This window comes from Pelecanus crispus, chromosome 5 (assembly GCF_030463565.1).
Source record: "Pelecanus crispus isolate bPelCri1 chromosome 5, bPelCri1.pri, whole genome shotgun sequence".
Lineage (NCBI taxonomy): Eukaryota > Metazoa > Chordata > Aves > Pelecaniformes > Pelecanidae > Pelecanus > Pelecanus crispus.
In genome coordinates, this window is record NC_134647.1 from 26,556,804 (window position 1) to 26,815,486 (window position 258,683).

The 258,683-nt window shown below is 40.8% G+C and overlaps 4 protein-coding genes across 7 annotated transcripts; 1 reads left to right on the top strand and 3 right to left on the bottom strand.

Annotated features, from left to right (window-relative positions):
• Nucleotides 1–43,013: 43,013 nt before the first annotated feature.
• Nucleotides 43,014–45,478, bottom strand: LOC104026551 (intraflagellar transport protein 70B). The gene has a single exon (XM_009480047.2). It carries the CDS (start codon nucleotides 45,476–45,478, stop codon nucleotides 43,478–43,480), a length of 2,001 nt encoding a protein of 666 aa, XP_009478322.2. The 3' UTR covers nucleotides 43,014–43,477.
• Nucleotides 45,479–52,546: 7,068 nt separating this feature from the next.
• PDE11A (phosphodiesterase 11A) lies at nucleotides 52,547–187,896 on the bottom strand. The gene is made up of 20 exons (XM_075710569.1): nucleotides 187,093–187,896; nucleotides 170,116–170,274; nucleotides 130,796–130,885; nucleotides 128,510–128,650; nucleotides 125,978–126,042; nucleotides 121,002–121,137; nucleotides 118,453–118,528; nucleotides 116,727–116,794; nucleotides 116,260–116,352; nucleotides 111,738–111,788; nucleotides 89,868–90,014; nucleotides 89,655–89,762; nucleotides 84,296–84,405; nucleotides 81,161–81,251; nucleotides 77,935–78,035; nucleotides 73,690–73,767; nucleotides 72,235–72,302; nucleotides 69,165–69,235; nucleotides 66,214–66,297; nucleotides 52,547–52,708 (listed from the first exon to the last, which is right to left on the bottom strand). The coding sequence occupies exons 1-20, from the start codon at nucleotides 187,894–187,896 to the stop codon at nucleotides 52,547–52,549; spliced, it is 2,703 nt and encodes a 900-aa protein (XP_075566684.1).
• Nucleotides 187,897–192,972: 5,076 nt separating this feature from the next.
• LOC104024316 (cytochrome c, somatic) lies at nucleotides 192,973–194,662 on the bottom strand. Its single transcript, XM_009478249.1, has 2 exons — nucleotides 194,494–194,662; nucleotides 192,973–193,118 (listed from the first exon to the last, which is right to left on the bottom strand). The coding sequence occupies exons 1-2, from the start codon at nucleotides 194,660–194,662 to the stop codon at nucleotides 192,973–192,975; spliced, it is 315 nt and encodes a 104-aa protein (XP_009476524.1).
• A 3,845-nt stretch (nucleotides 194,663–198,507) lies between these two features.
• Nucleotides 198,508–212,678, top strand: RBM45 (RNA binding motif protein 45). 4 transcript variants are annotated; one of them, XM_075710446.1, is made up of 10 exons: nucleotides 198,508–198,885; nucleotides 200,440–200,562; nucleotides 200,692–200,818; nucleotides 202,337–202,447; nucleotides 202,794–202,973; nucleotides 203,913–204,042; nucleotides 205,314–205,410; nucleotides 205,752–205,918; nucleotides 207,325–207,521; nucleotides 211,759–212,678. In XM_075710446.1, exons 1-9 carry the CDS (start codon nucleotides 198,508–198,510, stop codon nucleotides 207,515–207,517), a joined length of 1,506 nt encoding a protein of 501 aa, XP_075566561.1. In that variant the 3' UTR covers nucleotides 207,518–207,521; nucleotides 211,759–212,678. The 4 variants fall into 4 exon arrangements, with proteins under 4 accessions (XP_075566561.1, XP_075566560.1, XP_075566562.1 ...); XM_075710445.1 differs by lacking the exon at nucleotides 211,759–212,678 and having other exon boundaries at nucleotides 207,325–207,627; XM_075710447.1 differs by lacking the exon at nucleotides 211,759–212,678 and having other exon boundaries at nucleotides 198,607–198,885; nucleotides 205,755–205,918; nucleotides 207,325–207,627.
• The last annotated feature ends 46,005 nt before the right edge of the window (nucleotides 212,679–258,683 follow it).

The window sequence follows — 258,683 nt, forward strand, 5'->3', positions numbered from 1 at the left end:
AGACTATCCTTTGAGGACACTGTCTCTCTAGCCAACTACTTCACAGCTCTGTAGTGTCAGTTTGGACACCTTTTTTATTGGTAGTGCCCTTGATGAGAAAAAGATAAAATTGCATTTTTGTTTTTAAACTATTTTAGAATACTGTCTAATTAGTTCTCAATTTTGGTAGTATACCAAAAAGAGTATAAAATGCTTGAAAAATACTGCATATCAGAAACTTTGAACTTGTTTAAAGATTAATTTGAATACTATAATTAAAATTATCAAAAACCATGAACATTCAAAACATCACTTTAAAATGCATGCAGTCAAGGTACTTAAGGAAAACTTTTTATGATCTGCAGGTCATAAAACAATGTTAATGTGATATTTGCAGTGCAGCTAGATTTATTTCAAATGGTCTTTGTTTCACTACATTTCAACATAAAAACCTGCTCTCTTGCACTTTTGGTTTTTTGGCTCCCAGAGTTCATATTTCAGCAGCAACCAAAACAATAGGTGTAGTCTGTTTTAGGAAAGTTGCTCTTCGCACTGTGGTTAAGTGTTCCTTAAGTACACAGTGGTGTCTCGGCAAAGTGAATCTGTACATGTTTATGCAGGGGACTTCCTCATGTTGCATACTGCATGATGGTGACTACATCGCCACAGCTGGCATCTTGCTGATGACTTGTATCACTCCGAAACAGAGACCTTTCTAGGAGTGGGTGAATATGAAGGGTGTTTATGTGCCTCAATGAAAGTGTATGTCTAACTATGAAGAATCAATTTTGAAGGAAACTATGTGAAGCCTTTTTGCAGAATGACAGCACAAACGGAACTGAAACGAGTAGTCATAGCTCAGTAATACTGGTCTCTTAAGATTTTGACTTAAAGTACTATACAGCTTACAACATCCTTCCCAATTCTTCATTTTCTGACTATGGTTTCCCCATCCCTTTTTTGTATTGAAATTACACAGGCGCAACCTCCCTCTACTCTCTGTTTCTAACCTTTAAATAGCTACTGGCTTCTGAAGTGATTTAAAATGCAGTAAAGATTTTTACTGCATGTCAGTTGTCCTATGGGAAGGTGAAATAACAGGCTATAAGGGTCCCAAAGCAATGTCACTGGATAGCTCTGAGGAAAAGATTAACTACAAATGTAATGGATATTTTTTTCTAATGGCCACCCTATTGCTGTCTTACTAAATATTTTTCTATCTTATGAACTGGTCAGAGCTTAGTGAAACTGCAGTTGAAAAGCATGTATTACTGACTGTCTTTTAATTTCACATATAAATTCCTAATGAAGATAGAGAAAAGTGTAATGCGAGTTCAGGAGACCTAGATACACACAGATCATTACCCATTTGAAAGAAATCTTTCCTTCTCTAATACTGAAGTCTTCCACCACTCTTCCTTTTGTATTTTCTACTTTCTTTCTAAAGACTTCACTTCCTGTAGCTGCAGCCTGTTCAGAGATGGAGTTTGATCCAGGCAGATCAGAAGTGTATCTTGGCATAACACATACTTTTTCATTTGCTTGGCTATTTTGGCCATGTGTAAGTTACAAGTAATTTTAATTAAGCTTGTCATGACTTCTAATTACACAGCTTCTGCTCTCTTTGAGGGAGGAAAGGTGCAGAGTGAATATGGCTTGACTTTGAAATCTATTTACATTAGAGAGACTTCTATAAAAGTTTTGAGGGGGAAGAAGCAAATCTGTTAGAATTTGATCCAGGGTCTAAATCTTGCAGTCAAAGAAAAACATGTCTCTTCTTGACTTGACTTACAGTATAGTGGTTGAGTTAGAGATGTCATTTTTGCCTTACAGCTGTGAACAGAGGCCAGGCCAAATAGTTCTTCCATAGCAATGTTAATTAACTGAAACCAGTTTTAAAGGCAGGGATACATTAGCACTGAAATCCAGAAAACACCAATTGCTTCTCAATCCTGGAAATGTATGTTTATCAAGGTTGTAATTTAACTTTCTGCAAATAAAGCCAAACAGTGTTTGTCATTTTAGTGTGAGATTAACTGTAAAACTTCAGTTGTAATGTTAAGAGATTATAGAACCTTATATTATTAATAAAAAGAAAACAGGCCTAAACAATTACGTGTTTTTGTGCTGAAACTAAACAAATATATTCTACTAACTTGTCATCTTTGGTTCATTTTAACCTGGCGGTGAACTCTTACCTAAGGAAAACTGTTAGGAAGGCTTTGGCACTTGCAGAGAGAAATGAGATTGAATTTGTAAATGCTAAGAGAAGCTCTGCTTTTGTGTCCCATGTAAAGCAAAATAGGAAAATGAGAGAATATTAGCAAAGGAAGGGCAAAATGGCACCTGAACACCAGTCTACTCAGTTCAGAAATTTCACATCCTCAGTATTCGCTGTTTGGGCAGCAAGGGGACCGTCTTCAACTGCTCTTGGAAAGTTCTCTTAATATAATAGAGGAGCACACCTTGTCTTAGCTTCCCCATATTTCAAAGATGTGTTGTATTAAGCTATTGCAACAGGTGTATAGTTTCCTGCTGTTCCACGTATATCTCATTTAACACCTCCTTGTTATAGGTCCTGGAATCTGCTTGAAAGTTTTGTGTGCAAGAATGCACTGCATGTGAGCAGAAGAGGTATTTCTCAGTTACCTGCATTACTGCTATAAAGCTTTTATGCCCTTTAAGCTAAAATGGCTGAAATGACATCTTGCTTGAAAGAGCTGTTGAATTGTCTTATGTCAATGTAGTTTCTTCAATAAGTATTATTCAAAAACTGCAAAAGTCATAGTATGCAGGGGACAGGAGACGTAATGACATGCTTAAATTTGTAGAGCTATAACCATTTTTCAATATTATCCAAATTTTGTTGTGTGCTTATTCACAGGAAGGAGAAAACTACCTGACAGTCAAGCATTTTATTTGTGTTTCTCTTCCATTAACAGCATAAAAATGCAGTATTTTTACTTGGATCTAGATAGTCTCAATTTGAAGATCTTGGATGATGATATACTTGTCTCAGGATGACAACTAGATCCCATCAGTGTTCCCTTTGTTTAAAATAAGTAAGTTTTATAAAAAGTTGGACCTGAACTTGCAGCTGTGTAAATACTATAGGCTCACTATTTATGGTTTTGTAGTCTCAACACTGACTCTGAATTCCACATTACCTTTAACATAAATTGATGTCTTTCCCTAGGCTCTTTATGGAGACCAGAATTGGCAGGTGGTTACTTTGTTCGTGTTCAGCTTTAAGGTCTGCTGTAGTTCTCAAGAGCAGAGGTGGTCAAAGATATTTTTCAAAAATGTTTGCCATACTGTCTTTTAAAACTACTAGTGCTGTCACTTTGAAATTATAAATTCAGTTTCAAAAATATGTGGGATATAATACTTTATATCTTATTGTTACTTGCAATATTTATGAATACAAGTTGCAATAATAGGTACCTCTACTGAAATGCTGTGAAATATTTCATTTATGAATTTGTTTTTGCACTTTGGAAAAACAAAGCATTGGACCTTTTATAGGAAACTTTACAAATGTTTCACTTTGATTCAGAATAAAGCTAAATTTGTTTCAACTGACTGTTCAGAAACTCCGCTATAACGTTCCTATCTGAGAAGCATTCAGCCTATTTCTAGCTTCATGGTAGTATGCAGTAGTCCCCAAGTATGGGGATATAACAGTTTTTAAATGAAGTTAGTTATTATTGTGCTATAAGGTATCATAGCAGCCTTCTAAAGGGTAAAATGGAAGTGTTGATCGCAGCAATGAAGTTGCAGGTATACAAAAAGATCACACCTATGATGTGACTAATCATGTAAAGTTTAAGTTGATGCTTCTAGGACTTCAGATCAAGTTAGGAAATAAGTGAAACATGTTTTTGTTTAAAAATGACATTTTAAAATCAAACTATATTTTTCTAATGATGAAGAATGTCAAATTATTGTCACAACTTTGCAGTTCAACATCACGTGGCTTGTCCTAGTGTGTCTGACCTCCCAGGATGCTTCTACAAAGCAAAATATAAAGTGGATGGTCTCAACAGGGCCTTGTTAAAGCTACTCCCATTTCAGGCTGCTAGGAGAGCTTGGCTCTACTCCCATGGGTAATACAGACACTCTGAGGATGTGGATAGCCGGCGTTGCTATTGCACCAGTCAGTGCTAGCTCAGCAACACAATATTCAAAGCAGTTTGAAGACAAGAAATGGCATTGATGTTATGTACTCGAAGTTCAGCAAATACTGAAAGCATAAAAGGGCAATTTGAGAAGTTCAGTTATTCATAAATTGGTTATCGATAGTGGCATTGATAAATGCAATTTTGACTGGACGCAAGCCTGAGGATGTGGGAGTAATGAGAAGGTCCAAACACAGCCCTTGACCTTTCTCCCTCCCAGCCTGTGGCAGCAGCCAGCAGTGTTTCCTGTCTCGCTCTGTTCCTGCTGCTGCGGCGCAGGAAATCCTGGCTGCCCAGAGGCGAGGGTTAAAAGCCCTTCTGAAACATGAAGTGACACACATGCTCACCTAGCAAATACATAGCAGCTGGGTAAATACATGTAGAGATGAGGCCATAAAAGCTGGTCATTAAGGAAAGTAAATCTGGCTAATGTTAGAAAGCAAATGTAAGGAAGACGTGGGTGAGCTGAATGCTGCATGAAAATCTCAGGTTTAGAATGACACTTTGTGACAAGGCTTAGGTATGATACTGACCATACTATGGGCTTAGAGCATAGTCCCAGGTATATTTGAAGTTTGGTCCTTGACTTGCTTAGGACAGAATTCTGGGGTTTGCCTAACTGGCTAGGAAAACAAAGCAAATGCAACCTCTCTGCTGCTTAGTTTGCTCCTCATTCTTCTGTCTTTGCCCCCACCAAAGCTTTTGAGCTTCGTGGACAGCTTCAGCCAAACTCAAATAACTTGCAGGTTTTTGTGGAAAATACCAACCCTGATTTGGGCTGACAAGAAAAATAAAAGCTGAAATGTCAGCTCAACCCTTATTAATACCAGCGAATCCATGTGGTAAAAACCCAAATGTTAGTTGGTGTACATCTACTTCAGACGGTCAGTGTGCTCTGCCTTGCAGTTCTTCTTGGACCCTTAAAATACTTTGACGAGTGGGTCAGCCACAAGGCAAACCGGCCTTTTCAGTACTGCTGCTTCTGGAAGTATAGGGCAACACTGTTCTTCTGGTGAGGTTTTTTTTTTAATTATGGTTTTCTTAATAGATGAAGGTTTTGTCTTTCTCTCTTCGTGCTTGTAACTATGTTATGCCCAAGTTCTCGGCTGTGCTCAGATTTACAGGTTAGCATATTCTAGCGCAGGAACATGAAGAACAGAAGCTGCTGGCTTCCTTGAAGTGGTATTGGAGCTCAATGTGCAGAAGCGCCTCACATGGATTGTAGTTGGTAGTCTTCTCCTTAAGAGGTGAGATCCCTTTAAAGCATAACATAAAAACAGCCTGCAGGGAGCAAGAACAAGCTGTGAAAAGGGGTTGGGGAGAGAAAAGGGGAAAGAGAAAAGATGTTGGAAGAAGACAGCAATAAGCTGGGTCTGCATGTGTGTTAGCAAAGTCCTTGCCGTTCTGATGAAGAGCTGCTCTGGCTTTACAAGCATGGAGTCCTTCCACATTGTTACCCAGCATGTGGTTGAGGAAGCAGGGTTTACTGTCTTAGATGGAGGAGATGAGTGACTGCTGCCCGAGGGGCAGAGGAGGAAGTATTTTGAGAAGGCTTTTACTCCTGTGCAGTGCGAAGGTTACATTGCAACCTGGAACGCAGAGGCTGTCCATCTGCAAAGCTTCAGCAGGCAGCACAGCCCATCAGCACGCTTAATAAAAACTTCTTTGTACAACTTCACCTGTCTGTTGCATGACTTATTGCTAATGAAATAGTGACCAGGAAGCAAAGAGAATTGCTAACGGGGAAAACAGAGCAAGGGCAGTGCAAGCCAGTGTCTTGCGTGTATGGCTAAATTACACTGGAATGAACATCTGGCAGCAACAGCCAGGCAGAAGGGACCTGGTTGCTATAGAGAAACGATAAATTTAGGACGGTAACAAATCTGCTGCCTTGGTTACAATTTAGTACTTTTTTAAGGCCAATGAGAGGAAATCACTGTCTCTTCATTTGTAGAGCTGTGTGCCGCTCTGCGGACATGAATAAAACATGACATTATTTCCTGTTCTTTTCAGTAGCTCATGTAAGACTCCCCTACGTATCTGGCCTTGAGTAGTCAGTGTTCAGGTGTTTACAGCTGAGCATTTGTGGGCTGGCCTGCTCAGCCATGCTACAGTGCTTTGGGTCCTTCCACCTGACCTCTATCACAGCCTGATTTACATTACTAAAACCAAAATTATCCTTGTGGCTGCTGCAGAAAGGATAGGCTGATTATTATCCGCTCCTTTGAAAAAACAGTAGAAGAGCAAAAGTGTTGCTTTAGTTTTCTTTTCTTTTGTTTGTTTTAAAACCACATGCTGATATGCTACAGCTGCAGACCAGTCAGCACACAGCAAAGTTAAAACAGCTGTGAGTGGTAGGGTAAGGAACCTTGTGATGAATGATGCATTTGTAATGAGTTACACAATTGCAGAGACACTATAGCAATCAGCAAGACCTTCAGCAGCCAGAGCACAAGTACTTACCACTGAAGTTAAATGCAAATTCCCTTAACAGCGAGCTAAGCAGGTTTAGAAACACTGGGACCAGTGTCTAGGAGTAATTGTGCTTGCATCCATTAACCTCTGCACGCAGAGCCGTGCGTTTGGTGCTGACACTTAACATCTTGAATCGTGACTGTGATGTTACGCTTCTACTGTGAGCCTGAACGATGGGATTTGCTCATTGCTTGCAAATAAGCTCTTCAGAAACAAAATGGTTGTGTTGCTGATATCCTGGGAAGCTGGCTGGGGAGCTGCAGGCCAAGGCAGCAGAGGTTTGCTGATCTCCGGCCAGGCTGGACTGGGTGGGTGTTTAACACACGGAGAGCTTAGCCGCCTCACAGGGGCTGTTTCCATTCTCTGCGTTGGCAGATGCCTGCTATTTTATTCCAGATAGACTTTTCTTGCTCTGGCTGTGTATCTTCTGGTCCTGAGAGGCAGCTTTGTCCTTCACATGTTTTCCAGCCCTGCCCGAGCAAATCTCACCTACATTTGCCACATCATGCGTGGGCACGCGCACCCCACCTGTCCTAGCAGCCACAGAAGGAAAGCTCTTGTCTCTGGGGAGGGAATATTTAAGCAAAGGAGAAAGAAGTCAGAAGCTGCTATTCGAGGGCTGCCCACTTGAAAGACAATGGTTGGCCCCTTCCCCGCTGCAAAACTCAATCTATTTCTCCCCCCTTCCCAGCGATGGTTTCAGCTGTATTTTTGTGGCAGGTGAGGGAGGAGATTGGTGTACCTGGTGGGAGGCAGGGGTCAGCCCTCACCTGGCCCCCCTCTTCCCCAGCCACAGCCTTGGGGGGGGGCTGCCGGCTGCCCCTGCCCCGGGTGCATGGTGAGGCTGGGCTGCAGGCCCGGAACGGGCACTCGCCACAGAGCAGCACGGCCGATGAGAGCAGGCAGAGGCTAGCAGGATGTTCCCTGTTGAGGTAAGAGGATACGCTTGTGAGGATGCTGGTGATTTTATTGCCTCCCCGGCTGCTTGCTGGTAGTAATGTGAGGGCACGGAGCAGATGGCTGGTATGGGTCAGGGAGGGGGAAGTCTGCAGTGGGGTTGCCCTTGGCTGGACGGGGTGCCCTGGGGAAGCCCTGTGGCCAAAGGGACTTGGAGGTGGCCACAGAGCAGTAAAGGCTCCTCTCCCTGGGCCAAAACAAAGCTGCGTGAGGTGCCCCCTCAGAGGCAGGTCCTTGGAGAGGGGCTGGCGGGAGCCCTTGCCCCAGGGCTGGGAGAGCCAGGTCTGCCCCAGGGAAACGGGGAGCTCGGGAGAAAACCTGAGTGTAGCTGTGCGGAGCCCAGCTTCCCTCGAGGTGTATTTGTGCATCACGGGTACCTCTTGGCTTTTGCTTATGTTTTGGGTGTGTTGAGGTAGGGTTTGAATGTGAGACCTGTGAGTCCCGAATGACTTAAAGAGGCTGTTGCATTTCTGTGCAGTTATATTAGTTGCTTATGATAACCATTCTGCAAATCATGTTCTGCCCTTGCTTATAAGCAGCCAACCCACGTGTATCCAACCTGACTTTGCTAATGGATCCATTTTTTGTATGTTGAATGAGCTTGAGGTTAGCAACTGCTTAGCTGCGGAGCAAGAACAGTAGTTGTTATTTGCCTTTACGCTCTGAAATCACTTGGTGATTTTTAAAGAAGTAAAAAGAAGTATAGTCCAAATTTTGCTTGGTACGCTGAGGCTCCTCAAAGCAGGAGGCTTCTGTGGTGCCGCTGTAGGTCACTCGTGTATTACGTACTTTGGGTTTGGCCTTTAAAACATCCCTCTTTTGGATGCCATTTCTGTCGACATTGAAATGTGTGACTGTGAAACACTGACACATGTGCTTACATTTTTGGATGTGAAGAATTGCTCCATTTCAATCTTTTCTGCTTTTTCAAAACAATATATTAAAACAAAAACAAAAACAAAAACATTCCTGTATAGTGGAAGCTACAACTGAATTTACTCTTAACCACTGTACTACAGTGACTTGGGTATAACCTGCCTGTAAAACTCCCCAGCTGCTCTAGGTCTTTTCCTGTCGGAAGGCTGGCCATAGAATAAATTAAGAGTACAGAACTGAAACCAAGATGTGAAATTAAACTTTTATTAAAGTAAATCAGGTCCTGGATTTATTTTAAAAGAGTGAGGCAATAAAAGCGAACATATAAAAAATTGCAATTTAAAATAACGTACATTCATTTTATGTCATTTCTCTGTTTTCAATTCATTGGTACAACTGAGTTATATTTACTGAAGTTGCATACCTGTGTTTTTCCAACTGCGATGGTGGCTTGTGTGTTTGATGCCCTCCGCTTTCGGGATGCCATGGAGAAAGCAGGGGGAATATAGTGGAAAAAGGAAACCGCAGAGAGCTCATTACAGCTGCCTGGTTTGCCGCCATCTGGCACCAGCGCAATGTAGGACTGCCCAGAGGTCTCCTTATTTCACAGCAGGGGAGGAAGCCTCAGGCCCCTGCCCCCCCGCGAGGTGTCCCGCAGCTCCCAGGGCTCCCCAACCCTCGTGGGTAGGCAGCTGCCTGAGCTGCGGGGCCCCTGCTCCTGTCCTGCACATTGGTGGAGACCTGGGCCCCCTCCAGGTGCTCGGCATGTGGCACAGGGGCAAGGGGGAGAAGGGATGACTGCACCAGCAAGGATGCTGTCTGTGGGCATTGGGGCTGTTTAACTATTAATTAACTATTATTATTTAACTATTTAATTAGTGAGGCTCAGTGTCCAGAACATCACCTCTCTGTACTTCAACAGAAATGGTAGCAGGAGTGAAACCTTTGGATTATACTGAATTACATGACCTGTTGATATCATCGATGTATATTGCTTGACTTCACTGAAGGTAAAATAGAGGGTCTTCCCTCTTGCTTCAGGATCTGCTGGAGTAAGGAGGGAGAACCATTGTTTCCTTTCTGGATTCTTCTGAATGAATTATCTTTGCGTTGAAAAAACTGTAATTCCTGTAAAAGAGCATTTTCCAGTGTGCTCTGTGAGGAAGGCTGGAGGAGCACAGGGAGGAGCAGGTGTGTAAGTGGGCAATGTGCATCTCGTACCCAAAAGGGATGTTGTGTTTGCCATGGATGCAAAAGGAAGAATCACCTGAGTGGAACAGAAAAATGGCTTCAAAAAAAGTCTTTAGCTCTGCTTGTGTAGTTTGCTCATTCTCTCTCTCCATCCCATTTGTTTGCAGAACTGTGGTCTCACCCCTGCAACTACCAAGCCTCTTCAATTACCATTGTCTTTGACGATGCACCAATTGTAATGGATCAAGCCTACATCTCACAATCAGTCCAAAAGGCTGCACTGCATCTACAGTGGTGCCATCAGGTGGCTGGCAAGGTTAATTACCTCTTTCATAGGTACTATAGTTGCTTTCAAGCACAAAAATCAAATGTTCACCTGCTTGCAACTGAAAATTGCCGCATTTCTATGAAGCATTGGCTAGCACAGACTGCAGGGGCAATACATTTTAAGACATTGGGACAGGTTTGCTCAGTGTGGATACAATACTGCATTCTTCTGAGTTTCTTGTGCAAGTTACATCAGCAGAAACAGTTTCTGTGCTTCTTGTGGCAACTTTCTTTTCTGGATGATAGGGACATTAACTGGGTCTACACGGGCAAAGTCATGCAGATGTTCTCATGCAGGACATTTTTCTCTGTCATTGGTTCTCCTGGCATTTGATAAATTCAGAGAAAACAGTTTATCTGTTTCACCCAGTCTCTAAAGCTGGAGGGAAATGATTTTGGTTATTTCAGCTGGACAAAAGATGAGATTCTTAATTGAGCATCCTGAGTCAGAGCTGTCCACTCTGGAGCACTCAAGATTCATCAGCTGGAAAATGGACCTATGGCAGATCTGTGCTCGTGCTTCCTGATGCTCCCAGTGTAGACCCTTCTCTCCTCAAATCTGGGTAAGCTGCATACTTAGTGGTGGTCTTAATTCACATCAAGGTAGTCTACATGGAGAATTAATACAGATTAGCTACAGTAATGCAACTGTGGTGTTGCTAATTCATTCTCTAGTTTACTAGACACAGTTAATGTCTGTATTTGGATAAAATACGAAATTATCTATCCTGGAGCTATTGTTTCTCAAAAATTGCACAGTCAAGCACTAGCCTGCAAAGCTGATGTTCCCCTCTGGCATTTGGGAATGGGCAAGGCTATTATTCTGACAACAGGACCCCATTCTTGCCTGCTCCATTATTGTTGCCCTCTGGCCCTTCCACTTTGGGATGAGATGCAAAGGATGTGTCTGCTGCAATGCCAGGGCAGAACAGAGGGGGCTAAAGCTCTTGTGGTTTCTCTGCTGTTACCAGCATGTTGCCATCTGGAAATCACTGAGGGAGCCTGTTAATTCAATTTTATTACTGTATATTTTACAGACTGTCAGAGAAGCCCAGGGCTTTGGGACAGGTCTTCATTTTAGTTTAGTCTAAATCAAAATAAATAATAAAATCCTCATGAAGATGTACAGGCACTGTGAGATACTTATCCAACCTGACATGATGAAAAAATAAACTAATGATGTTTTATAGGCTCATGAAAAAAATATTTACTTACCTTATATGACTGTGCCAATAAAGTTTTAAACAGATTAAAAGTGAAGACAGATGCCAATGTTAATACCAATCACTTTGCATATGAAAAAAGCAAAGAAGGAAATACAATTATCCCAAATTTAAGCTCACCAAATCCAATTTAAATGCATTAATGTCTGTTGCAACATGTACTTGTTTCTCTTCTAAGACCAAGCAAGCTTTGCTATAGATTTGGCAAGCCCCTTGAGACAGATGAAGAAAAATGGTACAAATGTATATTGGGTAGGATTTTGGATAAGAATATGCAGTTTAGGAATGCAACTAAGCTTGAAATTAGGCTATTTCTGTCTGTGCAGTTATGTTTCTAAAGATACATCTGATATACTAGTGGCTCTTAAAGGTTTTGTTCACCAAAAAGACAGGGCACTTGCAATATAAGCATGTGAATCCAGCCGAATGGAGCCGAATGCTATGATGATTACAGGTACATTTAAGCGTTCAAGTGTTTTAAGTGTTTGCCCAGGAAGTATAAGTGCCTAGGAAAACTGGGGGACATGAACAAATCCTCTGCCTAGCACATTATTCATAAAGTCCATGCTACATGCCAGAAACAACTAATTCTGGTTGTATGTGTGTTTCTGGGAATTGCTTTTGGCACAGAGCTGCACTTCTGCTGTGATTTGCATCCCCTCCTAAAAAAAGCCAGATTGGTAGTTCTAACTAAGAAACTTTGGAATCAAAATTTACCACATGGATAGCTCCATAATGAAAACACCCAAGTTTCATCTATACAGCAGCTGCCAACCCAGCCCCAGTGAACACAGTGACAAAGCTGGTGAGGGCTCAGGGTGGCTAAGCAGGGCAAAGTTCGGGCATATGTGCAAACATACACATGTGAGCATAAAATGGAGCACTTGGTAGATGGTACCAAGGAGGGGAAGCTTTGTTTTGAGGATGGAACAGTTCACAAGAAAGATGTAGATAAAAATGACCGCTTCAACACATTTGTGGTACTGACTACCATAAAAGCACATATCTTGCCTTGCAGTGTATTGGCATTATTGGCCTTTCTTCCATAGAATACACCAAATAACTAATGATCTTCCATATGGCAACAATCCTCAACGGTTCTGAGAAAGGACCCCTGGCACTCCACCACATCCTTGCTGAGGACTTGCAAAGTCCTGCAAGTTATGTAGCACTGGCTTTCCTCTTGTTTCCCTGGATGACAAACTGATGATGCATTAAGAGACTGTTTAAAAATGTTTACTTTTTTCCTTGAACTTGGTCTACCACAGAAGTGAATACATGATGTGCAAATATCAAAAATGTACAAATCAAAAATGGGAAACAATGTGGCCTGGGCGTCATGAATGAGCCCAGACAACTGCTTTGGGAGGAGCTGGGATTCATGATAAGACAGTGGTGATCCTAACACCACTGAGAAACATATGACATACTGACCTGGAGTTGAACTTGAACTTCAAATGAGCTAAGCTTCTCTTAACAGTGTACACAGGAGCAAGCATATCTCATCTCTCCAGATCTTCTCTGGATCTTAGTTCTGGCTGGGAAAGACCCCTATATCTGATTTATATCTGGGATGCGTTTTTCATAAGTCAACACACTTCTGAGAAGGATAATACTTTAATTTTTTTCCTAACTTGTTTATTTGAATTCAGACCTGCAAACTAGCTTGTAAAACAATGTGCAAAAATTGCCTAATGTATTCCTGCCCATGGGAGATCTGTAGCTGGCTTTTATTTAAATTGGATTTGAAAATATCTGAGCAGCCACGAGTGTGATCAAGATTAACTGCTATGCAAAATGATTGCTTTCAGAGAACAGTGCTGACCAGAGCTCAGCAAGAATAAAAAGTGCAAGCTCTGTTAGGTGATACAAATCTATTGTGAAAAGACTGCAATGCTTATGATTTTACCTCTTATTTTTTTTCCTTCCCTTTAAAAAACAAAAAAACCTAAAAAACCTGACACCCCCACCCCCACCCCCCAAAAAAAAAAAAAAAAAAAAGATGTAAACCAGAAGCGCAACAAGATACATCGGCATATGTCAAATCAATGTGGTAAGCAGTGACTGGAGCAGAGGCCTGACTGGCGGGCTCTGGATCAGGCCTACAAATCAGTACAATGGGCACTCAGGGTGGCATATGAGCCTCTTGGTCCCTCTCCTCCTTCACATGCACGTATCATTATTTTCTGATTGGCCACCCTGGACTCAAGTGGATGTTTCTGGCCCCTTTTCCAGGCACGCCCATTACTCTAAGTATTGCGTGACCATGTAGTTTGGTCTGTTTCCTCCCTGAGCCACTTTCAGAAAGACTCCAACCTTTTTATCATTTGGAGCTACAGTAAAAGCTGTCTACATGCTCACTGGCAGAGCGAGCTACCCCATTTCCTAGCACTTGAGCTAAGCACTCACTGACTGAGAAAGCTGCCACTGTCTCCTACCAGCCACGCTGGAATGACATACTGGGCAAGGGAGTCTCTCTCTCCTCTGTCTTCTCCAGTGCTGGCCAAAAGCACTCTGAAAATATAGTTAATCTTCATTTAACTCTAGATCAAAGATCACCTTATGACTGTAAAGGAAGTTAACTCTCACTTTAAAGCCAGGTGGTGCAGGTTTGAATGCTAAGAAAGATGTTGAAAAACAAATGGATGATGGAGTTATCCATGGAGCAACTTAGAGTTGCTAGACTTCTCTTCTGTTCTTAAAAAGCATTTGCTATTGCCACCCCGCAGCAGCTGAAGATCAGTTTGATGTTATTATTTCAGTTTCCTGAAATGAGTTTAAGGTGTTTAAGATTAATACAAAAGTTTTAATCACAATTAGCAAGCTGCTGCTTTTTTTTTTTTTTAATTTGAGTAAATGCCTTTCAAAGTCCTTGTCCATTTTCCCATTGCTTGCATACTATACAGCAATCATAATATCTCATAGGAAAAACTGAACAACCTGACCACTGCTTATGTCAGTGTACCCTAGAAAAGTACCAGCTGGGGTTGGCAAGCTTCTTCCATCAGTTCTTTCACAGTGTCCATCATGATGTGGAGCAACCTTGATCAGAGAAGGAGGAGGAAGATTCCCAGTTCATTTAACCTTTGGGCTTTCTGGAGGCATAACAACAGGAGTATTTATTACCGCTGTTCGTTTTTAATGGCAGTACTAAAGGCCAGCAACTCCTCAAATGTTGGGTGGGCCCCTAGCCCAGCAGTGAGTAATGAACTGCCTGTGACAAACTCTGATGTGAATTCAGCCCGCACAGGCTGAACAGTTCGCTATAAACATGAATTCACTGGCTTCCCCTTTGACAGTTACCTTTATCTCTCTCAAAGATTGAGCCAAAGGATCTGCTCCAAAGATCCCAAACTCCAAGACATTCAAAGTCTCCATACAAACACCGCAGTTCAGGGCCATCTCTTAATCATCGCTGGGCTAAGCAAGAATTAGAAGTGCAACCACGAGATGCAAGGCTGCAACATCAGAAAGGATCATTCTCTTAGAAAACACCTGGGAAAAAGCTTCAGTTGAAAAGAAGTAGCCTGCTGGGTGTCCCCCTCCCCCTGCCGCAGGTGACAGAGGATGTCACCTCTATTGAGGAATCCTCCAGTTTCACCGCAGTCACTTCTAGGTTTGTTCTCTAGGTCTCTCCCCACACTGTGGTCCCATTGCCAACAAGGCATGCAGCTCCCAGGAGGACATTTCCTCTCATGGGAAATTGCCCTTCCCATACAAAAGCACAGGTCCAAGTCGAGCAGCTATGCTAATAATTGGCTCTGAAACAAAGACTATCCATCAGTTTTTCCAGACTGACCTTTCCAAAGTTTCGGGCTGCCTTCTTCGCTTCATGTTACATCCCTTTTTTTTTTTAAATAATTGAGTCTGACTTCTATTAGCTACTCTGATTTACCTTTTGGTGGCTTGTTGAGCTTAGCTTGGTTTTTGTGTTGTTTTATATGAAAATATAATTCTTTCTGTGGGTGCTGGGTTACAGTTATGAGGTGTTAATGGGCCCTGGCAGAGCAATCGTGTCCTGGAGCACGTTAGGGTTTGCTTTGGGCCTTTATTTCATTCTCTCTACACTACAGCTTGAATATGTGTTCATTTGCTGTTTGGCTTTACCTCTGTCCCATCGCTTTCACTGGCTTTTGTTTCTGTTCTGCCAGGCTGAGCAGTTTAGTGGGATTTCTGCCATGCAGAAATACAGCCGTGTGGAGTCTTGAAGCAGCGTTGCCGGTAGTTTGATGATAAATGTTTTATTTCACCAGGGAACGGGCAGAATCGCTCTGGTCCTAACTTTGTTGTGTATTTGAATTTGTTAACACTAATAGATTTTACTGTTTCTTTGTTCCTTCTCGGGCTTCTTCTGTTTCTGTTCATTATAAGGATTTGCTCAAAAAATTAACATGCTTGGGCTGTCCATACATTCGCACTTTTTTCTGACCTGTATTGTAACTTTCTGTGATCTATGGCCCCAGGCACAAGGAACTGGCAAGGAAGTGCCTGAAACTGTGGTTTGGCTACAGATACCTGGTTTAGAGTCCCGTCCCTCTATTAATCTGCATTACAGACAATAGGCCAGATAGGTGCAACTCCACCGGGCTTTGATTCAGTGACCTCAAATTTATGCCAGCTGACAATCTGGCCCAATGTCTCACTTATAACTGAGAGGAAATTTGCAGAGAGAGGTAATATCCTTTATTAGATCCCCTTGATTTATTTGAGGGGGGGAAAAACCAGAAACTCTTTGGGCATGCAAGTCCCTTTTCAGGGAGAAGTATCTTTGTGAGGATGCCACAGAAATTGTTATTACAGTCTATCTGTAGAAAAAAGACTTTCGGAAAAGATGTGCATGGAAAAAAGTGTGAATAATGATGAAGCACTGAGCTTTCTTTCCTGGGTCCTGCACTCTTCCCCACATTGAGCCCTCCCCTTTTGTCTTAGCTGTCTTACCTGGGAAAAAGAAGACTTGTGGTCATGTCTCCCCAGATCTGACAGTCTCCTGTGCAGGTGGCCCTATTTCTTCCTGATCTGTTTGTTAAGGTTGGTGTGGGACCTGGCTGTGCCTCCCTGAGAGTGCTGCTTGTCTCCTCCCTTGAATGAAAAGAGCGCACAAAAGCATCTCGCTAGGTTTACATAAGTGGGCTGGGACGTGGGACTTCACCGTCTCCGCCCGGTCCTAGGACAAGTCTTGGTTTGTTGTGCTGTCACATGTCCAGCACTGCTGTTTGCACCTCACAAGTAATGGGATGCAATTAGAAAATGTGAATTTGGATGTACTCTCAGAACTATTAACTTATGGCCTCTTCAAAAGGGACTTGAGATGAAGATGACCAAGACTATTTGAGTGAGTGGGCAGTGGTGGGCCTGGGTGCAGCAGTGGTGGCACCACAGAGGGCTTTCCCTGAGGGCACGGTGAGGTGAGGACTGCTGTCCACTTTCTCCAGACAGGCAGAACTACCAGGTCAGCATGTGTGAACACCAGGTGTAGGTGTGTGATTTTGGCTGCAAGTAAACTGGTATGACAGACCCCCACAAAGCAGAGATGGCAACACCACCTTTCAACACTTGCATGTACTGGGTGCTCAGAGTCCCATGTATAAAGCAGGACTTTGATAAACCTCGAGCAAGGAAACCATTTCCTCAGTTCCCCTAAGAGCAAGAGAAACCAATGCCTTGCCTGGGATCCTCATCGGCCACTGCTGGCAGGTGTCCCAGCCGTGCCTGGGCCTGGCACCAGGTCTACTGAAGGTTTACCACTCAGCCTGTCAGCATGAACACATCCCACCTTCTTCTTCATGCTTTCTGTCACCCTGGTGGGGTTTGCTGCAGAGACCCTGCTTAGATGTCTTCTCCGAATTGGCTGAGAGTGTAATAGGTGAAAAGATGGAGGGAGCTCAGACTTAAATGCGGGGGGTGCAGGGTATAACAGAAGGAATAAATCTTTGTCCCCCCTTCCCGGCCAGATGCACCGTAAGCCTGACAGACTTATGATTTTATACAGAGAGCAACATATGCTACAGTTTTTATTTCTCTAACCATTAATCAAAGGGTATTTTGTATAAACAACGTAATTGCCAGCTCTGGCCAGCATGGGTGGGCTGACAGAAAGGCTTTGCAGTTCTCTACAGCACAGATAAGCTTTGCCAGACACTAGCCCCGGTGGCCAGCAGCAGCTGTAAGGACCATACGCGAGCGCGGGTGGGTGTGCGGGGCCACAGACCGCGCTCCAGCCGCAGAGCTGGCAGGGGCGGGCAAAGCTGCATTTTCTGCTAGACCAACCTAATGCTGCTAGGACTGACAATACTAGTGTTTCAGCAGCAGAGAAAAATTTTTCTTGCATCTGTCTGGGTTTTTTGTCTTCTTTGTGCATTACAGCCTGGGTTATGTCTGCTCATTTTGTGACATCAAACCTGTGATTTTTCTTTTCTTAGCTGTGGCCAAAGAATGTAAAACTGCACACAAGACAGCTTAGTGCACATTAGCAGGTGACTTCTTGCCCAAAACCCAAAATACCACAGCTGGAAACTAGAAACACTAAGACAACTTCCCCTTGGTGCAGGGAGTGACAGGAGCTCAGGGCCAGGTGTGGAGGTGGGTGCAATGTTTGGGCAGAGAGGTACTCGCTGGCAGTGAGCCAGGAGGGAAGTGCTGGGCTGGAAGCCCTTTCATGGGTCTTTTGAAAACCAAGCCTCAGGTCCTTTCCACCTTGTGTGGAAAGCACAGATGCTCGAGCACCTTTCTCTGGAGGGCAGGGAGTTTTTGGGCTCTGCAAGCGTGCCTGCTGTGAGCAGATGGTGCTTGGACAGCTTCTGGTGGCCTGGCAGGAGAGGACAGCAAAGCTTCACGGCATCAGAGTTATTTCTTGAAGGAAAACATTTTATTGTCCCGTTTTATGCTGCTATTTGGCACGGTGGTCATTTCTCTCAAAGGACTGTTTCCAAGCTATTGATGCCAGGTCATGTGAAGCTGCAGCCAGGCCAGGACTCTGGTGCCAAGGTGATTTTGAATAGCAGTGAGTGTGAGCAAGAATTGCCAGGATGATAACAAAATGCTGCTTCTGAAGGCACTTCCAGGAATTAGCAATCTATTTTAATTTTAAGAAATCAGACAGTTTTGTGATGGTAATTTCTAAAGGTCTGGCATAGATCTACCAAAGAGCAAATGCTCTGATTCTCTTCTCCCAGAGATTTTCTTCGAGGAATTTAAAATACCAGATTTACTGTAGGATTAATGCACAGATGGCACCAGAAGCTAACATCCATATTACAGTGACAAAAATCATGCATCTTTGTTATTGCTATCTTCATTTATTGGGAAGGATCCCATCAACTGTAGTTACCAAAGCCCATCAGTGGCAAACAAGGCTAATGCGAGGTGTGAAACATGCCGTTGGGTCAGCAATCCTCCCCCTGCCTAATTCCAGCTGTTATATGGTGTTAGTCTGGTTTGGGAGTGGTGGTTCTGCTACGTTTAATTTCCCTAGAAATCATCATAAAAGCAGGGGACAAAGGGAAATGAATTCAGCTGTAGAAATTGCTCCAACACAGTTGCCCTTGCAGGTTTTCTGCTTAACTTGGGCAGCTTTAAAGGGTTACAGAAAACTTATAGTACACTGAGAGGGATCAGCCCCAAGTAGCAAATTTCAGAGCCAAATCTTGATGCCCAAAAACTTGAGGAGATTTTAGATTGGAGTTCTGATTTAGCCAGTTCTACAAGTAAATTCCTTTCTTCAACACTTGCGCTGGAGCCAGGCTTGCATTCCTCACCATCTCAAAATTTAGTGCTGGTTACTTTGTGGGGAAAGCAGATTTATATTTTGCTGGTCTTGAGGTGACTGATTTGCTGAACATCAGATGATAGAATTTGCTATAACAAATTGTTGGATCGATGATCTAATGCACAAGTATGCTGTTACTGACAACACGTGATGATTCAAAAGCAACAAACATATTTTGCTGTGCCATCTCTTAGGGGAATAATTTCTTCCTGACACTTCTAGTGATCATCTTACACCATGAAGCATGAGATTTGATTACTGATACTTTAGCATGCATAACTACAAAGGCTGTTATTTTTAATGGAGTGGACAGTGTATCTCACGAGAGTTATAAACACATTGTGTGGGTCTGAAACACGATTGTTGTGACCTGGCTGATTCTAATGCAGAAGGCTTTGCACAATTAGATTAGCTGATGAAAATACAGCATTGCTCAACAAATCAGCAGGATTCATAGTTAACATTTTTCATGAAGTCTCTGTGTAAGGCAGTTATTTTTCTCTTCAGTAATACGTCTATCATGAGTAGCAGCAATTTCTGCTGAGAATGCCAGGGTTGGGAACAGCAGTGTGGAGTTGGATGTACCAGAAATGTCAGTTTTGTATGTCTTGAAGTGAGAGTTGCAATGACAGGGCGCTATGATTTGGAGTGACCCGTCAATTAAGTAAACTAATTTTCCATCACCCTTTTGTCCCTCTCTTCTGTGGTGGTAATTCTGGCCAACTACCCTGCAAATCAGAAGGACTGATCTTCCATTAACATCTTCTCATGCTATTTACAGACACTCCTTCAAAAGCCAACGTGAGCTGACTTCAATTTTTGATGCATAGGTGTTTCAGAAGTAGCACCATGCTAAAATCTCACACACTGCCTTCAGGAATTTTCTAGTTTGTGTGTATGTATTGTACAAATGCTCTGTCTCAGATTGAATAACCAGATTTACTCTGAGCTCAAAGGCTACACAACAAGTAACCTTCCTCTGGTTGTTTTGAATTTGATTCTGAAGTCTCATATGAAATAAAAGAGCTAAAATAACTTCAGAATGGCTATTAGCATGAGCTAAACCTATTTTTCTCATACTGTTTATGCAACCAGATTATGAATTATTTCAGAGCCCAGACTGTGTGGGATTTGCTGCTGAACTGTACTCTCTACACAGGATGACAGTAAAGGTGAGGACTTGTGTCACCTTTGGCCCCATACCTGGTTCTGTAGTTTGATTTCCCAGAGCAATCAATCTGAGGCTATTTACAGCCTGAGTGCTGGATTTACACCTTATTCGGTGTGCCCTGCACATAAAGCGCGTATACTGCATCAGAACATGCTTTTGTGATTAGACTTTGTATTTTTGCAGTGGATTGTTTCTCTGAAGCATCTGTTCCTGTTACAGGATGGGTGCTTTTTCCTCTTGCATGGTATCAGCATTGAAAACTTGGTATAAGGCTATATAGGGTATATAGATAGGGCTATATAGGGTATACAGCCTTGGTATAGGACTATGCTTTGACAGACACATGATTAAGTTCCGCCCTCCCCTTACTTCAAGATACAATGAACTTTTAAATGATGGCAAATATTTGACTTATTCTGTGAAAGGTGATGAATGCATATCATAGACAGAAAACAGAGGAAAACTAAGTTCTCATTAACACCAATGCTTCAAAAACTGGGTGGGGTTTTTCTTGGCAATGCTTTCTCTTTAAAATGAACCTTTGAGTTTCTAAGTGGCACTTTAAGCTAACAGAAAAGCCCAAAGAATATGGGGAGACCTCGACCACTAAAAAAAATTCTCTTGCTAAAGATAATGTTCTCGTCAATCTTCAACATAAGGTAAAATCCTTTAGCGTTTGGGTTAGTTCCAAGCCCAGAGGGATGTATTTCTCTTTCAGCTCTTCTTCTCAGACAAATGATCCAAATAGGAAAATCCTACATAGTCCCCTCCAGTTCACTCTGATTTCAGCCACAACCTTAAAGCTGGCCACAGTTACTGTGACTCACAGCACCCCTCTTATGCCCCCTCTTCTGCCTGGCCTGTCCCCAAAAGCTTGAAACACCTGAATAGATGAGCAGAGATGAATAGAGGCTATTTAAAACAAACAAAAAAAAATCGCCCTCTTGCTTGGTCTTATCACCGGACTGCGTAGCCAGGAAGGAAGCTTTTGGTCCACAGCTCAACCCTCTTCAGCTCCTTTTCAGAGTTGAATGTGTGTGGGTTCGACTGTGTTCTCCACCAAGAGGTATTTTGGACCTTCAGTTTCATGAAAATAAATAGAAGTTACAAGGTGCCTTAAATATTTATGTAGTTTTAATGGGCAGTTTTTTCTCTCTCTTCCCCCCACTCCCCTTCATTTTTGATAGCTTTCTCGTTTAGTGCTTTTTGGATCCAGTCCCTGCATTTGTAGATCCCAGGGGAATATTTTACCCACATGCCTGCCTACCTACCCCACCTTTTGATTTTTACGGAGACCTGTAGCCGTGACTGCATTTACAGTGTGGCAAAACAGAATTTAAAAACAAATTGAATCACACCTCATGGCCACCACAACTCAATCCAAATGCTGCAAGTATGAGGACCTTAAGTTATTATGCAGAAACCCTTATTTTCTTCAAATATGCAGACCAAATGTTCTGTGTTTGTTTCACCTTTTCTTCATTTCACCTTATTTGAAATCAGAGTGACAATGGATATAGAGCATGCCTGTCTGCCTACGTCTGGCAAGATTTTGTTCATCTATGAATCCATATTGCTTTTTTAATATTGTTGATAAGTGATAGATTTATTTCTAGACCATCTAGGGGATACAGAAGATGCATTAAGCCTTACACAGTATAATCAATGCAGTGGCCGAGCCTGCAAGCATATGAATTTGCCAATAAACTAATGTTGCCAGATGCATGCAGAGAATCAGGAAAAGCCAAAATTTAAGATGTCTTGTAACCAGGTTTGTTCTTCAGACTGGACGTTGAGATCAGGTATTTATTTGTTATGTAAAGTAGGTGAGAAGTAAGGTGAGTGGTGTTAAGATGCATTATTTACAATGCCACTCTGGACACTTTTTTAGTGGATTTTTAGTGGGCAGTGAGTTGTCCATTGAAGGACCCTGTGCTTTACTCTTGAAAGGAGACTTGTGTGCTTCTGGACCACCAAAGCAATATTGGTTGGCAATTATCCTCTCCTGGATAGAAGTGCTACTGAGAGAGTGCTAATATGAATCATCTCGCCCCGTATTATCACTCAAACCTTTCCAGTTCACAGCAATAAACATACTCATACTTACCATGGCAACACTAACCACCACAGGGGAAAAACAGCCTTTTGTGCCAGAGCATAGTTTTATAAGCAACATGCCTCCCCGCCTGCACCCGTGTGGTTTAGTGTTTCGGACTGTTTCATTAACCACGCTTCTGACAGCTTCTCAGCTTAATAATGGGTAAGGCTACAGCTGCAGTAGGCGTCTCTTAAATTCTCCCTGATGTGAAGAAATCATGCAACTCCTCTGCTGTCTCCTTACTATGAGATGCTGGTTCTAATCCTCGGTAAACCAGCTGATATGCTAAAAGAATTTCTAGTTATTTATTTTTATGTCTTTCATTATTGGCTACTCATAATCACTCTCAGCCTTCCTAACTTTCATGCCCTGACATTTTATTTGTTTGAGTTCATATTCCCTTTCTATTGGCTTCAGTTGGGCTGGGTTTTCATTTTTTGAAAGGCACCTGTTTGGCTTGAACAATATCTTGCCGTTTAACCATTTTATTGCTGTCCCCCATACTTTCCTGCCTCCTTCCCCCATGCACACCTCTTTTCTGTGCTCTCCATGATTATGTTCAAGTTTCTTAAATAGCTTCCATGCTGAGTCTAAAGATTTTAATTTCCTTACTTTTGAATTTAAAGTCTTTTTAATAGCTACCGCACTTAAACACAGTTTCCCTTCCATGGTGCCCTTTGCCATGATGAGCTCCTCCCTGGGATGCCGGGTTACAGCGTAGCCTCAGCTGCAAGGGTCAGGTCCTCCCTGACCACCTCCTGGTCACCTCTGCCACCTCTCCCCTCTGCTCCAGCCTGGCCCAGTGCTCAGATTAATGAACCTGGTGGAAAACTGCCCTGGGAAGAAAACAAAAGCGAGTTTTCTGCTGGTCTTGTAGAAGGCACAAACAGCTTCTGAGCTCCAGCACCTGGTGTGGGACCTGAAGCCGTTCAGTGTTTCTTGCCTGACTCCTCAGCCGGGGCTGGGCTCAGTTTCAGGTCCTGCCATGCTCACGTGGTACTAGAAGATGGATGAAAAGGTGGGGGATCATCTGATATAACTGGGAGCAGGATGAAATCTGTTTACCCCAAAACTTTATTCCTCTGTAGGAGTGGTGGTTTGCCTGTTGGTTTGAGGAGAACTGGAAGGTCTTGGGATAGGGAATTATGTGAAACACTCTGAGCTGGCAGAAGCGACTTCAAACCTTTCTGCAGGGATGCTGCTGCTAATTACCTGCGCCGTACCCAGACCATAATGCGCACTTATGGGGGCACAGCAAGCACACACATGTGAGGATGGCTCCGATTAATAAAATCATAAGAGCTCTCTATAGATTTGCAGGCAGACTAACTGGGATCAGAAGATCTGGAAACAACAGGAATCAGGGATGTGTGCTGGCTTTTTGGTTTTATTTTCCTTTTCTATCAGTGTTGTCTTATTTTTCTTACTACTAGACTGTAAGTGACTACCCTCCAGGGAAAAGCCAAGTGTGTATTTTAAATCTCCTTTTGCATTGCTCTTACACCCCAACTTGTTCTTCCTCTGGATCGGGATTATGCTTCCATTAGGCTGAAATAAACGAACTCTAAATCAAGACAACTGGGCAGTTATTTTGCACCAGTTTGCACCAATAACCTCTTGAAACCCGATTTTACAGAGTTTGTTTATACCATACAAATGCACTAGACTAGTACTGTACTCTGCCGGTGCTGACGCTGTGTGCCTGTCGGGCAGCTGCCTCTCTGGGTCCTGGCTGCCACGGTACATAGGCTGCTGGGAGCAAGAGAGAAAATTTTCTCAGCAGGTGCTTCATGCACTGTCCCTTCTCCATTCAAGTGCATCCCTCAGGTGAGCTCAACACAGCAGAGGCTGTCTCCATTCACATAACTACCAGCATGAAGACTCACTTGTTGGTATTTGGGGCAAATAGGGAAACGTGCTTTATTGCTTTGGATTAGGCATTTCTGTTTTGTCACCAGGCTTGGTGACTCCACCTGGCCCCAACTCAGGAATGACATGAGAGTGGTGATACCTGAGGAGTGGATAACTAGCATCAGGAGCAACTATTTTGGAGGGAAAAGCTGTGGGTGGATTCTGTAGTTGTCCAAAATTAGCTTGGTCAATGTGGGTGGGTAAGAAAGAAACCAGGTGGGGTTGCCTAAGTCTATTGTGGTGCTGCTGTGCTGCAGGCTTTGGCTGATCTTCACTGGTGTCAAAGACGTCAGTGGGGACTAACAGGCTCTGAAAAGCCACTTTGGAGTCTGTGTGTCCATATGGAAGAGTATTAAGCTGCTCTTTTCAAGCTAGGATGCCTTCATTTTGCATGTTGCTGGTGTTTAGTGAATAGCAGGAACTGATACTTGGAGGTAGAACATGTGAATGTAACATGGTGGAAGGAGGACACTGGCTTCTCCTACCCAAAACACCCAGAGACTTTTGGTGGAAAAGGAGAAGCCATTCTTTAAGTTTAGTGGCATAACTCCCGGAAATTTGGGAAATTTCTAAACTTGGGAGGGTGGTGGTAAAATCTAAACAAAGATTTCAAGGTACAAATGCCTCAGGTTTTAAGGCAGTTCTTTTCTAGAGTTCGTTTTTCCTATCAAGGACTGAATTACAAAAACAGAAATTTGAACTCTGCAGAACTGAATCCAAATCGTGCAGTTCCAGCTCAGCTCCGTTTTCCTTCTCTCTGCATTGTTACCTTGAAACTATCAAGCTCTATTTTTAGTTATTATTTTTTGCCAGTTTCTAGTGCCAGAGCACAAATTTTCAGCCTGAAACAAATTTGTATAATCAGGTTCCAAAACCCTTAAACAAGTTATTTTATTGAATGTACTGTTAGGCCTTTGACTGGGGTTGTGCTAGCCGGGGCTGCAATAATACATAACAGCACTATGAGTGCTGTGGCTGCTGTGTATTACTACCCAAAGGAAATCCAGAGTGTAGGAGAAGAGAACTTTAGCAAGTGAAGATTTCCCCATGGCCAATGGGACTGTGCTTGCTAGAAGGGTCCCTTGACCATTCTTACAAGATAAGACATGGAAAATAAATTATAGTTATTTGTAATGAGTCTTTATCATTGCAGAAAGCTATGGCCAGTCAGGACTGGTAATGAGTTTAGGTGACTCCCTAGTTTTGTTACATTCCTATGCCTGGAGAGTTTATTTAATTGAACTGCTGCATTTTTATTACCAAACTTTCCAGGCTTCAACATAATATAAGGCAGTGCACAGGCAGAGGTGTGCTAGGAGAGCATGAAACAGCTTTAATTGTTTCAGATTCCCATACGCTATCCCTCCTCCTCCACCACTGCTGTCTCTCCAGAGGTGCCTCTGGGTCGAAGTTGAATTGAAAAGTCATTTAACGTAAATACTTTAACATGCCTTAGTCCCACAGGCAGTGGGCAAGGTACCAAACTTCCAGGCATTTTAAGAACAGCCTGAGGACGGCATGCCAGAGCAACGTCGCTGCTGGCTGCAATCACGGCTCGCATGCTTTTCTTCACCAACACTGTAATTCCTGCTATACTTTAAACAAGAACAGACACTGTCTTCTAGGTTTCTCTCCATAAATGTATACAAACTGAGCCAAACTCTTTCCTTAGTTGTGCTGAAGTAAATCAGAAGTATTTCCACTGACAACCATGAACGTCGCAGTGAAGTTACACCAGCTGAAGGCAGAAGTTGGACTGCTATGCCTGCCTGCGTATGTAAAAGCTGTCACTGCCAGCCAAGCTGAAATGCTCATTTACTGCAGCACATGGATAGCATTATTGTTGCTTCAGACTTTCTTTGGGTGGAAGTCAGTGGTTAAACACCTGAAATCTCAGTAGACAAAAGAGAAGACTATAAAGTTTTATGACTGTAGAGTAGGAGATTGCAACATGTAGGTTCCATTAAAAAAAATCAGAAACTATGTTATATTACATACTTTAGAGCTTTTGTCACTGAGTTGATTAGTATGACTTAGTTATTAGCTGTTACTAGAAGCTTTCCACTGAGAAATGGAATTAGAAATACCAGTTGCTGTATTTTTATTCACAATCTTGTTGAATTCATCTCAGTCTCACAGATGCACAGAGAATGAGTCCTAAGGCTGTTTTATGTGTTTAAGTATTTGCCTATTTCTTTGGGGGGAAAAAATGTAATCTGTGGAGAGAAAACCGATGTTTTGTAACAGCTGGGCTTCAGATGCACATGGTGGAGCAGAAAGGGATGAAGGCTGTCAGCCACATTTGTACTCGGGCAGCTGTAATTCTGGTGACTGGGATACTTATTTTCCCAGACCAGCACTAGTACCCTAGTTTCTGACTCTCGCCAGCACCCCCTGACCTTCTCCTATCCCTTCGGTTTCCCTCCTCTTTTCTCTGCCATCCTTACGATTCTCCTTCACTCTGCACCCCTCGTCCAAGCAATTGTGATAGCTACCCTGACCACTAGAGAAAGGGATTCAGTAAGAAAACATGTTTAAAAGACTCTGCCTTTTCCTCACATGCACAAGAACACACAGATAGACATAGTGTTATTGCTCATTCCTGAAGCATATGAATGTATTCAAAAGATTATTGGGCAGGTTTGTTTTTTTTTTTTTTTGCTTTGCAGCTAGATCAGGTACATCTTAAAAAAAATTAGATACATTACTTGGCCGGGGTTGGTGAAAACCAGTTGTTTCTTGTCCAGATACTGACTGATCAAGTACAGATATGTTCAGTGCCAGCACATGCATGAGAGGGTTTTAAACTGGTGATGAGGGTGTTGATATGATGTATACCTGTGGACTTGACTCTGAAATGCAATTTCTAGGTGTCTTTTAGACAACTAAATTCACTACTCATAACATCATGTTCTGATGTTATATGCCTAACACCAGAACACAAAAGGGCCTTCAGCCTGACTGTTGTGAATTCATTAGAAATACAAAATAACATTTTCAGATAATTGTTTGTAGTGTCTGTCCAGTGCTATTCCTGTACAAAGTCCCCAGCTACTTCCTCTTCCTCTCCTTACAATTCCAGTTTTCACATCTTATCGTGTGTGTATCTAGTCACTACAACCAGCGAGATCCAGCCTCTACCTGAATCAGGTGCCATTACATAAATTCACCAGACAATGGCATTTAAAGGCAGGAAAAGCTTGCATTTAAGCACAGCGATTTGAGAAGGCAAGTTAAGAATTAAGATGAGCTTTTGAAAGTGCAGCAGACCCCACATCAGCCCACCCCAATGAGTTTGACTTGCGTTGGTTGCAGTGAGCGAGTCTTGATGTTCCTCCAGTCTCTCTTAAAGCACGCAGCTAAAGCTAATGGGCCAGCTGCAGTGCATCCTCAACTAACATAGCAGGCAACCAAGTCTTGCCTTTTGACCTGATCACAAGAGACCTTGATTAGAGCATAAAACATTGATAATGTGAAACTTTCAATTGCTTTCACATTTGTAGTTGAGCTTGGTGTGCCCATGGGGGCTTGTGGGTATTCAGGAGTTAGCTGGTAATCTTATTTTACCCATTTTTATTACTGATTGAAAAGTGCAGCATTGAGGGTTATTTTCTTGTCATGTTTTTGCTGGTGGAGAAATGTGAAGAAAAGAAATCCCTTTTGGCACAGGAAATGATGTTATATTTTATTTAATAAAGAGTAAATTTTATTGTGCACCAAGCCAACTTATAAACGTGATCTCTGTAACTCACACTTTTAATTACAAGGGGAAAAATGGAATTAGTTCATTAATGCTGTGAAAAGGACCAGTGACCTACCTGCCAAATGGCAAGGTGGAAATAATTAATCTGGTCAATTAAAAAGAAACTGATAAATTAAAATGCAAAGCCTTCCATGCGGTGCATTAAATTAGGGAGTCATGATTTCCAGAACGTGTGTTTATTGTCAGACTTGATCCTTCCTTTTCTTCCTTGACTTGATTCTGCATTTGGCAAGTCCTGTTAGCAAGTTGTTTGACGTTCAGGGCTAACATACAAATTCACATGCCCAGGCATATTTTGCAAAAGACACCTAGCAAGATCAAGATCTTTATGAAATCCAACTGATGAAATGCACATGCCTTGTTTTTATTATCATGTGACAACCCCCCTCATTCCCTTTGCTTTGCTTTCTTTCCCACAGTGAAATGTCACTTGCCTTTCCTTGGGCTTTAAAAGACCCAGGCACAGTGCTGAATTGCCAGGGTCATCTCAATCAATTTATGACCTTAAAAATCTGATCCACACGGAAACTACCGAGCTGCTGGAGCTGAACCCTAAAGTATACAGCATATTTGCTCCACAGAACTGGAAATAGTAAAACAGTTTCTTTTCTATAAATACCAGTAACTCCTCTTGACATTTACAAGTACACAGTATTTTTTTACACACTGCATGATCTCAAAAGTGCTTAACAGATCAGTGGACTGTGTATCTGTTCAGCATAGGTAACTACAGAGCCATTATGTGCCCTGCACCATCCCTCACAAAAGCTGAGGACATTTACATTAGCTCCTGTCCATCTCAAGGCCATAAATTGCAGTAAGAAATATGGGCTACTTACTGAATGGTTGACCAGTGCTCTGGTGCAGTCTACAGGAAAATATGAATGTTATTGTTTACTTTAACTAGGGCATATATCATACAGAGCCAAGGTCTTCTCGTTTGTTAAGATGAGAGTTGCTCTCATCAGAAATACTTCAGGGCACATCCCGTTGCTAGGGAAAAATCAAATTGAAAAGCAAAAGCCAGAGAGAGGATGGTCTGAAAGTTTTATATCTGAGGTGTTAGAATTGGCAAGCATTAAAAATACAGCACGAGAGCCAAGTCAGACGTTTCTGTGATGTGGTAAAAATAAGCAGTGTGTTGTAGCCTCTTCAGGAGGCATGCATTTGCCTTGTGAGGGGAAACAGTACGAGATGGAATAAACAGCTGTGGCCAGAAATCAAATTCCTGGCAGTTCAGCAGCTCCGGTCCTCCTCCTCCAAATCTACAAATCACCAGGGGGATTCCCTTCACCCCGGCTCCTGCCAGCAGCTCTGCAAAATCACCAGACAGCCCCCACAACATGGTTTTAACTCCTGAACGTTCACATGTGTCGATATATTTCCTCACTAAATCCTTAGGACATCATGATTCAGAGCTGAATTATACACTCTGCACCCGTTTTTCCCATCGAAACCAGCAAATCATTGCCTGTGTCCGGCTGAGAATTTCCTCCCGCAGAGGGGGGACACAAGCGGCTCCTATCGGTGACCAAGTACAGGGGTGCAGCTTCAAAGGGAATAGCACAGGAAAGGGGCAGGCAGGGGAAAACAAATTTATTTACTGTAAATGAGCACAGAATATATAAAACCTGCCCCGGAGTACAAAACTTGCAAAACTCTGTTAAAATCATCAGGTTTCCCAACACGTCTGTCAACTTCTGCTGTAACACCCCTATAAAAACTGAGGCGGGCGTCATTGCTGCATGTTGAAAGCTATCCTAATTAGAGATAAGCCCTCTAAAAGCAGCTAAAGTGTTGCTGAGGCCAGATATGTACGGGAGGCTGCCCTGACATGGCAGGTTGTATAAGCATTGCCAAAGTCGAGGGAAATCCCAGCACGCCGGTGTCCACCGTGAGCAGCTGTACCATGATCCAGACTTTGTCCTGCTGGCTTGTGAGGCTTGCTCTCCTCTCATCCCTCTGTCCGTCCCACTGGCCTGCACCCAGGGGATGTTGGCTCTCATGTACAACCCCATCTCAGATCCAGATGTCCACCCAAGCTGTGTGACGAGACCTTCTTATGCTTCCTGAACTACTTGTGTGCAATAAGCTTAGGCTGTTTAATGGAAACGGTGTCTCCCCTCCTCGCCCCTGTGTGTTTTGCCTCAGTGCTTTGCTGCCACAACTGATGGTCATGGATTTGGTGAGCTCGACCCTTGCATTGTGTATAACAGCAGAACTGGTGTAGGAATAAACAACTCCCAATTCATGTTTCATAGAATCATAGAATCATAGAATCATTTAGGTTGGAAAAGACCTTTAAGATCATCCAGTCCAACCATTAACCTACACTACCAAGTCTACTCTAAACCAATCAAGGGTAGACTAGACTAAACCATGTCCCGAAGTGCCACATCTACCCATTTTTTGAACACCTCCAGGGATGGTGACTCCACCACCTCTCTGGGCAGCCTGTCCCAATTCTTGACCACCCTTTCCATGAAGAAATTTTTCCTAATTTCCAACCTAAACCTCCCCTGGCACAGCTTGAGCCCATTTCCTCTCGTCCTATCACTAACTACATAGGAGAAGAGACCAACACCCACCTCAGTACAACCTCCTTCCAGGCAGTTGTAGAGAGCGATAAGGTCTCCCCTCAGCCTCCTCTTCTCTAAGCTAAACAACCCCAGTTCCCTCAGCCGCTCCTCATAAGACTTGTGCTCTAGACCCTTCACCAGCCTTGTTGCCCTTCTCTGAACATGCTCCAGCACCTCAATGTCTTTCTTGTATTGAGGGGCCCAAAATTCGTGATAGCACCTGGTTTTAAACCCACAACCCAAGCATGGAAGAAAAGAGGGTTTCAGACAGGCAATGAACCAAGCCACTTAAAAGGCGTTGCCAACAGCCCACTGAGCTCAGCATCCCATTTCCGAGGCCCAAAGCAGGAGGTGAAGGTCTGCCTGCTTGGGGCGGGCTGGGATGCTGCTCTTTGGCCCCAGGCCCTGTAGCCTGGCCAGGTCCTTGCCCTCCACAGCGGCGAGCAACCTTGCAATAGCAGCAGTGTACCCCCGGCGCAAGTGTGCGCTTTCAGGTGGTGTCTCAGCATGCCATATCCTAAGGCACAGGCTCCCAAAGATATCTGGGAACCTCTTGCTGGAATGGCAAGGCTCAGCTGGCTACATGCCACGCAGATCTTGGCCCAAGGGCTTCGGTGCTTCATCTGCAGTTACTTCACCCCTGCCCTTGAGCCAGGGAGGGAAATGGCAGAGGGGGTGTTAAGATCATTATAAGCCACTTCTGCATTCAGGGCCCAGCCTCAACGCCTGCGTGGTTCAGGTCTCACTTCCCCATCCCCGGGGAACAGGAGAAGAGCTGCTGCCCGCTGCGCTGGGGGCCATCCCCCCGCCCCGGGCAGCCCCCGTGGGCATCCCTGGCCATGGCCAGGCCCCACTTGGGGCCGAAGGACTGGATGCCGCAGCAGCCAAGCATCAGTACGGCAAGCATGTGATCAAAACCTGAGTCACATTTGGCCTTCCCCACTCATGAAAGTTTGTATTTTTCCAATGGGCTGTGCCTCCTTATGCTATAGTTTAATCCTCCTCCCTTGCTCTTTCTGTCTCTGTCACACCCACGCTGTACTTGTCTTAATTTCGAAATGTAAACATGCGCCTCTGAGCAAGCTTCCAGGCTGTGGCATGTTTTATGCATCTTTATTAGCTCCGCTGCAATGCTGGAGTGAGGTTACATGATGTCTGGATTTCCTTGCAGTCAAACTCAATATCCTGAGAAATGGGAAATTTTACTGAAATCCTGCAGCGCTGGCCAGGGTGTGGGAGGGTCCACATCGCTGTTTCCATGCCTGTGTTGTTGCCATGGATGTGCAGAATTATCTGACTTGAATACATTCCTGTTTTTTTGGGGGGGGGATTCATTGGGTTTTTTTGTTTATCAGGGTGGGGCAAATACACTTTAGGTAATTTTGCCACTGCCCAGTTTAAATTAGTGTGAAGTGATTGGAATTCAAGATGTGTAAATATGAACAAACCTATAGGGGAAAAAATTATGGTGAAAACTGACCATATTGCATGAAAAAGGCACTCAGTCTACTGAGTGCTATGGGAAAACAAACAGAAATAGCTGTGAGAAATAATCAGGAGGGTATGAAATGCACGCCAGTTCTTAGCTAGTATAAATATTCATTGCTTCAGGGGAGCCAGGCAAGCCGACATCAGCTAAGGACATTAGCTACATGTCATGGACTGAAAAATTTCTTTTTGTGTGAAGAAGAAAGAAGGCGGCTGTTAGCAACTGCATTTGCGGGCACAGCCGAGGCCGGGTCCCTCGGAGGCATGGGAGCGCATCCTGGCTCCCCTGTACCCCTCCCTGAGCCCCAGCCCGACCCCCCTGCAGCTCCCGCCCCGGGGGGCTTCCTCCGGTGCCTCTCGTAGGTGTCCTGTCCTGTGCCAATTTGCCCACCGAGGGCCTTTATCCCATGCCAACACCCTCACTGCCGCTGGCGCTCCTGCTTGGCTGCTCCCAGCCTGTGTTTCATTTCAGATGGGAGAAATGGTGCAGCGTTTCTTCTTGGGGAGCTCTGTACTGGGCTCTGCTGTATAAGCAGGATGCTCGGAGAGGGAAGGTGCTGGAGGGTCTGTATCAGAAGCACTAAGCTAGTCCTGGAGGCTGCACAACCACACGGCATTATCCAGCTGCAGGGTTACTGCCACACAATGACAGGCTTGAAATGACCCACCTGTGAGATCTCCACCTCTGCTCTCTAACGAGGGTGGGCAGGCTCTCAGGGAGAAAATGCAGGAGCAAAGAGCTCTCAGGAGGCAGCATCACAAAGCTTACTCCCCAGGTTGAAGGTAAAACTCCCGCTGAATGAAATCTGGCCCAAATCCTCATTAAATGGAGATGTGGTTACTGTCAGTGCTACAGTAGCGCCCAGGAAGGCTCCTCCAGGACTGCATCAGATTGCCGGGATTCAAACGCAGCAGGCAAAGAAAATGGCAGTCATGAAAATGTGTAAGTGAATCTGTCTTTGTTCAGTGTCAGGAAATTAATGCCAGCTTCTTAAGGCATGGGAAATGATATTGGCTGCCAAATACAAAGTGCTCTGGATTTCATGGGAATAATTATGACAGTGAAGTATTTTCTTAACATGACCTTGGGCCACATACTAAATGGAAAGAAGTAAATTTGGCACTACAAATGCAAACTGAGCCATGGTAACTTATACCCATGGAGGATCTGGCCTTACAGAGTCTGCTCCACAGGGCCAAACCCTGCTGTCACTTACACTGGTGTAAATTGGACTGTGTTTTGCCGAATTGGATGGAAGTACTGGGGCTTGCACTGGGTAAGTGCGAGTATAATGTAGCGTTTGGTGGGGACGACTGCCTTGTGGAGGTCAGCAGTATCCCGACTGAGCAAATCACCAGCTCGTCTGGAGCTCTCACAGGAATACCGTAAAACAGGAAGGTAGCGGCAAGGCATAAGGCTGTCCCCGTGCCCCCCCTGGAACAATGGACGGTGCTTGATAGAAACATGGCCCGTGGTGACAACTGGGCATGACAGAGTCCTAACCGGAGTCGCATCACTGTTTGCGGACAACCGACGGGAGATTAATTAACAGACAGAGACGCCTGTCTGAAGGGCTGAGCACACGTTCACCAGCAGCTAAAATGAAATCTCAGTTTTCGTAGCTCTGGTTTGTACTTCTGGGTGTTTCTAATGTGTTGATTACCAACCTAGTGGTGCTTGTTTGCCTCCTGCCTCTGACACCTCCTTAAGTTCAAATGAAGAAACAGTTATTAGCATTATTATGTATTTCTTTGTACTACTTCTCGCCCCAGATTAACACCTGATGGTTCTGGGTTCAGACAACAAACAAAGTGACAGTGCCAAGAAATGAGATGAGAATCTGTTTTGCATTCTCATTCTGGCCTCACTTCCCCCACTTTAATTCAAGAATAACTTTAGAAGAATAAAATAAAGGGATACCACTCTATTGGTACAACAGGATAAGCAAAACCTGGACTCAGACCAGCTTATATTTTCATCAGATAATGGGAGAACATAGCAGACAGGCAAAAATATTTTAGGAAGGGAAATAAAATATCATAGCCCGGTTTTGGTTCACTTTTTTACAGTAGGTAGATGGCAGAAATATTAAGCAAGTGTTGTAACACAGGTTACCTTCCCCATCATCCTGAAGACAAAGCCAATTACTTAGGTTAAAACTCAAAATTAAAGCATTAGTTGCTTAGGTTTCTTGTGTAAATATACATCTATTTGGCAAACAGAAATCAGAGAAATAAATTCCACAAAACATGGTACAGTCTTAAATTATGGGAGGTTAATACACATCCTCAGTGTTCTCAGATGTAAAAGACAGGCGGTATCTGTTTGACGTGTCTCCCTGGGGAGGAATTATCTGACTTCGAACATGAGAAAACACCAAAGACAAGGCAGAGGCCTGCTGTTACTCCATCATGGAAGAACATGTTCTTTTGAAATTTCATCAGCTAGAAAATCAATGAGTAGGGTTTCGGATTTCATAGAGGAATTTTACTGGGTTCTTTTTTTTAGGTCCAAATGATAAAAATGCTATAAATTCTATCTTAGACTCTGCAAGTGAAAGGTTTAAGAGATTATGTGAGTAAATCATTCATCCCTTCTGAATATCCTGCTGATAAAAGGGATCCCCTGATGTGATATGTACTGTCAGGTTTGAATTTGAAGCAGAGAATTTCTTTCAAGTTCCCTTTAGGGAATCTGTACATTTTACATCGAATATTAGGATCACCTCTCCAGGCATGGAGAGGAAGCCAGAATGAGACCCTAAAGCCATAGAGGAATTATCAGAAAGAGATAAACTGGTTTCCTTTTTTATTAAATTCTCCTATAACCAGCTTTATAACCTAGCAAGTCACAAAAATTTCACAGTACATTACACAGGCTCACTCGCAGGCATTTCACAAGATCAGGGAGGCGTCTCTGCGTTTTCTGCCCTGGACTGAGCACAAAGGCTGAGGGCAGGGCTCCCGCATCTCCCTTCCCGAGACACCATTCCCGCTCTAACAGCTTTATATTTTGTTGACTGTTTCATTGCTATTAACTCTTGTCACTGGCATTTCATGTCTTCCAAAGCCCTGATGTGATTCTTGGGCAGGAGCGGGCCAAGAGGCTTTTAAGTGCAGCAGAAAAGGAGGTGTCACTCGCTGTGCTGGGAAAAGCTGTGGCGGCTCCCCGTCTCTGCAGGAAGATTCCTATCTTGCACACGACTGTAAGGGCTTTTTAGAGACTGCTGGGGAGGTGCTCTCATGTATAAACAAACGCTCCCTATGGTCAAACCAGCACAAGTCTAGAGAAGCTCCGGTGAAGTCAGAGTTGTGCCCCGGACTGCACCAATACGTATAGGTCAGACCTCTGCACCAATACGTATAGGTCAGACCTCTGCACCAATATGTATAGGTCAGACCTACGCCTGCTGATGGGCATGTTCTTCTCCAAGGTGCAATCCATCTAAGGGTGCTACAGAGGAGTGCAAGAGACCACAGGGGTGCACGGCACCACCTGCACCTCTGGGGGTGATGGCACTGGTACCCGAAACTGCTCCGTTCCGCCCCCACCACGGCTGGCCCCAATGCTGAGAGGCAGCGTGAAAACCTGCCTGGCCTTGCTGCCCCTAAATGCGGGGAAAGCAGCAGCGGGGAGCTCCTGGAGAGCCAAAGGCCAGCGCCTGGACCTGAGGGAGCAGCGATCCCTTTAGGGCAGAGGCTGCCCTAGGCCTTTCACCACCCGTTTTGGGCTTCTCTTTTTTCCTTCCTTCTCTCCAGCCAGGAGGAGCAGCGAACTCTAGCGTGGGCTAGAAAAATAAAAAGGAATTCTGTTACCCTTCTGTGCCTGGTGTGACTATTAGCCGCCGGCACTTGTTGGGTCTCATTCCCAGCAATCTGGCCGCCCCAGGCCCATGGCGGGATGCTGGTCCCGGGATGCGGGTCCCGGGGTGCGGGTCCCGGGGTGCGGGTCCCGGGGTGCCGGCGGTGCAGCTCCCCGCCCGCAGCCGCCGCCCGGTGCCGGCCGGGCCAAACCTGGCGTAGCAGCACCCTCTGTAGCCCGGCTGGGGCATGGCAGCAGCCGCCCGGCCCTCTCCCTGAAGGTTACACAAAGGCAATGTGCTGCCAGGGGAAGAATAATGCCGCCCTGATAAATCAGGCGGTGGTTCCTAATGGAGCTGTCTCCACACCTGCCTCGCACCTCCGGAGAGTTGCGTGGGTTGCATTAGTGCGGTGGCTATCTCTGTGCTATCGAGACGGCTGAAGCAGCGGTTGGATGGCAGCTGTTGGAAGATGTGGCTTTTTTTTGTTTTAAAAACGTGATGTGCGTTGTCCTGCTCTGCAGGGGGAAGAGCGAAGGATTTATGTGCGCTCTGAAACCCCCGTCCTTCAGCTCTGATGGAGAAGCAGACCCTCCCGCACCGCATGGGAGCTGCAGTGATAAATACTATTGACAGAGCAAGAAAATCAGATACGCCATGTCAGAGCTCTTGCGTTTCTGTTTGCCGGCTGTTTGAGCGGCCGTGAATCAGTGGAGGAGAACACAAAGAGCTCTGTGAGGCACCAGAGAAATGCAGTTAAGAAAAATCTGAGCTGTGTTAATTTTAATTTGGAAGACGGCTGTTAGGAAACAGTTCAACCCAACAGGATCTGAGTGTTAGCCAACTCCTTCTGCCCTCTCCCACGGGAAAGAGGGCTATAAGATAAAACCGACTCATAAAAAGCTGTTAGTCAACCTGTTCCCCGCTTGTGACACAGGATGGCAAGGGTCCTAGAGGCAGAGTTGGGGGGAAGGAGAAGGTAAGCAGCAAGGAATTCAGAGAAGGAGATGACTGTGTGCAGCAGAGGACAAAAAGCACCACAGAGAAGCTCAGACCGTTCAAGGCCAGTGTGCAAATTCACCCTGGGAAGTTTAGAAGTGAAGATTACCATGTTCCAGAAGAAAATCTGGCGCTCGTGTTTTCAATTTCCCTCTGTGAGCAGTTCCCGGTGGGGTGGCTGTCGGGATGCGGGTGTCTCCCAGGGCTGGGGCCGCGCTGTAGGGGTAATCCTACGCTACACGAGCGGGAGTCCCCAGCCCTGTGCTCAGAGCCACGGTGGGCTGCGTGGGCTGCCAGTGAAGGCTGGGCCTGACTGGGTCCAGGTGGAGGATCAGGAGCCCCTGCTTTTACCTCTCGTTGTGCAATAGCGATGTTTTCTTAACGTGCAGCGGTGGCACCATGAGAAACATGGGGTTAGCCATTTTCTAAGCAGCATTTTAAGTGGGTGGAAACAAGGGGTTTTGTCACTGAATTTGACTGGGGTTGTAGCATTTCCATACTTTCAGGAAGCTGCTCTTGAAATAGCCTGTGAAAATGGCTATTTTCTAGGGTGACAATTTAAAGCTCATTGAAGTCAATAGGAACTTTTTTATTGGCTTCCCTGGACTTCAGTCTGGGCTATAAACTATACTGAATTTAGGGGGAGAACCCCCAAAATAGAAACATTCTGGACTAAAGGTTGGATTTGGCAAGGTCTGCTGCATCAGTGGGCAATTAGTTTAAATTCAGGCAAGGCCTAGGAAAATGATGCTAATCAAGAAGTTCTTTGGAAAATGAGTCCAAATGTGTCAATTTTTCTACTTAATGGAAAAACGTCAGCCAAAAAAAGAGTTGTTTTGCTGAAAGTAAAGCCTAAAAGTTTGTCAGGACTGAAAGCCTCTTTTACTTTATTTAGAAAGTGTTTTCTTTGCGAGTCATGGGTATGTCGCGCTGTCCAAATGTCATGCCGAGGACTGCAAAACAGCTGTTTGCTGTATCAGTTACATCTCAGTATTTCTCTGCAGTGTCTCCCAGATGGTGTGCACACTTGGATGTCCTTATATTACTGACTCACAGCAAATTGATTGAAGCTGAGAGGATTTTAACACTAACTCGCTTTTCACCATTTCCACACTTGTGTAAATCCTCCCTGCCAGCCCCTAGGACACCAGCCAGGTTCTTTTCTGCTGCTGCTGGCTTTCATTGCCCACGTCCCCACGCCAGAGCAGAGTGACAAGGCCAAGTGTGCCTTCTCAGAAAGGCCAGCCTGCAGTTCGTGAAAGCTGACGTGGCACCTCGTGCAGGCACCGTCAAAGGAGCGCACCGCACGAGCATCGGCGCTGCGTGCCCTGGCTCGCTGCGTTAGAGCTTCAGCAGGCAGAGGCTGCACCTCGCTGAAGCCTCCTCCACTGGAGGCTGCCATTTAAATGCAGTGGGTGTGCAAGGAAAGCCTAGAGATGCCCCTTGCTGTGCTTGTGAACGAAGGTGGCGTTTTAACACCCTCTCTCAGCTCTTTGCGCTAGAAGGTGTTTTTGTAGGAAATTTGTTTTGTGGACTAGTTCTTGGTAAACCAGATGGTTTAGCTTTTTTCTGTATGAACTATACGTCATGATGTGAAGATGACGTGCATTGTCTCAGGCATACTCATTCCTTAAAAAGACAGCAGGATCTAGCAGAGGCCTAAAATTTAGAGAAGGTTTTATTTGGGATTTTATTTCAGGCCAAAGGGAGATAAAGGAAGAGAAGCCTGAGGGAGAGGAGAAGATGGATCTTTTGGTGCTTATCTTTCAGCCCACACAGCCATGTTATCACATCAGTGCCCTGAATCTGCAAACCATCAGTCAGGTCCAGACTCTGCTGCCTTTGCTGGAGGCTAAAGCCAGTGTGGATGTGTGGAAGTTTTGAACTCAGGCATCTAAAATAGGATTGTCCTGGTTTTGGCTGGGATAGGGTTAATTTTCTTCCTAGTAGCTGGCATAGTGCTGTGTTTTGGATTTAGTATGAGAATAATGCTGATAACACACTGATGTTTTTAGTTGTTGCTAAGTACTGCTTATGCTAGTCAAGGACTTTTCAGCTTCCCATGCTCTGCCAGGTGCACAAGAAGCTGGGAGGGGGCACAGCCAGGATAGTTGATCCAACTGACCAAAGGGCTTTTCCATACCATGTGATGTCATGCTCAGTATATAAACTGGGGGGGGTTGGCCGGGGAGCAGCGATCGCTGCTCGGGAACTGTCTGGGTATTGGTCGGCGGGTGGTGAGCAATTGCATTGTGCATCACTTGCTGTGTATATTATTATTATCATTATTATATTGTTATTATTATTACTGTCTTTATTTTGATTATTAAACTGTTCTTATCTCAACCCAGGAGTGTTTCTCACTCTTACTCTTCTGATTCTCTCCCCCATCCCATCGGGGTAGGGGGAGTGAGCGAGCGGCTGCGTGGTGCTTAGTTGCTGGCTGGGGCTAAACCACGACAAGGATGTTTTAAGTAAGATATTGTGGAACGGGCTGCCCAAATCAGCTTTTATTCTTGTATGTAACGTCACCATTTTTAGAGAAATAACATTCCTTTCCTTGTCCATCTTCTAATGGGGCTTGCTTACAAGTAGAAACACCCCTGACTTCCCCAAGGAAGACTCTAATGCTCCTCCCAGAACTGTGCAAGACGACGACTCTTTTGTCTCATCTTTTATATCTGTCTTACTGTAAAGTCAGCCACCCCTTGATTACTGAAATTTTTTGATCACCTCTGACTGCGGAGCTGATCACAAGTGTCCCTGGCATCCACTGCCTCTGCTCTGCTGGTGGTGACATTTGATTAACTACAGAGATTTGAGCACCAAGGCGATTCAAGGTGGGGCATGAAGTAAATCACATCTCACTCAGGCCCTGCACGCCTCCCCTGCTCCACGCGCCAGCGCAGGCAGGCTGCTGGCAGAATAGCAGTTCGAGGCCTTTGCTCCTGCAATGTGTGCTGTAACGACTGCAAGGGTCATTGGGATAAAAGCCCACTGCAGTACAGTGCAGCTTGCCACCTGCAACAGGTGGCAAGCCCTTGTAAGGGCTGAGGACAAGGACATCTCACGAGATGCGCTGTAAGGACAAGGTGCGAAAGAGCCTATTAGTTCAAATAAAATCCTGGAGATTGGCCTCAGTACGGCGGTGGTGTGCGTGGGAGGCATCTTGTGCTGCTCATCTTTCGGATACTGATGCAGTGACAGAGGGCTGAGGCCTTCTTTCTCCTTGCTCCCACTGAAAAAAGCAGCAGCTGTTTGCCCTCCGCAGCTCACTGGGAGTATGGTCAACTGTTTCTCGGTAGGGTTTTTGTTTCCATTCTTTTAAATGAAAACAGTGATTTTTTTTGGTTGTGGACAGAAGAACCATGCTGGCTTAGGGTGTTAATTTAGGTGGATTTTACTATATTTCTAAGGAGCATAAACCATTATTTGGTGTCCTCCCTTTCCTCCGAATAAAAATGTATGTGCTTTCCTTTAAAAATGTATTTTGTGTGTAAGTCACATAGTGATAACATTAAATGCGGTATAAAGATGGTAATAAAACTGGTTGTAACATTTATATATTTTTCATGACCAAAGTGCTTTGCAGTTGGAGATGCTATAAACGCATGCTTGCCACTGGAGGAAGCGACACACTTACGCTGCAAAAGATGACAGCCATGTGACCCCCAGGACCTGATCCCTCTGGGCGCAGGGGGGGCAGGCACCTCTCTAGGACAAAACGGGGGGCTGGGGCGTCTGCCCCGCTGTGCTGCGGCCACGGGAAGGGTGGGTGGCTGTTGCTGAAGAAGAGGCTGTGGTGGACAGGGTGCAAAATACTGCTGGGACGGGGAGGAGATCCCCCGCCGAAGCATCCACTGGTGCAGCAGAGGAGGAAGTGCCTGTCCCAGGGCTCCTGTTGTGCCTCAGCTCCGCCGTTTCCCCCTCTCCTTTCAGCAGCAGACGCCTCTCCACGCTGGGGTCATGGTGTTCAGCATCACCCAGCCTGCTCAGAAACCTTGGGTTGTCTGGGTGCGCAGTCTACTCCGGGTGGAAAAGCAGGTAAAAGCAGAAGGACAAGGGAAGAACAGGGGAAATGCTGCTATTGACATTTTCCCCGGAGTTTTCTGGTGGGGTTTTTTTTGTGTGTCTGATCTGTTGCAACAGGATGAAGCAAATTCCAGAAATGCTGACTGCCCTCTAGCCATATCCTCTAAAGCAGTCACATCTTGCACAACTCCACATCCTTTTATGGGGATTTTTTTTCCACGGGGCGCATGGCTGTTCTCCCTTCCCACCCTGCGGCTGAGGGCCATGTGGCTTCCCCGGAGGCTGGCAGGAGCAGGGAGTGTGTGCCAGAGCCAGCCGACCCTGTCACCTCCACCTCGCCGTGGACCCCTGTGTGGCCACGGAAAGTGAGAAAGAGATGAAGCCCTTAGTGCGGCTAATCCTGGCTGCAGCACCCTAATGAAAGTCACGCTCCGGCTGTGGGGAAACCGCTAGAGCATGTGAACATCCCCGAACAGTCAGCCATGGCAAGGTCTCTAAATTGCTCTCCATTAGAGGGCATTCAACATTTGCACAGGCACAAATCTGCAAAGTGAAATTTTTTTTTAAATGTCCACTGACTTTTACAGAATACGCACAATGAATATTAAATAAAGGGCTGATGTTCCCTAAGTCATTGCCCGTTACTGCACTTCAGATGCCATTATGTGGCGTGACTTTTAAAAACTTTTTTTTTAAAGGTCATGCTGTTTATGCTGCATAATATATAATACAATTCCACTGTAAATTAGAAACATACTTTACAGCTTGCTGCTGTGCTTCACGGAGATGAACAAGATTTGAAATCATGGGTCTTCTCCTCGTGGGGAAGCACTTGTGGGAAATATTTAATATGACCATAATTGGGAGCTTTATGGACTAATAAAGAGCTATGGAGGCCTACAGAACACCTTGCCGCATCTCCTGCCTGCTCTCTAGCCTCTCTAGAACATTTTCCCATTCTTGACACCGTTAAATTTGATTTTACTTTATTGTTACAGGAAGTTTTGGGTAAACTGTAACATTACCTAACCCACAGCCATTTGCTTTAGCTACAAAGGATATGCTCAGCCCTGCAGGTTTCTCTCCCTGCAGATAAGCAGAGTTGACTTTCTAGATGTTGAAATGGTTGCAGGCCAGTTCAGTCACTATATACACTAACTCTCCGGAAGGATTAAGTATTCTACTGCTTTGTAATAGAGCAACTTTCAAAATTGCTGTCCTCTTTCCTTCCAGGTAAACCACAGCATAGAAACTGGATTTTGAGGGACATGCAGCCTGATTCCAAATTCCCCTGTGACAGCTCTTCAGGGAACCAGTATCAAAGGTAAGCAAATGAGTTAAAGCCATGGATCTTTGATCCTTATTTAAAAAGCCTTCAGGACATGCATTGCTTCAGAAGGCAGAATACACAAAAAGTAGAGCAGCCACGGGGCACAGAACCAGACTGCGTAAAAGCACTGAAAGGTATTTTGGCCTCACCTCACTGTGGAACTTGTAATATGTTTGAAAAGGTATGGGAAGACTACTGAGAAAATGCACTGTCTGATGCCAGTGCGACGGAGATGCTAAGTAATGGAATTAAGCAAATAAACAGGGTTTCAGGGAGGTGTTCAGAGGTGCAGGAACATTAACACAAGGAGGAAATCGAGAAGCGCATTTCTTCCATCTAAGGGTTGAAGTCGTCATACTCGTATGAAATGGAAGTTACATGCTTTTTGAGAAATATGGAAACTAATATAATTTCACATTCACAAAGTCTCTTACCAGAGACTGGTATATTCTAAGAGTGGTATTTAGATTAAAGGGGCAGGCCAGGCTGCAAGTGGAGGACTGCGTTATTCAGCAAGCGCTTGCTACCAAGCAGGTCTGCAGGGCAAGCAGGTCTGCCTGCCGCTTGGGAGGCGCAGGCACGGGGACTCTGGGGGTCGCAGAAGCCGCCGGGCACCACTGGGCAGTGTCTCTAAAGCCAGTTACGTCCAGTCATAATGAACTTTACTGCAAGGGTAGACCTAAACTGAGGTACCATCCTAATACATCCTTCTTGGAATATATTCCTGGTCCCTGTATGAGGTATATAATTTGCCAGAATACTCGTGCATTGTTACTGAGATAGCAAAAGGCAATGTTAATGTTTGTAGGACTGACTTTTTATTATAAATCCACATTTTGTGTTTAAATATACTATCAATATGGTCTGTAACGTATTAAAAATACCTTGGAAAAAGGAGAAGAAACATTTCACACACAGGCACAAATTAGAGAATTAAAACAACTCTGTTTCTTCAATTTCTGTGCTAGAAGAGATGGATAACAAACTATTTTCAACTGTCAACCACTGAAAAGAAACTTGGTTAAGATCTCAAAAGGATAAAATGTTTTATAGGTGAAAACTCTATGATATTTCTGTAATGAAGTTCTTGGTCAACACATCTTCAGGTGTATTTAACATGACAGATTACTGAGAATGCCCCTAGTTTTTTGGTGCATGTTAATTTCATGCAAATATTCTATTTTCCATGAATGTTGTTAAAATACAGGACAAAATCTTTAATGGTAAGCAATCAAGAAAACCCCATACCACTATGGACTACCAGCATGAGCATCACCTCACAAGTGTAAGAAAAGAACATGCAAAGTTCTCATTTCTACTGTACAGGAACACCATTTACGCAGTCCACCCAATGATCTTATACATCAGCGCCCTCAAAAGCCTGGCTTCATAGGTAACTGTATTTTTCCCACTGTGCATCCTCTTCTCTTCAAGGGGTTGCTCAATGACAGCTGGGATGTTTCTACCATGCAGTTCACATTGCTTCAGAAACTCAACGCACTCTTGAATAACGCTGTCACGTAGCATGATCATGTGCTTGGACATGTTCTCCAGCAAGGACAGGAAACACCGTTTGGCGTAATACCATGTATCAGTGCTCAATTTTTTGTTATATGGCTCCAGGCTTTTAATGACTCTTGAAATACCGAAGTCATAGTTTCCCTTCACACAGTAGAGGGTACCAATGACTAGATTGACAATGCAAAGATGGTAAATATTTTTATCAGGATTATTATAGGACAGCTGCTCTTCTCCCTTCTCAATCTTCCTCATCAGTTCCTCTGCGTCTTCATTCTGGCTTGTCAGGATGTAGGAAACGCAGAGGTTAGCTAACACAATGGCACTGACGTGGAGAATGTTGTCATAGTGCTTTTTAACTATTGGCTCATAGAAGCTAATAGCCTCTTTATACTTGTTCTCTTGCATGAAGAGCACGTGAGCCACATTGAGCTTCCACACCTCGTGTTCGTTACAGAACTCCACCGATTTGCGGAAAATCTTTTCTACCATTGTGTAGTTCTTCATGTCCCAGTAGATCTTTGCCTGGGCCATCAAGACAGGTATATATTTATCCAGAGTCTCATCATACTCATTAACTGCCTTTTTTACAGCTTCATCGTCCCAGTTTTGCCTAGCTTCCTGTACCTGCTTCGTGAGTTTTCTCAGCTGCTCAGTCAGTGTCCCTGCTGAATCATCTAGCTTGTGGAAAGCCTCCTCAGGGGCAGTTTGACAAGTAATAATGGCATCCAAAAAGTTGTACAAGTAAGGTGTGAGCAGTTTGTAGGTCAGATGGGCATTCTCTGCCAGCACATCAGCTGCCAGGTCGTAGTACTGATGTTTGCAATAGAGGAGTAGCAAGTTTCCAAAAGTTTCTGGCGGGCAGGGATTCTGCAGCAGAAGAAACTGCAGTTTCTCGAACCCTTCAGTGGGCTGGCTGTCCATGTTCATTAGTGCTTGGTTGTGCAGCGTGACCGGGTCCAACTCCTCTTCAGCCCTCGGCGGCATATCTGTGAGCGCCTCCTGGGCCGCTTTCAGGTTGCGCAGCTGGTACTCAATGGCCGCCTTGAGGTTGAAGGCCTCCACCAGTGCCGTGCGGTGCAGGAGCAGAGTGTTGCCTACGCTGCGGACATCGATGCCCTCAGTGGTCATGCCCACGCTGAGCTCTGGGTGCTGGTGGATGCCGCGCTCTATGATATCGGAGATGTGTTTGAGGGCAGGGGCGTACTGCTTGGCCACGTAGCAGCACAGCGCCATGTTGTAGGACAGCTCAGGGCAGTAACCCAACACTTGCATGGCACCGGCAAACTTCCCGCTGGCCTCTTCGTGCCGCCCCTGCCGGTACAGCAGGCAGCCCAGGATGATCTCGGCGTCAGCCCGCTCCGAGGGGTCCTCGGCCGCTCCGGGGCCGCCGTCCGCAGCGGCAGCGAGCGCCTCCTCCACCAGGCTCTTGGCCGCCGGGAGGTCGCCCTGGGCATAGCGGATAGCCGCCTGCAGGCGCAGGGCCCGGCCCTGGTAGGCGGGGAGGTCCAGCAGCGGGCTGGCGGCCCGCAGGGCCTCGGCGTAGAGCCCGGCCTTGTAGAGGGCCTGCGCCTGGTAGAGCCGGTACGCGTCCAGCTCGGGGTGCAGCGCCACCAGCTGCTCGTAGCACTCGGCGGCCGCCGCGAAGTCCTGCAGCTGGTAGTGGCAGTAGCCCAGCAGCGAGAGGCCGCCCCGGGAGCGGCAGCTCTTCTGCAGCTCGCGGCTCAGCAGCGACACCGCCTCCCCGCACCGCCCGCCGCCGACCAGCCCGTAGACGACGGCCGTGTACTGCCCGTCGGGCACCGGCGCGGCCTCCATCGCCGCTGCCACGGCAACGGCCCCGCCGGGGCGGAAGCGGAAGCCGGGGCCCTCGCTGCCGTGGCAACGCCTGCCGCCGGGGCGGAAGTACTCCCCGCTGCTTCGCGCGACTCTACGGGCGGCTGCTCCCCCGGAAGCGGAAGCGGCGAGAGCGCGCGGGCACGTGACGGGCGGGGCCGCGGGGCAGGCCGGGAGCTGTAGTGCTCCGGGGAGCTGTCGTGCTTCCTGCGGGGGCCGGCGGCAGCGGCCTCAGGGCGGAGCTCTCCGGCCTCCCCTCCGCCCTCCTGGCCTCCCGCCTTCCGCCCCGCCGGCGGTCTGCTGCGGCGCCCGGCGCTGCGGCCCAGCCGGGCGCTGAAGAGCCGAGCGCGGGGGGCCGAAGGAGGGGGTGGCGGCGGCCGGTGCGTCCCGGTCTCTCCAGCCGCCGTGGGGCAAATGGGAGCTGGTGCCCCAGAAAGGAGCGGCATCCTCTGTGTGTGCCTGCCGTTTTCTGTTCTCTTTCGTGCTTTTATCTCCCGAGTAGCGAAACGGGCTGTTCAGTGACCATTCAGCGGGGCTGCATCAAAAGCAGCGTGGCCAGCAGGTCGAGGGAGGCGATTCTGCCCCTCTGCTCTGCTCTGGTGAGACCCCAGCTGGAGCACTGCGCCCAGCTCTGCGGCCCCCGCCATAAGGAGGACGTGGACCTGTTGGTGCAAGTCCAGAAGGCTGGAGCACCTCTCCTATGAAGACAGGCTGAGAGTGTTGGGGTTCTTCAGCCTGAAGAGAAGGCTCCAGGGAGACCTTCTAGCAGCCTTTCAGTTCTTACAGGGGGCCTACAGGAAAGGTGGAGAGGGACTTTTTGCAAGGCCATTTAGTGATAGGACAAGGGGTAACAGCTTTAAACTGAAGAGGGTAGATTTAGATGAGCTATTAGGAAGAAATTCTTCACTGTGAGGGTGGTGAGGCACTGGAACAGGTTGCCCGGAGAAGCTGTGGATGCCCCATCCATGGAAGCGTTCAAGGCCAGGTTGGATGGGGCTTTGAGCAACCTGCTCTAGTGGAAGGTGTCCCTGGTCATGGCAGGAGGGTTGGAACTAGATGATCTTTAAGGTCCCTTCCAACCCAAACCATTTCATGACTCTGTGATTCCAAATCAACTCAAGACAGGCTGCTCCTCCTAAAAACACTGCCTAGACCTGAATGCTTGCCCCGTTTCAAAAACTTAGACAGCTGGAAAGAATAAAGAGTAAAATCAAAATGAATTAACTTTTGATTTTTCAACTGCTTTAGTTTATTTCTAAAACTCGCGTAATAGACTTTAAGGTCTCTTAAGCAGTAAGTGGTAGTGTAAAAGCTGGCCCTAAGCTGAACACGTAGTCTTGGAACACAGGCCAGCATTTTGTTGGCGTCTTGGGCTTTTTGAATACGAAACATCCCCTTTACAGCCCATCAAGATCCAAAGTTTGTCATGGTTGATGGAACGAAGGATGTTTGTACCTTAGGACAATCTGCCAGCTTTTCTGCCGCTTTGAAGAAAATAGAAGAAATGCTCTCCCACTTTTCTGTAACTGTTTCAACAATGTAACTGTACTTTGGCAGGATCTTTTTTTTTCCTCCCCACAGTATTTCTACTGACCAATGATAAGTCCACTATCACAGACTGTATAATCTGTGTAATTTCTGTACATGTAAATAGCTCTGCTAAAGTCACCAGCCAGATTTGGTTTCTGGTCATTCCAGACTAATGACAAGTGTATCTGGCCAAGATAGGTTTGCTCCCAGGAATGAGTGCTGCAAGGTCATGTTTCAAAAAAATCATATCTGGACCACTCAGTCTCATGTGTTTTCATGCTATTCTGTTTGCATGATTCAGTAATCAATAGCTACAACTGATTCATCCCGACAAGTTATTTTCAAAGGAAAATAAATTAATCACAGCAAACCATTAAAATGATTTATTTTTTTTTAGAGAGACCAATAAAACCAAGTTGTTAATTTCAAAAACATGCTTTAAAAAGCTGAATCAGCATTGTTTGATCTACTAAAGCAAAACAATGAGGGTAATGGTCTTAAAATGCAAAAAGGAAAAGGATGCAGAAGTCTTAAGTTACACATTTTGAAAGTATGTAGGATTCACTTGTTAGAAAATACACACAGTATTTCTGTGCCTGTGTCAGTTGTTTCCCATAAGCAAAGTTTCAAAGCTTATAATGGTATCCCCACCGCCAACCATAAGATGCAGTGGCCAACATGCTTATAAATTGGTAATTAAATACAAAAATAACCCAAGAAAGAAAAGGTAACATGTATTCCAATACTGGCACATTCAAGTGATGGAAATCTCTGGAGTCTCTCATTTCAGCTGATTTATACCTCCCACTTCATTGTTAGTTAGAAACCATTCACATGATTTTACTCTTAAAAAACTTCTGTTTCTTTGACAAAGCCAATAAAAAAACCTTCTTGCTCAGAACACTCTAAGCATTGGAAGTGTCTGCTAATATGTTTTACGTAACCTTGAAGCCTGTTCTAAGATTTCACTCAATGCATAAACAAACTATCAGTAACTAATTTTTTTTTAATTTTATGAAGGGAAAATAAATATTTGGCCTGTAGTCTGAAACACTCCTATTTTACCACTAGGATCAATTCGTCTAAATATTACAAATGACATCAGGCACTGCTGGTTGCAGTTTTCAAAAATAGCTTGCGAGTACTAGTATTGGCTTTGTTAACTAGAGGCACATCATGAGATTGCAGTGCACTCTAAGAAGGAGTAATTAGCAAGGTCACCACTCCAGAAAAACGCAGCTGCTGTACCAAGGACACCAACTGAAGGAATACCTGAGCTAAAATGAACCATACTCGTTCTACTCTACGGCTGTTTTCTGCAGGGCACAAAACATACTAATGACCTCTCGGCAAGATCCCTGGCCCTGCATGTAGTAGGGGCTGGCTGTGACAGAGCTGCTTGGGGAGCTCAGTGTCTAATTGCCACGTGAGGCATCCAGCTTGAACTTCTGTGAGCTACTGCTGCCTGACCTTGTAAGTGTGATTCTGCTTTGGAGCAGGAGCAAAACTGTGTCCTGATAGAAGCAGATGCCTACATCCCAGTCATGCTCTGTTGAAGCTGTTCTGTTTTGCCTGTAGGTCCCAGGCTGGGAGAAAGGCAAAATGATGGGGCACTTTTAGGGAAAATTGTCTGATTTGACTACTTGAACTATGGCCAAAGACACCTCTTGGACATCTCGTTCTCAGCAGGTGGGAAACCCTTCGTCTGTCTGCGCCACAGGAGAGCTTCTACCCCAGGTGCTCCTTGGCTTGAACAGTTTTTGGGTTTTCTGGTGGGGTCACAGTGTTGTGTTGCAGGGGAGTGCTTTAATCCAGGAGGATGCACATACGAGTCCCTCCTGAGCTCTTCCACCAAAGCCTGTCTGCTCCGTGCATCTCCCAGGTGTGAAGCAGAAATTTGGGCTATACCCTGCGGGCATCTCATCTCTCTGCTAGGTACATGTAAAGGGCTTGGGCAGGAGACAAGCTCACCCTTGTGACTCCCCACAACCTGGTGGGGAAGGTGCACCCACAGTTCAAAAACCTGCACCAAATCAAGTAGGAGTTGAATGCCAGGCTCCTCCCTGACTACCCTACACAACGCCAGAACAGTTCTGGTTTGGGTGTTGTTTTTTTTTTTTTTTCTGGTGGGGAAAGGTTGATTTCAGTAAGGGGTCTCACAGGTGGGAATCCTGAGTGGAATTACTGTGTGGCCTGAACTATCTTTGAGGATGGGGATGGAGACCCAGGTCTTCTCCTGAGCATTTTCTGCTGATAAAGTGAGGGCTGCTGGCTGGCTCCTGTGAGACCTGATGGCCTGTAACACGTGAGACAGGACACCTGACTGAATTCAGGCTGCGGTTAGCACTAGTCGGGAGGACACCTAGAAGAAAAGGCATTGCAGCTGAACCAGCTTGAAGCACCTTCAGCAGAGAATGAAGCCCCCATGACCCTATGGGTGGTCCATGTGCTCACCACATTTTAGCACTGGAATTGTAAATGCTAGAGCCCTCATTCAAGGCAACATTTCCACTAACAGCCAGGGCAAGTAAGTGAGGACTCTCCTGTTGCTGGGACAGACTAGCGTGCATTGGGGCACCTCCACAGAAAGGCCAAGCAGCGCTTTACTACCACTGTCCGGGGTAAGGGTGGGATCTCTGTCCTCTTCTCCACATGCTCTCTAATTTGTCCTTGCCTCTTGTGGACCTGTGTTTTATATGCAATTGCAGAACTAAGCTGATTTCAATGGATTTTGAGCTCTGCTTGTGCAGTGGGCAGGGAAACGAGTAAAAGACGGAGAATTCCGATTTAAGAACCTACACTGTCATCTCTCCTGTGCACATCGTGGGAGAGTTTGGCAAAACTGACTGAAGTACTGGGAAAATGTTTTCCTATCAGAAGTAATGTAAAGTAGATACAATTTCTGTCTATCAATCTTGTAAGCACTAGCTAAAAAGTGTTTTCCACCAAGTGGAACGAGAAACTTGGATTATGTTTCTTTAACATCCTGTGTGCTTCCACAAAGAATCTTCTTTTTCCTCTCAAAAATGCAAATCTTTTGCGGGTTCCTAAGCTGAGTGTTAAAAAAAAATTGTTGTAAGATTTTAATTCATTTTTTAAGATTGAGCTGTACCACTTCCAGAGACCAAATGCTGTTCTGAGATGCACTGCTGTGCCCCCCCTGGTTTCAGTAGGGTTGCTTCGTTTTGCCTGAGAACAATTTGATAAAGATCTAGCCGTGCTCTCTCATTTTCTTCCTTGTGATGGAGGAACAGAACCATAACATTAGTCAGCAGTTTCTGAATTTTGACCCACAATAGCAAAGATACCGAAAGACAGGAGAAATAGATGGAGGCAATTACAAACAGTCACTTGATTGATGGTTGACATTGTTAGCGCTTCAGCTGCGTGTCAGGTTGCGGTGGTGCTGAATCCCCATCCCTGCCGGTGGGTGTTGCCATGGGCAACAGCGCACTGAAGCCAATAAAAGGGAGAGGAAATGAGGGGAGACTCAACCTTGGGGGGAGCGGTAGGGTATGCGTTATAAATTATGTTATACTTAGCAATATGCAATATCAAAATTCAGGAAAGCTGTGTATACCTGCCAGTAGTACTATGTCAGTTCCTAGTATCCGTTTCTCCCATAAAGTACGTGTTATAAGTTTTGTATGGCTTGCTGCTTACTATCTTGCATCTGTCTTTATTCAGGGAAGAAAGAAGTGGTAAAATAATAGCAGCCACATTTCCATTTGGTGCATGTATTCACTGCTGTGCAGTCTGCATTTCTGCTCCTCTCCTGCTTCCTTCTGCCAGAGAAAGTGGTGTGGCTCGGTTGTGTACTAACAGATTGGCTTGCAACAGTACCGAAATTTCCAGCTATTCTCCTATACACGATTAGTAGCACAGAGGGGTTTTGTTTTGTTGGTTTTTTTTAAAGAAGTGATCAGCAGATTTGTTGTTTCTGTTTGATTGTCAGACATGTAATCACCTTTTCCAAGGTGCTAATGACTCACTTTCCTTAAAAAGGAGGAAAGCTCCTTTTAGCATCTGGTCAGCTGGGCCAGGTTCTGATTTCCATGAAGTTGGTGCCAGATCAAGGTAATTCTATCAAAGTAAATGGAGTTTGGCACAGGTGTAAAACTAGAAATTCAGCTGTATTTTCTGCTGCCAGACAATCCTATATTTAGAATCCCATTTTTCATGGAGTACAAAGGCTTTTTTTCCCTATGAATGGGAACTCGTAAGCACTGCAACATGACTCCTCTTGTGTCCGGTCATGCAGCAGAGAAAGCACTCTCAAATCATAGACCACGGTTTCACTACACTAGTGATCTTTGCACTAATGGAAAGAGACCAACTTTCAGGTAATACTAGCGTCATCACACAGAACTAGACACGATTGGTTTTGTGACCTATCATGTTTGATTAGATTTTTATGAACACCTCTACCACAGATGTCTACATGTCAGCCTTGACTAGTGCTGTGATAGCTGTAATAACAGCATCTCAAATTGTACTGAAAGAATTGCAAGAGAAGAAAGAGGTAGTCAGTGCAGTATGATGATATTCTTCCTCTCCACCATTTCAAAATACTAATTCCAACTGGAAATTATACTAGAAAGGCTTCTCCATGGTCCACTTTTCAATGTAATATAAACCTGAAGCACAAGGCGACAGATTTCCTTTTTTATTTGTATTCTATTTTCATTAAAGCCCATTAATATTTTCCTTAGGGGCCACTGTAATTTAAAAAAAAAGAATGTGGTAAAAGAGCATTTTTTAAAAGAAAAAAAAAAACCCTCTAAAATTACCATGCAATATTTTGCCTTTATGCAACCTTCCCCTTGCTGAGACATTTACTGCATTGTTAATATGAATTTCTCAGGGAAGCAGGGACAGGTTGGTGTTTTTAAAGATAATAAGGTTTGTTTTTAAATGTAGCAAAGGTAGGCAATTCTAAAGGCCCTGATCAATCACTAAGAAGCTTTGTTGTAAAAAAAATACTTCTTTAGAATACAAAGCAGGCTTTTCAGAACATTCAGGCATAAAAGAGGAGGGAAGAATGAGAAAGGAACATCACAAAAGCAGGCATAATTGATTCATAACATGTACTGAAGAGATGCAAAACAACAATGTAATTACATACTATTCTGTTTTCCTGCAGCTCCTTGCATATGAATTGACCAGCTTGCATCCCAGTTCTGCTCTGTATTATTAATTTTATTAAGCTGTGAGTTCTTATATTTCAGTCTGTTGTCAGCTTTACAGATTTTTACAGCAGCAGTTGAAATGTAGCGGAGCTGAATGAATGCTTCTTGTGCTAAGTCTTCTGTGTCACTCCAGATACCAGTGCAATCTCACCACAGGCCTTCCTTTCAGTCCCACTAAGCCTCCCAGTAAAAGCAAACTATGCTGCCATCAAGATAATATCCGATCAATCAAGCATGTCTGTGAAAGCATTTCTTAAAAAAATGGTGGGCCTAAGCTTACGAAAGCCTTTCAGACAGCTCTTATCGTAAAGCGATACTGACATTTGCAGGCTTAATTTATGTCTTTGAGAGACATGGTAAAGCTAGAGGAAAAGGAGGACGAGGATGCTGCCTGAGAAGGAAGTCTTTTTTGGTGCAGCTCCTCCCATTTACCTCTATTTACTGCCACGGAGTCCAGCATAGGCTTCAGTTTCACATTCAGCTTCACTAGACACTGGAAGAAGATAAAAAACCAAAGAGGGTGAGAGAAAAAAATACTGTCAGTATTTCCACTCCCCTGATGGACAGTCCAGGGAGTAACAGGATAAAAAGTGTTTAATATGCACCATGCGCCCACCCTCCTTGCTCCCAGCTGTAAATTCCTGTGTAGGTAAAGCTTGTTGGTCCCATTGAGATCTCTTTATCTTACTTGTTTTACCCGAGGCTTTAAGCCACCAAAAAATGTCAAAAAAGCACATAAGGTGGCTGAATTGCTGCTCAACTAATTCAGGTTTGTAATCCTCACAGGTAGTCCCTTTTGAGGCATCCCCCAGGTGCCTGAGGCTATCTGGTTGTTGGCATCTATGAGCAGGAGATCCGCTGGTTGGATGACAAGTTGGAGAAAGCTGAAATAACCTTCAGATTCTCCCTAGGGCTAGATTTTTATTTCCTATAGATGAGTAAACCACAACAGTACTGTGCTTTCCAAAGCTGGCAAAAAATCCATTTCTGTGTGCTCAAAATAAAGAAAAAAAAAAAGGAGTTTTCTTTTTAGATTGCACTGAAATCACCTCTTTTCTACATACCCAGTCCAAAGCTCACAGAAGCCAGCAAGAATCTTTTATCTGTTTTCAGCCGGCTTTGAATCAGCCCCAAAATTATATAATCCCTACACACCTTTGCTAGACATTTATTTTACCTTCCCCTTTAGTATCAAATACTTATGTGGAAAGACCACAAGTGCTTCACTTGGTTTTGTCCCTACATTAAAGAGAGACAGAACCTCATTAACAGCAACACCCAGATGTGAAGAAAGGGTTAACCAGTTACCTCCAAAGCGGTCACGTAATGTGCTTTTTCAGGACAGGGGAGTATTATTCTTTTGCAGCTTTTTTGATTAGCAAGGAATGGGGTTTGCTGAGAGTCGGGTATCATGCTTTCTTTGATAGCATGGGAACTATGCATTTGTCATTTGAAATAAAGGTTTGGTGCAAAAAAAGAATAACGACAGAGAAGACAGCGAAAGATGTTTTTCTAAAAGTGCAGAAAATTATTAAGGAAAAGAAAGGAAAAGGGGAAGCAGGTACCTTTGCAGTTGATCATTTTCATTATTTGCTTTAAATAGCAGGGTTAACAGCAAACACTTTAAATGGTCCCCAGAGCCTAGACACCACTAAAGAACTGGATTTTTTTTATAGCTAGTCTGCAAGCTATGGGAGCTTGGTTAGCTACTGAAGTAAGTCTTGGTGGATTTTAATTGAGCTATTATATGATAATTAAGGGTTAATGGCCTGATTTTAAGATGTGCTGAAAACTGGCAATTTCAGTGAACTTCAGTAGGAAATATGAATGCTCAGCACTTCTGAAAAATCATGCCATGAGTAAGTAGCTGATCTGTGTGGAACTTGAAGCAAATCCACTTGAAATTATTTCCTTAGAATATGGCTCAGACTGGGCAGATAATTTTGCAACCTTGGGCCTGGGTTAAGAAGCAGAGTTTACTGCAGTCTCTGCCACATGTAGTGTTGGTCGCTGGTGATGGTCATTCATTTGATAGAATGGATGTGAATTTGTAACATTTCCATCACCGTGCCTCAGAGCTCCCCGTTTTTAGCTCTTTTATTTCAGACCATTGTGTATTCTTCAAACCTGACTTGGCAGAGCCCAAAACAGGGGGGCAGTAATACATCATAAACACCTGAAAATACTTGAAAAGCTCACTGCTGTTACCATTAGCACCTGCATTACCACCACCAACTCAGTGTCTAGAGGTAGCACATTAGATATTCAACCCTTGACAGCAACGTACCAGATCCTTTCTGTGCAAAGCCAGAATGGCATCCACTGGCAGTTAAACTTGCTGATATTTCTTAAATCTTGAAAAAGTTTTCCTGAAGTATTTTTCCAATATACAATTTAGATTTAAAACCCCAAAATAATCAGCGTTTAAATCAGTGTTTAAAAATCAGTGTGTTTCAAACATCTCTAAGCCCAAAGACAGCATTTTGCACTCACACCCACTCAGCCCCAGGACCTGTAAGCACAAAATGCAGTACAGTCTGTTCCTGTCATAAATGTTGTACCAGCAACCTATACCTGCTACAGGCACTGTAGAGGAGAAGGAGCGCATTGGGACAGTGGACTTTGTCTCAATGTGGCTGTGCAGCTCTAGGCTATGTCTGTGTCCTTTCTGTACTGTTTTTTTTTGCCAAGACTGACCACAAAACCATGATGTTTTCAATCCTACTGCCAGGGAGCAAATGCAGAGGTCTGGGCATGACCTACTGCTGTGCCCATCCCTCCAGGCCTAGGCAGATGCCACGCTTTTATGGTAGGAGACAGCCCTCTCACGTGCAGTGCCAGGAGGACTGTGAGTCCTTGAGCTGCTTAGGTCAATTAGCTTTGCATCGACTACAGCAGAGACCAGAAGCCCAAGAAGAGTGGGAATGGATTCAAGAAGCACCCACACAATTCTACAGTAAACGTGGCATCTTACGAGCTGTAAACACGTTTTAAATCCAAAAGTAAATACATATATGTATTAGAAATATACACCTAAGCGCATGTTACAGAGTCTAATAATCCAGATGCAACAGAGGTTACCAGGTAAATAACAAGAATGGTTAACTAATAACATCAACTCTGACGAAATAAATTAAAAGGAATATTTAAGAAAGAATAATCAATGTCTTGAATATTCAGTTTTACCATAGCACAAGCAATTAATTCGATGGAATACTTACAAAAAATATAGTGTAATTTTAAGAAACTTTATTTTGTTACACATTAATTTAGATCAGGGATACTCGACAGTGCAGATTCTGCACTTGGTCTATAAAATGTCTTTATTCAGACATTGATTTGATGTTTAAACCACTGCTTCTGAATTTAGTGTCCTTTCATTTTGGGGCTCTTTCATTCTGATCTAGTCTTTTAATGAAACCAACTCCTATAATTCCTATGGAAATTAGCTTTTATTTTACTTTTTTCCAGCTACCAAAGCATTTCAGTAGGACTGTTCTGATACAAAGTACACAAATTGGATTTTATTTCTGCTTGAGATGTAATTAAAAACTCATTTGATTACTATATATCTGGCCCTGTTTTAATTATTAAACTCTGGTAATCAATTTTCTTTTATGAAGCTTCTGGGAAATTATCTCAAAAGCAACACATTTCTCTCCCTTCTGGCAGGCTCTCGACCATTTACTGAATTACATTCATAGCACCTGTTCCTGATCCGGATTAAACCACCAATTTATTCCCAAAGCTATTTAAGGTTATTTGGCTGTAGCCTAGTCAGGGTTTTCTACCTCCTGGCTGCACTTTCTACTTCCCATTTTATTGCGTGAAAACCCCTTGATGTACTGCTCCTCCATGCCACTGTTTCTGATGCATGCCTCTTAACGAACGGCTTTGCTAGCGATCTGTCTAATTTGGTATCCAGCCTCTTACCGCTCAATTTATTATTTGCTTTAGTAGGAAGAGGCTTGGTCTTCAGCAGCTGTCTGACACGGGATGCCACCACATAAACTCCTAGCTGCAGGAACGCCCTTTCTCCTCATCCCTCCTTGGTGCAGCAGGTGGGCCGGGAGCTGGCGGGCGGCCAGCCGGGCGCGGGGCGGGAGTTTGGGACCTCGACGCCCGCTCGCAGTCCTTCCAACTGCAGTGCAGCTGCCTTGCTACACAGCAATAGGTGCAGGATCGGCGACCCTTCCCATTTTATCCCCTTTGCTGTAAAAGCTGTTCTGAATTGCAGGGCGATAAAGCGTGCTGGAAGAGCGGTCACGCTGGCGGCTGTGTGCCCCGGCGTTAGGAAAAGCCAGGTAGGTTTGCAGTTCCCTGCTGCATCCATGTATTGTTACCTCAGATGCGTGACTAAGCTGTTTCTCAGAAAGTCACTGTATAGCGCTGACTTTTTCTTACCACCTTCAGTAATTTAGGTACCTTTTGTGACTATGTACTGCTCTACCCACAGCGTACTTTCACAAGGTGTAGCTCCTTTTATATATAAGCTCCTGCAGTACAAGAAAAGGTTAAAGGCACTTCAGCAATACATTGTGTGCACCAGGGAGAGGGACGGAGCTGCCTGAAGGAAAAGCTCAAAAGGGGGACAGCATGAGATACTCAGAGGAAGCTATTTATGGGAGAAGGTAGGGAGGGGAGAGTGTATTTTCTTGGGTATAAAGATGTATTTCCTAGGTTTATTTTGCCAGATAGAGCATAGAAAATGCAGAAATAGCAGAAGTAGCAACAAACCCCCTCAGGGAGAGGGTGATGGGTAGCAGAGGAGGCATTTGTTGGTAGATCTACCTCCTGGGTTGAAGGGGGCGGGGAGCGGGGGGAGACGACTTCAGCTGCTACATCACATTCATCTCTGGGAAAGGATGTTATCTGAAGCAGCCAAGATGCAGCACAGACGTGGCCGGAGTCCAAACTATTGCTAAAGCAAATACAACATTTTGTTGTATTCTAAGACTAATACCAAATCCTTCTAAAGGGAAGTACATTATGCCCTAACTTAAAAACACTGCAGGACCTCCAGAGTATATACTTTTCTTTTTTTTCCTTCCCCCCCGGAGATTCTCATCCAAATATTGACCAATTCTGACCTTGCTTAACTTATGAGCTTTGACAAGCTTACGGAAGTATGGTTGCGGGTCTAATATTTGTAAAGTGATTTTATGGAATAAGACCATATAAATTCATTTTTATGACTGAGCACATATCAAAAAGTTATAGGTCTCAGTGTTCACCCTACTTTGGAACCCAGTGGTTTCTAATGAATCACTTTTATTATGCAGGCAGTTTCTGAGTTGGAAGGGAGGATTAGTGACCGAGAAGCCATAGGGATAAATTCAGACCTGGTGTAAGCATATGAAGCATTGCTGAAGTCAAGAGAGTCATGACCAGTTACAGCAAAGCTGAATTGGACTCCTGAGTTTTGCTGAAGTGGCTTTCACATGAGAATACATAGGCCAAAGGTGAGCCATCTATCTGAAAGTCCTTGAACTTCAGATTAGTTCAGATAAAAGGGAACCTGTACTGCAGTCATCCATGGATTTGATCTTTGTAATACAAATACTTGATGGAAGTTGTTTTGAAAAACCACAAGTATTTCTGTATATATATCCACGTACTAAAACCAAAAAGACTGCTAAAATTCTACTTTCTATAGGTAGAGTACAAAGATAAAGCAATACAGAGAAGATATAGGGATTAACTTCTATGAACTTTTGACTGTGTGCATATATGAATTAATTATTTGCCCTACTGATTCAGGGACATATTTAACCATTATGTTCCAGAAAAAATTACTGTATTTGGGAGGAGGCCGAGTTCATGGGGAAAAAAAAAAAAATACTGCAATCTCCTGATAGTTGAAGGAGACTTTGTTTATTCCTTCAGGGGCTTACTGAGGAGGGGGTCAGATTGTCAAGTACCTAATGCATCAGTGCATTACTTTTGCAATTCTGCCAGGGATTTTTTTTCTGATGCCTAAAAATGTAATTAGATCAAATGAATATACTACTAACTTCCCTGATAGACAACAGGGTTTTCTTTTGTCTTTCTATAGAAATTGTTAGCTGTGTGGAAGGAAGCTAATTGTGACTGGAAAGGGACCTAATACATGCAGAAGTGTTCAGCTCTTCTGCTAGGAATTAGCGTTATGTTTCTTTCTGGTAATGGTACACTAGCAAGAATAATGCTGCACTCCTTTGTAAGTAAGCATGCATATTATAGGGGGATGATTATAAAGTAAGATTCTCCACTGGTAAAATGTGCCAGGTACTTCAGGGAGGAACATACGTACAGAGCTCCTGGTAGGCAAATGTGCTCTGACCAATATCAAGCATGCTATGCTGTCGAAGGGAAAGAGTAATACTGAAGGACTGGGTACCTACTGAAGTAGCTCAACTGATGTGTTGCTATAGTTCCAAACGATTCACCTGTTCATAATGATTTAATGAAACCAAGGGTTTGCTCAAAAGAGGAAGAGTTATTATTTCATAAACAACTTTTCATTTTGCTCTGCTGTTTATCGTTTTGATTCTACGTCTGAAGCATGCAAGAGACAGAATGTTTCTAACTCTCTTCTTTTCAACATTTTAACCGAGCAGCTGATCAATGTCTTCTGCCTTGCTATTAAATGGATTTTGAAAAACTCTTCAAACTGTATCAGTCTCATATCCGTATTTAGTTCTTTGAATTTGCCCTCAGCTGGGAATTCTGCAGGCAACTGTGTTTCTGTTGTGTTAAACACTTACTTGAAGCGTTTCATCCATCATCATTTCTAGTCCTTTTCTGATGCAATGTAGTTTGTGCTTTGTCTTTCTTGAAAACTGAATGGCTGTTAAATTATCCATTTATCTTCTTTCAGATTTGCTGTACAATTTGAGTTCCCTCTATTGGCTGTCTCTTCTACCTTATCTGCCAACTTTTCAATCTACTTCCTCAGATCTTTATATACATTTCCATACATGACTTCATGTCCTTCGCAACACATTGGGCAGATAATTCTAAATAAGACAGCAACAGAAATTGTAGTATTATGAATTATTCACTTTTTCTCACAGATCAGGCTGAAAGCCTTTAGTGAAGCCTAGCTTCACTAAAGTCAATGCCAAATGTTGGCTTTTCTGTCTTCTCCCAAATATCTTTGTTGATGACCTGCCCTTTCAGTTGAGAGCTTTTTGGCATAAGATGACTATCTGAGAAGTAAATTGAAGCACTCTTGTTTGAAGGGAAGAAGTACTTGTTTTTGCTGTGTCTTCTTCTAAGCAATTTGGGAAAACTTGTAAATTCCTAAAATTGTTGATAGCAATACAATGCTTCACCAATAATCTCACCAAATTACAAAAATCCTCACAAAAATAATGTTCTGTTAATTTCCAAAAGCAAAATGGATCTCTCCCTGCTCCAGGAAACAAAAAAAAGAGGACCAGGATCTTTTACAGTGGGAAAAAAGGTGTTCATGACACAAAAATCCTTTCTCTGAAACCACCAAAACTATGCCTTTCCATATTACACTGTGAAATAGTGACTGACTTAGAAGGGAATTGCAAATAAAAGCATTCTTTCTACTTTTTCTGTTTTTTCTTTCTTGTATAGCTCTTCTTCACCTTTTCTCTCTATCAGTACGAAAGTAGCAGGAAAAAAACAGACTCTTAGTTTAAGGGCATGAGGTAAGAATAACAGTTTGCTGACACTTATTCCGTTACTGGAAGTTGTAATACAGTCATTTTTGTGAAAGTTCAAGAGAATTCATTCTGGGTGGCCTTATTTAGGTTCATCATTAGTAGACAAGCAACAAGGCAACAACAGTGCTGCACCTAGCTGAGTTCCTGTTTCAAGACTACAGGAAGATCCTTCTGCAGTGCCAAAATCTCCTTTCTCTGGGACAAACCCTTATTCCTAATGTAATCCTTAGCTACCACCTCCCCCCAGCACTGGCATTTGGCCTGATTAAGTTTTCTCTGAAGCAAATTTCTTACAAACACAGCAGAATATATTGCACCTGCTCTTCCTTGGATAATATTACCCCCTGGATTTCAACACAAAGTGAGACTAATTTGATCTGCCAACGTCTGTGCAGCCTCAGTCCATGGTGTATCACATACTGCATCCTGAGCCTGTCTGCCTTACTAATCCTTGTCAGCCAAGTAGTCCCAGAAAGCATACATGCATTACCTCTTGCTCTCTGTGTCCAAATCAAATGTCAGAAATAAGCCCTGCCAAAAGTGTGCATCCTTATGGCATTCTTTAGGATCTATTGAAAGTTACCCTCCTCCTCCCTCAACACGCTACAAAGGAAAAGTTGATTTTAATGAGAGTCACACAGAGCTGATCAGATTGCTTCCTGTGAACACATTTTTTCTGAATAGCTTAGTCCTGATTCCCTTTTTTCTTTTTTGGTTAAAACACTTCTCAACAACTTGTGAACATATTTTAGGGAATGTCTATATGTTGCTTATGGTGAACAGCTCACTACCTAGTGCTTCCCTGCCCCCTGACTAGTTGCAAACTTAAAATGGAACAGCAGTGCTCTGACTTTTGTGCCAACAACCCCAGGTATGGGTGAATGGTGGGTACAGCAAGCCATTTCCAAAATATTCATACAGGCAGACTCCTTTAAAAGTTTTTCAGTTCTGACTGTATAGAGAGGACAGCAACATCTGAAGGAAAAAGTCACTGTTTTGGCTGCATCCAGTGACTGTTGCCTGAGTAAGGACTAAGCCACCCCATACAGTCCATTCTGGACAAGCAGGACTTTTAGAGGAGTGGTCCAAACCCTGAATTTCTTATCAATAGTTTCTTATGCAAAATTGTAATTGAAGGAATGAGGAAGGGCTGCACCAGGACATAGCAGTGTAAGCATGATTCTTAAAGCGTACCGTTTCCTCCTCCTCTGCAAAGTAATATGAAAAGGTTAATCTCCTGCCTTATAATTGTAACTAAAGTATACATGTTTGGAAAAAAATCACTGTGTATTCATATGCACTTCCAATTCATGTGTCAAAGTCAACTCTTGAAACAGAGAAGTTAAAGCACAGAGGTAGCCATAATGGTTGGAGATTTCTGTGTTTTTTCTATGCTTTGTAGAGACTCTACCACTTATGATACCCTGTGCATTTAATGTATGCTTACAAGCAGAATAGATGCTTTTGCAGCTACATCATCATACTCTAAAGACTGATTTAATTACAAGGCCAGACATTATCTTCTGTAGGAAGACAGGCATATCAGAGCTCTTGGAGTTGTGGGCAGAGTGATTAGATTTCTTTCTAAGTACCTCAAACAATGTGATAAAGAAAGCCTCTGTCCCTCCACATTCCGTTCAAAACATTTAAAATACTTGCTAGGCTAAACATAAATGTTTCTACTCTTTCCAGATTCCCCCTAGAATCTTGGATGGAGTAATGCAAATTCACTTCTGTAGATACTATTATATGTTAAAAGCTCTCAATACCCAAGAAAATCGTGAATAGCACTAAAAATAGCACTAAAATGGAGCAGTTCAATGGAGCACCAAGGTAGAGGTGAGTAGGGCAATCTCAGGCACGCATAAGTTGTAAAAGCCGTGAGCTTCTTTATCTTCCACAAAGACATCTCCCTTAAATTTAAATAGCTGCTGTCATTGTCACTGACTACCTGACTATGTATTTATCTGCCCAGAAGCAGAGTGCATGGCCTTTGGCCCTGCTATTCACAGTGTTACTGTCTCTGCCTAACAATGCTGTGAACAGAGCTGGGCTTCTGTTAGCATCTTTTGTTTGGTGTGAATCGCTGAAGCTTTGATGTTGTTTGTGAGAAAAATGATGATTAAAAAGAGTAAGATCTTCACTCTCCCACTCTGTCTGCTCCCCACAGAGAAATCTAATCTGAGTTGGGAAAAATCTGTGACTGATCCTGTGTTAGGGACACACAAACCACAGAGTCGGAGAGAAATCTGTTAGTGTTGAAACTCTTAGCATCTCTTTACAGGAGGGTCAGAGAGGTAATTTGTCTTAATGATCAAAATTCGGTTTCCTGTTACATGAACATGTATGTCCAAATAGGTACAGAATACTTTCTCTGTGTGGTGAACACAGCTATCAGTGTAGCCGTAGTGCTTTATTTTCAGTGGGATGTCTTAGATTTTCTGCTTTAGTTGTATGTGCTTCCCCACCAAAAAAAGGGGACGATTACTTCATACTGAAGCTACATTAGTAGATTTGAAATGCTCTACAGTTCCAAAAAATATGTTTTTCCTTATAAATTATTCTAATAAGCTTGCTTCTCATCTCTACTGATGAACTCTTTTCTTGCTGGCATTTTTGAATGAAGAGCAAATGTGATGCAGTAAAGCGTAACTAAAGCCCCTAAAACCAGAGCTTCACAGTAAATGGATGGCTGTTCTGCTAGTCAAGGCAAAAACTCCACTGTCACATAAAAATACTCTGATCAGTGATCACTGCAGTAACAAAAAAGTAAATTCAATAAAATTATAATGTCCCAAGTGTAATAAAAAGCAATGAACAAAAAATTGGGAAGCTTTTATCTTCACAAACCTTTGATCCACAGTGTGAAGGAAACAGATTTGATTACTAAGGTATTTTGAAATTAGAGGTGGCTTGATTCCCACATTGAGCAGCAGATGTGGGAGAGAGCAAGGGAGCAGAGCCATGGCTTACCTGATGCGAAGAGCAGAGTCAGGCTTACAGAGCAAACACAAAAAGGTTTTGGATGTAGACACATAGATATGGGAAATATAGCTGTGTATAATTCCTGGTTTTTTTTTTTTTATATCCCCAGCTATCATTATATATCATATCTATATTTCGCTTCAAGCTCCACGTCAGTTTATGATGTAGCACGTTTTGTATATCTCTGACCTTTTTCTTCTGGGTTGGACGGGCATTCCAATGGGCAGTCAAACAGGATTACTAATCGAAAGTGTGCAGATCTTGAGGATTTGCTAGTCACTTGTAAACCTTCTCACAAAAAGGGGCCAAACTCAGAAAACAGTCCTAGCCAGGTAAGCAGAGGGACGTGATACACATCCCCCAATAAAGGAGACTTTGTTATCCTTTACTTGGGAGAAGAACTGAACCTGAAAGTGTGTTGTCTTGAGCTACTTTAAGGAAATACAGCGAGCAGAGCAGATGCATAAGGAGGAGGTAGAGCCAAATCTCCCCAGAAAACTGAACAAGTCGCAAAGAATGTTTCAGAATGGAGAAAAAAAACAAGGCCAGGAAGGCCATAACTCTCAAATGCTCTGCAAAGTTTATATATTGTTTTACATATGAAACATTCCTTGTGGGCACTCTGGTATGTAGCTTAGCTCATAAGCTTCAACTGTGGAGAAGATATGGTTTGTTATAGTGCTGTCAGTGGCACTGGGGTGGTGTCAGACCTCTCCTGGAAGTTTGGGCTGTGAAGTTCCTTCTGTATTGCATACTTCAGACATCCACAGCTGCCAAGAATAGCCTACTCTTGGGAACTACTTTGAGCAAAGAAAATTTCAGGGGGCTCTGCTGATCTCTTGTCTGACTTTAATGGGAGTTGCCAGCATTCACTGGTTGCTGGGACCATCGCTACTGTGTGTGGGTGTCAAATAAAACAGAGCACAGCATTAGGTCCTGCTGTAGCAACTGCGTTGGTATGGACGCATGCATTCCCCACAGAGTTCCCTTCAGGGCTCTGGATGCTAGGATCTGCCCACACAGACTCAGGACTTCTAATCACTAGCATGGAAAAAATTACATGCAAAAGCCTTGATTTTGTTCTCTATGGTTTAATGTTGTAATTTTGGTATCACAATGAGTGTCAAATGTTTATGTCAAACATATGGTTTTTATAAGCACTATGCTAGTGAGCTATATAAGTACCGCTAAGATTTTACTAATTTGTCAGCTGCCATTCTGCCTCTTTATGTTGCATTTGTAATGATGTAACCCATTCTATCCCTACATGCAGTCCCTACAATGTATTACAATGGATAGAATTTTAAAGAATGTATTTGGAAAGAAAAAAAAAGAAATCTAGGACTTGGACATAGTTGTAGTGTTCAGTCAGCCCTAAAAGGAGGATTTACAATGCCTGAATACGCTGCTGATGTGATATGTGTATTGAGGTTTGATTAAGCTGGATATGAAAATTAAAACTTGGCTTCACATTGAAGAGAGAATCTCCCGCAGTGTGATCCTATGACATCAAGTTTTCTGTTTACCCCTAAGGCTGGTGCTGCAATGACTTCCAGGTTTGATGGTGTCTCTTTTTTAAGTTGTTGAGCAGCAGGCTAATAGCTGCACAGCGTGATGCAAAGACAGCAGAAAGCAGGGAAATCAGATGTGAATATATTCCCCAGAGATCTCCTGCTAAGATGGAGCTAACTAACCAGAGCTTTAGTGCTCAGATGTAGTCTTCTCATGCAGAGGATGGTATGATTATAAGCTCTTTGTGCTTTATTGTACATTTTTGGATACAGATGCTATTACAAATCATGAATTCTGGTATAATATGCATTCTAGTGTAATATGAACTATTACACTGAAAGGAACATTATTTTTAAAGAGTTTTCATCTAAGGTCAGTTCCCCCCTGCCCCATATTGTCCAAAATTATCTTGATATTTTAAAAAAATATAGGTGGTTGTTCTTCTTCTGAGCTTGCTTTGCCTTAATTGTTTGAAAGCCATAGATTTACTTTATTTCATCATGACAAAGACTGACCTAAGAAAGGGACAGGATCTACTGGCAAAGCAATAGCCCACCTCACTGTTTACACAAGCGCATGTCATCAATGTTGCACAACAGGAGTTGTCTTTGCTGCTGGGCAGTCACTTCATTATTGCCGCAGTGGCAGCCTCAGATGCCACAAGGTACAGAGGGCAAGGGAAGCACATCATCCTTCTTACCTCGTTTGCTATTGGTGACACATCTGGTCTGTAAAATGGAAAGGAACTGCTAATCCCTTATTGTGGGTGTGTGGGGAAGCTACGTTCAGGCAGAAGTTCAACAGTTTAATGTTAACATGGCAGCTGGTACCTGCTTCCCAGCTCTTGGCTTTGTGTCATCACCGACTCATTCATTGCTCAGAGATGGGAGGCAGTTTGGGGTACAGTGGTAACAGGGGGAACTTGTTGCAGTTCCCCAAATATGCCTAGTGAGAACATCCCCATCATTTCTCAGCTATCAATGGCCAAACTGGGAGTCTTCAGTGGCATAAGGCAGTCTGTGTGGTTTCAGTGAGTAGGAGGAAAACTGGCTGACACAGTTATTGATGGTTAAGTCTCTATAGTGTTATTTTCCATTTATCATCCTGCTCGTGTAGCTCTGCTTTCTATACATAGAAGAAAAAGTTACAATAGTGAATCTTATATTACCCAAGTCAAATTCTGAAGCTGGTTTAATCCAAAAAGAGAGGAGCATTATTCTGGTCATCTATAGCCCTAATGAGGTAGTACGTGAGAGCTTATACACCTTATAGCAATAGCAAGCACCCACACAGTCACCCATGCAGTCTTTGTAGACACGTGATTAAAAGAGTAAACTCCAAGTTAAACAGCACACAGGTTAAACCAGAAATCATTTGTCACTGACCTTAAAGGCTTGGCCTCGAGTGCCCCTTAACAGTTTGGAAAGGAGCCAGAAGGGAGTGCAAAGGCTCAGCCTTGAGCTTCCCTTTGGGTCACACACATTCGGACAGGTCTGACAGCAGGACCTAACGAGGACATCCCTCTGGCACCTCTCTGCAGAGCACTCCACACCTTGCTATGATGAGAATCAGTTTCTCTCAAACATAATAAAACGAAGAGTTGCCCTATCAGCTTTTATAACTTAGAGAGGAATTATGTTTACAGATATTACCACCTTCAGGGAATCTGAAGATTTCTGCATAGAATTCAGACTTTTGGTAAAGTCAAAGAAAGATAGGAGTTCAAGTAGCCTTCAAGACTGCACTGTAAGCTAACTCTTTTTCCCTAGAGAGGCAAGAACAATCTTCTCTGGACTCTACAGGAGCAGTAAGTAAAAATTACCTCATATAATGGCATGCAGATGCTATCAATCCACTCGAGCTGCAACCTGGGTAGTTCATCTTTCCTGTTCCGATCAAAAATGGCCTGAATTGAGAAGGGAACAAAACTGTCATGCTTTATTACACTGGAGTATTTTACAGACGCATCATCCAGCACTTTAGAGCTAGGATCAAATTCACACAACCAGAACACTTTGTAAACCATAATCAGTCCATGCAGCAGTCTCCCTACTGCTTTGTCTGGCATGAAATATAAACTGTTTATTTTCAATTCTGTTTTGAAATTTGTAGGCTGAATGTATTTGAATTTTATAATTCTGTGATGTAAAATAAATGCTCCACAGTTGGAGTTGAGCTGGTATGAAACCTCCTGTAGAAATGTAAAGTAGACACCTTGAGCAGAAATTTCCCTTTTCTCACATAGGGTTTTCCAGCTCAGCAAAATGAACAGTTATGGATCTGGGCTGGCTCCCTTCCTCCCAGTTACAGACTCTTTCTGCAGAACCAGCCATGTCTGTGAATCCAAAGGGTGGGGAATCAACAGATCCATTTTGGGAGCAGTTATCTATTTGTTCGTCTGGGAACAGCCTAATTCACTGCTCACAGCGCTCCCCCAGAGAGGAAATTATAGAGGTCAAAGCTGGTGTTTAAGAGGCTCAATTATTGGCTGAAAGGAGATGGAAGAAACTGAGTTCTGAAGACGTTGAATGTGAGCTGAGTTTCCTCCATACCCTGCCTGAGATTACCTGGGTCCACCAGCTTTCTGTCTACCAGATTTTAATCCTCCTAGTGGCCCATTCATACCATTTACCAAATGCCTTTTTTTTACTCTCCAAATATGCCAAGTTTTAAATCTTTCTGTCTTTTTCTGTGGAAAGTCTGTTCTTCCTCTGGGCCCATCTCTTCTAGGTTGATGTCTCCTGAGAAAACTTACTTTCCTTCTGTACCTTCTAGAAACTCCACCCTATACATATTACAATACATTAAATGCCTGGTTGAATGCTTCTAGTTGTAGCCTGCTCATTCTGACATAAACAGGTATCACACAGTGTATCCAAGTAAGACCAGGAGGTAAGATTCAAGGACTCTGTGATCTTAAATGAGAATCTTGGGTTTGATTTTGGAGAATTCTGTATTTCCTATTCAAATAATTTAAAAAAATCCTGTCATTTTCGGATTGTTATAAGTACAACACAAGAAGAAAATCCTTGAGTTGTAAGATAAGAGAATATCACATTGTCTTGCCAACTAACAACTCTCTTATCTAACTAGCAGCAATACCTATCTAGGTGGCTTGTCGTAGCGATATGTCATGAAATACATCAGCATTTGATCTTGTTTAAAAATTCCTCATTAATGTGGTAAAACTCTACATGATTGTGACCCTTAGCCATCAACTGTTAGAACTGAAGGACTTTGCGATTATGTACTGGCCTTATCTCCCAATGTAAAACACTTAATATATCAGTTTACTGGATTCTTTGAAATTGTGAAGGGCCAAACAGAGAGGAAAATCTTCCTTCAAGCTGTATGGATTCAAAGCATCCTACATGTGGCCCAAAAATTACTGTATTCCTTGGTGCAGACTGTAGAGCCCAAAGGAAGAGTGAGAGGGCTCTGGTGATGGAGGAAATATTGAAGGTATTTATGGCAATACACTCTTCTTTCCCACCTGTCTAGGCTGTAGGATGCAGATTTCCAGAAAACATGAATCCAGAAGAAAGCTCTGGCTTTTGTCTTTCTCTGCACTTCTACCAAGTCTACAGTATGTTCAAAATGTAGATGTGATAACGCACCTTAAAACAATTCTTAAGGTTGCTGGACCTGGGCCATTTGCACTGGAATTCATTGCTACTTGAAGACAGTAACATTAATGTATGTGTTGAAATAAAATTACTTCCTATTATGCTTCATTAGCATGAGAAACACATTTGCAGATTTTATATATAAGGCAGGAAAGGCACTTATATCTGTATTACATGGAATGGTACTTGCAGTTATTCAAGCCTAGATTTGGTCTCTGAATTGTGAATACCATGTCTGACTGATTACTGTTCTACTGGACTATAGCTACCATTTTTTCTGAGATGTACACACAGAACTACTATAGGGAAGAAATCCATTAATATCCCAACTTCTGACAGTATACAAAGTGAAAAGCCATTTATTGTATCTGAGCATTGTTTACTACAAACTTTTTAACTTTATTGACTTCATTACATCACCACAGGCTCATGTGCGAGTATTATCAAAGTGGGAACAAGTCTGAGCCACTGGAATGGTCTTTTTATTTTTGGAAGCATAAGCGTATTTGTGAATGCCTTGCAAGTTAAATTCTTTAGAATACTTTCTGTTACCCTTCTCCTGTTGCCTCCAGATAATGGCTTGTCAACATTTTGAGGTATTTAACCTGGACAAGGCTTTCTCTTCCAATTGTTCACTGAAAATCTTTATGAAACTTTTTTCTTAGTTCTTGTTTGCCACTTTATACCCATCTGCCTATATTCCATTCAATACCAATTTATCCTTTCAATCACAGTGTTATATTTAGTTGTATACCTATAGAAATGCTTTTCAGCATTTAATACATCAAATAACACAGATAGACAGCTGCAGCATAAAGTAAATCGGACAATTTTGATTTTCTAAGTAGCTGGTGATTTTTTTATTTGAATACTGTGTATTAAAAACAATACCTGTTGCTTAGAAAATTAACTGACAGAATAACCTTGGGAACAGTTACAGAAAATGGGGAGAAGGGCTCAATGCAAAAGTGACTGAGTTGACTGGAGAGCTTTTATATATGGCTCTAAATCCATGTCCTTATTGTACAGAGCTTTTATTCCAAGATTTTTCTTTACATACAAAATACAGTTAGTTTTTTCTGAATAAACCCAATATTTTCTTACCCTATTCAAGTTAGTCACTATTTCAGAAGTGATAAAAACTTACTGAAGGGGTGAGTTTGAGTTCAGATCTTTCTCTGTCTCCTTGTTCAAAGAACTCACTGGTTACCAGCTCAGCTGCCTAAAACATAAATCATGATAAGGATTAGAGTTCTTGCTACATGATTTTTAGGGTAATGAGTTCTTGCTCAGACCATGACTTCAGGCTGTGTTTAACTGTAAGAAGTGAATAGCCCCACTTACATGAGTGATGTCAGGCACACGTTCGTATAGTTTTCAGGACTGGGCTTACAGGAGGTATGAATAGCCATAACCACTGATAGACACACTTATCCCTTTTTGATAGGGAATTGACTGGGGGAATTACATTGCAATGTTGAGGTAGCACTCAATACAGCTATATGCAACTTACTCAAGTATTGAGAACAGAATAGAAAATTATAGCTTTTTTGTTGGCATGCACAATTAAGTCTGTAAAAATGCTTTGTAAAATGTGCAGGAACTCTCTGGGTGTTTACAGGCTGTTGCCCTATACAAACAACTTCACTTGTCAAAGAAACTTAATTAACCTCTGTCATCTTAGTTTAATGTGAAATCATAAAGGTTTTTCCCCAGTATGCTTTAGTTTTTTCCCATGACTGTCATCACTATAGGATCTGAATATCCAAATATGAACTCAGATCGTGATTATCATATTGAATAAAAATCAAGAACTGGTGGGTTGGAAGTTGGAATGCATCTTTCTGATTTTTGTGAATGAAGATGTTCTATTCAGCAGAGGTTTGTGTTTTGCAGAAGAACACAAGATTTAAAAACAAAATTAGTTATGGAAACAACAGGAATTTTAGGAAGTCAAACAGTGAGCAATCCTGAATGGTAGCCTTTATGTACTGTACTCTTCTCATGTGTGGGGCTTAGAAGGTAGGCACATGTGACATTTGAGATGCAAAAAAAGGAAACTAATCTACTGATGATGGCATTCAGTTCCTAAAGCTCCTGTCATGCCTCCTAATTGTTTTCAAGTGTTGTCAAGCTAGGAAATTATTTCATAATGCCAAGGCACAAGAGGGTGAACTAAGGAGAGAACCTGCACTTCATAAAATCTCAAAATTTCTTGGTCTAGCAACTGCACGGTAGCTAACATTCACAAATCCTAAGCTTGTTACAGTTGAAATAAGGAGTACCAAAATAAATTGGAAGTAGGTGAAGTGATGTTATAAAGTACTCCTAAATCTTGAGTCAGGCTATCACATAGTTTGGAACTTTATAATGTATGTAATCCCAGTGCACTAATAAAATTCTGGATCAATACTCGAGAGAGAGGAATAATTTAACAACTTAGCAGCAATTAAGGGTTTGCCAAGTGTATTGTATAAAAATGATCAAGACATAGTCTCACCCCTGTCTCTCACCGGTGTTCTGATCCTGTTCTCCTTGTGTCCCCTTCCCTCTTCTTTTGTCTATCTTCTCTTCCTGAATTTTGCCTTCTCATATGTAGCCTTTATTCCCTTTGATTCATATAGTTTAATCTCTTTCTCCCTCCCTTTTCATGTTTTTTTTTTCTTTTTGGCACAGTTGAGGTCCAACTATTTCCTCTTCTCCCTCTGTGGACTTATTAGCCTCTCTGCTCAACCAGGTAGTTTCAATCAATCCCAGACTGGATTTTTCAATATAAAGTAAACTTGTACACTAAGCTGCAGGGGAATTTTCACTTGCAGACCCTGAAAGCGATAAGGATAAAAAACCAGTTTTCCGGGGACTTCAGCACTAATTCAGCACCATAGCACAAAGACTGACAACATGGAAAACAGATCCTACCTGACATTTTGGCTGTCAAAGAAAATGGAGAAGCTAAGTGGGTCAAAGAGGAAAAATGAGGAGGGATTGCACACACTGCAGCTGTGGCTAGGTGGCACTGAAAAGTCTTGTGACTCATTTTCCCACTGCAGGATACGAACTTCCCTGATTTCCACATGAGGTGACCATATTTTGGCCGAGCAGAGTAACAGCCGTAGAAGGACTGTTGTCATAGTCTGCTTCTAAAAGCAAAAAAGACTGATCTGACAAAACTGCAAGGTGAGCTGAAGCCCTCACCACATAAATGCCTTTTTACTGAGTGCATGTAACTTTTGTACTACCACAAAGGAGGGCAAGACCCTTTCAGCTTCTGTTGCTTCCTTGTCCTCCAAGAAAACTGGCTGCTCCTGCCTCACTAGTTCTCTGATCTAGCTTCTCTTTTTCACCCCATCTTTTTAACTATCACTGTGCTGTTAAGTCAATCAAACTCCCTCCAGGTTCTTAGCCACACTCAGCTGCACTGGCATGTTTTCTATTCACTTCCTGCTGCTGTATATTCCACCAAAACCCTACACAGCCTGCCTTCTACTGGCTTGTTCTGGACCACAGGAAAGGACAGAGAATTATTAGCATGGGTACAGGAAATATTAGGGATGGATGCTGAGTAAGGAAAGATGTCTAAAAGAGGGAAAATCACGTGGTAAAGGACAAAACTTCAGGACATGTTGCTTTCTCATGCTGTAATTGTTTGCCAATGCTGGACCCAAGTTTTATGTATATTTCTAAGAGCCTACTCAGCAGCAGAAGCCTGAATTTTTATTTGTTTGTTTCTAAGCACAGGATGCTAAAAAAGGCTCTATACTACACTTGCATTTTTTTCCATCAGTGTTGAGAAAAGTAACACATTTCTCTTACCATTTTATGTTAATCAAAGTTTGCAGATCATCTGCTGGTATTTTTGATTTAGGGGAGAACTCTGCCACACTGCCAAGTAAAACTTTGGGACAAAACAAATAAGCGCAGCTATATGTGACTAACGCTTATTTCTTTAATCCATCTGTTTTTTGATATGAATTTAAAAGGTTAATAAGAAGAGAGGTTGTAAAGCCAGATCTCTTCAGGTACCTACATGCTGCTCACCAGCATGTGTACATGGAAAGATTATGCAATAAACCACTTCTCGCAGAAACCCCCTGCTATTTTTTTATAGCATTAATACTGCTGTAAATTGATTCCAGTTTTGGTCCCTTGTAAGCCAGGGCCCTGGGAATATTGCCCTGCCAGTCCCGCCTCCTCCCAGCCCTGCTATTAATCATGACTTGCCTGTCTTGAAATCTCCCACGGTTTGGTCACAGCTCCAAGGTCACAGGCTGTCATTAGCATTGATCTGAAAAACAGAAATGAACAATACAAGCTGAATCAACCTTTGTTGGATTTCTAAACAACTCTGCTCTGGATGCATAAATAAATAAAACATATATAAAATGTCAGCCCTGGCACCTTCTTTTCCTCCCGAAAAGAATGACATGTTTGAAATCTCAGCCATCAGCATGGCTTTTACATCACAATTGTGCCTAGGAAGCCTAATGTGTTGCAGGTCATCAGACGATGAATTTTGGTATTGTGCATTGTACACTAGAAAAGAAATGATATTGCAAGGGAGTAACTGCTAATTTTGCAATACTTCTAACACTACTTACGTTAATACCTATAATATACTAGAAAGCATGTGCTTCACATGATATAAGTAATGGTATTATTACATAATAACACCTGCAAACTGGATTAATTTATATGCCTATTTGTAAGTGACTGCTGTAGCAAGAGAACCTATAATCACAGGAGGCATCCCAGACACTGTTTAAGCAGTTTCTACTGCTCATCTACAATAAAAATTTAAGATTTACTATGCGCTATACTGTTCCACTGTAGTTTAATACCTAGCTACAACCATGTTTTATATGCATTAGGAGAAAGAAACCATTCAGCTGTAGAAAGCGTTTATGTACAGTACATGATGCAGATAAAAGTCTAAGAAAGTTTAAATGAAGAACAAGGGCACTGAAAATGAAGCATCAAATATATTGCCTGAATCTAAAATTAGGAATGGGTGAAATGACATGGAAAATAGAAAATGGGAATATTTTGGTCAAAAGACCAAAAGGAAACAGAATTTTAATGAAATTTCAGATAAAACGAGACATAATCAGGCATGCATATGCAAATGCACACATTTTATTGTCTCAAAAGCATGGTGTACTCAAACCACCCACAATGTCTGAGGTTTTCAATAGCATGCAAGCTCAGATCATTCTGAGGGCTAGAAGAGTACCGTGTCTGCAGATTCCCAGGTACAGACTAGAAGAGCAGGGAGAAGCATGGCCAGTGAAAGAAAACAGCTGAGAGGAGGAGGGAATGGGAAATGGACAAGAAAGATCTTTGTGTCCTGAGGCAGAATGTTGATGCTTTCTGGAGAAAGAGCGGAAGGGCTGAGCGGTAACTGGTATGACTGGTGAGGCTGGGAGAAAGGGAAGAAAACATGACAGAGTGTGAAGGCAGAAACAGGAAGGGAGGAGGTGAGGTCACACTGATTACATGCCTGCTGTATGGTAATGTTGAGAAATCATACCACATATTTCGTATCATGGATCATATTTTTAAAACAAGCTACCTTCTCTTGCTACTTGAAGTCTTCAACCATGATATATAAAATTCCTTAAACAAATATGGCTACACTTTGAAATAACCAGAAAGCAAGAAATAGTTGTGCTCACCGAAATATTTCTCGGTGGTTTTTTATATTCCAATCATAACCACCTTTACTGACAAGTTCAAAAAACTCGGTCCTTCTCCTGCAACAAAACAGATTATCAGAGAAGGAAACAAGCAAGACTCTTCCAGGGCAGCATTGCAGTAGAAACACAGTTCTCTGGATGATACGAAATCATTGCACCTCATGTATTATTGTTAAAGTCATTACACTGACAGTCCATTTAAGCGAAACATACTAATTTCTGAACATGTTCTATAAATGTCTGTTATCAGTGTCAGAGTTGCCTAGTAAAAGCAATATTGTATTTATGGTCTCTGCAGATAAGGAAATAAATGGTACCAAAATGTTCAGTCGTCCATGGAAGCATGAAATGTTCAACTATAGCAGTGGACAGACAGACAATAGAAACACCCCTGAAATATATACACACTTCTCTTTACTTGTCCTTGCAAAATGATTTTTACGTCTGGATCCTGAAGGGTTTTTCAGAGATGTGCAATTCCTGTTATTTCCAGCACACCAAACAGAACAGTGAGACACAGGAGCTGCAGATGTCTCGAGTTAGTAGTTCTTATTGGCTAGAAACTAGGTCTCCCTGCTTGGTCTCATGCTTTTTCTCTTGGAATATCTTGCCTATGTCCTCAAAGATGGACAAAATATGAGCCAGAACATGTTAATGCTTGTTTGGTGCCTTTATGTACCAAAATTCTGACTCATCATAGTCTGTAATTTTTTATGGCACTGAGACTCCAAGTGGCTCTTATTGCATGCAGTGTGACTACAACATGAAACAGATACTGTCCCAGATATAGCAGAAGTTGAGGTACAAAAATATGGAACAACTTGCCCAGAGTGACACAACTTACTAGCATCAAAGCTAGAAAGCAAATGCCTATGTTCTGAGTGACAGTCCAGTGTCCCATCTCATAGGAGACTGTGCTATCTCTTTGTCAAGTGGAAATGTAGTTAGGTTCCTCAACAGGGGAGAGTTTGCAAAGTCTTGTATTTTCTACATTTACTTCAGCTAGACTGAAATTTTGAACCATGATTACTGAAAGCACAGTCTGATGGCAGCTAGTACAGGTTTTACACACAAGGAGATGTACACTTCCAGCAACGTTGCTCCTGATCAATGGACAGAATTTTACGTGGGGCATGTTGCATTATTCTAGAAGGTCCCTGACTGTCATGTGTTACATGACCAGTCACTCCTATTACAGGGCCTTTCTATAATGGATTTCATGACAGCAACTAGAACAGGGAGCTATAAGGACTATGTGATGATATCTAATCCCTTATGTTTCTTGAAGTAAGGTATGAGAGTTTCACATTACAAAATTTGCTGGGACAATGCAAAGTCACACATGCAGAAAACAAAATCCAGTTCTCTCACACAAAGTCATAGCATCATAGCCCCAGCGGAAATAAATATTGCAATAATGAAAATTTTAATGGCCAAGAGTAGTTGGCACATAAACCTTAAACCAGCCTAATCCCGAGCAGAGAGCGAGCAGTGGATTTTTGCATCCTGTATTTCAGTGCCCAGCCTAACACTGTAAAATCTGGTAATGATATCGTTTTGAAGTATTGGATATTCTGGGCAATTCATATGTTACTGGACAAAAACCAGGCAAGAATTTTTAAAGCTGAAAGCTTAGGAAGATGACATCCCAGAAACCCCAAACGTTCAAATTCAGAATACAGCGATCCATAAACAGTAACTGAAAACTTGAGTCTCGAGGCCTTAATGTTAAGCTGAAAACTTTAAAATAAGAATTTTCTTTGAAAATCCATTTAAATGGATGCAGAAGTAGTAGTCCAACTCCACAGAGAATTTCTAGTGTAGGAAGGAGTCAACCTGAGGAAAGCAGCCATGTATAAGGAAACAATTTAGTGTTTCCTACTGGTTGCTTATGCATGGTATCCAAAACAAAGAGGTTTGCTATTGTTAAGCAAACATAATATGCCAGGATTTAAAAAATAAACAGAATGATAACACTTTTGCAATGTCTTTGAGTAACATTGACTCTGGTTATGTTTTGCCTGGAAGGGAAAGTTGTCTTGCTATATATAGCAAATCCAGTTGCTCTACAGCCCAGTGACTCAAGACGTTGAGTGAATTTCCATAAACTTCAGTTTGGTTTCATGCTTTTTCTTGTTGTATTTTCTACAAGCATCATTATCTAGAGTTAGCTACTAAAATCAAGTATATTTTCCATCTGATCTTTCACTGAAAGTAATCTTTGTGTTTGTTTATCGAAAAGTAGTGCCTTGAGAAGATCATAAAGCCTTGCTCTGCCTGGAGTTTTGTTGCCGTTTTGCTCACTGGACTTTGTGATCATTAGGTATAAGCATTCTAAGAATACTGATATGACAATTTCCTTCTCTACAAAAACATTGAATATGTAGCAAACTGAAAAAACAGGTTAGGTACTTGTGCAGAAACACCTGTTTCACATAGGGTGGCTTTAAGAATTGTAAATCATCAACATTTCCACGGAGTGATTTTGAGGCACTTTTGGAAGTAAAGTAGCATAACAACCACCTGATTCATGAATCATAATAACGCAAGAGGAAAAGATAACTTATTTGCAGACTTCTGAGTAAAGAGGCCTTGTTTGCTAAAAGTTTTCTGATTCGTGTAGCACATAAAAATCAATTGTGCAAGCAAGGAAGAATAATCTTGAAATTCCGCTGATGTCCCTTTTTGGACATTATTTCTCTTTATTAAAACTAGAAAGACAACTTGACCATGTAGTTGAAAACAACCTAAGGCAGGCCGGGAAGAAAGCTCCATCACGTCTGGGTCTGGGCTGGGTTCCCTCCCAAGGCAGCGCCGCAGACCCTCGCCAGGGCACAGCCTCTGGCTCTTCCAGGGGCTGCGGGATCCCGGCCGGGATCAACAAGCGATCCTAACAGACGGCTTTAAAAACAGTATGCTTAAAAGGGCTTATGTGTCCGTTTCAGGATTTTCATGTCGCCAAGCAGAAATTTCTTCATGGGCTAACATTCAGAAGTTATTTATAATAAAACTATTCATTAAAACCCTGTCTTTTAATACCACTCCTCTGAGAAGAGACTTGCAGGAAACAAAGAATATCAGTGCGTCTGTTGCCGGTACTGTTTAGAAACAGCCTTCGCCACAGTGACCAAATACCGAGGAAAAAAAGATAAAGCTAACATTGCAGCATCCCAGTTAGTATTTTGACAATTAACAGTTAAAGATACAATGTTGATATAGATAGTTGAACAATTTCAGGGTAAAGACTTTGCCTGAAGTTTTCTGGAAACTTGGTTTGGTATCAACTATCAGCACAAAGAAGTGGGGGTATCTAGGTGTACCCCCCTAAAAGTTGAGAAAAACGTTACTAAATGCTACCCAGCACTGTTTGGGATAGGGTGCTAACGAACATCAAACAAAAATGCCTAAAGATAAATTATTGTCAAGACTGGGAAGGTAGTATGCTGACACTACACATCTGACAGCATTTCTCCCTGTAAGTGGGCCACAGGCATGTGCCAGACAGGGGGATGTCAAAAGTGCAATGTGACAGTGACACCACGTCTCCTCCGACTACACGCATGCTCCCACACGTTCTTACTGGGAAGAGCTTGGTAATAATTAACAGTATTTGAAAAACATAAAATAGCACCAACGTGAAGTCTACTTAGAGATTTGATTTGCAAACAAGGAAAAGGAAGAAAACTGGATGAGAGAGATCCTATTATACTTCTCTCAAGTTAAGCTTTTTAAGACATATTCTCATGTGATGCAAATTGGCATGATTTGTCTTCAAAGAAGCAACGTGTATGCTTTCATTACCTCTGCAATGGGGTCTGTAACTAAATATAATATTTCTTAGCATACACGTATAGAAACTCTGAAATGGTGGAAAAGAATTACAGAATGTCGTTGATTTTCTACATGCCTGAAGAAATGATCACAGAAGGGACAGAAGAATTATGGGACTGAGCTGTAACTAATTCCTGGGATTGCTTTGAAGTATAAGTCTAGAATTTCACTTGCTTTTTGTTGATACAGACATGTTACACATTAAAGCACAACTTACTTGGACACTTGAGATATTTCTATTAGCCTAAGATATACTAAGTATTAAACTAAATCTCTTCAACCACAGCTAAACACTAATTTCTCATATTATATATCCTTATTGGTATTTAATAGGTCATTAGAGTAAGTTCTTCGAATTTTCATTTGTCAAATACAAGAAATGCCAATACTTACTCAAAATACAGAGTGAGGTCTGTTGCCAATATCGATTGCTTTAGAAGCTGCATAAGGTCACTGTAGTCCTTAGAGGACAAGTTAGCAAAGATGTTGTGACCCTATAATGAAAGAGATAAAAGAGGTAAAGGGCTAGCAATCAATACAGGTTTTTAAAAGGTTTTCTAACTCTTTAGTCTACTGTTTCCCTGTAACAGAGGCCTTTTCTGATTCATGGCAAAACTACAACAAAATAATAATGTTAATACTGCTGAGATTACATTGGGGTGGAAGAGTTGATGATTGTAATCAAGCACCTGGGATGTTTTTCTAAACTCTGCTGAAATTATAGCCTCTTGAGGAAAGATTTACTCTTTGCTATGACCCTGCACAGACTCAGTTTATGGGCAAAAACTATGGATACATCTCAATCTTTCCTCTTATTAAATGTTTTGGGGAGCTGTGCATTGCAGCTTTTGAGTTGTACTCCTAATAGATTTATCTGTGCTGCTGCTTGCAGGCACACAAACTGCTGTTAGAGCAGTCAAAGACACTAAATCAGTTTTTCATTCAAAACAGCCCATTTGCTCATTCTGCCCATTGCTGCGTTGTCTTACAGTATATACAAAGCATTGCCTACGCAGGCCAAAGAACTGCAACTTTACGCAGCTTAAATGCCCTCTGTAGACCCAACAGGCTACTTTTTAAGGGGTCATGGATTAAGAATTTACGCTCCATGGCCAGAATGGAAGGAAACAAATTATTTAATATTGCTATGTGAGACCAGGAAGGTCCTTTTGTAACTGAATTTCTGACAACTAAGAGGGACAGAGATCCTATAATTTCTCTATGAAATCCTAGAGAAGATAAGCTGAAAGAAACAGAAGTAATGGAAAATTCTAAATGTAAGCTTAAGAATTGGTCTTTGTGACATTAGTCACATATAACTAAATTAACATAAATAAAAGTACTACACTTTCTTTTTTTTCCCTAATCACCTATAGAAATAATGAGGTTCTTGCTAAACAGAGTCTTATCTTGGTGGTATTTGGCACTGTAATGCACATGTTCAGTATGCACTGCCATCTACTGCTTAGGAAGATTAAAATGCCCTTAAAAACAAGAATTCTCCAGCAACAGGATTGCTATAACCATGATGGTCTGAGGACATAGACGAGATAAGGTCTGGATGTAGAGATGGTATTTTTTTAATAGATCAGCTAATTGTTGAACTAAAAAAATAATTTGCCATGCATAGAAGATGGTCTTCTCTGTGACAATGAAATTATTATTTCTTTTCAGCTAAATATTGAGAAGGATTTGAGAATCTAAAGCTTATTTATGAAAGCCAATTATAAAACCAAAGTACTCAGAAGAAAATAAAGCAAAATGTATCAGGAAAATAGCAGCTCTTTCAACAAGGGTAATTTACCAAGTTGTCTGTTATTCTGTAATACCTGTTGCCTTTCTGACCTGTTTCATGGTGTATAAAACTATATCACTACAAAGCTTAAGATCACTTATACTGAGGTTAGCATGTCAAGAGTAAAGTATAAATAGCTCCTTTGTCTGACATGATAAAAATCTAGAGAAACAATACAACATACTATGTTTCCTTCTAGATAGCAAAGACAGACTAGAATATCAACATTAGTGGACAGGATATAATCTAATGTCAGCATATTTGAGAGAGGAGACAAACTGCTCAGCTAGTGAAAGTTGGTGTATCTTTAAGTAGATTGGAGGATCCAAATCTGCATTTATTCCAAATTAAGGGGTGTTGTGTTCCATTAGCAAATAATATCTATTGGATAAAAATCCTGGAGGATTAATTTTCAGGTCTAGAAATCAGGACCTGGAGAAGAAGCTGCCTAAATGATCAAAGGGGAGGACTTGCATTTCAAGCAATATTTTACATTTCTGAAAGAAGCTGGAGTAGATTCCAAGGGAAAAAACTAATTGCTTTTCATAAATTTCTTTATTTTTAAGCTGGAAAAGATAAAGAGAAGCATCTAGACTGACATGAGCTATAAGCTTTCACAGACATGTCCATGTCTTGAGCCTGTCTTCAGAGAGGCATTCAGTCATGATGAAGATTTCAGGAACTAGAGAAATCACTGTTTCCCAGGAAAGCTTGTTCCAGGGGCTGAACAGTCTCATTGGTTTAGAAAAACAAAACAAAACAAAACAAAAACCCCATCCTTTTTTCCTATTCTGAACCAGTTTGTTTAACTTTCAAATGCTGCTTTTTCTTATGCCTTTCCCTGGTAGTATAAGGAGTCATTTAATTCCTAGTATCACCTTTTAGATAAGCTAGGCAAGGCTAAGCAGATTGAGTTGTTTAAATCTCAAGCTGGTGCTCTCCTTTCTTACGTTTATTTTTTTAATATACTGTCAAGAAACTGAACACTAAAGCCACAGTCCCATGACTAATCTCTGTGGCACTGTATACAAGAGGTAAAGCCATCACCCTGTTCCCATTTGTCTGTGATCACAGGACGTTCCCAGATACTCTTCAAAAGTTACTGCAGATCAGCATATGAACTCCAATAGTGCTGCATGAAAAACATTTTTGTTTTATATACTGAATGCATTTTGTAACAACCTATCTGTGTAAATTAAGAAAACACATCCACTGTTTTGTAAGGATTGCATGTCCATCCTTCTACTTTTCTTACTCTGGGGTACTGTATGCTGCATACTGTTGCACATAAGTATTCTAGGCAAGAACTATGTCTTTATATGTAGCAGTGTGTGTACTTTGTAGCAGCTAATGTACTTTGGACAGCACGATATTACTACTAATAATCTTTTAAAAAAAAATTTAGTAAAATTATGCAAAACTATCACAAAAATACTGATTATAGAAAGACTGTCAAAGAAATTAAATTGGTCCAGTAAAGGATGACTGTGATACTCTGAATACAACACCTGTGGGGAAAGGTATGAGCTTGTTTCGCCTAGCTATAAACCACTGAGCAGGATATATGTAAGAAGACTGAGAAAAGCTGACAATATGATTAGGATATGTTCTCCTTGCCCCTAGCTGATTGAGACAAATATAATCTCTGGGCTCTATGATCAGCATTTGTAGTTGTTTAATTTTGTGCTAGTTGTGACCTTTGTGGTAACCAATAAATAATTCCTCAAGGAGAGGGCATTAAAAAGGTACTGTGTGTGGTATTTCCTCTCTCTGGCTGAAACTGCCCAACAGCTTACAGTGAGATTAATAGTAATGCTTTTGTACCTCACTTTGGAGAATCATGACAGCATGATTGAAATGGTGGTGCTCCAAGGTAGCAGAGGTGCCGTAGAGCTGAGCTAAGGCTGATCCGCTCCTGAAACAGAACACAGGGAGTCAACAAATACTGCTCGTCTGCTTACGAAGCAGTTTCAGAGACAATTTAGTAACGAAAGCATGTAGCCACACTCTCCCTCTCCATTTCAGCAACCACACTTGAGACAGTTGACAAGATCAAAATACTAATTTAAAGCCAGATACAAGGCATTTATGTTCCAGACCTTGCTAAATATAATCATCTGACTAAAGATTTTCCTGGAACTACATAGAATTTTGTAATGCAACTTTCAAAGTACCTCAGCGATGCAAGAGCATGGGTGCACCACTGTGCAGTAAAGACAAACAGTAACATCCTTGAGCTAGGACTGGCTGCTCTGCTACTACTTTTTGTTTTTAATTCTTAATAGATATCACCGCAGTGGCTTACAATGGGTGATTAAAAACTCTTTAAAAAAAAACCCCAAAACACAACAAAAAAACAACTGCAAATGCAGTGAGGTTCTGTCTATATGTAAAACCATGCACTTAAAAACATACTAAGATAAACAAAAAACCACAAGTGAGAGCAGTGAATATAGAAGTAAAGTTTATCATCTCTTTAGAATGTATTTTCTCATCATGTTTATTGTCTAAAACAAAATTAGCTTCAAAATGCACAGAGCAGGTGGGTTTTCTAAGTTTAAAGAACAAAAATCTATGGAATACAATTACAAAATTGCGAATTGTTGGGAGGTGCAGAGAACGGGTCTGGATTGTCAGAATAGTTACTGTTCACCATTACTTCACTTCTGGGACTCAGGCTAAAGCGACAAGATGGGTTTTCTTTCCAAAGAAATGAGAATCAGAGATTATGCTAGAGACAAACAGAAAGAGTCTCCTAGGAGCATATACTATAAAACTGCACCATACTGATATTTAATTATCAGAAACGGCTATATTTGAGAGAAGGATGTCCAGGAAACATCATCCCTAGAGAATGTGATGCTGAGAAATATAACAGAGCCATTTCAGCCAACTGTGATATTGCCTCCATCATATACCTCTTGAACTTCCATCACACAGAACAGCAGTGTTGAACACTGAAGATAAAATAGGAAAATGTGATGCTTAAATTTATAAGTTAGGTTAGAGGAATAAATCATAGCTGCTGTTATGAAAACTACAGCTTCTGTTTTCAGGGGTGTTTTATACATGTGTGGTAATGTTTGGCTTTTGTTGAATGTCTTCAGCAATTTCTTTATGGAGTCATAAAATGGTAGCCTCCTCTGTACTCTGTTATCAAACAACAAGTGTAAGTGATAGCAGTCTAATGCTGAAACCTCTACCTTTAACTCAGCCATCCCTCTGCACAAGAGACAGTGCTGTGTGATGTTACAGTGGAGAAGTGGTTAACTTAATCAGAGCCTAAACCAGTCAGGATGTAAATCTTGGGTCTCATTTTTGTAAATTAGGAACATAAACATCAATCAGCTGAGGTTCCTTCCCATTTGTCTCGTCTTTTTTGATTCTCTTCAAGATTCAGCTGCAAAAAGGCATCTAGCAGTGCTTGGTAACCTTTGCACCATGAGCTCTGTCTTTTGAGCACTGCAATTGATTTTCCTTGCTATGGTGATTGAAGATCCAGACAGTGTCATTGTTTCATTGAGACTGTACAGCGACACCAATAGCTCAGGAAATGGCAGCTTAGCGAATATCAGAAACATCAGTTTGAGTGATGTTCACTGAGGCAACTCGCCCTCAGAAATGCAGCAGCCGGTGCATACGCAGATTGCAGCAGAGTATTTTTGCAAAAGGTAGGACAAAATAGGCTAATACAACATCACCCTGTCTTTCAAATATCTTTGGACAACCATCTGAGCACTTCCCCGTCACGCTGGAGGATTAGCAGTAATGCAGAACAAAGTTGCAAATGCATGCTGGGATCTGCAGGGTAAGAGAGCCTCAAGGTCTCACGTTCTGACTGTAGAGGACCCGGGGAATTGAGAAAACAACATGGGATTTGGAGGACTCTCTGTGTCCGACAGCTTTATTTCACAGATTGGCCAGGATGTTGTCAGGGTATGTTTCCTCTTGTCCCCCCAGTTGTCAGGGAACACAGAGTTTGGAAACAATTTGACTTTGGTCAAGGGAGTCCCCTTACCACCACAGTAAGAAGTACCTCAACCCTTCCACAAACCTGCTTCTACCTCACTAGTGTGTCTGAGGGCAGCAGCCTGGACAGCAAAAATATATGCAAGTCAGGGCTGCTGAATCAGGTCCTAAGCACTTTGAATAGAATAAAATTCATTTTTAGAATTGAAAACGGTCTGGAGAGTAAGATTTCACATAGGTGAGGTAAGAATCTGCATTTGAGATCCAGCTTCACGTTCTGGTGGGTACTGACCATTTCAGGGGGTGGTCAGCCCACCCCTGCCCACTGCAGCATGTCTCCAAACAGGCTCTGTGTGCTCTGGCATGTGGGGCAGGCCAGGGAAGAGACATTTCTATAGACCAGGGAACCTGTGTGCTTCACAACTGATGGTACGCAGGTGAGGCGACTACTCCAGCCACCTGCTGCGGATGAGATACATATGAGCTCCAGCATGATGGCAATGGTTTCGTACTCCATAAGCTAGGAATTTATGTATGATTGCCTATACGTCTGTGAAAGGTTTTGTGAAAGCATGATCTCAGCTTTAACTATTCTCTTCTGAATAGTTGAACAAGGTTTTGCTTCACATCATGCATTCCAGCCAGCGAGAACAACCCAGATAGACAGTTTCAGTGTTTCCTGGGTTGAATACCAGAATCAATAATACCTCAGGCCTGAAAAGAACATCAAGTTTTGGCACCACATTTCAATACGTGGTGTCAGTTCACATGGGGTAACCCAATCAACAGCCTGATACAAAGGACAAGCCAGCAATTACCCAAAAGAACAGAGAATGATAAAGATGGATAATCCCTCACTACACACAAGAATAAGAACAGTTGGCCTTGGCCTAGGAGGCCTGAAATTAATGCTTCATTCTTTATCCTGGTCACCTTTTGCTCTTCTGTGGAAGAAAAACAAATTAAAGTAATAAGAATTAGAAAACTTACTTGGCTTGGAAGGCATTGTTGGTTCCCCTGTGGTCAAGGTCGTGACATAAGCATCCCACAATCAAAGCTAAAATTTCAATTTCAGTCAGAATCTCCTGAAATCCTGCAGTCTGAGAGCAGAAAAAAAATAGCAGCTGTAACTATCAGTAGCAGAAGGGATAAGTAATGTTAGTCCATCGAGCAACAGTCAACTTTGTTTTGATACCATGAACGTTTCAGTAAGGAGAAGATAAATGCTTTATTGTCATATTATATTCCCTCCTGTATGTTAGATGGTTAGCAGAATAGATAACGTCCTTGGAGTGATCTGTTATTATCTCTCTGTTGCATTTCCAGCATGCCATTTCTCCACTATCCAGAAGGCACTAAAGGCAAAAAGAGCTGAAAACAAACACCAATAACTACACACTAAGACAGGAACTGGAATTTCATATCAGAGAAATACAAAACAAAATTGGTTCTATTTTGAAATTATTGTTAAGAGAAGTACTTAGACAGATTTCTTCAATCCTGAGGTGACCATCTTAGTCAATCCCTACTGCCAGAGATAGCTGAGATGCTAAATCAAAAGACCTATAAAAGCAGCCAGCTAAAATATACTCTATGGAACTGTTACGAACTATTAAGAGATTTGTTATCTGGGACACATGAAATGAAGCGGCATGATTTAAAGAGCAAACGTCTCAAATGGCTTATTTCTGCTGCAGATACCCACCTGAATTTGGGAGACAATTTTGAAAACTGATGTATTGAAATTCCCCACGAGCAGCTCAGACCAGACACACCCATGTGAATGGGGGAGCTGATCCTAGGAACATTTTTTTGCCACTATAGTTCTCCTCGTGGATACTTGCCATAGCAGTTTTCCTGCCTGAACTGCCTTATGTCAGAAAAGAACTACTACTGTTACTGCTAACCTCAAGCACCCTGAACAGATCCTGTCTGGAGAAGGTGCTGGAGCCTGCATGGGACACCACCTCTCTGGTGCCGTGCATCTTACCCATGACAGAAACAACCTGGTTCTTCAACTCTTCAGAAGCATAAGGGCATACTGTCTGCAAAAATGACTGGCTGAGCTGGAAAATCATTAACACTTGTGTTTCCACAGTGCCAGTCTCCAACGACACTCCTCAATTAGCCACAAAATCTAGTTAGCATGAAAGGAAATGATATAAAAGGAATATAAAATACATTTATATTGGAGGACCAAACCAAAGCTGAACACTAACAGTGTGTAAGAAATCCTGAATTCCATTGATTTTCAATGGGGCATAATTTCACCCACTGGCAAGAAGAGGGTTAAGTGATACAAAGACAGTGAATATCAGTGGGACTTGATATCCTTACTTAGTAGGAACTTAAGCCCACTCAGAAATGCCAGTCAATTGCTGCAATACCACGTGAAAACTCTGCTATTCACCCTGAAGACCACAAATTCTACTTAAATAAATGCACATTCAAACCCAAATAGCCTCTGTTTTCATAGTCTAAAATGCGGCCACAGTTAATATTTAGGCAGTACAGGGAGCCAAGCTCCCCCAGCTGCTCAGGAATGCATTTCAGTGTGAACTGAGGAAGTGCAGGACTTGCTGCAAAAGCTTTATAATTGTGCTTAAAGTTTACATTTCAGAAAAGATGATCAAATATGAGGAAAAAAGATTCCTTTTGTGTAGAATCCACTGGTATACAGAGTAACTTAAATATTACAAAAGAGATTCTCTTGATTTCTAGTGGCACTGCTTTTTTTAAATTTCAGTAACAGCTACCCAGGCAGAGGAAATTCTCTAAAAACCAGTGCTTTCTCTTTTTATTTTTTAAACATTGCTCTTATATAACAAATAATAATCGAGGCCTATTTTCAAAAAAAGGGATTAAAAATAGGTTTGTAACTGACAACATGCCATGTGTCAAGTTTCAGTCTAGAGAAAACATTCATGGCTAAGTTAAAACAACCTAAAATAGAAGTTTTACAATATAAAATTGATGCTGTAATAAATATTCTTTAGCATAACACAAGCTTTGATTAAACTCAAGGATTCAACCTGTATTGCAAATGCAGGAAAGCTGATTAAGGAATTTATTAACAGTAGCAATATCTCAAAAATAAATGCAACATTTTATTTAATCAAAAGTCTTGTCATTAGATGTATGAAAGAAATATAGCATATTTTGCTTAATAAAAAAAATTAATTTAAAACAATGTTACAGTAAGGGGATATCTGCTTTGAACATAATGCAAGAAAACAGAGGATTACATTTTCCCATTTTTTTAATTTACACAGAGAGAAAAAATACATGGCTATAGACGACGGTGCAGTAAAATTTATTTTCACCAGAAAAGGAATGACCCATAACTCATGAGTGGCGGCGTCTCCAGTGAGTTATGGAGGTCATTCTTTCATGTGAGAAAATGAATTGCATTCATTATACCTTGCTCCACATTTATATGTTTTGTTATTAGCACACCAGATGGGATTTTAATTTTGTATTGCTTACTTGTTCGTTTTTACTTTTTGAAATAAGTATCAATGCGAATTGTTTTAGGCAAAGGCATTGATAATGAAGCCTGGGCTTGATCCTGCGGTTTACGCTCTTGTGACATCCTTAACTTGTAGGAGCAGTCTTGCTTCAGTGGTCGTCCTCAGAATATTTGGGTGAGTCTGAAATACAGAAGTATGGCTCGCAGGACTGGGTTTATAATTGTTCGGTGTCTAACCGGAGAGAGAAAATACATACTTAGAGATACAGGAACACACCTTAGATATGCAGAAGGCTGTCCCAGGAGTGATACAACTGGTTTAAGCTTTGTTGGATTTCTGTTGTTTGGCTTGTTCAACCCAGCTGAATTTTCCTTCTGCGTTCAGTGGGAGCATGGTTGGGCCATTAGAGGCTACCACATTACAGATTAGACATTATTATGCTACGGTTAAGTCCTACCTGAAAATGCCCTAAAACAGACCTGCTGATTTATATTTGTGGCGCAGTCAATATTGCCGACTGTCATGGAGAAATAAGGAATAGGGTGCAACAGCTGCACAAAGCAGCGCCTTCTTAACCATCAGAGCCCCTCTCTGATGGTCAAAAGATTTTCCCCTTTTTGCAGGTGAAAAAATAAGGCACATACTAACTCGGATGGCTCCCCCAAGACAAATGCAGTAAGAGCAAGCCTTGTGCTATTACTAGTTTCTTGACTCTCTCTTTTGTGTCTTTTTTCACAAGATCAGTCTTCCTATCTCTGGAAGGGAGAGCAGCCCAAGCAGATAATACACCTGAACTTATTCTATTCTCAGCCAGAGCCACAGCAAAGCAGGGTGGGATGCGTGGTGAGTCCAGTGCCGTGGGCGCACATGTCCAGCCCTGCACATGGAATTGCTTGTTTGGTTAATTACCAGGAGTGTGGGCAATGAAATGAGCCTGTCTTGAAAACCCCACAGACACCTCCCACAGACAGTTGCATCCCCGTGCTGACTACTAAAAGGATCCTGAAATTACGCTTTGAGAACCACGGTCAAAGCAGTTTATGGTTGAGGCCTCGCAGGCTTGCTGGTGGCTGTTGAAGCAGCAGGGATCTGCATTCTCCCTGCTGGCTGCCAACGTAGTCACCGCTAGCTTCGATGGAGATGCCCGGCGGGAGAGAGCATTTCCCACCGAAAGAATTGCCTGCCCAAAACCTGGCCTCGGAGCTCCACCTAGAGGTCCTCACGGGTGAGGTTTGAGGGCTCCTCACCCCCTGGCAGCGTTTGGCAGAAATTAAAGTCATTCCCAGCTGAACGGCGCTGCCTGACTTAGCCCTTACTCCTCAGAGAACAAAGCTTTTCATTTTTCTATAATTTAAGAAAAAACATGTCACGTTTACAAAACCTTAAAAACGACCGATGCTCACACATCACGAGTTTTCATTGGAGAGCGTCAGAAAGTGCCTGCTAAAACAACGTTAATTCTGCTCAGCTGAACAGCCTCACGCCCAGAAAAAGAGGTGACCTTTCTCTCTTGTTGAACGTCTCCATTTCCTTTGTCTCACGGCGTACGGTACAACTTTGCTACGCCTCCGTAAATGGTCACAGAAACAAACCCACATAGCTGGGATGGACCCAGCACTATACCAACATCTGCCTACTAGAGGACATCACACTGTTTTTTTCTTACCCGACACACCCAGTTGTGGCACAGAGACAAGGCCAAACAAAGCAGGACAACTGGGAACCCACGCACAAGACAGCTGTGCCCTCTGAGCAGGTAACAGGCCACAGACTGTCCCAAGTTAACTCGGCGCCAACCTGGGCTGCGAATGGCACATGCTGTGGAGTCTCCACCTCTACGGACAGGGTCCAGATGTTAACCACGCCGCAGAGACTGGCCAGCAACGAGAACATAAACATTTAGTGATTAAAAATTAGGGGACAAGCACATGATATCCCAAATAAATAAATACTTGCACAAACGCTATTAATGTGACCACTTAAAGATTCACAATAGATGACTCGGCCATTAAAACTGAACATTAAAAGAAAATGGAAAAACTTGAATTCTTACTTTTATCTGGAGATAAGGCAAACCCAAAATGTAAAGTACAGCGGAAAGTGGTGTGTGCACACAGACGTGTTGCTTCTCTTTTGCCATATTAACCAGACTATTAAATACCCAGGACCACCAAGCTTTTTTTTGATACATTTACAAGAATTAACTAGCCAAACATGGATTATTTCATGCAGTGAGGTTGCTGTAGGGTAGGGAGAGAGAGTGAGTAAGAACAGTGGTACTTTCAAAAGAATTTACTTGTACGCTGAGAGGAGTTACAGGTACCGATGGAGATACGTGTTAAGAAAACGCAGAAGTGTTATAGTGTCCAATATACACACAAGATTCACTTAGATCACCATGTTGGAAGATAATCTTAAAATGTTTTAAAGCAATACCTTTTACAACTATTTAGATGAAGCTGGATAAGAAGGTAATAAATATCAACATAATAACATAACAGTATCTTCTGGGATTCTAATCTTCCTTGGTTTTGTACCTCACAATTTAAGAGTCTGAAATAAATGTCAAATCAAAGAGTTCCAAAAGGAAAACATTTCTGTAAGATCAAGATCTATAATAGCAAGCTCACTCCAAGACTACCATCTGTTTTCAGTCACTTTAATGTGCCCGCGATATCACTGTCACTAAAACACTATAAAGTTTTGCCAAATATGTGCTGCCTTAAGTTGAATAACATAATTTTGTGTGCATTTCTATTGGAAATGAATGAGTATCATAATAACTAGAAAAGAAATCAAATGTTGGAAAATGTTTAGACAGGTAAGGCAATGTGGCAATAAAAGCTCTTAGGGGATTGTGTCTGTAGCTGGATACTTACAGTTAACATGGCAAACATTAGCTGGCAGACGTTGAAAGCATGCCTCCAGTTGTGATACAAAACCATTCGATAATTCTTCCTAACTGTCAAAAGCCACCTACACAGTGTCTGAAATGAAAAGTACAAATTGTATCAGGGCTACTAAAAGCGTACAAATGGACAGAGCGATGCCAAGACAAAAGCAGCAGACATCTCTGCAGTGCAGATGGTTACCTCGTAGTCAATTTTAAATTTCTGAACCATTCCAAGTTCCATGAACATCCGCAGGGCTGCAGTAATCATGGCATCCACATCAAGCGAGAAGTCATCAAAATGGATATCATCAATGCCAAGCTCTGACACCAGAGGGATGTTTGCTGCCTGAAAATGCCAAAGGGAGAGAGAAACTTCTGATTCAAAATTTGGGTCTTTTTTTCTGTGTCACTCTTACAAGAAACCATCCATACATCAGTTCTGACCTGCCAATATGTCCCCTGCTTGATTTGAATGCCAAGGAATAAAAGTCTTCATCTGAGAAATACAAACATGTCAAGCTAACAGAGCGGGGAAACAGTGGGAAGGAGAAGAACCTGATATGAGCAGGAAATATGCTCACCATCCCAACTGGAGCCCATATACAGCATTTAGACTAAGAGCTGACCACTTTACAGCTACTGCAGTAACACAATATATTCCAATGCAAATTACAATGTTGTAATGTAAGAAACATCTGGACAGCCAGCAGCTGTGAATTTTAATTGCTACCATTCAGAAATGCAAAGTAAATATACTGCTCTGCAGAATTTCTTCATCCAAATGTCTTACGTTCCTAAGCATACAACTGCCCTTTGCTTTGCACTGTTTACTACACGTTCATAGAACCAAGAAGAGAGTAATACAAGAAATGTCTAGCAGAAGTACTTTTCAAAGTAAAATAAAAATAATTTTCAACATACTGATTATGTAGTAAGTCAATAAACAACAGCAAAAGCCTTACATTTTGCTTTGTCCACGTAACAGCAGACTTCTGTTTCAAAGAGGGGAACGAGCTTTTCACGCACACAAAAACACACGCATGAGCGTGCAGGCCTGGCTAATGCATACAGTTGCGCACACGTATGTGTCGCGGCTGGCCCAGTGGCAGCACCTGTGGGAGCCAGGCGGAGGTGCTGACAACCCTCACGGGCTTGTTTGCCCTTCCGTATGCCCCTTCAGACTTGCCACTCATCTCCCTAGAGAGGGCAGGTGGAGGAGGCTGCATTTGCTGAAGGAGCATCTGTTCTCTGTCTTCCGCAGCGAGAAGGTGATGGGTCAGGCAGAAACCTCACAAAGGGGCTGGATCCAGCCCACAGGCCGTGAGCTTGACCATGCTGAATTGGTTAAAATTGCCTGGACTCAGCTGGTGTGGCACATCCAGCTACTCACTTGCATAAAATACCAATTTGTTCACACAACTGTAAGTTCACCTTCACAGTTACAGCTTCTATGCGACCACCTTACAGTCTCCTTTTTGAAAACTTGTGTTTTGAAATCTTGCACTCTAACTACAACAAGTTATTGAGAGGTAAAAAGCTTTTTCTAGCCAAAGGGAAAGTGCCACCTCGGTAATTACTTTATGCAGAGATTAAGCTGGTTTAGCTATACCATGTAAGAGAAGAACGTGTAAACCTGCCATAAAATAGTATTAACATTGCAGTGTTAACTTACTTGCTAGCCAGAAGAAAAGTCTTTTCAGTTCACCACCCGCTAAAGCATGCCAATACCACAAAAAGTCACGGCGTTACACCAGTGAGGTTAACTGACATAGGAAACACAACAAACCCATCAAGTCAAGTGTCATCCCAGGACACAGCTGAAGAACCTCTGGAGCATGCAGGCAGAGATGTAAGCTCTGTTAACTGCATACTTCTTCTGCTAGAGTACTTATCCAGGTTGAATCAATTCAGCATCTTATTTTGAATAATTATTGAAACATTTGAAATACTTCTAGATGATCCCAACAGGAGTTACACCTTAACAACCTTTAAGATCTAGCTGAAAAGCTATGTATTTACTTCTGAGGTAAAGAAAGAAAGAAAATACGGTTAGGTGTGATACAGGAACACTGGCCCAGAGACTGTGCTGTCCAGACCTTCAGCGGTCTTACAAAAATTGTGACTTCTTTATCATTCAGTTATTCTTCAGAGCTTTGGGGGTTACTCAAGATGCATACTAATATTTATTCTATGAATACACTCATTGCATAGTAAATACACTCTCTATAAAATGTCTCTGAGGGAAGAAACACATTTGTCCATCTTACTCATTTGTTCCTTAGAGAGAAGTTTAAATGACAAAGATGCTGAAACAGAAGCACTTGATTGTAAGTAGACCTACTTGAAATTGTTTTATCGACACTATCTTTACAAACCTACTGCTGCATTTTCATTAACTTTGAAGTGAGCTCTGATTAAAATTTTCATGTTTTTTGTCCTCTTGAAGGAAAACAGATCTTTTTCTTGCTATTTTTTACTGGAAACAAACACTTACCAGGCTGTATAATTCAAGGGAAAACACTTGAAGCAGTTGCTCAACTACAGTTTTTTCCCTTTGTCAAACAGTGGAGAATATATTCCAAACTGAACAACAGAATATTAACAAAGCAAGTCAAAAACAATTTCTTCCCATGTCAGTCTGAAACTTTTAAATATTTATGAGGTTTTGCATTCTTAAATTTAGCATGAGTGCCATAATCCAAAATAACTGCTGAATTAATAGCCAGGAGATAACATTTGTATAAAAGAACCATTTGCTTTACAACAGCAATAAAGAAAACAACAGAATTATGAGTGTTGCAGCTAATTTGAACAATGTTAAAAAATGATACGTTGTGGGGCTGCAGCAACATTCTGGCTGCACCTGGCATTGTCTGTCCTCAGCTTCTTATGTTGGAAATGCAGCAGTCCAGGGTTTATAGGAGAGCAGTCATTAAAACTTCTTTTTTTTAATTATAAAGATATAAAAAATATTCATAATATAGAATATTAAAACGTATCCATCCCTGAAATTTTGCTGCACTGCAGGACAAATTCCAGTAGATTTCTTAAATAAACAGCAATAACAACACTCTCTTCCAGGAAAACAGGGGATGACAATATGACAATAAGAAAAAGGGGCAGGCAATTAAAATTCAAGTTACAGTGAAATTATTTTTTAAAGCACCCCAGTGATTTAGAATCACTTAAAAGGCTTACTTCCTTTTGAACATTTTGAAGCTCAATTTCCCCTTTCTGAAAACAATTAAGAACATTATACTCTGAAGTCTTTTCATCCTGCGGACCAATTTCAACGCTCTTCATCCTTGAGAAAAATTCACATGACTCTTCTGCGAGCTTATGGTAGATTAAAGCTGGCCATGCCTCCTCTGGTCACATCTCCATACCCCTTTTACTAAAGCAAAAATTTGTCTTGAAAGGAACCACGAACACAAGTTGGGCTTAACACATGGAAGGCAACTGGTCTTGCCTAAAAAAAGCACAAACTCAGCAGTTACCAGACTGGGAAACTATCACCACTTGTAGGCAGCTTGAAAAAGAGGGTATCAAGCTCCCGAATGAGGCATGTGTGAGTGTGTGGCTACCCCATACTCAGATGTGCATGGGATGGGGTGGGATGGATGCAGGAAGGAGGAAAAGTGCCTTTGTACTCAATTCAGGATTGGAGACAAATTCTCCTTTCCTCATTGCTCTTTGCTATCATGTAAATTGCTTCAGTCTGCTTGGTATATGTGAGCAGCTAGGAGACGAGTGACTGGTTGAGCCTTACCTTACATCAGCCATTGCCAAAGAGCCATATGTCATTAATGACCATCATACTTCCAAATATGTGGAACACCAAAGTGGCTTCTACCAACAAGAAAGTCCCAATTCTGGCCACTATAAAAGACAGCCCATAGGAACACAAAAATAATGTTTCTGGTTTAGTATTAATAAGACTTTGGGCTGCCGTGGATGAACAAAACCTAAGAAGGAAAACTTTAGGTAACTACAGAGTCAAAGTTTTAGGGAAACTTTGAAAGGCTAAACACTTGAAATAAAAAAATTATCCTTACACCTTAGTGCTGCTGAAGACAACTATTTCACAGTTTTAGAAGTCTGTAGAAAACATATGCTGCATAAAATGTTTTCTTTATATTGTTAGCATGTAACTAGATACGAATAAAGATAAGCATTCATGTTTGTTTTTTCTTCTGGGCAGTACGTGTTCATGTGTAAACGTATGTCAGAAAAATGCAGTATAATATGCACACGCATATACACAAAGTATTTTACAACATGCTCACTGTAAGGGTTGAACGAAGCAATCGCAATCAATCAACACATGCAAAAGGGGAGACTCCTGCTGCTCTTACTGAACATATTTCCTGAATGAGATAGGTTTTACATTCAGCTTGGTTAATGTTACTGCAAATTGCTTTTCTTTTAATCTTACTTTCAGTTTCTGTCATATACCACACTAGTACCTTCATAATGGCCAATACTGCTATTGAGAAAACATATGTAAAGCATATCATTAAATGCCCTCCTACAAAATAAATTTAAATCAGCTTATAGTTATAAATAGTATAAGAATGATCCCTTGGAGATGGGTGAAAGGGAAGGGGGCAAGCTAGATAACTTGTAGGCGTGATGGCTGCTATAAGATCATGATAGGTGTCTTGCTATTTTAGGATCTAGAAACACATTACCAGTCCTTCCAAAGAGGGTAGAAACTTTATGGATTTCCCTAATGATCCACACAGTTTTACAAACCAAGCTTCCTGTGTGAGTTGGAAGCCTAGTTTTCAGTATGTGAAAGCTATACTAAGCTACAGTCTTCTCATTCCAGCCAGTCAGATGTACTGCCAGCAGAGACCAGCAGACAGGTCACATGTTGCCAGCATAAAAAATGGTCAGAGGGAGGTAACTCCTGACATAGGGAAAAATTGTATCATGTCAGGAACAAATATGAAATAGCAATTTGGATATTTAATAATCTGCTATAGCAGAATTTGGTTATGAGACAGTCTGGGTCAGTGGTGGAGACAGTGCAATTTCAAGGTCGTGATTACATCTTGTCTCATCTTGCCATAAACCTTTTATGCCATCCTTACTTCTTACAAGTTGGCCACACTGATAGGCAGCTTAAGGAGTTTCTTAAACAGAAAATACCTACAGCTGAAGGGTCTGACTGTAATAACTTGATTCAGCATTACACATTATATGAAAACACAGGTTTTGATCCCATTTGATACCAAGAACATAGGACAAAATATCATTCCATAGATTGACAGGGAGGGCTTACTAAATGATTTTTCACTAACTCTTCTAATAGCATATTCTTCACAATCTTATATATCCATATTTGAGAATGTGATAAAATCAAATGTAAGGAAACTGGCGAGTTCTTCAGAAAGCATTCTTGCTCCTTGTAAAACGTTCGCTACCATGGAAGCAGTCCAGCTAAACACCGAAAACGCTGGACTGAAATTCTACTTCGCTATGTCAGTTTAAACTCTCTGTACTTCAGTTTTACTACCTGTGTGGATAAGGCATCAGTGCTTATTATGCAAGGAAAGTATTTTGAAACCGACTGATAAATATATTAGTATGGCTTTATTAAAAAACTCAGCACATTCTGCCATTCAGTATGCTCAGCTTCTTTCCCGTGCAATATCAGAACTATTCTGTGACAATAACTTCCACTACGGAATAGTCCATTTTTTATATAGCCCTATGGACAATGACATGTGGAATAGTTAGCAAGGTTTCCTAATCAGAAAATACTGCCAGACTGATGGAGAAAAAGTAACAAGAAACTTGAATATAAGACATATAAAGATATCCCATGAAATATATGTCCCAATGTAGCAAAAAAATGGCAAAACAATATGGTAGGCCTCTTAATTTCCAGGGGCACTGTTTGAGTCAGGAGTCCATGTGCTATGATTTCAATAGCAGGTCAGGATCTGACCTCATTTATACTCTATAGCGAAACTGGAGCTTCAGACAATGTGATGTACACAAAAAAATACATTTACCCTTTCAAGTATTTAACCTAGAATCTCCCTCAGAGGATTAGGAACTGAAAAACCTTAAAGGCTGATCATCAAAACCTGCACAGAAAGCATCAAAGTGGAGAATATTTAAATGCGATGCCTTCTTTATCTCTCACTTAATCTTCTGTCAATCCATATTGGAGCTGGTACTTTCTGATGGCAAAGATTTTTATTTGTAAAAGGTTCTTTTAATGTATAAAGGCCTCTAAAATACTTGCTTATATTTATAGCTGCAGGCATCTTTTAAAATGTATCTTTATAGTCGGTTATTAGCAGTAGCGGACAAATTTTGCACTTCTTCATAGCCATGGAAGACCAAAGCCTGTTATGTTCCAGTCTGACACATTTGTTACTCTCTCCAAAGGGGAAGGAATCAAATGTTTCAGCTCAGGGATGTTTTAATGCCCAGAGCAACCCGGCTTTTAAAGGCCTCCATCTGTTACTGCAGACTGCGGATGGCGTCTCTCTGCCCTTCACAATGCTGAGTTAGCACCTCTTTTCCAATGACCAACTGCAGCAGAAGCAGGACAGCAACATTTTAAAAGGAATTTAAAGGGGAGTGGGTGTGGAAGAGACTTAAAGCGTGCACGTGTATTATGCTCTGGATTTTGATTCTAATTTTTTAACGTATCACAGTAGCATTGCTTTGGGAGTGAAATCACAGAGAATCACAGAATCATTTAGGTTGGAAAGGAGCTCTTGAAACCAGGCAATCCAATGCCCCTGCTCAAGACGGATGAAAAAACCCCCGACTTTATTTGCCCTTCAACAACTGTCACCAAATTCAAATTCTCTGAATGAGGTCACTGTATGAAGGGATACTCACATAACCACAGCTGGAGACTGGAATGAGATAGAGTGGGGCTTTGGACTCCTCTGAAGGCAGTTGGATGAAAACATGACATAAGGAGACATCATGCTGCCATATAAACGTGCTTTAGCACCGTCAGATCTACCAGACTCCCTGTTTCTGTATGCCAGACTCTGTGAATGTTTTATCCAACAACTGTTCAGATGTAAAAGACATCAACAGTTCCTGGAACAGGATTTATGTATTTTAAACCTCTTCAGAGAAACCCAGCAGACAAGCAGAGGGTTGCAATTGTGAAATCAAATGTCCAAGCTCTGTCCAAAGTCCCACAGTAGGTGTCCAATCCCTTTGCTGGAAAAGGTCATTCATTGCTTTAGTCAAAGTTTCACATCTGTGAACTGAGAATAATGCTAATCTTGCATCCAGCTTCAAAATCTGCAGCTGAAGCACATATATGTGCTGCATACTGCTTCATCCTCAGCTGGCAAATTAACAGCATAATATGTAATTTAGAGATGAAATGTGGAACAAAGAAAGTTGCATTTAGTCTTGTTTCAAAAAGTTATATTTGGTTTGACCATCCACCAAACATATCTACTGCTTAGTATGAATGCTGGTAGTTGCTTTAATTAAAAGAAAAACTCCATGGCATTAAGCAAGCTATTTATTCTGCTCCTTCTATTAGAACAAGAAAAGTAGCCATTAAGCAATATATCACTATCAAATATAGCATTTAGGATTTTTTTTTTTTTTTTTTGTCATGCACTGTGGGCTTAGGACAAAAATATGGTATTTACTTTCTGCTTTTGGTATAAAGCTATATGTACCTGAGAAAAGCATTTGTTGTCTTATAATTTTATTTTTAAAAGGGCAAGGGAAGATATATCATCACAGCATTACACATGCTATTTCCAAAGGTAAGCCCAGAATTATAGCTAAAAAGCGGAAAGTATTTTGAATGTTTCTGATCAGTCAATCAATCCTGTCTGAACATGCCACTCTGAGATTGGGACCCATCAAAAGGAATAATAAATATCAGAGATAAAAATATTACATTTAAAATTTTGTTAGAAACTATAATAAAAAAGACACAAAATACATTATTTATGTTGCTAAAAATCAATCCTTGATGTTAAAGTTGTTTCCTAGTATACAGAAACAAAATATATGGCAGCCTATAAAAGGAACAAGAAATTTCTATTTTAAAAGAACAGAGACATAAAATAAAAGCAATTAATGGTCTGAGTATCTATTATTCTTAAGGCCAAAGTCCATAACCACAGCAGCCTAGGACTGGAGTTTTACAGGGCATGCACATTCAACACAATGATCTCCTGAGGCGCGCAGGGGAGCATTCAACGTCCTTTTGGCTTACGGTGATTAGGAAATAACCAGTTTGTCACATACTACAGGCTAGCAACTGTCGACTTTTTATGACCATTGGTACAGATGAGAAGCTCATACAAAAGGGTCTATTCAGTCTCCATCCCAGAATTTGAAACAAACACAAGCAGCAAACCTAGGGCAAGTATTTCGCAGTGATACAAAAGTGTCAGGCATGCAGGCTGCCATTTCCCACAGCAGCCTTACTTGGTTTTGGTAGGCAGAGAATCAGCTTTGTTGCTCCCATGAAGAGCAGAATGGGTAATGCAGACTGACCTCCTCATACCTATAAATTTGGGAGGGTGAGGGAAGAGGGATATAAGGTAGCCGCCTTCTCCACAAGGCTACCTAGGAAGGGGAGGGAAGGCTCTAGCTGCTTCCTTGAAGACTCAAAAGAGGAAAAACCTGATTAAGGGTGGAAGGAACAGGGTCAGGGTTCTTCTCACAGAGGACATGGCGTGAAGGCACAGGGACGAACTGGCTCTTTTGGTGGCAAACAGCCCAAGTTGTGCCCTGCAATTCTCAGTTGGACACGTGGTGTGAGAGAGCATGCGAGAGAGAAAGAAGTGAAGGCATTGCCAAGAACAGACACTAAAAAAAAAAAAAAAAAAAAAATTAAAAGAACACCGATAAAACCTCAAAAACCCCACCAGTGCCACAATGGTGGGTCATTACACATTACTGGTATTACACTATTTTCTATCCCAGTGTACTCCAGCAGCACTCACTGCACCCAAGCCAATCTGCAAGACCACTGGTCACGTGCCACCGTCGGTCTATGGTGGTACTGCAGGAGCGCACAGCAATGGCACTGGATGGTGTTTCTGCTGGCCACCGAAATTTTCTTTCTGAGCACCTGCAACAAATCAGGCTGGCAGTACAGTGACTGGTGGTGAAAGTTATGCAAATATATGAGCGGGCTACTGCCCCACTGGGGAGAAAGTCTTATTTCAGATCTGCTAGAGTGACAGCTATAGCAGAATATTGTCAGGTAGACAATAAATAATATTGAAAACACCTTCAAACTTAAAACATACATCTACAGAAAAGCTACAGAGAACATTGCAGTGATTATCCTTAAAATATGTTTTATCTTTGTCTTTTTCTCCTTAGTTTTCATCAAGTTCTGATTGCAGGTTTAAAAGAAATCCACCCATCCTATTCTGAATCCATAAATCACTTCCTAGGAGCGCTCAGGGCTGCCCAAAAGAGCATTCTCCAAAAAAACCAGAGCTTCATCTTGCTACAGTTTAAGAAGCCAAGAGGATTATCCTGTGGACTGTGAACACAGAGCCCAACTCCTCTCCCTGTAGCAGAACATACATCCTCCATAGCACCCTTCATCCCACACCAGCAGCGAAAGCCTGAGCACTCAACGCGCACAGCAGCACAGAGCTCTAGTTCACACACAACTCACAGCCTAATCACCCCATTTTCTGAGAAAAAATAAAACGTACAGGTCCTGCTCTTTCAACAAAAACAAATAATAGGCACTTAAATCTTATATTTATTTAGCTCTTTACTTACTACCTATATATTACTAGCTTTATAAATTTTCTTTAAACAGAAGTTGCTTTAATCTATCACTACTTTGAGGTGAAAGGCTGCAACACAGCCATAAATACTTGTTTCTTGTCATTTATGAGGTTCTTAATGAAAGCCTTATAACACATGTTAACTGGCCCCTATGAAAATACCCTTATGATATTTGACTGATATAACTGTTCCTTTTCTCCTAGACACCTTGCATCTGCCAAATTAATATTTTGAATATAATGTCTTACCCTATGCTTAGATGCTGCTGCAGAGGGGCCACAGCATCAGCCGATGTCTGCATTTCAGGGACTCCATTTTAGGGACACCGAGGGTTGTCCATGCCTGGCCCAAAGGGCGAGGGTGCACAAATACCTCAGCCACCACTGCCTCAAACAGAGAGGCAGTTAATGTGCAGACAAATAAGAAATGAGCCAGGCAAGGAGCTGGATATGGGACCCTACTGGGGCTGCATTGCTGTGCCACACAGCACCCAGGTCACCAAGGTCTTCCCCAGGTTGCTGCCATGAGACGACCCACAGACCAGGTCTTGCCACAACTTGCCGTGGCGTCGCTGTGATTATGCCACTTACCACCTTTCCTTGCGACCACCCACAGCAACGGGTCTCCTTCAGGGAAAGTACAGGTAACACAGGTAGATACATGGGATCAGTTTAACAGTAGAGTTTATGAAGGCCATAAATAGAAATAATTTTGTGTAGTTTTGGGCTGGGCTTTTTTGCGCGCCCGTAAGCTTTTTGTATGCCTGGGACAAAACACGCACTGCTGCACGGCAGCGCAGAAAGCAAGGTTAGTCGAGTTACATTTAAGCACACCAAACAGGATGCTGTACGCACAAGGGGATCACAGATATCTGATGTTCTCAGCTGTTTTGTGTGTTCAGAGCTGGGTGTAGCTTGTTGCAAAGCAGAAGATGACAGAACACTTGACAAAAATGGCCTCATAAAATATTCAGTTTCCTGTTTTTGCCTGGGGTACAATCTGCACATTTTCCATACAGTTGCAGCAAGAGAAGTGCTAGAGTCTATTTCTCATACATTTAAAGTGTTTACACTTCAAATTTGAAAGACTAAACCCACAGAACTACTGACATAATTTCTCTGTTAGAAAGTACGTTTACTCTGCCTGGGATTTTGCCCAGACTAAAACAAGAGACTAAAACAATAGAGCAGTCCCCCCCAGGCAAACAATGAAATGGTGCAATAAATAACCCATGGAAGGTTGTGATCACAAATATTTTTTATGTAATATATGCTAAATACAGTTTTGCTTGGATGACACAGGCCGATGCACCCAAAATATGAATTTATCTGGAAAACAAGTGTGCTTCCATGTAATTTTTTTCCTTCAAATAATCCCAGAGCCTAAGTTAATACTGCACAGGAGCACAGTCACTCACACACTCGTGTGTGGGAACAAGTCTTTCATCCTCACTCTTACCAGCTGACGGAGGAATGCAAAAAAAAAAAAATTGCTGGATATGAGACTGCGGATGTAACATGTAACACGTGAGGGTATTTCTCCCCAGTCCCTCGGCGACTCGTGCAAGAAGGACACGCTGCCTGTGCTGCTAACACATTCTGCTACATGCACCCACACAAATATTATGATGGTGTGAAATTGCACTGGTATTACCTTTTTCAGGATTTTACAGCTTAACAGACATGCTGCTAGGCGATCAGCCTTAAAGTGGAGCAAGGATGGCACCCAGTGGCCAAACAGATTCATCTCAGAAAAACGTTTCTCATCTATTTCCCATTCTTCACTTTCGGGAGTTTTAATTATAAAAAGGTTCTAGCTCTAATATGAACTTGTTGGCAATGTCAAAAGCCTTGAAAGTACACTGCCTTCTTCCTTTGGGGGACATTTATGTTTCCTTTGTAAAATATTTTGTTTAAAAAAAGGCCTACAGAAATATTGCCATTAATAATTTAAAATCAATACCAGTAAACATTTATGACAAATGACTGTTTGCAGCCAGAACACTCTACAGAGGCAGAAATAAACAAAAGTATTTTTTCCTTTTTGTAGGGTATACGTTAGGGAAAACAAAAGATTTTTTTTTCCCTGGTTTTTAAATCAGCACAACTACTAAGGAACTTGTTTAATTTTAAAATTAACATTGATAATATTAATGCCAATTAGAAAATTCCTATTCAAATAAAGTTTGGTGAAAAGCAACTTGATTTTTTTTACCAGGAAATTCCCAGTTATAACTGTCAGTCTCCTGGGGCTACAAAAGAAATCAAAGCACAGATAAATAAAGAATAATTTAAATGTGAAATATTAAGCCATTTTTCTGGATTTATTTGAAGGATTCTTTCTTCCATGAGTTAAAACAAACAGTACAATGGTCTTACTGGGCCAATCTGGGAATCCAGGTCTCAGAACAGTGAGCTGTCACATACAGGGCTAGCCCCAGGGACGTCTATCAGCTGCGTGGGGAATAATTTGCTCCTTACTGATGGCAAAAGAACCATGATAAACCCACACTGAAGAACTCCTAAAGTGCCATCATTTGCTGAAGTACCCCAATTTTTTAAATTATTCTGGTCCAATTTAATTGCACAAGTCTTTGCTAGATAGATTTTTCTTCCTGTTTGAAAACCTTTCCAAATATAAATTCCTGAGTCTGTCACTGACTGAAGCATACTGTTTTATCATTTGACAAGTGTTGATTTTTTTTTTTAATCATTCATCAGGTATTCCTCAGGCTTGCATGACATTTTAAATATATTCTATGCCTTATCACTTTTTGCTACACCATTTAGCCAATGACCATGCACCACTGAACTGTATTTTTTCCTCGATGCTTTCCAGCTGACAAGAGATTCTTGTGGAGTATGATGACCGATCAGATTGAAGGACAGACAACAGGTCTGTTGGATAAAAAATCATTTCACCTTCACTTGTGAGCAATACTATGTCCCCAGCAGTTGCTATTTCTAATTTGTTTTTCCAGGCATTCTCAAGTCCTGGACCAGTTTTGGGTTTGGATATGAAAACAGATGCAAGAAATACAAAACTTCCCATGAAGATAACAAAATGCAGTATTTGAGAGCAGCAAAGTAGCAGGACATTTTTTAGTATGGGTAAATTAATAATCATAAGTTTTATTACTCCTCTGCTGAAAATTTCTATTGTTGAAGTACCACTGTATTAGTGTACGTTACTACTAAGAAAATGAAAACCAGCCACTATTAAAGGCAAGAAGTCAGTAATATTTTAAACTACTTAGAATGGTTTTTTTAGTACTGTGAAAGAATAGAGTGTAGCAGAAATTCTTAGGATTATTATCTAAATCAATTGAAATCTATTTCAGCTTTACAGAATGCTTTTTTAAAAAAAAGTAATGCAAAGACTGGTTTTGACCATGCACACAATTTTAGTTTTCTGTTATTTTGAGTGATTGAAGTTTATTACTTGTTAAGATATTTAACGAGGAGATTTAAGCGCTGGTCTAGCCATGAAATAGCTGATCTTAGAAGTAGTCATTTATTATTTAATATTTCTAGTTACTGTGTGTCTTTGCTCTGCAGTCAGAATATCAATGTTGATTTTTCACATTTTTTTAATCCTAGCCCTTAAGCTCCCTTTTTAACCTACAGTGTAAATGTATTCAGAGATTATTCTGTAGAGCATAAACACTTAAGAATAAGTATATTTTACCTTTGCATATTAAAAAAATGCCACAGGAAGTTCCTTACTGACATCTGCATTATGCCCTTGCCGTGATGTAATCCACAGACCAGAACTTATTCCTTGCTGAAAGAAGCCTATCCCTTTCAAAAATTCATTTAATGACCTGTGCTAAACTCATAAGTGAACAGAAAAAATTGTCTGGGCATGGATATATTATTAAATTGCGGGCTTTATCTAGCTTCCAGGCCACAGGTTTCTTTTGCCTTAACTCTCACAAATCATATACAGTTTTTCCTCAAGAGAAAGATTTTTTTTTTTTTTTTTTTTAAACAGGATTTACTTATCTCCTACATTACCAAATAAACTGTTTTTTTGCAGGCTTATCATACAAATGCAACACAGTTGCATCATACAAATCTTCTGCAGTCAGAAAGCAGAAATGTCAAAATCTTTCACAAAGATGTTTTAATGTTTCTGTCCCCTCTTTGCAGATGGGAAACCAAACATGAAGAAGTGCCCTGCCCAGCTCAGGTGATATGACAACACGAGGGGAAGGAACCTGCCCAGTTAGACTAGAAATATTCAGAGGTAGGCAGATGGGGTGGATGTACTCCTCATGACCACTATAACCTCCCTTTACCACTCCACAGCCAACAAAGAGGGCTGGCCCCTCTGGAGAGCAGCTCAGTGCCTGAGCCTCAGCCGGTTAAATTACTCCTTGTAAATCCTCCCTCCACAACATCCTGGAAAAATCATATTTCATCTGCCCTGGAGGGAAGGGAACATTTTACTCTGGGAACTCCATGTTTTTACCTGGAAATAATAAATGTGGTCATTTTAGAAATACAAGAGGAATCCTTTCAGGGACCTTTTTGCAGCAATTTAATCTCATCTTGATCAACTACGAATGCAGTAAAGTCAAATGCTGAAATTTCAATAAAGCTGAATGTTTAAATTTTTGAAAGCAAATTCAGAATTCCTGTTAGCTTTTTCTATTAACTATCCCTAGAATTGGGGAAGACACTGTAGAATGACACAAGTCCAGTAGGACAGCTCCAAAAGTAATTTGTAAACAGGTGCCTCATGTCTCTGACACACTGAAGTCATCTCACTTTCTTAATTTCTGATAAAATGCCTCACAGAAGAAATTAAAGCAAAAAACCTTGGGTATTTTTTTCCACAAACTGTCATATTGCTCTTTTATACGCCTTATTCTCAATAAAACCTATCACACTGGAACAGGTTTCATGAAGGTAACAATATCTGTATGAGAAGGGCTGCTGTATTAGAAGTGCACCCGAAATCACAGGTCCTGGCACTGAGACAAGCAGCTGAAGAATAGCTTAGCAGGACAATCCAGAAATGCTTCCGGGGCAAGTGGTTGAGAAAGGAAAAGAAACAGCTCATACTAAAACAAGCAATTCAGCAAACTTGGGAGTTCTTGTCAAACCCTGGTATCTGCAATTTCTGAGATTTATGACAGTAATGATCAAGTCAAAGCATATTTCATTTTAAACATAGAAGGCATGGTCTCTTTTCTGGGTGATAAGAAGCGATGCAAAGAATGTAGTTTCCAATATTTTTCCAAGCAGTGCTGTTGGAAGGCACTGATTAATAACACAGGAATAGTTGTATTGCATCAGACCAAAGATCCTTCTAAGTCCTGTACCTTAGCTTTGAGAGCAACCAAGACAGGGAAGACTATCTGAACTGAGAAAACACACTTCTTTGGTCTTGGCTTCAATGAGCTGCACTTTGGAGATTTCCTGAGCCAGAGATGACTGTCTTCTTATGACAGTCCTCATTTGCCTTTTCCTTCTGTTAATTCATCATTAACTCATTAACATCTACAGTGATAGGTCATATAGTTTAACTACATGTTTGCCGAAGAGAGATCTTTAGTCAGATTAAAATCTGTGCCCTGGTAATTTCATTTGATGCTCCTAAACCTAAACATCGTATGAGAAAAGACCATGAACAATCTTTCCCTGCCCCTGTTCTCCATGCCACTCCCTCTCTTCACTGAAATTTAAAAAAAATTTTTAGTTTTATGTATCTTTGAACTACAGAGTGCTAGCCTGATGTCAACAGATAACAGCCTCGCATTTCAGAAACTAGTATAAAAACCCCAGTAGTTTATTTTTAATCATTATTTATTATTTTTAATAATTTTTAGTGTATGCAATGTGTTCCTGACTTCTTGTTGCCATGACAACTGAAGACATAGGCACATGTAAAAGCGTGTGAAATAATGTAATACAATGAAGACCTCAGTTTCATGAATTATGAAACTCTCAACACTGTGCTTTAGGTCTTATGTGGGCAGTGCATGTGGAAAAGGAGAGAAAATAAACTGGTTTACATCTTGTGAACATGTGCATTTCTCTAGAAGGAAAAAGGGAACACAGCTCGATATTAACTCTTAAGCCCTGCTTACCCTCAAGGTTTCTCCTTATTTTTTCCCCATTGTTGCTACTCTCAGTGAAACTTGAGCAGCTGGAACAGCATTGGGGAAAAGCTTGGTGCCAGCACAGACCCTCCTGTGACAGGCAAAGAGGAGTCCAAGAGTCTGTGTGACTAGTCTTGGGGGACAATCTGAAAAATACTTAAGCATGTGAATAATTTCATGCACTTACATAGAATTGTAGGTCTCAAGAACTGTATGTGTTTCACCATATGCATGGCTGGGACCATGGCTGGCAATACTGACTTTGCAGTGTGATTACATGCCTTCGATCCTTGGTAAACCCATGTTACCAAACAGATTGAAGTGGCAGTGTCATCAATGCATAGAAACCTCATCTTCTAGCTATCCGTATTTAAACGGCGATATTTCATAAGTGGGCCAAAACACAAAGGTCAGCTTGCCTTTCTGAAATTTAATTACTGAGGAAGACTATACTGTAATTATTTATAAACCACTACAAATTATTTAATTACCAGAACATAAAAGTAACTAAAATAGTTCTAAATTGACAGATGGCGTCACAGCAGAGACTAGGAATACTCTCCCAATCCTTACAGAGATTGGAGATAAAATTAATACATAAAATTCAATTTTTCATTGTGCTGCCCACTGTTATGCATTTAAGGGTGGGTATAAAATTGTAACAGCATAAGACATGAATAACAAATTCATTTTATATCATACATGTAACACACTCCAAGTATCAGATTCACTTAAATCCATCATCTTTCATGGATTCAACTATTTACATTGTCATATACAGTAGCAGTCCTAAAAGTTCTTTCCTTTTTTTGGTTCAACACTTTCCATCATTATTTAGTTAAATGTTTGTGTTTTTAAGAGAGATACAAAAGCCTCCCCCTGCGTGGAGGTAGGTCTTAACTAGCCATACCTCAGGCTATGGAACTGGGAAATACACTATGTTTTGAATCGAAGAGTCTGTAAAGCAGGTGATGCATTGTTTTCCGTTGTGTAGCCCTCCTGTGTGCTGTTTGACCTAAAAAAGGGAATCTCTCAAAGGGTTATAAATAATGCATCACACTCATTAAATATTGATCTGGCTTATACCATTCACAGCTGCACAATTAAGTTAGCTGTTTAAAGATAGCTTCTTGTATATTATATTATAGGACAGTGTTTACATATTCTCTTTGGAAACTATACTAGTTAAATTTAAAGGTGATGTGTGTTTGTGGGACTGCTTGCTAAGTCACAGGACTTGTTAATTACTGTCTCAGAAGTCAGTGACTTGTTATAAATATCCTGTCTTGGACACAATTCTACATTCTTTACTTATGTATCTTGGTTTTCTATATTTGTCTAAAAAACAACTATTTTTAGGCTTGGAGAGACTGCATTTCAATGTCCTGGTACTACAGGACAATGCTATAGGATAGCATCAATCTTAGAGTAATCAGACTTCACTAGTCTTACGTTTTCCTATTCCAATAATACACATGCTTATAGCTAAACACTAGCACATAATGGAAATAATGGAATTGTCTTTTAAGTCTAAAATACAAGAGAGAACTGAGTTGCCACAGTTTTCAAAATGATACCTATTTCTAACTTCTTAAAAAAATAAAATGAATATTGATATGGGTATGATTCATCCCTGCATTACTTTAGCTTACCCTGCCAAAATTCAGTTTTAATTTGGTGTAGTTACGTAGATGCAAGTGAGGAGAAGCATTGTGATAAATCAGGCTCAAGATTTCAGACAGACATTCTGAGATATGCAAGAAATGTTTGCACTCAAGGTGGATTTTATTTTGTTTTACTTGCAAACACCCATGAAAAGTAAAGTTTAATTTTTCTCCCTATATCTACAGCAATGGAATCAGAAATCTACCTATCACAGTAATGCAGCACATAGCAGAAAACCTAAAAAATATTATGCAGTTTATATGAACTTAGCAGTATATCGGATTTAAACTTTTTTTTAGGGAGGGAAGCCATCATAATTTAAACCTAAAAAAAAATCAAACTTGAAAAATATTGAGTAGCAAATAAATGTAAAATAAGCTGGCAATGGAGAGTCTATGTACAATATTTACTATAAATTGTAAGTTTTCGTTGCTCTTGTTTTAATCCTATAAATCTTTCACAAAACCCACATCCTTAGAATCTGGAAGTACAGTGTGTATCCCAAATACAGGAATAACAGTAGGTACCCCATGATTAATTCTGAATAACAATTCAATCCAATTCAATTGCCTGTTATTGAAACTCTATCAGTCAAGCTTCCATGTGTTTTTCCCCATTTTAAAAACCAACCCATTTGCAGGAAAAAGGACCCATTTTACACTGCAAGCCAACTCAAGTTTTCACTTAATGTACATTTTAAACTGGCACAAAAAGAGGATTGGATCTTAAATTTTAACTTGTTTCAGAGGTCTTGTTCTGTCGGAAAACGCAATACAAAAGACTGACTGCCATGAACAAATAGATGGAAGATGACAGAGGGAACATTACTATGCAATTTTACAAATGCCGAACAAAGCCAAAGACAGCAACATTCTGCTGAAATCAATGGCAAACCTCCCATTACCTTCCCCAGGGCCAGATTATCGCCTACAGAGACTAAGGGATTTGCTCAAGCTCTGAATCCAGATCACTTGTGTCTACTTGGAGGGCTAAGCCCCCTCTCTTATCACTAAAACAAGCCCAGTGGGTTAAGGGCGTGAATTTTCTATTCCCACTTTCCCTGGGCGCGGGCAGCAGACTGAGCGGGTGCCCCCACCCAGGTCAGCAGAGCTGCACCTGCCTACACTGCGTCTGCGCCTCACACCAGTCCTGCTCGCACTGGCCTCCTGAGAAATGTACACCTGCTAGCCTAAGTGCGAATAAATCCCCAAAGCTTTAATGCAAATAATGAAAAGGACTGGTGACATGAATTTTTACAGTAATGATTCACATAATTGGATTCTCTTCTGAGAAAAAAAAACCCCATCGATTCATTAATAGAACAATTTCTGATCATATAAACATTTTTAAACTTGGCTTTCAGATTTTCATTAGTGAAATCTATATTCTAATAACACCAGAAGTGGAATCCCTTCAAAAATGTGCAAAAAACCAAACATTCAATGTGACTCTATGTTGCTGCTTTTTTTTTTCTTAGACAATTGTAGAAATCAGATATGGAGCAGGTCAATTGCTTGACATGGCCCATTATCATACACTCATGTTTCATTGTTTTGTACTGTGAACTTCCCTCTGTATTTTTCAGCTCCACAACCAATGGTGCTCTGCACTTTTTCCCATCCTAGCATCTGCAGAAAGGTATTTCATTTCTTAAGGGTTTCTTACTAACGTGGGTTTATTGGTTGTTTCATTAATTCTCAGACAGGATTAGTAGCAACAGAAATAAATGTTATTTATTTTACAGAACCTGCTCACAGTGATAACGTTTAATTCTTAAAAAGACACCAGGTATATTTGTGAATTTATCCAAAAACAGTAGGAAATTATTGACAAAGTTTAAAGGAAAAAATCAACTTTAAACTAGTCTTGATAGGCTTTCTGTGACGCAATAAAACTAATTTATTGGTAAAAGCCAGAGGAAAATAAACTTCAAGGACACTTGCAATTTTTCACTTTGTATCAGAATGTTCTTGAGATATTAGGCAAACAAAAATTAATGGAAAATCATTTTATTAAGACTATAAAGAAATAAGATGACAAATATGGAAATAAACAACTTGAACTAGGAGGAAGAATATGTAATTATTTCCAAGCTGCTGGGGTCCAGTTACAGTATGTTTGGTGTAATATGTTGAAAAGTTGTCAACTCAAAGGTATTGTAACTCCAAAGTCATTAATTACTGTTAGGTCGCGTGTCAGTCAAGAGCCAGTAGTGAACTACTGGCATTACTCTCATTTAGATGTTTCTATCATGTGTGTTTGTTCCCGTTCTGACTGAACCAGAACATCAGGTAAATCGTAACACACATTTCCTCTGACATCTGCCAGTAAATCACCAAAGGGAGAGGGGACAGTTTTAGCCCAAAACACCCCAGAGGGAGGAATTGTTTATTAGCCAGTCAAGTCTAGAAGATGACCCTAATATAACAAAGGGCTTATACAAAACATAACAATACAATGAACAGAGAAAAGAGCATTGATTTCAGAGTAGGATGCCCCAGGAGACCTTGGCAGGGAGACTGGCTCCCAGAGCTCTGCAAGGGGGGTGGGAGCAATTTCATCCCACAGATGGATGGCCCTCTCTAGGGATGAGCCCTCTGTTGAAGCCCCACAAGACACACTGGTCCTCTCCAGGTTTTTGTTGCTTTGTTTACAGGTGTAAAGCATTAACGAAGACTGCCTGGCACTCAGTTTGTCAGGAATTGAAAGCAAGTCAACTAGATATAGGAAAGGGAACATTTTTCTGAAAAAGTATCTCAGCTTAGTTTAAGCATAGCTTGGTTATATTTCTCATTTTCTCTTCTTTATAAAAATGTATCTATTGGGGTTATTAATGAATAAATGCTTTTCATTTCCCTTTACCTTATCATTAACCATTAAACAGATAGTTATATGCCTTCAAGGTAAATGGATAACAACAAGACATTCCTTACTTGGAGACTGGCAAATCTATTAATGAAGACACCTGGGAAAACAAGTAAAATAGCTCCTCATCACACTAGTATCTATGCCCAAAGAGTAACATAGCAGGCTTTTATTTCAACTACACAGACCATGATGGAGAATTGTCTTTCAATGGCTGAGACAACCAAGAAGTATGGCCCTCTGGCATGTAGAAAGATACTGGTTGAATCCTAACAGTCACAGAAGCTACATTACAGGTGCTTATTCTAAGGTAAACTAAAATTAAAAAAAAAAGAAAAAAGAAATATTTATGGTTCTTTATCCCTTTCTTTGCCCTCTCTTTCACACAGTGTTCAGTGTTCTTTTTGCCAAATATAAGGTACAACTTATTAAGCACACAAAAGTATTTTCTGCTGGCTGCAGTGTTGGAATGATCTTCAAGCATGTTGGATTCCCGCAATAATTCAGTAATCTAATCTTCAGCTTACAAAAGGGTGGGTAACTGCACCAATAACTACGATGGAGGGAGAATATCACACACTTATCACCAGGTATCAATACAGAGTTCTAAGGCACAGCCATCATTTTGCAATACTCTACAAACTAATTAACTAACTAGCAATAGCTACCCTTCCTCAACCCAGGTGACTCACCAGTATCAGCTCTGCTAAGTCACCCATGGCTTCCCCCTTCCACCACAACCACCCCCATGGTGCAGAGATCAGGTTGCAGCCAGTGAAGCGTCAAAATAACCATCAAACAGCTATTTTTCAGTGAGACAGGTGTGAGGGAGCCATAGCAGGGAAAGCCAGCAGTGCAGGGTCACAACAGTCCAGATCTCCTTCCCAGACCTTGCCACAGTCTCCAATGCACTTTGCGTAGGAGACCAACACTCATACCCACCACAAGCGCCTCCTGAACAGGTCTGAGGAGCCCTCTCCAACACTGACTCCTCATAGCCAAGGAAAGTGCCAAGTTTCCCTAGTGTTTCCTCAAGCAGAAAAGGACAAACAAAGCCTATCAGAAAGCAGCTCTGGAGTGCTGGCAGTGACAAAAGAGCAAGGTCACCGTTCCCCCTGCTCTCTACCCCTTGGGAAGGCACGGTTCAGTAAGAACCCATCATTATTGGTCTCGAGCAATGCTATATTCAGCACACATTGCTTTACAGTTCTGCCCAGGGTGCTTACAGAAGTTAGAAGAGGATTTCTCACCTTCACACCCAGCCTTCTAAGCCTATGCACAACCTTGGTAGTGAGTGCTCTGCTTTTTTAGTAAACACAGAACAGCTTCCACACTATAAGCATGTAAAGTCTCAAGTTGCTCTCAATTTCTCTAATCTCTTCCTCACCTCCCACTATGGTATGACTTTCCTATAGTGGTTCTTGCTGAGGAGGCCACCAAACCCATGCTGGCATGCAGTTCTAACAGCTGGAGCTCTTTATCCTTCAAAACACTTTTTCCATCTTCCCTGCTTAACAGCCTAACATGTGATACATCCTTTGTAAATCATTGTTAATTATGATTTTCTGCTTTTCATGTAAAACTTTTCTCTCAGATAATCTACATCCATTTTAATTTACCGTTTTATTTTCAGAAATAACTAAAAACTTAAATCCTTACCTTAAATTTATCAACTTCTGCCTTGGAACACGTTGCATGATAAGATAAGACCTGCCCCAGAACAAAAGATAAAAAACCAGTTTTGTAGACTTGACAAGTAGAAATAATGGAGCTCTGTACTGCAGTCTAATCAATGATGTTTAAAACAAATTTAATTAATATTTATGCATGGTAATTCAGTTCTGAATGTCAGCATATAATAACTAATTGCAGGTTATCAGGTATACATTTGGCACTTATGTTGCAGGGAATTTTATAGGGAATCATGGACAGTAAGTAATTTAATATTATAAGCATTCCTACATTGTTCTCCTGGAGTTCTACAATTAAAAGAGAAAGAATTTAATGTAAAAATAACAGTAGATTTATAGACTTTAAATAATGCCTTTTGCTATACTGTAAAGCTTTAATGCCTTTGCTAGCGGCACATCACTGCATGCAAATTAGCACCTCTATGCTATGCCTGACATTCTCTTCAATACCATTCTGGAGATGAAAGCATCAAATATAATGCACAAGGTAATGCACAAGGTACTGCACACCTCCTCTTATTACCTATAAGTATGCGTACATTTACAGGGAATACGTTATATCCTTATGTGATGATACTAACGTTGAACAAGCACTCCAGAAGGTGCAAGAGCCATCCTGCATACTGGACCCACCAAAGTCTGACTGTGTGTAGGACGAGGTGCTGGTCCATGAGGGAGCTCGGAGAGCCAGGGCACTCCTAGCAAGGACAGGTCCTCCTCACCACACAGCAACACCAGATCTGCTTATCTAAAGCTAAAGCTTTGATATATATTTCTCATTTTGAAATTGTTTTCATCTATGAATGTCTCTGTTACTCATACAAATACCTAAGCTCTATCTCAAATGCCCTTGGCTTGCAATACCTTGTGGCAATAAGTCCCAAGATGTATTTACTAATATCCATTTCAGAGGTGTCATCTTTTACAGTAACAGGAAATCATTCCTGCACTATAAAAGAATAAACAACAAACGCCAATTTACTTGTTCTGTCCCACGCTTTACTTTCTATAACTATACATCATGTCCTTCCTCAAATAGTTATCTATTTTTCTGTCCAACCGCACTGTAGCTTCTCTCAGAAATCTGTAAGATTAGCAAAATTATGTCTTCTGCTATGACAGATTACACTTAATATCAAAATTCTCATCAGGCTTCTACTTTATCTGCATTCATTATATCCCTGTAGATTTTTACAGTCTTCCTTAATATTGATTAATCTTTTAATTATTTGCAAATTTTGCATCCTTAATATATAAAATAGTACTTAGCCTGTTTTTGCACCACACGGCATCCTACTGTCAATATTTCCCCATCATTTATTTACATTTTGGTCTTCTGTTTATTAGTCAATCTTACGAGAATTCTATCTGAAAAACAGTATCTGTATATCTGGATAAGAATCTTATTAATATAATATAAGAATATTAAGAATTAATATAAGAATATAAGAATCATTAAATAACATAAGAATATTATGGTGTATATCAAATTGATTTATTTTACATCTGATATCAATGCCATTTTCAAATGCCAGTCATTGCCATCCTAGCTAAATACATAAATGCTAATAAAGTATTCTATTACTGAAAAATGGATTCACAGTCCTTCAGCATATACCATTCTTTTGTTCAGTACTTTTCTGCTGTATCTTCAATCACTTTACACAAATATTATCTGAGTTGTAGCTCATTTATAGAAAGAATTACTTTTCACTCAAGCATAGTAGCCATTTATCAAACCTATAATCTACATTCAAGTTTTATGGCTATTAGTCTTTTTTAGATCAAAGAAAGAAGCTGTTATTTTAAACCAAGAAATTTAAATTTCCTTGATTTCAGTAGTAAATAACAAATTTCTATGTTACCTTTCATCCCTATGTATCTGAGTGTGATATCTGGCACTGCTTGTTTTTCTTGCCAGGAGGACTATTCATTCTGAGGTGTAATATTACACAGATTATCTGGGGCGTATGAGGGCTTACACTAATTCATGACCGATATGTAAAGAATAAGGCATCTTGCAGGAAGCCTGAAAAGCAGAGTTTTTAAACTTTTATTCCTAAGTGAATACACATACAGGAATAATAAAAAAGCCACTTATGCTTAGAATGTTTTATAACATGAACAGCCCTAATGACTTCAAAAAGCTTTAACATGCCTACATACTTTACAGGGTAGATCCCAAATACATAAATATCTCCAAACCTAAAGCAAAGAAAAAAAAAATGCCATCTTCATAGCAATCCAGTTTGGTTTTATGTTTGTTTTAATAGAGAGAAATTCATATTGCAGATGACACCAAACTGGGTGGGAGTGTTGATCCTCCTTGAGGGATGGCCCTGCAGAGGGACCTGGACAGGCTGGACCGATGGGCCGAGGCCAACTGTATGAGGTTCAACAAGGCCAAGTGCTGGGTCCTGCACTTCGGTCACAACAACCCCATGCAATGCTACAGGCTTGGGGAAGAGCAGCTGGAAAGCTGCCTGGCCGAAAAGGACTTGGGAGTGTTGGCTGACAGCCAGCTGAACATGAGCCAGCAGTGTGCCCAGGTGGCCAAGAAGGCCAACAGCATCCTGGCTTCTATCAGGAATGGTGTGGCCAGCAGGAGCAGGGAGGTGATCGTCCCGCTGTACTCAGCACTGGTGAGGCCACACCTGGAATACTGTGTCCAGTTTTGGGCCCCTCAATACAAGAAAGACATTGAGGTGCTGGAGCATGTTCAGAGAAGGGCAGCAAAGCTGGTGAAGGGTCTAGAGCACAGGTCTTATGAGGAGCGGCTGAGGGAACTGGGGTTGTTTAGCTTAGAGAAGAGGAGGCTGAGGGGAGACCTTATCGCTCTCTACAACTACCTGAAAGGAGGTTGTAGTGAGGTGGGTGTTGGTCTCTTCTCCCATGTAGTTAGCGATAGGATGAGAGGAAATGGGCTCAAGCTGCGCTAGGGGAGGTTTAGATTGGATATTAGGAAAAATTTCTTCATGGAAAGGGTAGTCAAGCATTGGAACAGGCTGCCCAGAGAGGTGGTGGAGTCACCATCCCTGGAAGTGTTCAAAAAACAGGTAGATGTGGCACTTTGTGACATGGTTTAGTAAGCATGGTGGTGTTGGGATGATGGTTGCACTGATGATCTTAGAGGTCCTTTCCAATCTTAATGATTCCTAGTTTTTACTTTCATTATAAATAATCCAGCCACCAAGCCAGGAGACATGAAATTGCTATTCTACCCTTAATTGGTTTAGTGGTGGACTTGGTAATGTTAGGTTAATGGTTGGACTGGATGATCTTAAAGGTCTTTTCCAACCTAAACGATTCTATGATTCTATGTCTCAATCAGGCCAATGCTATTTTTGTGGTTTGTATTGTAATAGTGGGTACTGTATAAACTCAAAGGAGTTACACAGTTAAAGGGTGCACACATCAGGGATAGCTAGATCATTTTAGCAACATTACCCTTTCATCAGAAGAATGGTTTAAGATTAATCAGTCTTGCATAATGCTTTTTAAAAATCTTAAATTTCATTCAAACCACTCTTAATTATTGTTTTAGTAGGAATAATATAAATTTGTAAAGCTATCCTCAAAACTCCAAGCTTTGTTCTCACCAAGATAATTTTTAATATGATCACGTTTAAAATCTCCAGAATATAATAGAAAATAGTGCTTTATTGTTGAATCCACCTACAGAAGTTTAAATAATCACAATTTTTTGAAATGTTCTGCATTTTAGAGTTTGTTTTACAAGAGCTGGTAAACTTCATTCTTGGGGGGCACAGGGCGGGGGCAGACACTGGAATAGAAATTCCTACAAATGCAATGGGCAAAAAAAGGAGAAAGCTTTCAATTCATTTAGCTACTCTATATGTATTTTATAGAAAGACATGATGCGTTGGAATGCCAGGACCTTGTGTTATATGTATTGGCCTTGACCCACAGCAGATCTCTTACTGAGCTGCCAGCGATCCTGCTTTGACTTTATTTTAGCAAGACAAATCTGATAAGGGTTCGGCAGATGTTGCTTTTGATACTAAAAAACCCTATGATGATCACTTTTTTTTCAAGTTTTGTCCTGTTCACAGAATGTTTTACTTACATTTTACAATACTAGAAAAACAACAAGCTATCTAAAATATCAAATTCTAAGGAATTTTCAGTTACCGATGGACAAGAAAATACATATAACGCCTAGACTAATTCCTACACTTACACCTGTAAGAATCTAGATTCTTCATCATCACTGTCCCCCCTTCTAATGTAAAAAACACAGGCATCAAATGAGATACCCAGGTTTGAAATTACTTAAGCTGTGCAGAAGCTCCACAGTAAGCGTACCCTAAGAGAGTTTCCCTTCAGCATTACCTTAATAAGACAACACTCTAAGGTGCAGAGAGGTAGATATAGAAAATGATGCTAGCTACAATAAATTTGGAAGCAATAGGTTTCTTTGCATGTGACACTTCTGAGCAAGAAAAGGTTTCATTAAGATGTACACGTACGTCAAGAGCCACAGACTGTTTTGCCCAAGATTTCTTCACTTGGTCATACATAATTGTGTTGTTGATACCCAGGCCACAAAAAATAACAAAAGCCTAAAATTAAAAAGAGAAAAAAGAAAAGAAAGTCAATTATAATTCAATTATAATACAAACACAACAATGAATGCTGGCTTAATCATGAAAAGGAATTGCACGGAAATATTAGGAATAATCGTGCTTAGACAGGTTATCTTGAAAATGGAGTTAAGTCACTGGCCCCAACAAGATGAGAAAGATCAGATGCAAGAAACTTGTTTTAATTAGGATGCAACCTTATTAAGTGAGGAGTTCTGAGAATTAATGTCAAACCACAAATACGGACAACATATTCTTCCCCCCTCCCTAGAGTAGGCTGAAGCAGCATTACCCAGAAATACCAAATCCTGCTGAAAAAGTATATTGCTGCTACAAAATTGAATGCCTCTTACTTCAAACAGTCGCTGGTCAGCATCATCAAAGGGTTTCCCATCAAGCCTGTTCAACACTTGAGCTACCCCTTTAGGAAGAGTTAATATGAATTATAATCTTCATTTGCTAATTCACCATGCAGAATATTTTACTCAATTGGTAACATTTAAAATACATCTTTCAAACTGAAAAGCAAAACTGCAAACATTTATTCTGAAAATTATTAAACAGACATAAACATGTGAAAGTCTGACTGTTTTGATACAAGGACTCTGTTTATTACTTTGAACTTTTCACAAAAGGTTAAAGATTTCTTTAGGAAAAAACTCGAGCACTTTTCTAACAGTAATCATGTAAGTTGTCCTAGCAATTTGGAGTTATTAATATAAATGTGCTCATTCAGTACCTTCATTTCTAAATTCTTAGTGGGTTTAGCATCAACTGGTGTCATGGTTTAACCCCAGTCAGCTGTCCTGGCTGTGCTCCCTCCCAGCTTCTTGTGCACCTGGCAGAGCATGGGAAGCTAAAAAGTCCTTGACTCGTATAAGCACTACCTAGCAACAACTAAAACATCAGTGTGTTATCAACATTATTCTCACACTAAATCCAAAACACCGCACTATATCAGCTACTAGGAAGAAAATTAACTCTATCCCAGCTGAAATCAGGACACCTGGGTATGTAAGTCCTTTTTTTTTTCTCATGACTGGTCCATCAATTTGTTGAAGCAGTGAAAGAAAATGTGATTTCCTTAAACCACTTGAAAAAGAAAGTGTCCAAGGCTCTTGGCTCTAGCTGAACTAATACTGAGTTCTACCGCAACAAACCATTTCTGTTTCACTTAGCTACAATATGCCCTTCGAAAAATACTGTAAGAGCTATCAGCAGTTGAGGGTTCAGTTTCTTTCTTCTTCTTTAAGGTAACACACACTTCACAACAAACAATGAGCCATATTTTTAAAAGACTCAATTCCCACATCATATCTGCTGAATAAGCTCAAAGATCCTGATCCTGCATGGCACCGAGTGCCTTCAGCAACGCCCTGCTGATCTCAGCTCTCGCTGACAGCCACAACACGCAGGGATGTAAGTCTTGCCCCGCTGGCTTAAGTTGCTATTGCTTTGACTCGAATTCTTCTGTGGAAAGTTACAGAGGAATCTGGCACTGTTATTTACAAATGGCGCTCCTTTTTGTGCCAAAAGCAGGTAATAATGCAGGGCCAACTGCAGGTGTATCATAGCTGAGAAGCATCCTACCAAACAAGCAATAAAACCCTGTCACATCCTGATCCAGCACACACCACTGCCACAGGCAACTCTGACTGCTGCCACAGCCTCTCCAGTAAGTCTTCCCTGACTGTGCAGTTTATCATTAAAGAGGGAAATGACCACTTTGCTGGACTGCAGAAACAGTTGCCTGAGTTGTGTACAAAAAAGGGAGACCCAAGAAAAGTATCAAAGCATATCAAACATTTTACACTAATACTTTTAGAATTTGTTTTCATCTCATTAGTCTTCAAGTTTCAATACAATATATAACTTAACATGACACAATGAAAAGCTGAAAAAGTCCATACAGTATCCAAGTCAAAATATCCCTTCTTGGATACTTAGCATGCACCCTAGGTACTGTAACTTCTTAACAATATTCAGCTAGGAAAAAGAAGAAAAAGAAACACAGAATTAAAAAGACAGAATTATATTTACATTAGCCCCAAAATGATGCAGCTATGAGGAAGGTCTTACCGATTATTTGGTGGTTGCTATTCCATATAGGTACACAGAGAACAGACCTTATGTGAAAGCCAGAAATCTGGTCAGCCTAAAACATAGAAATGAGAGCTTCCGTCAGCAGCAGGTACCATTTGCAGCCTTTTACATTCTAGTAATAGAAATGTAAAGGAATAAGTTTACATTGACAAATGTCATTCCATATGGATCAGTTCTCACTCAGAAAAATATTTCTGCTGAAACCGCATTCACAGGAAGATTAACGAAAAGTCACAAGGATTATTCTAACAATTGCCAAAGAAAATACAAACATTGCCATCTTTGCCACAGAAAGCTTACACTATTTGGCTTTGATTTGGAATTAAAGACAAACTGCAATTAAGGCAATGTCCAGACAATTCCTGGATTACTTACACTGATACATTAGTAGAGACAACCTCCACTGAATAAGTGTGTCTTAGAAATACTCTTCCCAATTGTCAAACTGAAACTGCATTTAGCAAAGCAGCTATAAAAGGGGCTTACAGGAAATACGCATTTTCAGAAGAAAGGCAAGAGTAAGCAGGGAATTGTGCAGAAGTGCAAGCTAGGAAGAAATGGAAAGATAAGGTCAAAACCAAGATTTGAGATTTTCTATGTAGGTTTAATTGGTCCTGTAGTTCTGAAGAGAATTTTCTGCCTCATTTATTGTTTTCTATCTAATATAGTCTAAAACTTTGCAATTTATTATAAGTGTCACCGATTCTCTCTTTTCTGTGGTTAATAAGCTTTACTCTTTAGGGTCATTGCTGCAAAATCTGACAAAAAGAAAATATTTTTTCAAAAGAGATTGGAGTAAGAGAGTGGGGTGAGCCCACTCAGAGGAGATCAGGAGATGTTCTCCTACTAAAACTGCCAGTGCTACAGGCAATCTGTAATAGAAGAAAAGACCAGCAATAATTCATATACTGGAGGCAGGATGGGATCGCTGTGATTTCCTAGCTAGCAAAAGATATAAACTCAGGTTTTACTAGAGTACTGCTTATTTGTACATACTCAGAACTCATCACTGAAATCAGCATGGAATGCCACCTAAAATCCATGGGAGTGGGGAACAATTGCCTCAGATGTATATCTTTAAATAAGCTCAATGAAAATACTTTGGCACTAAATTCTCAGTGAATGAGTTGAAAATTGAGCATCAGCATTTGAAAATGACAACTAGTGTTCTGGGAGAAAAAAAGACAATGTTTTTAATAGAAGCAGAGAATAGAATACCTGTTCATAACTACAAAATGTATGTTTGATTCTATCTAAGTCATAAAGGATATGTTCCTCTTACTACACTTGACTGTCTGTAGAAATAATTGATTTTAACAACTGAATTTAAGAATTAAATTTTCACAGGAACCCACCAACAGAAAATAATTACTACCCTTTGTATTAAGTGTTTTTCTATACATAAATTGGGCACTGCCTCTAACTTGGGAAGGACTAACTGTGAAACAAATAGGAGAGAGCTGAATTATTCAGGACATGATATATTAAAAGTACAACTGCAAACATGTCAAAGATTGGCATGCTTTATTTTAGATTATCTCTTTGGCAAGAAATAGACCCCAGGCATTAATTGTACTTTTTGAAATTCTGAACAAATTAGCATCAACACAGTTTTCTTGTACACTTTTACAGCAAGCCCCTTTTATTTTTCTTGTTTTGACAAATTCTGCTAGTTTGAGAGATAATCCCTTTAATGACACATGGAATAAAACTGGAACCAAGCACACGCTGAACATGAAACATTTTCAAGTACACTTATTGTAGTAATATAGTTTGGCAAACTTGCTGACCAAGGCTGTCCACTGATTAATGTGCTGCCCAACTGCTGGCTAAGTCCACTGTAATAATACTGTTTCACTGGATAGAATTCAGTGAATATTTTGTCCTTCCATATGCCTCTAACATTTATTTAGGTGTTAAGTATACGTATACATTTTTCTCTGTATCTACACCTTCCTAGCTGAGTCTGGAATGAATACCTTAGGATACACAAACAACTTTTATTAGGAGTGATATGTATCTTGGAGAAATAACTAATCTGGTGTGTATATTTTATTTGTGCAAATTAAAAGGTTAATTAGCTAAGTTAGATCACAAACAACATTTGTCTCTCTAGACACCGGTTCTGTTCACACTCTCTGTGTACAGTCCCAGTCACCCCAACAGCTAACAACAACGGTGCTGCTAACGCTGAACACCACCAGCAGCATTTTCAGCAATAAAAATAAGTTTGCATAAATATCAAAGCACTTGATAGAGGAAGGTATCACTTATAAATAGAAAAAAAATGAGTCATGAACAGACTAAGTAACTGCCTAAAATCATACACTAATTCAGTGACCTGTGTTTACTGTATAAAGCCATGTCAACGCTAGCAGATCAGAAGGAGGACATACTGGATAGAAAAAATAATTCAGAATAAATACTCATGTTTCACAGCCACTTGGCTATAATAATAAAATCATGTTTTATTAGTTGCAATGCCAAAAATGTGATGTATATTTACATTTCTAAAAATCTCTTACTTCAGCATCAAAGCGCGGATCCTGATAGGCATCACTGATGTTCACTGGGAGACCCGTGGAAGCTACGAGTTCAGCAATGCTATTATTTATTAGCCAGTCAGAATAAGATGATGATTTCTCCACACTGTCTTTGAAACTATCAAAAGGGAAGAAAAGAATACAGTCAACATTGCTTGAAAGTCCAGCATGCCATTCATAGGAACAGCAGAACCATTCACAGTTACTAATGGTTACTAAGCATTACCTATGGAACAATAATTTGGTATCTATTGAAATGGTACATCAAAAATTCCCTCCTTCACACAACTCTTTCAATGGAAAATAGCATTGGTCTCCCAAGTAAAGTAAATACAGCATTTAATATTTTGAAATGCATTTACAGATGAATGGAGAGTGGGATTATGTTCCAAGTTTCTGTGGGATACAGGCCTGCTCATCAAAAGCAACTAGTTCTAAATATTATTTTCCATAGAGCTACCTGAAAGTATATAATTTTAAGATTTTAATGTTTCAAATTAGTATAATAATTTGAGGCATTTTTAATTCATTCTTCCAATAATTTTCCTGTCAAGGGAAATGCCATTTTTTTTATTTTGGTCTGAAATGCCAGACCTGAGTGGCTGCAGAAGGGATCATGAAATAAGTCTAAAAATCAATAATGTAAGTGTGTTGCAGTGGGTGGATCCAAGTAGACATACAATTCATTAATGTTTCTTCTTTTTTTTCTGGCTCAGCTTCTGCCACAGCTACTGAGGGGTTAGAGAGCTGTCAGTAGATGAGCACAAGACAGCAGAATTATGGGCTCAACTCACCAAACTCCACCACAGCTTCTCCAGAAAATTCAGTATCTACACAGACCTTCAAGTCCTCATCTTATACCTCATCTAATCAGCAGGAAAGTTCATTGACTTATTTCAGACAGGTCAAAAACCTGTCTAGCTACCCCATTGGCAAGGGGTAGCTATTCATGTGTGAATAAACAAATGCATGTTGTCTTAGTTTTGAGAAGAAAACGGATCAACTTTCAACACCTGAGAAACATTTCTTAGAAAAAAAGTGACTCTGAGCAGCCATGGAGAAGACTACAATAGCTTGAAGCTTCAAAGTAATGCACATGAATGAAAAAAGAATGCACAGTAAAATGCTTGGAAGATTCAATCAAAGTGAAAGAATTGATTTTTGTTGGCTGAATTGATTTTCTGGAGACTAATTCAACTAAGTCACTCATTTGAAAGAAAACTCAATATTCTTAAAAGACTATAAATAAAGATAATAATAATGATTTAAACAAATAAATCTAAGTGTATCAACTTTCATTTGGGATAAGAATTTTGAATGACGGTAATAAATGTTATGTGTATACTTTGACAGGAACCTTTACAGAAATATAATGGTTTTTGAGCTAAGTAAAAAATTCACATTTATAATTTAAAATTTATTTCAGGACATCCATACTTGAGAAACAAAATATCTTTAAGGATAAGAATCTAATTTCAAATGCATAGCTCCCAGTTCATACATTAAAAACCTGGATGATATTATCATTATATTATAAGACACTTTAAATTGCAACTGGATTATAGGCGTCAAGAATTTTAAGCAGCAAATGAATTCAAGTAAAAGGAACAAGATATAACTCAGGAAGAAGTTTTAAAAGTATGTTCTACCATGTTGTCTCCATTCCTAGCAAGTGCTTTACAACTACACTCTGGAAGAGAGGCATTCAACTTTTACTAGGAGGAAATATCAATGCTTAATTCTGATGCAAATCACAGCCAGCTGGCGCTCTCTCCATCCTCAGCAGCTCAGAACACTCACAAGCTACTCTAGAAATCACAAGCAACAATTTTCTCCCAACTGTGGAAAGCCATGGGTCCTACTGGACTGACACAGGCAGCTGCATGCCACCATCTCCCTGTCTTGCCCACAGGAGCAGGAGCACCGCATGCCAGGCAGGAGAGTAAACCCAGTTCAAGGGCACTGAGTAGTGCTGCAGGCTCCCCTTATGCAGCTGCTTGCCTTGCTATCTTCCCCAAAGCCTCCGCGACAGGGATGGCAGAAGGTACAGTAGGGAAGTGGTACAACCAAAATCATGGGTACCTTCAATCCTCTTGAAACAGTGACATGAACCCTTCCAGCTCCTAGGACTAGAGGAGCAGAAAGATGCCTTAAGGAGCATAAAAAATGCTGCAGGGAATAGGATGTTACCTGAGTGCCTATCATCCCAGGAACAGTGATGGCAAAACAGCAGTAGCAGGGATTTCAGCACTTTCTCTGTACCAGCCCAACTGGGAGGGAGCACAGATATTTTCTCCCATGCAACCCACGCTCTGGCTCAGGCAGCTGACCTTCCCACTACTATTGGTACTCAGGTTAGAGAGCTGTAATCTCAGCTGCATCATCTGCCAAGACAACTGCTTCCGTGCAGCAAAGACATAGTCCACAGCACCTTCCTTCAGGCTCATCTTCATCCAGAATACATCAGAACTAAACCCTCAAGGCTTCTAAGATTTATGTAACTTTTTTTTTTCAAAGGGACAGAAAATTTAGAAGACTTGGCAAACCAGTACTTCAGGAACAAAATGATTGGCAAAAAGGAGAGCATCAGCATGCCATTATGGATAATAAACAAATTTGATCATGGTGTGTGCTGGAAAATTGCAAACTGAACAGATAAATAGAAGCATGGTCTTGCAAGGTATTTCTTTACAACCAACAGCAAAGAAAAAGGATATGAGTATTCATTATACTATTTAGGGACTAAAGAGATGAACCGTTAGCCAGATGTAAGAAGGGCAAAAGAAAAGACAATTTCTTCTAAAACTGTATGAGAGAGTATGTTAGGACATGAAAAAGCATACTGTCCTTGGAGCTTCTCTCTCTTTCAGATAAAACTTATAACTAGAACCGTTCTCAGCCTATAATCTCTTTGGATTTCCACTAAAATTTCAAAGAAATAATATTTATCTTCACTGGTGTGATGATGAAGAAACTCATCTTGCCTTTTGTTTTTTTCCACATGAAATGTCTCATGACTTTGCATCAGTTAGGGCTGCAGAATGTAGAATGAAAAGGGCAAAACTCACTAGAAAAATGCTCAAATGTCAAGGGCTCGTGGCATTGTTCTGTATCCTAAATAACCTTTATTTTCCCTCTATAGTGCCAATAACTCAAGCTGTGCCTGTGCTAGATCCAAATGTGACATCATATCTGCCAGTCTAACCTTGGTCTTTGTAAAACCAACTTTACTCTCCACTGGATGAAAAATGAAAGAAAAAGCAATAAATCTTTCTATTAAGTCACATAGAAATACACCCTTATAAATCTTATAAAGACTAGCTACCAGGTTGCATGTGTTTATTCATGTCTCAGACTAAAGTTAAAATAATCTTGACTTGATTACATGCAGAGCAGGCTACTACAAATTGCTTTTTGGTAACATGCAAATATAACTATGGTAACAAGAAATGAGCCAGCTTGGTTATCTTGACACCACTCTACATTGTTTTGACTAATCTGGCTACAGATCAAGTTTGAGAAAAACAGGAATAACAGCCACATCTCTTGATTCATACTCCTGTCCCTGAACAAAAGGAATGTGTTTTCACCAATTTTCACCAATTTAATTGACCTAGGAAAGACCAACTGCTACTCTGAAGCTCTTTGTCAAAGTAACTTGTGATTCCCAGATGAATCAGCAGGTTATTTATTCATATTTAAACCTTCCTATTTTTATCACTTGTTTTCCATTTGTCTCATCATTCCCATCTCTCAACTAGTGGATAGGGCATGGAAGAGATCTAGCTTCTACCTGTCTTTCTGTGTGGCCCTGGACTCTCCTGTCAGCTTACACATCTTAAAATAACACTATCCATTTGTGTAATGCTGTGAGATCAATCCATGAAATGCATTAAGAATTACAACCTCTCGTAATCTGGAGTACAATGTACACTTTCACCTTAATGAAGTGGTAGCTTCTTACCACACTGGAGGTGAAGAAATAAAGCACAAAAGAAGGCAAATTGCCCAAAAATATTTTTAAAAGTTGCTTAAAGGGCTTAAATATGGCAAAGCACAAAGTAATCTTCAAGTTTGCTAAGCTATGGATAGCAAGTTGGACAGAAGGCTAGGTTTATCATTATGGCAGCCATTTGGCAAAGAAAATTTTAATTCAGAATCAGTATGAATTGATTTACATAAAATATGTTTGATAATCACTGACTTTGGGCCCTGAAAGGTGGGAGAAATCTCCTCACAATAGCCCTGAATCTTCATCCACTCCTTTCATATGTAGGACATTTTATGTGAACTGTTACCAATTGTATTATCTTGTAGGAATTAATACAGAAACCTGCATGGACAAACTCTTTCTATTACTACTTACATTAGTCCTTTATCAATCTTTAAATACAGATCCTACTAGGCAAAACATATACTTCTATTTTGACTGGGGTCTCAAACAAGACTTAGTCACAGGAACACAATTTCTAGGAAATGCATATTCTCTGAGGTTTTTAGGTTTTCCAACTTGATGACAAGAGCAGAAATAAAATTTTACTGGAAACCTTTCAACACAACTGTCAGAAGGCATTTTGTAAGATATCAACAAACAATCTAAAATAATTTTGTAATTTTTACTTCAGTATTAACTATGGAAAACAACGTTTGTGTGTTCTCCACAAGTTCAACAATGAAAAGTCATCAGTTATTTCCTGGTTTCTTCTCTGAGACACTGATACAATGTTAGCACATATGTATATGTACACACATATACATGAAAACATAGGCATGTATATTTATTCAAGCAAGTCTCCATTTGAAGCAAGCAGGAGTCTTGTCTGACTGAAAACTGTAGGCTCACGCTCTTCAAACAAATCTACCCAAAGCTCCATAAGAAAATAAAACTATGATCAAGCAAATCTAAAACTATGTGAAAAATAAAGTAATCCATTACCATAGAAGACATGAGCACTAACCTGTTATCAGTATCAGCACTGCATTTTGGAGATAACAACTCAAAGGATTTTGTAAATTTCACCACCTGTCACAAAAAAGTAACTTGAAATTGTTATTAAGATGAATAAATATGTAAGAAAACAGTAATGTAAGGTTCCTATATTTAAACCATTTTTATCCAATGGTTGTAGAATAAAAATTCAATCTGTATTCCCCCAATGGAGAATCCATGTTCAAAATACACACTGTGCACAGTTCACTAACAAACAACATCAAATCAAATGATATCTTTAGATTCCTTCGTGAAACTATTTTCTGCAACAGTATATGCTTCCCTTCAAAGGGCTTTGGAGCATGAATTATGGAGCTTTACCCAAACTCACTTTTTTAATACAGGAAAAGAAACAGAAATACCCAATTGCAATTCTAATTGCAACCAATTTTCCTTGAACATATTAATATGTGCCAACAGCACACAAGTGAAACATTTTAAGAGAGGGTAATGTGACATAGAACACAAGTAATGTTTTTGGATGATGGTATGAGTCCCCATCTTCCACTTTGGTTCTGTATTGTAAAAGGTTTTCACACGATGTACAATGACAATATTTTAGACATGGCTTAACATTGAGTTACTCTATGGAGATTTATTTTCATATATAGGTTAACCCTCCAAAATAGGGGGAAATCAGGAAAATAACTTTTTTGCCACTTGTAAAAATGACCAAGTGGGTGGCAAGATGCTATTCTCCTACTCCAAATTAACCTAAGATTTATAACTGTTTAGAAAAATTTATGTTTAACTGAATACCTTGGCTGTCCATATTTCAGGATTTGGTCTAGAGGAATGAGAATTCATTGCCTGTGTTTTGGAAAAAAACGCTCTGTGCTCAAAGGTAGAAACAGTACCAAGAGCAGAAAAATGAAGTGAACAATGCCACCCACAGCCTGCTACAAACACAATGTACTATTCTGTGAAAAAATAAAAATCATATTATACTTGCAAACATAGTGGCATTTCATAAGAATGCAGCAGAACTGTATCTTGTAATTATAAAATCAGTGTGGGGGGTCTAGAAAGAGAAAATAAACTAGAAACATTAAAATTCTATAACAGAGAATATATAAACACAATATAAACCTTGATCTTGCTTTTATGAAAGCTAGTGTAATTTAGGGCATACTCCACTGAAAGTACTTAATTTCTATTAGTTTAAATGAAATGAGAATCATACCTTTCCTCCAGGAAAGAAAATAATAGGTTTTTTCTGCCTACATACATACAAACTTATGATTCTGTCTCTGATAATCATTTAGACTTGTCACAGCCCAGCAACAAATAATCAATTACAGAGCCAGTGAATCCAAAGACAGCTGGATAGAAAAAAAGAATGATATTACAAGCAACATTCTTATCCTTCAACTACTTCTCAGTAGAAAGGAGGATAGTTTACATGGAGTAGCCTGAAAACACTGAAGGGAGCTACCAATATAAAGGCAGTCACTTATTTTAATACTAACCAATAGTCATAAAAATGTTAAACATTTTTAAAGAGGCTCTCATACCCTACAAAGCACCTTGCTTCTCAGTTAAGCTGTCCTAGCTGCTCCATAGTAAGTACTAATTCCATCATGCAGGCAACTGAGAATCACAGCGTATCAGCTGGATCACACCACTGATGGTTAAATCCATCAGCAACTTACAGACATCCCATTAAATGCCTTCAACTGACAAGCAGGAATCATAAATATACCTTTCAGTTTCCATTTGAAAAAGTGGCTATACTGGTTTTGGCTGGGATAGAGTTATTTTTCTTCATAGTAGCTTGTATGGTGACACATTTTAGATTTGCGGTGAGAACAGCACTGATAACACAGGGATGTTTTCATTATTGATGAAGAGTACTTACACAGTGTCAAGGCCTTTGTTGCCTTTGTTGCTCTGCCACCCCAGTGAATAGATTGGGGGGTGCACAATAGATTGGGAGGGAACACAGCTGGGACAGCTGACCCCAACTGCCCAAATGGACATCCCATACCATATGACATCATGCTCACCAATAAAAGCTGCGGGAAGAAGGAGGAAGGGGGGCACTTTCAGAGTTATGGCATTTGTCTTCCCGAGTAACCATTGCATGTGATGAAACCCTGCTTTCCTGGAAATGACAGAACACCTGTCTGCCAATTGGAAGTAGCATACAAATTCCTTTTTTTGCTCTGCTTGTGCACATGGCTTTTGCTTCACCTACGAACTGTCTTTATCTTAACCCGCAAGTTTTCACACTTTTACCCCTCCAATTCCCTTCCCCATCCCACTGGGTGGGGAAATGAGTGAGCAGCTGTGTGGGGCTTAGCTGCCTACTGGGGTTAAACCACAACAGTGGTGTTGATAAAGATTCAACCTGTACCTAACGTACATTTAAGAATGATGGGCTGGAAGAATACTTGCTGTTCAGAACTTACATATGAAATGAAACAGCTTCACCACAATAAAAGCAGCTACTCCACCACCCAAATATTAGCCTTTCTACAGAATGTGCAGCCATACTTACTGGTGATTCGATATCTTCCAGAAGTAATACCGAGCACCGTTCACACTTCAGCAGAGTCTGGGCCCGATGCATAATTTTCTTGACAATTTTCTCTAAGTCAGTCTGTTCCTCAAAAAGGTCATTCACTACTTCCAGTAAAGCCTGCATACAAGGACAGAAAACTCTTGTATTGGTTGTAGAATAAATAAATACATGGAGCATTGCAAAGGAGGCATAATCTCTGGGATTGATTCTAATACGAGTGATCCATTGAAATCCTCATTCACGTTCTTAATGATTATGGCAACAGAATTGTGGTGGGGGTATCTGAAGAAAGAAAGAAGTCGAGTATTTCTTAGCTCACAACCAGGCACAATCCAACTCCTAGCAAACAATGGGAATCTTTCAAACTATTTCAGTGTGGTCCAAAAATGAAACAATGGCTGCAATGCAACTCTCCCAAGTACACAGTATGGATTGAGTTACTTGATTTGCTATATTGAATTTGTTGGTGCATTTAAACTCCGTTTTATTCATTTATTACCCATTTTGCATATTCAAAGCTGGAAAGAAAAAAACCCACATCAATACTTCCATATTCCAATAGCACTCTGATCCAGTCTTTACCACTAACAACATGTCTGTAAAATACAATGTTTTAAAATAAAGGGCTTCCCCTCTCATTTCATCAACTTTAAAAACAATAGGCCATATTCTTTCTTATCATGGGTCCAAAGAAGTGTGCTTTTTCCTTTATTCTGGTTTAGGGCACCAACACTAAAGAACATCCATATAGGTAAGCATATATATGTTAGTGGTCTTAGCTCTCCTAATGCAGTGGTCAACAGCGAAATGTTGGTCACAGTCATTGGAATTTGCCACCATTGGTGTCCAGTTTGATAGCGAGGGCAAAGTATGGGCTTGTCCATCACATGTTACTTGCCAACTAATTTCAACCACGGACTAGGCAAAGCCAACCAGGTCAGAAATGCAATTAAGTACAGGCCACCATGTAGCTGTCAAATGGCAATGATATTTGTTATGCCTCTCATGGCTGAAGTGGCAACAAGAAGCAAAGAATCTGTATCTCTAATCCAATTTCCTGATGCGTCCAACCATCAGAATTTACCATTTTCTAATGAAGAATGAGAATGTCCCTAATAATCTTCTGAGGAAGACATTCAGCAGAAAAGTAAGTGCCGACTCCTCAAAAGTCTGTCATTGTTCCCTGCAGGCTGGGAATCTGCAGCAAATTTTAATTCTTTATGTAGTCAAACAACTATTTTATTTGAACATCAAACAACAACAACAAAAAAATCTTTGGCAGAAAATCGTTTTTTTCCCCAAGTCTCCACATCTCTACCCCAAAATATAGTGGTATGTAGTCAGACCTGGACAGAAGACAAACTCAGATACTTCACAATCCTTAAATGTATCCACCATTAGAAAAGGCTATTGTTAGTTTTCAAAGTATCGAAAAGCATTGAGTTTCCATACAAGGAAAGCACCAAAATCTGGAATATGCAAATGCCAGTACTCAATAGACAGACCCACCCCACTGTAGTTTCCCCTGCTTTGTGAAGCGAGAGTAGTACCACTACCAGTGGTATTTCTACTGAAGTGTTGGAGCTGTGATCCGTGATAACAAAAATACCATTTCCTGTCATTGCAGGAAAGGTGATTTTTAAAAAAAAAAAGCCAACAATTATAAAAAAACCTCAAAAATTTATTTCTTAAAAAAATAAAGACCTCTCTGAGAAGTAAATGACATATGAGCTCAGCATTATTTTCACTTCTTTGAAGCCTCCTGTCCCAACTCATGCATGGCATCAGCAATCATGAGTAATGTGAGTAATGTATCTATGCAGACACATGCTGTCAAAACCCTTCGCATACAGGTTTTTTTTTCTTGCTTACTTTTATAAAGATATAGCCACATTATTTGCACATGAAATTAATATTACAAATTCAGGATGGCAAAGGTTTGATATTACTGGAATTTTATGAGAGTTTGAATCTCTGCCAAAACAACACTCTCTCCTGCACCGTGTCACAAATGCAATTGTTTCAGCACTACGAAACATGGAACTGACATCAGGAAACAACAGCCACCACCACCACGAGCATATTTCCCTCCCACACTTTCTGCTTGCTGCCTCAGTCAAGATAGTGATCTGCTGAAAATGCATTTTTTAAAAATAAAACATAGTTAAAACTGTCTGCTTAGCAAACACATATGCATAGTTGGAATCTGAAGGAACAAAAGATGAAAGTTTGATATTGGTCCAATATACATTTTTTACTTACCCTGCTTCTGTCATATTCCTTCCTTGAAGCTGCAAATAGCTGGGCATTGGATATGGCAATCCCACAGAATGGGAGATACATCTGCATCACCTAGTATCAAAAGAAACTCCCAGTCATTAAAATCAACTGCAGTTAGACACTCATGTTACTAGCAAAGAGACCTAAACTTAGGTGACACATCCCAGGAGGGTGTCAGCTCACTCACTCTTCACCAGAACACTAAACACAAAAAAAAATCATCATGGGCAAGGCACATAAAATGGGTGGAACAGAGAATGAATGGGTAGGAAAGAACAAATGCATTTGAGTTCACAGGTCCCAGCAGTGAGGATCCTCTATAACTTGTTTGGAAAAAACTGCAGATTCTCAAGTCTATAAAAATGCCTGCTGAAGACTACATTAAATTACTGTAGACACTACAGCTTCCCTAGAAAAAGTATTGTTTATTTTTCTGGACTGCTGTTTTGTTCTAAGCTCAAGAAGCAAGCTTGAGTCATGCTCCTGCTGATTTCCAGAGGATGTAGATTTTGGAGAATACCAGCACACACAGCACATTGATCCAAAACTATTAGTCAGAAAGCTGATTGTCTTCTTAAGGAAGGAAAAAAAAAAGAAAAAAAAAAGGAAAGTTAAAGAACATGCTTGAGAAACTGGGCCTTAATGCATCACCATACGTTAAGAAAGATTGGACAAGAGGGACTGGGCAAGTATTTTGAGGTGCACAAGATGACTTTAGGCTGGCTATGACTTTAGGCATACTTCAGGCTGGCTCTGTGTGAAATGAATAAACTAGGCTAGTCAAATACTTGAATACCTGTAGGACTGGCACTTTCAAAAGGATGACAATGGATAGAAGTCCAATAATATTAGCATTTTTAAGCCACATACTGATAACAAGTCTGTAACACACTGCCACTGCTGAATGGTTCCCAAGCTTAGGTCTTAGACATTAAGTAAATTTTATAGGTGCTGAATAGCTTTAACGTTTGCAAAGCCAGTGAGGGTTGGGGCACTCTGCTGTTTAGAGAGCCAAAAGAATGCTGCAGCAGCTAACTTTTCTTCTTCCTTGTCTGTCAACTGGGAGATCCACTGTAAGCAATCCTTTCTGTGACAAGTTTTGGCATCGAGAAACTGACATTTGTCTTTGAAATTCCATTTAATTAGAAAATTAATGCTAACCCAGGGAAGCAGGCTATTGAGACTATTTGAGGAAAAAACCCAAGAATTGTAAACATCCAGAAGAACCAAACCAGCAGCAACTGCTGTTCTACTTTATCTTCCTTAAACACTCCATTGGCTACGTCTGCTTAGTTTGTGTTTGAGTAATGATGAGTTTTCTAAAAGGATCTTCAGATCCTCTGAATTTTGCACCTTCACAGCTGCCATTCTGTTAGAATAACTGCAGATTTTCATGGTGCACACAAATACATGTATACTGCTAATTTGCAAACAATTTACTTTTGTCCTCTTCCCATCATGGTCCCCCTCTAAAGGAAAATGACATACTTTGGACTCTACAAACGCTTATCTTTTTGGAGAGGCAGTAATTAAACTAGCTAACTACTGCACCAGATCTGCAGGAAAGAGTACACAAAATGAAAAATAAAGTAAGACTGTAACAAATTGCTAAGAGGCATTCATTTTTTATGGTAAGAACTCCTCTGAAAGAATTTTGCATATTTCAGTTCAGGTTTTATTTCTAAAATGAAACAAAAAACTTACCTGAACTTTCTTGTAATAGTACTAAATGCCACAGCCAAGTAAGAGATGCAGAGCAGAAAAACTTTAACCTGAGAAAAAGCTGACCTTTAGTGTAATTATGAATATCATAGTGAGACTGGATACATTTTTACTTAATAAAAATAAGTAAATACTAGTATTTATTGCCCACACATTGGAACCTCTATTCCCCAAAGTAATGTGGCAATGGAAAGCATACAAGAAGTTTATGAACCTTCTGCCATCACAAAAACAGGCAGCAAAAATGTCTTTTTTAGCAAGAAGAAAGTATTATTTTCTAATATTGAAAAACACTGCTCTCTGGAACCCAAATTCCAAGGCACTGACTCTATATAGAAATTAACATCCATAAAACACTGCTTTATGAAATGTTGAGAGTCTGTAAATCTGCTGACTTACATCATTCTTTTCACCACTCAAACTAATTGTGTAAGGTGCTCTGCAACTAAGAAAGAGACACCAAGCTGTTTAAGTTAATCAGTAGAAGAAATTAATAAATGTCCACAGCTATGAAGAACAAAAAATACCAACAAAACAACCACCAGGTAGAGAGGAACCACCCTGTGATAACAGATAAATCAATTATCCCTGTTTACAAAACAACAGTTGACAAAACAAAAGCCTACTGTTGTTCCTCTTTTGTACTTTCTGAATGGGTGGCTGCTGCGTAAACTGCTTTTGGCAAATTACAATACAGTACCAAATAAACAAAGAATAAAGACATTTCTAATGGTGACTGAATTTTAACTATTTCTTTTTTTAACCAAAATTGCAGAATGGAGTAGAAAGCAATTATCACATTCTGACTTCGAATTACAAATTTGAATCTGCAGTACTCAAGACTGCTTTACAAGCACCTCCAACATGTTGATGCTATGGCTGTTGACACTCCATACAAATATGGAGTTACATAATATTCAACTCTTACCTGTCTGAACTACATACTGTGAAGAGTTGGTATTGTTATGCCAGATTCACTTCAGGGGTTTTCCCTCCAAAGAGAATACAAAGAGTTGAGGAAACGGCACATACCACCATAAGCTGGACACATCCTTTGTTCCTCCTTTGAAGTGACAGGTATGTAATTACTAATCCTCTGGTGCTCTGACGTAAAAACGTATTGCATCACTGAACCATAATGCACTGTAATTCTACTTCCATTCCTGCTGATTATTACTATTTCTCCTTAAATAGAAGGATGCAACTTACAATGAGCGTAAAGCACAGTCCATATTTTACTATCTTAATTCTCCAGCATGGATATGCTTCAGTAATAGAATACTGACTTTTGGTAACAGCAAATAAATTGGGCAGAAGACTAAATTGTATTGAAAGGACAGAGTATTGAAAGGTTGGTCATAGATATACTGTTAAGCAGCATGTGACAGGAACCAACACAGACAAATGATGTGGTTATTTTCATTTGCCTTGGTGAGACAAGATCTTGTTAAGAAGGAGCTGAAGTCCTGCAGCACTGAACAGGCCAGGACAGCTTGCCTCTACCAGCCAACGTCTGTACAGGTTTTACCAAGCAGTTTAATTCACAGTGAAGCCAATCTGATACCGGCACTTGTAAAGGAACCACTGACACCTGGTCCGAAGGCTGAGTATACAACATGTTTCCATTACATCAATGCACAAAATATCAGTGTGAAACTCCTGGAAAAACACCTAACATAACTTTCTAAAGGACATAAAATAATTTCCCTTTGCTATACTGAAGGCCATTTAAAAAAATAATTTTGAAGCAAAACGGCCTATTTCTGAAAGAAAATTTCCTTCCACATCTATTTTGAATTAATGACAGGAAAAGAGCCTGCAGATTTATTAAACAAAGCAATTGCCTAAGAAAACAAATAGACAGAATATAAAAACATTAAAAAAATATAGCTTTAACAGATATACCTCATTAATTTATTTTGGCAAGTAAGATTATTTGTAATGATTCATCACAGTACTTTGTGGCATATTAACAAACAAATCAGTAAATATTTAATACTATATTTTATAAAAATGATGTTCAGTCTGAATAATAAGCTAATCTAATGAACCTGCTGAGATGTTGGAAAAGACCACCATTTTTTTGGTGCCAACTATAAGGCATTCAGATACAGTAACTGCAGGTTAACAAGACCATATTGTGAATTACTTGAGCATTCAGAGTCTGGGTAACCTGACACAGTTTCTCATACCTAAGCCTCCAACAAGTACTGCATCCTTGGGTAGCAACTATACTCGCCTCACAAATTCACAGCAGCATACAAAAGCTAGAAAGCTGTGCTCACTTACAAACTGTTCAATATTTTATCAGGGCAGGAAACTTTCTATGAAAAGATGATGAAGTAATGGGCACCAGTTCAATATCTCATCCTCTTCATTTCTAAATTATGTTATTTTGTTATGCGGTTATTTCATGTTAGGAGTATTAAAACACAACTACCAAGGGAATGAACAGGATAAGTACTAGAAGCTTTAATATTCAATTATGCAACCACTTACATTTTCAGCTAGGTCCTGAAGATGACTTATCTCTTCTGCAAAACTGCACCAATGAAATCAAATGACTGCCCTGACCATAGTTACCTTTTCCTTCCCACAGAAGGATATATTCCCATTGCTTTATTATCTGCACACATCTCCAAACTTGTATGCCCAAAGTTAGACCTTTAAATCCACAATAAAAACTGAAGCAGTAGCTTGATATTTGGAAGTACAAAGCATTCTTGCTAGGACAAGAAAGCTGCAACCTGTGCTTGTTTCATTGGTTTTTTTAATGGCACCAGTTCTGAAATCCTGATGAAGCATACCAGTTCTCCCTCAGAATTTCAGAGGACAGTCTTCCATATGTTTCTTCTTCATAATCACAATTTATGAAGTTCTATACCTGGCTGCATAGTCGTCTGGGCACATCAGCATTTGGACGCCTATACTACAGCATCACAATGCCTTGAGATGTGACAGTCATTTTCCTTTCATCTGGCTTTTCATAGGTGGTGAGACACAGTCAGAATACATAAATTAATAAGATGCTTACCAGTGGTCTTCTAAACTGCTAAAAGTAAGTTAAGGGTTTCTCTTGTGATCTGGGCTTGGATTTCACAATAACTGCATACATGATCTAAATTTTTTTACCATCAGAAATGGGCAGGAGACCTCTGGCCAAGCTCTTTCTGACAATGCCTGTCCTCAAGAGATACTGCCTTCCCCTTCATCGCATGGCCTGGGGACGATGGTCCTTATGGAACCTGCAAACCCTTCCCTTGCTATCCAACAAAAGCCCCTGCTGGCTTCTACTTTGAAAGTTCAGAAGAAGGCTATTTTCTAGAATTGGGTATCTCATGGGAAATAAGTTTTGAAATTTTCTCTTCACGAGAAGAAGGTATAAAAGCCTTTAGTTTCCTAGCCTCAGTGTTGTTTTGCTCACAAATAGCAAAAACTCCACATCAACCACAAAACAGTATGAAATACTGCTTTTCTTACCCTATTTAAGAATATACGTGTTCATATCTGCAGATCTCAACACGTCTTTTGCTTTTTTTTTAACGACAGGTAATGATATAGACAACAAAGCTGCATGCATGCAGACCTGCAATGCAGAAAGTTATTAGCTTATCATGAAAAACAGCCAGTGCTGTAATGACAGCACACTGCACAGGTAAAATGCTAGCTTCATGCTTGCTGGCTGGAAAGCAGCCCCGAGTTCAGCTTCAGCTAAATGCAATGACATTTACCCTGCCTCCCCTGCGTGCGGTTTCTCCCGCACTAAGCATCCTCGGAGAGCACCCACTGCCATAACTATCTGATAGATACAGTCTAACTCATGGCTTCTGACACACTCCAAGCATCCCTCTGCCTGTGGTCACAAAAGAAAACAATTTGGATGCCTAATGAAAGAAAGAAGCCTCTCAGTAAGGCTTGCGTACTCAATCTGGCACAAACACTAGGTTCAGCTCTCAGCAAATGCTTGTCTGGTTCAACGGTTTTCTTTAGCAGCCACAGGAGCCACTTCTCTTTGGACAGCTTGCTTGGTAAGCCTGTGGGGGAAGGGCGGGAGGTAGTACAGGCTTCCTAGAAAGAGAAAAAAGTCTTTTTAAATTAAATGTTTTTGGTACAGTTTAAAGTTATGTTTTGTGGACATACTTAAAATCAAGTCAGGGAAGCCAGCTGCCCTTCGAAACACTTCCTAAAGTGTTAAAAATAGGTTCAGAGAACGAAATAGTCTACTGAATTCTGGAAACGATAAACCAAAATAAATTGCAAAATGGCTGAGCACAAACATTCACCCAAACTCCATTACCTTCTGCCAGCTGTGCAGTGTCTGGCTATCCACGCCTCTGATGAAATCTGATTGTCATCTAGGTTTGCAATTCTCAAATATTTTCCAAAATTATTTTTTCACCCCAAGCATGGACAGAACAATTGCTTGGTAGAGACACCCCATGAATTATGGGCATACAAATGGGGCGCATAGCTCCCACTTATATCAGTGAACCTGCAGAGGCTCCTGAGCCAATTTTCTATTGCCTCTGACTTTTTTTTTTTTAATTGCCATTTGCATGTGGTTATTATTTATGCAGTACCATAAAAATGCCCTAATGCTTGCAAACGTATGGCAGCATCTCTGTCCTATGAAGATGACTGACTAACTATGGAAGGTTTTGGTGGCTGTAAACAGCCTGAAAAGGACCACGGGAGCATTTCTTCAGCACTGACTGTGCTTGGCTGCCTCATATAATTACTGGCACGCATTCAAACTAGATAACTGCGTCACCAGACAGATTACAACACAGGTCTCCTGTAGGAGCAGACTAATTACAGTTTTAAAACTGTATGTAGGTCACTGTCCTCACAAGCCATGGCACTGGGAGACTACCCCATGCAGGACCAAGGGGCAGGAAAGGGCTGGAGTGCAGCTTAAAACTGCTACAGCCTCAGCCTCTGACCTTTTTCCGGGCCCCCATCACTGCCCTCCAGTTGCTACAGCACAAAACGCATCTTCTCTCTTTTCTGCTATGCACCCAAGGTCTTTAAACTGGGAAAACAAATTAATGCGTTGGCTTTGATTTAGAATAATACACTTGTAAAACTGTTTATACAGTCAGAACTATACACTAATCCTATTTCATTTTTCTGGCAGATATTTGGAGGTTTCTTGCCCCAGTCACTTTACAGCTAAACATTATTCATATCTGCCATCACTAGCAGGAGATGAAGCTCAAAAAAAATCTAAACAAGCCACACTGAATTATTCTGTCATACACACAAAAACATTGGCAGTGGCTATTAAACCTGTTTTTAGCAATATTCTGTAAGACATATTTAAACATTTTAACATTGCATTGAATTTAGCACTCGGTATAAAGTGGGAAAGACAATAAATTGTACTGTAAATTTCCACAGAGCACCTAATTTTAAATGCTGTTGCTCCAAATAAATCTGAAATGTGAAAACATTTCTGCTAAAGACTAGAAAGCCAAAAATAATTTAAATATATGTAAAATGGCTACTATTCTAGGATCCAATCTTCTGATCTCATGCATGCAAAAATCTGGCTATTTTAATTGGAAATTTCTCCTTATTTTACGCACACCTGAATCAGTGATGCCCAGTAATAAGCCCTGTCCCAGCAAACACTTCAAGCTGCGACTGAGTTATTCAACGTGATACTAAGCCAGGCTTTCCAGCAGGAAAAGCATGGACAAGAGGAGGAAAAAAGTTACACAATGAACAATAGTGATTCTATTAAAATGAGAAGTGTATGAACTGAGGAAGAGTAGGGGTAGCAGTCAAAGACAAAAAAAGCAGTGCCACAAGGAGCATCACCATGTTAGTGTAAGCACCTGTAAGCCCAATGCCTGGCACTCAGCACTCAGTCCTATGGGTTCAGCAAACACACATCAAGCTTGAAAGCAGGGAAAAGTCACCTTGCAGGCAGCCTGAGCGAGGGCTGCAAAGTTCAAGTAATACGATTAAAGCAGTAAACCAACATGCTTCTATATTATAAGTGAGTTGAAAGCCATGGAGACTCTACTGCAAGGGTTACTGAGGACTCTCAAATTAGGGTGGTGGAGGTATGCACCATGTCTGTGTGACCACCTGCAGTTAGAAGGCCATTAAATCAGCCTGACAATTATGGGTGACGCTTCTTTATCAAGTCTAGTGTTTCCATCCATTGGTTTTCAAAGTTGGCAAGGCACCATCCTTTGTAGCAAAGTCTTACAGAGAAGTGCTATGCAGCTTTTATTAGTTCGTCTGAAATAACATGAATGAGCAGCATCATGAGAGGTCACGAATGTCCTCAAAACCACAACTCCTACCCACCAATTAACTATCTCTCCTTCAAAGGCTGAACATCGGTCATCTTTGATGCATCCAAATCAGATCATCATCTTAATAAAAGTCAAGCTGACAGGGTTCACGGAGAACGTTTTACCTGTGTAATGTTTTCCAGAGAGATCAAGAGGGGCTGTTACTGCCTGGTTGCTCTCTCCTGTTTGAAGATGAGCCACTAGAGGCCAATCCCTAGGCATGGGAGCCCGCAGCCATTGGGTAAGGCAGGCAGTTCTGCAGTGCCTTAAATCTCAGTATATCAAAGCACTTTGGCAGACCATGAGCAAAGGCTTACAGCAGCAATATTGCGTCCTAATTTTTTTCTAGAGACAGCAAAAATGAGCCAAAGAAAGATTAAATGATTTATTTGAGGGGAGGAAGAAGGTCAAAAAGAAAGATTGTGTCAAAATTTTGGAAAAGCTCCTGGTTCCCACTATGCCTGAATCAGCGGACCCAGCCTGCCCAAAGACACTGTTATAAAAGCTTTATAAACGTCACTGCAAGAGATGGGAAGATCTTGGTATTGGCTCTGCAGAGTGCAAGCAGTGAAGACTGATGCTATCAATGCTAAAGAAAAGAGTTGCAGATCAGAACTTTAAATTGGCACAGGAGAATTAATAAGTATCATTTCAAAGCTGATTTTTCCTATAACACAATTGCAGACTTCAGTTTTACCATTTCAGATTGCACCATGTTCGATCTCTGGCAGATAGTACCCATAATAACTGACCATGCTAATTGAGTGGTATTGAAACAAAGAATAAATTCCATATGCATCCATACATCAAGAATGTCATCAAGTCACAATTCTACTTATAACTCAGTTACTAACTCCCAATTCTTGTCAACAATGAGAACTAGATTTAGTCATATACTTCTTCCTGAAGTCTTCAAGTATTAGACTACACAAACTGAAAACTGTTTCTACTAATTCTTGGCTTAGCCAGGACTGAAGATGCCTTCTTTCACTTTTTCTACAAATTGAATTTTGTCTTTAGAGCCAGAGTGCAGGTTCAGACTCAGAGACTGGCTGAGGTTGGCAGGGACTTCTGGAGGTCATCTGGTCCAACCCCCTGATCAAGCAGGACCACTGCCCGTTGCTCAGGACTGTCCAGACAGCTTTTGAATATCTCCAAGGATGAAGACTCCACAACCTCTCTGGACAACCTGTGCTAGTGCTTGGTCACTCTCACAGTCAAAAAGTGTTTCCCGATGTTCAGACAGTTTCCCATGTTTTAAATGTATGCCCATTGCCTCTTGTCCTGTCACTGGGCACCACTGAAAAGAGCCTGGCTCTGTCCTCCCATCAGCTATTTGTACACACTGATGAGATCCCCCCATGAGCCTTCTCTCCTCTCTGCTAAACAGTCCCAACTCCCTCAGCCTTCCCTCATAGGATAGAGGCTCCAGTCCCTTAATCATCCTCGTGTAACCTCGTTAGACTCTGTCCAGTACATCCATGTCTCTCTTGTACTGGGAAGCCCAGAACTGGACGTGTTACTATGAGTCACGAGTGAAACTTAATCCTGCTGTTGCATAAATACTGCATGCAGTTTAACCAAAAAAGAATTTAGCTCATCTATATATAACTCTGCATTGAGATCACAGTGATATTACTAAGTTTCTATTCAGGTTCTTATCTCGTATACTTCAAAAGGTGTTTTGTGATTTTTTGAAGAAAAACAATTACTTGAACAGTAACCTTTTTAAATATTGGACTTTGTTTAACAGAGAGAATGCTTCTGGAAGAGCTTACTGCAGAGGCCTGATCCTTTGCCATGCTGAGCTCCTCTTCCAGCGAGATGGGTGTTCTTGCCTGACTAAAGCCAATGCCAGTAAAAGTCCTTCCTTCTAACAGAAACCCCAACTGGAGTAGAAAAGCCTGGATCTAGCACATAAACCAAACAGATTTCCCAGGTTAAATTGTGTCTGGTATGAGTAAGTTTAGCTCCCCTGACTGCCCACTGTTTGCAGCATTAATCCAAAGGGGATGGAATGGCTTCCTTCTGTTCAACTAGAAAAAAAATGTGAACCAAGTTTTCTTATGCAAATGAGATCCAGAATTCGGGTGACAGCTTAAAAGAAAGCCAGGGACTCAGGACACCAACTGTATTCCCTTACGTTATTGCTTGTCAAGCAAAGCATTTCTAGTGTTTCTTAGTGTACAGAAACTTTACCCCTAAATGGAAAAAGTCTTCAATGGAGTAGAAGTATCCCACAAAGGACAACATATAACATAACTGGCCCTCCCTTTCACCACATCATTTTATGTCTCTCTTCCAACCAGGATGCACCTGTAACTTGACCCCCTTTCTTCCATAATACATAGAAGCGTTACAACACAACATAAGCACATCATATTTTTGACATACATCCTTATGTTATTTTGTTGAGTTTCTCCTCAGCATTGGAAAATTTGCCAGTGGTGTTCTACATTGGTCTATTTTGAGTTTATGTATATTTAGTGACTAACATCATTGTTACTGAATGTCATGGCCCTTTATGCTGGTGACACTTGTCTACTCTTCATACATTTCTCCCAAGAAAGCTGTTCTTATTCTCCTTTCCATTTTTTAAGGTGAAAAATAATTGTAAGGAATACAGTGTATTCTCAGTGTATCATATTTACCCATACATTTTTTTCTTAAAAACACAATATTTCTGCCAAAGTGCTCAATTTTATTCTAGCAGAATTGATTATACAACTGGACACATTTGACAAGAGTGTGATTTGAATCTGATTATACCAATTAAGTAATCTGAATTAGTTGCTATTATAGCATTTTCAAACCTGATTAAAAGCACTTCTAACACTTACAACATGTATTGTAATTTCTATGTATCACGTTGTGAGTCTTAGTGTTTCATGTGAGGAAGTAGGGGAATAAACCCTACAAACCTTTGTCTTTAAGAAAAGAGCTCACAAACCCTCATGTCGAGCTTATATATGAAAAAAAGCAGTCTATAGTAATAATATCATCTTTAGAACAGTTTCCATCCAAAGTGACAGAGACTTTGCTGGTGGGGAAACTTACCTATAAATCTAGCCAATATCATTCTTAGTGGTCTAAGGTTAGTAACTACTAAATTAGGGACAGATGAAAACTAATGTAATACCAAGGCAATAGAATAATTTCTTAAAACACAAGAAAGAACGAAAATGCTAATTCTTACTGGTTTCAAATGAAAGGAGCTTTTGAAAGACCATCACAAAGTACAGAAAAATTGCTTAACTGTTTTCTTAATAAAACTATTCATAGAAAAGTATGTTGAGCAATTATGTTATACTACCTCTCCTCTTCTTCATTATGAGCACAGTTTAAAGGAACAACAGCAGAAAAGTAGCTGAACCAAACATTGCTCTCATCTACATCATTGTGAGTCTGCAGTAATACCTCTGACATCTTAATTTTGATTTACATGGTTGTAATTTACAGAATTTTGTCATCTTTAAAAATGCAGAAAGGTGCTTGATGTCTCAAGGACATTTTCATCAGCTCAGGCTGTATCCTTTCACAGAAGGCAGACCAATGGTAAAGTTTATTTACCCTTTTCAGTCAGAAGAAGCTGAGCATAAATATTTACAGAATTTCTGTGGAACCATGTAATTTGTAATACAGCCTGATTGGTTTGACATTCTCTGCTTTCTCTATATCTCTGTTCTATGTCTACCAGGATGTCCAAATCTCACGTATTTTACTGTTTAATCCATGCACAAGAACATGCCAATAGAAACAGGAAAGGAAGTGACCATCTCTGCACAGAACTTTGAATCCTACCCATAATTACACTGACAGCAAGTAAGAAAAATATATGATACCTTTCAGTAAGATCTAAAGCCACCACTTTCTCTAAAGTGATCTAAACTTGTGCTTCAATTTTCTATCTTCACTGCAAAATTAGGAAAAGAACACATGGGGAAAAAAAGGATTGTCCAGCAACTTATGAAGATAAACAATGATTCAATCTGCAATACTGAAAATATACCAGTTCTGGAATGCAAGTGGGTTTTCATATGAAAAAGAATCCACTTACTTCTGTCTTTGATCTTTGCTTAAAAAAATAACTTGAAGCCTTTTTTAATTCAATTGTTTTGCCCAGAACCTTCACTAGACATGAGCAAGAAAGAATCAGAGTATGGATGACAGCCATGAGCTTCAGGAGTCAGATATCCGCTCTCAGCTTAAGTTAAGCCTTGGAAGGATAAACTTTGCCAGACCAGTTAGAAGTCAGTCAGGCATATTCCTGAACTAAAAGCTCTTTTTTAATTTTCCTGGAATTCTCTCCAAAACCAGCACCTTATCATAAGTGCTATTTTGGTACTTGTTGATTTCTTCCTTACTGCCTCCATTAACTCTCCAGTCAGGGAGGTCAAAATTATTAACTGTTTCCAGTTTCAACTCATGAAATTTTAAAAATAAAATCAAGTAATTATTTGGATATTTCCCCAATTCTTTAGAACTTACAAGTACGTGTTCTAAAACAATGATTTACAGAATGCAGCTTTGACACACAATTTCTGTGTATATGTGGGAGATGTTAATCTATTCAGTTGAAACTGTGGTAATTAACTCAGACAGTAAATTAATGTCTTCCAGAACTGCCTTTTGAGCAGAACTGATCAACAAAGCACCAGGAGAAGCATTGTGTTCCATATTACTGCACCTTTGAGTTTTAGGACTGGGTGGGCTACAGCAGCTTGACTTGAAAAATTTGATTTTTTCTGTGCTACAGACTTCAAGGGGCTGATGAAAGTGTGTGGGCTGGTTTGGATGCGAGCCATGCTTTTTCCACACATCATTGTGTCTCCTGCACTAATGACTCACACCTGCACATGTTGCTATCTGATTTCTAGGCAAAGTTATTTATAAACTGGAACTGCAGGGCCAAATCCTGGTGGTATAACTATACAGATCATGATTTACCTAAAGCATTTCTCTGTGAAGCACAGACAATTTGGGGACACTGAATTCACTCTCCTTTCAGATGCCATGAAAACTGGACACATCTCCCCTGAAAACACCCACACTGCAATTTTATCTTACAGACTGCTGTGGATCTGATGTGGCAAAGCACTACTTTTCACCTGACTGTGAGCTAAACGCAATCACAGACCTCTGAGGTCCCTTGCACACAGAAAAACATCCTATTGTCTCTCACAGCAGGTACAGGAATTATTTGCCATACAGGCTGTTTATACCCAGAGACTTGCATGTTGTAGGCCACTGCAAACAAACAAAAAAGGTATTTTATTCAAGCAAAAATGCTGGTGCCCCATGCTTATGATTACAGTCTTGCCTGAAGTGTCTCACTCACTGGTCCAGAGAAGTACTCAAACCTTCACATTACAGTCTCTGCTTTCAGACACTCTTCCCCAATGCTCAGAGTCATTTGCTAGTTAAGACTGCAGAAGCATCAACATTTGGTAGCAATTACATACCTTTTTCTCCTTCCTCTGCAACTGGCCATGAAGTGTTTTTACTACAGCTTCAGATGAGGCCATTTGTCTTCCTTTCTTTCCTTGGGGTAATTTGGTGAAGGGCACAGAAAAAACAGTTCAGAACGACTGCCTAAATGACCTCTCTGTAAGAACAGCATTATGAACCATACAATGAGTTACATCCTCAGATATAAAACAGTGATCTGCTGCAGTGTAAATTTTCAAAGATGTTAATCTTACACATAGTAAGCACACAGCATCCTGCCCCTTAATGCTGAAAATCATAGTGTTTTGAACCTTGGATTAAAGTGATTGTGTATCTAAACAAAGCTCTGTTTAAATGGAAAAAAGCCAAGCCTTTATATAGAAAATCAGGTGTATAAGCAAGGCTGTAACACTTATTTATACAGACATGCATTTTGCTTCCAGCAACACAAGGTTCTTCTAAACATATACTTATGTATACTTCATTGTGTGCCTCAGAAAAACAGTAAGGTATTAATATTAATATGGCTGTTGAACTGCAGTCTGGAGGGCATTTGATTTCAGGCAGCTGAGTTGTGTTCAGAAATCAATATGCTACTGTCTTCCCTGGTGCAAATTTACTGCTGTTAGGGGCTTACCTCTGCCTACATTATTGACAGCTCAATCTAGGGCCAAATTATTTTAAACATTTGCAGAGCACCAGCAAAACAAGGCTTCACTTCCAGTTGCAACCTTTAAGTAGTATCATAGTTCATTCAGCCTTAGCTTGATTCTATAGTACCAAGGAGTAAAATACTTTACAAACTGAGTAAGGATATCTGGTCTTTAAGCTACAGAAGTAATAGGACAACAGTCTGCCCTGTCATCATACAGGCTATTCTCCCCTCACAGATATTTTATTAAAAATGCAGGAAAAAACCAGTGTTCTTTGATTTGATTAGGATTTGAGCAGCGTTGCTCCTTTTTTGTCTCCGTAATCTTAGTCTGTAATAGTTGTCATTAAACAAGCAATGAATACTAACCAAGGCAAGGCTGAATGATCAGAGAAGTGCCCCGGGTCATACGCCCTTGCTTCTTACAGCTGAGTAGAACTACAACAGAGATACAAAGAGAAAGCTCATTGCACATCTGCCCACATTTGCTCTCCTTCTGCTTCTACTCCTTTTCCACGAGTTTAAACATTTTCCCAATGCCCAGTGCTTTTATCTTAGCTTCATCTGCTTAAGAAACTATCAGTCTTATCTTGGATTATGTTTTGATAGGCATTCAATCTTGTTGCAGTCCTTACACACACATTTTTCCATCTTTTCTGCCTTCCTTTTCTAATATTGATTTACTCTCTTCTCAAAATTCTTACTTCCAACTCCATCTCTGCTTACAGAACAACCAATTTTAAATTAGCTATTGCTTCTCCAAAAAACCCTTCTATCTTACTTTGTTTTAATTCATTTGATACTGTGATTTTTTTTTAAAATAGTAAGAAATTCACTCTCTCCATAAAGAAATTCTCCTCTTTATTCACAGAACTGGAACAGCCCAAGAAAGAATGGATGAATTCTGCTTGCAAGCCACTTAGTTGTCCTGAAATATTATATAGGTAGGTAAACAGGATTTATTCTTGGTACTTTTTTCACAACAAAATTTTTACCAGTACTTGTGTGACAATGGATTTTATGATGTTTCTGAGAAACTGAACTCAAAGCATAAATTGATTTCACTGAAAAGGACCAATAGATGGTGCCAGTACTATCAAATCCCAAGTACCAAAGAGCTCTGTATCCTTATACAAATTGCCTGAGACATTTAAATAAAGAGCTTGCTGCTCCTTTTTCTGAGCAAAGAGATTCTTGATTCTGAAAACAGTTCATTTTTAATTAGCAACTGTAAATCTGATTTCAGATGCTGGGGAAAAAAAAAAAAAAAAAAAAAAACCACTGGAAAAAACCCAAACCACCAAAAAAACCCACACACTTTTCCAATCTCCTGTTTCTCACAGCTGCTGGCCTAACATGGAAACAACTAGTAATTTTTTGCACTGGCATTGCCACTCCTTCCTTCCCATCTATCCATCTTTACCCCTGTACAGATTCATGGAAAGTCAAAGATTACATCCATACTGATCAGGAGAAAGGATGCTCCAGAGCATGGGGGTATTTCTGACTTTACCTGCTTTCATCCATGTGGCTAGCAGGCAATCTCTGCACCACCAGCAGTCTCACACGGTCTCACTGGTGGCAGAGCAGTGACCCAGCTGTGCAGGCAGCACGCAGGGCCCCACGTGCACTACAGGGCATATTCCTACTGGCCTGCAACATGCCCTGCAAACCAACCCACCCTGGGACCGCGCGTGGGCTGCCTTTACACCCCCACAGACTGACCTGGCAGGCCACAATCCATCACTGCTCTAAGGGACTGTTCTTACTCACCTGTGTAGAGTAGCTTTACTTATCTCCAACTAGCCAGCTGTCTACTGAACAGAGGTGCAAAACCAGAGCAATCTGTCCTTTTCTACTCCTTCCTTACCTTTGCTTAGAAAAAGAAATACGGAAAAAATAGAGCTTACTGTAAAAACCAGACTCTGAGCTCTCTCTGCTCAGGCCACGTGAGTACAAAACCAGTTTAACTCCTCCAAGACAAGCAAAACAATTCCAATATAGCCCCTAATATTGGTTTTTCTTTGTATTTATTTAGAACTCTCTCTTCTAATAAATTTGTTCATTTTATTCCTGCAACTCCTTAAAGTCAATGGTATGACTTGCATGGATGAAGCATGCAAAATTTTGTCCTTTCACCAAAGTCTGTGCTCATGCTTTCATTTTTACCAATTCAGTTTTACATATTCCCCCCTACCCCCTTTAAAGCAAAAGCACTTAGTTAAGAACTCAAATAATCTTTTAAACCTTCCTATTCTCACCTTGCTAGCAAAAGTGCTATAAATGAGCACCTTAGCTGAGTCCATCCACGGATATATGGTTGCTACATTTTGTTTTGAAATAATTCAAAATAGGATCTTTCCTCAAGCTGTATATTAAGATGATACTAGCAAAACTAACTCAGCTGCCTCCCTGGTAAGCCAGACTAGTACGTGTCCTTTAAGAATATAAATCATAATACCAAAATAAAATTGTATTTCACAGTTTCATATTCATACAAAACATTATGCACTGTATCATAAATATTGAAATAATATATATTATATAACTAAGTACTACATAATAGCTTCCTCAGTGTGCATACGTACTAATTATCAAAATAATTGCAACTGTGATAGTTCTCCAATAAACAAGTTCAATTACACTGAGTTTTACATTAAAAGCCTCTCAAAATGGACCCCCAGTTGAAGTTTTATGCAAAATTTAACTCAAGGAGGACAAAGCAGAAGTGCATCACTTAATGCACACCTCTGTTTACCAGAAAATCATCAACAGAGTAGGAAAGAATACCTAGCTGCTGTGTTTAGACATGTGCTGTTTCAGATGTGGGTAAGCTGTTGCTATTCTAATTTTACAATGATTACCTGAAAGACAGAAGAATAAAATGTAAAGATTGGCAACAGTATCAAATAAAACATTACACTATACACAAACAGAAAGTTAAATCAAGAAGCCCACAGAACTGTTAGATCTTCCTAAATCCTTTAGCACCCATGTTTAAACAGCAGATAGCATTGCATAAGCTGTGGTCAAAAATATTTGTTATCCTGGCTGTATGGTATTGCCAGAAAACACCTAAATAAAACCATTAACTCTGGTGTTAAGTAGTCTGAATTATTGGCTCCAGAAGCTTGGACTTACTCCTTCCATAAGTGAGCAATACAGTGAGCACCACACATTAGGATTATTTTACAAAGACAAACATAACTTCAGATGGTATTCTCAAATTGACATAGAAGATAGCTTTATCACAGTAAGTCAGGTACTTGTATGTACATCATGCACATAAAATAGAAATTAAATATATGACAATAAAAGAAGAAAATACAGAAAAAGAATTAGTGTTTTTCACATTTCCTGATTAATGTTGAAATACAGTATTGCTACTGAGCTCAGGACAATCTTGACTCCTTAGCTCCTCAAGGTCAGACCCAATTAGTGTCAGAAGCAAGGTCTCATTGCAGCAAGAGACTGAAAAAGCTTGCTAAGAAAAATTAGTTCTGAATCAAAGGGGTTATGCTGTCTCATGCATGTTCTGGCTCTCTGAAACAAAGTTATGTATCGCTGTGCCTCCACTTTATTTTGTGAAATGCTAAAACACTTCTAAAGAAAACAAACTCAAACACATCAGGTGCTAACTCATTTTTCCAAATGTTGTTATTCTCATTCAGCTTCCTAGGATCAAAGAATTCATGAATCAAACCACTGCTCTTGAAGGTGCTACTTCTGGTTGGATACACATTTTATTTCAGAGTCTGGTTGTTCGTATATACATAATCACAGAAGATGAAATGCTGACCTAGATCATAGTTGTGCTAATATATATATATAAAAAAAATATATTAGCACAATTATATATTCTATTATATATATTTATTATAATATATATAAGAGCAAACATACTTCATAAAGCTTCTGTCCCAGATCCTCAAGAAGTCAAAATTGGTATGGGGCATTTCCTTTAAATGAATTCAGCAATTCACTTTTCCTCATGCAAGCTGCACTTATGCTGCCTTCAATGTGACCATCTCACTCAGAATATAATCAGCATACAATTATTTTCTCTCTTATTAATGGTAGATTAGTTCCAGTAGGCAGGACACAAAGAAGTAAACAGAGTTGCGACTTTTTTCTCAGCTCTATCACTGACCTGGAGGGTTGCTGCAAGCCATTGTTTCTAAGTTAACATCACTAGAAGATTTCAAAGTACTAAGAAAGTACCACAAGGGTACAGAGAATGAAATGTTTTCATTTCCCAAACAATCTTCATTGAAAACCAGAATTTTTCCTTTGCTCCCATATCAATATGAAAGTTCAAGTTCTTCAGAGATAAAGTTGTCTGTAAGAACGATGCATTTTTTCGTGTTCTCCCAGGCAGCTCGCTCTTTTCTCCTATAGTTGTTCTGTACCGAGGAACAGCCAAGGCACTGGACAAGCATTGCTTGTTTTCTGTGTTAGTTACCACTGTGGATCACAGCCTCTGGCTTCAGAAGTGCCAGACCTTCTCCTTGTCCTGTAGCTGAGAAGGAGCATTAAAATTTCCCTTCTCTGGGACCCTGAGTGGTAGTGACACTGCTCTTAAGTCCCCCTGGGAGGAGATGTCTCCATAAAGACGTACTATGTTCAGATGATAACAGCTGGTAAATGAACTGTCATAAAGTCAAAGGAAACTGAAACCATGGGCTTCCATACCAGAACTTCATCCAGTATGTGGACAAGCATGCTGAAAACTGAAACCTTCACAGTCATCCTGAAAGCACGTGATTTATGTGATTACAAATGTTACACTTCCTATCATAACTAAACTGGCTTGACTTATTACCAACAGCTACACTAGAGCTAGGAGACCATCTGCAATAAATACACAAATAAATACCCATGAAGCTTCATTTTGAATATAAAAATCAATTTCCTGCTGATGTGTTCAGCATCCATTTACTTAAAAAAAAGCAAGCTGCACTTGAATTATAAGTAATTCTTATTTATGAAAAAAAAATCTTTCCCTCCCACACACTGTATGAAGGCAGACAATGGGAATGGCATTACATTAACAATACCAGAAGCAAGCTGATACTTTGTGCTTATTTTGTGTGTTCCCATAAGTGCAAGAGAAATGTGAAAGGGCAGCAACCAGTCATCTTACGGTTTTTGGATTTCTGAAGGCAAAAGTCAGATCATGAATGGCTACCTTCTGCAATTTCTAGAAAGGTGAGGAAACTTCAAACACATGAGTTGGGAGAAGACTTGTTTCATTGAGGAGAAGGAGCTATTTCTGATCAGGAGAAAATTAAACACAGATAGCAGGTACAGATTTAATATTTATATTTTGATAGAAGTACTGAATTTTACACATTGATGCCCCCTCTTTTTAGGCCCATTTAGCCCAACTGTGACTGCAAGTTGGTTTCATTGAAAGGAGAACTAGATTAAGGAAGTAAGTATTACTTTGAAGCAATGTTATTTTATATAAGGAGTGCATTAAGTCTCTTCACGTTGAACCAAGCAGAAAATAAGCAGGAGAAGATTTTTTTGCTTTAAGTGCTAACCCTCTTTGAGTTAGCGTTCAGACAAAAACTTTCTTCCCATCATTACTCAGGGCTCTGCTACTTCTCACTACTATGTGCCCACAAACATCTCTGTTATTTCTGCTTACACAGGCGCGTACCATGTAAGCACCTCTGTTTTGGGCTGTGACAAGTGCACGTCAGTTTGGGGACATCTGTTGACTTGAGCCTTATGTTCCATAAAGGACCCTAATTGCTTGACATGGCTATCAACAAATGAAGAGCCCAGTGATTAAAGCTACTGACTTTAATAATGTTTAGCCCAACACTTGACAATACCAATATGCACATTTATAATGCACTTACTATTCCACTAACCAATGAAAGGAAAAGCACTCTCCTTGTTTGAGATATGAAAAAGAAGAGCGTTGTGATTGCCTCCCTGTGTTTTACAGTGTGAGTCATCTTGTATAAAAAGTGCCTTGATTTCAACTATACTGCAGAACACCACATTCATTTACTTCCAGCTGCGTGGAAGTCTATAATCTGAGTGTCTGAGAGCTCTTTGGAGGTGAGCTGCTACCCATTCATACAGTTGCAATACAACTGGCCAATTATTTGTGTTATCCTGTATAATAAAAAATACAGTTGGGGTCCTAATTCAGTAGCATTAAAAGACACACAGAATTAAAACCTCATGTGGGAAACTAATTGCATTTCTCACAAAGACTAATGTAGTTCTCCCTGCAAATTAAAAGACAGATTTCTAGTTAAAGGGGAAAAATTCTGACCTTTACTTCCTCAGTCCCAACTCAGGAGACCACTGACACCTCCTCTTCTCCCTAAGGCATAGGAGAAGATGCATATAGGCGGGAAGCAGACATATACCGGTGAGAATTGTATGCATAAGCAGATAGGACAGTAGCACAGAGTACAAGGTGGCCTTTGGAGCTCTTACAGACTGCAGAGACAGCCCAGAGAAGCTGCAATAAATTAGACTTGCTGAGTTTGACTGTTCTAATGTCTACTAAACATTGCAGTGCCCTCCAGAGTACCAAATAATCTTGAAAATTTGAAACAACCCCTCATTCCTCTACCTCCAGGCTGAGCTCTCCTTTTAATGCTTCTGCCAGGTTCAACAGCTTCTCAGCTAAGGACTGCAGATTTGAACCAAATTCTGTGCTTGGTATGCTCTCAAGTCTGTAGAAGTTACAAGTAAATAGGCCATTTACAATCAAGGCTTACAACCACCTATAAAACCCTGTCCCCCACAAGTCTGAATTGACTGAATTTTGAACAGTGTATCAGGACCCTTCTACTGTATTGTAACAACCGTATTAATGCAAATGCAGCAAACAGAAGTATCTATTTATCATTCTGTCCCTGGAAAGACTAGATCCAACTTTTGGCCTAATGCTTCCATCCTGTACCTAAGCCAGCCTGATCTGCAGCCCTAGTCTAATTCTTAGAGGTGAAGTGTTTGCCACTTCTACAGCTTCTCGACTATGACTACTATTATGTGATTTTTCTTCTCCCCTTGACGTTCCTTTTTGTGGCCTATTTTCAGCTGAAAAATTCATAAAGCACAAAAATTAAATTCCCTCAAAGCATCCAAAAGGTCTATGGAAGCCTACTAAAAGGTCATCAGGCATATATTTATGACACCCTATCTGTCATTTTTGTAATACTTCCTACCATCTTTGGAGAAGCTGCCTCCTGGTCACTGCCTGTACAGCAGCGGGGTCTTGGGCCCATGAGTGGAGCTTCTAGGTTAAAAAGAAGAAGAGAAGATAGAGACACATGAAATAAAGGCACACTTTCAAAAAAGATAAGCCTGTGAAGTACCTAAAAAAGCCAAGGATTCATCATCTCCGTAACACTTGTATTGAAAATTTTCTCATTAGATTTACCACTCCTGTTATTCTCTTGAAAGAATGTAAATAATTACCTAAGCCATTCGATGCATTACATAGGATTTCCTAAGAAAAATCACAGCATATAACAGAATTTAGTTTAGGACTGTTCAAGAGCAGCAGGTATTAATGATGATGCAAACCACACAGTATCTTTACTCATGGGTTTGGCTTAGAACTTGCACGCAGTGAGCACCTGAGAAGGAGCTGCGCTGCCCAGAAACGAAGCCTTGCCCCTGCCAGACCCCAAACTGGGTGCTGCCACATTTAACCGATGCCAAGGCTTGAACCCTGGATTCCACGTTTTTAGTTGACTGGTGAATTTTATCTAGAGTATATTTTACCTGGAGCACTTTCTGGCATTCAAGAGCTGGCTAAGAATCCCACATAGACTTAGTGATTACATCTAAGCACAGAGTTAACTTCAGGATCTCCTTGCAGCAATCCTCTGCAGGAGGAGAGATGGTGGCCAATAACAATAGTGCAGAGAGCTAAGAAACAACACAGGATAAACTGGGGGCTCTACCCAAGAAATAAATGGCATTACTTCCATTTCTACCCGAAAAACAAGTACAGTATCAGTAGTATTTGCTAAACAGTTTAAATTGTTTAAACAAAAAAAGACTTAAGGGTCTTAAAAACACATTAGCTTCCATATTGGAACTATTACCTTTTATTTTGCTCTTTTAAGCAGATATAATATCCCAGAGCACTTAGACAACCCAGTTAGGCAGACCAATCTATCTATCTGTTTTGTGGATTGCCTCTTTTTAACTATTTAATCTCCCTCCCTCTCATATACTTTCCCCCACCTGCCCCATTTAACCTAGGACAGGAGGTTTTCTCATCTTTACAACACAAAAAAACCCAAATTTGGAGTTCTGGAAAAGGCATTAATGTTCTAGTAATCAAAGCTGCCAGCTACATACAAAAAGCAAGAATGAAGAGGTGACTTCCTGCAGAATTTCATAAGTTTGCATGAAACCTTTTTACCACTTCACTTGTCTGAAACTTGTTAACACACAGTTACCACTGCTACAGCTAACTATGGCTGAAGGCTGAGAGGTCAAAAAACAGAATGTGTTAGGAGTAAGTTTGTTAAAACTCGAATGCAAAGAATCAACTACCCTGAAATATTTTTGCACTTAGCATCCTGACAAATGCTTTCTGAAAATATTAGTACTGACCAAAACATGACCAAAAAAAAAAAAAAAAAAAAAAAAAAAATTAAGATACATTTCTACCCTAACTTGATTTCCAAGAAGACTGCACTGAAGTTATCATCAATTTTGTCTCTTAAAAGATGGTGTGAAAACAAACATTATCTTACTAAAATTCCTGAGGCTTTGCCTATTATTTCAAAACAATTTTTCAACAATTAAAGTTACCCTATATACAAAGCTCAATTTAGATCAGGGCTGATTTGTTGGTTCTTTGGGTTTGGTTTTTTGGGTTTTTTTTTTCCCCCTCCCCTTTCTCCTTTCTTCTCCACATTACATTCCTCCTTGCATATTTAAGCATATACAACCAGTCCCTCAGCTATGCTATTATTTAGACTTGCAAGCAGAAGACAACCTGCCATCCTGTGTTGTCTATCTGCACCAGAGATTCTGTGATGTATGTTCTCCCCTAGTGCTATCATGACCAAAATAGTTTCTCTTTCTATCTGGTGGATCCTTTCCCTATTTTAGTTTCTGCCTTTGTTTAATAGATGAGCAGCCCTTCTGCTGATCTGTCTTACAAAGTACTCCACTTTGTCTTGGCAAGGGATAGTCACCACTTCCATACTTCCCACATACTCTCGATTTTCCTCTTTATTTTTTAACTTCTTATTAGATATTGTGCCTACAGTTGTGGTGTTGGTTTTTTTTAGTGCTGTATCTTTCATTTGCGTTGCTTCCTTTAGGTTCCTGCATGACAAGGATGAGTAAAGCAGAAAGCAAGGAGAAAAGTCCCTTTGCGTTGCAGAAAAAAAAGTTAGAAATACAACAGTATTACATGAATAAAAATTAAATTCAAACAGAGATAGAATAGCAAAACAAAGGAGAAGTATAACCAACACTAAAATAAAATGGTAAAAAGGCTTAATAAATAAGAAAGGCTCAAAAAGAATGGACCTACTGCATTGTACATCATATAGATCAAAGTAAACTTAGTTGTTCCTATCTGCAAATAATTTAATAGCGATGTAGGATATTCTACATCCTTGTATTCACTTCTAGTAGTATCTGAAAGTGGAGACATATGATGCTGTATGACAAACAGTGCCAGACTGTGATAATCTCCAGTAGCAGCTTTCATTGGTCTGAAATCTAGTAGTGCTTTGAACATGCAGAAGTTCTTATAACACCAGAAGATTTTGTGGAATGACCTTTTCTACCACCACAATGTTCGGTGTCTGAGGTAGAAGTGATACGTGCTGAGCTCTACCAAACAGCAAACCTATTGAGATTCTTACCCCTTTCACAAATGCACCCATCTGCGCAGAGCATAGGGAGAAAATAGACATTAGCAAGAGGATAGCAACAGGATAAGAAAAAGGGAACATGGAGGGAAGACAGGCTTCATGCAGAGCACCAGGGTACACTGCCTGTTGCAAAAAGGATGATACAACTGCTGAAGTGGGAGAAGCAAAATGAGAGCTGTAGAATGAGCCATAAACTAGAAAGCAGAATGACAAAGTTCTGAGGATGCAATTTAAAAAAAAAGTTTTTTTTTTAAACCACATGGATAGCTTTGGACTCCTCACAGTACCTGTGATGCGTATCCAACTGTGTATTCCAGCTCACAGCCAAATGTCAAGGCTCCCTTTCCAGAACCTTGGTGTGCAAGAGCTTGACAAAGAAAATACTTCCAAAAATAGTTTGAGAAAAATATATTTTGAGTAGATTAAAAGAAAAAAGGCAAAATTCAAAGGAGTTTCCACCTGAGCTAAAAAATCAGCATGGAAACATTCACCTTAAACATCTAAAATGTGATAAAGCTATAAATAATAGAAAAAATATCTTGTTGGAAAATGTTCAGCTACTTTCAGCATCTACCAAAAGAAAAGGTTGTTCAATTTTTAATAACCAGCGACGCTGCCAGACTGAAGCAGCAATGTATGCAGACACACTGGATAACTTTGTGGATGAACAGGGAGGTAGATATCGAGTGCAAGACATTTCTTGGATCAGATAACTGTAAGACTATTTTTGAGTGAAGATGCCTGAAGTACACTTAAAGTCTTGCTTTAGATGTCTGAGTCTATTTTTGGATCTGATCATCTCCTCATCTTGTCATCTTCAGAAAAACATTGAAAAGTGGGAGGCAAGTAAGGTCTGAGGCTACACAACAAAGTCACAAGAGAAGAAATAGCAAAATACCGCTCATAAAGCAAACATGACCCATGGAAAGCTCTGAATGCAGTTGTCAACATGACTTCAATTCTGGCAGTTACTAATGTTTGAGTACTTCAGCCTACATTAAGTGCAGGCTTAGTTATGCACACATGATAAGGACATCGATATAAAAATCAACCTTGCATGGTAAGTCAGTTGCAGACAAACTATGGAGCAAAAAAATCTTGATTTATCTTCCCATGTAAGCACATGGTTTTAGAGAACTAACTCTGCTTCTTCAGTATTGCAGGCAGAAAGGAGAGGCCTCTGTAGGTGTTGTCAGAATCAGACGTGCGAGTAGGTGAAGTGAGGTTTATCTTGATTTTGATGTAGTACAAAGGTGATGAAAAAGTTCCAACACAACACCGGTGCCGTAGTGCCTTGCATCCACTTGATGGCAGTGTGGACAGGCTGCTACTATCTACACAACGTGACTGCGAGCACTGAACGGTTTCAGTCCTCACCTAGAAATGTACAGCGCTGGTTTGACATGGAGAGCTGCAAACACTTGTAGCATTCCTAGCCTGAAGTTGGGCTGCACTGATGCGGAGTAGATAGATGTCTGACAGAAAACGTGGAGGAAGCATGAAATGGGCAACTAGATTTATATTTAATTAATGCTTACAAAACATGCTGCCATCTTTCAGTGCTAAAAAAGTACTAAAAATACCAGAAACACTAAGCTTTAGGCGAATCACAACTTATCTTTGGGAGGCACTACTCTAGTTATACGTGCTCATTTTATACTTTTACATTATTATCAAAACCAAGCAGGAATGCAAGCCACTAGAGGGGGCGAGACCCCTTCCTGGTGGCACGAGTGCTAGACTCAAACGCAGGAGCGCAGGATGCTTTCTCCATCACTTGCTGCTGTGCCCTCAGCTGGGGTCTGCTCCAGGTTTTCACTCCCCCAGCCCTGCCATTCCCTGCCTCCACTTCTCCTCTCCCTGCTGCAAAAGCCTGTCTTAAACAAGAGACAACAGTTTCTGCATTCCTACATGTGCTTCTGAATACTATTTTACAATCGGCCCATTCTCGGGGTTTTTTGTGTGACAGTAACTGCAAATGAAAGTGATAACGTATCAGTATGCAGCTCTGGTTAATGCAACAGTACCGATCACAAGACCACAGATTTGAGTATTAATTCAGTAGTCTGAATGCCAGACTCACAGGGATATGATAACCATACCATTAGGCATGGCAACAGGTACTCCCAGCAGCAGCAGCGGCTGCCAGTTAGGCAGAGACCTCTGTCCACCAGGAAAAGCAGAACACAGGACTGACTCAAAAAAATTAAAATATTGAGAGAAAAGTAAATGCAAAATAATTCCATTACAAAAAGAAAACCAATACGGTTCTGCTGCTATAACTCTGCCATTGTAGAAGATGAATCCAGATACACAATGTTCTGGTTATTGTTCCCAATAATCACTTTCCTAGCTTTCATAATCATATTCACATAAAATCACACTGCCTGATTAACTTCACGTCAGAATCACAGCAACTAGCCCAGAAAAGCAGGTTCTGTTTAAAACAGTATCTCATGGATATTTTTAAGTTAGATATTTCCAGCTTCAACATCATGTTCTACTACTAGCATCTAACATCTAAATTAATCTTTTTATATAAGCAAAAATAGATCTTAGTATCGGACTTGACGTATCTATTCTCATAAAATCAACAAAACTGACAGCAGAAGCAAAACAGAAGGCCATGCAAATTAGAATAAATCAAATTAGAATCAATCCAAATTATTCATCTCTAGTTCAGTTTTCATTAAAAGAAAAAGTCTAAGTACATGATGAAACAGTAATTGAAGTATTTTGTTTTAATGTTCAGGACATACTAGTTTAGTATTACATCAGTGAGGAAGGTGATCACTGAGTAGTTAGTCAGTGGAAGAATTCATTTTATTGATTAACATATATTAAATCCTCCTTATACATAGAACACAGAGGCTTATAACTAAGTTTCTCACCATTCTTTTCCACTCTTTCTACTCTGCAAAAGGAACCTAATTTTTAGAGAATATGTGAAAAGTTGTAATAGGCTGGGGGGGGGGGACGGGGGGGGATGACACTTGCCTTTATTCTTCCAAATGTAAACATCAATGCAGCAACTTCAAAAATTCGTAAGACTGATAGCTGAGCACATGAAATGCTCAAGCTAGTTCCTACAGCTTCTTATGGTGGCTTACACCTTTTCACATCTCACTGGAATGGCCTCTGCTTCCTGTGTACAGTGATTTCCCAAAACCCACTTCAGAAAAATAAAATGCTTTCATTTGTATATGAACTGCTTGGGCTGGCAGCAACTATTGAGTTTATCACTCAGTGGTCTGATTTTGTCAGATGTTTGTGAGATCACACAAAACCAGAGATCATCTCTCCACTTATAATGAAAATTACAGTCTCTATATTGCATGTTTTTCCAAAACTTCAATAGATGCAGAATTATGTTGCTCTAACTTGTTAGTGACAACCTTCTTGCCAACCTGCTGGTTTAACACTTCTGCAGGCAGACATCAGCTTTTATAAGTCATCCACATCCCTACTGCTCTGTCAAGTTTTGCCAACCTCTTGAAGTTCAGAATTATTTGGTATTCTTTAAGAGACTAGAGATCGGAATTTGTCCTTGCGACAGCAGTATTACTGAGGCCACATTTTAGCTGCTGTGTATATCTAGTAGGGTAGCAACAATTTTGCCATCACTGAGAACTGAAACTTCTGGACATAGAGGATTAAAAGCTCATGACGTTACGCCTTGAGTTGAAGGAGAAGCGCTGAAACCCCAGTCTAGAGCAGACTATAAACTTTTGTGATTCAAGCACAAATGTGAGTATATAGTCCCAGCTAACCACATTTAACATGTTTTCCACTGTGTGTGGCAGAAAAGGAAAATTCAGATTGTGTTTATGGTAACATGTCTTGGCAAGCTTCCTTCTTTCAAAGCCTCCTCTCCTTAGTAGGAGGTAGCACCATATTCATAGCTATTCCGCTCTGTAGGACAGGGCTGCTTCAGCTCAGACCACAACACGTGGCCCTGCTGTCCTGCAAGACATCCCACTGACACCTCACCACAAGGCAGCCAGGACATCCTCAGCTTTCAGATCTCCACAAGTCCGTCACTGCTCAGCACTTGCCTCCCCGTACTTGGGACCCCACAACACAGCCCTGCGTGCTGGGCCCTGTCCACTACAGCTCCAGGGCATTTCCACTCACCTCCCAGTTTAAAAGCATGCCACAATACTGGAGAGCTATTACCATGCCAGAGAGCTATTATCATTGAATTTGCCTTGTAACCATGACACCAGTATCGCAAATTTCTACTCTGTTTTTATACAGCAAAAGCCTTTTTTTTTTAAAAAAACAGAAAAGAAAAAAAAAAAAAACAAGATTTGTTTTTATCCATTCTACCACATAGATAACAAATTGCTAGCAAATTAATACTAAGGTTAAATTCATGTCAAGTTCAGTCCAAAGACTGTAGCCTTGATAGCTGCCAGTGTAAATATTTTTTTATTTTGCTAAAAATGTATACAAATAAATATTCTAAGTAAAAGGGTTCCCCACAGACTGAATTGACAATTAAGGTGCTTACTCACAGCTTTCACAAAGCACTGTTAAATGAAGTGTTCTTCCTGGTGCCCCTGCCTGTATCACTATGCTGTTCACAGAAAATATTTTTCTAAACACAGTTTGCTAACCCTGTTAAGAGTTACCTGAAGTGTACTGCATAATTTCCTTGCTGAAATCTCTGACCACCATTCATGATCATGAACAATGTGGCTCAATTATCTCTGTCAGCTCCAACAACATTCCGACTGAAAAAATCATCACAATATTGATTGTTTTAACTCTAGTTTAGTGTTCGCCAGCTAGGCAAGAGATGCAAAATCATTATCATTAGTTGGTTAAACTACTTTAGCTTTCATAATTCTAGTCAGCTCTATTCTGAGCATGTAAACTTGCTGCACAGTAATTGTTAATCTTGTTGACTAACTTCCACTGGTGACCCGACGTGGTTTTTATGCTTTGTTGTAAGGAGTTTTTTATTAAAAACGCAACACTTCCCAACATCCACAATAATTCAGGGAGCTCTGGAATCTTTCACAAGAACAGTAACAGTTTTTGCTGAAGTTAACAATTGGCAAAGTAGACTAAGGTAGATTATGAACAAAACTTTTATTTTTTCTTTTTTTTTTAATGTTCCAGTAATGCAGTGGCATCAAGATGCCAACAAAAAATGACGATCTGCCCTGGGTTTCAAAAACAGTTCTGGGCATACCTGACAGTTAGCTTTATAACACCAAGTGGAGTTCCTGGCTTTTTTTTTCCAGGATAGAGTGTACAGAAAAATGGTTCAAGTGACTTCTACTTCTCCAGACATGGAAAGTACCAACTGTCACAGCAGACCAGAGGCACTACGCAGGGTTCTGGGGAGCAGGCACCCGTTCTGCCAGAGCAAACAGCTGACTGCAGGGAAGACTGTTGCTCCAGGTGGGAACTTCACAGCTTTTAAAGGCTGAAGATTTTTTGGGGCAAAACAACTAGCATGAAAACGAATAGGGAATGACTCTTCACTGTGTTCACTGAAAGCAATACAAGGAGGAATAACATGAAATTAATGGAAGTCAGGTGGCATTTCTTCACACAATGTGCAGGATGTTGTGAAAGCTAGAAGCTTGTCTTGCTTCAAGAAATGCCTGAATAAATTCATAAGTAGAAAATCCCTGGGGTGATATTAAATACAAAGATACCATGTCTGGCCCTGAGCTGCGAATTACAGGAAACTGGTAAAGTACATGAGCGAAAAACCATCCCATCCCTGCCTCATCCCAGGCATTTGCTTTCAGCAGCTGACAGAGAAAGGTCACTGGGTTAGACAGACCTTTCATCTGAGGTGGCCGGCCAATCTTTTCTTACGTTCCTATGAAAGAAGAGGACAAGAGTTTTATTCATTTGTGGCCACAGAATTAAACAGACATTTTCCCAGATATAAGGGACACACATTCCTATACACTCCTAACAGGCATTACAGCTACATTGCTGCTTGCGTACTCCAGCTGCTGGGAGGCAGACATTAATCTCTCAGGCTGGCAACTGCAAAGACGGCATGGAGGAGGACTGAGTTCCTTCTGATGGTACAACCAAGAGTTCACCAATTATAGGCCAGTTACACTTTTGCAAACCAGTCAAGGATAGCAGGGTGGCACAATTTTTGTGGAGATAAGAAATACTATATGCAAAGCTGGGACTACTAAACAAACAGCTGAAACTGATTTTTGTGAAATTGCTTTGGTGCTTTCTAACCAGGTCTATCCAGATTACAGCTGCCGCATGCAACAAAAGCATTCAACAAGGCTTCAAAGGCTCAGGCTGAGCTTAACAAGAGGGAAAATAATTTCCTTATTATAAAGTAAGAATACTTAAAATGGGAAGTCTGATAGTACGTACGGAACCATCTAATGCCATTTTTAGAATTATGTTTCAGAAGAGAGACCACTGTAAAGTGATTTGCCCAAGGGCATACTGTGAGTCAGTGCTAGAATGACAGAATACTGTTTTAATTACAGTTTCGTATGATGCCTGTAATAACATGTTGAAGGTCAGAGGTTGACTTAATTCTTGCAAAGTGATTTGCTAAGCAATTTTCAATATCTCATCATGGAACCTATAGCCACAGACAGGCTCAGCATCACTATTCCAGTGGGAAATACCTTTTGATGGCAGGAACTGCTGTATGAACATTTCATTCTGCTTCAGGAAAGATAAGAAATTCGCAGGAGATGCAAAATGCCATTTTCTAAAAGTATATCAAGCCTTGAAGTTGTTATGAAGAACAGCTATGGAGAACTGAACAGACTGACAGAAGTTCAGAAAACACTTCACAAGGGACAAAGTCCTCCCATCCAGCCCACAGGGCACATCTCCAGTAATTGTCAGAAATGAAGGCTTCACCAGCTGCTGACCAGAAAGGTTTCCTTTTATGTTCTTCTGTAACAGTGCAGGTTCCACTTGAAGCAAACAAGATTTTTCTAACGAGCCATTTGATCAAAATAATTTAGTTGGTTTAAGGTAGGATTGCCAAGAAAAGGAAGACAGCTGAAGGTAAAAACTTTATTCCTTAGGTAATGTAATAACATGGTTGTCTCCAGGAAAAAAGCTTTTCTAGTCAATTCCTTATAGAGACAGTACCTAAGAGTTATACTGTAACACAAACACACATCATAGCCCTCAGACTATTTTGTGGCAGGCTTTCCTTCTGCTGGCAGATGAACCAAACAAAATTCTAATCCTCCTGAGCCCTTGTATTATTGCTGTTTTGGTACTCAAAGCATTTAAGTGAAAATTCTATTACTATAGTATTAATAAAAAAGATTAAAGTAATATTAACATCACAGTTTCTAGTTACTGAAGTGTCTGAAAATTACCATCAGAACTGCAGAATTCTTGGCTTCTGGGCTTTCTGTTGAAAACTTTACACTATTCTGCTTCTCACTGAAGAACACAGTGTGGCTGCACAAAGGCAAGGCAAAGGAGTCCGATGATCACTGCACTGTTGCATTACCAGTATTCCTGTGAAGTCGGTTCATGTGTTTGACCAGTAGAGATCTGGACTCCTTTCTCCAGGCCTGCTGCAACCCCTTGTGAATACCAATGAAAGGAAAACAGAGCATAAGCTCCAGGGCTATTTTTATGCTTCAGAATTTGCAGGAAGACCCAAAGGTCTCTTAGTAAGACTTAGACCCAAGGTACTACTGAATGCCTCATAATTAATGTCTCTAATGGATCACTTATCCTCATAACTCCTCTGGAGTTTTGTCAAACAGGGACATAATTAATAAAAATCATTGCAAGTATAATTTGATAACATGACTGAACTAAGCATGAAGGACAGCAGCAATAGGCATTCTCAAATGCTGTGTTAGATGCAAATACTTCATGCCGTCACATCCGAAGAAAAGGGCTCCAATTTTAGGAAATCAACCAGGCTGCTTCCACAAACTGCCAAACAGAACAGTAAAAACCCCTTAATAACACAGGCTGTAAAGCACTGCCTGTTACCAACAGGCTGCTGAAGGCTCAGGCTCTGTGTGTCTGTATTTTAGGCAATGAAAACCTCTTAAGCCCTTACACAGTTGCAGAGGCTGCCTTACAATAACCACTACAATGCTACCTTTGTGATTCTCTAATCCACTTGAAATAGTTGATCCAAGAGACACAAAGATTGTGTACAAAAGACAAAAGTATGTATGTCATACATACTATTGTATGTACTAGATGGATTTAACATAACCTATGCATAGCTTTGGGTACATAAAACCAGCAGCTCACATACTGTGATTTGATTCAACACAGTTCTTGTACAGCTGAATAGACATGAAGCCCAACATGGGAAGAAATGCACACAGGGTTCAGATTGTTTTGACCACAAGCATCCAACAAATATTATGAAAGTTTTATTCTGTCTCATGGCTCTTTGTATGGCTCAACTTAGAGGACTGACTACCATTTCTAAATCTGATTACCTTTTTCAAGCTCAGAGGCAACTTCAGACTCTAGGCAGCTGACAAAATATCTCCTAGAAAAAAAAAAAATTAAACTTAACTTGAAGGAGACTCTGACCTTTGTTGTGTTGGGGGAGCGGGGGAGTTGGCATAACAACCTCTCCAGTTTTCCGACTTTTCAATGAATGTTCACAAAAGGAATTAAGCAGTCACCTTTTTGTCTAGCGAATCAAGTTATCTCAGAGAGGTGTTTGATCAACAGCACAGTCTGCCACAAACTGCATTCAGCCTAGTGGAGCCCGTTTGAATCCAGTGAAAGAACACAGAAGCCAAAACTGATCCTTAACCAATTTCTTTACAGGGCTCTGACCCAGCTGAATTTAAGCTTCATAAAATAAGACTTGGGGGTCTGCATTTAGTGAAGTGCTCCTATGCTAGAAATGGACAGAGGTTTGGTGTTTAAAAGCCCTTGAAGTCAGCAGAGATTCTTCCATTTAGTTTATTGAGCTTTAAGTCAAATACTGCAAACATTAGCCAAATTAGAGTCTAGGTTTACAGGCAAGAGCTCTTATTTGTTCAAGTCTCTCTGTATTAATTATTTAAGAAGATACAAGCACAGGAAATATGGGAAGAGCCAACAGGTTCAGATTCCTGCTAGCAATTACAGGAAGAATCCAGATACCTTCCCCACTCTCACCATCGTACAAGACAAGAACAAAACCCCAGACCCCACAAAAAAAACCCATGAAAATCTTCACTGAACTATTCTATAGAGAAACCCTTCTTGATGCTAAACCTGACAATGTGTTTATTTGTTTTATGATAGCACCTCGAGGCCTCAAACAGGTATCAAGGATTTAGTGTAACATGTACCATAAACACAGAGCAACAAAGTAGCCCCTGAGCCTAGGAAAACACACATTTATATTTGAAAAAATAGCTCACTAAAATATCACTGTAAGACACATCTTAGACATGTTTCCATACCTCAGAGATGAAGATGTCCAAATCAAATATTAACTGCCAGTCTCAAAACAGAGGTATTGATGATACAGATATGTTTTTTTAGGTTTCAAGCACATTTATAGAGTTCTGTAATTAAAAAGAAATCTCGACTTACAGCTTAACTTGAAAACATGACTGAATGTATGCAAGACTGAAAGAAGTCCATTTGAATATTTGTCACTGCCGTCATTTGGTGCTGTTGCTTGCAAACCAGTGGTGTGAAGCTGCCTTGATAAAGCCAATATTCTAGTGACAAATTGTTTTAAACTCCCCCAGCAAGAGAGTTCAGTTACTGTGATTTATTTTAATTTAGATTTGTGTAGCAAGTACTTTTTGAGAACTGTGCCTAATAGACCATTAGAGTTTTCCCAGATAGTTGTAGCGCTTCAGCACCTTCATCCTTCAAATGTCTTTGCTATTTTCTGCCTCCTTTCAGCAAATTTGTCTCTTGCATTGGGATGTAAGTGACATATAGGCCACACGATACCTTTGAGCATTATGCCAATTTTAAATAATAGCTTTTGGAGTCTCACTGCCATGCAGATTTTCAGAGAACCAAGGTAGATGTTAGCAGAAAGTCACCACATACTGCAATATGTGAATCAAGCAATATATGAAACAAAAAAATTCTTTTCCCAGTTTGTTTCTTACATTCCTTTCTAGTGGACCCATCAAAATAATTTTCAGGTGACTTTTTTGGAAAATTGCACACATTCACAGAGCTGGGGAATCATTTTCACAACAGTCAGAGATGCTTGCCTGTTCTGGATCACTCCCTCCCCTAGTAGTTTTATTTACAGCTGATTACTTCCCTAAGATAAAGAAAACATCCTAACTGACTTTGAAATTGCTACCTGCCAGGGTGACTCTAAGGCCACCATGCAAAAACTCACAGAAAGCAAATTAGCACGTATAGCAAAATCCCTGCAAATCATTCATCGCTATGGTAGACCCAGTATAGAACATATTTAAGCCTCAAATAATACGGACCAAGAAGAGCACATTAAATTGGGCAATTTAGAATCACAGGGCTGCTATTAGGAATGTAAGAAATAGAAATGTTGGAGCATGAGAGAACTGTACCTTCAAGCCCCCACAAACCAAACATACACCATCGGAATTCTGGAATCTGTATATACGTATTTCTTAATAAAACTATCCACAGAGCACAGACAACCAAATCCAGTTCTTCCTTCCCCCTCCCAGGAGGGATCTCACTGCATTCAAACTACTGCTTTTTGGTAAGTCAAGCAGGATTTAGTTCAAGCTGGCTGTCCTGGGTAGTTTCCCTGCAGTCGATTCACTTCTTTCAGATTAGGAGGACGTTAGAGCCAGAGAGAACCAGGACGCCAGTTTAAGTGACAGTGGAGCTGCTGCTGCTGTTTGTTGAGCCTCTCAGATAGAGGATTAGATTTGTTCTGGCACTGCATCTCAGAAGACTCTAAAAGGCATACAATAATCTAAACTAAAGACCACCAAGTTCTTGTTAGGCTGAGTCTCTCACCAGTCCTGGAACAAGTATGACTCACCAGCAAACAGCTCAAATACTTAAATCAATCTTCAGGACAGTACTGGGAATGCATGCAGGGTGCACATTTCTTTTCAAGGGTTTGTTTTTTTTAATCTTCCTACTCTGTGTCTGTGCAGATGAACTGGTGTCTTCATTTGCAAAATGCAAGTAAAAGTATACCACCAGTCTATTTTCCAAAAAGTTGCCAATTACACAGCATAATGTAATAGTGATGGCTGCTATACAAAAGCAGTAAGGTATTCTACTATTGTTTGTATCAAACTGGAAATCTCTGAAATCAGTCTGTTCAACTGAGCCATTGATGTTGGGGAGACAAAACACCCTGAGACAGAACATTTTCTCTCATGCCAGTGGCTGTCGAGTTTAGTTCTGCACTTAAACAATGAATTGGCTGAAACATCCCTTACACCAAAAGGAGAAAAGAAATTTGGCAGTGGGAAACAATCATTACATGCAGAAAATTCACTTTGACTCATTACTAGCGCTGTGTTATCATCACCATGATCAGAGATGTAAAAGAAAAACCTGAAAATTTGCCATGAAAAAACAAACCTAGAAAAACTTTGAAATCTAATACTCCATTTTACATACTGCAAAATATAAACTTGGTTACAGCTTGGGAGCATTAAAAACTCCGCAATCTTAAATATTTTATTTGCTCTTAACTTCCTGAAAAAAACTAAGAGTACATAAAAATGATGCTAGCATCTACTTAATTCTAATTGAAACCATGATTCTTTGTTTCCTATTGACTCAAGACAGTAGTGCCCCCAAGTGACATTTCATTATACAATATAGTCTTGTAGATTTGGAAAAAAAAAAAAAAAACCAACAGATTATTTTAATTGCTTCACACAATACTAAGAGAGGATAGACATTTGCAAACAAGAGTCAGACTTAAATGATACTGACATTTCTTTGAGAGGGTTTTGGGGGAAGGAAGAGGACGAGTAATTTACATTTTCATTTTCTAATCACTCTGAAGCTGCTAATTGTCAGAAATTGTAACATCAACATGAAGCTGAATTCAAGTCTTTTGCCAGCTGCTCATCAGGCTTTTCTGCATAAACCACCTCAATACCCAGGTAGATCTTTTCTTATTTTGAAAAGGATTTCCCAGTTTTTGCTTGCCCCCTTTCCTCACAACCACTTTTGCTGATATTATGATAAAAAACTGTTTGCTAATCTTAAAAGATATTCTCCTGGAAGTGTGCACTCTCTTGCTTCCCAGAGGTATATCATGCTTTCTAGGTTATCAGTGAGTGAAGAAACTTAAAAGCACAGATTTGGAAATAACAGCACACAGACTGCCAGGCCTTGTTAAATCTAAGATCTATTACAGGGCATGATAATGGTTATGTTCTCATTTATTTTTCCATAAACTCTACATGTAAGAACCCATTTAATATATTCTTGAAGAGTTCTAACATACAGGCTTATAACAGTGATATAAGTGACTAGGAAAAATAATATAAAGATGGCAATTAAATTCTGGGCAACTTGCTGATTTTAAATAATATACAGCAGTTACCCAATGGAAGCAAATGCCACAGCCTCAGTACTGGCATCAAATATTTACATTAATATGTTTATGTAAATACACAATTCACATGTACATAGTTGTTTTCCTAGTTGAATATATGATAAGCAAATGTAGTATCCATGATAAAGGCTGCATTTTAAACAAAATTCCCTTTACACAGACACAGAGAGTACTAATAAAAAGTGCAGAAAAGAAATCTATTCAGAGAAGGTCTCTTTTTGCTTAATTTGCACTTGGCATTGTAGCATACTTGCATTGTAGCATGCATTGCCAGATTTGTATTGTATGCTAATGGATCAATATTCAACATCCAAGTTTTTCAAGAATCAGAAGTAATTCAGAAGCAAACTAATGGTTACACAAGTTTAGATAACTTATAAAGAAACAATTTAAGTACTGGGTTACATCAGATGTCTGAGAAAGTAGCATCTGAAAATTGAGAGTTCTTTTTAAAGTTACTTAATTCAAACTAAATCACTATGCAGAATCACTTACACAGACACCTTGCAGAAACAGAAATTAAAAGCTAGTTATTTTTATGGAAAAAAGTTTTTATAAGCTTTTCACAGAAGAGAAAAGTTGTCCTTAATGTGGTGCTAGAATAGGTGATACTGCCAGAGACAGGACTGTGACTTTCTTCCTTGTTACTCAACACATTTAGAAGTAAACATCTAACCAAGAGATGATGCCAGATATACATATACACTGCAGTGAGCATTGTTCTTGTACTAAATTTTTCAGTTTTATAGAATTACTAATAGTGTTGGTGTGAAGAGTAACCACAGTTAGTTAGCATTTACAAAAATTTTTTAAAAGCACTCTCTGTGGTACTATGTATAACTGGGCAGCTGAGCCATCTGTATTTTTAGTCTGTCAAACCATAAGCTTTCTTACCGTTAGCCTAATTTATCCTCCACTCCTTTTACTTGTTGAATGTACTTTCAAGAAGATGATAATTCAAATATTTCTGGTCTTTCAGCTTGGATCCAAATGGCTAGGTCTTAATGAGAATCTGAAGCTTGAAGCTTAACAAGAAGTTAACAAGCAGCTCAATCAGATCAGAATAGAATGTTGAAACAGATTTAGGAAAAGCACCAAAAGCAAACAGTGGTACACAGCAAGCTGGCTCTTCACCTGTAAGTAGGTGTTGCTAAGAATAGCTGCTAGAGGACCTCCACTTGATAGCAAAGTGGTGCTATGCTAAAGAATCTAATAAAAATATAAAGAAATATTTGCTCCTAACTGTTTCTGTTGGAAATAATATAGTTGATAATTAACACAAGGTATAAAAGTAATTGGTACTCCTTTTTACTCACTCTCGACTTTAATGCATGCATTTATTAATATTTCACTTGGTAAAAGGTTCCTTCACATACTAAAATTTCAAAAAATCAAAAATTTCAAAAATTCAAAAATTTCAAAAATTTTGCTGCACAGCAGAGTATGATGCTATTAACAGACATTATTCATATAAAGATTCATACTCGTATTCTCACCAAACAATTGTTTCAAACTATGAAATGGTTATGCACAATGCTCTAAATGTATTGCTCTAAGTACATAACAAGTAAAAATAATAATGTAATAGCAACTTCAAGAAGTAGTCAAAAATACAAGTACTATGGTTTCTATGGAAGACGAGTTTGATTTATGCACTATTTCACAGCCTTTATAAACCACTGTTAGTTTAGCTTTATAATGCATTTCATTCATGTCAAGCCATCTTGATTCTAAAAAATCATCTCCACCTATTTAGATGAACCAACAAGACAGGATTGTCCCCTTCTAACAGGCATTACTTAACATCTTTTTGTCATAGCACAGACATGTCAACATGTATGTAATACACCAACAATGGCTCTGCATCAAGTATTAACTGCTTTTGAATCAACATAAAGAGCTTTTGGGGGCAAAGTCTGCCTCTAACTACCCTTCCACAAAAATTTGATTCAATACTATTTTAATACACAGAAGTGTATTTCCCTATTAGATGCTTGAAGGAGACTCCATTTCTCTCTCCTGAGCAGAGTTGCTGTTCTGTTCCTCCCCAGCTTTCTGCCCCCTAGCATTCTTTTCCACAAGTCATCCTTTGGCTTTACACATATTTTCCCTCCATGCTCAGCTGTGTGCATCTGCCTTCAACAGCACCATTTCCTATTTTCCCCACATTTAATTCAAGTTCCCTCCTTGTGGCTCCCTCTATTCTCCTGCCCTTTGAGCTCACTTTACTCTCCAAATCTTGCTTCATATACACACCTAGTGTCCTCTTCCTGACCTCTTTGTCCTTTCACGGGCATTTGCAAGTCTGCTATATTTTAGAATAGCATAAAGTTGTATATGCATAAACTCCTCTAAAATAAAGTTTCTTTTGCATATGCTACAGGCATTTATGCCATGGATAGCAGTAAGAGAAGGTTGTGATTTTTTGAAGTCAGCACGCTTAGGAGTGTCTCTGTGATGGTTTTCCCCCATGAACTTATTCTTACAGATAAGTTTTTAAAAATGAAAAAGTCTTCCTATTAAGATCTACTACAGGAAAAGAGTCTACATAAGATTTAGAGACCATTAAGTTGAAGTTTCAGTCACGAGATCTCCCACATTTACAGAACAGATACATGGTTTATGTTGAGAACAACAAAAATGTACATTTTATGTTAAGCACCTCTAAAAAATCATCATTAAAAAGATCTGTGCCATTTACTTATTTGGATTAAGTATCTTTACAAGAGTCTACTGAGTTATAAAGGATATTTGAAAAAAAAATACAAAAGTAAAGGTAATCTTACTTTTTCATCATCATCAGAAAAAGGGGCACCTCCAGGAGTCTTATTTATTGCTTGGGCAACACCAATAATCTCTCCATCACTGTTTCTTATGGGCATGCACATGAGTGATTTTGTCTTGTATCCAGTCAGTTTGTCGATCTCATCATTAAAGCGGCGATCCTTCGAAAGAAAATAAGGAAGAATTAACATGCATGTCATATATCTAAGCTTTCTTCAAAGTATTTTATTTTCTCAACGTCTTATATAGTATTTTCAGCAGCATTATGTTGTTGCTTCTCTGTTATTACCCCATTCTTTATTTGCTGTTTTTCCTCAGTTAAGATACTAAGAAAAATGGTTCTCAGAGGATCAGTACAAGGTTTATCATTACATAGTTGTACTCACTGAAGTCCCACATTTATACCTCAATTAGAAGAATGACCTAAACGATCACTATCAAAGCAGCTATCAGGAGAATATGGAAAATGAAGACGATTTAAACATATGGGGAACATAAATATGAGAAGAGGAAAAAAACGCGATAGAGAGACTGCATAACACACTTTGGACCTTGACAAAGCACAAGCTCCTTACACCCATGGCTCAGCACCACAAGTGTGCCTTCTTTGATGGCTCTGGGGCCACCTGTAAGTAGAGGGTCCTCCACAGTTCCATGACAGCAGCATAGGCCTTGGCCCTGGCCGTACATGGCCAGACCCACCTTGCCCATAGCTTTCACAGGTTCCAACACAGATAAGGAAACTATCAGCGGCTAAGGCTGTGGTCTGGTTCCGGCTCACCATGTGTTCCCAGGCGGTTTTCAGTTTCTTCAATCTTAACCAACGCTGTTTGCTTCACTGTCCCTCTATATTGCTGATGATACACATTCCTACCAGTGAAGCTGTGGGCAACCACATGGCCCTTGCAGGCACTGGTGAGGGCCTTGGGCTCCTCGGTGCACACTAGCTCCTTCGAGGTGCACGCTAATTACTTCATATGCTTTTGTATCCACTTGCAGTAAGTTTTTTTTGAACGTTAATGCATAATTAGCTGTGAAGATTTTTATCTATTTTAATTAATATATATATAAAAATCTCTAAACTATGATTAAGTATGCAGTGCAATCCTATTGATCATAAAGCATGCACGTTCTCAAAAAAATACAGAACATACTGTGAGCATAAGACCCCTCTTACAATAGAACAACAGAAATCAATCTCTTACAACCAAATATTAAAAATGTTTGTAACAGATCACATAGAAGAGTAAAGATACTAATTACAAGATGCTCTTTGGAGTAACAGCAGCAACTATTTTGTTATTTTAAAATTTTTCTAAGGCAATGAATGTGCCTAAGGTTACACACATTTACTGAGGGATGTACATAAGAAATAAATGTTTGCATCACATTCAAAGAGGACTTCACTTTTCAACACAAAATCCAGATCTCTTATTAAAACTAGAATTGCTTCATGCTTGTTGTCATTCCTATTCTATGTGGGGGTCACAGTGCCACAGACTATATTTCTATCCCCAAAGCTATTCAGGTATTAAAGTCTTAGTAGTAGTATTGCTAATCCCAATGCATCAAAAAATTTACTTCAGTTGCATTTAGACAGTTCTTTCTTCAGATCAGTGAAAACCCAGGTGCTTTAATACTTGTAGGAATTTCACAATGTAATACATTGTAAAAGATTATAAACTACCATCTTCAAAAACATAATTAGTAGTGCAAAATATACACATAGGGTGACAATATCACATCTTGAGAGCAACTTAAATTTGATCACCATTTAGAAAATAATGCCATCACCTTATAGAGCACTTCTACTGAATGACTGCCAGCAAAGACTGATATCTAGTGTTAGTAACGTGATCATACATACACTCTTATGCTAGGCCATGCTGCCACTTCACATCTATATTCTGTAGATGCTCACAATTTCTCTGTCAAGTAGATGGAAACTCTTTTTGGCCCCACTTCTGTATGTTGCACTTCAAATTTAGTACATCAAGTAAGACTCGTTATGTGGGCTAGTATTCCAATGGGGTACAAACGCTTTTTCAAAGAAACAATAAAACCTCAGCTCTTTCCAGAAAACTAAGTACAGGAGTGTCCGTATTTAAAAAAAGCTCCCCACATGCCAATATAATTCTCAGCATATAGCTTAGCTAGAGACATGACTCAAGGAATATATTGCCTGGATTTGCAGTTTGTTTAACTTTCCTCTGCAGGATATACACAGCTAGTTACCTCTGGAGAAAGATTACTGTACATACACACAGAAATATTTAAAAGATGTAATAAATATCTTTTCATATGACTTTCTGTGCTTGCCAGAATAGTAAGAGGAGCTTATAGTGTTTTGATCATTAAACAGTCTGAAGTTTTTCTTAAATACATTAACATTTGTAGTAAGCAAAAAGCCAAGAGCAAAATTCAGATCTTAGCAGAAAATGACTTTCAATATAGGTTGACAAAAACTAAAGGGAACGAAACTAAACATGGCTTGTTTGTTTACGTGGCCGTGTGAGGAAATCCATTCTCTGGAACAGTACAACCTGAACTGCAGATCACAAAGTGACTCAAAGGACGCTGCAAAGTTCAGAAGAGGTAGTGCTAACAGCATCTTTGTTCATCTTGGTAGGGAATAGTCTTCAACAGCTCTTCTATCAGCCAGGGAGGGAATACTGCTATTTACTGGCAGCAGCTCCGTTCCTCCGGGGTAAAGTTAGCATTTATGCTGCAGACAGTAGTTATAGCCAGTTCTGACTCCCCTAACATGGGGGAACTGAGCTGTTCTACTAAAATAAGCATGAGTTTTGTTTTCAAAAGTTTAGACAATATGGGTTGTGAAGTAATGTCCATATTTGTCTCAGGTGATGAAAACAATCCATACAGTCCTTAATCTAAGATACAATTTGATTGTGATGAGAAAGAGATAATTCATTAAATCTTTACTGATGCTAAAAACTGACAGATTTTTTTTTTCCTGGCAATTTTATTTCTATTTTTATTTCCCAGCAATTTTAGTTCTATTTTTATTTCCCTGTTGTGAATTGCAGATGCTATAGAAATAGACTAGTTTAGTCACCTAAAACAGAGACATGATTTAGAAATGCTCTACATTCACTCATCGTAAAGATTAACATATGCATTTGGCTATTTTATTACTTGTTGCAAGTTTACATACCTTTCAACCATAAGGAATTAGTATCAACTGTGGTATTCATATACAGTTTATAGTGCTCTTCTGCCACAGAATATCAAGCTCTTGGTTTTTTATTATACTATTTTCTTTTGTTCTGTTTTAATTTGATAACTTCATTAGGAGTTGTTGTTCTTCCTTAGACCTATTTCTGCCTCTGGAGTGTATTAAACAGTCTTTGTTTCCATAAAGACCAGATTACTAATATGCAGCCTTTGATAAGGTTTTGATGAGATTCGCTTGAATTATTTGTGCCTAACTTCCTTAGGAGAACCAGAACGCCCATGATGAATGGTTTTTAATAATGGCATCAAGGGCCAATACCTACCTGATCTTATGATCTTTCACATGTTTCTAAACACTTTTATATCAACTTCATTGAAGCTGAACTGTCCTGCACTATAGAGAATCCTGCCTAGAAAGGGATGGTTCTTCTATAACAGAAGAAAATGAGATGCAGTGCAATTATCACACAGTAGGCTTCACCAATGAACAAATTAAACATTATTTCTTCAACTACTTCTTGGTAATGTCTGAACTACTATTTAGAATTAGCTATTGTTGCTGAAATATTGATAATATGCTTTGTGTTACTGAAGAGACAGTCCCTGCTCTACTAATTTCGTTCAAAACAAAACAGAGTACATGAGGAAACACTGAAATGACTAGTAACAACTAGTTGTTGATTTACATCTTATGGGCCTCATAAAAGAAGTAAACCTTCAAGGGGGAGTTTAACTGAAAGAGGACAGCTGTTGGACAAACGAAAAGTGAGCTGCAATTTGTTTATCTGAATACACTCAATTAAGAGAGATACATTGTTTTAAGACAAAACAGAGGTCTGGGTTAAAAATCAGGAAGATGTATTAACATTTATCTGAGTTTCTTTTGTTTAGGTAACAAGGTTCACTGTAGTGGGTATTTTAATCCAGTTGTAATTTCAATCCTGTACCGTATGTAGTCATTGACTTTACAACAGGTCTCAAGATTAATAGACAAAGTGCTGTTTGACCTGCAGTGGATGGTGGCACACAGGACAGGGGCTTGTGATCCTGTCTGAATTGGATATATACAGTACAGCTGCCAGTGTTAGGAACAAATTTAATCATGAGCTATCAATCGTGTGTTCCTTAATGGATGCTATGGAGAACCAGAGACACAGGAGGGATTATCCGTCTGGAAAGTGTTTTTTTAAAGTACAACTCACTTCTGCTATATTGCTTCTCCTTTCAAGTGGGTTTTGGAAGTTTCCTGTACATATCTCTTGCTGGGACCTCTACACTAGGAGAAAGGACATACAGGGATCCTGGAGCAATTGGACAGCCTTAGTCCCAGAAGCATGCCATTCAACAGAGGTAGATGCAACCACATATTTCGGTCTTCCTGCCATCCGATATCAGATTATCCACTTATGCTAGAGAGCTGGACTACCTTTTGCAGAAAGGTGTTATATCTCTGGAGCAGAGACTAAAGGTACAGTAAGCACAGTATAGGGAAGTTAATGCATTTAATTGGAAACAAGACATTTTTGAGGAAAAACTCAACAAGAACTTGGTAAAAATTGAAAATCATCAAGATGTGAAGTGAAACTATCTCTAACCTTTTGTGGAAAAGCAGGCAAGGATTTTATTTTGGTGACATTTGGGAAAGTGATGAGGAAAGATACGTAATTGAACAAAACAAACTATTTCTGGCAACATTAATATTGTTGAATCATGCTATATACACATAAGAAAACTAAATGACTGGATGACCTGCATTATGTCCCAAACCTTTTATCCCCACAGCCCCCTTCTTCCATCACTTATTGTCATAATAGGATGTACGTAGCTGGATCTAGCTGAGAGGTTTTACTGGGTTTAACAGCATCAATAAAATCCTCAATGCCCATGTGTGAACTGTGAAGGCTGAGAAGCTTGTACAAAATTTATGTCTACCTCTCCTCAATGGGTAGTAACCTTGAGCAAGGAGGCCTGTTTAGCAGCCGATAACAAAGCTGCTAAATCAGAGAGAAGCCCTTTGTCGGACTGCAAACATTTTGTAATACAAACTGTATTATCCCACATTAGAACAGCCTGCAGCACAGCACGGTCCTCAGCTGCACTGGGCTCCCGGGTAGTAAGGAGCATCAATGTTGACGATACCAATGCAGCATTTGCTTTTAAGTTTCTTTTACAATAAAGACTTACATTCAGAAATCAGGGACAGACCAGATACAACATACCCTTTTGAGAGAGAGACTTCATTGTAACTGCACTGGCAGTATTTTCATGCAAGAACACTTAAGAATTACAAGTAAAGTCTTCCACTGACTGTTGAAAACATCACTAGAAACGAACATACTTGGTTTTACTGCTTTGGTTCTATAAAAAGAGATTTCTAGATGCTAGAGACATTCAAAATGTGAAGACTGAGGCACTTTTAATTGGAATTTCAGAACTGCCAACAGTGAACAGTTATTCTGTAGGATAAACCTTATCCTTTTCTCAAGTTATTTATTGATTGTAAATTCTTCTTAGGGGAAATATTACCCTGTAAAATGTGACATTCAGTCAAGTAAAGACACAGAAGAGAGCAGGTTTGATTCATCAATCCAAATGCTGGTATTTCAGCTGCCTGAGCGGTGACACTGCGGTCCCAGTTCTTTTTGGATGTATTTAAAGATTGTCAATAAATGAGAACAGACAAACATTTTCATGTTCTTGTTCTATACAAGACCAGATTAAGGTATAGACAGGGGTTTTTTCCTAGGGTTCTGGAATCATATAATGTTATCAGAATCTCAACTTCCATTAAAAGAAAAAAAAAAAAAAAAAATCAGTTTCTAGTTCCTGTAACTGTAAGGCTAACATTAAAAGTGTGATCTAGAAGTAATCAAGAACACAATGATCAGAAATTCTAGAACCTGGAACAGTAGTCATGAATTCTTATCAGTGAGCTGATATATTCTCATTCACTGTTCTAGATGCCCTACCTTCATCATATCAGCTGAAAACTCAAAATATTGACCATGCTTACAAGCTCTGATGCCATAAGATACTCATTATCTTGATGTGCCTGAAGCTTCAGACAATTTGAATCAAGACTTAACCAAATAATGCCTATCTCCTGTGTGTCAAGTCCTCTGAATTGATCTCCTTATGCATAAATTTAGTCTATAAATCTAACTATGACAGCTATACAGGTATTGGGCAAGGACTGAAAAATTCAAAATCATCTCTATTATTGACAGAAGTGGCAAACAAGAAAAATCCATTAGGTCCCAATCCTCTTTTCTTTGACTGTGGATCTGAGGTCACTAAACAATCATTGCTTATGATTCAACCTGAACAGCTACACTTAGAGGGCGCCTACAAAAAATAATCCATGCTGACCAGGAAGAAGAGGTAAAAGGTCATTACAAAGTCACTATCTCTATCATTTACTAAAAGAATCTACACATTTCCAACAACAACAAAAAAATCTCTTCTAAAAAAATTCTAAGGACATGCACTATTCCACAGCCTTAGAGGGTCTCAAACTCCCATGAAACAGTCAAAACAAGTATTTTGTTCTTGATTTATCTTACTTAAATCTACATTTCTTCTTTTCTCAAGACATTTGAAGTAATATAATAGGTTATGTTTGAAATGAAAACCATTTTAACTTCTGAGCAAAGTTTCACCAACTGCATTTCAGTGTTGATTTTCAGTTTAAGTAGGTGATTCACACATTGTTAGTGAAGGTACAAGTTTTGTTCATTTGGGTTGATTTTTTTTTGTTTTAAATATAAAATGGCTGTTTGAACTTGGAAAGAAAAGATGTCCTTTTATATCCTTATCAAAGCTGGTACAATTTATGTGAGTATTATTAGCATGATTTAGAACAGAAGAAAGTACAAACCTAAACCAAGTTAGCTAAGAGTCAAATAACGTAATGGAGGCTGAAACCTGCCTGAATAAGTTTCCAGGAATTAAGTGTTCAAAGACACCGTTTTCCTTCTCCAAAGTCTAAGGAGAAAGTGTTTAGTCTAGTAAAACGGACTAAGTGATTTGGCCAAAGCTGACAGCTACAAGGAAAAAACATTTCTGATGGGTATTTTTGTGATTTGAAAATACTGCTTTTTAGTCACACTGAACAGAGGAATACAAGAGGTACTCAATTAACAGGGCTGGCCTACTATATTTTACAGTTAACTGCACAGGGTTTGGGGGTTTTTTTCCCCTCTTAGAAAGGGCTCAAGAAAAAAAAAAAACAACAACAAACTTGCAGCAACGTTTCTTTGAATATACTGTATTTAAATTACTGATTGAGTTAGCTAAGTTACATCAAAACCAGATAATAAGAGCAATATGTTTGACAGCATCATTAACGTATTATTGTACTACCAAACTGCATGGGATAGACAAATTTGATTCAGTGTACTTTTGATTGACTTTATAGGAAGCCATCCTGCAGGAGCCTCTACATTTACAGAATTAAAGAAACTGGAGTTGGAAGAGACCTATTCAATTTCTTAATTGTGCTTCCTATGAGTATATAATACATAAATTTCTACAGAAAACAAAAAGAACAATCCAAAAGGCAGCAAGTTATCTAGTTCAAAGCATAACATTAAAAAGCAAATTAAAAAAAAATGAAGGCATCCGGTCTGTTCTAGATACTCTTCTCTAAAAATCACATATGGCATAAATTAGATTGTGCATAAACAAGAAACAGAAACCAAGTAATAAACCACTACAGTAGATATGGGCAAAACCTTTTAGAGAAGAAACTCACACACACAAAAAACCCCAAGTAATAAGCAATCTCTGAAGAGACTTCCACTTAAGGATTGCTGCAGCTATTCCTGTCATCTCCCCCCAAATCCCTAAAGCCCCAGAGACAAAGGCAGCAGAAGAACAAACTAGTACCGTTCACCAGCATCTCAAACCTAATTCTCCCAAGTAAATAAGCACACAGTCCACTTATATTGTGACTATTTATATAGTGACAGCAATATTTCTTATTAGAGAAAATGAACAAAACAGGTAAGAATGAGCAAAACAGCTCAGCCAACTCCATTCCTTCACTCCCAAAACAATTCTTAAAAAAAGTAGGGAACATTGACCCTCAAAAATTCTTAACTTCCAGATTTAAAACTAAGTCAGTCCATATATAGTTTGAACTAAAGAAAAAACTTCCTTTGAAAAAAAAAAAAAACCCAAAAAAACAGTGTTTGTTTGCAATGATGCAATATTAAAGTTTTGGGGGTTTTGTTTTAATGTGTCAATAGTTGAGGGGTTTTTGTTTAGTTTTATTGGTGGGAGTGTGTTATATCATTTATGTCCTTTTCTGACCAATGTTTCATTTATTATTCATTATTAATTATCAATTATTCACATATTACAACAGACATAAGTAACAATGCACATTGTCTACTTATGACTGGCACAAAATTAATGTGAAAAAATAGTATAGGTAATCTTTCTTAGACAGGAATAAGTAACTTGATAAGCACTAGCAAGTTTGCAGACATGACTGCCAAGCTAATAAGCATCATTACATTTCATGCATCATCATCTGACCTGATCAACAGCAGGGATCAGAAAAGATTCCTCTGTAGGACAACATTATCCAGATCCATCATGTAAGGTTTTTGTTTTCTTCCTTTGAAACAAACTCCTGTTAGATTTCCAATAGCACAACAGTAAATCAAGTTGTGGTCTTATGTATGGCAGCTTCTGTGTACTTATGCTCTTCTTGTATCATTATTAAAGAAAAAAGTTTACAAAATAATATTTTTTTCCTCTAATTTTAAATATTTAGAGATCACACCCACTACTGTTTGCTCCATCACAGTGGTCCTCTGTGCCCTTCTGTACTGGACATGACTGATGCCCCACCGGCAACCAACCACAACCATGTCCATGTTCCCATCTCATTCCTGTCTTGCTTTGACCCAGGTCCTAGCACTTGTCTCCTAAATATTAATGATTATTTATATAAAACATATACACACACAGAGCAGCTTTAAAAACCTGATACTCCTCTGATCAAAGAAACCTGTGTGCTTCAACAGAAGTCTGTGTATGGGTTAGCAGCTGCAGGTGATTACTCAGGTGAGCAACACATGGCTTCAAGTGTTACAGAAGCAGTATAATAAGATTCTTGAATAATAAATTGAAAATATCTTACTGTGACAAAGCAGTAGTGTTATTAACTAAGCCACACATTTTAAAATGTGCACTGTAGAGACATTAAGTTCAGACTGCATGCAGTTGCTGTTACTCTGTTAACATGCAACTCTGCCAAGCCATTAGCTCAAGTTGTTTATATTTCATAGTTTGTCAATAGGGCTGTTTTAGAAAAGTAAAACAAGTTAACATGCATAATGATGTATGTATGCTTGTTTATTAACTTTGTTATTCTACAGAAGAACTACACAATAGCATACAACTGTAAATAACCAAAATGAAACATCCATGTTTTGAAAAACTGAAAAGCAATCAAGCAGAACGGCACAAATCCTTTACCAAGCAAAACTACAGCTTTATTCAGCCTTTTTCTTGTAACAGGATTTCACCTAAAATTTGAAGGGCCTAATCCTGCAATTTGTTCTCACAGTCACTGATCTGCTCTAATCAAATATACGTATTTCCTTCTCACAAGGAAGTTACAGGCCACAGAGGCACCAGTTTCACAAGGAAGTTGTGCAAGTGTCTCAGGGGAAAAAAACCTGGAAAAGTCTATGTACTGGCTGAACAACAAACCAGTTAAAGTCTGTCACCTTAATAAAAGCCAGTCTTACAGGGGGGAAGGAAAGCCACCCCAGCTTAGCAGGAGGCTTTTCCCGCCCAAGCTCTGCACGACCAACAGCCCAGGGGCCTGCTGCAGGAAGGAGAGCTGGGGAGCCAGGCCTTACAGCCACTCCTTTCGGGAAGCCAAAGGCAGCAGGGTACTGAGTGCTTACTCCATAAGGCAACTGAAAAAGTGAGCCAGCTAGTTTTTGGGTTTTTTTTTAATTTAAAATAACCCCAAATTACTAACCTGCTAATGCCCCAAAGACCTCCATGCTTATGTTTGCCTGGGAGCCTGCACCCACCCCAAGCACCCCCTCACACCAGCACTGAAATGAGGCAGCACCACATCCTTCAGCACTGATTTTAAGCATGCGAGCCCCACAGAATGGCTGATAATTACCCAATAGCCCCAGCAGGAAGTAGAGAAACTGCATTACATGTGAGGGTGGGCAGACTCGTATCGCTCCAGCTCTTTGCCACCCCCCTGCTCCTGGTGCAGGGACTTGCAGCAAACAAGCCCCACCTGGGCACCCTGTGCCCAGCCACCACCAGCCCACCTGCTGCTGGTTCCAAACCCGTAAGGCAGCCATGCAGGCACACCTCGGGGCAGGAAGCAGGTGCTGTGTGTCCATGGAGTAATGGCCAGGCACCCCCCGCCTGGTTGGTGAGGTAACCTCGTCCACCCAACACAAGCATGGAGAGGAAGGTGTGTTCCCTCACGATACCTGTGGGCTGTCACCAGCGGTGTACATTGTGTTGTGCAGCCCTGTCTGTCCTGGTGATCCACCTGAACAGCAGCATGGAGACACGAAACTGTATCGGAGCCTTTGGGTGGCTTTGGACATGTGCCCTTCTACGCAGCCCTGCCATCTACTAGGAGCTCCTGCCCCTGGTGGACATCTCCAAGGTGAAAGCGGTGGTGGTGTGACCCAGGAAGGCCTTAGGATGTTTTACATGTCAGTCAGTCACCATTCCCTGAGAAGAAGACTTATGGAGCGAGGGAGGTGACAGGAGGCGAGGAGACCTCCGCTGTGGAAGGCACAGGAGGGCACTGCCTTCTGCGGGGAGATCCCTCTCCCCCAGCCCAGCACTGCTGTGACATGACGGATGTGTTTGCCTCTGCTGGGCAGCAGATTTGGGGATAATTACAACATCCCTTCGCCAATTTACTGACTTGTACTTAGAATTTCAAGTTTTCCTAAATTTTGCATGATGGGCTGGAGCTTCCTTTTGTGGAAAGTGCATTAGAGCAGTTCTTTACTGTTGCAATTATCTCCTGCATTCCCCGTGGTACTTCTTAGTCATGTTTAATGCATAGCACAATTTGTTTTAATTCATTTTTTTCTTTATTACATGGAATTTTTAAAAATTATTGTTTATTCTTCCTGCCAAATTTCATGCTCTCTGCTCTCTAAAGAGCAACCTCTGTCCTTGTTAAGAGTCAGCACCGAAATGAATGTGGCTGTTGGTGCCCGCTGCTCAAGTGCTGCTGAATAAAACAGTGCCTAAGTGCTTCCCATTTGCAGAACTGGACCTCCCAGGACCCAGGGTTTTAATGCTTTAACTGCTCTTTAAAACTGAAAGAGACGCATTGTTAATATTGATGATAACAAACAGCTACCCTGCGTAATGAAATGTGGCTCCCGCCTGTTCGTGACCTTCTACGCCAACAGCCCGTCCCACACGGACGGTCCCAGGCTGAAAGGTCTGCACCCACGAGCAGTAACTTTGTAATGCCGTCCTGGCACCGCAGGAGACAACGAAACCTCAGAGCTCACCCGGAGGTCCTGACAAAGACAAAATCCTGTCTGTAGCTAGGTGTTCAAGGATGTTTAAAATTTACTGTAAAGGGTTGTGTGCGCATTAGGTGCATTACACTTGGCCTAAACTTGAAAGAGTTAACAGGAGAGTCTGGAACAAAGAGGGCTCGATTTGTCTCCTGTTTTGCTTGATTTTAGTTCCAGTAATGTAGTTAAATCTTCTTTTTCAAGACTTGAGCTGTATTGAAAAATAATTTCTGATCATCTTTTATGGCACTTTCTCCAACTTACAAAAACCCATGTCTCCCCTCTCTTTGCTCCCCACTTTATTAATAAACATCCATCTGGTAAGCCATTTTTTTCTTCTGTCTTTTAAAGCTACTTTTTAAATTCCAAATTTAACATAGGATGTACAGAAACTTTATTAATCTCACACTGTCAAACGGCAGAACATATTTTTCACCACTTTCTCATGTATGCTTACTATTCTAAAGACTAAGATTTATTTTTTCACTAGTTAGAAGGACTTGGGATGCCATTAAAGTATCTCCCAACTTTTGTACAGCTAAAGACATAAACTTTTGTACAGCTAAAGATATAAACAAACATTAGTTGTGATTTAAAATGTTTATTATTTAAATAGTGCTCTAAAAAATGGAACAAAGTTGAAATGATCAGTAATTTCAGCTAAACATCATAGAACACCTGTGAGAAGAAGGGATGACATGAAAAAATCCATAGTTTTAAATAGGGGGAAAAAATAAATTTAAACAACTCACAAGAACTGCAGATAAAGGTTTAATGGCCTCTCTGCCTGTGTACTTGCAATATGCTTAATAGTCTTCACATATGACTGCAAAAGCTACATCTATGCTCTGTTAAAAGGAGCCTCAATGGACAATTAGGTCCCAAATTTCCTTGCCAGTATGATCGGATTCTTCCAACACATGTGCTCAAGGCATAGTGCATTATTCACATAAGAACAAGGAGTCAGAAATGCTTCCCAGAATTAACATAGGGGAAGACCCAAGGCCTTATTTTAAAACTTAAACTGACTAGGAGTTCAATTTACAAGTCAACTGGGTTACTTCCAGGAGAAAGAGTTTTAGACTGGCTCTGAAATGCAAAGAATGTCTCTATCTCCTTTCCTGTTCTCAAATCTTCTGTAGCGCTAACTCTTACAGATCAGATCATGTATTTTACAGACTGTTATAAACTCACTTTTATCATGTGACTTGGCAATGTAATAAATAAAACTTTTAATGTCATGAATGAAATCTTTCAACTTCTGAATCAGTCATATAACATTCACCTGAACCTTTCCCTAAATGAAGTATTTGTGAAATTCTCTGATGCAGAAATTTGTTCAGTCACTGCTGAACTTCATAAATCAAATTACCATGAGATGTTACATAGCTATTGTTTAGTATTAAAAGAAGTGATTATTATACAGTCCTCAATACATAAACTTTGTATCTAAATATGCTTATTGAATTAAGGAAGACTGTTTACATGAGCTGGTCCATTTGTGGACATTTTAAAGACATTTTATAGGGGTGGTCCATAAACTAAGGGAATATTATCTGTGTATTATATCAAAGGATAGGAAGGGTGGTGGTGGTTAATGAGGATGTATTGGATAGTGTGAGACCTAAGCATGATGTAAATGGTATGGAATAAGGGGTGGAGAATGTGATGGTTTTGGCTGGGTTTTCTTCATAGTAGCTAGTATGGGGCTATGTTTTGGATTTGTGCTGGAAACAGTGTTGATAACACAGGGATGTTTTCATTACTGCTGACCAGTGCTTACACAGAGTCGAGGCCTTTTCGGATTCTCACCCCACCCCACCCCACCCCACCAGCAAGGAGGTTGGGGGTCCACAAGAAGCTGGGAGGGCACACAGCTGGGACAGCTGACCCCAACTGACCAAAGGGACATTCTATACCATATGACGTCATGCTCAGCATGTAAAGCTGGGGGAAGAAGAAGGAAGGGGGGGACAGTCGGGGTGATGGCGTTTGTCTTCTCAAGTAACCGTTACGCACAATGGAGCCCTGCTTTCCTGGAGATGGCTGAACACCTGCCTGCCGATGGGAAGGAGTAAATGAATTCCTTGTTTTGCTTTGCTTGCATGCGTGGCTTTTGCTTTACCTGCTAAACTCTTTATCTCAACCCATGAGTTTTCTCATTTTTACTCTTCTGATTCTCTCCCCCATCCCACCGGGTGGAGTGAGCGAGCAGCTGTGTGGTGCTTAGTTGCTGGCTGGCATTAAACCACGACAGAAAGTCAGACTCAACACCAGTAATAATCACCTGGATCAAGGAAAAGCCTCAGCCTATTACGTGATTTCATTTGTTAGTATTTTTTCTTTCTAGAAAAAGAAATCTGCAATTGAAATCTTACACTATCTCTGAAAATTACACTACAAGTCATTTACAAACATTTCCTAAACCAATCAGTCTGTGTATGGGCACAGGGGACTACCCGCGTGAAGCACATTACAGGATGTGACAGGATTTAAATGTAGTGTTGATCGCACTGAAGTCCCGTTAATGTCAGTAGTAGCTGATGATACAAGCAGGCAACCCAATTTGTACTTGATGGTAGAATTCCAACTGGTATTTGGTCAGGCTCTGAGAAAATAAAGATGGCTGAATGATAAAACAAATTTCCCAATACTGTAAACTGGTTAACTGATGATATGGAAGTATCTTTATCTCTTTTTAAACAAGTTTGTTAATTTAAAAACAAGCAAAAAAACTTCAAATTAATCTAGAGGTGTTCCTCTGACCTAATATAAGGCTTTTTCTTACCAAATGGGTAGCATCAATGTAGACACTCTCTTCAATGGACAAAATGGTGCTGTGCTGTCACTCCTTTTTCTCCAACTCCATCTGTCAGCCTGACAAAGTTTCCTGGTGGTGCTTTTTTCTACCTGACAGTTGATTAAACACTTCCATCATCAGTGGCAATACTGACAAAAATATCATCATATTTATTAATTTTTAAAGTGCCGTATTGTGAGCACTACAATGATCTGAAATGGAACAGCTGTCACTTCTTTACGCACACCTTCCTGGGCTTCCATAGGGCTCTTTATACTATTAAATTAGAAAGGTCTCCTTTTCATGATGCACAATGGATATATGTGTGCCAGGTAAGAGAAGATAAACTGTACTAACTCAGAAACATAACAGAAAGCAGATCCCCCATTTTAGTATCAAGCAAAACTTTCATTAAAGTTGCAAGGTCTAAGGTTTCTTTTGTACTCCAGTTAATCAGAAGTAACTCCGCTGAAAGCAGGGAAGTTGCAATTGATATAATTACAGGATGAACTTGCCTTAGAACGTTCCCTTCTACTGCAACTAATGTAGGTATGGCTTAAATATACAATGAATTGTATTATTTATAATATTTTAATCGATTTCTAATAGGAGTCAGACAAAAGTATAATATAGATAGTACCAGGAATGGCAACTGGATGGATTGTTTTTCACTTTTCTCTGCAAATGAAACAGACAATAAACTGTTTAAAGTAGCTGGGCTTTTTCCCAGGGAAGTGAACACAAAGTGAACAAACACTGGAGAAAAAATAATTCAGTTGCCTAGAACTAGAAAACACTCTGCCTTTCCAGTGGCGTTCTCGCCTCCAAAAAAAGGTGGCTGGAGCTATCCAGAGTTAAAAGGAGAGATCAAGTTCTTTCCCAGCCAAACTCAGATATCCTTTATCTGTTTAGCCACTTGAGACTATTGAGAACATCTCCTGCTTGACCCCCAACAGCAGATATTTTGGGAAGAGCACAGTTTTAGAAGTGAAAGTAATTAAAAAAATCAGATGGTAAGAGAAAATGTATAATGGAGAAAGGGAAAAATAAAGGAAGAAAAAAAAGCTTAGATTTTTTCGAAGGTGATCCAACACTCAATCATTCTAGTCTGAATATTGCAGCATTTTTACCAAGTTCTGTTCTTTGCCTTTGAACTCTGTGGGTTGGGAACCTCTGTCAGTCTGGATCTCTGAAGCGCCTAGTGTTTTTCACTGCTTGACAAATAAATAAATATTCAGCCACAAATACATTTATCCTGCATTTCTGTATTTCAAACAAAAATAACCCAATCTTATTTTTCAAGTTTCTTCCTTGTATGGTTTGCTATAAAGCATCATCAATTTTTCAATGTTTATTGGGTTTGTTATTATTGTAGAGCAAAAAAAAAAAAAAAACAAACCACTGGGCAACGGTTATTACTAAAATTCTATAGACAGACATCTCACACCTTTCTAAAGCTTTCCAAGATCCTAATTTAGAAAAATCTGTTGCTCTGCAGTTCTTAATTTTCTCAAGGACCTCAAATTGCTGATAGTGTCTCACACTTATAAACACCAGAAACAGCCCCTAGGACTAGAGAGAGAGACAGGTAATTTCAAGATAGTAAACTGAAAGCACTGTTTTGCATTAACACACGCAGGCAAAGCAGTCTGTCCCTGCTGAAGTCAAAGGGAATTTTTGCCTTGAAGCCAGGACTACATTTTCACAATTCACACCGAAGCCTCTGTAAAAGGTGGGGAAAGTCCTTGCAGGAGAATAACAGGACTGCTTATATCACTCCTAGGAGTAGGTTTGAAAACACATGCTATGTGGGCTGAGTGGGCATATGCAGAGGTGAAAATATATGCTCTTTTGAAAGCAATGAGATTATTTCAGCAGCGGGCAGGCAGGGAACATGAAGTGAGACAGAGATTTAAGAATATTATCATTGGGACTGCCACGAGCATTTTTTTAAACTTTTCTTCAGCCGATTCCAAAATACGTTTTGAAAACGCACGAAGCCGCCTACTGCGACATCCAGAAGCACTGCTGTACCGACTTTATGGCCACTTCTAGCCCCGCCAGCCACCCAGGAGAGGCCTTCCCTCCCGCCTTCACGGCAGTGCCCTCCCGCCCGCCAGCAGCGGCTCCGAGCGCGGCCGCGGCCGCTACGCCCAACCCCGGGACACCCCGGGGCGCCCCGACGGCGGCAGCGCCGCCGCCCCGGCAGGGTCGGCCCGGGGGGCGGCGGGGCGGGATGGCCCGGGGGGCGGCGGGGCGGCGGAGAGGGATGGTCCGGGGCGCGGCGGGGCGGCGGAGAGGGATGGCCCGGGGCGCGGCGGGGCGGCGGAGAGGGATGGCCCGGGGCGCGGCGGGGCTTCTCGGCAGGCGCCTCCGCCGCCGCGGTGCGGGGCGGGGGGAGCCGGGGACGGCGCAGTGCCGGGAGCCTGCCCGGCTCCTACCTGGTAGGCGTCGGGGATGTTGACGGTCTCTCCGTGCTCCGCCACGTAGCCGATGATGCCCTTGCCCCAGGGCACCTGCACCTCGTTGCTGTTCTCGGTGGAGCCGCAGGGCAGCAGCGGCGTGCCGGCGTGCACGTCGAAGAACTTGGAGACCAGGCTCTTCTTGCCGGCGGCGGCCCCCTCCACGAGGAAGAGGGAGCCCCGGTCGGCGTCCACCATGAGGCAGACGAAGATGAGGATCTTGTAGCTGAGGCTGGTGAGGTCCAGGTCGTTGGAGATGTCCTTGACCAGCTCCAGGAAGAACTGGCGCTCGTTGTGCTCCTTGAGGTAGCGCTTGTAGTCCAGGGCGGTGGGGGGGTACTGGGGCAGGCTGACGCGGGACTCCAGCAGGGCGCTGAGGATGTGGGCGGTGGTGGGGGGCAAGGAGCTGGCCTTCCGCAGCAGGGCCCGCCGCCGCACGCTGCTCAGCGGCTCCTGCGCCCGGGCGTGCACATGCTCGTCGTAGGTGAGGTTGACGTGGATGGCCTTGGAGCGGGCGAAGCTCTTCCGCAGCTCCTTCTGGGAGGCTCGCCGCTGCAGCCCCCCGCCGCCGGGGCCGGGGCCGGCGGGGCCGCCCGCGCTGCCCCAGCCGCCGCCGGGGCCGCCGCTGCTCCGGCGCTCCTCCGACGGGCCGGCGGCGGGGACGGCGGGCGCTTTAGGGAGCGAGTTCTTCCTCTTCAGCCACTTCTCTACCAGCTCCGGGTGCCTCTCTAGGAAACTTTCCACCGCCGCCACGTCGAGGCCGGCGTCGGCGGCGGCCGCCATGGCGGCGGGGGCGGCTCAGGCCGCGGGAGCCCCCGCGGAGGCCATGCCCCGCCGCCGCCACGTGCTGCCGCCGCCCCGACGGCCGCCCCCGGGCGCGGGGGGGGGGGGGGCGGCAGCCCCGGGGAGGGGCTGCTCCTACCCCTCGCCCGGGCCCCTCCTCGGGGCCGCGCCTTCTCCTCGCCCCCGGCTTCCCCCCCCCGCGACCTCCTTTTCCTGCCCACCACTCTTTATTGTTATTGGCAGTAGTATTTGTATTATTCTAGGGATTCTTCTGCTCCCCGGCTCTCAGCCCCTTCTCTGGTTCTGGCCCCGGCCCGCCGGTTCTGGGCCGGCTCCCCCGGCGAGCCGGGCAGGCGCTGCCGCCGCGCCTCTGGAGATGCTCCGGGAGCGCTCGGGCAAACCCCTCCTGCCAAGTGCTGTCAGTGCTGGCGGCGGCTGCTGCGTAACCCAGCCGGCGGACCACTGAGGAGGGAGGGGAGGGCGGGGGGAGGACGCGTGAGCCGAGCGGGGGGGCAGGCGGGGAGGAGGGAGGGCTGGCAAGCCCCGCTGCGGGGGGAGGCACCGCCGCCCGCCCGGCGGCAGCCGCCTCGGCAGCCCCCGCGGGGGTGACGGCGGGCGGGCGGGGTCGGGGGCGCTGGGCCCCCCGGCGGGAGGACCCCGAGCAGCGGGGAGCTGCGCTAGGGAGCTCCGCGCTGGCGGGCCCCTCATGCGGGAACGTCGCGGGGAGAGGGAGGGTCCTTTTGTCTGCGGTGCGTGTGCGGGGAAGGGGCAAACCCGGCCGCGGCTCCCGCCCGCGGTCTGCAGGAGGGGCGGGAGGAGGTAACGCAAGCCGCTCCCGTTAAAGATGTTTAATTTACAGCATTATTTGCGTTACTTCACTACTTCAGAAGACAGGCGGAAAACGGGAGCCCTTTCAGAAAGACCAAGTGAATTCCGTTTCTTGAACCCCCGAGTTGAGACGGCTGCAGAGCCTCTCCCGTGCGGGGCCCTGGCTCTGCCCGGCGCGCACCGTTTGTGCCGCGTTTCACGCCCGGGGCTGCCTAAGAGGGGCGGAGAGCGGGGCCCTGCCCGCCGCCTACAGAGCCGCCCCGGGCTTTCTGCCCCGGGCTTTCTGCCCGAAAGCCGCCTTCCCCCGGGGCCGGGCGCCCGCGGGGTGCCCCGAGGCGCGCCGGGGTGCCTGCTCCCGCAGCGCCGGCTGGCAGACGGGAGCCGGCCGCATCCACCGAGGCAGACGGACCGGGGTTATTTTTACGCGCACGTGGAGCACGTTTCATTGCTAAATCGATGCCTACGCATAAGCGATTGAAAAACCGGAGTCATGGATCTTAACACGTGAAAAATGTCTTTCATGCGCTCACCAAAGACTGAATGAAGGCGGCTTCAGAAATTCATGAATGGGAGTTTGGGTGGCTGGGAAAACACACGGGCACAAATCGTCAACCAAACGAGATTCCGACCTGCCGGGGACCCTGTCCCTGCAGCAGCCCCTCCCGGCGCGGGGGTCCGGGCAGAGCCTGCAAGGAGAGGGAGCGATTTTGGGACGCGTGTCAATCGTGCAGGCGGGTGCGCGGGTGTCAGCAGGGGAGGGAGGGCTGCGTGCGTGCGTGCGTGCGTGCGTGTGTGTGTGCCCGAAGGGCTGCGCGTCCCCCGCAGCAGCCGGGGCTAACGAGGGGCTCCGTACAGGTGCTGTGGCTCCCGCAGCCCGGAGACAGCTTAGGAAGCGACAGACAAAGGATTTTTGCTGGTCTCGGTGCCTGCGTGGTTGCAAGCCGGGCAGCAGCTCCGTCGCTCCCGTGGCGGCGGGGCGCCGCGCCTGCCCCCCGCCCCCGGCGGGGTGTCGCTCTGCGTTCCCGGCTCTCCCCGCTGCGCCGGGAGGCCGCCGCAGGAGGCCGGCTCTCCATTGAGAAACCGCGCCGCCGGCGGCACCCGCTCGGCAATAGGGCGGGCGGAGGGGGGCGCGCAGGCGCGTCGGCGAGCGGGGGCGGGGGGCGCCGCCCCCGCCCGCGGCCCCCGCCGTTTGGGGACGGAGGAGGGGGCCGGGCCGGCCCTGGGCTGCCCTGCCGTGGCGGTGCGCGGCGGCAGGGAAGGGGCCGCTGCCGGCAGCCGCACCGTGCCTCGGCCGCCGCTGCCCTGCCGGGGGGCGCCCGGCCGCAGCGCCCGCCGCGAGTGGGCTGCGGGGCAGCGGCGCGCTGGGCGAGGGGGCGGAAAGCGGGGAGCGCGGGGGACAGGCTCCGGGGGGTCGGCCCCGAGCCGCTCGCCCCTCTGAAGAAGCTGAGCTCTCCGTAGGGGTAGCTCGGACACGAAATTCCAGGCGTATCTGGGTAAGGGCAAGGACGGCTGAAATACGAATCTTCTAAGCGTTTCTCTCGGTGTGCCGCTGACGCGCTGCCGGGGCTGTGAAGTAAAGGCATTTGACGCGCGGCAGCAGGCGCAGCCCCGCAGCCTACGCCAGCGACTGTCACGCCGTCAGTGGAGGCCCCGCTCTCGGGAGGACACGGCCGAGGCGCCACCCCGGCTCCCCACGGCCTCCACGCTGTCGGCGCACATCTGTACACAGCTGCCCGTGCTGCCGCTGCACCGTCCTCGGCTGCTGCCGCTCGCCGGCGCTTGCGTCACGGGCGCCCTCAGAGGGTGTCCGCTTGCCCGCAGCCGCTCATTGCTGCGTGGCCTTTCCCGTGGCATTCGCGTTTTTGCAGCACTGGCACAAACACGCCGCTTAAAGAAATTGCATGAGCTGCTGGAGGCCTAGCAGGCACGAACCCGAGCTCTCAAGAACCTTGGGCATCTGCATACAAGTGAAACAATTGTATATAAATATTTTTTTACCGTCTCACTACAGCAAGGTTTAGTCTGAGCGCTCACACCAGTGTTTACAACAAGGTGGTTACTGTGTAGCAGTTCTGTATGTAAACAGTTAAAGCAGTTTAGTAGCAGTTTAGTGTTTCCATAAGCCTGGATATAAACAAGGTCTTCCCGTACCATTTATTCAGTCTTGTGGCATCTTTAGTTTATTTGCTGGGGGTTTTATGCGTGGGCTTTGATTACAGCAAAAATCTGCATATTGACAATCTCTCAAATAGCAGAGTCAAGACTGAAGGAAGTAAAACTGCAGTTGTCTCCATTGCATAAAATACATAGTGAACAATTTAGTGCAAGACCTTAATTGTAAACAACTCTGCAGCCCCAAATCTGTGTATAAACTATAATCCTCTTTTTAAAAGACAAAACATCACAAAGATGATCACAGTGGTTTGTCTGTTCTGTAACTTGAGCAGCCTTTTGACATGCTGTCATGGTAAGACCTGCCTCAGAAACCTGGCCTGGTGTGCATCGGTGGATGTTAGGAGAAAACTTGGGGGTCTCTGTGTTCTGGCACACCTCAAACTATACCTCTGTTTGCAGGGTGAGTAAACCCAGTGCACCATACGCTGGGCTGCAGCTTCGTATGTGGGCCTGAGATAGATTAGTTGCAGCCTTTCGTGGGAGGGCCAAAAAGGCAAACAGATTTTGTCGGCTCCACGGGATTGTGCTGCCTTCATAATTCTGCAGGTATGCTGCAGTGAGGTACAGGCAGCTTATATCTTATTCATCTTATGTATGATGTACCTTTTATCAGTGTGGATGCACAATACCAACTCAGACAGCAAGGCAGGCTTTAGCCAGTCTCACCTGCTCTCGGGTACGAACATACAGAGATGCCCAAGAAGAATCACAAGGAGAAATGTCAATGCATTTCTCAGGCAGAGTGTGTTTCTCTATTCAGAAGGGCAGTGGCATAGCACCCTTCAAAATGCAACTGAGAAACGCACTCAAGAAAATTTTTGTCATTCAGGCAGATGCTTTAATGGTCTAAACAATCAACAGAACAGGTCCTGACTATTAAACTGAAAAGGGGAAGTATCTTACAGGTACAGCACAAAAGGAAAAAAAAGCAGGTACTCATCCAGTTGTGTCACAGAACTTTTTACTGGACTCTCACTTATTCCCTTACTTAAAAACAGCAGTTCAGCTCTATGGAGCACTGCAAGACAATCAGTTAAAGCCCCCAGTGGATAAGCATTGGAACAATACCGATAAAATGAGTACCTGGGAATGGATGCCACAGCAAATTAGTTTTGTACTAAACGCTTACTTCTGTGATAACATAAGGAAACCTTGGTTGAGTGAAGTGTGTTTTAACCTATTACATTTATGTAAACAGAGAATTAAATTGTAAATCACAATTCAAGTGGTAGAGATTCATGAGGTGGTTTTAGGAGGACTTTAATCACCTTCATCAATCCTCTACTGTTGGTGAAAATATCATTTGCTTGAGCTAGTTAGCCCTCATTCATTCCACATGTTAGAGGGTAAGGATACCTTAATATATTAGCCTCAAATGGAGAAAAATACTCCATAACCCTGAAAAATGACCGGTAGATGATTATGTTTTTTTAATACACAAAGGAACACAAACAATACGATGAGTGGGGTTATATTTATAAACCAAAAAGGTCATGGGTATTCAGGTATCTCGTCAAGATTCTTTTAGGTCAACATCACTACTGAAAGGTTGTTTGTCCCCTGAAAATATCTGATATTCTTGATACTCTGCTTCCATCATCCTTATATAGTGTTCTTTTAATGTAAGGTTATGTTTTGTTGTCTACTGCGTATGGTACCTTTCTTCACAGATGATGATGTTGAGGATTTTTTTTCCAGAAGAAAAACTTAATTTAGTTGTCAGTCCTAATACTTACAGGCACTTTGTTATTTACATAGCCACACCTGAATAATAGCTTCAGTGGGTGTTTGAATAACTAGTTGCAGAATTGGGCTCTCAGATCTCCTTATAGAAAGGAACAGTATTTCTATAGCATACTCCAGCAAGGTCTATGAAATATATAACACAATATAAAGAATGCTCACCTCCCAATATTGTTTATTAGGGCATAGCATCTTAAAACATATCCTTATTTGATTTTGCTAAGGCCAGTCCCTCATGAATAATTAACATCAAAATACTAAAACTTGACATAGGAGCTAGTCAAAATTCAAACCATTTTTCACTGACTTTACAGCTGCTGCAGCAATGTTTCATGAAGTTGCTTTTTTCAAGTATGCAATAAGATCAGCTCTTTCATTCTGCTTTTTAATTCCAGCAAAAATCATTTTTGTACCAGGAATGTATTTCTTAGGGTTTTCCAAATACTCTGTCAGTGTATTCTCACTCCAGACAATTCCTGAAAAACAAAAAACATAGTAAAATACAAGGCTGGCCCAACATCCTATATTTATGAAAATATTAATGGTCTCAAATCAAAGGTCTGATGCTCCTGAAGATAATGTGCCTAGAATCCAACAGGAATGTGAGCACAGATGATACATAATATAAAATGCATAAGGTATACATTTTCTTTGTGTCATTTCAATAAATGAAATCTAAATCCTTTTTGCCTCATGGAGAGTTGCAGTTCTTTGCACCATTTCACATAAAACTACTTACTACTTTTAAACTATGTAAGTATCGTTGTAATTCCAGTATCCAGAAGATCCAACTTTAATTTCATACAGTTGTTGAAAATGAGCATCTACAGATCGATGTGAAATTCATGAAGGCTGTGCTCAGTTGAACGGCATTAGAAAAAGGGCCATAAGTGGCCAGTTCCTGGAATCTCTTGACAGAAGTTGAAAAATCATTATTAGTGTTTCCTTCCAACCCTGTTAAAACCTGTCTCTGTCACAACAGAAGCCTACTGTTGTACTGAAATACCGATAATGACACATTCAAGTTTCTCTTCTGTCCTCCAGAGCTGACTCTTCCCATTGTCTAAAGTGGATTTAGATACCATTTTGTTGGCTTTCTTTTAAAAACTTGTACTGACAGCTGTATGATTTGTTCACTAAATTTTTAATGAGAAAAAAGTTAATATATTCTGATGATGTTTTGTATGAAGGAAGTCCCAGTATAAAGTGAATGTCACAAAACATTTCCTAGAGATCACAGAAAAATAAAAAAGTCAGCCAATTCTAAAGCACCCTAGTAACCAGAAAAAAAAAACAAAAACAGGACTGTATTTGTAATTAATAGCTTGATTCAAATAATACAATTTATATTCAAATAATATAAATAAAAACAATGAAACCCACACAGAATTACTTTCCATTTTTAGATGTTCCACTGCTTTTCAAGGCTGTCTGTATGAAAAACACAAGACAAGTCATACCTTACTAGTAGGTGATGGTATTTAGTTAAGTGTTCTGAGCAAAACAACTGCAGCACTCCACGATGCCAGTAGAGGGTAGTGACCAGCAAACAAAATCCAAAAGCGCTCTTAAGAAGCAGATGAAAATCTGCCTATTGATACTACAAAGTTCTGGGAAAGCTATATACCTTCTGACCTGGTGTGCTGAATATTGGTACAATTTCTTTTTAATATAGGGACCGAGGATTTTTGTTTCTGAAATTATAGTTCAGATTCATCTGCAGTAATGCAAAGTAGACAGTTCTGAGACCAACTCCCTGTGAGTAACGCTTTCCATTGTACCTCTAAAGGGTTTTTTTCATATATGTCTCTTGCAACACTGCACCTCATCCATGTCACCTGTTAGTTTTACCTTTGTTCCTGTTTGCATCTGAATAAGAAAATCCTGCAGCTTGTCCTGTTCTGCGGCCAAATAAACCCCAAAGATTTGGTCCTGTCTTGTGCTTTCCACCTTTTTCAACTGTGTGGCACTGAGAACATTTCTGAATAAAGATCTTCTTGCCTTTTTCAACATCACCCATTTTGATCTCTGTAAAAAATCTAAAAAAAAAAAAAAAGGAAATTTGAACAGAATTGCAGAAAACTTCACTGTTGTTGGTCACATTTATCATCTCCTTCTACGGTTTTATAAAATATTTATGTCTTGCACAGTAATGAAAAATAATGTGTCTCAAAGTAATGAAAATTTGACCCAGACTTAATTGTAAAGGTAAGTTTGGGTAAGACTCTGCTAAGTTGCACGATTTCTTAATGTGGTCTGGTTGCCGATGGACATGAACTAAATTTTTTTAAGTTATCCAACTTACAATTAGGAAAAAGCACCATTTTTTTTTTTTTCTGCATCTCTCAGGGGTGCAGAATTAGAGCATTTGTTATTCTTATCTTTGGAGGTTAAGGTAGCTTTAAGTTCCTTGATAGCTCTTCTAGAGCTACTTCGATGGTAAGGGTAAAGGTCAACATACTTTTGCCTAGAAGGCCAATCTAAAGCGTGGCAGCAGCTCCGGATCTCCCTGTGGGTCGCAGTACTGCCTAGAATGTCTCCAGAACTGTAGAATCCAACTCCTCCAGTGCCTGTGAGGACACGTTCACAATAAGTGGGATTTCCAGAGGCAACGGCCTGGACAGAGAGGGAAGGCGCCTGCGAGGCTGCCCTCGGGCCCGTGTCCGCCGGGGAACGAAGGAGAGTCGAGCACCTTTTGGCGCCTGGAGGGCACGACAGGCAAGGCCGCCCCGCTGCTCCCCGGCGACACCCAGGCACCGGCCACCCCTCCTAAGCCCGGCGACCTACCCGCCGCTGCGCGCTCGGCCCGTCAGAGAGCAGGTATCGTCAAAGCGACGCCCAATCGCGGAGAGGACAACTCAGCACGTTCTCTCCTGGTTGGTGGGTTGCAGGCCCACGGGGCGGGATTAAGCATCGCGCCCTTCTGTCTGGCCGGAGAAGGAGGTGGCGGGTGTCGCACGCTCTGCTAACGGTCCCAACGGCTGAGGGGGAGACACACGACAGGGTCATGGCGCCCCAGGCAGTGCCCCCTCCCTCTGCAGGCACCTTCCCCACGCAGAAACGCTTGCTTTTCAATCCGAGTGGCGGTGCGGCCCCGTCATGGCTCCACTCTGCGGTACCAGGGAAAAATGGTGTCAGGAGTTGGGGAAAAAACGAGTGCAGCATTTGGTGCTGGAAGAGACGTTGCCTTCCAGACCTAAAACACTGCTCCCGATGTGTTGAGTAGTAACCTTGCTTTTCTCTTCCCGCTGCTGCGCAAAGCTTACTAGCATTTCTGAAATACTCCTTTACATGGAACCAAACCCAACCACTATATCCAAAGTCTGTTCCTCTGAAAATACTCGTTGACCTTCTACATTACACTCCTAAAACAGGACACCACTTAACCCCCCACAAAAAGGCCACTGCCAAGGCCACTGCCAGGACTGCGCAGTGCTCAAAATACTGCCTCCTCCAGACCTGCAGATCGCCAGACCTTGGCTCCATGAAACTTTGCTGATACAAACTTGACAACTACATCTGCGTGTATGAAAGAGAGGGGGGATTTCTGCGTATTTAATTTGCTTGTGGAAAATAATAGGAAGAATGTGTGCACCCCGGTCCCCTGATTTCTTCATCTAACCCCATTTTGTACCAGTATGTGTTGGTCCATTGTGATCCCAGTAAGAACGGCACTTAGACTCTGTAAAGTATCATCTACAATGCTATTTATTTACAATGCTAACAGGAGAGAATAGCGTAGATGATCTCACGTCCCTTTAGGTGGTGGGAGGCCCAGGTGATGTAGCATAGAGCAGGCCACTGGCCCACAAACAGCATGCTGTGCGAACTTCCTCCTTAGCATAGATTGTTCCCTTTCGGTCTTTCAAGCTTTTATAAGATTTTCTTTCAAGGAAACAACTTTATCACTTCTACAGTCAAAACAGAAATGATGCTCTCACAAGACCTTCTTGCTGCACTGTTAGATAAAGGCGAAGCCAGGCAGGAGATGTAATCGCCAGTACCGAGCAGGAGCTGCCCGCAGGCTCCTCTGTAACGATGAGCTGCCTGAATTTATCCTGCGTCCGAGGGATGCGTGCAGCATGGCACGGCCTGAAGGTCAGGCTGTACCTGCAGCACAGCCTGGCACGGCCCCTGCCTGCGCCTGCCCTGGGTGACCGTACTGTGGATCACTGCCCCCTCGGTGTCCGCTACAACCCTAGGGCACTGACAGCTCCGGTGTTCAGCTGAGGAATTCTTTGTTTCTGAATCCAACTATTAAAGATGTAATGGACTTTGTAATGACATTGCATTCTTCACATTTTATTAGCTGTGTGCTTATTTTCCTACAGACAGTTATTTTTCCTGGATATTTTTTGTGTTTGTTTCCCATGAAATACAACAAGTTCCCTGGGCCTCTGTATCCTGAGAGTTCATAAGATGCCCACTGTTGCCTATATCAGCAAAAGCCCTGCAAACGGTTTCTTCATGGAGGAACTTTCCCTTGATGACACTAGTGCTGTTTCAAAGGAGGTGGGTTGCTATGTGGTGTAGTGAGTCTCTGGTTGAAGGAGGCCTTTTAAAAACAAATAAATTATTGCAGCTGAAGTGTGTTAGGGAAATATTGACACAGGGTACAAAACTGGGAGGAGTGGTGGATACACCAGAGGGTCATGCTGCCATCCAGCTGGACCCGACAGGCTGGAGAATGGTCTGGCAGGAGCATCAAGAAGTTCAACAGGCGGAAGTGCAGAGTCCTGCACTTGGGGAGGAACAACCCCCTGCACCAGTACATGCTGGGGGGTGACCGGCTGAAAGCAGCTTCGCAGAAAAGGACTTGGGCGTCGTGGCAGACACCAAGGTGAACATGAGCCAGCAATGTGCCCTTTTGGCAAAGAAGGCTACCAGTATTCTGGGCTACCTTAGGAGAAGTGTCACCAGCAGGACGAGGGAGATGACCCTTCCCCTCTCCTCAGGACTGGTGAGGCTTCACCTGGAGTACCGTTTCCACCTCTGGGCTCTCCAGTGTGAGAGAGACACGGACATAATGGAGAGAGTGCAGCGACGGGCCGCAAAGGTGACTAAGGGACTGGAGCGTCTCTCCTGTGAGGAAAGGCTGAGGGATCTGGGACTATTTAGCCCAGAGAAGAGAAGGCTCAGGGGGATCATCTCATCAGCGCGTATAAACAGCTGAAGGGATGGAATGAAGAAAATGGATCCAGACTCTTCTCAGTGGTGCCCAGTGACAGGACCAGAGGCAATGGGCACAAACTGAAGCACCGGAGGTTCCATCTGAACGTCAGGGAACACTTTTTTACTTTGAGGGCGACTGACCACTGGCACAGGTTGCCCAGAGAGTCTGTGAAGTCTCCCTCCTTGGAGCCATTCAGTAGCCGCCCGGTCGCTGCCCGGGGCCGCCGGCTCCGGGCGGCCCTGCCCGAGCAGGTGGGTGGCCCCGCTGACCTCCGGAGGCTCCTCCCGTTCGGCGGCGCGGCGACACCGCCCCCGGCCGGGCGCTGCCAGGGGAGCGGGGGAGCCCGGCAGCGCCGCTCCCCGGCACCAGCCCTCCATTCGTTCCTGCCGAGTCCTTCCCGCCCGCCCGCTGCCGCTGCCGGGGAGCAGGTGCCTGTCTCCTCCAGGGCAGACACGCCGGTGCAGCGGGCAGGCCGGGAGGCGTCCCTGCCGCACGGCCCCTCTCCCGGGCAGCGGGCTACGCGCCGCACAGGCCGGCGAAAGGCAACGCTACCCGCGTCCGCAGGCCCGGAGCTGAAGCCCGGCCTGGGGCGGCCGGGGAGCCCCGCCCGCCACAGGCGAGGCCGCGGCCCTGACTGGGCGCGGGGAGGCGGGCGGGGCGCGGCCGGCGCGGGGGAGGCGGAGGGGGAGGACATGTTGTCTCCCCGGCGGAAAGGGCGCTGCGGCCGTTCCCCGCCGGCCCCCGAGAAAAGCCAGCGGTCGCCGGCGGCCCGGGAGACCGGCGGCCCCGCTATGGAGGAGGGCAGCGGCTTCCGCCTCTCGGCCGAGTGCCTGGACGAGCCGCCTAACAGCCGCGTCTTCGTGGTGCTGGGCAAGGACACCGGGGAGGCGCTGATCCGGGAGCGCTTCGCCCCCTTCGGGGACATCCAGAACATCTGGCTCCTGCGGGACAAGCGCACCAACGAGTCCCGCGGCATCGCCTTCATCAAGTACGCCCGCAGCTCGCAGGCCTGCCGCGCCATGGAGGAGATGCACGGCCGCAGCCTGGTCCCCGACACCAAGCCCATCAAGGTACCGCCGCCGGGCCGCGCCGCGCTGCCCCCTTCCTGCCGGGGAGCGGGGCCCGGCGGGGTGTCCCCCGCTCCCTTCCCAGCATGGCGGCCGCGGAGGGCCGCTGCGCCCCGGGCTTGCCTCTTGAAGGCACTGTTGGCCTGCGCGGGGGCAAGGGGAAGCGCCTCGGCGGGGGGCCGGGCTGCGGGGACGGCCGGTGGCGGCGGCCCGCCTGGAGCAGCCCTGGAAAACCCGCAGCGAGCTTGGCCGCCTGGCTTGGCGGCAGGCAGCGGGCCGCCGCGGAGAGCGTCACACCCGCTCCTTCTGGCCTTCCCTCCACACGCACCGCTGCTGATGTTGTCACGCTTTTGGGTCAAACCCGGGGCGGTTTCGGGCTGCGCGGCTTGCGGGCTTGGCGGTGCCCGTCAGGAGGAGCTGCAGTGAGTCCCTCCCCTGCCTGAAGTTCCCGCGCGTGGCGTAAGCTGCAACAGGCCCGGGGAGAATGCAGTACCTGGAAACTGGCTTTTCCTTTTCAATTAATTTTTTTTTTTATACTTGAGGGAATCTCTGTGAGATATTCGAAGACAGTATATTTTAAGTGTTGTAAGCAAGACCAATGTGCGTAAATAGGAAAAAAAAATATACTGTCTTAGCAAGTATATTTTATATTGGTTTTGTATGTTGCGCACAGCTCTTTCAAAACGGTTGTGGGGTTTCTTTTAATCTGTGGAACTCGCTGGCAGCGTTCAACCTGTTGAATTGTTTTCATATTTCCCAAATACTGAGAATATATGAATGACTTTGAACAGTGAAAGAAGATTCCACGTGTTTCATTTGAAAAAGCAATTTAGTCAGTAAAATCTTTTCTGAAGAACTTGTCATTAGAAGCCAGATCAGAGTTGTATTCCTTACTCCCCTGCATGACTATTAGAAAAATAATTTAAGAGCTTTGTGAAATCAGTTGCTGCTTTTGCATGAGAGGCTTACTTTGAAGGTTGGTTGTATTTTTCTTATTTGTTTGGTTTGGGTTTGTTTGGGTTTTTTGTGTTGGTTTTTTTTTTTTTTTTCTTCTGGGGTGTACCTGTGAGATAAAATTTATTTCAATAATTAGAAAGGATTTTAACATTTACAGATGCGATCTTTCATAGAGCACTAGACCTGCAGACTTCATCCCAACTGAGCAGTGAACTGCAGTAGCAAGGTTTTAATAAGCTGCTAGGCTTGTTTGCTTGCTTGCTTATTTTTTTGTTACTACTGCTATACTAGGCCTGTTGCAGTAATGCAGTGTTTGCCATCTGTGACGTTGGCAGTGCTGCTGAATCAGGCTTCGATATTCCTGACCATTTTTCATTATCCCCAGTGAGAACGTCTTCTGGCCTCTGTCCTGTTTGGGAAATCATTTGTAGGTTTTTTGTCCCAGATAAATCCATGATGAGAGATGTTCTTTTTCCCATATTAGGAAGGCCAGCTTATGTGAAAGATAAAAACTTGTTAAAACAAACTATTTTCTTGCTTGTTGATATGTGGTTAAGACTATTTCTTCAGTAGTTAATGTCTATGTAATTATTTCATTAGGTATTTATTGCACAGTCAAGAGCTTCTGGAAGCCACCGAGACGTTGAAGATGAGGAGCTTACACGAATCTTTGTTATGATACCAAAATCCTATACAGAGGAAGATCTGCGAGAGAAGTTTAAGGTACTGATTCACTATTTGTTAATTGCTATTTTAAATTATCTTTGCCTTAATTTATCAGAAGGGCTTAACGCATGGAACTTTAATGCATTTTCAAATATTGTAAATTAATATGCTTTTTAATTGTTCTAGATGTATGGAGACATTGAATATTGCAGCATTATTAAAAACAAGACTACTGGAGAAAGTAAAGGTTTGGGCTATGTGAGGTATTTAAAACCATCGCAAGCTGCCCGAGCAATTGAAGAATGTGATCGAAGTAAGAATCTGTCTGAACTCTTTCAAGTTTTTCACAATAAGTGTGTATCATCATTCATGTACTTTTAATTTTTAGTTTTGTTTGCAGGTAAATTATTTATGATGTAAACACATCTTGAGACAAAGTTCTATTGCAAATAAAAAAGTGTTATTAACATTTATTGAGAACAGTCACCTGATTACATTCTTGCAGGACCAAACTGCAAGTAAGATCAGTGAAAAGAGTTTGGAAATGGGTACAGAGTTTTCTTTCATGCATTATTATTGGCCTGTAATGTAGGCTTCATACACAGGAAAACCTCATTTTAATGTGTCCCTGCGAGTATGTATCTTTAATATTTGATAGAAAATGAATTTATATCTGATATATATTTGATAATCCATAGGGATTCTGTCATGATTACATTTATTTAAGAACAAATTCATCCTAATTGAAGTTTGGGCGGGGGTGTTGTGTTTTGTTTAATGTCATGATTAATCTGTTACAGAATGAAAGGCTTTGTATGCTTTATCACCAACCGTTTGTCACATGCTCTAGTACCAAAAAGGTGTTCATGAATTTGAGCGAGTCTGGTGGAAGACCACCAAGGTGGTCAGGGGCTGAAGCACATGGTTTATGAGGAGAGGTGGAGGGAACTGGGCTTTTTCGTCCAGGAGAAGAAAGGCTTTTGGGGAAGCCTAACAGCAGCCTTCCAGTCCAGCCTCCTGTTCAATGTTTCCTTGATCGCAAATATGAAACAACTTGGTGTGTGGGTATGGTTGTTTTTTTGTTGTTCTTGTGTGGGGTTTGGTTTTTTTTTTTTTAACTCTCCAGTAATATATGTGGTAGTTCCACATCATATCTATCATAAGTGCTTCTACAAAAATGACATTTGTGACAATTCCTGCATAGGAATATGGGGCTGAGATTACTTAGCAGTTAAATTTTGTTTCCTTTTTGCTATAAGGTTAAAATGAAATTAGTTGGATAGCCCAAGAGTAATACCTATTTCTTTCATAAAAGCAAAACCTAGATCAGTGCAAACATACATAAACTGCTGTTACAGTGTAGAAGTTGAGGTAATTGCCTCTGGAGCATCTCTGAATCCTGCCAAGTATCACAGAATGGTCAAAGTTGGAAGGGACCTCTGGAGGTCATTTTGCCCAACTGCCTCTGCTCGAGCAGGGTCACCTGGGCACTGTGGTTGCCCAAGACCATGTCCAGACAGCTTTGGAATATCTCCAAGGACGGAGACTCTGCAACCTCTCTGGGCAACCTGTGCCAGTGCTCAGTCACTCTTACAGCAAGTAGGCTCTGTTGTACTTAACTTGTGACTAGTAGTTCTACGTGGAAGTTGTTAACTTTCACACAAGTGTTATGGCAGACTTCAAGAGTTATAGATTAGTTATTTTCCTAAAGCCAGCACTTACTGGGTTTTCTGAATAATATATTTCTAAATACAATACTTGGAGAATGCAGGTCTGGTCAGGTAATTTAGATGTGCTGAGGTGTTGCTATATGAGTGGTTGTTTCTTTCAGGCTACAGGGCCATTTTGGCTGAACCTAAAAATAAGTCATCCGAGTCTTTTGAACATGATTATTATAGTAATAACACGAGGCAAGAACCAAGAGGAAATGCACTTCCGTTTTGTAAGTCATAGTTTTTTACACTAAAAATGATTTGTAGTCTTGTGTATGGTCACAAAGTAAGAATGCAGTTTGGAAGAAGGGAAGCTAACGGAGGCTTATGCCAACATTTAAATAGTAGATTGGATGTTGGAGTTAGAAACAAGCCAGGCATTTAGTTTCTGTATTTTTATGCCTTGCTTTGCTCTAGTTGGTTAATTATTTTGTGACCTGCATTGGTGAAATAAACATGTTACCTTGAGTATATATTTGACTTAGATTACTTTTAAAAGTTGAATGAAAATATGTATGAAAGGAAGGCATGCTGGTGTGGTGACTCAAATTACTTATTTTTATTTTAATTCTTGAGGTGGGCAGCCGGAGTTTTGTAGTTTTGAAAAAAATGAGAGCAGAATTCAAGAGTCAGTCTCCAAACGTCTGTCAGTGGTATCACGGCTTCCCTTTATCCAAGAGCAGCTGTTCGCTCTTTTTGATCTAGTCCCAGGACTGGAATATTGTGATGTTCAGCGAGATCCTCATACCAATAGTGGTAAGTGAAAGTACAAAAAAAAATATTTTTTTTTTCCCTTCTATGAAGGGAATGCCTTTTAATTGTACTTCAATTCATTTGTATTGCAAAATACAGTACACTTGTTGGAAAGAATTAATGTTTTATGTATTAATGGTTGCTGCTGACACTGATGCATAAACCCCAAAATTCAGTTTTGTTTGAAACCCTGTTGACAGATAGCCTTAAATACCTCTTGTTTTCAGATAGCAGAATTTCAAGGAGGACAGAATGAAAACCATGAGAAGTGTTTTTTTGGTTAAATTAAGTTAATAGTTTTGGCCAGAATAAATGGCAAAAAAGTTTAAAAAAACTATTAGACATCTAGTTTAACTGTTCTCTAAATAGATCTTTTGAGTTTTCATCTTGAAATGGGGGGGTGGTGGTATGTCTGTTTGTAGAAGCTGACATGAGTAAACTGGATTAAATAATTCAAAACCAAATAATGTTTTGTATTGGGGGGATTGTTTTGGTTTCAGTCTTCTTGTTTTGCTGTTGCCAATAAATATGTTGAAGAGGTCTCTTTTCCAAGAAGCTTGAAATGGAAATGATTCAGGGAGTTAAAATGTAACTTTACTTGAGATTCACTGTTGATGGGATAATAACATTTTAAAATGAAACTGTGTATGTTTTTGTTTCTAATTCAGGGTTAGGGAAGAAGACATGTTTTCACTTGTTGCTTTATTACCAGCTTTTCAAATTAGCGTAAGTATAGCTGGTCTGTCACTAGTTAGTTCCACTGAAGTTTTCTTCACAAATACTACTGATATTGCTATTAAGTAAGGTAATGCGTGGTAAAAAGACTTACGAATTCTGTATCATCCATGACTAATGTGCAGTTTAATCCTATTGCTTTATAAGTGTAGTTTGTTCTTAGGATTTGTCCGTATCGTACTGAAACTGTGTGCACTGTATTTGTAGGGTATGCTGTGATTCAGTACAGTACTGCTGCGTCAGCTATATATGCCAAGTATAAATTACACGGTTTTGAGTATCCTCCTGGAAATCGATTAACTGTCATTTTCCTGGAAGATGGGAGTGATAGCTCAGAGTAAGTACCAATAAATAGTGAGTGATGGAAAGGTGTAAGTTGTATTCTGGAGAGCAAAATTTAAATAGCATAAGAAGTAACAGCAAAGTCACTGTGATCTTGGTTCATACTTGTAGGTAGTATTTTATGAAATTTAGGTATTATGGGGTTGGTTTTGGTTTTTTTTTTTGAATGGTTTAGGATAAGCCTTTTGAAACTTACTAGTCTTTGATAAAGAAAAGATTAAAATATATATATTCTTAACATACATTGGAAAATCTTGGATTTGGTAAGAATCTTTGTAAACGTCTTTGTAATATGTAACAAGGCTGGAATGTGTGTTTGATGAGGTTTTTGTATTAAAACCAGGTTTATCTACTTGATCTCTTGGCTGTGTTTGCAGTCCTGCAAATAGTAGCCTTCTGAAGCACATAGGTAGAGTAAAACTGCTGGGTGCTGAGGATCTGATATCCCCGCTGTATGGGGATCGTCAGGTTTTACTTTGACCACGTCTAATTTTTTCCTGTGATTTGAATGCCCATTACAAGTTGGAGCAGCTTAGGTGTGCTCCTGCAGTGAATATTTTTGCTTAGTTTCACCCTAAAGGAATCTAGTTCATGTGAAACCTAATCTGGGATATGAATGGGAGGGACATTGGAGGGACAATGGGGAGATTCATTTCAGAAGTGCATGCCTGATCTAAACTAAAAAGAAAAAAAAAAATCATTGCAACCATCCTTCTTACAAACAATTTCCTTCATTCTTCAATAATTCGTACTAATTCATGGTCCTACAACGGGCTGTGAATCTATGCAAAAAGTGCAATTGTTTTTTTCTTATTCTGCAAGAGAACAAAGAAAAATTACTGGAAAAGGAAAGCTGGAAGTAAACTTCCTGTGATAGTATTCTGACTTCTGAATTGGATCTCTGTGTTCTTCATTGAAACAGGTGAAATTTTTCTATCCCTTCTGCCTTCTAGGCACCTTTCACAAAATGTAGTGGGCTCTGTAGAGTTAATTCCCCCCCACCCAAGTATTAAAAAGAGCAGAGTTTTTTATCTCAATACATAGATATGTATGAGTGTTTTCAGTGAGCTGCAGCTAGCATGCATACTTTCAGATCATGTCTAGAGTGTCATGAAAGTGTGACTTGATTTTCATTATCCACATGAGTTTACAGATTTCCAGAGATACTTTCAGATGTGCATTAAAACTTATTTTTTCTTGCTGAATTTAAGATTACTGTAACTTAGCTTTTCCTTTAAAATAGTTTATTATTGCTTCTGCTTGCAGCCTCATCAGAAAAATGGCAACACAGCTGGTAACAGCACATGTGTCGTCAGTGTTGCGGAATAATAATGCAACTGTTCAGCAGTATAGGACACCCCCTGTAAGTTAATACAATGGATACTGCTTATATTCTTCTGAATTGTTGTAACTTCAGATATGCCAATAAAGAACACTGCTCGCTTTCTTCTGTAACTGTTTTAGATGCTACATTTTTAAGAGGTACCTCTGGTTGGTTTGTACATTTTTATTCCCTGTAAAGGTGTCTGACCTTACTTGGTTTTATTGTCCAATTTAATGGAATAACCAAAGTAAACAAATTAATTGATGAGAACTGGTAGAGCCTGTTTATGTCCTGTGATAGGAACAAAAATGGTAAATAAGGGGAAAAAAGTTTTTCCCCCCATTGGTTAATTTATACTTGCATTTTTTCCTGTGTTTCAGCAGGCATTTGGAGGAACTTCTGGCTCACAGTTACTTCAGCCCCAAACAGACGCCATACTGCCGCCACACAAAAAAAAAGTTCCACCTGACACTTCCGTGAAGGAAAGGCTTTTCATACTTTTTCATCCCCATCCTTTACCTGTTAATGTGTTGGAGGATGTGTTCTGGTAAGACTCAATTTAAAAATAAGTGTTCTCTAACCAAAAAAAAAAACCCATGAAATAGTTACAATGAATGTTGAAAATAAAAAAGATTATCATCATGAAAACTCTTTCCAGAAAAGACAGTGCACGGTGATAAATAAGTAGTAAGTGATCAGTAGGTAACAGTTGCTCTTTGAAACAAGTGTGTAATGGAATTCACCTTGAAGCACAGATGCAATGTCATCAGTACTGCAGCTTTATTGATGAATGTAATCTGAAGTAAAATGTCTAGTCTCTTAACATTTTTAACCAAAAAAAGGTGGTAATTCTGGTTCTTATAGCCCAATTTATTTGGCATTTTCTTGTACAAATTTCTGTAAGGAATTTAAGTGTTTTGATAAACTTCCACAGTAACTTAGGGGAGTAAGTATAGGGAGGGTTTTTTTGATATATCTTGAGACATTTTGATGGTTTGCATCTTATTGACACTATTTCAACTGTCCTTTCACACTAACTCCCTATGAGGAGTGAAGACTTGAGAGACAATGTTTGTCATCTTTAAAACAAATCTATAGTTCAGCTGTTCTCCAGTATTTTGTATTATTTATTTTTAGTACACTTTTGAGGAAAAAGACACTTCCCTTTTCTATTAGCTGGCATTTGCAATAAATCTTTGGAAAGCCAAAATATTTTCAGAGCACTAGGAGAGGAAAAGAAACAGTATGCACTTGTGTGGAATTTAAAACTCTACCTATTTGATATACTGGATTTTCTTAATCAGATGTTGGAGAAGATAGCACCTTAGTCTTGACACTTGTATAACTTCAGTATGAAGCAAGCAGACTTCTTTTTTTTTTTTTAAATGTTTTTTAAGGAACTATCTAGGAATCTCCTCAGGACTTGGAAATCTGTGTTTTTCAGTAAAGCTTTAGCGCTTGCTTTCTGAGTCATTTCAGTGAGACCTTTTCAAAGATGAATCATAACTGAGCAAGTTCATTTAAGTGAGATGCAACTTTAGCCTCTGATTACCTGCCGGTTTGTGTGTGTGTGTTCTTTCTGGTTTGTTTGGGGTTTTTTGTTGTATTGTTTTTGTGGGGTTTTTTGAGTGCTATTTAGTGTTTGGGGACTATGGTATCGATTAGCTTTACATACTCTTTTAAATAAATCACTGGTGCTTATGGTTATATTGTAATATTCGATAGAAAACACTGCCTACAAACTTTTGGGTTTATTTCTATTCCTGCCTGGATTTCTAGAGAAGGGAATGTGAAAATTGGGTTTTTTGGAAGAGGGCAGCACAAGAAAACATAGCATACATATGAGAATATAGTTTTTGCAGCTACCAAATCATATATACTTCAGATGGGATAATAGGTATTTATGTTGCAGCAAAATCTGTAAATTATCTTTTGTTTCCTTCCTCCCTGCAGTCGTTTTGGACACTTGATAAAAGTTTACCTTGTGGCTGGAAAAAATGTGGGCTATGCAAAATTTGCAGACAGAGCAAGTGCCAGTGATGCCATAACTGCGTTACATGGCAAGATTGTGAATGGTGTCAGGCTTAAAGTAAGGTTGGCAGATTCGCCTACAGAAGAATCTAACAAACGTCAGAGAACTTACTGAGCAGGTGAGTACCCAGTCTGAGCTGTTACTTAAACTGAAGTTCAACTACTTGAAATAGTGATAGGCAAAGTATTTTGAAGTTAGATATGAACATGTAATGATAAACTTTAAGTCTATTTTTAGCTAACAACTTGAAATTTAATTTGTGATATATGTGTGTGTGTACATATACATGTATATATGGGTATGTGTATGCTTATATATGCACACGTACACTTTATTTTAGTAAAAATCTATTTTTATAATTTTTAACAAATATGAACCAGTTGATTAACATCAGTCTGGATGTTCATAGACATATTCACTTTATGTACACAAAAGTTTCCGTTAACATTGAAAAGAGTATGCAAAAATAAATAATGGAACTGAGATCAGCTTGTATGTGTGTCTTTCTTTCATTGAAAACACATGCCCTCACAATGGTGTTGGATAAAGATGCTGAGTTCAGTCCTTGAAGGGCAGAGGAGGGAAGGGGTAAATAAAAAAGGACATGGGAAGGGCAGGGAAGGTCGCCAGGCGAAACTGAAGGTTTGGGATATTTGGGTCATCTGGATTCTCAGAAATCAGGTGTAGCTGGAATGTGTGATAGTGAAGAAAATATTGCAGAGCCTGCTGTGGTGGGATTGAGGTGTAAGATGATTTGTTTGAAAATGTATTAGTTGATGCTTGTGGCCAATGAAAGTTCTCTGAGCTCCTGGAGAGGTTTTATGGACTTCAGGGACCAAAATTCACTTGTTCTTTTAAAACATTGGTTTGATTCAAATGATGTAACTTTAATTTTTTTTTTTTTAAGTTTTTTAACATTAGGACTATTGTCAAAAGAGAAATATAGTTGGGGGAGGAAAGGCTAAGCCCTGTTTTCTACAAAATAACTCCCAAATATTACTGTAGCTTCCAAATAATCTCAGCAGCCTTATTATCTTTATAGGGGACGTGCAGTTTTGCTTTAACTCATTCAGAAAACATCACATGAAATCCTGACTCTCTTCACATCAATATTTGCTTCTAAGCTTCACTCCTTGTATCTTTCATTGTGTAGATACTCTTTGTGACCTGGGAGTTGCAAAGACCAAAAAAAAAATTTTGCCTGCAGTGTTCTTTTCCTCCTTTTTTCTTAAGGACTTCTGTGTTGTTCTTTTGGTAAGCAGCAGTTACTAAAGGTGGCCTTAGTCTTTATACACAACTTGTTTTTTAAAAAAATGGACTTCTAGCATTCTTGTCCTGCACTGAATTGTAGTTAAAACTCATTTGAAACTTTTTAATCGGCAGCTCTGGTGCATGCAATTTTAAGTAAGTTGTACCCATGCTCTTATCTTTGTACAAAGGTTTTGTTTGTTTTTACTGTGACTTTCACTTCCAATAATAAAAGGCCAGCCTCTTGGTCACTACAGGAAAAGCTGTCATGTAAAGTGTAATGTAATACCAGGTCTGCCTTGACTACCTTTTACTAGAAAACTGTAGGTATAATATGCATCCAAAATTAGAAAGATGGTTTATCCTTACTTTTTCTTTCTTTGTTTTTAAGAAAGATAAGAGTGAGAAGACTGGGGGGTTCTCTTCTGATTGTCAATCTAAAACTCGGGGGGTTTTTTGTGTGATTTTTTTTTTTTTTTTTTTTTTTTTTTGAGAAGATTCTTTAAGGTCTCCAGCTGACAAAAGGTGCAGTTGGTCACCAAATGGTATTTTCAAAAGGCTAAAACCTACTTTGTATTTCAAATTATGTTCAAAAATTCTAATATATACCTATTACTGACTATTTGGAAACCTGAACTCCTTTATAAGGTAAGGGTAAGACATACACATTTGCTGTTGTGCCATTTTACCTAATTAGAAAACTGGAGAAATTAGATCATATTTGAAGAATAATCTTTTTACACATGCAAAATTACAGCAGAGCTCTTTGTCCTTTCCTAGGTTTTTGCATTTCTGTAAATTTTCATATAACAAGTACTAGTGTTAGTTTGTTCAAAGGTGGACACCCTAAATCTGTCTTCAACAGATTACCTGTAACTCTGGTGCAACTGACTGCTGAATATTTCCCCTCTGGTTAGCCTTTCATCTGCTGTGTCTGCAATAACACAGGTAGAAGAGCTTTCTAGATTTACTGTGTTACATCTTGTTACATCCTGTACGCTAGGTTCCTGATTCTGAGTCTCTTAGTGTCTATCTCTTCTTAGGATAGACAGACAAAAATACTTGCTCTCTTTTTGTCCTTTAGCCAGTTTCTCAAATTCAAATTAAATGGTACTTAAAAAGAAAGATTCTATCTGTGTTCCTTTTCAAAAGGGCTTGGCCATTTAAATCAAGCTTACTGCTGTGTGACTCTGCATTGGACTGACTGACAAATACGTTTTGCAGTAGTTTAGAGGCTTGTATTTTGCTTTCAGTTAAAGCTTTAAATTGTGCATGTGAAAGGGGATGGAATTCCTCTACCTTTGAAACTACTTGTCTTTTTTTTTTTAAGGTGTGAGAATATTAACTTTTGTTCTTTCTGAATTTTAGCTGGAGGAAATAATCTTAGCTAAAACTTCTGTGAGTTTTCACTTAAGGAAGTCATTGCTTCTTAAAAAAAAAAAAAATCCTTTCTGAAGTCCTGTTGTATTGCTTGCCTTTTATCTCTAACAAGATGACTGGATTTCTGCAATAGTCCTTTCTAGACAAGGTTCTCTGATTAAAAGCTGTGAGAGGATCTGCACATTCAATAGAATCTATATGAAAATAAACTTAATTCAATTTAAATAAAAACTGTGTTGAAATAAATATTTTATCTGACTTTTTAAAGTTTTTTTCCTCAATATTTTTATTATGTAAATAATCTTTTTTTAATATCACTTACAAAATTGTTTCTTAAAAATGTTTTATGGTGATGGTATGCTACTGATAATGCTCTTGCAATGTAAACTGATCATAAGAACAGCCTATTATCTTAAAACAACCTTTATTTATCAGGACAATTTGAATACATGTGTATGAATATTCTAATCCATCTAATGAATTTTGCAGGCTCTGGCTCTCCTACAAGTCAATGAAAATTCAATTGTTTATATGAGTAGTTAAAGGTAGCAGAGAAATGATGGAAATAGAGAACAAAAGGTTCTCTTAACTACTTTAAGTTCTAATGTAAGTTTGGGGGTTTTTTGGGTGAGGTTCTCCCCTCTTATGCTAAGTAAGTATTAATGGTTGAAATAATCACTTTAAGCCATCTTGCTTTGGGTCAGTGTAGGCTTGAGGAGACAACTACAGTGTCTACTTCTAGGCAGTTGCTAAAAGCAGAAGCTATCTTAATGTTCTTGCTGTTGACCAGCTTGTGCTCTCTACTCAGGTTTTTGCATTGCTTTGAGTATTTTGTGAGACCCTCACTGCAATTGTCTGATGCCTGTTGTGTAAATTATATCACTCCAAAACAGAAGAGGAAGGAAAGAATTTGGTATCTTTCAGAAGAATGTATTGTGGAATTCCGATTAATCCCTTCATTGCAACCCAGTAGTTCTATTTAAATACCACCACTCCCCCTCCAAAAAAACCCCACCCCACAAAGAAAAAAACCCACCCCAAACATTTTTCACAAAGCTTTCAAGTAGTCCTTAGAAAGCAGAGCTGCTAACTAGCACTATATTAGAAATGCAAAACATATCTAGGTCTGGATTCTGTGGCTCTTAATAGTCATTGCTGATTGGCTCTAACCCACAGCAAATGGATTCATTACATTTTTCCCCTTCTGAAAATGTTTGGTGTTATTTTAAATAATTATTTAGTTAGTTACTAAGTTGAAAAACATTTTTCTGTCATGAAATACTTCGTTATTGTTGTCCTTTTATTATCCTTGTCCTGAAAAAGTCCTGCATCACTGATTTGATTTGCATTCATTTTTTTTAGTTAAAACATTATTCAAATCCTGATGTTTAACATGTATATTTATAATTATTTATTTCTGTACAAAAATGTTTTTTAAAAAGTGATTGTATCGTAGTTGAAATATACTCCAGAACAAAAAAAAGTTAACTATATTTTGTATCAACAGTATACTGCAGAAAAATTGCTGGCTTTCACACACTGCTCAGAAGAAGAGGTACTTCTTTTAAATGCTAGAGAAGCATATATAAAATTTTAATATTATTCTTCTAAATATATTAAAAACCTTATTTATATGCTGTTGTAATTATTATGTTTTATAATATATATATTTTAAAATAGTTATGTTGCTTTTTGATACTATTTTTGTACTTGTGTTTTTTCTACAGAAACTAAATAATGACATGACCCTCAGCTAGCTGACTGACTGACTGAAAACGTGACTAGACATGGTTCCTGTGGACAGTGACAGCTTTTTTTTTTTTTTTTTAATTGTTACTTAGTTGATCCTCTCTCTATGGTACTTTCTGGTTTTGAAAATCCTGACATGCAGTTTTGAAAATTACCTAGGCATTAGGAATTGTAAACTGGTGGTTGTTCTTGTAGTAGTCTATAATCTTGTATTACAGAAATCTCTCTCTTGTGTTTAACTGGACTCCTCCTCTAAGACGGAAATTACAATGATGGGGGAAATAAAGGAGTCAGTATCTTGTGGCTCGGCTGGTTAATTGCTAATGATTCAGATTATAACTGTTAAAATAGAAGACATTTCTCATGATCCAAATTCCACTGAAAACTGAAGTACGGCAGTAAATTGAAAGAAAGTGAAATAACGGTTTCAAAAACTGCTAGCAAACCTGACAGTATTAAGCTAGCTTTAAGATAGATGTTATCAAGAAAATTACTCAAGTACATTCTTAAATATTTTGTTGATTTGGGCCAAAGTATTCATTATGCTTTGTATGCTGTTTAGTGAAAAGGATGTTTGACTGTGGGTCAGTCTACCAGAGCTGCTTGCATTTATCCTTTCTTAGCCGGAGGTCTTCTGGTTATGACTGTGGGGAAAGTATGGAGTCTAGGGGTGGTTTTTTTGTTTTGAGGAGTTGGGTCGGTGTTTTTTTGTCTTTTGTTTTCTGAGGCTTTTTTTAAGAACCTTTCAATGCATATATTGTAAGAATTGGACAATTCAGTATTTCAGCAGGATGAAGAGGATTTCAGAATTGATGAAGACTGAATGAAGATAGTTCAACTAAGTATTTGCACAGATAGTTTTCAAATGCCAAATACTTTGCTGTGTATTCCTGAATACTACTTGTTGAATTGAAAATATCCTGGTTATTAAAATAATTTGTACAGACAAAATTGATAAATTCTACTTGTATGCACACTAGAGGACAAGCAAGCTCTTGGATGCATCCTGCTTCCCAGCATCTCCAGTCCTGGTCCCTTGATCAACAGTGTGGGGAGAGACAGTGGGGCGTCCTGTAACTTCCTCTGGCTCTGAGCACCTTCAGAAAGGTTTCCTTCCAAGAAAGCCCTAGTCCTCAGGAAAACAGGGATGAGAATGCAGGTTTTACTCCCTTAGTTACTAGGCATGGGATAGTGAACTGGGTTTGAGAGTAGATACAGCCAATGTATACTATTTTAATGTGATGGGAGGGTTATTTATATTGATAAGTTGGGGTTGGGTCACAGGGGAGACAGAGTGAACGACAGCCCGTCATAGATCTGGATAGTGGGGTTTATTTAAGAACGAACAAGATTTGAGCTTTTATCATACCTTGTAATTTCATACACTTACCTGCTTTTCTCCCCTCTCCCGTAGCAGCGTTAGGTTCACGTTGCCTCAGATTCCCTTCCCAGCAGGGGTATCGCTGCTGTCGGGAGGGGTGGGCAGAAAGTTGTATTTGTGCTGTGCAGCTGCTCACGGTTGCCAGCCTCGGGTCCCACCAGCCACTGTCCCTGGGCAGCCTTTGTCATTTCTTTCTGCGCATCTCTCTGAGTTCCAGAATCATCCGCCTTCCACGATCTTCGCCTTCTGCTTCTCCAGCCCCTTATTCTTTCCAAGAATGTTACTACTTACCAGGAAACCTCCCTTGCAGCCTCCTTTCTGGTGCTCCAAGCCCCTGACTTTCCCAGTCTCAATAGTGAATGTGCAGAAGCACAGCACCTTCTAATTAGTGGTTTTGTCTTGTGTCTTATTAATTTAAGCTATGTTTTTACCTGCAACAGATGGCCTCCTTTTCTCGTTTTCTTTGTTTTTCAAAGAGAAGGAGGAAACAAGAAGGTATTGGGAAATACCTATATTTGTAAGTAGCTGAAAGCCGTGGGTGAAACTCCTTAATTTTCTCCGTTGTTTTCCAACAGCAAAAGACATGCACCCATTAAAGCAACATCCCTGATTGGGGTTGGTGGGGGGTGGGGGCAGGAAGAGGAGGGAGCAGGGTGCTTGATACAATCTTTTTAACTGGAAGATAAGCTTACTCAAAACTTTCAGCTTTACCATTCAATACTTTACAGTCAGCTGTGTCAGGATACTGCTAGGATACAAACCTAGATTAGCCATCTACTCATGTCATATGACTTCACCTACTATCAGATTGATGCAGTTAGAATAATCTTTACATGCAGCGTACATAACATTTCTTATGCAGCAAATATTTTAAAGCATTTAGTAGATTGGTCTCGAATACATGATACAGCCACATTCAACTAGTTTTTCTTTATTTCCTGGTCTTTATAAAAAGAAGTATCAGTAAAAATATTTTTGCATTAGAGAGGGTATATGAGAATGAGTGCTGTCATTGCAATTGGATCAGAAGATCAAATTTTAAGTGTCAGAAACTATGTTAAAAAGAAACACAAAGCAGTGTTATTTCTTATGTTAAAATAATACTAGAACTCAAATGTTAGGAAGTTGCAGAATAAAGGTTGCCTAAGAAACCTCCTTTTGCTTCTCTCCATTCCCCTAGTACGTTATGATGCAGTCCTTGATGACTCACCAGCAGCTTTTTTCCCCAAGAGCAGTTGTTTCATTCAGCACAAAGAACGAAATTGAATCAGGGCTGCACAGTTAAAGCAGGCTGTAAAATTCCTGCTTAATTTGTTGTACATGTTAGAAATTACATAGTGAACAAAAAACGTTTATGATTGAGCCTGGAGAATGGGATCCTATCTCTTGACTCTGGCCCAGAGATCGTTTGTGAGGGGGGTTGCCATTTCCCTGGGGTTCCTGTAGAAAAGTCCACTTTAGGTTTTGTGGGCTTTTTTGGGGGTTTGGGGTTTTTTTTGTTTCTCTCATCACCGTACATTTTGAGTAGAATTTGGGGCTTTCCTGTATTTGCCTAGGGGAAATAATTCTGACCAGGGTGCCATAGATCCAGAACTTCAGAACTGTCAAGCAGCACCTTTGCAGCCTTAACTATACAGCGTACGTGTGCAGTGAGTCCAGTATTTTTAGAAAGCATCAGTCCTGCTGTGCAAACACGACAGAGACACCATGCTCATATAGTGAGTCTGACATACTGCTGAACGAGTGTGATGCAGTGTATCTGCATGTTAGGAGTAAGCTAAAACACAGCCTGCAAGGGGTGAGGTACAGTGCCAGTGCAAGCATCTCTTCAGTGTATGTGCAGATCTTTACTGTCTTTGTCTTTACTCATGAGAGTGCTTTAAAGTATAGGATAACGGTGGGTGTGTTTATTTAGGTGCCAGGTGAAATGCTGAGAATCTCTGTGTAGTCAGTTGAAAAAATAAAAACTTGTCATTTACGTGTTTGAATCGGCCTTTCTGAGTCTCTCCTATGTCAAGATTCCCGGTCTAATGTGGCACTGAAGGTGGATGCCTGTGTGTTTAGGTGATGTAAACATCCCCAGGAGAGTAAACACTCAAAAATGAAGTGACTGGTGTCTGAGCTTGGCCATCCAAGATGGCAAAGAAGAATCATCTGTTAGAATGATCCTAACAGCTACACAAGGGAGCATTCAACATACACAGAGGGTTAAAAGATAGCCTTCACATCTTGAAGTAATGTTACAAAGTAGGCAGAACAGTGCTGTTTTCTAATTGTTCTCAATCCTGTTTCCATTACTGTGTCCGTAGGAATAGTGGGCCACTGGAGGGAAGATCGGTGCGCTGTATGCAGTCCTGCTTCGGGCTACAGAGCTCTTTTGCCTGCTTGTTCAGTCAGGTCTTGAACTAAAGAGAATTGGGCTGGTATTTTCAGTACTGAGACTTTGAGATCCCCTAAGAAGCAACTCTGCAAGCAGGCAGTATCTTTCCTTTTTAGTCACTGTTGAATCAGTCTATTAGGTCACTCATGTGGAGTCATTTGTAGTGTTCTGGTAGTGTTTTTTAGAAGATCCTTCAAAGCAAATTCATTACTTGCCCTCCTTACAGTTCAGTGTATTTCCCAAAAGTATTGATGTACTAGTCTTCTCCAGCTAAATACCAGTTTGTGTAAATACATTCTGCTATTTTAAAGTCCCACAGCAGTTTTGATTGGATATGGTATTCTTCACTCCTTGTTTAAACTTATATAGCACTACTGATAAGTAGCTGGTGTGCTGCTTTTCTAGGTCATTTCATTGGTAAGAAAAAACTCTGTCTGCTGTGAGGATGAGCATTAGCTTCCTGTACTGGAAAAAACTGTCACATATATTCCTTTTGCTGGTGGTTAGTAAATTGGCTAAAACTGTATATGTTTTTCTGTATGGTGTTTTGCAGTAATAGTACTTTAATGGTGGTAAGTAGAATTTAGTATGCTTATCTGTGAGTGACCTGGCTTTCACCTGCATTCATCAGCCATAGTTTCTGTTGGCATTTGTACCTTTTGAAAATGAGATAATACAGGTTTTGTACATCATGTTAAATGATGTCCAGTAGAAATTATTTTATCAATTTATTAAGTCACAAGCACTTGGTCAGCAGAGGAGTTTTTTGTTTGTGTAACTGGAGAAAGATACTAATTTGCTTATGTTGCCTGAATGTCTACATTAGGGTATTTCTGATCATTAAGTGAAAAAAGGCCATTCTCAAGAGGGCTTTGCATTCCAGATGTGATCTGTGAGATGATGATTGCAATTAGTTCCCTTCATTGGTCTGGGGGCTCCTACTTGAGACCTTTTTCTTTGGTGGTACAAACCACTACTAGAGTACCTCAGGTGGGGGCAGAGTCCAGGTTCGCACTGCGCAATGGAATTGGGTTTCCTTCTCATCCTTCCTCTTTCTTGCTGTAAATGGTCCATTTTCTGGCCCAGGGTACTCTGTTGTTATTTCTTACTCTGTCTACAGAGACATCATCTAATGTCTGCAGTGCTGGACGCCTCCACTCTTTCACTTACTGTAGCAGTGAGAGACAGAGAAGGGATAATCCCCAGAAAGGTGGTGGAGTCGCCATCCCTGGAAGCATTCAAAAAACAGGTAGATGTGGCACTTCGGGACATGGTTCAGTCTAGTCTACCCTTGATTGGTTTAGTGTGGACTTGGTAGTGTAGGTTAATGGTTGGACTGGATGATCTTAAAGGTCTTTTCCAACCTAAAAGATTCTGTGATTCTATGATTCTATATGTAAGTGGAAGCTGTTGAAGATGAAAGCAACATGCAGTTATGTGTACAGCTCCAGTTCAGGAAAACTGCTCGTTCCATATTCTCATGGTAACGTTTTTCTAAACTTTCTATCTCTATTTGCTAAACACTCACTTAAAACTTTATCAAAGATTCTGCTCAAGTTTTTCACGGAATGTCAGATTTGAACTGCAGTTGTACTGGTAAATTTTCTCCAAGATAAACTGGAGAGAAAATTCGAAATGAAAGAAGGTGGGTTAACGATGCCAAGTTCGCTTACCATCGTTAGAGCAAAGGGACAGAGGGTGATGCCGGAGCCTGCAGTGCTGCGAGGCGATCCCCCCCGTTCCAGCAGAGGTCACTGGTCTCCTGGATGTGCAGATGGAGTCTGCGACTCAAAATTGACACTGCTTTTGAAAACCTCAACCCGCTTCTAAGGTAATCAACCTATAGATAGAATTTCTTAACCAAAAGGTTGTGGGTCTTTTTTCCACAGATAGAGAATTATCTCAAGGTGTATCAATTTCAAACACATAATTTAAAATACTTTAATATAATTTAATAATTCTAATTTAATAATAATTAAATAATTTCAAGTAATTAAAGTAATTTAAAAGTAATTGAGAGAAGACCGAATCCTAATTTAACTTGCATGTTTTCTCTGAATTATTTTTAAACCATTAATGTCTTCGTAGCCTCTTAGTTTTAAAATACAAATGATCTATTTTTGCTTGTACAAGTCTTACATGTCTATTTCTGATTTTTTTTCTTGCTGTTCCAGAGGATTTTCATAGTTTTTGCAAATGCAGGACACCTGAAAATACCACATAGAGGACACATCTTTATACCATTTCTTAGTATTTTTTTGCATTTTTCTGTAAAAGATTGAGATAATGAGCAGGAACTAGGAAGAGAACCAGAGGAAAGAGGGAGGAAAAAAAAGGAAAAATAAGGAAGATGATAAAAAAAGAATTCTGATTTTTGAGACAGCAGAATAAGAAACAGTCCACTAAGAGGTAAAGCATGGGGGAAGGGGGGCCCTGAGGGGAAGTCAATTCAGATGTTGGGAAAAGCAGGATAATCCAAATGATTCATAGCTTAAGACAGAAAAGATGAAGGGCACTGTGGTGCCCTGGAAGCCAAATGCTTTAAGATTAGGCTGGGTGTAGGGATCTGGAGTCTTTTGGATGGATACCTATCACAAATGAACCGCAGAAGCCCTTATGTCCATCTGTAGTAACGTCACTCTTGTGTCTTATTTCTCCTTTGTTTTGAAATATGCTGATTGTCGTGCACCATGCACATTTCATATGCACATAATGAATATTACGGCACCAGGATTACTTTTAAAGCAACATCTGTTATTCAAAAATGTGTGCTTTCTCTTGAGCTCCTTTATCTTATTGGGTAATACCTCCTTCAGCCCTCTGCTGTGTGGTAGTCCTGTTCCTCCTCCTTGCACTGACAGCCCTCCCCCAGCTGCAGCTGTCTTGACTTCACTGAACAACTTGCAGCACAAATTCGCATCAGGTCACTCATCCGCAGCCTCTGCTTTTGGCAGGGACAAGCATAGCAGCAGAAGCTTGGGTTACAGGCAGGATCAGGCCTCCTGCAGGCAGCCTGATGCTGTATCACACTCGAAAAACTCCAGGTGGTTCCAGACGCTTCAGACAGCTCTGGTAGCTGAAGCTGTGGAGACAAAAGGAGGCAGCTCTGCATCAGGCAACTCTGCTGGGTATGAGAGTGGAGAGAAGCGTGCACCTGAACATAACACAAACCACGGTTCAGCTGCTCGCTCTGCTTGGTTATAAATGCTTTAAAGGAAGCTTTAAAGAGGAGCTGCTTGGAGGGATGATGGCCTTTATGGCCTTGGTGCTTTGTAAACATCATAAATCACAGCTTGAAAATAACACTTTGATATTGTACAATCCACATATCTCATAGATGGTGGGGCTGTTGTTTTGAACTATACGTGGCACTGTCAGATTAATTAAATACTGATATAAGACTTTTATTTCATCTACTTTAGCAATATGCATTTGCCTGCTCCCAACCTTAATTCTCGTTATGAATTTTTCTTGAAAGTGTGCAAACTCTGTGGGGCTTGGGAAGGTGGGGCTTCACCCAACGTGAAGTGTTCAAATACAATGTCAACACGCAATATCTGTAGGACCTTACTAAGACTGAAGAGTTAACTGCTGACCAGACCCTACACTATATTTAGAGAAAGTGTTTACAAATCTTGAGCATGGGAGTACAGAAGATACCCTGGGAATTCTTCCAACTCTCTGACTGACTTCTGTGCTAATGAGTAACTTTTTCAGATGTCATTTTAAGAAATACAGGACAATGTTAACAGAGTATATTCAGGTATGTGGACATCAAAACTCAATTGGAAATGCAGATATATGCTGGAAATATTTTCTGAAACTGAAATTATAAGCAGCTCCATGAACAAAATTGCAAGATTGCTGAAAGTTATTTTAAGTATCAGAATTTTGATTTTCCTCGTCCTGGGCACAGTAAATCCCCCTCCTAAAGTGTCTGTTATGTCTAAGGATAGCAGGAGTGACGTTATATTTAATCAGCAAAATGAAATCAAAGGCAATGGCATGGGAAAACATGCACTGTATGTCTTGACCCACTGACGTTTTTAACTTTTAATCAAGTCCACAGAATTCACTTCTATTCAGAGTTCGCTTCTATTATAATAATGCTGGGGGACACTAACATTTGCTTCCTTTCTTCTCCGTGACAACATACGAGCTTAGCTACTTAAAATTATTGCCAGAATTTTGGACACATGTTATCCATAAGCAGGTACCACAGTAGGTTTTTCCTTTGCCTGTTTAAAGGACAAGGACACAAAGATGGCCTCAATGCCCGTATATAATAACATTCTTGGAATTTAATCGTGGAGGCAATCTGAAACTGTTTGAAACTAGGTAATCTCTGTCATGGCTTTGGAAAAGTAAATTAAGTAGTTCTCAAAGTGCAGAGAAAACCGTACCACTGTGACCCTTTTTAAAGCTATTCTAGGGGAGGTATTGAGAGAAAAGTTTTCTAGATATTGAAGTTTTAAAGAACTTAGTCTAGAACAGAAACTAGAATGCTGGTAATAGCCAGCAGGGTTATAAGGGCTGTAGTAACAACCCTTCCAACTAGAGATTTATTTATTTTTGTTGTTGTTGTTTAAAATGCATAGCTTAAAGTGTTTACACTGCTTTGGTTTTGCACAGTAAAGAAATCGTATGCGTTCTGCTGAAGATGAGGCCATGGGACCACTATCCATTGCTGAAATCAAGTATGGAACAAACTCCTTTCCTTATATTTGAGTGGAGATAACTAGCTATACACAGTATCAACCATACAGATTTTGTTTATATGAGATTTAACCACTCCAGCTGATTTATCATATGTTTGTCTTCAGGGATTCTTGGAGTCCTGCCAAACTGCATTTCAGATTTGCTTTTCAGATTTCTAGTCTGTTATATTTAATAGGGATGTTCTTAATAGAACTCCTATAAATTGTGATTATCTGTGTAAGATGTTTACCTGTTATTTGAGTTTTGAAGCATCTCTGCGTGGTCCTACTTCCCTTTCCAGTTTCTTCAACAAGAAGAAATCACTATCCCTTTCTCTTCCAGGGTGTCCAAGAAACGGTTTAGATTTTATTCCTGTGATGGTCTATGAGTATGGAAGTATATTCTATGCATATCTTCCACTGTTACATTTCAGAATTTCTCGTGCTATGTACTGCCCCAATCTTGTAAAAAGGAGAGAAAAAATGGTGCTGATCTGAAGAGACCAGTGCATATGGATTAACACTACTGAAACTGAAGAGCAAAACGTTGAGAAGAGAAAAACAGGTTTTCCAAATTCTCTTCAGGGGAATGGAAAAACACCCAAATGGGAAGATCAAGAACCAAGTCTGATTTTACTCCCAGGGAAGACGGGGAAAGGCAGGAGTATGCTTTCATACCTAGAGATGCTGCTTGTCCTTGGTTTCTCACACCTAGCTGAGGAAAAAGAAAAGAATAAACCATCTGAATGGCTGTACAAGACCAGTGTAAAAGTCCATTTAATGTGGTTTCCTGCTCTCCACAGTGGCTGGAAAACGATGTCTGGGGACAGGGTTGAAGCAGGGCAGAGAAAGAGTGTCCTTCCTGGGCAACTTTCAGCAGGCAATGGGCAGGCACCTTTTAAGCAGGAACTGCAAAGGGAATTACTGTGCTTAATAGCTACATCTATCCTTCATTCATTCGTATAATCCCTGCTTAAAAACATCTGTCTCTTCAACTCTGTAGTGGTGCCTAGCAGCAAGCTATCCAATTTAATAACACTCTGTATGGAAAAGTTCTTCCCTGCCGTTGTTTTAAACCCGCTGCCTGATGATTTACTGAGTCTCCCTGAAGTCTTGTGTGATGGAAAATAGTGTGTGATTGTTTCCTGTAGGCCTCTTACGTATCATTCATTATTTTATAGATCAGAAGACAATCCTTTCTGAGTCTGTTCTCCAGCTAGAAATTATCTCCTCACACAGATGTATTCCCATACCTCTGCATATATTCTTTTAGCCACGTACATGCATTTTCTAGTTCCACATTTTCATATGAAGGAACCGGAACTGTACACAGCACTCAAGTGCAAAACAGATTTACATAGGGATGTAATGAGCTCTTCTGCTTTGCTCTCAGCTGCTTCTGGAGTAATTTCTAACATTGTTTGCCTTTCGGACTACTGCTGAGTAGCAAGCGAATGTTTACAGAAGACTACTCACAATGACTCCAAATGATAAAGGCTAATTTAGAGCCCATTATTTTGTATGTTTAATAGTTAGTGTTATTTTCATTACTGTTTACATTAGTTTGCAGTTATTGACATAGACTTTCAGCCGCCGTCTCATTGCACTATCACTCGCTATTGTCAGATCCTTCTACAACTGCTCAGAGTCAGCTTTCATTTTGCTTACCATGAGTAATTTTGCATCGTCAGGAAGCTGTGAAGATCCTTGGCCCTCACACAAGTAATTTTAGGCTATTTAGGTGCCAACAGTGCTCGGCCAGAAGTATTCTAAGTAATTCAGCCCTAAGGAGGACTTGAAGAAGAAAGTAAATAGTGTTGCGTTGGGTGGTCAGTGTCTCTGAAAAAAGGAGGATGTTGATCTGGTTTCCTTCTCAGAAAGGAGTTACCTGATGTCAGTCCTGATGGCAGCTGTGCTTTCTGATTCTTGGGGATGGCTCTTCAGTCTCCTGGCACTCCCGTACTCTAGGGCACATCCAGTTTCTATCTCGCTGGTACTTGCCTTCTGCTGCCCTTACAGCACGTGCCTGCTATGAGCCTCCCGCTGCCTCCTGAATTCTCCCTCTGCCTAATTTGTTTTATTATTAGACACTCGTTAATGCTCTTTGGTGCTCTACTTCATGCTTGTTCTTCAAAGCATTTCCAGTTCAGTGGTTACTACTGCTATACTCTCACAGTTTTGGATAATTCAAATTAATTTGAAAAAAAGACAAGGTGTAATTTGCAAAAATCTTTAATAAAAACATGTGTCTGCTACTTATGCCTTGCCTAAGGGTACCATTTTGCCAAACACACACAAACCCTAACAATAAACCACCCAAAGAAACAACAATATTGCTACTACAGGGGAAAATAAAAATATTTCCTTAAGATTCTGTAAGTAAATATTTTCAGTGCCTGTAGATCTGCTTATCCTCAGTGTATGGGTGGTAAGCAAACGTTTCATATTATATTTGGTAAACTTCCCTGCTGCCTGAATTAAAGAATGGGAGATTTTAAAGGCATTTGTGTCTTTCCAAGAATTATGTGAAGAATTCTATGGTTTAACCTGTGGAGGTTTTATCTTTGCATGGAGAATCTAACTATATTTTACAGCTTTCTTTTGGAGAACAGACCTCCCAAGTGTTAATGAGACTAAACTTGAGAAAAACAGGTCAAGTTCTTGGATGGACAAAATAGAATGCATCTCCTCTCTTGTGTTTATGTTCTTACCTCAACATTTCATCAAGATGCTCAAACCTTTACTTGTGGTGGTATAAATTATGAGTAAAAATCAGTGGAAAAAAAAATTCTCATGTCATTGGGTAACAACTGCACTGATTTTAAAAAAAGCTTATATAAACATTTTTTTGCCAGTGTTTCTCAGATGATACAGTTATAATCTTCTACAGTAATCCAAGAAATGTCCATATGAATCCATCCAAATAATGGCCTATTTCAGGACTAAAGTTTTATGTAGATAAGCCCTTAGAAGATCAGCAGGGTATCTGTGTGCATATACTTTACTAGCCTTTTGTCATACACCATCTATGTAACATAATAGTGCATTTAAACAAAATATTTAAACTGCCTTTCTACATATTTGTTTCTCTTTGGTTTAAGTATAGGCAAATTAGGTTTAAAAAAAAAAACCTCTGTAGAATAGCCACTTAAGTATTTAGTATCAAGATCATTAGCGAATATTAAAGAATAAGTTTTTCAGAAACAAGCCAGCTAATTAATAACACAGTTCTCTAATTTCTTTCTATCCGTGGTTTGCTTTTTCAGGTTGCAGATGTTGAGTGGCTTCTTGACTGAAATGAGTAACAGTGGTGTTCAATGGTGTCCTTAAGACACAATTAAGAGTTGTGTCCTTTATCTCCTTGCCCTGTTACTTATTTCTTTTAGGAGAAAAATAAGTAACTACATTCCTGATATTATTAAGCTTTCCATAACGTATGTGGCTCATTACTTAATCTTTTTATGGATTTTATATGAAAACTTACTCTGACACCTCCCAGAATCCTGCTTCATGGTTCTCCTGCTTCAACTCTTGGAAACTGAACACAGAAAATGAAACACTGTGTTACTTAATGAATTCCCTAACTTCATTCAACCACATTCAGAATGAGACTTGCAGGTTCAGCTGAGAGAATAAAGCATTTTTTTTTTTCCGAGAAGCTTACCCTAGAAGTTACACTAAAAATACTGTGTCAAGGGAACCTTCTCTGGAGGTCTCAGCTTCAACAGGAAAACAGCCATGGCTTTTTGTATGCCAGAGTCCCCAAAGCGATCCTTTGCTGCACGACAATGCTGCCAAATCTGGAACTGCCAATTTGAGAAATGGGGAAAACATAAACCAGCATCACACAGCCTGTTTGTCTTTGCTTAATGAATAGTGTAGGCTCAATAATTAGATTTCTTGAATCCTGTAAATCTCTCTGCTTTTTCCAAGGAATTTGCCATTTTCCCCCTTCTCTTATTGAAATTCGCTGGCAGTGGCATCTAGTTCTCCAGGGATTTCAATCGATTTTCTTGGGCGACAAAATATGTTTCCCATCTTGTTATCACGAACCAGACAGCAGGGCTAAGCTGGTGGATTTAAATAGGACAGCCAGGAGGAATCCAGTTTGCTAAGAGAGACCTCAGAGCCATCCCGGAGGAGGGGACAGTGCGCCAGCCCTGGGGACAGGGAGTGACCAGGCTGTAGCAGAAGGACCAGGGTGCCAGAGGCGAGTCATTAACCAGACAGGGAGCCTGCAACCTGCCCGTCCACAGCAGGGTGACCTGCGCCACTCAGCAGCTTCTCTGCACAAGACAGGCCAGCTGCCCGTTTCCAAAGGTGTGCCTAAGCCATCAAGGATGTCACGAAAGCTGTGATGGAGGATCTACAGAAAAAAAAAAAAGAAAAATAAAAAAGAAAGCTAATACAGATTAAACTAAGGGAGTAATTTCTCTGGCAGTTTTCCGGAGTACGTGATGTATTTTTCTCAACAACCTCCCGTACCGGATGACAAAGACCGCACCAGCTAACGCGATGGAAGCTGCGGGGAGGGTGACGGTGCAAGGCTGGGCACCGTGCCCGTGTCACCCAGCCAGCGTGGGGGAAGGCCCCTGCCGCGGCTGCTGACAGCCCTGCTCCCTACTCACGCCCGGGTCTCCCAGCGGCGCCCCTTTGTCTGACATCGCCCTCCCACCCGCGGCACGGAGGTGCCGCTGGCCTGAGCGCAGCCCCGTTCTTGCCCACGTGCTTTCCCGTTTAATTTTAGACCGGATCTCATGACCGCAGCCCGTTACTCGGTCCCCGCCGCTGCCTCGTTTCTCCGACACGCCGGCATCGACCTGACTCCGGGCTTGGCTTCGCGCACCGGGGCCGGCTGCGGGAGCGGCCGGCGAGGGGCCGTGCCCCGGCGCCGCCCCGCCGCTGCGCGCCGAGGGCCGCAGCCGCGCTCGGCGGGAGCCCCCCGGCGCCGCCCGCCCCCTCCGCCCAGCCCGGCGCAGCCCCGCGGCGCAGCCCCTCGCCGGGCCCGGCCCGCCGCCGCCGGCGTGGCGGGGGCAGGTGCGGGGCGGCCCCGGCCGGCGCCCCCGCCCGCCGCAGGTGGGTGCCGGCCGGCGCGGAGGGCACCTTGGCCGGCGGGCGGGGGCGGGGGGCGGCGCGGCGGGGCTGCGGCGGCGGCGCGGCTGCCCGCCCCCTCCCTCCGTCCCTCCCTCCCTCCCTCCCTCCGTCAGACGGGCGGGGAGCGGCGGGGCGCAGCCGCCCGGGCCGCAGCGGGGATGCGCGGCGGATCCCGGCGAGGAGGTGGGCGCCGAGCGGCGGCGCGGGGGGCGCGCAGGGGGGCCGGCGGCCCCGCACCGGCACCGGGCCCGGCCGTGCCGGGGAGCGGCGGGTCGGGTCGCGCTGCGCCGGGCGGCGGAGCCGGGGCTCGGCGGCGCCGGGCCCCGCGGGGCGGGGGGGGGGGCTGCGCGGCGCGGCCGTGTGCCGGGGTGGGTGGCGGGGCGCGGCGGCGTCGCCGTGTGGGAGGCGGGAGCGGGCCGGGGCGCGGCGGCGGGGCCGGGGCCGGGGCGGGGGCCGTGGCCTGGCCCGGCCCGGCAGCGGCTGCCGCGGGCGGCCCCGGGGCGAAGCCGGAGCATCCGGAGCCGGGGGGGCCGGGGCCGGGGTTACGTAACCGCATCCGCGCGGCCAGATGCGCCCGTGCCAGCCCGGCCCGGCGGCTCCGCTGTCGCTCCCCGAAGTCGCATTTTCCTCCCCCCTTCCCGTGCAGAGCCGTTTAAAATGCCCCCCCAAAACTGCCTGGCCGGTGAGAATGAGCTGTAGATCAGATATTCCGAAGTTGAGGCACTCCTAGGATACCTCCCTCTTTTCATCCTCTGTCGCTCAAAAAAAGGCAGGAACGGCCTGTCTTCCCAATCCGCTAGCAATGCTGCAAAGCCCTTGCAAGTACTTTGAATATGCATGGATTCATTAAAACGGTTGTTCCGAAATTACCTGCTTCCCAGAAGTGCTGATGCTTTAAACGACCGTCTGACGTGGGGTTCGCCATTGGTCCGTCGTTCCGTTTTGTTTTATAACTGCTTTAGTGTGCTGCAAGGCTACATTGTTGATACTCTTCCCAAAAGCTTCAGCAATGCAGATGCTATGGACTAATAGCAACTGAAACAAAAGACCTTGCTGTACTTCTCGGCGTGAATTAGGAACCCAAGGTCGAACGACAAACTGCAGGGCAACTTGTATGGGGTAACGTAACAGAACAAAAGTGTTCACAAATCTTATTAGAGAGTTTAAGTGAAAAGTGTTCCTTAAATAGACTCTTACTCAGTAGATGAAAAAAAAAAATTGCTTAGTGAAGGTGTGAGGAAATAGCTATTTTAGGACTACAATTAACTATATCGGCTCAATTTTGATGGAACTAGTACATTTAATTGCATTCCTAACAGATTTTCTGTTCCTCAGATGATTAACTTGCAGAATGATACCAGCTCAAAGATTAAAATCTCATCAAATGTCTAATGGTTTCTGTATAACATAATTGTGTTTGGTTTATAATAGTTCTTTTCTAATAACCATCCTCTGTCTGTATAGCTGTAGATACTATAATTAGACTTTTAAAATCTTGGTATAAATGACATGACCTTGATCTTTAGAGGTTAAGCAGATCTGGTTGGTGTGGATCACAATATCTTATATGTTTAATAAAACTTTTATTTTTATGTATATTTAATAAATAGAGTTTTATTTTAATTCTGTTTAACAACTACACAAGAGGAGGACTACTTTCTCTTTTCTCTCCATTTTAGATAAATATTGCACATATCTCTGTTAACTTATTATTTAAAATACCCTAAAGAGGTTCATATTTAACCTACTCTTTCTGTACAAGTAAATGGTACGATGTATATCTGGAAAAAAAAAAAATACTGCAGGATTTGTGACTGAAGACCCTCTAAACATTCTCCCTTGCTACTGAGGGCTGGAAGAGGTACCTTTTGTTGTACTGTAGTTCCTCAAGCTCACTTCTTCCACTTCCTATTGGATTGCTGATACGCTCCCGGATCCTCCATACTTGCTTGCGTATTGTTAGGGGTATTGTTAGCAGTCTGTCTTATTGCTGGCCCTTTTTTGTTTTTAGTCCATTCTGGCAGCTTACTCATAAATCTGTGATGCTCCAAGTTTCTATTGCTGCTTTTCTAGTCTTTATTTTGCTTCAGTCCCACCCAGGAATAACAAAACGTTGGTTCATCTACTTGTAGGAACAGGTGGGATTGATTTTTTCCAAGTGCTGGTGTTGAAGGGTTGTGCTCTCTCTCTATATATATTTGGATGTGTTTTTTATACAACCATCAAAAACATAACTTTGCTTACAGATGTTAACTGAGAAGCCATTCAGACCTTACTACAAAGGCACCATGGCTATGGGAAGGTAAAGCCTCGCAATTCCCTCAGCAGGGGAATCCCCCACCTCTTGCTCTATTGCAAGTGCTGCTGGAGACGGGGGCTGCTCTCCTTTGGCACTTCGTCCTTCAGTCCACGCTGGGGATGAAGGCAGAGGGTGTTTGTTCATAGTACGGCTTCATTTTCCTTCAGTCCTTCGGCATGTCTCTGCGTGTGGGATATGTACGTGTGTCTACCCCTTGGTGCTTCACGTTTCTTCTGAGGTACAGTCTGCCACTGCATTTCTCAGTGTGGCAGAAGTGAATGTTTTCGCTCTTGATTTGCCCAGTACATGAGATATCAGCATGGGTTTTCTCTGGGGATTTTTTTTTTGGCATATATTTCTCTTGTTTCCTGAGAACTTATGCTCCTACTACCACGTGGCTTTGTCTCGGGAGAGTTCTATTTCTTAAGGAACATTAGTCCTCCAGGTCAGCCCTTCTGTGCCACGCTGGAGAGCCTGCTGTCACTGATACCAGTATTGCAGTGGGAGACGGGACGGGAACTGCCAGTGCTTCACTGCTGAAGGGGCGGGTGTGTGTCTGTATTTTTAAGGTGTGTGTATGTATACAGTGAGCCTGTCCTAATGGTTTAATTAACCCTTATGCCTCATATATAGAGGAGAAAATAATTGTCCATTACCCCTGTCTTTTCTAATTTTTTTTAAAACACTGAACAATTTGAACAGTTCCCAGAGATTTCTGGTGTACATGATGACTAAAAACTGTGAGGCTTTATTTTTCTTTTTTTTTTTTTTTTTTTTTCTGGTAACTAGATGCTTGATGGTTTTGAAGCTTTTGACTATGTTGGCATGGGAAAAGGCAGCAGTTTCTCTAGATAATTTTCATGGGAAATGTTACTCTGGGCAATTGTACTTCTAAAAGGAATTTCTCCAAGAATTTCCTTCAGGCTTGTGTTTCTTTCTTAAGCTGAGTTTAATGAGATTAAAAAAAAAAAAAAAATCCTTCCCAGTGGAATACTAAAGTAAATGCTTGCCTTTTTTTGTTTTTTGGTTGAATTTGCAATACCAAGGTTCTAGATGTCGAAGGAAGCAGCAACAGGTACTATATACAAATGAAAGTAAACATGCTCAGGCCATGTGAGGGATGTTGGATTTTTGGCAGATTTAAAACATGGCTTTGGTGACAGACAGGGAAACCCTCCAGCTGTAAGAAGTCTGACGGGGAGGAAGTTGCATTATGAGGTGCCAGGTATCTTGAACTGAATTTGGTTGTAATATTATGAAATATTAAGGAATATGAAATTATAGTAATTTTCATGCTATGAATGGTGCTATTTATGTATGTTTGTAATTAATTTCACTATCTCCATACCTAGGTTTTCTGAGCTGTAAATATAAGCCTACAGCTATTTCCTGTAAGTCAAAAGACAGACATGAGGGCAGTTAAAAGTGTTCTTTAAATGCTGCCACCGCTGTATACATCCTGGTGAATGGTATTTCTAGCATATCCCTCTTTCGGGGTTACTCCTTTCAGAAGAGCTGAAAAATGATGGAAGAACCTTTTGGTGCTGACAGCTGATAAGCCGGTCAAAGGGAGGACAGCTAAATGTGAAACGTGGAAGATAGAAGACCACCACGGGAGTTATCATGTATAAGCAGTCACACTCGTGTGTTTCAGGGAGACTTCTGGGCTGAATAGACTCGTTAAGATATTAAGGGAGGAAAAAAGTGAACAATACCAAAATACTAGAGACAACTGTTGAAAGAGGAAAAGACAGGGTTGAGGTGGGGTTTTTTTTGTGTGTGGTTTTTTTTAAGAGGGGTTGGACCAAGTGACATCCAGAGCTTCCTTCCGACCTAAATTATTCTATAATTCTAACTGGTTTAGCATTAAGGGCAAAACCCAGACAGTACTATTTTCTATTTACAATGAAAAATAGATGGTGTTTAGAAACTCTGAATTATTTTTTTCTGGAGTATGTATATTAATCCTACAGAATTTCCAGCTACTTTAGGAGCTGGCTCCATGTAAAACATGTTAGTATGTGCTGAGGGCTATAGACAGTTATGGGTGGTAGCAGCAGGGAGGGAGCTGCTGAATTTCCAGGCTTGTCTTTCTGAGAAACTCTTAAAGTTTCTATGTTCCTCAATCAAATATTCCACATTTGTGGAATTTGAACTCTCCCTCCACTCCAATGAATCTTTTCCTCCTTATTTCAGGATGCTGAGAATCAGGTGGATGAGCTGAATCTACCCACAATTTACCAGATGGGAAGTCCAGTCTTGGTTATGATCTCTCACAGTACGATCTGACTGCTTGCATTCATAACTCTGCTAAAATAAGAGTTTTATTTTCCCTGTTTTACAGTGGCCATTGAGAGATGGAAATGCTCGTAACCTATAAACTATATAAAAACCCAGTTCACATGAAAATTGTGAAAATCACAAAAATCACAAAAGCTATGCTTAGTTGCTGTTGATTTGCATGTTCCTTGTCCAAGCAGAGATGCTAAGGAACTTACGGGTTCATTACTTAAAAGGCTGGATTAATTTCTCTGTATATGGTATTGAATGTAGTCCCACCCTCTAATGTAAATGCTGCTCTGTTGGTACAAAGCTTTTCAATAGCATATATTGTTTCCAATTAAGTTAGTGAATTATGTTTGTGAAGGACTCAAAGGTATTAAAATAATGTATTAGATCCTTTACATCAGTACAGTAGGGCATATATCTGGGATTGCTTTGTTATAAAAACAACTAAACCCAAAGTAAGTAACATTTGTGTAAGAATGATCTATAGATCAGTTTCAAGATACCTTATCTTGGACTGCGATATCTTTTTTCAGATGATGAATTGAAAAGTTTTCTGCTGAGAAATGGAATAAGCTCAGGTTGACCAAAGAAAAGGCTCTATGAAATCTGTGCCATGGGGTGAGGGCTACCTGCCCAGACAGAAGAGACCTTGGCTACATCTGCCCAGCTCTAGCTGACCTGATTAGTCCTGGAAAATGGAAAAAAACAATAGAATAACTTTGTTCTCTAACTGTTAACTTGACGCTTCCTGTAATGCATGTGGGATGGGAGACCAAAGAGTTAGAGAAACCTTGGTGGCGACTGCTAATTAACCTTAGATATTTACTGTGTAATTGGTGAGACCACTGATGGCTCATGCTGACAGTTTAAATGAGAAAGCAATAAATAATTAAAGCAGTAGCCCCAGGTGCAGGAGGTCAGGGAGCATGGTGTGGGACATGCACCTACCTCTGACACTTGGCAGGCTGACCTGGAGGGGAACAGCCTGGTGTGAGGTCCAGGCCACTGGCCAGGACTTGGACACACTGAGCAGTTGGGGTGAGCGTTCTGTTCCCCAGGGTCTCTAGTAGCAGTGCCACCTGGACCTTGATTTGTGCGTGGCATAGAATAGACAAGCTGGAGCAGAAATGCTCCACCCATCTGGCTTAATAAAACACAACTAGATTATGTGACACGGAGTGGTGTCTTTCTGTTGTTGCAGCCACCCCACCCCGTCCGCCTGTGACAAACCCAGTGTGGATAAGCTGATGTTAAACAGGATTTGGGTCAAGAGAAGTTTCTGTGAACATCTTACAGGAACAATTCAAAGCTGGTGATTCCTCTTCCTGTTTCACCTCTGTCTTCACTGTCTCTCTCCTGTGTGTGGTCAACCTGCTTCTGCAGTGGGACTGCAGATGGGCTCTTATCCCCACTTCTACTGTATGAGCATTTTTATGCCTGACCTACTCGGGATCTTGTTCAGGAAAACAACTTTTAACTGGTTCTTCCCATCCTGTCTTTGAAAATAAAATTCAGTCCTGTTTGGAAAGTAATGGCACTGTGATTTGAGAAGTGGGAGATAAATGAATCCAGATAGACCATGGCTCATCTTCTCAGACTATGTTTTTTGACGTTTTGGCCACAAGATAAAAACTCCTTCAATTAATTTATTTTCTAGAGTAGGAAAAATTTTAGGAAAGGGGGGGGGGGCAACATATCTTCTTTTATACCTTTATATTTAGGGTGCCGGTTAGCCATGTTGCCACCTGGTAAGGATTGATCTTCTGGGGAAACTGGAAAGGCAAAATCACTGATGGAGAACTACAGAAATGGCAACAAATGTACCAGATAAAGGGACTTCCAGCTTGTAAATGGGAAGCTGGAATGGTTTAGTGACTAATGTTTCTTTCAGAGTGGAGTGGGTCGGCTGGGTGAGAAGGTGGTGGTTGATGGTGGAAATGATACTTGGTTAAAAGGAAGAAGCTTCAAAATAAAAGAGCTTGTTGAGATCTGAAACTGGCAGTTGGTGTTGAGTCATCTTGGGGTCCCTCTGACCCCAATGTGAGCATGACACACGCAGCCCTCTGGGAAGTAATTATGCCTCTTTTGTGTTTAAAGTCTGTGTTTCTTGGTTTTAATCTGTTTCTGGAAAACAAGCTTTCTTCAGAAGATGTTTGCAGAAAACAGGATGGGAATGGTATGAAATGGAGCTATCGGGTACTTGGAGGATGAGTCTGGATGTAAAGTATCGGTGTGGCCCAGGTACTGGAAGGTTAGCTCTGTAGCCATACGAATTCTGTTGTGTCTTTCATTGTAATGGTTGTTGATGTGTAAAACCCATCTTCTTTTTCCCCTGTTCCTGTCAGCTAAATGCAAGTTGTCTTTCCAAGTTCACTTGCACCTGACAACTGTGCTTTTTTGTGCATGTAACTTCTGGTAACTATGGTCAGGTCATAGTTGCTACCTGGTTTAATGTTCTTGGGTGACATAATCATGGGCAAAAATAACCCATTCTCTGACTGAAAAAAAAATTGTTCTATAACTCTCCTTAACTGTGACCTGTATTTGTGTGGGTGTGCAAATATGCTATGGGAAGCTAAATGTAGAATATATGGTGGTCCACTGAGCAGGCTTCTCTCAATCCCTCCTATGACTGGTAGTGTAGCCTACATATAAAACCCATGGTCAGTTTGCAATATGCGATTCAGAGTGACACACAATGCAAAATAATAATTTAAAAAAATTACAAGGTATTTTCTTCAGTAGCTGGACATTCTGTCCCCTGCCCAGTCACCATAAATACCATTGTGTGACAGAGCTTACAATTAATAATTAGAGTGGCTTCTGTCTCTAATTAATACAATAATGGTTGTGTTTTCTTGTGAAATGTGAGTTAAGGATTAGTGGAGCAGGGCTCAAACCAGGTCAGAGTATGAGGATTAGAATTAGCCAAACTGACTAACCCTCAGACCCTTATGGGACTCTTCAGTAGCTCCACATGCTTATGCAGTATCTGTGAGTTTAAGGAATAGAAGCAGTTTAAAAAGTAATCTATGATATGCTTTTAATTTCCGTTTCTGGCGATGGCAAAGGTTGCTGTTGGATCTGCAAAGTAGTTGGTTGCTCTTAAATATAACAATGAGCGTGGCAGCTTGGGTTCATAGCTCTTACCCTTTCCATAACAGCTGCTGTGTGTCCATCTGCCTGAAGAAGAGAAAATGTGTTACAAATTTAAGTAAAATTTTGTGAGCTACACTAGGAAGAGGAGAGTGGCAGATTCTTTGCCTTTAAAATTTACAAATTCCAATCCATAATTTTCTTTCATTTTTCATAGCCAAATCAATGTAACATGAACCTGTGAAAACTAAGTTCACAGAGGTGGTGGTAAAATGGCCATGTTGTAATCATTTGGCCTTTCCTAAAGCTGTGATATTTTTCTTAATACCCTTAGGTTTCAGGTTTCCCACTTTAAATGCCTAGACCAGTTCCCCAGAGGCTGTGTAACAGATCGCCGTTCGTAGTTCTCCTGACATTTTGCACCTTCTTGATTGCCTCATTTTTCTCCTAACTGTACCGCATTTATAGATCCAAATATATACTTGTCCTCTATGATGTGTGTGCTTTCTAATAGTTGAAATGTTACTCAAACTGTTAATGCATTGTACCAGGGCTGTGCACGGTGCAGGGGGAACGGATCGTTGCCTTCAGCTCTGATACCTGCTGACTCTCCAGTCCAGAGCTGTACTGGCCCTTGGCTGCCAGCTCGTGGTGCAAATACACTGTGGTATTATTAGCCCCTGCCACCTTATGCTATTTCTGGTATAATTACTTTCTGATATATTAATTATTAGATTTCCCCCTCAATGTTCTTTAGAATTTTGAGAGATTTATTCATTATTTGCAAATTTTTATGCTTTTATCTTAACTTTGTGAGCACATTAACTCAATCATTTTGCATAAAACTATCAAATAACATCAGTCACAAACCTGTGCTGTATCTCTTTACTATTCTACATACTATTTAATATTTGAATTATTTTTAAAGTTACACAAAGTTCTTTTGTAAAGTTTGAATATATTGACTTCAGCGTTTTCTACATTTTCTTCATTCTTTTTCACTTGTATTGTTTGTAGTAAGTCAGTAAAAATAATTTCAAAGATGCAGTAAAGAATAATGCTATGTAAAAAATAGGTAGAGACTAACAATAAGGACTTGATAAACATGGTGATGTTCCCTTGATGAGGGCAACAAAAGTATGCTAACTTACATCAGCTGAAGGGGTTTTAAGTATAGTAAACCGGAACTATTTAAGCTGGGATTGAAGTAAATTAGGCTAATAGCGCTCTCTAGAAAAGGGGTAGTATCTCATAACAAAGAAGTTTTATTTCTTCATGCCACTGCATGTGTTCAATGGTAAGCTCGCTCTCTTTTTTTCTTTCTTCTGTTCTCCTGCTTCGTCTGGTTGTGGACGCTGTGCTCAGTGCTGAGAGACGCAGAACATGCTTGTGGAGGGCACGGCGGCTTTATTCATTTCATACTTTAACATCTGGCAACATTCCCACGTTGAAGGCTGATGGAAACAAACTGCTCTTTAGGCCGCAGATATCTTGAGGAACGTGTAGTTCTGCTTTCTTGGCTGGTTCTTGGGTGGTTTGCCATAAAAAATGTGTCATAGCTGTGTGATATAACACTGAAAAAAACACCAACGTTAGATAAATCTGTTTATAGATGAAATTTAGTTTCCTATACAGAAATGTAATGAGTGCAAACGAATTTTGAAACTAATTTTTTTGAAGACAAGTGCACCAGGGGTGTGTTAGCTACTTCTCTGGGTTTCCAGCACTGTTTCTCAGCTCTTGCCCTCTTTATCACTCTGCTGCTCCTCCACAGGTTACTCCCTACCCATTAATACACCCCTCTGAATTTTGGTCCTGTGCCCAGGGCCGCCGATCCCCTCTGGGGACACAGGCATGTCCCCTTGTCCAGGCTGCTGGTGCTCCATGCCTGTGCCCTCCAGCTGCCCCTCATGCATCCTGGCTGATGCAGGCTTCCGTGCTTCTCCTGAGGGTCTTCTGCCATCTCAGGAGATCCTCGGTGGGGGCTCTCAGGGGCTGGGGAGTATGGAAAGGAAAAAAACCTTGGAGAACGAAATGCCTGGAAATTCACAGTGTTAAGCGTACCAAGGAAAATCGGTTACTTTCGTAAAAGGCCTTATGCCTAATAACAGTGTAAGATGCTATTTCTTAATGGCAGCAAGTGAAATATTTTTGCACTTTATGTTGGTGATTCTGTCAAGGTGGTTTATACATTTCAACCATGCTGAAGCAGATTTAAACGTAATGGTACAACTTCCAAATGCGAGTTTCTCATTTAGAAGGACAAGTCTCAACAGAAATAAATGTATGTGTGTACTGTGAGATCCAGAAAGTAATTCAAGCAGACCTCTGAAGTTATTCTTTTTAAACAATCTCAGTATGCTGCAAAAATGACTTTCAGTCTTTAGGCTCCCACAGATTGCAGCACAGAAAATCAATACTTTTTCGCTAATGTCAATTTTTTCCATTAAAGGATAAATGAGGAAGTGTGAGACTTCTAGGCTTCTCTTACTTCTGTGCGCTTCCCAGACAGCTAATCTTTATTTATCTTTGTATTTTGTATAATGCGTACTCAGTGCTTGTCATTTTAGTCTCATTGCCAACCGTTGCTTGTGTTTACAAATTAAATACTCAAATAATGATGGGATCGTGGTGCATTTTTAAAGCCTTTGTTCAAGTACCTCAAGTTAAGAGGGTGAATGTTTTATCTGAGGAAATTAAACTTCGTAAGAAACTGAAAATTATCCCTGCCACGGGTTAGCTTTCTGCTCATTCAGTAATGTGATGGCTTGTGTTATCTTTGTAGTCACTGAAATTTGTCAGTGTTTAAGTATTGGTACTGTGGAAGGTTTGTTCTTCAGTTTAGTTTTTATAAACGGGAATGTTATAATTTACATATCCCTGAATAAAGGTTTCCTATTAGTATGTTGGCATCAAGCCAAATGTATTTTAATTTTTTTTGTTGCTTTAATGATTTTCTAGATATCCCTATACACATCTTTTGAAAATACTGTAGATTTGAATTAGAGAAAATATTTTTTTATTGTCTGAAGCAAATATACACTTTGCATGTCTATTTCCATAGATTTATCAAGAGTAGCAAAAGAGTGGCATGATCAAAGGCAACCCAATGGGTCAAGAGTGAAGAGAGCACATGTTGAAGTTGAGGTTTTGCTAGTAAGGGCGTGTGCGCATATGAGCAGAACGCAGGAGGCAACAGCATTTGCTCTGCCAGATGAGAAGTAGAGAAATAAAGTACTTCAGGTCAATGGTGCTTCATTCTAGGAGGAGATGGATCTTGCAAATAATGATATTGGAATTTTGCTAAGTTTCTCCCATGATGTTTGCTTTTACTGTTGCTGCAAAGTTTGCCTGAACGTAAAAGCAACCTCACTTGTTAGCAGTGGCTGACAGGGACTATGTGGTATGAAGTTTCACTTGATGATCTATGAAAGACCTACATAAATAAAAATGGGGAACATATATTTCAGAAAAAGGGTATGAGGAGAACACGATTTAGCGAACAGGCTCTGCTGTTCAGAACACAGGGTCAGAAACTTTAAGCAGAGAGTGAGTATTTTCCCCTTTGGGTTATGCCCGCTTGCAGATTGCAACGAACAGTTCTGAGTGAGCTTATAAACCTGTGTACCTTGTTCAGCCGCAGCGTGAGCGCATGCTGGACAGCCCGGCCTCAGCTGGTTCGGGCAATGGCTGTGACTATGCTTGAATCTGCAAACCTCCGTAGCTATATACTTTGGTCAGCAATCTTGCAGTGAGCTGAGCAACATATTTCAGTATTGTTCATTGTAATTAACATTTTACACGCTTCAGTACATTTAGTACCATGTGCCAGTTCTTTATGCACACAAAACCATATTTTCCTATCTTTGTTACTAGACTATCTAGCTGTAAGAGGCAAAGTCAGTGTTAAAGAGAAATGCATAAAAGAGAAAGTAAATGGCAGAAAGTCAAAACCAAGCAAACCATCTCCAGTGCTATTACTAGATTTAAGAGGGAATATTACATTTTACAAATAGTTTCAAAGACTAAAACATAAATATTTGAAAGGACAAACTCATAGCAGTCATTTGTCACAGTTGCCTGTTGTCTTGCTGAGGGTCTGACTGGAGTGGTGTAGAACTGTAGACCAGTGCCCTGCACAGCTGTAGAGAGAGGTTTTTTTTTAAAAAAAAAAGGGCGAGAGAAGTAAATTTCCCAACTTTCCCAACTGTATGGGCGAAGCCCTGCTTGGAAGAATAGATGCAATTTTCCTGCTTCAGGGTGCTTGTTAAAAATCAGAGAAAATAAGGGTGAATGTGAGATTTTCTTTCCAGAACACTGCAATTTCTAACCGAACATCTGAAGTGCTTTCTTCCCCCTCTCTCCTTGTTAATCTGCCTTTTAGAATTTTTATAGTCAGGAAGCTGTCCCAAAACACTTATCTGTTAGGTGTCACTATGTAGCATTAATACAATTACCCTTACAAGTCCTTTTTCTCTTCCTTAGCATATTTGCTTGGTAGTCTTTCAAGAATTACTTTACTGCTATTTTCTGATGTTGATTAATTTTGCAACAGGTATTGCATACAGCAGGGGAGCTTCTCTTCTGTGTAAATGGCTATGGGCATCTTGGCTGAGGCTGCTGACGCATATTTGGCTACACACTGACTTACCAGCTATTGTCAAGGGCTAAGGAATGTTGCAAAAATAAAATGAGTTACTTAAGAAAATTACTGTGGTCCTTATAGTTGGAGTGATCTCTCCTCCAAAGGAAGAAAAAAATTTGTAACAGAACTTGAAAGTTGATGCTGAGATAAGTGTCAAGGTTAACAAAATATTTTATGATGTTGGGGTATGAAATTGTCCTAGTGCCTTTAAAAAAGAATAAGTGGCTAAGTTGAATATCTTTGTTCATTCAGTGGCAATATACACATTAATGAAGAGTTTCAACTGAAAAATACTGACTACGTCTCACTTTTGAATAGAACTTGGATGCTTCTCTGTAATTCAGTCCTCTGGCATAACTTTCCAGAGGTATATTTATTTGTAAAAATGACAGTATTATGACTGGTAATACATAATATTTTTTGAGATAACATTTATGTATAAATAAATACATCACAATATATTTTCACGGTCTAGATGATAGATGACTCAGAGTCAATGCAGCCCAACAGTTTTATTCTAGTGAATTTACAAATACTGAATTGCTCTGCACATAACCTGAGTTTATAATTTGTGAATGGTAACAAGGAGCAGAGGGAGAAATTTTATCTGTATTTCTATTTTTGCTGTCTCTTTTACGGTTTTTAGTATAGTAGCATTTTATCAGTGATACTTTTGGCATTATTCTTATGCCTAGAGGTTGCTGTCATACAATGTTAAGAGATTTCTCAGTAGCTGTGAAATCAGTAGGCAACAGTAAGAGATGCTTAAAAAGGAAATGCTGAACTTCAAACGGTGCGTTGTATGGCATTAGCTGTTCAGAAAAACCTGATGACTTGAGTTGCAATTTCCAACACAAACTGTTTAGGTCCTCATGGCCAGCAAAACATGAAGTAAACCCCTCTATCCCATTTTCTGCTTCAGCAGTGGTACGTAACTGTTCTGTTTCGTAAACATGTGTGATTCCCCTGGAGAGGGAAGAGGATGCTTGTATTTTGGTCACCAGTTTTATTCATACAAAGTTATCATTAGAATCCTGTCCATATCTTGTTGAATCTTGCTCTGGAAAATCCAAATTTATCAGCATCTTATGTGAGAATAAGAAGCTCTCAAAGTGGGGAGAGTGCTCCCTGATTTGTCAAAGTCAGGGAGCAGAGAGACGAGGAATACTTAACGAACCCTGTTTGATCAGACTCTGTGATAGCCAGCTCATCTTGTTGGCTCTGGCCAAGACCACAGATAAAATCTCGTGGTGGTTGTTAACAGCAGGGGTGGAGGTGTGGATAGGATCCTGGCAGCTGGGGGGGTTTAATGATATAAGAATAAAGCGTGATGTCATTATGAAAGAAACTGTTTAGTGTCCTTTCTTGAGCATGACTATATACCTAATGGTAATAAATGCCTCCCCTTCAGGTTGAGAATCGGTCCTAATAGAATTGCAGGTGAATGTTGTGCTGCTTCCTCCTGAGAAATCATGGCAACAGTAATTGAAACAACCAGATTTATGTTCAGCTGCTTACTGCTGGAGGTCTTTTTGTTATCTTTAACCCAGCATTAATTTAGGTCACCCTTTAATCTACGTAAAAGAGACCATGTATACTTTCTCTCTTGACTGTGTGTCAGTACAGAATGTTCAGAGGATGCTGTTCATTTTGGGGCTAGTATACTATTTGAAATTTCAGCTTACAATCTTTGATATGACAACAATATGGCTTTTAAAATTATTTGATAGTTTATGCTGTGTGTGTATGTATGTATTTTTTATTTATTTTGGGTATCCTCCTACCTTTCTACTTCTAAGTATAGTACCCAGTCCTTAAAAATTATTTGTTTTATTGAAGACCAGTGTGGATATGCAAGTGCAGCAAGAGTCTGTGAGTCCGTAATATTTCTGCCCTGTGATTTGAAGCTCTCAAGCAGTGTCCTCCTGGAGCCCTGCTGAAATAGATGAAGGGCTACATGTGCTGTGAACTCCAAGGCCTGCACATAAATATCTGTACAAGCAGAAGTGTGTTCCAAAAATTAGCTCAAAATTGAAAACAGAATGCAAATACAAAAAAAACCACATTAGGTTGTCTTGGTTTTTTTTCTTCATAACACCGAATAGTGCAAGGAATGTTTTAACTCATCACTTACATAGCTCCTCAGAAAATTAACACACTGTCAATAGTAGTAGTTGTAAGGACAAGTCTTACTTTAATTTTCCTGTTATTTATCTCCTGAATACAGTCCACCACTGTCACTTGTTTTATTAACATTTCAGAATGCATAATGAATTATAATAGAGAAATATGACTCCTGTTGTCTCTTCCTCCAGGCTTGAATAAGAATAATGGCTTTCATATCTATTTCTATTATGTATGTTAAAGCACCATTATGAAATTGAAAATGCCTCTGAGTACATTTTGTGAAAGTTGAAAGCCCCTGAGTGTTAATGGCAGGATATCACTGACCTTGTCCGTGTATTAAGTGCTAGCGGTAGCGTTTCAGGATGCAGAACATCTTGATAGTTGGTTATCTGTGACCTGGGCCTCTCAGATGCTCTTGTTGTTAAGTGTTCTCACTGGTAAAATCTGCTTTCTTATGTTAGAGAACCGGAGTGCTTTCTTTGGATAGGGACAAATGTCTGAAAATGTAAAACACTTGTAAGAAAGAACCACCCATTCTGGAAGTAATAGGGGCCAAGAAAGTTTTTTGGCCAAAACCAGTTGCAAGTGCTTGCAAATTTAGCTAAACAAACACTATAATGGAGCTTTCTGACCAGTTGTGGCTAAATAAGTCCACCAGAAATTGCTCAAGTTGTATCTCTTACTCTGTTTAGTGGGAGCTATTCTCAGGCTTTGGGAACTGGGATGATCCATGGGAAAAAAAAGGGGTTATAGTTAAGACAGCGTCCTTAGAAAAGTACTGCTAATGGCTTTGAAAATATTTTTTGTTCCCTTTTTTCCTTTCCTCCACGTGAAGGATGAGCAAGGGATGGCTGTGGCACGTTCTGCCTGCTGAGCCCTGTGTCCTGCCTCTGGCAGTAACTCACAGCGGGGAGCACAACTCGCGGCTCTTACCGGCTCTTCCCTGGGTGCTGTTGGGCCGGGAGGCGTCTCAGGTGGTTCGAGATACATCTTTCCCTCCCTAGTTGGTCCAATCACTTCCTAGACCTTATATTTGGTATGTATACGTGCTTATTATAGTGTGCTACAGTGTGTGTGTAGGCTTGGAGAAACTCGGGGAAGGTAGACATTGCATCCAGTAATGTGGGCTGGTTAGCGCAGGCTGGAGAAACCTGTATGTGTTACAGGGCAGAGACTAAAGTGAAAACAGAGTAAACACAGCTGAAAAATTTTGGTTATTTTCCATCTTTCTGGTAGGGTCTTAAAGGATCCACTGTAAGTTTCCGCATGGCATCTGTCACACGGCTCTCCAGGGGGGAGGAAAACTGCAGAGGTTCGGGTAGATCTGTACCTCCTGTGGGCCAGGCAGAAAATAGAGAGGCAGTACTTGGATCCACAGAAGAGGATTTTTGATTCTGTTAGATTAGGAAGTGCAGTTTATTGGTTCATAATACTCTGAAAAAAGTTGCAGTTTTGTACCTTTGTTAGTGAATTTGGATTAAATTTAGCAAATATTTTCCATAAAAGGAAAAATGGAGAAAAAATTGAAAAGCTGAAATTTCACTTGAATATGTTTGCAATGAAATGATCGTTTTGGTGTGTCTTGATGTTGAAATGGACTTTTTCCCCCAAGTTACTGGAAACTTCTCCTTTCTTCTTCCGTTTGGGCTCTGAACTAAAAAAAAAATCCAGTATTGGTATAGCCCAAGTAGGTTCTTTTTTCAGTTAAGGATTTGAGGTTTATGAAACATGTCAATAAACATGCCCAAGGAAAAACTTGGCTGTTCCAAAAATATAAGGCAGACTTTTCTAGTTAAGAAAAGCCATCCCAGCATATGGTGTGTTTCTTTTAAGATGCAAAATATTCATATACCAAGATGAACCTTCTGGAGGAACTTGGAGGCAATAGCTCCTGCTCTTAAAGCTTCTGCCTTTATTTGTTTCAGCAAAGATTTACTTTCTGAAAATTTTTCTTCCCAGTCTCTAAAAGATGTTAACAGTGCCCTGCCAAACTGTTGCTGACAATCTATTTCTTGTAGGATGCTATTATATATAAATAGCTTTAAAAAATATATTTAATTTTTCAAGCCAGGAGAAACATTCAGATTTGCTTTTAGCATGGGTCTAGAATAACGCTAATGTCTCTGGCATAGCAGTTGTTGTAGTCTTGTATGACAACTGTTGTACACATTATCTTCCATGACTGTAGTTGCGGAATAGATTGAGGTTTATTTGTGATTGACATGTTATTGCATACAGGGCTGCCTCATCTATTTTTTTTTCAGTGCCTCGCTTGCTATAGCAGTAACCTGTGTTCGCTGCCACTGTGCTGGCGTGACCTTCATACAGACCAGCAAAAAAACCCATCTTGTTTGCTCAACACCCCGAAAGACAATTAGGAATGGTTGCCTGAGCAGCGTAACATCCTTGTCAAACACCACAGGGATTGCTGTGATGCCAGTTGGACCGTTCCATCAGAAGTGGCATGTTTCCACACACAAAACAGTGGAGTAGCGAAGGAATGTTGGTGCTTCCCATTTGCTTTTTACCTTTGCTTGGACTCTTTTCTGCTGAAGTGATAGAAAATAAGCAAAGGCATGGAGTAAACAGAGGAATAGGAAAAAAAAAATTAAAAAGCAACATGAACAAGGAAAGGAATCCTATGGGAAGAAGGGGTGGGGATGCCTGCATTTTGGATGCAGGAACAAAGCAATGGAAAAAATCAAATGGAAAAGAGTGTCAATGTGGAAGAAGCATTTAAACAGAATAAAGCCATTTAGAAAAGGAAAGAGGGAGAAAACATGGGAAATGCTGAAGGAGTGGTATAAAAGATATATATATATCTTTTTTTAAGCATCTAGTAACTCTTACATTTAAAACTGTATTTCTTCATGAGAGATACAGTTTTTGTCTTTGCTGAAAAATCTATTTCAGTGTTTTTCTTTTTTTGTTTTGTTTGGGTTTTTTTAATTAAAAAGGAATCAACAGACTTATTGATGCTTTGATACTTGGGTTTGTTTCCCTAATACAAAACCTGCTAAAGATCCCTTCTGGGTGCAGGTGGCTTATTGGTCTTGTGTGGTTAAGGCACACTTGTATTTTGTAGCCAACAGCACACAAGGGAGCAATATGGGTAGTATCGCATCTGTCTGCCTTTTTTCTTCTCAGCTTGAATGAAGAGGTACCTATTTACGGCTAGGATAACTGCGGGGAGGCCTTGGCACCCGTCCAGACAAAGGGCTCACACTCACGTCTCTACATCCATAGTGGGATGCTGTAGCTACTTTCCTGCTGTTAACCCACCTAATTTTCCTTGTTTTATGCACATATAGTCTGTGAATTCTTGGATAGCTCATGTACTGTATGAAGTATTTGTTCCATCTGTTCAGAGCATTTGAGCTTTATAATAAATTCAGAGCAATTCAGAGGTTTAGAACTTGACTGTTTTCTTTAGCCAGTAAAGAATTATAATATATGGAAGTCTTTCGAAATAAAAGCTAAACCGTGAGAAGAGAACAATAACAGGAAACTAAATAGTAAATAACAAATATCTTCTTTCAGTGTTTTTCCTGAGAGAGGTGTATGTATTTGTTTGATGTGTTATCTGAGGTGTCATGAAGAGTAAGTTTATTCTGCCACTTAGGTGGTAGTGTCTTACAGAAAGGCATTCCTTGTTAGTCCAGAAGTGTTTGTGTTCTCCCTTAATTGCTTTTCTGCTATGTAATTTCATTAAGTATGATATAATCTCTAAGGCTTTTTTTCCCCCTCCAGTAGCGTGGTTTGATGGGATCAACAAAATCTGTTACATTGATATATGTCCCAAGGTATTAAAACGTAATTTTCGCTGGTCATTGTCGTACTCTGCTCTGTCAGCTACTTTTAATGTAGCTGCTACTGCTGACAGTCACAATTACTACAGAGGACTCATGCATGTGGAATTGGGTTTAGAAATTGGGGTGCACTGGCTTATAAGTTACAGAGCTCTAATGCAAGCTACAGCAAACCTCATCTCCCTTCTCTGGACTGCTTAATAGCTGACATGAATTTATTTGATACTTTCATGGGGTCCACTTCTGTTCACGTGCTATTTATATTATAATCTGACCAACATCTCTTCATGTTATCGCATGATGTTTTGATACCAAGATGAAGTTCTGATTGTCTAGTCAGCTTCTTGTACAAACATCAATTACCAAAGTAGCAGAACATAATGAACCTGCTACGTAAAAGTACCAATATAGGGTGCCCTGTCCTGTCCCTCTAAATTCAGTCTTCAGAGCATCCCACTTCAAAGAACCTGTCTTTTTCTTTTAGAGAGTCTGTACTTGATTTGAGTTCCCTTTTTGCTAAAATGTCTATAAACTTGAAGCAATTGCAGTAGCTAGGCATATAAAATAGTCACCCCACTGTAGAAATTTGAGCAGATTTCTTCTAAGAGCTTTGTGCTATTGGGAATTTTTGTTTTATTTAAATTTCAAGTCTACATCAAGTCTAAATACAGATTTAGGAGGTTAATTTTAGGATCCCCCTTGTTTAAAAAAAAAAAATTGACTTATCATGGTCTTACATTTCTTGACTTTAATTTGCCAGTGTAATTGATTACAATAGTGAGTAGAAGTGGTAATTTACTGTTAAAAAAAACCCGCTCAGGATTTGAGCTACTGTCTGAATGAAAATCAGGTTGTTCTCTCTCCCTGCTTTGCCTGGATGTGAGTGGCACTTATGTGGAGGCTGAAGAAGTCCTATTCAGTGCATCTTAGAGATAAAACTAACTGTCCTCAGGATAAAGCATCTCTGTTTATATAAATGGAAGTTTTTCTTTATTTATTTTAGATGATAAAGAATAGTACATTTTTAAGGTGTAGTTGCAGATAAAATTCTTTCTATCATTGTGTGAATGTTATAAATAATAAGCAGAGAGACCTAGCTTAATTTCCCTAATATTTAGGGAACAGAATAAATTTTACTGGAGTGTTTTTTTCTTTCTACCTTGGAGTCAAAATTTCTTTTATGGTATGCGTATATAAAGATTCATAGTTTTTGTCTATTGACTAAAAAAATATAAAAAGAAAGGAAAAATGTTTATTTACTCTTTAATAGAAAAAATGGTTGTTTTTTACAGCTGTATATTTCATAGGTTGTTCAGTAAATTTTATCTGCTGTACCTAGAATTTCTTGTGTTTTAAACAATACATTCATCATAATAAAGTACTTCTAATCATCATAATCTCCTTTAAAAAAAGAACATGACCATTCTATAATTGTAGAAATTTTTATTTCTCTTCCATTTATCTCTTTTACCTGCAGCCTGTGTAATCCTCTTGGGTTCTATTCTTCTGATCCTGTATTTCCAAGGACATCTCTATGTATTATTATTTTTATTAGATTAAAATAGAATTCCTGAAACATTTTCTGTATGTCTGCTATTAATGTGATTGGGAGGGGACTCTCTGAGCTGTTTTATTTCTTTATTTGCTTGTATTCATATGTTGCAGTGCCTGGTCATGAATACTTATGCAAGTCAAGTGGATTGGTGAGTCACTGTGATGTTAAAGTCAGATTACAGTCAACACCCCCCATCTTACTCAAGTTTCAGTATATATCAAGAGATATATATGGTCATTGGTAATGAGTCATCTCTCTTGGCTTCACTGATACATTCCTACTGTTTCTTAAAACTTTGTTACTGTGGCAGATGTAGTACAGATACAGAACAAAGTAAGACGGCATATTTACTAGCATGCATGTCATAACTGAAAGGTACTAGCTGAATTCCAGTTACAGAGTTTTTGCGTGCAGTACAGTTCAAGATTCCAGGACTGATACTTCCAAATTATTCTCAATAACTACATAATGAGTTTTTATATTTGAAACCAATCAAATAACATATCTTGTTTTTTACAAGCAACTTTCAGAATAAGTCTGCATTTTTATATGCATTAGGGAATTTTTAAGAGTATAGGAAGAGATGATGGTTGTCTTGCTTGGTCTGCTACATAATACAAGAGAAAAACCTCCACTTACAATTCCTGCAACAATCCAATTGATCTGCACTAATAATTCTACTCTTTGCTAATACCAACTCCATTTAGAAACATAACAGTACAGAAGCAGAAGAAACCACCTGAATTATTGAATCCAGCCTGCAGCATTACATGCAGTTCTGCAGTGGACAGTAAGTCCAGAAGGTCTGTAAAAGCACCTGCTGTGGCCAGAAGTCAGAAATATGCCCCGCATTGTAAGTCATTGTATTAAAATCCCAGAGATAAAAGCATGACTTGTTCTACCATGACAGCAAGACTATTTCCATTGTCTTGAGGTACACCAGTGATGTGGAAGCATTGATATGTCCCCAGCAAACTGTTTGTACTCACACGTCACATGCCGTGCTCCTTTCTTTCTTGCTGTCTCTCCATAAGCCCTGGCAGTTTGAGCTAGAGGAAAAACTTGTTCTTGATCCTAGGTCTGGTAATCAGATTAACCCTGGGAGTATGCAAGTTCTTGAGAAGCTTCTCATTGCCATTAGGGTCATGAGTGCTTCCTGCTTGGTACCAGACCCATGTCTTCTGTAAATTCCTGATGGCTCAGGATCTCTCTGGAAATGTGATGGTGGAGGAATAGGGCACTTCCTGGTGTGGGCAGACTGCTGGCACCAACAGTGGAACATGATCTGACTCAATTAAGAAGAAAGAAACAGCAAACCCAGTGTTGGCCAACATACCTTCCAGCAATGTCTGTTGTCTTCCTATTTCTGCAAAACTTGACAAACTGAACGCAAATCAAGTTGTTCCAATAGTCCTGCTTGAAAATGTGTACTTTATTTCTGGTATAAATATGTTAGCTTCAACTTGAGAACAGTGCTTCATTTCTCTCTCCAAATCTCTGAATTTAGAGTAGGCTGAAATCTGAGATTTTGTAAATTGCACGAAGTATGAGCACTGGTGCCGAGAGTAAACCTGTGCTCTGTGTTAAGTGCATACAATGGGGAAGGAAACAGCAATGCTTTTAAAAAGCTGTAATTGCAATAGTAGTGCTGTTGACTGGGTCAATACCAAAGCAAAAAAAGGTCACAAATGATTTTACTATATGAGTTCTTATTAAATGTGATGTTGTTTGTGAGTTGGGTTTTTTTTTTTTTTTTTTCATTGTCTAATAAATGTAGAAATGTTTTTCTTCACATTTCTGAGGCTGGAGAAAGGAAAGGTTGCAAAGCCCACTGAGAAGATGAGTTTGGTGAGATGGTGGGAAGAGAGAGAAAAGGAAGGGCAGCCGGGCAACTTCTGAATTTCTGTCGATAACGCTTACTAAACTGGGATGGCCGGAATGGTGATGCAGAAGTCCGATGTGCTGTGGCCAGTGGTGAATCTTACAGGCATCATCTGTATTGGTCTAGGGTTGGGTTTCTTTGCTTAAACAGCATACTATTTTCCAAGACACACCATACTGTTAATTGTTGTAGCATTAATTTATGACACACTGGATTAAAGATTAGATTGGTGGTGAAGGATTTAACTTTTTTTAATTGAAAATGGAAATTCTTTGTTTCTGTCTGAGTGACAAATGACTGAATAACGCAATGAAGTTGATCAGCAGATATGAACATGGTATGAGCTGTTAAAGAACAGTAATTTGATTGTCTATACTAAGAGAAAACTATTTCTTATGAGATTTAAAATAGTCTGTTTTCCATTCTGGTACATGAATAATTGTGACTAAAATGCTCTCCTGAAGAAGTAACAATACAGCAATGGACTCATAATTTTGACTTTTTTTTCTTTTATAATTTTTATTTGTGTGGCAAATTTGAGGGTGCTCTTTAAGTGATTTGTATTTTGCCTTAGTCTGGAACTGCTGCACCCTCATCTCTCGTGACTTCAAAGACTTGGTTCGTAGCATTGCAGGTGTAAAGATGATGTATTTGGTCATTGTGTGCTCTGTTTGTCCTGGCTCTAATAGGGGCTCTTCTGGTTGAAGAAAGGCAATGCAAGCAGCATCTGCGGTTTTGCAGCAGCTTTGCAGCACCGTCAATCTTCATAACTGTGTCAGCTTCTTCCAATGAACAAGTACTTAATGGCACTATTTTCTCCTTGCTGGGTTTGCTTTGTATGTGATACGTTCCTTAGGAACCGATCTGTTTCTTTTGTGTAATAGATCACAGTGAGAAAAGGATTTGCATCTTTTCCATGTATCTCTTAGAGTAAGAAATGAGACCTGTTAAATGATGGTGTTCATGTCAATGACCCTCTTTTGGTGACAAATACATACATGTGTAATATCTTTGGACTGGCTACGCTAATACACAGACAACTTTCTTTTTGCAGTTTTCCAAGGTGATCTTGTACACCAAGATATACTAGAGTTGACTTTCTCTGAAGAATGCAAAGCATCCAGGATTCCTCTCAGCTTCTTTGTCTCGTGTGAAATATACTACTTAGATGCATTATCCTAAAGTTCTGTGATGACAGTTGTCATGCATAGAAATGGTAGTTATATAGTAATGGTCAGGTGATACTTGCACGTTTTCAGGAAGTGCTGGCATTTCTGATGGTGCTAGTTTATTCCTGGAGAGCAGCCCCATTCCTGTAGCTCCATCTGTACTGCAACCTTTGGTTGTAGTTCAGAAAGGCAATGTGTCCCAATATGTGTGTGGTGGGGTTTCTCCCTTTTTTTAAAGTTTCGTCAACATTTCTGTTTAAAGCATTTATTAAATCATGTCAACTAGGATGCAATTTTTCATATTACAGAATTAAAGTCTTAAGTATTTTGTTATGGTATATTAGAGCAAAAGTATTTCTGTAATAAATGGCTCTTGTGGCCTTTCAGCCCACCAGATGGGCAAATGGTCAAAGTCTAAAACATTCTTATTTCAGGATAAATATTTCAAACTAGAATAGTTAGTGTCACTGTGACTAAAAATCCTATTTTTCCTGTGTGACTGTAGAGCTCAGGACACTGCAGAATATTCCCGGTATCTGCAGTGTGGAACGTAGGCAGTGAGTCATACGCACTCTTCTGTCTTAACTGGCTTCAGGAGGGAAGATAATGCAAACTCGACATTCCTTAGCTCTGGCTTCTCTCCAGGGGCTTTCAGGCAAGACAGAGTGGCAGTAGTCATAGTGGCTTTTGCAATAGGAAAGCTTTTATTGATTGCATTGGTAATACCAGTGCCTTTTTGGATATGGTAGACCACTAACTGGTGTTAGTGAAGAGTGAGATTTGGTTGCTGTCAGTCTGCTTTTAAAATGTGACCCAGTGGGCTCTGACTGTTCCTGAGTTTTGAATTACAGCTCTGGTATTTGACATGGGTGTGCCAGCTTAGCTGGATAGGAAATTACTAAGATTCCTTTTATAAATGAAATTATGAGTCTTGGGTTTGTTCTGATATGGAAGCACACTAAAACATACAAATTTAGGAACTTTTATAAAACACCCCACATTCCTTTAATTTCTGCCTTTTATTTCTCTTTTCTTTCCAAACATATGAAAAAAAAATATTCAAAAGGGCTTCCCCCACCCTCCCCCTACCCAGCATGGTATTGTACCATTTTCACCGAGTGCCAGATAAGTGCTGTTTGGATATTTGCAGATCCACAAACCGCTACCCCTATTACAGTGAAAAAACAGTTCAAAGAGAGGTAGCTCAACATGTTTCCACTATTAAAATACAATTAAATAGATACAGGTCTGTAGGGAAAACACTGCAAGATGTGTATTATTTGTTCCTGTCCTGTTTGTTAGCTGTAGAATGTCACTTTGGTTTTACATTTTAATAACCACCCATGTTTAGTAATTATATCAACAGAGAGAAATGTAATTGCATGCAATTTTTGTTTTTCCTGGAGTAGTAGTTAATATCTTGGGGTGTGGTTGGGTTTGTGTGTGGTTTGTTTTTTTTTTTTAAAGGGGAACTACTGAGTTAATTACTCAAGTGCAGTGAACTGTACGAAGATGATGAGTACTTGTCTGATGACTACCTTCCTCTGTTCTTTCTAGCATGCTGCTTTGATCTCCCTGATTTCACAAAATGCATTCTGACTGGAAGTGGCAGTTGCACTTTACAGTTCCTAAGCACTTGGAAAAAGGGGAGACTAGTCTCCCTGATGGTCAGTGATAGGCATTTTAAATACCATTTATCTTGTCAGCTTGTTCAAGCAGGTCTATATGATGGCTAAATCTACTGTTGAGGATTATGAAGATGGTGCTGTACAACATACGCAGCAGTTAGATTGAAAAGAGTTGAACTGATGAATAGGTGTGGACTACCTGGAAAATTCGATTTATAACCAAACTTCTTCATAGTAAAGAATAACAGATTTGGTTTAAAATTTGTGAATACTGTTTATCAGGGTGTATTGTGTTCAGGACAACATAACGAATTGGAGGTTTTATTGCAGTCCTTGTCTTGCATTATTTTCAGCTGCAAAATTGTAGAGAGAGATCCAGGTAACTGATCCTATATTAGAGCTTCTTTTTGTGGCAGACTTTTAGATGACGTTAGCTGAGGTGACATCTTCCTTTTGATTTCTAAATAAAAATCTTATCCCAACGTTGCGTAGCAAAAAGTAGGAGTATTTTAGCTGATGGGGTGGGACTAGAACATTCAATATAGGCAGGTTGGTTTTCACCCCTTGCTTTATTTTATGTAGTAGGGTCATGATCGGAGGCTTTAAAGGAAAGAGTAGTAACTTCAATTTATGCCTATCTGGAAGAGATAATGTATTTATAGTTGGAAGCTGCATCAAGGAAAGGGTACCTCAAGACTTTGGCTCTATTTTGTTTGATTGAATGTACCATTGTTGGAACATTTCATCATAACTTAGGTGATCAGTCATTTCTGGCTTGGGCAAAGAAAAAAAAAATCAATCTATAAAGAAACCAGGCTTTGTAATGAGAGTGACAGCCAAGACAGCATAAAAATGTGGAATGTTGGAAATTGGGATATGAAATTCTCTAGCATCTCCATTTTGTATGCTTTTATTTGTCTAGTGGATGAAGTCATGAAGAAAACCTTGCTTGAAAAATCTTACCTCCAGTTAATGGAAGCTACTGTCAATTTGGTAACAGAATAAATGATGTAATTAAATATTCTTGGAATAGTTCTTGTATAACCAACAATAGTTGACTTAATGAAGTGCATTATATGATAGGTTTCCCTTGTGCTAAATTCTTTGAACTGTTAGCTTTCAGTTTACTTCACTCGGGATAGTGAGGTGATGGTTGCCACGCAAATATATAAAGGTGGTGGTAGGGGAAGAGGAAGGCAACAGAAATGTGACAACCCTTTTGCTCGGATGCACAGACCATACGAAAGTGAAGTCCTTGTGGCCTTTTTGATGTAGAAGTGGCAGAACAAGGCCTTGTTCCTTGTCCTTTATCCTGTTCTGAGTGAGGCCTTACAGAAAAGCCCCAACATCAGTGCCACTGTTGAGTCATTTGTGTGCTAGATAATGTTCTGTGTTCACTGTTGACTTGGTCTTGCCAGTAGTCACAAGCCATTCACAAATTGTTGCTTTTTCTTTTAGAAAAAAGGGACCTACTGCAGTGCCAGCTCTAGTTTGGTGTAGCCCTCCGAGCAATAGGAGCAACAGGAGGTGGAGAGGGAGAGAGGAAGATAAGATGATACATATTTGTGGTGGACAAACTTATGTAGTTTTATAAAGGGTTTGAGAAAACATGCAAACATTTTAATAACATGAAACAGTATTAGACGTCTACATTGTATACTAGCTATTTGCTTTTGCTTTTAAAATAAAAGGGTTATAGCTGAATATTTGCTAGATATACACAGAAAAATGTGAACTTGGAATATTTTACTCGATGTTTGTCTCACTTGTGCTTTCTTACGCAACTTCTGCATTTAGAGGATAGGCTGGGTCAATCATTGTATTTGGCTGAATCAAATTTCAAAGATGATTTAAAGGTACTTTATAATGCATCCTTCTCTTACTATCTTGTGTGCTGAATCATCCTGCAATTGTGAATATTGCAGTCTTAATCTTATGTTACAGTTGCTGGGTAATCCTTTTATTATTTGGATTTTTGTCTCTCGTCAAGCTGAAGGCATCATTACTTCATCTTAGAAGGACCAAAAAAAAAAAAAAAAATCATATTCTAAGGAGCAGAATCCTATTAATTCTAGGAGCTTTTATTTCTACTTGCTGCTGCTTTATGTTTTAGTTGGTCCCCCCTCAATGTGGAAAGGAGCCAGCTGTGTTAGAAGTAGCATCTCAAGAACATGATCTGTCTTGTCAGCACTTGATCATTCAGTTTTGCTATGCTGAGACTGTAAAGGGGGCCTCAACACAGTGTTGTGATCCTATGGGCATTGCTGGCTTTGATCATAAATTACCTTTCCTCAAGTGTTTACCATCCTTGATGGTGCTGGATTCAAATTTCTGTATATGTTGGAAAGCTCTTGGACCCAAAATGTTTATGACCACTGAAAACTTCCCTCAGATTCCTTTTCATACAGCAGTTCATTACCATACACATGCTCTTGTGTGTATAGTTGCTACAGGTCTCTAAGTTCTTGCTGTGCCATTTCTTTGTACTTTAGGTTCTCTCTGAATCTAATGGACATGATTAAAGAAGCCGACACCATTAGCAGGTAAAATGAATATTGCTGTGGTCTCTGTAATGTTCTTAGCCTTTAATTTTTTTGGCATGTGGATTAATACAGTGTATGGCAAATATTGTGGTATTGGCACTCAGCTACCACAGGTTCCTAAGGGTAACCACTGTAGGCTGAAATAGCTTGTTTAAGAAAATAACCACAACATATAATTACTTTGTTAATTAATATAAAAGCTCTTTAGTTTTCTATAGCTTCCTTTTCAGATTCATTATGATGAGTTAGAAATAATCATTATAAATAATGAAACAGGATTTTTATTTAAACCTCTGTGTGGAAACATGGTCTGGGAAAGCAGGCGCATCATCTTTATAAAAATGGTTTTGGGAGCTAGCTCCTGCTGAGCCGTTCTCTGGAGGCTAGGGGCAGAACTCAGCTTAATGTGCCAAGAACAGCATTTCAAACAGGGCAGCATTTTATTGTGGAGTGTGAGAAAAAACTTTTTTACAGATCATGTTGACAAACACAATCTGTTAATTGTTTGTTAGTGTAAAGAACAACACTTAAAAAGCAGACAAAAATAGTTCTACACATACCTTTTTAGGCCATGGCAAAGCCTAATATCCAGCTATGGTTTCCCAGACACTGACAAAATCTTTTTCACTTCAGTGTTGCCCTGTGGAGATAGCTCTGATGTACATTGTTTTTACATCCCTGCGCTGCAGCAGGCAGACTATATTTAGGAATGGTCAATTAGTACCATCATCTCTCATCTGTGGTGTATAGTATGCCAGGGAAATACCCATCTGAAATGTGACACGATTATGCAAAAAAACCATGACAGATTTAATGGCTCTATCTACAGTTTATATTCCACAAGTCTTCTCCCTTCTCCCCCAAAGTAAAACACGTTGGGACTGTGCTTATGAAAATTTGTACACACCAATTTTGAGGTAGAAGATTCCTACAATGGCCTCGCCAGCCAAGAATGAGTAATTTCTGAGATGTTTGGAGTCATAATCAGTTTTATCTTTGGAACGTACTAGTTGCACAGATTCTTAACCTTTAATTGATCATACCTTAAGAGCTATTTTTTTTTGGTTGAGGTCTGTAGTATATATTAATATAACCATTGCAATATAAGGAGTAACTCCTGTAGTACAACATATATATATATATATATGTTGGTTCAGTTGTCGTATGTGTATCCTTTCAGTGGAGACTAGATAGGTAGTGGAGAGTAATTGAAACAACCGTAGACCAGGACGTACTCCAGAAGGCAAGGGATGCATGTGGAGTGCAATGCTCTTGCACTATCAGCTGTGAAACTTTATGGAAGGATTGAGGCAGAGGTACCAGAGGGAAAAGCAAGCAGCAGAAACTGGAGGGAGAATAAAAAAAATTGTTGGGCTTTGTTGGTAGTAAGACATGGTGGGGGACTGCTAAATGATAGATATGTGTGATGTAGAACGTCTTTGTGTATTTGAGAAGATAGGTAGTGGGATTTTATTCAGGCAGAGGAAGCACAAATGCCAGTGATGTAACTGGTCATTTTGATACCAGATGTGTATCCGCACTGGTTAAACACATGGGAGGGCATTCTTTTAATGACATGGTTTCAGCAGTTGCTGTAGGGTCATAGAAAATTGTGGGGTGTTTTTTTTTTCGTTGTTGTTTTGGGTTTGGGTTGGGTTTTTTTTTTTTTCATTTCTGTTTCTGTTAACATAAATTGAAAATGCTTCACATTGTTGCTAGGAATTTGTGGACTTGAGTGCAAAGCTGCTGCCTTACATGGTCCCGTTAACACTTTCTGATTGTAAAAACTTCTGATGGATTGCTGGAAAGTTGAGAAAACTGTTACAGCCATATTCTATCAGATTTTGTCTAGGACAAAACGCTGCAGGCTGCTTGGTGCTGTGCTGAAAGTGCTTGGCACTTTTACAGTCATGTCTTTGGGTACCGTTGCACAAACTATCCTGTGTATACAGCACAGCAAGCGTTTCATTCAGACGATCTGAGACAGTAGGTGCATGCTAAGTCAATGATTTTCTTTGGTGCTTTTTCCAGTACTTAAAAATTTTATACATCTGAAATACTTCTCAGTCTATGTTTTCATTACAATCTCATCCAAAAAGAAACAACCATTCTGCTCTTGAGTAGACTGCCCCAAATCTCAGGAATTACTATGGAAGGTTAAAATACTGCAAAGTCATACTGACTTCGTTGCATCTGCAGATACAGCTTGGTTTGCAGTCACTTACCGTTCTTGATGCAGAGGTCTAATTCCTGGTTATTTGCTGCTTACTAAATTAAGATTGGACAGTTTTGCTTGCCTGTTTTTGAAACAAAGGTGAGGTATCTTACAGTTTGCTTTGGATTTGAAACTCAGTTTTTGCAAACTACTCATGGAGTTAAATTTTAAAAATAGGCTCCTCTGATTTAGGTTTTGATTTTGGAAGCGAACTTCCTTTCATTTACATGGCATGTTTGTGGGCCAAGTCCAGAAGGCTACTCATATGGAAAAGCTGTAATGCTAATCCAACTCCTTAGTGTTGACAAAATATAACTAATAAAAGTTCTAAGTACCCCTTAGAATTACTGGCCTGTTCAGACAGGTGAATACTTCATATGAACCCTCATTCTAACTTGTCTGATGCCGTGCAGAAAACGCAGGTGCAGCATTGCCATCAGAGGCAGGGATAACCTGACCAGTGAGGATATGACCATCCCTGCTAACATCTGATACTGGTACTTAATCCTTCAGTCCCTCTGGGATTTGGAGACTCTCTGGGTAGAGTGAAGTGTAAGAGAGTTGGAGCAGCTCCCTGTTTGGTTGTTTGTCCTGCTCATAACCTAGATGGAAAACAGTCTGTATTTTGGTTAGATTTCATTGAGTTAAGAGTACGTAAGTATCATTTTGCTATTCTGATTTCTATTTCAAGTATGATAAAATGATTTAGTAATGAAAAGATTGGTAGAATATTGTTTTATGGCCCATATATTGCAAAAAGACATATGGGAATTTACACACAGAGGTGAAACTATACCAACACTTGCACTGTATCTGGGACCGATGGTGTCAGCCAGCACATGAGGGTGGAAGAGTCCCTCTTTTACTCAATTCAGGGCAGTGTGATTGTTCAAGGAGAATGCTTTCACTGAAATCCTCGTTTTTTTGCGTGGCCTTCTGGATAGTTACCTTACAGATGAGGAGACTGTAAGTTAATAATTAATCAGTCAAAAAACTGGAGAGCAGTAAATAAATATTTCATTTCAGCTTTTAACTGTAATGAAATAGTCCAAGATTTTAAAAGTATTTTTAGTGCCTTTTTTTTTCTTTTCTAAGGGGTGTGTGTGTATAAAAACTTTATGATGAGAAACTAGTCATAACCCTGGTTCTCACAGTGTCAATTTCTATAATTTATAATATAGAATTATAACTAACTTTCCACTGCTATTCCCAGTTTTTTTGATAAAGAGATGATAGTACTTCCATCGCAACAGTCCAAAAAAAGCAGCCTTTTGAATACTTGTGGTAGTACAAGGCAGGAACAATTCCAACTTTTTTTGTTTTCTTCTTCAAGCTTGTTCCTGCACTGTTGATCTTTCCATGAGCCAAAATGGCAACAGATTTAGGCCTGCACTGTAGTTTAGTTACTCTTGGTCAATCTTGTGTTACCTCGCTTGCATGAAAGATTACATTTTCTGAGTTGGTAAAAAACCCCATGTAGTTCACTGGTACATTGTGTGGCTTTTTAGACTTCCCCATGCAAATGATATAACATTAACTGTCTTCTAAACCAGGAAACACAGAAGAGGTTGAACAGGCAAGGCTTTCTGTTATTTCATTGATGTTCATAAGCATCAGAGGGCAAGATGTTATTTTAGATGACACGAGGTTTTTGGTTATTTGAGTTCAGACAGAACTCAAATCTAAATTAATCCTTAACTGATGTAACTGAATGTATTGGAGAAAGAAATTTTAGATTTCCTTTATGCATTAAGCAAGGTCACTATTCATGAAAAGCCATCACTTGGTGCTTGTGACTGATGATTCATCCTGTCCAGCCAATCGGCATGGGAATGGTCAAGACTGCCGAAGATCCCTCTTTCAGCTGTGTTTGTTAACTTCATCAGTTTTCTGCATTACAGTAGCAATTCTGTCGACTACTAGATTTTGCATGTGTTTCTTACTATGCGCTGTCACTGTAGCTGAGTCACTGCCTTTGGCCAGCACAAGCCAGGTGCTGGATTTGCCTTTTGGCTCTTCTTTTCAGTTGCAGCATTTGCTATTTGCTTTGACGTTAATGCATATCAGACCGCAAAATGCTTGGGTGTTGCTTTCCCAATTGAACCTCACATTTGGCTGCTCATACTTGGTTAGCAGCTGACCAGCTCGGGGCACTTGTGCTTGCTCAGGAAAAGGAGGAAACAACTTTTTTTCTCCCTATAATATCCATTTGCCTTCCTTCTCATCTTATCTTGAAAGAAACCTCAATTTTTCACCTTCCAAGTTCTGTGATGTGTGTCAAAGCTTGCTGCAGGTTTTGTATTTAGTCTACTTCACTGTTACTCTGAGAATCTCTCTAAAAGGCACCTCTCTAATGATGTCTACTTCTATAAATGTAAAATGTAAAACTGGCTTTTACAGATAGAAAAGCAATATATCGTTTTATGTGTTACCTATTTTTAAAAAGTTTTAAATTCACCTTAAATAATCAGAGGGCTTTTAAAACTGGGTTTTTTTAATTCTTATTAATGTAGTTAGACTGAAAAAATATATAACTACCTTGTAAACATAGCATGATTTAGAAAGTTCAAAAAATTAAATTAAAATTAAGAACTTTGATTTCCTGTATGATCCATTGAGTTTTTAAAATCAAAATATGCCCTTAAAAAAAGAAAGGATTTGATTTTATTTTATTGGGTTAATAGACTGCTAAATAAAAGTTTCAAAAATTTGGAACTGAATATGAGATACTGTATTTGTGTGATGTTTTTAATTAAGAATGTGTACTCAATTTTGATAAACATACCAGGTTACTCATATTTGTTGATAACATTAAGTAATAGTTATTTGCTGACAACATTAGCAACTTAAATGCAACCCTAAACCATGATTTAATTTGTCAAAAACTGAATTTGTTTCTTAGTGGTGAAACTGAAGAATTTTCTGGGTCTTTTTAAAGTCATATTGAAATTAGGCTGTTTGGAATTTTCTCTTCAGATCAGTTTGGGAATTTTGCATTTGGGCACAAAAGAAAATGTATTAGTTCCTAGTAAATATTCTGCTAAAGCACAATGACAAAGTGTTGTGCATAATTGGCAGCCACTTTCTGTTTAGAGTGTGAATGGAACTGTTATTTCAGATCATTAATAAGAACTCTGTGAGAATTGATTGCAACTTGCAAACTCTGCATCTGCTGTGGCTGACGACTCTATGCTAAAATTAAACTTCTTTTTAAAATGCTTTTGAGAAGTACAGCTGAAAAACACTGTGTAAGTGCTGATGTTGTTGCTGGCATTGCTTTAAGCTTCTCACTACAAATTGTTTTGCAAAGAAAATTACAAATAGTTTGTGATAAAATGCCAGGGTACCGCAGGTTTAGTAGTGTTGAAATAAGACATCTTTTGCTTGTTGTTATACCACTCGCTTTTTGTTCAGATCAAGCTGAAGAAAATCTTTCTCATATCTCAGCCCTAGCGAGAGAAAGGCTGGGGCATAGACCTGTGTATTGCAAAGTGGCAGGGCACAGGCATTTGGGTCTTCTAATTCTAATTGTAGGTTCTCTTTGTTTGTTTAATTTTTTCTTATAACTAGAATCTGCAGCTGTGGCCTCTTCCATGAAGAGCAGATTTTTGCAAATACAGAATATGTTTTAAATTGTTTCTAAAGAATTTGTTGCTGTGAGCTGACCTTCTAGGCTGTGCTGTGTAACATAAAGAAGTGGGGCATGTATAGAGTTTGGGTTAGAAAAGGAAAGATAAATTCAAAGGATCGTGATCATGTGCAATTTATGAGAGGAGCATGAACAAAGAAGGAGGAAAAGGGACGTGGCATGGTCAGGAAATATAAAGGAGTAACCGGTTCTGTAGGGAGGTAGCATGTACTTCATGGTTGCAGGTGAGGGAGAGGAAGAATGAAAAATAGTGGAGTGGGGGCAGAGAGGTTGAGCTTTGATGGGGATGGGTCTGCAGGACACAGAGTACTTGTGGGAACCTGGGGTGATGCAAGATCACAAACAGTGGGGAAAAATGAATTTGTAGTAAAAAGTTAAGATGTTAGTAATATATAGTGTCATGTTAGGGATTTGTGTTTCTGCTGCTCTGTTATCCCTACAAGTC

Coding starts and splice junctions, on each gene's coding strand:
- LOC104026551 (XM_009480047.2), bottom strand. CDS start 45,478: ATGGAGGCCGCGCCGGTGCCCGACGGGCAGTACACGGCCGTCGTCTAC.
- PDE11A (XM_075710569.1), bottom strand. CDS start 187,896: ATGGCGGCCGCCGCCGACGCCGGCCTCGACGTGGCGGCGGTGGAAAGT. Junction 121,138..125,977: donor AGTGCTGATACTGATAACAG/GTTAGTGCTCAT, acceptor CCCTTTTGATAG/TTTCAAAGACAGTGTGGAGA. Junction 118,529..121,001: donor ATCCGCGCTTTGATGCTGAA/GTAAGAGATTTT, acceptor TCTATGTTTTAG/GCTGACCAGATTTCTGGCTT.
- LOC104024316 (XM_009478249.1), bottom strand. CDS start 194,662: ATGGGTGATGTTGAAAAAGGCAAGAAGATCTTTATTCAGAAATGTTCT. Junction 193,119..194,493: donor AGATGCAAACAGGAACAAAG/GTAAAACTAACA, acceptor TTTGTTTTTCAG/GAATTGTCTGGAGTGAGAAT.
- RBM45 (XM_075710446.1), top strand. CDS start 198,508: ATGTTGTCTCCCCGGCGGAAAGGGCGCTGCGGCCGTTCCCCGCCGGCC. Junction 200,563..200,691: donor ATCTGCGAGAGAAGTTTAAG/GTACTGATTCAC, acceptor TAATTGTTCTAG/ATGTATGGAGACATTGAATA. Junction 202,448..202,793: donor AGGAAATGCACTTCCGTTTT/GTAAGTCATAGT, acceptor TTAATTCTTGAG/GTGGGCAGCCGGAGTTTTGT.